At 41.7% G+C, this 288,358-nt stretch overlaps 4 protein-coding genes across 9 annotated transcripts in view; 2 read left to right on the plus strand and 2 right to left on the minus strand.

Moving 5' to 3' along the window:
• Positions 1–2,508: 2,508 nt before the first annotated feature.
• HERPUD2 (HERPUD family member 2) lies at positions 2,509–22,806 on the minus strand. Of its 4 annotated transcripts, none has more exons than XM_059473900.1 (8): positions 22,404–22,806; positions 17,025–17,102; positions 13,541–13,654; positions 11,426–11,583; positions 5,748–5,870; positions 5,129–5,452; positions 3,853–3,940; positions 2,509–3,521 (listed from the first exon to the last, which is right to left on the minus strand). In XM_059473900.1, the coding sequence occupies exons 1-8, from the start codon at positions 22,548–22,550 to the stop codon at positions 3,360–3,362; spliced, it is 1,194 nt and encodes a 397-aa protein (XP_059329883.1). In that variant the 5' UTR covers positions 22,551–22,806; the 3' UTR covers positions 2,509–3,359. The 4 variants fall into 4 exon arrangements, with proteins under 4 accessions (XP_059329883.1, XP_059329873.1, XP_059329899.1 ...); XM_059473890.1 differs by having other exon boundaries at positions 3,853–3,967; XM_059473916.1 differs by having other exon boundaries at positions 2,509–3,653; positions 3,853–3,967.
• Positions 22,807–58,949: 36,143 nt separating this feature from the next.
• On the plus strand, positions 58,950–137,301 carry SEPTIN7 (septin 7). Of its 3 annotated transcripts, none has more exons than XM_059465873.1 (14): positions 58,950–59,109; positions 77,229–77,327; positions 110,529–110,635; positions 116,568–116,668; positions 117,269–117,403; positions 120,324–120,441; positions 122,076–122,168; positions 123,392–123,488; positions 125,531–125,582; positions 126,495–126,620; positions 130,653–130,673; positions 132,943–133,078; positions 135,633–135,772; positions 136,285–137,301. In XM_059465873.1, the coding sequence occupies exons 2-14, from the start codon at positions 77,318–77,320 to the stop codon at positions 136,322–136,324; spliced, it is 1,176 nt and encodes a 391-aa protein (XP_059321856.1). In that variant the 5' UTR covers positions 58,950–59,109; positions 77,229–77,317; the 3' UTR covers positions 136,325–137,301. The 3 variants fall into 3 exon arrangements, with proteins under 3 accessions (XP_059321856.1, XP_059321873.1, XP_059321864.1); XM_059465881.1 differs by lacking the exon at positions 58,950–59,109 and adding an exon at positions 74,524–74,541 and having other exon boundaries at positions 77,225–77,327; XM_059465890.1 differs by lacking the exon at positions 130,653–130,673.
• Positions 137,302–196,561: 59,260 nt separating this feature from the next.
• Positions 196,562–259,539, plus strand: EEPD1 (endonuclease/exonuclease/phosphatase family domain containing 1). Its single transcript, XM_059473674.1, has 7 exons — positions 196,562–197,718; positions 229,729–229,780; positions 246,483–246,593; positions 250,049–250,183; positions 251,466–251,598; positions 258,747–258,941; positions 259,039–259,539. The coding sequence occupies exons 1-7, from the start codon at positions 196,865–196,867 to the stop codon at positions 259,236–259,238; spliced, it is 1,680 nt and encodes a 559-aa protein (XP_059329657.1). The 5' UTR covers positions 196,562–196,864; the 3' UTR covers positions 259,239–259,539.
• A 7,082-nt stretch (positions 259,540–266,621) lies between these two features.
• The window catches only part of MATCAP2 (microtubule associated tyrosine carboxypeptidase 2), a 28,295-nt gene continuing 6,558 nt past the window's right edge, over positions 266,622–288,358 (minus strand). Inside the window, exons 2-7 of the mRNA XM_059474532.1 lie at positions 286,504–287,153; positions 278,019–278,162; positions 275,790–275,922; positions 274,244–274,549; positions 273,631–273,728; positions 266,622–269,704 (exon numbers count right to left, since the gene is read on the minus strand). Of these exons, the coding sequence (XP_059330515.1) occupies positions 269,543–269,704; positions 273,631–273,728; positions 274,244–274,549; positions 275,790–275,922; positions 278,019–278,162; positions 286,504–287,153 (1,493 nt within the window). The 3' untranslated portion in view covers positions 266,622–269,542. The remainder of the gene's footprint in view (positions 269,705–273,630; positions 273,729–274,243; positions 274,550–275,789; positions 275,923–278,018; positions 278,163–286,503; positions 287,154–288,358) is intronic.

Genomic DNA, 288,358 nt, shown 5'->3' on the forward strand with positions numbered 1-288,358 from the left:
TTCCCATGCCATGCCAGGAGCAGACACAGAAGAGGCTGTAAGGAAACATGGCCAAGACAGCTGACCTGAACTGGTCAAATGAATATTTCAAGCATAGAACATCATGCCCAGGATATAAACTGGGGGAAGCCATCCTAAATGGTGCCATGTGGAGTTCAGAGAGAGGCTGGGCATTCATCAGCAGGTGGTGAGCAACTGTATTGTGCCTACTGTGCCTCATTTTTCTTGGGTTTTCTCTGTACCCTTTTTACTACAATTATTAGTACTAGCATTGTATTTCAATTTATCTCAATTATTAGACTGCTCTTATCTCACCCCATGAGTTTTACTTTTTTGCCTGATTTTCCTCTCCATTCCACGAGGAAGGGAAGAAAGGGGAAAGGAAACAAGCACTTGCATAGTACAGTTGCCCACTAGGGTTAAACTGTGACAACTTGTTAAGCCAACAGTGGCACTGCTAAACTCAATGTAAGCTGGGCTTTAGAAGTCAATGCACCTGTATGTATGGATAAACAGGAGTTGCAAAGTATTTTTCAAAGTACAGTATTAAGAAACCATGCTAAGGAGTAGCTGTGTGTTGCTCCATCAGCACTGCTGATCTGATCTGTGTCTTCACAGCAGAAGTGTTATAGAGGAAATGTGCTTCACTTGTGTCTGTTTCTGATAGGAGTCTCTTACATTAACACACCATGAAGGTATTGCACATAATGCCACAGATTTGTTTTTAATCACTTTTTCTATATGCAAAGTTGTAAAAAGTGTGTGATTTACAGGTCAACTGGGGCACATCCTATGGTGCTTTAATCCTCACACCTTCTGATACATTTCATGCCACAGATTTAATACAGTTCTGCATCTAGCTTTGCCTAGAACCATGTACTACATAACTGTGTTTTGTTTTGGTTTATGCTATTGAACAGTTTCTACAAGGATATACAAAGAAAAAAAGCAACAATTTTCCTAGGGTTCTAATTTCTCTCCCATCATCAACTGTTATACTTCATATGCTCTTCAATTCTATATGCAAATTGCTCAGAAGAACATGCAAGAATCTTGTCTAATTTTCACCACATTCTTTCCTTTTCTAAAAACTGTACCTTTCTTACTTCAGTCTGCTTTTCAATGCTTGCTTTATTTACTCATGATCACAACCTTATCCTATTTTTGCTTCTGCCAGTAGCTTTCCTCTGCCTCCAACTCTTTGGTAATGCTCCCTATCCCATTGTTATTTCTCACTCACTTTCCTCAGTAACCACATTTTTGCTTTTCCTTGCTTTTATCTTGGTACGTTGTGGAAGCTGGGAGATCTAATGATCGCATGGAAGTGTGGCCTCTGTGATGAATCACTTCAGCTCTGTGTTTCTGGTTAAAGCTCCCAGAATGCCTCCCTCAATGTCCAACCAGCTACCAGAATCTCTCATTTCACTATTTCAACCTTGTGAAACCCATCAAATTTATCCTTGCCTAAATACAAATCGGCAGTGACAATTCTACACCTTTTAACCAAACCACATGTAACAGCATATGAGCAGCTTTTTATATCTGCTAACAGCAGAGAGCTGCCACCAACTGCTTCCTACAGCATGGAAGACAAACCAACCTGAATAACATTGGTAAGAAGCAACAAATTGCTGCTGATAGCTGGATACTGTCAGGTCATAACTGCACATCTCACAGGTATACTAACACACGGACAAAAAGAAAAATAGTAAAAGAAAAACTTGGTAAAAGTGAGAGGGAGAACACACATGTCAAATACATGAAGTTTCTTCAATGTATTCCAGAAGTAAGGCCTATTACATACAAGACACTTGTGGCACTCCTTTAAAAACCTAAGTTTTTGTAGCATGTCTTAAATTATTAGTCAAGTTAGATCCATCTGCCAAACTAAAAAAGGTAACTTTTCATAGACAAGGTCCACCCATTTTATGTATACCTAGTAAAGAACCTAAACTTAGAGCAGCTTTCTGTAGTAAAAATAGGAAGAAAACTTCATAATTAAAAATTACTTATTCATCATTGATACCTATAAAGCAAATAACATAACTGATGCTTTTAAGACTTACGTTTCTATTTCTCCTCTGACAAACTTGCAAAACTTAAAAGGTTTTCTTTTAGTTTAAAACTTGGCTGCATAGCAGTTTAACAAAATCAAGCGAAAAATAAATCCCTATTTATCACTCATTCAGAATATTCAGGAGCTTTGTCCTGTACTTGAGGTCAAACAGGCTTTACTTTGGTGGTAGTGTAACAGAATCTTTGCAGACAATTTTAAGTTAGAGAGCACACCATAACTTCAGAATTACGAACAAAACCAAATGTACCTTCTTGACAATGATTAAGGAAAGCAACCAAAAACCTGACATAGCACTCTGCTACTCTCTCATGTACCATTTTCTTTCTCAGTTTTAATTAGGTTAATGAAGTTAAAGAATACAGACAGTCTGGTGTTGAGAGCATACTCATAACTGTACAGACGCTGCTACAAACACATCACTTTGGTCAATGTCAGTAATGCCACCATGATAACTTTATTACACTCGCAAATTAATCATATCCTCATCCTTAAGGAGGCACAATTTAGCCATTTGCATTCAAATATGCATATAAACATCCAAAAGAGTTACCATAACAGTCTTTATTAAAAAACCTAATGTACATGTTTTGCCCCAGCACAGCTATATTCTCCTTAAAAAGTACTGTATGTATCAAACATTTAAGGTTTATCCCATCACTGCCAATTGTCTTTGAAGAGCTGTCAAATACCTCCAACTTTAATGAATGTCAGTACAGTCTCAAGAAAAAGCTCTCAGCTTTTTAAACGAAGAAGCTTACTATGTTCTGACATGAAGACAACATGCCATTAACAAGTAACCCTTGTGTTAAGTGCATTCTCTCAGGAATTATGTAAGTTCCAAATCCCATGTGAGAATTCATACCCTGCATCAAACACAAGATTAGTTATTCCGGTAAATAGAGAGCATTTGGAAAGGTCTGTCAACGTTCATACTTTTAACAGCTCTTTAAAGAGGTAAGGGTGCAGATTACATACAAGCTCTTTGCATCAGAGTAACACACATTTGAAAATAAAACAAAACATGGAAGACCAATATCTTTACATTTTATTCTTCAGAAAAAGAAGAATCTTAAAGAAAGCATTTAGTAGTCCACTTGTGCTTAAAATAGTCAATGCATGAGAAAGCCAAAAGAAAAAAAAAAATACACATTTTTGTACACCATGATCAAAAAGATAACATTATAAATTTCCAGAAATTGCACTGTATTTAGAACACTCTCTAGAATCTGCTCCACTTCTACATATGGCTACTGAGGCTGCCTGACACAGTTCTTTTTCCACTTTAATTGCCAACCTGTGGAGGCCCTTCAGGGATCAGTGATGTGAAGAAGGTTGTGATAAAGGACCAAGCAGAAGCCATGAATCCAGGCTGCTGCTCTGTATTGCCATCTTCACCTGCATCTTCTCCGCTGTCTTCATCAATCCCATCATCCATAAGTCGCTCCTTTAAAAACAGAAATTGAAGCAATTCAACTGCTTCTTTTCGGAATTCTGACATAAGGTAACCAGCAGTATCTTCCTACATTAAGTGACTTCTCTCAGAACAACCTCCTGAAGTAACTAGCACGAAGAAAGTCTGTGATTCAAGTAGAGACAATCAGTAATTGTCAGACTGGAGAAATACAGAATTTAAGCAGCAGGCACAACCTGAGGACAATGCTGAAAGCCTTCTGGTTAAACCAAATCCATTCCACAAAAGCTGGCTTTCTGTCCAGGCACTACAACATACAATATAATAAATAGGAGTCTCAAAAGACATGTCTGCCCTTACTCACCATCTCTTCAAGATCAGGATTATTTGCATGTTGCCCATCACGGTTCACTTCTGCATTATTGGCTGCCTGTTGTTGGCCTCCCTCTTGCCTAAAGGGAAACCATCCAGCTTGGTGTCTATGTAAGAAAGCGGAACAGTTGAAAACCTCTCTTTTGAAAGCAACAAAAATTTTTTCTTCTACAGCTCACTACTGCAGCAAATTCTGCAAGTATTTTCACATGAATGAGGTTACATCTATTTTTCTGTGATTCACACTACTAAACTGAATGGCTATTCTTCAATGTTTGCATTAAGGTCTTGCTGTTCACAGCCCTCAGTTCCAGAAGACGAATAATGTACCACAATTAGGTGATTAAACATGTAGAATATGGGTCTCCTCCCCATTTTTAAGCACTGAAGTTAAGTAAGTTTTCAAAGCCAGTCTTAATTTCTTAGTTTAAATTTAATTTGCTGTGGAAAAAAGCAATTTAAATTTCATCTAATGCTTGAACCACATCACCACTGCAAATAAAATAAGCCTCTCCTACATTTCCAAGCATCTATATTCCGATTTCAATTACCTTACCTGTATGAAAGAACAGTCCTAGTTGGGACTGAGACTACAGGGTAAGGAAACTCTCAGTGAATGACATCAGTCCAAAATACCAAGCATTACTTATGTTTTCCACTTCTATTTACATCATTAAAAGGAAGTGATGACAACAGTACTGGTATTTCTCAACTAAGCACAGAATGTGCTTAGGTCTTTATGACATATAGTTAAAAAAATTTTACATCTCTGTATTCTACCAGATCTAGTACCCTACTATTACAGTACCATTACCTAAGAAAACTTACTGCACACACCCCTATGTGTTATTTTGGAAAGATATTTGAGCCTTGCTCTACAATTTCATATCCAAGCAGTAAATTTAAGTTTATGCAAGTATATGCTTGACCTATATGAGCTTCCTTCCCCTCACAGATCTGCTTTCTAAATTTTCATTCCAAAATGCTACACTTCAACAATACTGATCAATTAATATCACCAGTATGTAAAAACATTGTGTTTCAGGTATAAGAAGCATCCAGCTCAGTGTAAAAACATTTTGAGAATTACTTTTCTTCACATCAGTTTCTCTACTTGTTTAAATTTGTTTTTTTAACAGACACATCCTATTGTAAAGGAGCAGTGTGTAAATTTTTGCACGTGGATGATTTTTTATTTTAAATGGAATAAACATCAGCACCATACTCCACATCTCAGATCTGCAGCTATACTCAACTGTTGTACTCACAAATAAACCAGCAGCATGGCTCCCATTACCATGACAAACCGACTGAAAGAAGAATAGAAGTATACAATGCTCAGAAGAATTGCTGCTCTAGAGAACGTGTACATCCAGTCCAGCCAGTCCCGGTTGAAGTCCTCTTCATTCACTACTGGGCCACCCTGTGCATTCATCTGAACATTTTGGTTTACAGGCCTGTTGTCCTGGACAGCTACATTTGGCACTGCTGCAGGCTCATTTGCAGGAGCGTGTTCTGAATTTACACCCTGGGCAACTGCAGATCTCGCTGGCTCAGTGCTGGAAGTCACTTGGGCTGAAACAGCAGCTTGGCTAAAAATTTAAACATAAACCTGGTTTGTCAAAAAACATGCACCATAATTACTAAGCCTGTCTTCTTTGCTACAGTTCCAGATGTAATACATGTCAAAACAAACTGCATTCTCCCTTAGAGTTTTATTTACTAAGACATTAATTCTAATTCAAGACTAGATTTCATAATTTGCTAGAGAAAACAGAGTGTAAGACAGAGATAGACAAAATAAACACTGCCATTTTGATCCTGAAAAAAGCATTTAATATATTCTTTTCACTAGTGTAGCTGAGTACTAAGATAATGCAGACTTACTATTGCATGTAGTACTGACGTACATACATCTGTTGCCACCATATCATCTGTAAGGGACTGAATGCAGGATACATGGAAAATCCAGCAGGAGCACCTTGGCCTGGAAACTGGTTGCCTATGTTGCTAGAAAACGATTTAAGGAAAAACATTCAGCTCTGAATTGTGACATTTAAAAAGCGTGCTAGTATTAAAAAACAATTAAAGTAGCATTTCTCCTCTCATTTGTTCCCCTAAAATAACATGCTGAAGTAACACATAGTAAGATCATCTAACCCATTCCAAAAAAGCACTACATTTTCATAAAAGAAATGAATGAGCAAGGTTATTTCCATAGAAAGAAAATTTTGGTTTGCATTTAGTATGTGCACTAGCTGCATCTCTGGGACAAAACAATGCTGGAAAGACTGTGCTAACTGCAGAAATTCTTTCATACAATTCCTTTCAAATTCAGAGGTCATCCTTAAAGGTCTACAAGAGGTCTAAAGGGAAAATGCACTATCTTCTACAGTTTTCTTTTGGAAGCAATATCTGAAATATCACCGTGATCAGAGATCTGAAGAAATAACATAAGCAAAGACAACAAACTAATCTTTCAGATACAGCTTCTGAAGATTGCAACTAAGAACACTGTAAAGGATTTACTTCCCCCCCTTCAATATTTTGAGTATATGTGATTCTGATTCACATGCAAGAGAGATAAAACTCCTGTACATAAGTTTTGGTTGGTTTTGTCTGCTATAAGACTTCTTATCCTCTCTTACCTCCTAGAGCATATAGCATGTTTTGGCAAGATTTCCAACTCTTTCCCAAAAGATTTTGATGTAGTGAACTGTAGTAAACCAGGACATCTTTCAGGACAGCATGAGAGTATAAAGCATGAAGAAAAGTTTATTCAGACTGCAGGTAGCAAAAGCTGAGACTGCTGTAATTGTACTGCAGACTACACCTGTTCCCTAAGTAAGGCACTCCCTGCAAAGATATCACCAAGAGATTTCATTAGTCTACCAGGCACTCAGATATACACGACATGCCCAGAAAGAAAGATGGGAGGAAGACATTAAAATCTTTTTTCCATGTTACACATGAATAAGTATTGCACTGTAATTCTGGACAAGAACCTGCCATGCAACACCATGACCTCTGCTAAAACTGTTGTGTTTGCATTTAGCTATAACCTGTTTTGACAACAGTTTAGAGGAAAACAAACCCAAAAAACCACCAAAAGTACTTTCCTGATACCAAACACAAACTGAAACAGTCAGAGGCATTATTCAAGGTTTATTTCAAATATTGAAAGCGTTAACCAGGAGCCCTGCTGATGCTGTTTATTTATGTATAATTAATGTGTTGAAACAGCAATGCCATGGAGCTACTGTTGAAAAACATTAATCATGATTTACAACTGAAAGCTATAAGAATGTGTTTTTCTCTCCCTGGATCTGGCATACACTTGGAGAGATAAGACTCCTCCAAAATTCACAAAACATTTGACCTCAAAATGTAAAGATGATTTAAATATTCTACATGAGTGCCATTAAGTAGTGTGCTGAGACAAATCACTGAGCAGTGTCTCAATTTCAAGCAGGTAGAATATCAGATGGGGTTTTGAACAGGCAGGATCACTCACTTCCACCTCAGTCAGCAAAAATCCGTACTATTCAACTTGCCTGGGTGAGTTCTGAAGGAATTCGCCACTTCCTTTTCTCACATACAGATTTTAGGGTTCTTCCTTGTAACTGCTATGTTGACCTCAAAAAAAGTTGAGAGGGCTTAGGCTAAGCTTGCTCTCACAGATACATCTTTTAGAAATATCACTGGATTTGAGCCTCGCCTTTCTTTCAAACTCTTTTGAAAGCTGCTTTCTTGATGTCTTAAAGCTTAATAGTAGATTAAGTAGCCAGTCAAACAAGACAAACCACAGAAGTTCAGTTGTCATGCTCTTTTCTTTCACATGATTTCTTTCCCATTCAAATATTGTGGTGGTTTCTAATTCTATTTTCCCCAATAGCTTTTCTAGAAGACGTGACTTTTTGAGAAGAAAGACTTAATTTTTCAAGACTTGGCTCCATTAATTGAGCAAAATTAATGGCTTACAACTGGCTTCTGGCTCAGAATGCTAGCTAGTACAGCAGTATTTTCTTTGCTCATCAAAAATCAAATGGAGGCAGATGCTGTCAATTATACAGCTATTACAGCTGCCATGATATTAAGTCAGCTTATGAAATTCAGAAACAACTCTTTACACTGTAACAATGTATTCCAGTGAGAAGAACCTCCACAAAGAAGAGGATCTTCTCAGCAAAGCAAGGCAGCTTGCTGTTCAAGGAAAAAGTAAAGTAGCACAATACCTTCTCCTCATCTTTTTCCAAAAGGAGGAGAAAGAGTTAGGAAGCAGAGTATATCAAAAGAATGGCAGCAACAGTGTAAGAACAAAGAAGCAAACAGCATCTGTATAGGCATTCCAAGACTGGAGAACAAAGCAGAGCAGACAACAGAAGAACAGTTGGATAAGCCAGAAAACAGTTCAAATGGTACAGGTAGCTTCAGAATATTCTGAAAAGAGACATAGTGCTCCTCAGGAGGGCTCAAAAGCACTCAGGATGGCTCAAAAGCACAAAACTACTTCTTTTGCTCTATGGAAGATACCCAAATAAACTAACCAGCACTGAATTTGAAGGCAAGGTTGTCACAAAGATACTGCTCACCACGAGTGAAAAAACAAGAATTTTTATTCAGACTTAAAAGCCTGGAATATCAACTTCAGGCAGCATTTCAGTATCCTCCACTATGATACCTGCTACTTAGAAGACAATAGAGCAAAGGTGACTGATGCAGCAATGTATTTATGTGCTGAGATATATTGCATGCTGTCAGTATGCCATTTTGTTGATTGCTTTCAAACATTACTGTGTGCACAATACAAAAGCATTTCACTAGATGGGCCACCCACACTTGACAAATGATTTCACTGCCTTGATGTCTTTTGTCTGTTTACTGCTTCCAAGCGCTCTCCAGCCTGAAATGTGAGCCCTGCCAGGGCTAAGCCCTTGTGTTCTGTTTGTGCCTCTGCAGCACAGACCCCGATCCCCAACAAAGCCCACAGGAGCAGACAATGCTGTGCTTGCTCCTCACAGCTGAAGAATCACTTGGCACATACACAAACTACTTCCCCAGTCCCACCTCAAGTTTGGAGTTCTTAAAAACAGCATTTGCAAAAGCTTAAAAGCAACAGAAGGTTTTAATTTTTTTCCCTGTAATACTTCAACAATCTGAACTAAATGCTATTTTCCCAAAGTATGTTCAACTCTCATACTGCAGCTTTAAGCCAGGAGCCGAAAAAACATCAAAACCGTAATTTAATCATCTAACATCCACATTACTTATTTGTACAAGTCAATCAAGTATTGCAAAACACCCAAGGAAAGTGACTCTTACATAAATTTTCAAACACCTGGTGATCTTTCCCTATCAGTAGTGCCTATATTTCATCATGCAAGAAAAGCGAGAATAAAAACTGTTTGGTCATGAAAATAAAAGAAAAATCAACAAAGTAACACCAGTTTCAGCTATGAATCTTCATTTTCCTAGCAAGTCTTGATCTGCACATAAATTACATTAAAGCTAGATCCCACTGCCCCAAATGATGTTTAAGTGACAGCTAAAAGAAGAGAGGCTATTTCTGCTGGAATACAAGCAGCAGTGCCTAAAAGCAAAAGCAGATGCATCTGAAAAGACTACTGAAGGATTAAAAAGGTTCTTAAAGAAGCAAGCAGACTCCAGCAGGCACTGCACACAGATTATTTCAAGTTGAGCAGAGCCAATACCCAACAGTCCACAAAGATCTACTTCAAGTTCTGACAGCATTCCATTAAAATACTTTCAAAAAAAAAAAAAGCCTAGGATTTTTTAGAGTTTGTTTATTTTGGCATTTCTGTTCAGATTAGGAATGCACTCCTGGAAGCCTCCAGTCACTTGCTCTTACTACAGCTCTGTTTGCACCACAGAATGCTCTTGGAACACCATCTGGATTCCTTCTGGATTACACAAAATTGAAATATGTGATTTGGGTGTACTGCCAATGCACCACAAAAACAAGCAGGACCCTATTCCAGGTAACCAAGCTAGAAATAGTCCAAGTAGGACTGAAACCCCTGAAATATGTACAGTCATGTCAGGTTCTCTGCACTTCTTTCAGTCCACAAATCCACTTCTCTCAATCCACATTACATGCTAGACATAGCAAGTCACAGACTTAGTATTTTTAAGGTGTTATTCCTTCTTTCCAAGACAGCAATGTCTCCCAAACTGACACAAATTAATTCAGCCCAAAGACTAAATAATGGTTCTGCTGCCTTTTGGAGTCCACAGCCTATTCAGTTCACCACATTTGACAAAAACTCAGAATAGGTCTATGTGAAAAGCTAATTAGAAAAATGTTAAAACTTCTTACAGATTGGTCATTCACACAACACATAATAAATTGCTTCTGGAATTAATTTACAAAAATAAGTTACACCAACAGCAGTCCTGACAGTCAACCTGGTGCTGCCTAGCTTTGTCAGAAGGGCAAGCATGACCACGTCTGTGAAGATGCATTTGGTCAGAATAACAAATCTCCACCCACTCTTGCCATTAGATAGTACAATTCAGATAATAATAATTAAAAAAATAAATTCAAGATGAAAACTAGCAAGAAGAGTAAAGTCTAAGCTAACTGTAATGAGAGCATGTAAATTAAACTGAAACTCTTTTTAGTAAGCTTTAACAGCTCCTGGCATCTGTTTTCTTTCCAGCAACAGAAGCAATGTTACTGTTAGCACATTCATATTTTAGGGGTTTTTGTTTCAACATTCCCCAAAGCAGGTTTCTAGAATCCATACAGTACTGGAAGAACACCTTGTCAGAAAGGAAGCTTGAAAGTGGCTCCCTGAAGAAATGACAGCTATCATCTCAGAACATACCATCCTCCTGTTTTCCCCTTGGAAGAAGCTGCTACTACTGCTACTAACAACAAAAACATGTTTAAGCAGCAGCTAAGGTCACATGGCTTAAAATTCCTAAAGCTGCTTTTTAAGCACAAAAAAAAAAAAGAACAAAACTTGAATAGTTATGCAGTAACAGACCTGATCTAGACTTGGTTACCTTTCACTGGCATGTATGAAAATCCTTAAACATTCTGTTGTAGATACACAAGCACTACATGTACTCAAAACACCTGCATATCATTTCTACAGTTGAATCAAATATGGAGAAATGAAAAATTACATCTCTTATGTGTAAAAAACTAGAAACCATCACATTCTGCTAAGAATTTAGTGCTGATTGCTAAAATAAGGGACAGAAAAGACAACCAGAAGTAGTAATTCTATCAGTTACATTACTAACTACATCCACAAGACATATTAAAGCTGCACTTCTCCAAGAAAATTGAGGGCAGGAAGCATAAAGAAAAGTAACAAAAATCAGCCTGAAGGAGAGCACCAAGAGCACTTCCTCTTTGACTGACTCCTGGCTAAAACCACTAATTTTCACATGAAAACTTTTCTAACTTGACTTATGCTTCAAAGTGAACTAGCCAAATGGGTTTTCCAGACTGAGAAAAAAAATTTAATTGCAACTGAACATTTAAAGCATTGTAAAGAGTATCAAAGAGTGAGGATTGCTTCAGTCTCACTTACCCTTGCATTAAATAAGGGAACTGGTGGCTTGGCATGGGATTGCTGTGTGCTTGTGGAAGATTACGATGCCTCACTCCATCTGCACTAGTGTTCAAAGACGTAGAAGCAGCTTCTTGGTGTGTGGGTGAGGCACCAGTTGATCCAGAACGGTCTAAATTCTTAAAAATAAATAAAATCAAGGTTGTGGATCTTTGGCACAGTTATAAGATTTACCACGATGTCTTAAAAAACTACTTGCTTTAATGTTTTGTCACAAATTTTAATAAGAGTGTAAACACTGGGTAAGTCTTCTGTGGTTTTATTGGTTCTGGCAAGCCTTAGTAAAAACAGAAATTCAAAACTGCACTCAGGTGCAAGAGGGGAAAAAATAAAACAATTTTTCAGAAAGACTCAACACTTGATAGTTTCCAGAGAAAACCACAAGTCACTGGGAATCATAGTTTCAAAAAGCTGAAGCAAACTAAAACTTAATTGAAATAATATTTAGCAGGAACAGAAAGTCTAGTGACTATTGTTAACAGAAGTAACTGTAACTTCAGGATATGACTGTCTTCTGAGACAGTGGCTTAAAACACCATTCCCCTATCCTTATCTTTAGTTATCCCTTCTACTCTTCACCCTCTTCACTGTGCCAGCTGCCCAATCCAAATTGCTGCACTCATCACTGGAAGGGAGCTATCAATGAGAATAGGGAAACAGCTAGGAACTACTCAGGCTCCAAGGAACACACCTAAACCAGTGTCAGACCTCTGGTACCTGGCTTCTAAACTGTCACCGTAACAAGATTACAATGGGGCCATTGAGATGCATTATTTCAGTTGTAATAAATCCCCAAATCCTGTTGCTAAGAATTACTGTAGTATTTACTTAGTCAAAAATCCTCTTTAACTTTGACAACTCAGGAAGCGAGGAGGTGCAATTACTTAAGACATCTATACCACAAAAAACACAAGAAGAATTTACCACTAGACCAGTGGGGGTGGGGAGGAATAAAAATAAAAAACAAATAGAAGGACAAAAGCCATTCAAGCTTTGGATTTAGGCTGCTTCCTCCAAAGTGTTATGAACTTAGCACTTCGCAAACTGCCTGCTTTAAGCAGTCATTAATACAGTCATTCAAATACAACACTGACAACTGATATACACAACAATAAATACTTGCCAAGCAGGCTGCCTGAGTCCTGCCAGTAAACAGAAATATAAATAAAGCCTTTGAAAAGATGTTGTAGCCACAGTCCCCTCTCTACTGTTGCTTAAACTGCTTGTGTTTCTGACTGTCACATAGCAGCCTGACACAGGCCCTGTCAACAGCAGAATGAAGGCAGACAACTTCAAAGGGCATTTCCCATATGCTGACAATCCACACAACTCAGATGAAATGTACCTACATTGGTATTTTATATATCCCTTTCTGACTAACCTTCAAGGGTTGCTAAGTGATACTGCCAATTCTGGAAAAAAAAGAACTATCAAGTTCTCAACAGAAATCATATCTGCTTTTAAAACAATATAACCAAAGACCACCATCATTTTCGGAGGGTGTAAGGAGGGGAAGGCTCAAAACACCATAAACAAGCATGTTCTGTTAACAATTTAACTAATAAAAGTGTTAAGAACACTTGCTACTTTTGACTGCCTTACAGATGCTATGACTAGCTCCAAGTTGATACATAAATAGCGGCCAATTCCTGTCAAAAAAAAACCTGGCCAAGTTCCACCTGTATCTCACAACAACAGCAATATTTTGATTGGTCTCTCTTAAATTTTCACAAAGCAAATCTCAACTTAAGTTTTTCTAAAATTCTGGATACACTCTGCAATTTCTGCCAAAGATACAGAGATATGGAGAGAAAGGGAAGCGTTCTTTGCAATACAGTGTTAAAAAGAGTAGCTTAGAAAAAGTAGTGCTTTATCATCTAATAAACATAACTATTACTATCTGAAAAAGGTCATCTTTGCTTAAATACAATTACATCCTTAAATTATCAAATTCATATAGCATGCTCTACTGTCAACACACCATTTTACAGACAAATATAAAAAGTTAAAGAGAAATTAATGGCAAGTTTCCTTCGTGTAGAAGGAATTCATGTCCTGTGAATGAAAAAAACTCACTGAACTACTGATGGAGGTTGATGCTCCATGACCTTCTCTACTGGTGCTGGGTTTTGGAGAACTTGGGGGTGTCCGAGATGTACATACCAGGTGAACCATATGATATTCATCTTGCTGAAAATTAAAGAAATCAAAGAGCTTAAGCAACAATATTGGAGAAATTTACAAGTAAAAAAAAAATCTTTAAAAATTCAAAGTTGTAAGCATTAAAGAAATATTATACAAGAGACCACAGAACAACACTTGAGTCGAGCCCAAGAGAAATTCTACTGTTTCGGAACAAATGCCTTCTTAGAAGCTGTCCACAATAACATATGGAACATTGACTTGATCCCAGTTTTCCCTAAAACTGTAGTATAGCAGCACCAATGGAAGAACTCCAGGAAAAGCATGAGGAAGTGTAGCACAAACTTTTGGAAAAATCTCTCACTTTTTACAGGGCTAAGTTTACCTAAAATTAGGAATGCTTACATTTGCACTGAAGTCTATGAAGAGCGTTATTGAATAGAAATATTAGGGTACATGAAAAATGTAGGCACTGGAATTCCACAAGCAGACCAAGACAGGAACAATTGTCATTACATATTAGGCTTGACCCTAGCTTGGCTCAAGCCTGACATGCAACTGAAGGGCCCCTGCACATATTCCATGCTCAGGGAATGTTATTCAAAGTGCTAGGTGGGGCTTGAGTATTCCCAAATATTTGAACATGAGGAAGCAAATGCATGCCACAACTTGAAGCCATATAGCAAGGCCATGCCAATTCTGCCAGAACTTGCTCACCCCAAATCTGAAGGCCATAACTTCAATCTGAAGCTATTTCACTGTACCAAATTAAAACACTCCCTTACATGGCCATAGCAACACAACAGCTATGGCTCCATATTTAAATTGCACACTGCAGCTTCCTCGGTAACTAAATTTTTAGCAAGAGGAGCAACAAAAACATCCCTCTATCCTCTTCTGAAATCAGCATGGTGTAGGCAAGCTGCCATTTTTAATGAGATGACATTCAGAAAATCTGCATTTGGAGGGGTTTTTTTAAACTACATAAAAATGTGTTATAACAGCCATCTACCCATTTTTATGGTTTTGATCTTTTGGAATACAGAAAACTAGATAAATGCTTTTACACACCACTGTGCATTACTGCTAGCATAGCCAATGCACATTCAGTCATTTAAACTCCTTCCCATGAACTGGCCCCTAAATCCAAGCACAGCCTCACTGCTACATTAAGTGTAACTTCTTACCAGTCAGGGAGAGCAAGGATCAGAAAGCACTGAGCACAGGTGATCAGCACTTTGGCCTTGTCAAAAGCCTTGAACCTAACTAATCACCTTTTTCCTAGATAAGAATTTATGCCCCTAGGAAAGGCAAGGAAAGCAAGACATACCACTGGTTAGCCTGCAGCATACAGCTTTATTAAATGCAGCAGTTTATTGTAACATTCTTCTATTCATATGTAATGTAGTGGACACCACTGTGCCAGAAGAGTGTCACAACTTCCAGCCCTGAGGCATTTTGTGTCCTTGAAATGACTGGTTAGTACCAAGGAGCAAGTATCACAAGGCTAGACTCAGCAATTTAGTAAGTCCTCAGATAATATTAGGAATTTATAGATAATCCAGTAGGAAGATTTTGGCAGAGAATGAGACTGAATTTAAGTTTAATCATGTTTTTCCAAAAGCTCTCAAAAGCTTTAGCACAAAAACTCCTCTTCTTCCAACACAAAGTTCTAACTTTGTGTTTAAGACTGGTGTGCTTTCAAATCCACTGAATTTCTTTAACCACACTCAAGGCCTGTAAGTGCCATTATGACATTAAAGCATTATGCCAATGCTCTGAAGTCAAGCACAGCCCCTGTATGGTGAAGGAAGACATTAGTTACAAAGTTTCTCCTCTAGCACATAAACAAAGTTTGAAATATTGTTTTCTAAAGCGAGTGCACAGCAAGCAGGCCAAGTGAATTTAAGGAATTTGGATTTCATCTTGTACTTAGCAAGCAAAACTAAGCTTTGAGATAAGTTTTGTAACCATTTCTTTGAACATTTAAGTTGCACAGGGCATACACTGGTTTGAAACAGTCCAGCTTCAGTTTTCTAGTAAATCTATACATAGTAAACTACAAATACCTTCTTTGGTAAGAAGTTTAATCCCATTTAATAAACACTATTTCAGAATAAAGATTATAAAGTGTTAGTCTGCTGAAGCAATACTCAAGACTCCTCTGCATCTGTTTCTCCATCTTAATACTGAAGTTCAGGTGCCCACTAAAGGACCATCCACGTTTGGAGACTTTGCTCCACAGGAAGTTTTAAAATGTGACCCACACACTCTTGCAGCCTGCAGATTAATTTTTACCTCAGTACTCTAGAGAAAACTATCCTTACCCACAGCCAGGTACTATATTATGGAGTTCATATATTTCACAGAATTAAAAACTGTGCAAGGACCTAAGGCATTTCCCCAATAACAGCTATTTATTCATCCTGAGCTGTTTACAAATAATTTAGACAACTCAAGATAATGCATCATGTTTCCTGTCACCATCAAAATTGAAAGAAAAGTTGTTTATAATCTACCCTAAATATATTGTTCTATGCATTTTTAAGAACTTTCCTAACTTAATGAAGTCCTTATTACTTGGTATCATCAATCCAAGCTATTTGAGCCAGTCTGAAAACTAAGCATGTGTGCATGAGATGTCACACATATTCAGAACTGGGATCTAAATGTTGACCAAAGAATCCAAAATTAGACTAATAGAATTATTTGTTCCAATAGGAAGCAACAGAATATTTTTAAAAGTATGAAATGAAAAGAACAAGAACCAACAAAGTTTCAAACATCATCAGGAATGGTTAACAGCTGCCAAATCAAGACCAAGAAAACAAACAGCCTTCCCAGAAAATTATTCAGGAATTGAGAATTCTTGGTTCTCCATAATTATTATATTACTCTTTATCTGCTTATACAAATGACATTTTTGACATAAGTTCTGGATTTAAACCTCTCTGAGAATCTAAATGATGTCCCAAATCAACACAAATATGCTGTATAACTCCATTTATGTGACAGTGGTGATTGTCCAAAGAAGTCAAGGCCAGGTTGGAGCTCTAAGCAACGTGGTCTAGTGGAAGGTGCCCCTGCCCAAAGCGGGAGGTTTGTAACTAGAAGATCTAGAAGGTCTCTTCCAACACAAATCATTCCATGATTTTATGACAGAGCATATCACTTGCTTGGGACTTAGCATAACCTACTTGCTCTCCCACCAATTGGAAACACCTCCTCTATCCACAATTATCATAATCCTACACACAAGGCATACTTGAAAATACATTTTCCAGAACATAGCAACATTATATGGTTGCATCTCTCAATACAACAATGAAAATTTTAAGTTAGATAACACAAATCTAAATTCCTATTTCCCAAAACCAGGGTTTGATCAAATATTGTATGGTGTTGATATAAAGCTTACTTTTCTGAGAACATCTTTCAGCTGCAGATGATCAGGAAGCAGTCTGCCAGAATACACCAGTCTCTGATCCTTTGTAGACTAGGAGATGGGGACAAAGAAAGGAATTTAGCTTTTTTCCTACTGCACAGGTAGATAGCTGGAGATAAAAGGAATTTTCTCATCTACAAATGTTAAGTCCAATCACCAACAGAGAGACTTAAAAACATTTCAGAGGCTTCATAAGTCCAATTCACAAATTACTCCTGAAAAAGAATTATGCTATTAGGCACTTGGCAAGAGTGCCATAACAACTAACACTTAAGGATAAATGCTTGTCAAGAAAACTTTCAAATACATTCAAAAATTCCTGTCTTTTAGTGATTTGTTCTTTACCCTGCTCCTGGTCCCAGTCACCTTCTGAAAATATAGATAGAGAAGTGGCTGGGGCAAAGAAAGTTAGCAGAACAATGGAATGCCAATTAAGATACACAGAAGAACACAAATTTCAGTCGTTTTCAACAAGGACTTTCTGTTATTAGTCCTTGCCCCCACCCTAAAACCCCCTGCAGACAAAAAAACCATAAAAACCCACAAAACCAAAACCAACATCATTACAAAAAACAAGAAGGAAAGCATTAAAAAGCAAGAATCAGCAAAAGGTTTTTTGCAAGGTAGCCTTCCAACCTGGGTAAGCTTTTTTGCCTATTCTTACAGTTTCACAGTTTAAAACAATCTAGTGTTGTAAACAAAGATTGTATTTCTTTTTTTAAACAAATTATATACTGTTCATATTTTAATAACTTTGGACTATTCCACACAACAGAAATAACAACAGAATTATTTTAAAGGAAACTATTTTAGGTCCCTATCTACAGTAAGATGTCCAGTATGCTAAAACAATGAGCATCCTCAGTCAAACAAAATAAAGAAAAACAAATGCTAAACAAAGAAATCTGGCCTAACAGCAGTGGAACAAACATGCATTATCAGCATGAACTATTTGAAGAATTTCCCCATCATGCAAACACCAAGCCTTACACCTCTCCTCTGCCTATCCCAACCCTCTGCTGCTCACCCTGCTGGCTTGTTCATGCTAATACTAAGACAAACAGCTGAGCCCCAGATCACTGTGATTAGGAAAAGCTTTCACAGAAGTTTTGACTTTTTTTTCTTGCAACAGCCTTCTACAGATCCCAAACAATTTAGCAGAATACAGAAATGTTACAAAACGGTTTGGGTTTTTTTAACCTGGAAAAAAATATGGTCATATCATCAGAACAAAACAGAGATTCAAAGCAAATAATGCTAATAAGCACTCAGTAAATCTGAAGCTTTAACTTTTTCCCCAAAGCCATACTAGCCATTCATGATTGAATACAAGTTTTTTTTTTTTAAAATAACCTGCCACATTCTGTGTAGAACTGTTTATCACTTCTATTTAAGAGTCATTTTCTCTACTGTTCTGCACTTTTCTGTGTTTTTATTAGTGGCCTTGGACAGTATTTTTATGTCTCCCAGCATGGGGAATTAATTATTTGCACCTCAAATTGATCAAGTACTGCAATACATTCAACAACAACGCTGTACTATTTCTATTTACACTTAAAACACCAAAAAATGCCTGACTCATGTCAGTAACTTCTTTTGAGGTATAACATTTTGTTGATCCCTTTAAGCATGAACAGGCTGCCAGCAGAATGCAAGCCTGCATTCTGTGTTTGGGAAAGGACTGAAAACTCAGAACTTAAGCATCAAGATTAAAGAAAACTTTAATTTCCCGTAAATTGGAGACTTGTTGCTTTAGACTGACCAGTGCAATCAGAAGAAAAATTTTAAGAATCCTTGTTTCTGGGTCCTGACACAGATTATCTGGAGATTAATAAGAACAGATAAGCATTTAAAACAAGGAAAGCCCAACAGCAAAACCCTTCAAACTCCAAATCTTTAAATCATCATCCAGCATAGCACTAGTGGGCTGTTTTGCCTGTCTCACTCTAATGGGGCTTTCTACATGGTCCCTTTCAATTTTTCTCTTCAGTACCTCGTGAACCAGCCCCTCTTCCACCCCCTCTCATTAAAGCATCTTCTCAAAGAAGATACAAGTCACTTTTAAATATGAGTATTATACAGAGGTGAAACTGGCAAGATTAAAACAGCCCCTCAAAGCTGACTACACAGCCTTCAGTAATGCATTTTAACTCCCTACAAAACCACAAAAGAAAAGGTTAGGCATATGTTGAGTACTTTAATGTGGAAGATGAGGCCTTAAATCCCATGCTCTTCCCTTCATAAATTAAACAACTGCCCGAGAACTGAAGGATTATCACCTGCAATTCTCAGGTTGAAAGCTGGCAATTCTGAAATGGATTTTTTTTTTAATACTGATGGAAGAAGAGGTAATAAATGTGGAAATACAGTAGTTCACATATATGCCAAAGTAAATGGAAAAGGCATTCAACTCATCCTCTGCCAGAGGAAATTTCACTGCCACACCTCCTGCTTCAAGAACAGGACACTCACCACTAGCTGAAACACTGAACTGTGATGGAAAAACACCTCAAACCTCATAATTAGAGTAGCCCCATTTCCAGAAGAAAGAACATGGCATGAGGAAAATTATTCTAGAACCTAGAGTGAGATGGGAGACAGTCTGCAAATCAAAATCCAAAATGTATGTATTCAAAACTAAGAACTCTAGAGATACTGGTTTGGAATTTTTTCCTCCATTTTTCATGCAAGACTTCTTTTGCAATGCTTAGTCCAAACTAGCTATGCCCAGCACATTACCAAACACCAAACCTAAGGCAGTGTAGCAATGCTCAGTAGAAACACAGGTGATCTCTGAGCTATACAGCTGCAGCTACCAGACAGGTATTATTTTAGTTCACTAAGCCTCTCTCCCATTCTTCCATAGCTAATAAAAATCCAGACAACCCCATCTAGTTGGAACTGTAGGCAAATGCTAGATGACAGGTACTGTGGGAAATAAGAAATAGCAGTTTTCAATTACTGTTTATGGGTGTAATCAATGCAGCAGTTAATGCACTGCAGGTAGGATCTGCCAGACTGAGACATCCAGGCTGATTTTACAAGAGCCTTGTGTTATTTTACATAAGTATTTCATTTAGGGACACTGTAACTGCAGTACTCGAGCTGTGAAAACTGGTGCAGACAGGGAGCAAAAGTACTGAAAAACGTGAATCTCAGTTAAGATTCACAAACATAACTTAACACCCTTCTGAACCTATTTAGCTTATGCAAGTGCTTACTTTGCAAAGTGTATCAACTTTAATAACAACTAAACCAATCTAAATCTGCTGTATTTGAAATGTGTATGTATTTAGGCAAGTAATTTACACAAATTAATCTGGATAACGCTGCCTCAAGACCTAACTTCTCATTTGCCTATTCTAATCACCTCACTTTCTAAATACTCTTAATAAATTGTAAATTTAATTAGGACACTTACAGTTATCTTAATTTACAGATGCACATACAAGAATGAGGTTCAATTCACACAGAAGACTTGAAATACTATTTCAAGCAGGACAGCAACTGACTTCTATTTTACACCCTTCAAGAACACTCCAAGGCCTGTAGAGTCTCTGTGTTCTGGTGTATTCCCACCACCTTAAAATAGCCCGGTAATAGAAATTACTTCCAGGACCTATCATAGTGAGGGAACAGAGAAATTAAGCTTTTAACACTCATCTGGTTTAAAAGGAAGGGAAAGAAAAAGGGGGGAGGGGAGCTCCTAAAAGCAAAAGGACTTACATTTGTAAAAAGCAGTAGCACTCAAAAATGTACTTTTTGATTTTACTATACATAGGAGCCATTCTATTAAATACCTTTCTCCTCTCCTATGTTATTACTTTAATTTGAAAGGTCCTGTGAAATAAAAATACTGTGTTCAGTTATTAGTTTAACTGCAAATGCAGTAAATCCAAATTAAACTGGAATTACTGAGACAGTTCTCATTAAAGAAACTCCCCATTCTTTAACCCAGAACAAACTTGGGTGTGCTGAACTAATCATGAAATACTGAGAGGCATGTTGAGGAATCTATTTTCAACAGGAGAAAGATGTTTCAGGAAACTGAAATTTAACACTATACTGCTGTTTAAAGCCTACAGTGCAACATGCAAACCTCTTGTTCACTATGGTTCTTTCCTTTCAGGAGCTGAATTTAGCAGGATCATTCATAGGATGAGTAAGAAAACTAGTGTTTCACAAACACGTCACTGGAGGAAATTCTAGTGAGGAGGACAAAGTAGCAATCAGCTGAGAGGTATTTTTGTTTTCCACAGCAGATAGGCTCTTTCAGCAGAGAATTACCCACAGCAATAACTATATTCACAAACTCTCACAACTGTTTAACAGATGTCAATGTACCAGTGACACAGACCAAGTTGTTGGCTGCTTTTCTTCTTCTTTCTCCAAACGGCAGAAACCCTTTTTGAGACAAAGCAACCATTTTACTTTTCCATGTCAAAAAAATCAACAATGACAGTAATTCTTCTACTGAACTAGGTGAAAAATAATTTAAAATATAAATGCCACCTTCTTATGGTGTTTTCTAAAGCCTGGTTGTAGGCCCCATATGCTGCTGCAGTTCTCATACCCTTCTCTAGAACAAATTTTTAAATATAGCGTTCTGCACGACTGCTATTCTACACATATACAATACTATCATCTACTGCCTGTGCTTTTTTCATAGCCCCTCCTAACTGCCACATTTACAATTTAGGAGGAATAAAACATATTGCCCTCAGAAACAAAAAAAAGCTATAGGTATTAAGTTTCAAAATACAGTCACAGCTGTCACACAAGTTTGTATAACACTTGACAGCAGCATTTTCCACACAATCTCAAGAAAAGTGGCTTGTCAAAGAGGAAATAATTTTAGAGGTAGGTCAGCTACATAATTTCAAATAATTTTATGAATAAACATCTATCTGCTCCACAACTCAATGAATTCCCTAGATCCTGTTAACCCTAAGTATATCACTTGTACTTTAGAACAGACAGAACTCTTAGTCAGTGCTCTTAGATTTACAAAAATCAGCCTCAAATTCAGTTAACTGAGATACCTAAATCTCAGTTCCCAAATAAAAGATAAGTGAAGCATTAGTAAGCATCTTTAGCGATATCGCCTTTCAGGATGCTACACTGCGATCTTGTCACACGATGTAAAAGAGCAGCTTCATATTTGTTACATTGCCAACTTCCCTGAAAGCAGAGGGCCGGCCATCGCCTTCCCGCAGGTCTCTCTCCGGCAGCAGGGCTCTTGTTTGTTTATTTAACAAGGCTTAAAAGGCAAGTCTCAACCGCCTGTCCCCAAGTCGCCGCAGTGCCAGCCTTATCGACAAGGCGAGGGAAAAGGGCTGGCCAACAACTCACCGGCTTACTGGGGTACACCTTGGAGAGGTGGGACTTCAGCTTGCCCACAGTCCACTCCAGAAAGCAGCTGATGGTCTGGTCGGTGTATTTCTGGTTGGGGGCCTTGATGATGAGGGTCACCGGGTGCTCCACCACGCTCTGGTCCATGCTGCCCGCGGGGCCGGCCGGCCCTGCCCCGCTCTCCTCCTCCTGCTCCCCGGGGACACGACCCGCGAACCTTTCGGGGGGCTCCGGGGGGGCTCAGCGGCCGAGGCCGAACTTCCCGGGGGAGCTGAGGGAGCCCATCCCAGCTCAGGCACTCCGGGAACCGCAGCCACAGGAGATCAGAACCTCGTCCACCACGCCCAAGGAAGAACCAACGCGGCACTCGGAACGCGCCCGTCCAGGCCGAACCCTCCACCCACGGCACCGCCTCGGCCTCCGGCCGCTGCCGCCGCGTAAAATGGAGGCCGGAAGCGGCGGCGCCGCTGCCCCCGCCCCCCGCCGCTCCCGCCCAGCGGCACCGGGGGGCGCCCGCGGGCCGCAATGGCGGGCGGGGTCTCAGGGTGTCGGCCGCGGTGCGGGGCGTGGGCGTTCGCCGGCTGCTCGGGTCGCCGGGCTCATTCACAAGAAGGTCTCAGCGGCTGGAAGGCTTAAATGCTTCTCAGCATGGGAATTAAAGCTTTGCTGCTTTGTGTCACGGTTGCGTGGGAATGCCGCTGTGTAGTTAGCCCAAATGGCCTTATGAGGTCAGGAAATGCTGTTTTATAACCAGATTGGAGGTCTCAAGGAATCACCAAATCACAGAATAGTTTGGGTTGGAAGGGATCGTAAAGATCATCCGGTTCCAAGCCCCTTGCCAAGGGCAGAGACATCTTGCAGTAGGAGCAGGTTGCTCAGAGCCCCATCCAGCCCGGCCTTGAGCAGTACCCAGGATGTGGCGTCCACACCTTTCCTGGACAGCTTGTGCCAGTGCCTCACCACCTTCACAGTAAACATTTTCCTCCTTGCAAATTTAATCTAAACCTTCTCTCTTTTTGTTTGAATCCATTCCCCCTTGATCTGTCACTACATGCCCTTGAAAATAGTCCCTCTCCTGCTTTCTTGCAGGTTCCTTTCAGGTACTGGAAGGATGCAATTAGGTGACCCTAGATCAAGCTTTCTCTTCTTCAAGTTGAACCAACCCCACTATCAGCCATTTTTTCTAGGAGAGCTGCTCCATCCCTCCAATTGCTTTGGTGGCCTCCTCTGGACTTGCTCCAGCAGGTCCATGTCCTTCCTGTGCTGGGACCCCAGAGCTGATGCAGCCCTGCAGGTGGGGTCTCAGCAGAGCAGAGCAGAGGGACAGAATCCCTTCCCTTGCCCTGCTCGCCACGCTGCTCTGGATGCAGCCCAGGACACGTTTGGCTCTCTGGGCTGCAGATGCACATTGCTGGGTCGTGTCCAGCCTCTCATCCATGAGCACCCCAAGTCCTTCTCCCCAGGGCGTTCATCCCCCAGCCTGTGCTGATAGCAGGGGTTGCCCTAACCCAGGTGCAGCACCTTGAACTTGAGCTTCTTAAATCTCACTGGATTCCCATGGGCCCACTTCTTGAGCTTGTCCAGCTCCCTCTGGATGGCATCACAGCATCACTCAGCCTGGTGTTATTGGCACATTTGCTGAGAGTGCACTCAGTCCCTTTGTTTCTATCATTAATGGAGTTATTAAATAACACTTGTCTCATATGGATCCTTTATGTTGCTTAAGAATTCTGTCTAAAACCATAAAATAAGCTTCTGAATTTCCAGGTTAGCACTGCAAACTTTTAATCATCAATGTGGCTTTTCAGTTGCTGGGAAGAAAATACTTTAAAGGATAACCATCAAGGTGGATGGATAAAATGACAATGGATAAGGGAAAAGTTCAGTTCATTATACTTCTCCTAAATTTTTACAGTAAAAGTTGGCCTCATTAACTTGACAAAAAAAATTTTAAAAGGTTATAAAAACCCAAATTGTCTCTTGAACAAACAAACAATGTTTCTCTCTATTCCCTTCTGTCATCAAACACTGAATGTAGCTACAGACAGCTCAAGAGTTTCAGAAAGGTTTGATTTTTCCAGTGGATAGTGTCCCTTTAATGCCAAAGAATCAGACCTTTAATTAAGCTGGAGAGAGGCATGAAGAACTTTGCTAATGAAGAGAGGACCATAAGGAACTCCAGCTTCTGAAGGAAAAGATAAAAAGAAAAGCCTGAAGGAATATCATTTGCCCCCAGGACCTAATTCTCCTGTTTAAATAGAACACGGATGTAGACAACTAATGTTAGGATTTGCAAAAGCAGAGGAAACAGCCCTTATTTTTTATGTTTATTGACTTTTAATTACCTTTCTGTACAACCAGCCTTTGCAAACCTCATGTTTGAGATGGGACATGAGACCTCAAGCGTGTTCCTACAGCACCTGTTGTCTTTGAGATTGCTTATCAAATTGTAAATGTGGACAACTGGTATTTGACAGCACCTTCAGTGACAACACTTGACATGCTCATACCAGCTCACTTCCCTCCCTTGTTCTATAAGAGCAGTTGTTTGCTCTTGAAATTCTGATCATGCTGTTACTAGCAGAGTATGTACTTGGAATTCCTGGGAATTTCCAAGAATAAACTGGAATTTCCAAGAATAAACTAGAATTTCCAAACACCTGGCAGATATTTGTACATAAGGCAATGGATCAGCTAGCTGATCATGGGTACTTGGAAGAATTAATATGCAAAAATCAAGGCAAATAGTCCATAGAATTTTTCATTCAGACTGGTTGAAATTTTATTGCTTGACAATTTGATGGTCTATAAATACACAAGTATTTCTACAGTGCACATTTTAACTACTATACAAAATTTCAGACTTGGGATGACTGAGAAATCTCCTGAGTTAGAACCTGAGAACAGTAAGATCCCTTTGGTGGTGGCATTTAGAAGCTGCATGGTGTGCCAGCTCTGTGAGCAGATCCCTGCACTGTGCACAGGCCCACGGAAGGCAGCATGACTCTTGCAACAATCTCATTTTAGGACTAAAACTTAAAACCTTGTAAAAATGGCTCAGCATTTATTTATGCTCCAGAAAATCAAACTCATAGAATTATAGAATTATTTGTGTTGGAAGGACCTTAAAGATTGTTCCAAACCCCTGCCATGGGGGCATAAATGTCTTATGAATACTGATTGTGAGGTATCATATCTCACCAAGAGTCCATTTGATATTTTAACATGCAATAAATTATGTCATTATTCTTAATACTTCTCTGGCTTGACATACCTTGACACATCCACAGTAATAATTTGCATATTTTCATATTTCTATTGTCTGTGACATCTCTGTAGTCCAGAGGTAAAATTTTGGCACATGTTAAAGAATGCCAAAACTAGTCTTTTTTGTAAAGGAATTCACAATAAAATGTTATAAAAGACTGAGGAGATCATCTTCTGACTCTCGAAATGTCTAAAGCGGGTACCTGATTTGAGAGTTGGGCCTTCTTATACAGCACTAGCCTATCCATGAGGAAATGCACAGCCTATGAGATCCTGCATCTCCAGGCTCTTAACTAAGGCACAGAAGATACATGTATAACTAAATTATTAGAGAACATCCAAAAGGGGCCATGAAGATGGTGACCAAGGGGGAATGAAGATGGTGCTCTAGAGGGGGAATTCATACGGAGGGTGGCTGAGGTCACTTGGCTTGTTCAGCCTGGAGGAGACTGAGGGGAGCCCTGATTGCAGCCAGCAGCTTCCTCCCAAGGGGAAGCAGAGGGGCAGGCACTGGTCTCTTCCCTGTGGTGAGCAATGGTAGGGCCTGAAGGAACAGCAGGAAGCTGTGCCAGGGGAGGTTTAGGTTGGGCAGCCACCAGAGGGTGGTTGGGCACTGGAACAGGCCCAGGGGAAGTGGTCACAGCACCACCCTGACAGAGTTCAAGAAGTGTTTGGACAATGCTCTGAGGCACATGGTGTGACTCTTGGGGTGTCCTGTGCAGGGCAGGAGTTGGACTAGATGATCCTTGTGGGTCCCTTCCAGTTCAGGATATTCTGTGATTCTGTGATTCTAGTCCATGCTGATATCCCTTTATCATGCTGCAATAGCTCAAAATCTCAAGGTATTGGCAGTAGAATACCATCTCTGTTTCTCCATTGTTTTTATTAATTTATTTATCTCCTGATAAGATAGTATGCAGTCTAAAAACTTGGATCATTTCTTTCTTTCATTCCTCTGCAGAAGCCAGCAGGGCACAGCTTAGGCGCTGTAACATCACAGCAGTTGCAAGCTGAGTTACAAACTGAGTTGCAACTAACAAATTCAGCCTCTTCTGTTATTTATACTAATAGTAGGGGTCATGTGAAATGTCTGACCTGTATGTGGGATAACAACCAGAAAGAACTTGAGAATCTCTATGCTCAGACACATCAGTTTTCTCCAAGACTTTTTCAAAATTCTGTCTTTCCATGGAACAATCACAAGGATTCCCACATTCCTTCTCCAGAACAAATGATTTTGAGAAAATCAGTATTTCAGTTCTTGCCAAGATTTTTTCTTATAAATCACAGAATTTACATTTCACTTAATGATTTGGAAAACTTGATTGACGGGGAAGAAAGAGTGGGTTTGTGCTGTTTTTGCTCTGTTCAGTTGTATACATGCAGCCAGAGTGGTTTATTCCTTGAGAAAACTAGGGGAAAGGTCATGTTCACATGGATTTTCTCACTCTGGAAGTGTGTATCATCTCCTCAGTACTAGAAATATTACAATTCCCAACAGTACTATAGGAATTTCCATAATGGATTTCTGTCAGGAAGAATGTCTCTGTAAGCCTTTTTGTTGCCATATTAACAGCACTGACAAACAGGTTTGACTGCATGTCTTTTGACAAGAAGTATGCAATTTGTCAGTAATATTTCTGATATTTCTGTAAGCAAGCAAGCTGAAATGCATATGTTTTTAAATATAATAATGGGCTTCTCAGGTTTGTTTTTTTTTGGTCAGGACTTATGCACTTATGTTTTCTATATGTACCAGTTGATCCTTCCTCTAAACTTTTAACTCAGTGGCCAATTTCCATCAAACATCACAAGGGGTAGCAGTCAGATATTTAAAGGCTGCAAGAACTATGGGGCTATTAGGAGAGAGAGAGAGAAAAAAAAAATTAAAACATATTTACTGATAAGAAAGCTAATAATCTTTCTTCTTTTTAGCCACCAGAGAATTCAAATGGAGCAGACTGAGAGGGAAATACAGAATTACTTGTTTTCACTTGCAAATCACGTAAAGAACAAGTCAGTTTAAGGCCCTACAAGTCTGCAAGGGGTGGCAGGCGAACATTTGGCAACATGGAAATGGGCTTCTGAAAGAAAAAGAAAAATTATTTCAAATACTCAATTTATAACATTGCTAAAATGGCCATTTGAAATCTATCAAAACTGGCTATTATCATGGGGTTTTTTTAGAAGAGCATTTGTTTGTGTAAAAAATACTATTTCCATTTAGAGACAAATTCCTTGTCTTTTTATATTTCAAATAATTCTAAGACACTATGAAGAAAAATTTGAGACAAATCAGCATTTCTACGAAGAATGATCTCTTACAAAGCAGTAAATACAGGAAAGTCTACAGATACAATTGATTTTTAACTCTGAAGAAGCCTCTGACTTTACTACCCACAAGAGGCTACTGATGAGATGAGTGCTGTGATCCAGCTTCTGCTCCCATCAGTAGCATTCTTTACTCATGTGACACCTCATTAACATTAAGAGACCTGTCAGTCTGCCCACATGAAAGAAACTGCAGTCAGCTCCCACAAAGACACTGATAGGGCAGAATATGATAAAATGACACTGAGAGCTGAAAAAGTGTTTCTCACTCTAAATGTTTCCTTGTTTTCTGCTACTTGCTTGACTTTCTTTTGAGGTTTAAAGCCCTTTGGAGCAGAGACTTCTCCACAGTGCCTGGCTGTAGACCAAGCAATGAGCTGGCTGTGTTTTAGGGACATGTATGAAATGTGGGAGGTGCATAAATGTCTGCAGGAACTGTGGCTTCTTTGTGCATCATGGCACAGCCCATGCAGCCCCACAGTCCTGGGTCCATAACCATAGAAGCAATAAACCCAAAAGGATCTCTCATAATTTGAGAAAAAAGCAGCACTTAATTAAAATAAGAAGAAACAAAGTGCGACCCTTCTTTTCATAGTTCTTTTTACAACAGCGTATAATTAGTTCGTGGAACTTGCTACCTAAAGATAATCCCAAGCCCCAGTTTTGAGGGCAGTGTCAGGAAGCATTTGATTAGGGAAGGGCAGAGTTCATGGTTGGAAAGGAGTAACTTGTCCCCCAGCTAAGAACAGAGCAAGTGCAGACTGAAAAGGTGCCTGTTTCATTCTCCATAGCATACAAGCTATGTTGAAGCATTGCCAATTAGAGTAACATCCCTTTCACCTCCAGGAAGCAGTAATGGACTCATCTGAATCAACAGCAATGTAAAATTTATTGTCACTGAAGATCACTCCTTCCTATAGTCTTATTTTTTTTCTTTGAGTGTGTTCAGGGCTAAAAACATAAGGAAAAAAACCAAGAGACTTGATGGTAGCCAGAATTTTTTATGCTCAAAGGAGAAGTTCCTCTGAAATCTGAGAGGTTTATAATTTACATTACAGGGGCTCTGTCAGATATTTTTAAATTTTTTAACCTTTTCTTGGGTAAAGTTTGTGTCAGCATCTTTAATTTCAGCTCAGGACAACACAGACAGAAAAAGGGATGCAGGCATCTCCTGGCATGTGCTCAGATAACTGGCACCTGCACAGTAAGTGTGACATGCTCCAGATACCTTGAATTTTTATTCACTTAAAGTACAGTTGATGTTTGTATGTGTGCTGGCCAGTTATCAGGACAGACATCACTTGGTCTGCACTACTGCACATCCACTCAGGTTGCTAGCTATCCAAAAATCCCAAACATAAGACCGAATTCCTGGGTTTCCATGTCAACAAAATTTTGGGGGTGAGGGGAAGAAAGGACATGCATGGAAAGAATTAGGATATGTAGGTGAATAGCCAGCTTTTGATGAAAGAAGGGATTGCTCCTCCACTAACCACTACAGTGGTGTTTGTCACTGAGCGCCTCCCCCGCTCCCAGGACAGGGCACAAGGGAATTACAAGGGCAGAGCAGTGCAGCACTGCCAGTTCCAAGCCTTCCTCACCTTCCTCATCCTCCCTGCATGACATGGCATGGCACAGCATCTTCTTTCAGTGGCACCTGTGGGACAAGGAATAGAATTAGGAGCGTGGTTATGGCAGAATTGTCTGGATGAGAACAAGGTGTGGCAGGCTCAGTGATGAAAATGCTTGGAATTAGCAAGGCAGCTCCTCCCTGCTTGCAACTCCGGTGTAGCCATTACCTCCTGGCAGTATCCCTTGCAGCAATCCCTGGGGATTTCTCTCTCCCCCTGTCCCACACACTCTGGCAGTGCTACACAGGTGAAAATAGCCACACGAGTAATTCATTAATTGGCAGAAGAATGTGAAATGCTGCCAATGTGTCTTTGTGAAGGGGTAGAGGAAAGCCTTTAAAAACTGCCAGTCTAATGATTATAAAATATCTATCTTTCTTCATTCTTGTCTTCATATTTATTATTATTATTTCTAACAAAAATTATCAAATGCTTGCTAAGTTTTATCCAGTCTGCAGAAAAGAAACCATTGTTCTTCAGAATGATTTATGCTTTTTGAAGTTCCAGTCTTACAGGTTTGCAGATGTCACAGCACATGACTGGAGACTTACAGACTCTAACTAATGTCTTTACTCATGAGCAATCCCAGGAAACTTCATGCATCCATTTCAGTGCATAGGTATTTACAGAAACAAGATCCAGTTGTCCTGGAAATCCATAGATTTTGTATATTTATATTTTGTTATGTCTGAGCCATTGTCTCATGTCTGTTGTGATGACACTCTCATATATTTTTGAGTGGAAACAAGCTGGTTTAGATTTTGCTTCCAAATATTTTGTTTCCAAATGCTTTTCTATTCTTGTTTGTCTTTTTAGGAGTCATCCTGACATCTGTACTCTGAAAAATATAACCTTCTCAGTCTGAAATGCTGTTCTTGCAGCTAGAAGGTTTTATAATAACATTTGTCTCTGTCCACTAAACATCACACTCTTATTTAAAAAAAGATTTTACAAGGTTTTGAATATCATAAGAAGAGTCTTGAGTCGCAGTTGAAAGTTTCAAAAGCTTCTTGCTCATAAATGTGGAGCTTAACACTGTGTTCTGAGAATCTGTAGTCACATCTCATTTACAAGAGCAAGATACAATGAAATAACCTAGGGGGTATTTTGCCTGCAGTTATTGATGCTTTGGCTTTTGTTTTATCTAAAAATTGCAAAGGGTGAATTCAGCCTATAGGTTGTGTAAGCAACAGGGGTTAAACCTAGTTACAATTTGATTCAAGCCATGCTGAGGTGCTTGCAAGAGGAAGAAAGACACAATTTCCTCATAGTGACACTTCAAAGAGAAGTCTTAGCCGTGTAAATCTGGATGCTCCAGTTCCAGCAAGGAATCCTAAGTGTGTATGTAATCAGCCTTCCTCCTAGCAGAGCACTTAGAGCTTCCTCGGGAGCACTGCAGGTCACAGGGCTCCTCCTAAACCCAAGGGGGATCGTGGGACTTCACACACCATTTGTGAAGACCAGGTTCTACAAGCTGTCATGAGGGTTCTTGGGCAGAATCAGTTGCTCTGGCCAGTCTTGATCCCTACAGTCATTTCATAACAATGCCAGACTTCTTATACTGCCAGTCTGCTCTTTGACTGCATTTGCCTGAGTGCCTTTTGGACTGTTCAGCCAGCTACTTGTACAGCAAGTATGCCAGGTATTTTCTCAGTTTGCTGGCACAGACATTGTTCCCACTGAACCTTATATGATTATTAACCAACAGAAGGTTAGTAAGAGTGAGCTTCTTGATATCCAGGATGTAGATGTTACCAAAACAAAAATGGTCTTTAAAACCACTATTTCGTGCACTTTCACTCCATTTTCACATCTGTCATTTTAAGTTGAATGAACTTGAAAGGTTCTTTGTTTGTTTGCTTTAATGAGAGTCTTTGGCAAGACATGGATTTCCTGCAAGACTCCGTGGTCCTAGGACATGTGAGCCCTCAGGTCATGTAGCACACAGGGTCGTGCTTGTCAGGCTCCATTTTCAAAACCTGCCTACAAACAGCTCCTAAACACAATTAAAGGTCCTCAATAATTCTCAAATCAAAGATTCCCATGTCAAAGATTCCCATCCCCTTATTTTGCCAGGTTGCTCCAATAACATTGTGTTGATGTCTGGAGTGTTTTTCTGCCTTTTACAGAGTAATCAGTGTTCAGCAAACACCAAGCTTGCTTCTCAACCACGACATGTGTTGTCATCTCATGCTTGGGAAAATAAATGGCACATGCTTAGGAGTGCCTATTCACACAGGTACCTAACCAGATGTCAAAGTGGTGAGTAATAGGGAGACTCAGCAATTTGCTAACCAGCTATTAACTGTGTGCTTCAATAATTGGCTTCTGCTGAAAACCAGTTCTCCACAGGCCACAATTTTAGGATGGAAACGGCAAGTTAAATGAGCAGCACACAGAGATGCTGTGGTTTACCTTGTCAGTCAGTAGATGGCTCTGTTGCTTCTAGCCACCTTCAGGGAACAACACTGCATTGCCATGGCCAAGGAGAGCGCTCTTCCCCAGGGATACAAGGAGCCACTGACAGTGTTCACAGACCTTTCCACTTCGTTGCTTCCAAATGGTTCAATTTGCAGTATTGTTCATCTTTTTTTTTTTTTTTTAAGGTGTTTGTTAGTTGCACGAAATCTTTGTTAACTCTCTGGTTGAGCCATCATGCCTTGCTGTTTCATACAGCTTAAGCTTAAGTAATTATCTGCTCTTGACATCACAATAATTTCAACAGCAACAGGTTACAAATGCCCCACTGGGAAGGAATGGGTTATTAATGTTTAGAAGTGGACTGTGAGTTTCTTCAGTTGTGTATTCATAGTCACTGTCCTGGCTCCTCCTCATTCTCACCTTGTGGCCTAGCAATTGCACAAGTGATGGGCTTCCTGTCAGCTTAAAACATGGCAACACTCACATCACCAAAAAATTACAATTGCTTCATTGATTAGCTCCAGCAGAGAGAATGAATAAATACAGAGTTCAAGCTACTCTTCCCTTCCAAAGAAACAGTCACACCAAATTGGAATTGCAGGAGACTGCCAGGGCATCAGGAGGAAGCTTGGAGTGTTAGGCTCCTTCTATTCTGCAGATAAAAACAACATTTCAGTTACCCAGAAAATCTATTAATGAGTTTTCTCATGCATTAAATGACCACACAAAACCCTCTTTCCCTCTGTCCTAAAAACACAAGCCAGCATGATGCCAGAAGAACTCAGTGGTGGCAGAATTTACAATGGGCACAAGGAGATTATATTGGCTGCAATGGAAAGAAATGAAAAAAGAGACAAGTTTATTCTTTGGCAGTTGTGGGAAGATACAGTAAAACTAGTGACAGAGGTAAAAAGTTCAGGAAAAAAATAGTAAACACTTTCAGATGCAGGTGGATTAATGTTCAGAAGGTGGTAATATTATCTGAGCTCCTGGAGCAAGGAAAGCAGGTCCTGTAGGCAGGATCTGCAGTCCTCTGGAAGCACTGGGAATGTTTTTATGGGTTTCAATAGCCTGTAGAGCTGCCAAATGTTGTGCATTTCACTCAGGTCAGTGAGGACCTTCTCACGCTGGCCTGGCTTTCAGCTGGTTTCTCAGGCTCTCAAGCTGGCAGTGGGAAAATGTGTCAGGCTTTTGGCTTGTAGTTCTGTCTTTGGACTGTTAGAGGCCCCCATGGCTCTACTCCTGTGTAATCATGACCTGTCTGTAACTGCAATATGGCCCTAAGCAGTGGACCTGATCCAGGACAAGGGGAGCCAGGATAAAGGTTCCCAAGCTATTGTCAGTGATGGCAGGATCCCCAACATTTTGCTCCACAGGTAAAGTAGCTTCTCCCTCTGGAAAGCCCAAATCAGAGCATCAACTCCTTGTCTCACCCAGCAATGTCTGACTCATTCATTATCCTTCTGCACTGGAACCACATGGATCTGATGTTCTCTGTGCTTCCCTCCTGCTTGGTGACCATCTTCCCGTTAATCCCCCTTCCACTTCCCAGCAGCATCCATCTCATAGCCCTCTCCAGCACTGCACTACCCCACACCTCTGCTCTACACTGCTTCAAGTAATGTGTGTTGCCTGCTAGTCTGAAAATTGTTTGCAAGCATGTGTAAAATTGCACACAGGGAGCATGGCACCTTTTGGAATCACTGTTTCAGCCCCAGTCTGGGGCAACATAATGAGCACAATAATAATCACAAAATCAAAGAAACAAGTTTTCAACTTGTGGAAAATGCCTGCAGTCAATGAATGATTGCCCAGCATGTGGAAATGAATACCCAGGGTCTGGAACAAAATAGGATTTATATTGCCATAGATTTCATACTGGATGGCAAAAAACATCACACAGATTGAAATAGCAGAGGAATTTATCTAGAAAATGCTGCCTCACAGAGCTGTGACAATATGGAACGTTAAAAATCCATATTCGATGAGGGGTCAAGGGAGATATTTAACCTTTCTTGGACTGTACACATACAAAAACTTGAGTTAGATGGTTACAAGCTTTAAAGAAGGCTGACCCATTTTGCCGTTTAAAATATTCTGAGACTTCCATGGAGACATATCTGATGCCACCTATATATAATGACCTAGATTTTAAAAGCAGTTGGGAAGCAGACGTCTGGAAATCTGCTGTGAATTTTAACGTTTTCCATACAAAGATGGAGTGTAAACTGGCAGTTTCATTTCACTTATGGAGGACCAAAATTCTTTTAGGGCTTCCCAGTTATATAATGAGGAATGTCATGTTTGAGAGATGACTGTGAAGTGACAACAGAGCCATCCAGATTCCTGTCCCAAAGGATGCTCAGGTAAGCACAGGTCTAATGCTATCTAATAACTGTATGGTTGTCTGTGTGCCATATCTTAATGGCTTATTAATAAATGGGTGTCAGTGGCACACAATTCACAGGCACCACTGGTGCCTGCTGGCTGAGCTCTCACAGTGACCCACTAATGGAGCAGTGAAGAGAATGAATTGCTTTGCCAACGTGAAGCACTCAGAATAAAACAGACATGTGATGGCTGAGATGAAGCACTTTACAGGATACCTTCCCCTCTCCTCAGATTAACGGGCTTCAGTCCACAGGTTTTTCTTCCCAGCTATATTCTCTGGAGCTCACTCAACCATCCATAGCATGGACTATGTGAAGTGGCATTTCTAGAGTTTAGCAGGCAGTCTGCCAAAAGAATCTCTTCTACTCCTATTTTAACGTGAATTTCTGTGAGTTGGGGAAACTAAATCAAGCAGTCATATGAAAGGGAATTGCTGGCAGAAAATATTTGGAGGAAAAAAAAAAAAGAAAAGGAAACTAAAATGTCCCTTTTCATATTTTAAATAGTAAAAAATATCCCAGAGCCTCATAGGCTCAGAGATCCAAAGGTCAGGAGAAACAATAAGTAGTAAGGCTTAAAAAAACAAATAATCTAGTTGAGGGGAAAAAAAGGAAAATTTGTAAAAATAATCAAAAGCAAGTTAAAGGGTAATTAGTGAGATAAATAATACTGATTTCCAGAAAAATATTTCATCTGATAGCAAGGGGACACAAATATGTTTTTAGTGGAAGCTGACCAAAGATAACTAAAAATTGGTCCATGGGAGCATAATTGCTTTGATTGTCACAGCTCTTTAAATAAGAGTTTTGAAATTGTGAAAACAGTTGTGTGATACTACTGGAAGTGCTCATTAAAATAAACCAGGCATTTCTGCAGACTGCTAACAAAAATTCCTATGAAAAGGTTTGATTAGAGTTTCCTCATCAGAAACTATCTGCACAGCTTTTGGAGGCCAGAATGCACATGGAGTCAGAGAAAAGTAGAATTAACTATGCACTTTCTCCCACAGTTTCATCAAAACCTTAGTGAATTACATTATAATCATATTATAAAATAAATGCTCATTTTAATCCCCTGCAAGTCTCACAAGTGCTATCCCTGTTACACAAAGATGACTCCAGACACAACAGTTATGTCTTGAGAAATATCAGGCTAGATCATCTTTCACCAAAGCAAATAAAGGCCAGAAAAGATAAAATACTGTGAAATTATGCTGTCCTTTTTTTCAGATGTCAAGGAAAATTCTGTGTTATAGTAGCAATACTGAATTAAGTCAGAGCTAAATACTAAAGGGATTATTGCTGTGCAGAAGATACAATGGCAGACATGTGTGCAATGAATTGGAACATACCATATGCTTGTTCAGATGAATCTTTGCAAAAATTGAGTTTAGTGAAATAAATTTCAGAGTTTCAGCTTCTCAGAAAAACACACTTTGAATTACTTCTCATAAATATTTGGTGATTACTCTTGCAAATCTTCTTATTTCCTGAGTGCAGGCCTGTTAGTATGAAATGATGTTCCTCAAGTCTCTTGAAGCCCAATCTCAGAGGGGACTGGCACCTCTTTTATACTGGTCCCATGGCAGAACAAACTGGTTTTGGATGAGGCAAGCATCAAGGGCATTTGAATGTCCTTGGAAGTACCAGGTGGAAACCCTGGGCAAAGGGAAGCTTGCAGTGGTACAGCAGACACAAAGAACCTGAGAAGAAGGAAAGCAAAAACCTTGGGATGGACAGAAGACAAATGCTACCAGATGCTTTAACGTCAGCTGAGTAATAGCAAGTAATTTTCACTTAACTGCTCTTTCTTACAACTGCAACACAAAGAAGCTTTGCCAATGCCTCCCATTCTTAACTGCACTTTTGCAGCAGAGAGTTTAAGCCTCACAGAAGTCAATATGGTACTGCTGGCAGAAGAATGGGGTTTGCACATGATTTTTTTTTTTTTATTCAAATTGAACAAAACTTTTTTTAGTGTATACTGTGATTTCCAGAAATGACTAGGTTTCCAGAAATTGCCTATCTTTTATACTTTAATTTAGAATCACTGAGGTAGTAAAAACCTATAGCCATTTTACCATCTCATAGCTTGCAAAGTTGTCTTACTAACAATTTATAGCTCACGCCCTCCACAAACATGACAAGAGTCAATCCCCAGAAGTTAAATGAACCACATCCTCTGTGAATATACCAACCCCCAACCATCTGCAGAAGGCCTGAGAAAATAGAGCTAGTAGTGTAACCCAGAAGGTCAATAAACTGATTCTTTCAGATCTGCACTATTTTGGATTGGGAGATAAAAGCCAGGATGTGAGCTTTCTGAGGCTGCTGCTTCTATATGCAGAGTGTGTTCACAATCTCTGTAAAGACAATTCAGAGCTATGTTAGTCTTCAGCCTTTCACACTTATTTGATATTTCCCAATTACAATTCCACTCAGTGACAGGACGATTGAAATTGCTATGATCCCTGCTGTAGCTATTTTGCAGGCTTCCTTTATCTACATAAACATTTCCTGTTCTGCTTTCTCATCCTCCCCCAGTGTCCTATAATGGCTTCCTATTGTCATTTTTTACCCTTTCTTTCACTTGAGTTCAAATGGATTTTCACTGGTGACCACTCTGTGATATTTCTTGGGTTAGAAATACATCACAGCTTCTCCCCAACTGAAGAGGTTTTCTGTGTGCTACCAAATGCTTTGGATAAAATATGTATTGAAATGTTTAAAATTCTTTGCCAAATCATAATTTGACCTGAGCTGCAATACAACTGGTTCTAGTTCTGCACCTTATCCTTTTGTGATTTTTACTCCTGAGTGGTTTAGTATTTATACAGAAGCATGGGTATAATTTAGGCACTGTACAGGTGCTGTATTTCTCTGTGATTTATACTTAAACACTATAATGATTTACTATGGAGCCTGCAGTCTGACTGAGATAGTTACAGACCACACTGCAAGGGAAAGACCAGTGCTGAACAGCACCAGTATGGAAGCTAGTTCATTAAAGTCAAGTCAAAGTCAAGCTGAAAAAGAGGAGTCTTAAGGAGGCTCTTAAGTCTTTGTTTTGTGGAATAAGAGATGAAGCTGAGGAAGGTCTGGGAAACAAGCCTGAGTGATATTTGTCTGTCCTCACCCCCACTGCTGTGCTCTGACCAAGCAAACCTTGCCTCCAGTCACTGTTTCGTCTCTCTCCTACTGGCCTTAAATCATACTAGTCATTTTTATAGCCTTGATTCTCATCATCTTCCTTTCCAGCAATAAAATTTATGAATATCCCCCAGATACCACCACTGGCTCTGTCCCCTCACTAGCTTTACCATCCCTTGTTTTTTCTGTGCCTCCCATTCAGGATATCACCATCGTGTGCATTTAGTCTGTAGCTCATTTTACTGCCAGTCACCCAAACCTGACCCATGCTACAGCCCAATGGATTCTCCCACTAACACTTAAGGATGCTATGGGCACTCCTTTGTGCTTTTCATTTCAAAAAAGTAGAAGCCTGGTTCTTTTCCTTTCCCTGAAGGCCCTTCATGAAATCCAAGTTTCGTTCTCTGAGATAGTGAGTGACTCCATCCTGTACACCTGCAGATCCTGTTCCATTAGTGGGTCTCAGTTCTCAAGTAAGAGTGCTCCTCATTAGCTCGTATGAATTCCCTCATAATTGTCATGATTGTGGATGGCCACCATGTAAAATAGTCTGCTTTACTAAAACAAGTGGAAGTGGGCCATTTTTTAAGGATCTGCCTGTTGTTTAAGAGGAAGATGTTGTAAACGTGGCTTCTCTTACATCCAAGAATTATGTTGGTTCATCCTCAGCTGGAATGTCTCTCCAATAGCTTTGGTGTTTTGAGAAATGAGTAGATATAAGGTAGTTAAAAGAAGAGACAAGAGAGATAATTTAGCAGGAAATATATCCTTGCTTCTGTTGAAGGAAGGTTTCAAATAGAATATAGAATATTGGATATAGAATATAGAACTTATAGAAGATAGAATAGAATAGTTCAGCTGGATGATCAGTTTAGCTCCCATCCAGGAGCTAAAATTATCATCTTGTCCAACTGCCTGACCACTTCAGGGCTGACCAAGGTAAAGCATGGTATTAAGGGCTTAGTCCAAATAAATGCCTCTTGAACACTGACAACTGTGCTGCATCAACCATCTCTCTAGAAAGCCTATTCCAGTGTTTGACCATCTTCTTGGTAAAGAGATGCTTCCCAATGTCCAAACCAAACCTTACCTGCTGTAACTTTGAACCATTCCCATCCGTTCTATCACTGGATCCCGAGAAGAAGAGACAAGCAACTCCAAGGATATGCCTTCCTGTCCTCTCACCATCTTTCGTGTACTCTGGACACATTCAAGGATCTTCATATCCTTTTTAAGTTTTGGGGCCCAGAACTACACAACATACTGAAAATTAGGTTGCAGCAGCTCAATACAGTGGGATAATTATTCCTCTTGGCTGGTCAGTTGCGCTGTGTTTGATGCACTCCAGGATGAGGTTTGCCCTCCTGGCTGCCAGGGCACACACTGCTGGCTCCTTTTGAGCCTCCAGTCAATTGGCACCCCCAGGCCCCTTTCTGTGAGGCTGCTCTCCAGCACTTTATACTTGTACCCAGCAGTATTCTCTCCCAGGTGCAGAATCTGGTATTCCAGGTGGCTAAATTTCATCCCATTAATCATAACCCAATGTTCCTGTCTATTCATATCTCTCATCAAGGCCACTTGTCCTTCAAAACAGTCAACACTTCCCAGTTCAGTATCATCAGCAAACTTACTAATGGTGCATTCAACTCCTGCGCCCAAATCATTGATAAATATATTGAACAGAACTGTTCCTAGGATTAAGCCCTGAGGAGCACTGCTGGTGACTGATCTCTCTCTGGATGTAGCCTCATTCTCTACAACAGTCTCAGTTCTACCCTCCAGTCAGTTAAAGCTTGAGTAAAAAATGTGCACCTTGCCATCTTTTTGAAAAAAGCAAGCAATGATTTGCATTTTGAGTAAAAAATATGCACCTTGCCATCTTTTTTTTTTTTTTAAAGCAAGCAATGATTGCATTTGTTTTTCTTTGCCAGATGAATTTCTGCAGTAGATGTGTGTTCTTCACACTCTGTCCCCTCAACTGATCTGAGCTTCATTTCAATTTTCAAGACAATTACGTCATCCTCTTTGAGCCAAGTATCCCTGGAGTGGTAAGGAGGGAAATACAGTCATTAATGGGGTTAAACCCTATCCTGCAGAAAGCCAAAAAGAAAAAGATCATTGTTCTGGCTTAAAGCAGTTGAATGGGGAATCACTAAGCTGCAGGGAGACATGTTCTGAGCTGTATGTATTTGCCTTTGCAGCTCAAGAGATGCATAGCTGTACAGTGGACTGGTTAATGCTTCTGAAAAGCTTTCTGGACATTTCAAAAGATAGAACATTCCCATCTTCCATTTTAGAAACAGATACAGGGATAAATGCCCCAGCCCCAAGAAGCAGGTTGGATTAAGATGGAAGGTGTGTAAAATGGCTTCATGGGTGTTCAAATCCTTATCAGAATTAAGTATTACCTGGGTGCTGGTATTCTTGATACTCTCTTATATATAATCTCTCCTTAGCAACTGATGGAAGAAGGGGAAAGTCGTGATTTCCTTGAAGTGCTGTACCATCTGTCAGCTCTACCCATCTTTTCTTCAAACTTATTTTGAGACAGCTTCTTTTCTCCTTCTGACATTCTCTATTCCCAGGCTTGGCTATAGCTGGATGATTGTTATGTTCAATTACAGATTATGAGATACATACAACTGTTCACTTGAGAAATCTGAGGTAGCTCATCAAGTGACATCCCATTGACACAAATGTTGACAACCAGCTTTCCATGAGGGGATGTGAAGCCAGAAGATAACCAGCATGATTCTTTCAGATGTTTCTGCAGGGAGTGCAGATATAGCATGACCCCATTGATCCCAGATAGCTTCTGTAGACAAGCAGCCAGATCTGAAGTTCATTTGTGTGGGGAGCTGATGATAAACCTTGCAGACTTTCACCAGAGATAAGAGGATCATATTCTGCAATGGCCATAAATCATGCTAAGGAAGGTTTGCTTTCCTCTGAAAGCTTTGAATTACTGAAGCTGTTTTTTTCATATTTTTCTTGAACTTAAAAAATACAGTGATTATGCAACACAATAAATAGATTCTTTTCTATTTAAATGTGATTCTTTCATTGAGTAATATCTGGACCATGTATGAGGGAAGAATTTATGCATCTTTTAAAACTCTGAGTCTGTTCTGGTAATTTTAACCTTGCAAAGACTGGTTTTTGCTTTTAAATTTTCTTCCTGCTGTTAGTAGGACTTTATTTAGGGTTTTAATTATTTTACTTGCCCTCTACAGTCTCTCCAACAGAGCATTAAGGCAGAAGAAGTTAAAATGACAAAAAAAGGCACATCCTTATACATTCAGGATGCTAAATCCAGCTGAGCAAAGCAAGCAGAGTGCAGATGCAAGACAGAAATAAAATATGCAGCAGATTCAGAAGTGAAAGAATAAAGAAGTCAGTGTGGCAGACAGTGAGAAACTAAGCAAACACTGAAAACACAGCCCACGAAAGAAGCAAACATGCACCACGTATAATGAGGAAGGAAAAGTCAGGCTCAGGCCATCCCCACTCACTGGCAACACATGAGGAGAGTCAGCAAATGCAAGCTGTATGGGTTTCTCTGAAAACAAAGGCTTGATTTTCAGAAATGGAATTTTCTTCTTCCCATGAAGCAGCATATCACTTTGTAAAACTCAGTCCCTCCAAAAAGTCAGTGTGAATACCAGAAACTGGTTTAGGGTTTTGTCTTCTGGGGAAATGTTTATCCTCACTAACTGGGGGTAATTGGAAAGGACTGATTATAAATTATCTGTGGAACTTTGAAATTTATCTCTTGCATTGTGTCATGTTCTGGCAGTAAAGTGAAAGTAAGTCAATGCTGGTGCTTCCAGAAAAAAAGCTGGAACAGGAAATATCAGGAAAAGTGAAGGCAGTGAGTAAGTACTCAAAGCATAATTTACAATATGTGGATGTTACACACATACCTGGAGCAAGATGTGCACATGTACACCTTTGCCATGCAGACACTGAGGCAAGAGGCAGAAAGACTGAAGCAGAAAACAGCTTAAGCACTCTGAGCCCATGTCCACACGTGTTAGACCTCTGTCCCAAGCCCACCCACACTGAGCCCTTTTTGTTCACTCTGCTAGTCTTGAAAAATATGATGAAGAACCCTGGCATGTGGGAAAAAGCCAGTGGTTTGCTAAAGCTCTTATGGCTTTGTCTGCTTTTTTAATCCTTTGTTAAATGTGATTGCAGCTCAGAATTCATCCTTTTTTGTGTTTTGCAAATTGAATTAAAAATAAATAAATAGCTAAAAGGAGCTTTCTGGCAAATTTATTTTATGTCTGTGTTGTTATAATTCAGCTAGCAAACACCAAGTTCTTCAGAGGAAAACACCCAGGGCTCATGGCTTGAAAGATCAAAAAGCAGAAAAAAGGGAGAAAGGAGCTATATCCTTTGCTAACCAGCCCAGCATCCATTACTAAGATTTTTATTATTAAGTTATACAAAGGCAGCAGTGAAAAATTATGAGCTCAGGAAGATCTCATATATCACATTGATGGAACTAACAAAATTTTAAAATATGTGTCATTTTAAAGGGCAATGAATAAAGATAAATGTGTCTTGTTCCATACTCCAGAAATGAGCAGCTATTCAGAATGGGGAACTGAATAATCCTATCGTTTCACATCACTTTCAATTCTTCCACCATAATTTTCACAGCCAGAATAACTTAATGGGAAAGTGACACAGGTCACCGATGTAATAAAAAGCCGAACGTCAGATGGTGAGAAAAAATCCTCAGTGGTTTTAACAGTATCAAGAGTATCAGAGCCTGCCTTCCCTGAAGCCAGGGCTATCTGCAGCCAGCTCTCACAGCAGTTGCACTGGGGGAACTGCTGGTGCAAAGCAGGCAATGCAAAATGAAGTTCAAGTAAAGACCTGCTTCTGAAAGGTGGAAAGGTCTGGGCACAACAGATGCCTCAGCTTGACAATGTAAATTCTGTAAGGACTCAAACAGAAAGGGGCAATTACTGCCTTATGCTCAAGGTTTAATCTTAAATTATAGGATAGTTTCCTAATGAGGGGGAACACTGCTGGAGACAGCTGTGGTGGATGGAAGGGAACCCTGCTGTAATTACAGATCCTTGCACATCAGTGACAGACAGTCCCAAACTCCAAGGGGAAACACCTTCATGATGTTTGTTTTTACAGAATCAAATACCATTCTAAGTTTGCAGTGGAATGGAAACATTCAAGGATGGGAACCTTAAGACTGGATTTCAGCCCTACATGATGCATGTTAGGAGCTGGGCTGTTTTGGCAGTGGTGAATTAGTGTGCTGGGATCTTAACTTGGGCTTGGGTATGATAACAATGGTCAATTAGAGAAATGCAAGATTTGTTAGTGGCACTGGAGAGGGAGAAAAAAAAGAAAGACAGCAGACAAGTCTTAGGCAGAACATCTGATACGGCATAATCAGAACAAACTTGTTCCCTTCTTTCAAGATGACTGCTAGCAGCAAGGGTGTTGAATATTTCACACGCTTTCTTATGCCACAGAGCACGTTACTGGACAGACTGAAAAAACGATTCTTGGTTTAACACTTTTTTTTTTTGCCTTTGTGAGCTATACAGTCATAGACAGCAGTCTAAAACATGTGGTCTGCAGACTCCCAGGGTTCCACAGATGACTTCCAAGGGCTGCAGCAGAAATAACTAAAGAACAAGTTGTTGTCTCGTCACTGTTCAAGGATCTGCATGTCTCCAGTAAGGTTTACAGTGGTCTACAGATGAAGAAAGCTTAAAATCTGCATTTACACTATTACTATTACATGAGAAGAAATGGATGATATTTTTCCAATTAGTACTTCCATGGATGACTCGGTTCCTACTAGCATGATACACAACTTTATTTTCAGAGTATCTTTGCTTCAGCCAGTACACAGAACAAGGCCTGATTATGTAATTAGCAGCTGTTCAATGATTTGTGTTTTACTGGTTGTTTAATGGGGCTTTAGACTTTACTTTGCTGTATTCTTTTGTAATGAAGGAAGGATTTTTTGTTTCCCAAGATGCTTGTTTATTGGCATTTAACAGTATAAAATCTGAGTATTTCACAAATATTTTTTAAGAAAACCTATGAGTGGATAAAAAATGTGGGGAAAAATGGGGGGAAAAGTAAAATAATCTTGGCAACTAATGTGAGATATTAAAACCTGATCCTTTTAAGCACTTAATGTTTGGGATTTTTTTTTTCATGCACAAAAAACATAGCCCCCATTGACTTTGGTTACAGGTCTGAACACAGCACTTTCTCACATCAGGAGTCACACTGACCACTAGGGAAATTAGGAGCTTCCGGGTAAACATATACAAAGTTTGCCTGGAATGCAAGGAGTTCTGGAGCAGTGGGACAGAGTCCAAGGCAGTATTTAAACCCCAGGGGCCATTTATCCATACCATATCTTCTCTTTGCCCTCAGCTTTGAGTCCTTTCTGACTGATCCAGTCCTTACCTCCACGCTGTAAACTTCCCACCCAGTCCTAATCTTCTTGCACAGCAAAACCTAGGCCTTACTAAATCCAAGATTAATGGCCCACAGACATCAGCCCCATGTACAGCTTGTTTCTTGGGCCAGCACTGTTTCCCCTCTTCTTGTCTCAGCATCAGTGTTCCCACTGCCTTCCTCCCTTTCTCCTGTGTCAACTCAGCCAGGTTCAACCACAAGTTCTCCTTGTGGGTATTCCCAAGCTCTGTTGGTCCCTTCCAGCTTCTGCCTTGCACTTTACTTCATCACCAGTGTTCTCCCCCATCTCTCATTCTGGTCTAAAACTTTCATCCTTCCTCCTGCCACCTCCAGGATCACTTTCCACTATTCTGAGGCTTCTGCTGTGCAGCAGCTTCCCCTTTCCTCCATAGTGCTAGCCAGGGGAAGCTGGCTGAAAACCAGGCTGTGCCCCTCTCTCAGTTCAGATCTCAACATTAGGTGTGACCTGACACAGAGCCAGCCTTGTAACAACTATACTGGGGGAAAAGTTATCTTAAATTTGGATTGGAATGTGCTCAGGGAAGACAAGTCATCAGGGAGGTTAGCTGCTGTTTCTGTTGAATATTTGTGAGTGGCAAACCTTCAAGGGCCTCCCTCTGACTGAGTGAACTGTAGCTGTGTTTGCTGAAGGAGTGTAAAAGAGAGAGCTCTTTCACCAAGACCACTTCTCCCTCCTCCCCTCAGCCCTCCTGATGGCAAAGGCCAAATCTCCACTCCAAATGCCTTTGACCTGACCAAGCCTTCCAGGCTGGATCTGAAAATTACAGCCAGGCGTATGTAGGTGTATCCCATAGAGCCAGACAGCTCTGAACAGCTCAATTCTAGGAGCTGAATTCAGAAGGAATTATAACTGGCTGCAAACAGGGCTTTGTGAGGTGTTCGGACAATTTTAATAATACCTGGAGCCACCAGACTCACCTACAATAACTGATTTCATTTGAAGAAATCTATACAAAAACTGTTTTGGTACAGCCTACAGTAAACAAGCTTTTGTTTTATCTTCCTCCTCCCCATGTTAATTGTGACAGATACAGCCTGACATCATTGTAATCTGGGAAACAGATAGTTAGGAAAGGAATTGCAGCCACACTAGCACTTAGCTTTCATCTGACTTCTTTCTGCTCTTTGATCTCTTAGCTGGCTAATTAAGAAGCTTGAATCAGCACCCTGCCAAAATAGGTTGTGCCTTTTTTCCATACCTGTGACCCTCAGAAAGAACAACCAGTGTACTCACGTTCAGTGAAAGAGGCATTGCTTATGAGTCTTTCAGCTCTGCTCATTTAGCTGACCATATAAATGTGTGCTGTGCTCTACTGTGGACCCTCCTCTTTCTGCATTTCCTATTCAAAGATTAATTGAGGGTGAAAAAATACAAGCATTGACATCACATTTTGCAAAGGAAGCAAATGTGCTCCTCCCTACATCTAAATGAATGGCCTTTTAAGGTGACTGCTGAATTAAATTCCTGTATGATGAAATCAACAGGCATGAGAAAGTTCTTATTTCCGAAAAAGAAAAATGCAGCAGGGGAGGAAAAAAAAAAAAAAATCAGGCAGTATGTGATTGCAGGGCTGAGAGCTGAATAGGAGCTGTTTACACTAACTCAATAAAGATACTTTAGTCAGCTTTGGTAGTAAGGCAGCTTCACAGGCTGAAGGGAAATGGGGATATACATACTCTGAGCCTGCTAAGCTTCTCTAATGTAAGACATGTGCATTTCGCTGAAGTCCTGAAATACCTCACTTAGAAGAAAGATGATTGAAACCCCAAGCCCATCTTTCTGTTTATCATACATTACATATTTCTGACATACTTTGAGCAGTACTGTATACAACCAACACCAGTCTTTATATATATATATGCCTGTAAGGTATGCAGCTAAAACTTAATTTCTGTGAAGACCTAAAATACCCTTAAGACAGAGTAAAAATAATCTCATTAGGGGAAAGGGGCACGTCTGGACATTCTCAGGAGAAAAGCTCTACCCAAGCACAGCCTGTCACTTTACCCTTGCAGGGGGAAATCACAAGGAACCAAACCACCATGAAATGCAAAAATTAAACAGTCTCCTTGAAAAAAAGAGCCAGAGACCTCCACGAAGGCCATAAATTTTGTAGCACTCAGGAGGTCACTAATGGTTAATTAACACTACTGAAGCACTTTTCTCTCATTTTTTACAGTAATATTGCAGAAATATGAGAATACAATGGACATGAAAATCTGGCTCCAGTTTTTCACCTCTCTTTATACCTGCTGCCCCAATGTAAACCTAAAACTTGGGTCCTTCCTCCACATCTTCCATTGTTGGGATTTCTCCTGTGGCTGCGTTGTTGATAGAAATAATAGCTTTGGGGCAGGAGAGGTCCTTTAAGGTGTTGTTATTTTTATTATTATTCCATCATCCAGGCTTGCATTAAGTAAGGTTAGACCAAACAGTGATAAAACACTGATGCCTTATCTTAACTATTCTCAGTGTTGCTACAGGCAATGGTGCTACACCAGAGATAACTGAATGTTAGGGGAGGGTGGCTATTTTAGACAAGCCTACATGTGCAGGAAGGAAGGGAATGTGACACCTCGTTACAGATTTAGTTTTAAGATAAATGAAACAGAAAGCAATGATTTTCCTTTTTTGAATGCAATTCCTCCTCCTATCACAGATTTACAAGTGGTAAATTAATTACTTGGGCAGTACAAATAAGGAACGGAGAAGGAGCTGAGTGATGGATTGAAAACCTTTCAGAGGCAAGTGACTTCTATCACAACAGGCAGGGAAACACTGCAGTCAAAGCTACTTTCTGTGTCATAATCTGGAGCTACACCTGAACTGGATGTCTCAGCAGGAGACATGACAGCACTACACTCTTTTAACTTCTCCTGTCTTCTTTGCTCTCTGTCTACTAAAAGAATGAAATCTGAGTTCTGAACCCTACATATATCTTATCCATAGCAACCACAACACTTCCCTCAGATTTGCTAAAATGCAAATCTTGAATTTAGATGAAAGAAGATGGATCTTGCTCCGATACTCTAATTCTGAGCTTGACTGAAATTGAGAGGTAAACATCTTTGTCAGCATCAGGGCTTCCTGATGGCCCTTCCCATCTCACAGCCTGCAGACTCTGGCTTAGCAACCTATGACCTTTGCTAGCAATCAGTGGGAAAGCACTGAAGAAAAATTGCTGAGTGATGACTCACTCTACCAGAGCTTGGTTGCTCTATCATTTTCTAATGCTGCTGATGGGAAGATATTTTCTATTGTGAGAGGCTTGTTTTCCTGCTCCATAGGAACAATGATCCATAAGGATTTCCTGAGGAGTGACTTCTCCTTAGAATAAGTCTGATTGTCTCTTAGCCTCTGGAAGGCTAACTGAATTACCCATTACCCAGTTACTTATAACCCTCCTTTTCCCTCCTGTGTTTTCAACACCTACTTTAATGTAGAGGATGACTCCTCATTGGACACAGGCACTGGGGAACAGAGAACTAATGAAAAACTTCTATAAGTCGGCAGAGGAGGTGGAAACATGTAGGACCCCCCAAGAGGAATCAGAGGACACATGTGGAATACAGCATGGAGGATTGAGTTGAGCAACACAGTTCTGGCAATGCTGGAGTATGAACTCCAGCTTGGAACAGCTGACCCTGATGAGGGTCATGGCAGCAGATTTCTTTCTTCTCTGATCAAAAATAGCACTTGGGGCTTCTTAAGAAAGCAAAGGCACAACAGCAGTCAAAGTTTATCTGCTTGGGCAGAAGTCCCAAAGCCACTACATTCTTCCCCTTTTATTTACAACCTTTGGTGACAACTCCTCTCCTCTGATGGCTGCAGACTGTAATGTTTCACTGCAAGCACAGCTGGCTGTTTGGGGTGGCTGACACGCAGAGCTGCACCTGCTAGAATAGATGCTAAGAAAAGAGATGTGTTCTGTGGGATACAAAGGCATTGTCTGACCAGTGACCGACTGCATGGGCAAAAGAGTTTGTTAAGACCATCCTGTGTGACCTCCTGCATTGACCAGCTGCTGGCTCCTGGCTGGGTGACAGAAAGCCTTTCAAGATGCTACCAAACATATAGAAATTACTCTGATTTGATGGTGAGTATTGGTAAATATGTGTGTGTGTGCCTTTAGATTGGAAGAGATGTCAGTCACACTGCATAGCTCACTATTGTCCCTTTTTCTACTCCCAGGAGGCTGGGAGAAGCAGCTGTACTGCAGAGATGCCAACCACCAGCAAAATACAGCAATTGTTTTATGAGTTTAATGCTATTTATCTTCTAATTTATTTACCAGAGATACATGAAATCTCAATGCTCAATGAAAGCCAGTTTGCTGAGGAGAAAAGTCTTTAAAACACCCTTCCATTTGCTAATGTATTTTTCTTATTAAATAGATTGTTTTGTTTGTTTTAGAATATTTAAGCATCATAAAAAAAAAAAAAAAAGAAACAAGCAAGTGAGGGTGGAGAGCTCAAGCTGAGAGAAGATGGGAGCAGGCAATGGAAAGCAGGCCAGCCAGGTCTCCTTTTATTGTTTCGAATTTCTTGCCCTACCAAGGACAGGGTCCCCATTGGCCTGGAAGGGTTTGGTGCCTGCTTCAAAGGCTCACAAGCTTAGGGGTGAATGGTCACTTTGTGCAACTGTGTCTGAAGGAGCTCACTCTGATCTCCAGACACATGTGAGAAAGTTGCTGGCTTGGTATTTGCCAGCACAGGTACTGCAATCTCCTCTGTGTTTACCACAGGTATTTGTAATGGCTGGGAGCACACTGCCAGCCTCTGCACCACGTGGAATTTATGGCAGGATAGAGGCCCACGGCGGAACAGATAAGGGGGATCTAGAAAAATGACAGAGGCCAGACAGCATGAGATTAATGGTGGTGAGAAAGCCTGCATTAATTGCAGTAATGTAGCTGTGTTTCCTGAAATGAGAGCAAGAAATTCCCTAGTGTGGATACACTTCTTGTTGGCCAAAACATTCTGAATTCCTCAATAATCAGGCAGGAAGTGGTAAAATCCATCAGACAAAATGAACAAGATGTTATTTTTTCTAACATTAAAAGTACATTTTAGGTCATAACCATTACAGAAAAAACATTTTTATGGTGAATCAGATTTATTTTTTCTGCCATACTTAATTTTTCAGTGATGTACAGCAAGTGGAATTTCTGCACACAAAGATGTGTTTTAGGAGCTTTGTTTCCATCCAGATCAGTACTTTACCTAATAGGTAAAATTCAAAAGTACTCACTGCTCTTTCAAAAATTTGCTCAAATAGAAATTATGTTTTAGTAGCTTCTCAGTCAAGTAACCAGAGAGAAAAGCAGAATTATAAATGCCAGGAGTTTTGTGCTTTGTCTAAATAGCTGGAGGTAGGTAATTTCGGATTTATTTTTGTCACTTTGTGTGATTTTGTCTAGTTTGCACCATGACTGAAGTCAGTGTTGACTCTGTACCACAACAGATCTACAGCCTTGTACCTACCTTGCCTTGGCTGGCTGTTCTGAGAGCCTCCTACCAAGATTTCGTGTTGCCCCCATTTTAGAGCAGTTCTGTCTTTTCTCCAATGAGTGGAAGTCAGTAAGATCCAGCAGATGCTGCTGCCTGAGTTCAGTCAGCAGAGTAACACTCTGATTCCTTCCAGCTTCTCTGCTTGTACATCAAGAGGAAGGAGGATGCTAACTTTATAACTTCTCCCCATTGTGCCCCAGAGGTTAGGCACCTTGCCATACACAGATGTTATCAAAAATGGAATCATTTTATAAATAAACTGTGAAATAACAACGGACTACATAAATGTATGCTTTGGTTCAAGACCACGTATTCCATTCTTTGAGAACGTTCTCTAAATAAACTGAATGTTTTCACTTTATACTTTGTTATGATTTATCACATTGTGGTTTATTTAAGACTTTCAATGTTCTCTCTTCCATTTGCTGAACTTTAGATATGGAATTAAAATACACTTGACTGCATGGTCTTCCTTTATATTCAAAGAAGAAGCCATGTAGCTATCACAATGGATTAAGACATCCTACATTAAAACCCTGTCACTTTTGCAACTGCATTTATGCAAGAAGACAACAGTAGCTAATGGGTCCATCTAAGACATTGAGTTGAAGGGACAATTTTTTCATAGCTGTGGTAATCATGAATACTCTGAAAAAGGCTGCTTTGCCAGTTATAGCCCAAGAAAATTGAATACTGTTCTCTTGCAAAAAATGCTCTGCAAGTATTCAGCCATCTTATTCCATTACACGCCATTACAAAAAATTGTGATTTGTTTATTCATTGGAAGTTCATGCACATACACTACATCTTTTGACAGTCCATAAACACTGCTTTAGCCTGCTTTCTGTCAGAGGCACAGGCTCAAGCTAAGAACCTTTCTGAAGGATTACTTCTCTATTTGTCCACGATGGACAGACCATAGCACTAATAGATGCATGACCCCAAAATTAAGTGATCCACATTCCAGCTGTGCTGTCTGGACTCGGCACAACAGAGTTATGGGGTGATCCACCCATCTGCAGGGAAAGCTTTTCTTTTGGGGGACATCCCCCAAAACATCAGGATCAAACATTCAAGTCTGTCCAAACCAACTCTTTCAAGAAGTAGGGGTTTCCAGGAAAAAAATATTAGTGGCGTTGAGGTATCTTCACAATAAACTCTTTCTGCTGTTTCCAAACCTATTGACTTCCATTTGGTATTTAGCTATGCCTTAAATAATTTATTTACTGTCTTGTAATGATTCATATAACTATATAGTGCTGCCAAGTGAATTCCATTACCACGGGGACATTTGCAGACATTTTAAATAGTTGAGATAAATACAATAAACTAGAAAAACCACCAAGAAATAAATTGATATAAAATGGAAGATCATTGGCTCTTGGAACCAATGAAATACACCATGAAATACCAATGAACTGGAATGAAATACACTACATTTTTGAACCAGCTAGCCAACTCAACAGTAACTGCACAAGCTGCTTAACAATACACTACAGGTAGAACAATACTACATTCTTTCTGCAATAAAGCAGGCAAAACACTTTTTAAAGAAAGGTAATGTGGACAAGTATCTACTTCCTACACAACTGAACCCTCTTTCAATAACATTCAATTTTTCAGCTAGGTCTTTTAGGGAAATAAAGAACACACAGGAACTGGCATGTACATGTCAGTTCAATAGACTATTTCTATCACAGTATCTTTGGTCAAAGTGAGTAATATTTGAAGACAGTCATGGCCATTACAAATACTACTAAATTCATAAAACATGAAGTCATACATCTAAGCATTTCTGGTCTATCTATCTATCTATCTATCTATCTATCTATCTATCTTTTATTTAGTTTATTATATAACAGAGGCATTCCCATGCACTCTAGGAGCACAAGATTAACTACCAAAAAGTACTATCAATTTAAAACCAAACAGTATATGCTTCCCATATATTTGACCAGTTTTTTTACCATAGTTTTTTACAGAACTTTGGGCATTACATGGGGCTGTTAAGGGGAAAGGAAAAAAAAAGCATTGGCAAGGAACTTGCCAACTCATCCTGTGTAGGAAGAGTCCATGCTGCCAGTTTATCCAAGAAAGACACTTAATGAGCGCATGACCCAGAAGTTGTTTCAAAAACATGTATTTATGATATTATGTAAAAAACCCTAACCCTTATTTTTCCACACTTCCATGCAGATTATGTGTTTTGCATTAAAATTTACACACTGTAAGGAGTATGTCTGAAGTCTGGCTCTGTAACAAGCACATAATTTCTTCAAAAACTTTCTTACATGCTAACTTTCTGTTATTGCAACAACACAAGAACTTTCCTTATCTGGAAGAATAAGGATAAGTTTTGGGTTATGCTAATGGATCTACTTTGAAACAAGCTCTTGAAATATTCTTGGCTTATATAGTGTATTCATCATCAAAAAGACCGTCATCTCCCATTATGAATCCCAAATGTCTATGTAACGGATTCTTTCAGAACTGTGCTCTATTTCTAGTATTGCTCAGTCATCATAGAAAAATCACTCAGTATTTTTCTCCTTATGTAAAATAGAAGTTCAGAATGTTGCAATTCAGAATATAAACAGAAAGAAGTAATCTGAATTAAGTTGCAGCATTTTCCTTGTTCTATGTTTCTAGGGTTTTTTCCACATTATGCACCAATAATTTAACTAAGTGGATTGAACCGTAATGTATTTTGAGTATTTCTATAATGTTATATTAATATTTTACCAGTTTGTGGTTTTCTTACAAAATATAGTTTTGAGATTTTTTTCTGTTAATAGTGAGCTTTGATTATTCAAGATTGAATAAACCTTAAATTGCAAAATTCCTACTATCACCAATGGCAGTAGCATTCAGTCAGGCCTACGTGTAATCAGATGCCAACTGTCACACATGGTTTAATTAAAAAATAAAAAAGAATTTGCTTTTTACTTATTGCTAAGTATTTCATGTCACCTTTTGTTGCAAAAGACAAGTGAGTAGCTCTACTGGATTAACTGGAGCTATATGCATTGGTGTGTTCAGCTTAATGACTGTCACTAAATAAACTATCAGCAAAGCCCAAAAGACAGGTACAAATAAGTCATCTGCTGACAAAAGCAGGAGACAAAACCAAGCAGTGACCTATAAAAGCTTCTGTTCATTGATTCTAGCCTAGGGGTTCAACAGCTGGGTTTAGGCTGGAACCTAGAGATCACATGCATAAGGAGTACCTGAAATTTGCAACTGAGTGTCTGAAAAGTGACTTTCAGGAGGTTTTGTAGGGCTGATGCTCTGGTGCCAAGACACCAATAAATTTTTTCATACACAGCAGCTACTCAGAAAACCCAGGAAGGATGGTCTGACTACCTTGGATAAATGACACGTGTTTGTGTGCTAGATTAGACAGGAGTGGTGGTACAAGTCCTACTCTGTGTGAAATCCTTCGCTCCTAAAGGTTGTGCCAAGCAATTAATTTTATTTAATCAATTCATTGAAGTGCCAGGTGCAGTCTCCAAGGCCAGATCTGGGAGCCAGATCACATGCTAAGTAAGCACAGTGGCAGAGTCCAGGCTGGTCCAGCCTGAGGCACAAAGGGAGAGACTCGTCACTTCAGAATGAACTTGGAGAGGATTCCAGATTGTAGGCATGGCAGTAACTATAACAGAATCTACAGTCACATTTTTACAGGTAAAGGAAACAGAATGAAATGACAAAGTGATTAAAATGCCAGTAAGTGGCACAATCTGCAACACTTGGCTTCAGCTGTTCCGCTTTTCTACCCAAGGCCTTGATGTGCATACTGCTACCTCAAGTCTAGCGTCAAGAACTAGATGTACTGCTGCTTTAGTATGTGCAAAGATAAAGCCTGATTCAATGCTCCTAGGCTGATACAGATGTCCTTTAATCAAAAGGTGACAACTACAAAACACAAAGCCAGACTGCTGGGGCCACAGTGGCACAGGGTACATAGTACTTGTTTCCCATCAGAACCTGTCATTCACTTTACTTTTTATAGAAACAATGTCCTGATATGAGTAAAGAGAATAAATAGCTGACTACTGTACATACATAATTGATGTTTTAATTAATTATGTAATATTTGATTTATTATCTAATATTTTTCTTCTGTAATTTGAAAAAAACCCACCGTCTAGTGTTTATGCAGGAAATTAATTTTTAGCTCATTAATTCATTTTAAGAAAAAAAACCCTTTTCTTTGGGAAAGCATAACTCCTTTCCTGAAATTAAAAAAAAAAAAGCAATAAAATGTCACATTGCATTGCATGTCTAAGTATTTTTTCCCCCTAATCGAATATGCAAAGTGTGACAGCAGCACCTTATTCCAGGCTGGGAAGCAGTTGCTAATGTAAAGAGGCAGCGAGCCCAGCTGCCCGAAGGCCTGGCTCTCTCAGCAGTGGCAGCCTGAGCAGCCCCTCCTGTGTGCCCTGCTCAGACACAGCAGCCCTCAGCCCGCTCAGCTGCAGCGCTGCTCTGAACAATTGCACAGCTGGCTACAGGGAAAGCCTCCCAAGGATCTACCCAGACCTGCCCAGCCCCAGTGGGGTTTACTTATTAACAGATAATCAAAGGGAGAACAGGAATTACAGGACACGTGGCACACACCATTGCCTTGCTGTTGGTCATACAAGCAGCAGCTGCTACCTGCAAGCGGAGGGGTGGAAGGGCGAGAGGGGCCTTTGCTCAAGGCTCTGATTCCCTGGAGTAGGAAATGTATTTTTCAATCTGTCAGCTCACCAGCTTGCATCTGTGACTCTTGTACAAACAATACATTAGATGGTGCATTTTTCAAATAGCTTAACACTACTGGAAACCTGCTATGTCTCCCAAGACAGGAGTCTTTCACATGGATGAAGGAAACTGCCATGAAGGCTGTATCTCACCTCACTTAAGGAAGTAATAGTTGTTAGTGTGTGGGGCTAAGAGTTAGGCTGCCTTCCTGCTTCTACGGAGCTATATTCCCTGCTACACCACTAGAACTGCACAAAGCAACCATTTTCTACCTTAAACAATAAGTGCATGTGTGTGCCTCTCACAAGGATCACATCATTGGGTCGTAATCTATCAAAGCCTCTTTCTTTAGATAATTGAAGTAATGGATGTATACCAGGACGATACAGTAAACACACTACAAAACAAGAGATGTTGTATTTTTCCTGTAGCAATTGTTCAATAGAAGCCTGTGTTCATAACTTTTACAGCATTCACTTGCTGGTGAATGTGGCTCTTTCCTATTGCTGCAGAGCACTTTTTAAAAAAAGGAAATGGGAAAACTTAAAACGGGAGCAAGAGGTGCGTATCTGCAGAATAATCTTATAGGGGGCAGCCAAAGATGCCAGTCATGATGCAGCAGTAATGATAGGATAGAATAACAGAATGGCCTGGGTAGAAAAGGATTTTAAAGATCATCTAGTTCTAAACTGCCTGCCTTGAGCAGGGACATCTTCCACTAGCCTGGGTTGCTCAGAACCCCATCCAATCTGGCTTTGAACACTTCCAGGGGTGGGGTGGCCACAATTCCCCTGGGCAGCCTGTTCCAGTACCTCACCACTCTCACAGAAAATAATTTTTTCCATATACCTAATCTAAACCTAGTTTCAGTTTGAAGCCATTCCCCCATGCTCCAGTGAAAAGTGCATCTTCTTCCTTGTAGGCTCCTTTCAGATACTGAAGGCTACAATCAAGTCACCCTGAAGCCTTCTCTTCTCCAGGAAAAAACCCAATTCTCTCAGCCTTTCCTTGCAGGAGACGTGCTCCATCCCTCTAGCTGGTTAATGTGCTGCTTGTGAGTTTGCAAGGGTTGTTTTATGACAGCCCTCCTCCTCTGAGAACAGAAAAGTGCCATAAATACAGGACTGACTCTGGAAACATTTATTCAGGCAAATGACCGTACTGACTTGGTATGTTCACAAAGGACAGGGTCGAGGGACAAGACAGATGTGACACCTGATGCCTCACATTACTGTTAGCATTTGTATTACTGCTGTTTCTTGTGCTAGAGAACAAAGCAAAATGGCAGCATTTACAAAGAGATCATCCAACGCAAGGGGCAACAGGTGTCCAAGAGGCAACACAGTACAAGGACAAGAGACACTTCTGGTCAACATGACAAGCAGGGGTCAAAGAGTGGTCAAGATGCTTGTAGGCATTATTCCAAATCTGAAATTTAAGCATGGGTTTGAAGGAGGATGCTGTGCTCATTATTCCCCACTGAGTATCCTCAGCCTCCTACCTTGCAAGAGTTAGACTGTAGACAGGAGCAGGAATTTGGGACTTCACCCCGTTGCTATAAAAAAACTGTTGTTTCAGCAAGACATTGCTTGGTCCACAAAGATCTGTCACACTTGCACAGCAGCTCCAAAGGATGCTGCATACTTTGGACTGCCTGAGCAAGCATGATTCAGTCTGGAGATGCACCGTGTGCCCTACAAACCCAGGAGGGACTGGAGTTGCCATGCAGGAGCAAGTCAGCACACTACAAGCGCAGTTATTCCACCACATCTCCTGCTGGAGCTAATGCTGTGTGCAAATTCACCTAGTGAGTCACGTCTGCTTGCATTAAAAGAAAGACAAAAACAAAATAGTCTTCCTATGTCTCACTGGTAAGGAGAGACTGAAACTGGCTAGGCTGGTTGGGAACCAACCTGGAGGCAACCCTAGTTAGTATATTTTCTAAATGTGGTGAGTAGCTTTTGTTTCTGTATCTGAGGACAGGAGGGACAGAGATGAGGGTTGAGTTATGGCAGGTAGTGTCCTGCATTTAATTTAGCAAAGCTTTTTATTAATTTCAAAAAAAGCAGTCACAAAATTGTACCTTCAATATTTGAATCAAATAAACACAATTGACAGAATCCTGAAATTTACTTGAGTTCAATTTTTTTAAAGTTCAATGACATATCTAATGAAGGCTTTGCTTCTGAAGAGGAGCAGCAGATCACTACAGGAATGGAAAAAGTTTGGCTTTTATTATATTGTACACAGAACACAGTATTTTTCAAACCTCAGGGACCCATTTGCATTTGCTTTCTTTCTCAAAATGAACACAATTTTGCAGAATCTTCCGAAGCCTGTGAATTGCTGTATGAAAAGAGACACCCCCCACACTGCTATTCACAACCCAGAAAAATGGGACATTAACCTCACGTAAAACCCATTGGCTTGCATCTTGCTTCCTCATTAACCCTGTGCCAGTTTTGCAGTAGGTTTCAAAGGTGCAAGCTCACTTTTGTTTTTCCAACAATCAATACAAAGTAATGTTTTACTTAAAAGGGAATTCCCCAAAATCATTATTTCCTACTTGAAGATATCCCCTTCAGTTACATGCTATTTTCTCAATATTACATATCTGAAAACCAAGATAAATATTTTTAAGGAGTGTGAAGCCCTTACTACAGGAGAGAAAACAAATATTATTCGTACTGTTTGTTTTCCCACAATGTATTTTTATGGGAGAGCTGTGGGGACTATATTTTGCATTCAGTGAACAACTTCTGTGGTGCAAAATGTCTCTCTTTGGTACTCGAATAACCACAAAAGCAATGTAGCTCTATCTCATTACCATGGTCATTACCACCTAAACCAACCAGAATGAAAGAAAGGTTATTTCTTACCTCATCCATTGTGAAAGACATGGATTTACAAGATAACATTTGGCAGTCCTGTGACCAATGATAATAAAAATCTCTTTCCCTTGGGCACCCAAGAACCACAGCATATTGTAACATTTCCAGTTCTTAAAGAGTGCTGAACCACATTGTGAAGGGCTGCATACCTTTCTGAAAAGATTATGCATTTTCCTAGTTGTCATAAAAAGTATTTGTTTATCGAATGGGCAAAAAAAAAAAAAAATACACTAGACAGGAAAGAATTGGATGGAACGCTGTGAGAAACAAAGGCAAACTTTGTGTCTTCATTGTTGCTCCTGCCTGGCTATGAGTGCATACAGAAATATTGCATTATTGAAAATTTTCCTTTTGCTGCTGAAATGAAAATTGCTATTTTCATCCTCCCAGTACCAGGGCATGATGTTAAGATGTACTTTTAATAATGGCAGCAACAAATTATATAATAAACAGTAAATTAACGTAGTTTTACCTTTTTGCTAACCACCTTTCCTCATAAGAGAAATACACCGTGCCTCATGTGAAAGAAAAGGCCAGGAACGAACCATACTTGAAAATCTCCAACACAAAAGAAAGTATGCTAAGTTTCAAATCACACATCATAAATACAGCTCTCCAGTATTCCAGTTTGGGCATAAATATCCCAGATTTTAAAAGGCTCTTGGAACCTTTGGATAGATACCCGTCCAAAAAGTAAAATGGAAATACAACGTTGAGAGCTCTATGTGAATAGGAAAGGCAAAAGGCATGTTTCTCCCTCTCTTGGAATCCATGTGTTCTGTACTGCAGTGGACGTTTCTCTCGGCTGGCAGCAGCATTTCCGAGGAGCCAATGCAGGAACTCAGGGACGTACAGGACAGAGCAGCCCAGGCGCAGGGCTTGGGCACTGGGATTCCCAGGGCACCCAAGCATCCCTTCGGCCCCCTAGAAAAATGTTACCTAGCGCCTGCCAACAGCTGCGTTCAAATGCTTTGGTTGTGTTTTGGTGTTTTCTCACCGTGTCCTCATTCATTACGGGGGACTTGGGCACCCAATCGTGACTATGTGGGGGGAGCAGCGAGTCGATCGCCGCAGTGCCGCAGCCCGGGGCTCCCCGGGGCTAAGCGCGGCTGAGGGCCTCGCTCGCTCTGCCCATGCCGGTGCCGCTCTCCCGCCGGCCTTTCCCTACGCCGCCTGTGTGGGCGGCCGCGGGAGGCGCAGGGGCTCCAGCCTGGCCCGCCCCGGGCCCCGCCAGGCGCGCACGGAGCGGCGCCGTTCCGAGCATGGCCCCGGCGCAAGGCGGGGGCGGCGCGACCGCCTCGCCCCGCGCGTCAAGCCCGGCGGACATCTTTGATCCGGGCAGAGCCCGCCGTGCGGCCTGCGCACTCCCGCAGCGTGCGCCCGGTTCCAAAATGGCCTCCGAGCGCTTCCTCTGTTCTCCGGCGCGGCGCGGGAGGAAATAACAGCGTGACCGACCCCGGGCTGGGAGGGGCGGGCGAGAGACGTGGGGACAGCGCCGGGCGGAGGGGCTGAGCCGGAAGCCGCTGTGTGCTCGGAGAGGCGGGCGGGGAGCGTGTGAGGAGCTGGGCGGAGGCGGCGAGGGAGAAGGAGGAGGAGCAGGCAGAGGCGGCGGCGGGAGCGGAGCCGCTAAGTCCGTCCGGCCGCGGGAGCGCGTAGGCGCCGTGTGCGGAAGGGCCGCGGCCCCTCGGCGGAATCGGCGTAGGGGGCGTTGGAGAATCGCCGCCGGGTTGGCTGGCGGGAGGCGCTCGGGGAGGAGGGGGCGGCCCGCTCGGTGCCGCCGCGGCTGAGGGAGGCAGGGCGGGAGGACGAGCAGCCAGCCGGAGCCCAGCGTCAGCAGCGGCAGCCGCACCGCCGCCGGCCAGCGCCATGGGTGAGTCTCCAGCCCGGGGCCGAGGCGTGGCGGGGGGGCCGTGACAGTGCGAGCCTGCGGCCGTGGGGTCTCCGCGATGGGTGGGCTGAGAGGCGACGCGGGGAGAGGGGAATATAGCGGGCACCGCCGAGGCTCCCATCCCGGCGGCCCCGCCGCGGGGCCCCCCGTCCCTTTGACCGCCCCCCGCCTTCCTCGTCCTCCTACTCAGATGCGGCTCCAGCCCCCCTCGCCGCCGCCTCTCCCCCCCACCCCCCCAGTCACTTCCTGCCTCGCCGAAATTGTATAATGCCTGCGCGGGGCTTGGGGAGCCGGGCGGCGAGAATGCCGGAGATATTTCTTCTCCCTAGCTTTTCTCCCCTTCCCCCTCCATCCCGCTCCCTCCTCCCCTTTTTTTCCTTTTGCGCCCAAATTTGGGAGGGAGGAATTTGCTGCTGCAGGAATTAAAGCAGCCTTTCGAATATGCGGGAGAGGAGCGGGTGGGACTGGAATCGCGGGAGGAGGGGGAAGGAAGGAAGGGGGCGCCCGTGCGCGGGTGGGAGCGTGTGTGGCAGCAGCGGGAGCCCGCCAGCCTCCTGCCCGCCTCGCTTGCTGCCTTCTCCTGCCCTTTTTTTCCCCCTTTTTTTTTTTTCTTTTTTTTTTTTTTTCTTTTTCTTTTCTTCTCTAGAGCATTTTTTGGGGGGTGTATCTCGCTTGGGTCTGGATTTTAGTGGCCAGCCCGCGCTGCCCCGCCGGCCCAGCCCGTGCCCCTGCAGCCCGAGGGCTCCTCGGCCGGTCGTTCGTAAAAAAGAGAAAGTAGACATTACAATTTTCGAGCAGCTGCCCCGGGAGTCTGTATGAAACGCGTTTTTGAGCAGTTTCTGTTTGATCCGCTCGCTTAGCGAACCAGTCTTGCAGAATAAACTGGAGGGGTGCTTCGTGTTTCAGGAGGGTGACTGGGAAAAGGGGCGATTATGCACGAAGATTGTTTTAATGGGCGACTTAAGGAAAAGCAGCTAAACTTATTTTAGCGTGAAGTTGTTGGCTTCACGCTGAACCAGTTATGTGCAAATGTAATTCCAAGAAAAGGCAGCGTTCAGGAATCTTCTGCGTGCAGTTTGTGTGCCGCCTCCTGCAGATGAAACATCGCTGAACAGAAGACTGTCAGAACTACCCATTCACTGAATGTTTTTTCCTGGCCATTGTAATCTCCCTCTGACTGACAGTGGCTTCAGGTTGGGCTCAGTGACAGAAATGCTTCTATATGCAGAAATACCTATGGTCTGTATTAATATCATGACCAAAAAAATGTCAGTTTATGTAATAGATGCAGGTTTAGTTCCCATGAAAGTTAGATGGGCCACTGCAGTGTATCTGCACTTAGAAGGTAGACCATACCTTCTTATGGAAGTGAGATTTTTTTTTTTGTAGTAATAGCTGCTCAGTGCTAAATGGTAATTTAATTTATGTCTAGAACTTTCACTGAGGTATCAAACTAGTATTATTTCTTCTTTATGATTCTCTATATATAATAAAGTTTTTACCTGCTGAAATGTTAGGAAATAAGGGAAGATGTATTTTTGTGTAGTGTTTAGCATCTTTCACTTGATACCTGCTTAGTTTGTGGGATTACTAGCATTTTTAGCTGTTGATTTGTGAGCATAAGAACAGTAATTCAATCTGACTTTGGATGACTGCATTTTTTTAAGCTGACTCGAGAATAACAAAAATCAATAAATAGAAATTCTTTATCTTGGGAGAGTGGGTTTCAAGAAGCCATTGCTCTAAAGGTTAATTACTACCTTGTCTGTGTTGAAACCTGAATTGGAATCCAAGAGTGTCACCTGTTCTGTGTTTGCTACTATGGCAGAAAGGGTTGTTACCTAAGTCATTTTGAAACTGAAGCAGATGTAACAAGAACTGTGCATCTCATCCATGCACTGATAATAACTCACAGCATTTCCCTCTGCTTACCCATAAGGACAAGTAACTGGTCTCAGTTAAAACAGTGCTTCAGATATGTACTCGGTGCATGTGTGTTTCTGTGTGTATGGATAAAAACTTGATTGTTTATCTTGTGCAGGAATTAAAGGTCAGTTTTGTCTGCTTTGTAAGCTAAAATACAAGAAGTTTTGCTTTTTTTTCTTGCATAGAAATGTCTAAATGTGCACAGCATATTTTTTTTTCTTTCACTGGCTGTCAACTTAGTGGTATTTGGTCTCTTTCATGGGGCAGGCTCATACTTTGTGTGCTTTATTTTTTTTTATTTCTAGTAACTCAGTGCTGCTGTGGTGGTTTTTTTTTTTTACTACCTTAAAATACCCATTAAGACAACAAAGATTTACAAATACAATGGCTGCAGTTTCAAAACCTCATTTTAAGCATAAAATCAGTGAAGGAAAATTTGCCTCTGAGAAGGTGTAGGAGAGAGGACTGTAGTATGACACCCATTTTTAGCTTCAATTTACTGCCAGACTGTTCACTTAACCTGTCTAGACCAGAGATGTGTATGTATGTATGAGTGACGTTCTGTTTTCTCTAAGTTGGTGCTCCAGCTCCTGAAATGAGCTAGTTAATTGCAAATGTGTGCTCTGTAATTAGAATGACATTTAGGCAACATTTAAGTAGTTTAGTTAAGCCTCGTTTAAATTAGTAATTCAAATTTGGGGTAGTGTTAAACTATAGGCAGTCGCAAACTATTCCCTGGGAGGGTGTGAGAGGTAGAGTGTGGAGTAGATGTCTTGCAGAGGTGGGGATGGTGGCACAAGGAGGTGAAGGCATTTCTCAGCTGCAGGGGCCAGGAGCTCAGCTCACAGAAACCAGTGATTTCCTGTTCGCCTTGCTAGAGTGAGTTTCACGTATGTCAGGGATGAGTCAATTTATTTTTTTTTCAGCCCTGGTTTAATGGCTGCACACGGATAACTCTGTAATGTCATCAGGCGGCTCCTTTCTATTATGTGGGGGTTTTAAATAGGAAACAATCAGGTCAGTATTTACTTTCATAACTTTAGTTTAATGCAGCAGCCCTGTGAAACCAGGTACTGGCTTCATTGTGTGGATGTCGCTGTGAAACTCCTGTAAGGCATGGCCTCCTTACTTTACATTAAAAATGAAAAAGTAGCCAGTAGGTTCACAAGCACTTCAGAAGCCTGTATGTATCCACTTTCCTTTTGACAGAGTTTGAGTTAGAGCAATGTAAAACACACGCCTGACTAAACCTTGCTCTGATGTATGTCCTGGACTTCCTTCCCCCAAAAGCCACTTAATCTTCTGCTTTTTGTGCATCAGTGCAATCCCACGCCTCAGATGTGCCTTACAGGAGCCTGCTGGTCTCAGGGGCTGGCAGGGCTGCTGCTCACAGTCACTGCCCAGCAGCCCTTCTTAAAGCCACTCATGGGGAACAGAGTACTTCTGTATCTTATTTTCAAATGGCTCTTTGTGTGGCTGTTTTCACGCCACATTTCAATCATTTAACGCAGTGATAGCTCAGTACGCATTTGAAAATAATTTTGGAAGCAGGATTGCTGAACAATATCACTCTGGGTGTTACATTCAGAAGCACTTAAACTAAAATAGAACTGAATTATTTCTTAGTGGTGCAGAAGATTTAGAAAATTTTTTTGGTCAACATTGAAAATAACAGCTTTTCTTAATTGCCTTTATTTTCTTCTTTTGCTTATTACTATTATTGCTCTTATTACTTAAAACTATTAATAGTTGGTGTGCTTCTTATTTTTTAATCTGAATACTTTAGATGTTGACTTACAACCAGGGGGAGGATTGATTGAAACTTGAGGTAGTTGCTTCCTCCCATGACCCATTGTAGCTCTAGAGGGATCAATATTAAGATACAGAACATAGTTTTGGTCTGACACTTTCAGAACAGAGCTTTTTTAATGGGAAGATTGCATCATACTCACAAAAGATGTGAGACCTGAAGAAAAGAAAAATTACTTAAACTGCTCTTTTGTGTGATGAAAAAGATCAGAGGATGACAGTGGTCTTTAGAAGTGTACTCTTAAAGTAGAAAATACTCCATATGAGGCTTCTTTCTAGTGCTGTGGGGTAAAGCATGACAGGAGAATGATCAGAAAAACAGAAATACAAACTAGGTGTATGAGGTGTGCTCTTCAGCGTTGTTGGTGCATGATGAACTACGAAGTAGTAGTTTATCAAATTCTAATCAAAGCAGTCTCAATATATGCAGAAATCAGCCTGTCATACAGTGATGTTATTACAAAGAAACCTTTCAGAAAGGCAGTTGAAGTCCTTGATGGCAAAATTTCTGGAGTGACATTTGTCTGAGAAAGCATTGTAGGTCATTGGAGTTGATGCTGAGAAAAATGTAAGATGGCATGAATGTTGGTACTGCTACCAGTGATTGTCACTGAATTATGGGCAGGTAGATTCTTAAAAGAATAATGCATTAAATATTGCCTGGCTTTATATCTTGTACATTTAAAAGACCATTCTTGTAATAATTCATACTGAACTTTAAATAAAATGAAACTTAACCTAGTGAGGTGGTCAAAATTGCCAAGAATACTTAAGTTAACATTAACATAAATCTTAAATCAAACCTTTTCCAGTGTTGGCCAGTTGCCGTGTTTGAATTTCATTTATGTGTAATTCTGTTACAGTGTGCTGGAAATTCTAGTGTGCCCAGCAGTGTCCTCTGCTTTCCTTTTTGTTCTTTTGTAAGAGCCTTACCATATGATTTTATAGCCTAGACTGATGTGTTACTGCACTGCAGTTGAAAAATCCTGTCTTGATTGATTGATTGTGTTTTCTGTGCACAGTGTATGAAAACTTGTGTGTTCATATGGTGGTGTGATTAGATGAGCTTGCTGATGTAATGGAAAGTTAACCTTACAGCAGAGTAGTTTTCAGCTGGGTGTGTGAGCTAATCTCACTTGTTCGATGTGCACTTATCAGAACTGATAGGTGGAGAAGTTCCTGGGTGAATCTAGGCCAGCTGCTTGAAAGGAGGCAGTTCTGCTGCTCTGCCCACCCTGCTGCCTCTTCAGCCCAATAGTGAGTCAGTTCAGGGAGCTCAGCTCACAGGGTCTGCCTGTTTTTCTTCCTCAAAATGGGTTTTCTTTCTATTAGTTGAGCTCCCTGAACCTTTTATACCATGTGATCACAGGAGTGTTGGCATGGAAAAAGAAATGCAAGTGGGGTTGAGGCAAGAGCTGGAGCTTGAGCTGACCACTTGGGCCGTAGAGAGCTGCGTGCAGCCTTGGTTTAGTGTGTGCTTTGGGCTGGTGAGACACGGCAAAGAGAGGAAAGCTCAATTTGCTGTTCCCACCCAAACACTGAGTCCTAACATAGGCTGGCACTTGCTGTGCTGGGGTGCCCAAGGCAGCAGGGATATGTGGTAGTTGGTCTCTTTGTACAACTTGTTTCTTTCCACTCTGCCAGTGGTTGAGATAGGGAAGGAGGAAGACTGTATCCTCCTGTTGGAGCAATTAGTGCTCGTGGTTGAGAGTGTCGTACTCTCCCCTTGGTGAGAGCTGGTGACTTACCCCAGGATAAACACAAGTGGGCAAAGTTTAATGGCTTTGGTTTCAGCTCCTGTCCCTCAGTCCTTGATCACTGAATGGGTGAGGTGAGGCTTTTTATTGCAGGCTGTTGAATCATTGCCTGTAACATTTATGGTAATATTATATTGGCATTAGGACTTTTCTAGAGTGATTTGCGGAACTGAGGCCTTCATTAGTGATGGCTGCAGAAATCTCACAGTACAGAGGGTCTTGTAGTCATGACCAGATCCTGACTGTGGTGGTATCAGAGTTTTAGCTGACTTCCTGTTATAAAAGGAGAAAGAAAAAGAAAAGGAAAAAAAAGCAGTTTTGAGGCATTAAAAGCTGTTGCTGTAGAAATGTAATTCTCTGGAAGCTTTCTGACAGCAGAGGCTTTCCTGAATGTGTGATCTTACCAATATGCACTGTAGTAAAATTCCAGATGCTGGCTTAAATGTTTTACATTTGGGACAGTGAAAATTTCTAAAGTAGACTGATGCAAAGAAACACATCCTCTTGTTCCTCCCCATCCCTTGCTTCTGGGAGCAAACATGTCCTTATTGTAGTTAGTAAAGGTGTATTAACAAACCAAGAGATTCAAGATTATCTTAGTTTCTTCTTGGGAGGCTTTGCCAGATGGTGTGAAATCAAGGTCTGAGTAATCCCTTGATGATGGGTAAAGGGAAGGAAGCCATCCTGTTGCCTTCTGTGTTCTTTATTTTTGTAGCTCTTAGCTGAGGTAGAACTTAGAGGAGAATGGTCTGCAAACTGCTGCAGTATGGTTCTGAAGTTTGCAGTCACCTCCTACTGTTCAGCTGTGCCAAATATTGACCTTCAGTGCTCTTATTTGCAATTCTGTGGGCATCTGCAAACCAGTAAGTTCTCAGAGCAGAGGAAAGAACCTGCAGTTTCTGTCTGAGAGACTGAAACAATGAGGAACAAAACCTTAAAGGGACTGGGGCAAAAACCATAATATGTGGTTGTTGTACAGTTGAGGATTGTGAATAAAAAAAATCTCCTTTTCAGTCAGTTAAAAAATGGCTAAATGTTGCAAGTTCAAAACAATGCTGAAGACTAGATGCTTGAAGGGAGGAGAAGGTCGGGGTAATGAGCCCCACTCCCATAAAAATTTGGCTAGGAAAGCTGGGAATTTCAGCCGGGAGTTTTTCCTTACCAGCAGTTTCAAATTTAACAAGTTAATTTTTGAGCTGGGTGGTGGTGTTCCTTTTCATGTCTTTAACAAGAGGGACTCTATAAAAGGTGTTTTGAGGTTTATTCTGTTTAGAATTCCTGAACAGTTGAAATTTGCAGCTGGGGAGGTCAAAATCATATTAATATTCAGTATTTTGTGCAGACCCAAGCTAAGTTATGTGAATGTCAGTATATTGGTAATATACTGACAGTCAAATGTAATATACACTATTATATACAATATACATTAGCAATGAAGGGTCACTGATGTGTTGTTTGTCCAAACACATGCAAGAGTTAATTTGAAGAAGACTTTGATAGTGATTAAGACACAGCTTCTGCAAAGGAGTATTAATGGATGGCCTCTAACCTGGTTGCTGAATGATTTTCAGTTGTCCCTGGCCTTGTGATCAGCCTGCAAGGCATCCAGTGTCCCCCTAGGTAAACATGACTGGTTTTTGGTATGTTCAGTTCTTTGTGGCTGTGGGCATCAGGAAAGATCCTGGGTTTCCTGTGCTTTGAGTTGTGTTTCTGGCTGTGCACCTTGCCTGCTGAGTACTCTGGTGTGGCAGCAAGGTGTGGAGAGGATTTAACTCCCACTTGAAAATTTGGCAGGGCTAATCATGCAGGGTAGCTGCTCAGCTGATGTACATGTTGGACCATGTACACCATGCTCTTCACAGCCAGCTTCCTCCCTAAAGCCAAAACCAAAAGGATTTGGGAAGTTGAGAAATCAACAGCTTTGGTGCTGTTAATCACTGGGATGGTTTGCAATCCAGCTGTGGCTTCACTCCTTACTCCTCTTTAGTTCTGTCATCCAAAGCAGTTTGACTGCTGGTGATTTGGTTGCTCTCAGATGTGTTGCCTTCCTCTTTGAAAAACATGAGCAGTAAACACCAAGTTAAAAATTAAATCTTTGATGTAGAATAAATGACATAAATCTTTAGGATTGCAAAATGCCAAACTATTTTACAGATGAATGGTAGTTTTTTCAATTATATATTGTAATTTATTAAACGTGGATGGTAAATTTTACTGTAGATATGGGCCATTCTTTGTATCAGTTGCCATTGCAACTCACAGGGAAACAATCTTAACTTTTACTTACTATCTTCCTTACACAGTAATTATAATGGGAGCTATCTTTCTGTGGTATCTCTCTAGCTTAAAAATAAAGATAATTAAAAACAATGCAGCCAGCCAGCTGTGTTTCATAACATCTAAATTTAACACATGAAGTGGTTTTTAATACTTGACTTGGCATAATTCTTTGAAATAACACCTGGGTCTTTTTAAAATCATCTTGGTCTCATTAGAATTCTTTATATTCTAAAGAGAGAACTCAGTGTGGAAAGTTAAAAGGGAAAATTCTCCAAGTATTAGTAATGTTATAATATCCCTATGGACTCCTCAAGGTTTGATGAACCTTGTATTACAAGAATTGAAAAAAAAATATTATTTCAGCATATCATGGAAATTGTAATTAAAATGCCTAAATTCTGTGTTTTGGTATCATTAAAATATGCTGTTATAGGGGGAACAGGGACACGTGCCTTATAATTTTAGCTCAAAATACCTGCCATGGTGAAACCAGCAGGACTTTGGAAAGCTTCTCTATGGCAGAGGGTAAGGAGTTCAGCATAGAAACTACTATAGGAAAATATGAATATACAGAAAACCAGGTGACTTCCATATTGGAATGATTTGCACCCAGTGTACAGAAATGTATGATAAAAGCCCTTCACCCTAGTTACTTCTCAAAGGAGAATTGTGCACGTTAACAGAAGAATCAGGATGAATAGTGTAATTTCTCTCTTTAAGGGGAGCACACTTCATTTAGACTATGTTGAATGTGCTCGAGTATTTTTGCATGAATGATTCACCTCTCATTAGCATTTCTGCACCTACATGTTCAAGAAATTTTACTAGATCTGATAGTAACCCTTTGGGCTGGAACTGTAATAATGCTGTTTCTTGTCCTGCCATCCTTACAGCTGCTTGATGAGGAGGCAGGATGGGATGTGCTGCTGGGGAATTCACTTCTGTGGGGATTCCAGGCATTGAACAGAAGGAAGTGCAAAGTGCACACCTGCAAATGCCTTTTTCAGAGTCCCTTGGTTGAAACCTGCCAGCTGGATTGCAGCAATCTGCTCTTCCTGAGAATCTGACTTCTGTGCTTGGGCTAGTGTGAGGTACCTGTGCTGTTGCTGCTGCTTCACCCAGAGATTGGGTGGGGGAATCAGTTGGTTTGGGTTTGTTCTTGGGTTGTTTTTTTTTTTTTTTTTTTTTTTTTTTTTTTTTAAATTTTGTCGACTTTTTTATCATCCCCTGCTGAATCTTTCAGTTAACTGATCCATCTGTCTGCAAATTTTGAAGGAAAATGGAATGTTAGGGTGAACATGAAGGAACTGAAAAAGGATATGACAAAGGAACTAAATGGTACATTGTGGCAAGGCATGTTAGTTTGTTTCTCAACACTTACTGTGCTTTTTTCCTTCTGTTTCCAGTGCTAAGTGAGACTCGAAATGGACTCCATGTAGAGGTGCTGACCTACTTGGGGGAGAATATCCATTTTCTTAAAAATGGCATTTTCAAAACCATAGTTTAGTTGATGTCATAGGAGATGAAAGTGTGAGATAAAAGTGTCTGAAAGATGCTGCCGTTTTGGTATTGATTGGTAGGGTTTTTTGGGGGGGGGTTAAAATTATTTTAAATATTTTTATTTACTTGTCTTTTGGGAAATATCCACAAGCTAAATACACATGAGACATGTTAAATATGAAGTTGAATAGCAAATAGTTTGTTTTCATTCTTGCTGGAGTTGTTTGTGTTCAGTGGTTTTTTTTCCCTTGGAGGCTTTGTATCCTGGGATCTTCCATACTTGGGTTTGGTTTTTTGGTGTTTTTTGAATTTATTCTTTTTCTTTTGTATCTTTTACCTTCAGCCCTTGGTTCAGTGTTTGTGTTGGAAAAAATATTTAAGGACAGCAAAACTGAGGAAGAGTTAGGGAGGTTAATAGTGGTGATTGATGCACCAAGTGATGTGTGCTTGGTGCTGTTCCTGCCACGAGGTCCCCAGCTGCCATTTCATTTCGACCCTGACTTTATAGAGTGGAAGATAATCGGTCACTTCACTGTCAAATGTGATTTCTAGTCGGTCATTCCAGTTGGATGCAAGTTGCTGTGTGATGGTGGTTTGTGTGCTGCTCTCTGCAGGCAGACTAAGGGTTTTTTTAAAGCCAGAATAAAGGGGAAAATACACACTCAAGCAGCTTTAAAATAGTGGTTTTGTACTTTAAAATTCCATCTAAAATGCAAAAAAGGTTTACTTTATTTTCAAGGAATTAATTGCCTAGCTAGTTGTAGTGGAGGTTGAACTATTAAAAAAAAAATCAACATGTGTGGCTGGCCTGAATTATTCTGTAGTTATTGTGGGTAGAACTTTTTAATACTGGATGTTTTAGTTATACAGGCCTGCTTTTATAGTTTAACAACTTTCCTCCTTCTCTGCCCCTTCTATAACTATAATTAGTTACTGCTTAACTGGCTTCATTTTCCTGTAGTTGTCAGCTTTCTTGCACTTTGGCTGCTCAAAGAAGTGCAGCACTGGCTGTGTTGGCTGTAGCTGCTGTGCATATTTATTGTACACTGGCTCTGAAGTCTCTCATATTTTTTTTTACTAGAGAACTTAAGCTTTAGTAGTGTGCCTGTAGCTCTACAGACAAATTATACTGTCTGCTCTTTCTAGTGCAGAGTCCTTTTGCTCTGTATTTCAGCACTATTTTTAATTAGCCAGATGATGGTGTCTGATATGGGAAAAAAAGAGGGAAGCCTAAAGCTCATTCTTCACCTGCTCACTCACTATGCCCAGTGTGATTTTGAGGAACAGTGAAATTAGCGCATTCAGTGGATCAGTGCTTGAAATTAGTACTTACTGACTTCTTCAGCTTGCTACTAGAGACCAAAAGAGATCCTCATTTCTTAATTGTGGTTATGCATTGAAAGGATTTTCTTTTTTTCAATCCTTTGTGGAAATATTTTTTATTTTTTCTAATGTAGGCCATGCCCTCAGTTCACACTTGGAAACCAAGTTGTTGCCTTGCAAAGAAAGGCTGCTGCTGATGTCTCTTTGAGGGAATAGAAGTGCTCATTTCCTTTCCATCAGTGCTAGACTTCTGCCATGCAGATTACAGCAGATGTTACTGACCCAGCAAATATTTTTACTTTATTTGAATAGTGAAAGGACAAATGTATTCATAGATGCTTAGCTTAAGTTTAACTTTGCAAATAGATCTGATGAGTTTCCCTTTTATATTGTTATTTCCATACTTTGTTCTTTTGTTATTTGGATTTTTTTGTTAGTTGTTTTTTTAATATGGATTGTGTTTATTTTAAGGGGTTTTGCAGACAAAAAAGTCAATGCTGAGGTACTACATATTATCTTAATGAGTGCCCATGGATTGTAGAAGCATTATTACACTAAATACTGCTACCTGAAGCCTCTATTTTAAGAATGCAGTAACAAAAACTCTAAGTTGCAAGGTTTGCAGTTGTCTCCGAGATGTGGGAGGACAAGATGAGGAGATGTCTTACTTGTTTTATGTATTGCCTCTATATTGACAAGTTGAAAAAATGCAACGTTAGATAAGCTGTAGAAAATTTGAAGATGTTGGTAAGGCCTTCCTGCGAGTTTTGGAGGCTTCTCTGTATTGATGTGGACACTTCAAATAACTAGCAGTGTTAGAAAGAAGAAAATAAAAAGTTACCGTGTCAGGGGTAGTGGAGGAAATATGGGTAAACAATGCTTATAGACCAGTTGTTATGCATAGAACCAGAAACTGTCAAACTGGTCATACTCACAGCACAGTGGTAGGATATTGCATAGAAATATTGTGGCTAAAGGATTTGCAGAAATTCAGCTAAAAGTTCTAAAAATACTATTTTAATTCTTCATATCATTGTTAGAGCAAGTGCAAATTCTTGTGTCTTAGCAGCACTGAGTAAAGTAAATTGTATATAAAGAAAACTTGCCCTACATCTAGTTACCTTACCAAAATAAATTGACACCATAGCAAATGTAAATTGTAGAAAAAATACCGTGTTCAGAGGATGCTCCTGGTTCCAGCTGTGTGAAATGCGTGAAGAATGATAAGCTTTTCTTTTCATTGTTGATGACAACAAACATTGCTATGCCAAATGCAGAGGGTATCTGCCCTTTCTAATATCACTTTGTGTTATGGTCAGATTTCAACAATTTTTGGATTTTCTGTGATTTTCTGGATACTTTTAAAAGCAGTATTTCCTAGGAGTGACTAGAGGAAAAATAAGTATTTCTTAGAGTAAGTTTGATTGAGAAGTGCTAAAGCCAGCTTTGATTAGAAAGGACAGTGACTCCTTGATGTCACACTGCTTTTCTGTTTGCTCATCTATTTTCTGTCCAGCTGTCTTCATTAATATTTGCTGCTAGTTTGGCTATGTCATAAATCCTCAAAGAGTTCTCATAACATCCTAGTACAGGCTGTTGGTTGCTACCAGTGCATAGAAGCTGCACTTACCTGTGTTGAGTGTGAGCTGAACTCTCAGAGGTAAAAAATGGCTTTAGCTCACCTTGGAGTTCTGTCTCCTTTTTGTCAGAGAGATAAGGTGTGCTCTTTTATCAGGCACTGGACCTTAGGCCAGAGGCTCTCATCTTTTGGTCCAGATGGTAATATGTGAAGAATGACTTTAAATTTATCATTCCTGAACACAGTCATTCCAGAATAAAGGAGAAAGGTAAATTACAGTGTCTGGGCAATAATGAAGATGACAGACTTATTTAAAGAGAAACTACTTTTTTTTTTTTTAATATCAGTGATCTTCTTTAGAACTGCTTGGGAAGCCACTGATGCCTTGTTTCTCTTTTCACTCATTTGCATAGTTAGAGTAGTTTGCTGCTGGCTATTAATTCATTGATTCTGATGATGGATCCAAAAACACCACCAGCTCTGCAGCTGGTTTATGTGGGCTGTGACATTTTGCTTGAGGGAGACGTACATTAAAGCAACATTGAGTACACAGAGTAGATGCACTGAAAGTCATCTGAGGCCAAGTTTATAATTGTATTGCTTGCCTTCATTTGTGCTGAGTTAGATTGGAGATTGCTGACAACTACAAGAAGATGAAAATATTAGAATACTTGATATACAATGATAGCTGGAATGCATCATGGATGATTGTAAAATGATACAAATGGACTGCTGTGCTGTATGCTCAGTGACAAGCTGTGAACGTGTTTTAGAGCTCAGGAGTGAGGTCTTGTGTACAGTTCACAGTATCATCAGCTCAGTGCTTGGAAGGATTCAAATACGTTACATGTTGGGAATTGATAAAAGGGTGAGAGTAAGAGATAGCACATGATCAGACATTGGATCTGTGTTTGCCTCTTGGACACTGTGTGTAGCTCTTGCCCTGGCTTCGTCAGAAGAGTACAGAGCTAGAGTAGAGTTATGTAAGAGCAGCAGGAGCAATCAGAGACATGAAATGGCTTCTTTTGAGCACAGTACATTAGATGATTAGGGCTGTTTTCCAATGAAGATACTACTGTGCTAACAGGAGGTAATTTTGAAATGATATTCATCCTTTTAACAATGTACAGGGGCAGTCCTTGCTAGAGAGACTTTTGTGGATGCTGTTTGTGATTATAAGAGTGTGCATGGAAGAGAAATTGGTCAAATGCTGTTTAAGTGAAGAAATAGCCCATCCTAAATGCTTGCGAGGTGGATCTTTGGTGATTGTGGAGGTGTTAAGAGAAACACTGCTCTGTTTATTCTGCTGTGTGTGCTACCTTAGATGTATGTTTCTGGCCTCAGGTGAAGGCAGAACTTCGGTGTGACCCATGTGGCTGTTCTTGCTGGATGATAGGATTTCAAATAGTACTGCTTTTGTCCAGGAAAGGAGGCGCCTGTGTTCACTCAGTGAACTAGTGCTTGATGATGTTACCCTTCTTTCACAGTTGAAAGCAGTGATGTGCTACATGATACCTGATAGTAATGTATTACTTAGGGTGGTTGATATTAAAATCTTGGAGTACTGGGGCTGCTGTGGGATCTGCAGTATCAGTTATGTTCCAGGCTGCACAGCTCGCTCCAGTTCTGCTTCATATGCATCTGTCTTCCTCCCAAAACAAAGGGAGCTTCCTCCCAGAGCATCTTGTGCCACCTTTCTGCGAGGCACAGAGAAGGACTGGCATTGATCCAGCAGTGCTTTGCTTTTTTGTCCTTTCAGAAGAGTACAGCAGCAGTGTACCCAATGTGCTGAGCTAGTATGGCTCTGGGTGCTGATAGACCATGAAGGGGGCTGTGGAAACAGAAAGCTTATATTGCATTACATAGACAAGCAGAAGGAGACTTCAGTGCCACTTTGAAGTGCAGTTTCCATCACAGTGTAGAGTTTCTAAAAATAAATTCAAACTCTGGAACTATGGGATTGATTAAAAATTAGGTATTAAGATGCAGAAGCATCTTAACTGCTGGCCTAGAATTTGCTATTAAGATGGGGTTTTTTACTTACTTTTTTAGTATCTATGTATTGAAATACTCAAGCCTGGGAAGATGTTTAGTGACAAACAGGATCTTTGTGATACAACTTTTAGTTAAGGTATTGTAAGTGGTGTGTTGGAGAACTGTTGTAGACCTCTTGTCACGCACAGAGTTAGATGTTGTTGAACAGACACGTAGCTTGTGTTCCCTGCTTTGTTCTTTATTTTCTGGCTGTTGAACCATGACACTTGTGCCCAAGGTTGCAGCAGTGCTCTAATGCTCAGTGTTGCAAATGAAGTGAATTGACGCTGTTCACTGAATGTGTAAAGTGACTTAGAAACACAGAATCCTGGAAGATATTTGTGAGGATGATGGCTTTGGTCTTTGTACCTTTTCCAGACTAAAATAAAGATGCTGTGTAGTAGTGTGGTGAAATGAGATTGCATGTTCTAGTGAACACCTCAGAAGAAGAAACATGCCTGAACCCATTACAGGTTCAGATAGCATATGGCAATCAAAAATGTGTTGAATACCTGAAGTAAAAAGAGCTATTGTTTAAGCTGCCTGTATTGATGATTAAATGGCTGGAGTTTGTGTAGTATATTACCATGAAATTCGGTTGTTTTATGTATAATCCAAACTAAATTAAGGTTACTAACAGACAATTAAGGAGGCCTGCAAGAAAGGTGAAGAGGGATTTTTAACAGGAGAGGACGAGGGAAAATGGCCTTCAGCTGACAGAGAATAGGTTCAGATTAGCTCTTGGGAAGAAATTGTTTATTGTGAGGGTGGTGAGGTGCTGGAACTGATTGTCCAGAGAAGTTGTGGATGCACCATCCCTGGAAGTGTTCAAAATCAGGTTTGATGGGGCTTAGAGCAGACTGACCTAGTGGAAGGTCTCCATGCCCATGACAGGGGGTTTCGAAGTAGATGTTCCTCCATACCCCTTCCATCCCAAACCATTCTGTGATTCTGCTTAAAATGCTGCATCCTAAGCATAGTAGGTGGAAAATACTGTGAGTTATTTTGATCAAATGTAAGTAACGTTTTCTTCTTTTCTTTTCTTTTCTTTCTCACACTGCCCCTCTTCCTCTCTCTGGATTGTGGCTGCACCTGCATGGACTCGTTGCTGCAATGGTTCAAATTCATCATTTTGCTGGACTACTTCTGGATCTATTCTCCTGATATCTTCAATTGTGAAAATGATGGAAACGTGTTGTTTACAAAGTAGCTGTAAGTATTACCTTGATGCAGATGTTTTACAGCTAATGTAGGAATAGAGGCAGCATGAGGTTTTTATTAGATGAACTAAAATTGAGCGTAGGTAACAGCTGGTTGAAAATCAAGAAGGGGTAAAAATTAAGGGGAAGGTATTGTAAGTATTAGAAATGTGAGATCTCATTTGGCACCGTGTTCAAGACAGTGGAAGTCAACTCTTTTACCAAAAAAAGTACTAAGTTCCTTTAAAAGCTGTTGCAGGAATTAAAGAAACTCAATTCCTAATTTGTTTTGGTCTCTTTAGAAGTGGCAGATCATGAACAAAGGCAGCCATTTAAGAACCAGTATGTTGAAATCTTCAGTTTTAATTGGTGTACCAGAAATCTGAATCTGGCATCCAGCTGCAATTTTTTAAAAGGCTTTTTCCTAATGAGGACAAATGCTCACATTAAACACAGCATTAATGCCCAATGTAACATTTGATACATCTTCATCTTTCTGGTTACTACCATTTTTATTTCGTTATCTAAAATTGTGGGTGTAATTAATGTAGACCCACTTAATAAAGCAAACAACCCAAAATTTGCCATCTCTTCTTTTTTAGCATTTCATACTCAGTGATCTAGAAGTACAGAGGGGTAAAACTATCTGAAGTGTGGAGCTCTTTATAAAGGTGAAGAGAAATAACTTTAGTTCAAGACCAGAATTATATGGAAACCCATTCTTTTAAGCAAAAGAATTAGCTAATGAGGCAGTGAGGTGTTTCTGGTAAACATGACACACATTAAAAGGTATGTAGATACTAAAAAATGCAGGTGACTGACAAGTAGAACTATTAGGAGTGCCTGACTGTGATTAGATATTTCATATCTGGTAGGATGAATAGGAGTTCCACATCCTTAATGGTTATTAAGGACCTGCACTGTTAAGGAGCCCTTTAATATCTTTAACAGCACTGACCTGCATGTCATGTAATATCTCTAAAGCATTGGCTCCAGCTCAGGGTTTCAGATTGTGATAAATTCCATTCCTTACATGCAGTAATAGATTGGAAAATTAAAACAAATATTTGGATTTTAAATTCCTGGCAGATTTTTAAAATACTTTAAAACCTTTCAGATGAGATTATAGCTGCACCAAAGCCTATATTGAAACAAAAAGCTTTAAAAAAGTTCCTTGATGACACAACACAAAGATTCCTACATTTAGGGAAGTAACAACATTTGTTGCATTATGATTATTTAAACTGGAGCCTCTAACTTAGTCTTTGCAATGGTGTAGTTTTGTTTGAGGTTATTAATAGTTCATTTGCCAAATGGAGAAATCAGTTGGGTGACTTAAAACACAGAGTCCATTTATTGACTAGTGCTGTTGGATTGCCTAGAGGTTAGTTCTTGCATTCAATGCTTTAAAGGTGATAGTGGTTTTATATCCTTGCTTTAATTGAAGAAATATTTTTAATTTAAAAATTCTGAGTTTATTACTGCTTTGAACTTATTCTGTCAATTTTAGAAAGAAAGAATTTCAAAATAAATGACTCAACCACATACCAGACTTGAATTAACCAAACTGTATCCCATACAGAGAAGTTCTGAGCCAAGAGTGCCTGCAAGAGAAAAATTTTTTACAAATTATTTTTTAGAATTCCTCTGTTCTCATAAAGATAATTTTAGGCAGTGGAATTTGAACTTGTAGACAGCACTTCAGCTGTGTGGGTATGTACAGCTCTCAAACTCTGAAACTGAGGCAGTACCACCATCACATGACATCCTCTCAACTTTGCATGGACATAACGCCTAAAGGCTGAAATCACTGCTCCGTGACTAGCAGTGCCTTGTGTTGCTTTTAGTAGACAGTTTTCTCAAGAAAGTATTTTCAGAATCTTTGTAAAATATCTAAATTGCCCAGTCTCATAAGACAATCCTCAGAGCTGCTGCATTAATAAACAAACAGTTGTGAGATTGTGCTGGAAGAGTGGTGTAAAGGTAGCACAGTTGAACTTTGAAAGATTGCTGGGTCTAGTACAGTGAGGAGGAGGCATTTTAAGTACCTCCAGCATTTTCATTAATGTGGTGAGAAGAAGTAATGGCTAACATCCAGAATTCTTCTCTTGTTTCACAGTAGGCACTATTTTGGGTAAGTTTTGCAGAGTACAAGGCAACTGAAGTTTTGCCTGTATGGAGAGTTTATGCAAGGCATGCTGCATTAGTGTAAGTCTGGGTTTGACATGAAGGCCTGCAGTTGAATGACACAGAAGCAGAGGTCTCAAGTTGATTCCCTTCATGTTGAGGCAGTACCACCATGACTTGGAAATACAGGAAGGGTGGATTCATACTGCTGGCCTGTGTGTCAAATGGGCATTGGTACCAAGTTGATTATGTTTTAATTTGTTTGCACATGCTCACTGTGCAGGCATAATATGGCAATTGCATTTGCCCAAAATACTCCTAGTGTACCTGAGTTTCTGTGCCAGTTTTTCTGACCATCCAGACAAAAAATTGTTTTTTGTATTTTTTGCTGCAGTTCATTATACTGTCTTGAATGTAGACAGCTTGGGCTGTTGAGAGGTTGGGTAGATAGCACTTTTCTACAAATGTGAAAATGAAGTGAACATTTCATTAACTAAGAATACAAGCCAATTAGGAAATTACTTGCTTTCCTTTTAACTTTTTCTTTTCCTAAATATCTCTTGCTTTAGCAACAGAAGAACCTTGAAGGATATGTGGGGTTTGCAAATCTTCCAAATCAAGTTTACCGAAAGTCTGTGAAGAGAGGATTTGAGTTCACGCTCATGGTAGTAGGTAAGTTTCCCTCTTTGTTTTGAGTGTTGATAGTTAGAAGTATTTTGACATAGTTCTTAAAATCTGTGATGATGATGTAAGTATGTTTTGCATGATCTCAGGAGAAAACATGGATCTTCCCCTGCTGGACTGATAAATTTAATGAGGAGACAAATAAATGATGAGAACTATGTACTTCATATGGTCTTAGGAAAACAGTTTGGTGTGGATCTGGTCTAAAATGCTACTTGCAAGTATGACTGAAGTAATTTGAATTTGATTGTCATTTGAATAAAAAAGAAATTTTTGTGGTTGAGTGCAACACGGCAAACCTCGTATATAACCAGGCAGTAGGATCCTGTCTGTCCTGCCCTTCTGTGGCCACAAAACTATGCTGCAAAATCAAAGCTTTAATTTAAACAAACCTTTCTAGTTTGTATGGTTGCAGAGAAAACCAAATGTAAACAGTTTGTTCCCTATGGACTGCAGTAAATGGGAAATTATTGTTAGTTTGAATGAATAATGCCATTCAGAGCAGTTCATTTAGGCTTCAGTGATGACCCAAATTTGTCATCTTTCCTGCTAAGGAATCTCATTTCTTTCTTTTTTCTTGCTCTTTTGAGTACTTTTATGATAATAGACTGTTAGTAAAGTTGGGTACATTCACATGTAACTGATGCTACTGGATATGTGACCTTGTTTTGGCATGCCAATCAGCAAAATAATAATAATAATAATAATAGTTTAGAAAGTGTTTTATAATAGCCATCTGTCACTTTGTTATCTAGTTCTGTCTTTTGTAATTTGGCTAGCTTGTAGTGCTTTGTTTTGTCATCAACACAATAGATTTCTTGTGCAGGCTTTATGTGCATGTAGCATAACAGTACTATTGACAGTTAGAAATCAAGGGCAAATTGGTACAAACTCATTGTATAGGTCATGTATATTTTTCTTTTGATTACAGAAGTGAGCTAGAATTTTAAAACTTGAGGGTTGTGTTCTTCTTTTGGAGCTTGATGACAGGTTCCTTTACAGTCTAGCATCCAAGTACATATTTAGTACAAAACTGTTCAGTCTAAAGTAAAATTTGGTTTTCTGCTATCTACAGAAAATAAAAAGGAGGAAGGGATGAAACTGTCCTCATAAGTGGTAGATGTAGGGATGTGATACAACTGGAGAAAGTCTGCAAAATTACCTCAATATTCTCTTGTTTCCCTGTAGTATAGTTTAAAGCAATTACATTTAGGAAAGTTGTAGAAGATGGAAGAAGAGGAATTGTTCCAAAACTAGATTGAAAATGAGATGTTGACTCATTTTTATAGTTTTACTAAATAGTTTTACTATTTTTTTACTAAGACTTCATTTGTTTGCATGGAAATTTGTGCCACTGTCTGGAAGCTTACTAGGAGAGGTGGCAGTATTTTCCTAAATTAAAAATGCCACTAATTCTCTTCTTTTGACCCCCAAGTATTGAAATCAGATACTTGAAAGTGAGTGTTTAAACAAAATGGTGGCTGATCTTTTAGTACTCTGGAGACATTTGGGGAGGGGTGGGTTAGGGAAATTTTTTTGTTTCAAAGTTAAGTGCCTGGTAATAGTATGCCCTGAAAATATGTGTTTGTTTTTAAATATGAAGATGAAATAGTTTGTGTATTACTGATCACTTGTGTTGGTAAACACTGTAATGTAATCTGCAAGTAGATTGTTAGGATTGTAAATACTTGTTGCTGTATTCATCCTGTGAGGTAGTGTACTCTAATGTGGTTTGAAGTCTTTAGCTGACGTAATGATACAAATCTGTAATAGCAAATGGAGTTATCTATAATCTACTTGATAAAGTTTAAAAGTCAGAATGTAGTGTTTATCTGTGTATGGTCAATGCTGGGAAAATAAGAATACTGGATGTATTTTCTCTTGGAGATTATCTAAAATTTTCTCTTGGTCTTTCTCCTACTAAGAGTTGTGTGTGTGTGGCTACCTTTTACTGCAGATTGCACAACTACTGGTCTGCTGGCTCTGCTCTATTTGGAGGTAGTTAGTGTGTTACCCATTTGTTCTGAGAGGCAAAAAGAGAAAAAATATGCTTGTGTTTGGTAAACAGGTACAACAAAGACAACAAATCCTATTTGGGATCTGTGTCCAGCTATTTTCAGGTGTCCATGAGGTTTGATATTGCAGCTAATGCATTTGTATAGAAACTGTTTTCCTGTTGTACCTCTAGTCTGGAATTATCAGTTAAACTTAATAGGTGTGCATAGTGGTATATCTGACTTTTTGGTCTTTGGAATGTGTGGTATGAAAATTGACTAGAGCAGTGTTTGGGGGGAATTTGCCAGTATGGTTATACTATTGTGTGTGTTTCTAGTGCTGTAGAAACAATTCTGTTTTCAGTTTAACAGTGTAAGATTTTTGTGACTGAGCAAAAATCAGTAAGTACAGCATCAAACAGATCTGTTGTTTCCAGTAAGAAGTTTTGCAGGTAAGTAGATTAATTTTGCAGAACATTTCCTGTGCCTAAAGCATGAATGTGAGTACATAAAATGCCTATTTCCCCAGTTATTGTCCTTGCCCTGGAATGGTGGAGCTGCCCATAGCAGTGTGTGGTGGCTTCCTGCTCTCCTTTGTGCCAGGGAAGTTAGACAGTGGACTTTTAAACATGGGCATGCATAAGGCCTAGAAGTTGTTGAAAAGCCTAGAGAATGGTTTCTGGAGCAAGTTTTCTCCTCCTGAGCTAAGTTGGTTGGTGGCATTGCTTTGGACCCATGTGGACAATTGTCTGTCTGTAACTTGCTCTTTTGAGTTAGGGCTTGGTAGGATTGATGTATCTGAGGCTTGTAAATGTTAGTGAGCTCTTTTCTAAAAAGTACAGTTGCTGATTTCCAGATGCTATAGTGTTTACTTTAAATATAACTAATAGGTAAAGTGATTATGAACTACCCACATACAAGTATAAAAAGAGGATTTCAAAATACCTTTTTTATATCAACTGTTTTAAGAATCATTGAAAAGTAAACCTTAATAGAAACTGGTGTTACTCTATAATATTTAGCCACAATAAGCATTTTGACATTTCTGTCTCTGTTTCTTTTCTCTAAATTGTATTGATTCTTTTGTTATAAACTTTTCTTGAGAAGCTGAAGACTGAGATAGCCTTTTGTTTTCCTCATTAATCAGTTTTCATTGATTTGTCCTTCATCTTCATGAGAATTTCATATCAGTTATATTCTCAAAGGCTTAGCAGTAGTTTTCATCATGCTGCTTCTGCAACGAGATGGTTTTGCAGAATGAAAACTCACAAGCACCTTCTCTCAGGATATGGCATAAAGTGAGCAGAAATATACATTTAACTGAGCTCCATTCTTGATTCTTTCAATGTAAGACATTTAAGTAGTGGTTTAAAGCAACTGGTTCTGCATCTGAAGCATTAAAGCTCAGCAGTGGAAAAAATGTCAAGTTTGCCTTGGTAGCCTGCTTCCTTCATAATCTTGTGTAATCTCTTCCAAGTATAAGACATTTGTTGAAACACTTGAGAACTCGGCATAAATATTTAGTCTGTCTGAAATCCAAAGAGTATTCTCTGTATTTCTCTACTGTACGGTTTTTTTGGAGGAAAGTACATGTTTAAGTCAGATGCTTAAGAAAACAAAACTTCCAGAAGCACTACCACTGTGGTTAGTAACTCACAATTAAAGAAAGTCTTAATTGTGGAATTGTAGTTCTGTCTGTTTGTTAATATAATTACACTTGCTTAAGTAGTGGGTGTGTGTTTTTGCTTTTGTGTATATGAGGTGTGGAACAAATAGTTATTTTTCAGCATGTCTTCCTTCTAAACTCTGAGTCAGGAAATCCCTCTTTTGTTGTTGCATTGAAATGACGCTGGAAACGGGATTTGAACCAATACCCAAGTAGATACAAGGTCATAATTCTTAAAAGTTCATTTCTCCTGTAGACCTTATGTACTTAAGAATATGTATTTGTGGTGACTTTTCCTAGAGCTGTGTATTTCAAAGTGTTCAGGCTTCATGAGTCGCATTAGAAGATGGACTTTCAAGTTTGGGGTTTTTTAAAAGTGATCTGATTTCCAAAGTCAGAACACTTAGAGTTGAGTGGTTTCCACAGGACCTTTCTGCGCAGTTCCTAGTTCTTGAGCAACTGTTTGGTAGCTGTGACTTTGAAAGGTGTTTTGAAACCTCTCCCATAGTAAATTGCCTGTTTTGTTTCCAAATTGTTCCTTTAGCCTTGTTGATCACCTGTAGATTACAGCTGGAAGGAAAATGCCATGCAATATTGTTGGAGTCTTTCATTTGTAATTATATGCACACTCAAGGGGTTTGGTTTAAACATGGTTTTTTGGCATGGATGCAAAGAAAAGGACTGTATTTTGCAAGACTTGAAGTTACATTAAAGAAGCATCACACCGTGATTTTAAAATGCTTTTATTGTTCACTGGAGAAAGCTGGGACTGATTTAATACTTGTATCTTCTGGTGATGGGTCATGTTCTAATCAGAAAGGGAACAAGTGAAGGGGGTAATTCTAAAGAAATTTATTTATCAAACCAACCAGTAGTACTAAGACACTCAGCTACTCACAGATACTTATTCTTTACTTGCTGTCAATTTTAATGCCAAGAACAAAACCATTTATCACAGGATAGAAAGAATAATTAAATTAAAAGTAACCTGTGTGTGGGCAGGTTACAACTAAGTAGGAAGAGTTTTGGGATGTTGCCAGTTCTTGTTGATCTACTGTGATTTGAAATGCTCCTAGTTAAGGTTTCAGTCGTGTCTCTACCACAGTATCTGAGTAGGTGTTTGGCCTTTGGTGTCACCTTCATTACCTGGCTGGTGAGGATCCTGCTCTGCCCTTGCTGAGTGTGCAGTGCCTTGTGCATCCAGTCAGGGGAGTGCAGGACTGGAGTAGTTCCCTCTTGTTTTTACAATGAAGCAGCATGTGATGGAAAAGAACTAGCAAGATTTCTTGCAGGTATCCTGCCTCCACTCCCCTGTAAGTTCCTTTCTTCAGAATACCTGAATTCCTCTAGTTCTCTCATCCTCTGAAAACTGCTCTGTGTGCCATTGGACATCTTTGGCTGCAGCCCCTTTTGGGCTACTTGCATGGGGACTGCCTGGATGGTGCAGCTGTGCCAGTGGGCTAGGGCTGGGTTAGGCAGCACTCTTCCAGTTCTCAGGGGACTTTTTCTATAACGAGATGTTGGAGGCTGCCTTCAAGTGTTGTGCTATAACCCAAATAGATCCTTTAGAAAACTAGCTAATAAATAAAATAAAGTTGCAGAGATTCTATTCACAGGATTATGAGGTTTCCCTGAAGTATACATATAGAAAAGGTTGTTTCTAAGGTTACTGAATTCTTTAAAGAAGTAATTTATTGTATTCCCTCGATGATGCCTACGAAGTATAAAAGTTGATGGCTGAATATGTTAACATGTACCTGATGGGGATGCCAAAGCAAAATAGGTTGAACATAGGAGAATTGGCAGAGGTAAAACCCAAAGAAATTGGTGGAACTCAGAATGGAGCCAGTGTATGCCCACAGATGACATGCTCCTCTGGAGTAATCTCTGTTTTGGAATAGTGCCTCATCAGTTGCCTATTACTCCTTTTTGTGGAAAGGAATAATTTTTTGAGAGGGCAGAATAGATGAATTCTGAAAATCGTTAATGAAGAAATAAGTGTCTCTCCAAGATGTGAAAGATCAGCAACTTAACAGTGAGTTTACTGGCCTGCATGATTTTCCAGTGAGTTACTTTCAAGTGGGAGCTTGAGGTACATTCATGTGAATACTTGGCTTCAGTTAGAAAATTTTCTCTCATACTTTTTTTTGCTTTATGGATGGATTTTTTTCTTTTTTTCCCCTCCTCTTTCTTTTGTGAACTACAACTGGCAACAAACTTGCTGCTTTCACCTATTTTGTAGTGTTTTGCTGTTTCTTTTTTCTGTGGCTGGGAAAAGAAACCTGCACAAGTGTATAACCTGATGGAAAAGAGGAACTTTTTACAGTGGGTTGTTGCTGAAACTTATTGCCAGGGAAATGCAGCTAATCAACCTATTTGAGCTTATCAAATAGTTTCAAATACTTTCACAGATTGCTTGTAGCATAGTGGCTTTTAATTGCTCAATAGGAAAAAAAAATCTTAATTTTTGTTAAGCTCATTTTAAACATTTTTCCTCTCTGTGCAGTAGCTTAAAGGTTCTAATGAACAGAACTAAAGTTGGCATTTAATAGGATTGGTCTTCAATTCTCATTTTTAAATTGTTTGCAATTACAACATTAATTGGAATTGTAGTGCTTACTGGATAACTTCTAAAGAGCCTTTGGATTTTTGTTTTCTTATTAAGTGTTTGGATGCAAAGCTTCTTGAGTAGATTATATGAAAGCCAACTACAGTAAGGTACTTTTTATTAGATGCTTGCTGTTACATGACTCAAGTTCTGACAACTAACCTTAAGTACCAAGTATTTGTATATTAAAATATTACTTGGAAGAACAAGGAAAATGTTTTTGTAAAGCACTGGTGATTGTAAGTTTCTCATGTGGCAGTATTTTGGTCAGATCTTAATTTATCTATTAAAATTCTTTGTTTACTGGCAAAGTTTTTTATTGAAAGAGACCTATATTTCAAAGTGTCTGGATGTGAACCCATAATTTGGCAAAAATCTGCCTGTAATCTAAATGGCTTTTATTTGAAAAAAAAATTGATGATTCTGTTGCAAACAATTTTTTTTCTATTCCATAAATTGGTTTTTTGTCAGTCCCATAACAAATGCTGTGGATTATTTTACTGGATCTCTAATAGATGAATTCAGGAAATTTCACAGAAAACATCTAATGAGAGATTGTGCTCTGCATTGTGTAGGTGTCATTTTCAATTTTGAAGCTTTGTGGATTTTTTTGGTGGTTCTCTGCATCAATCCTGTCACAATACTAGCTGTCTTCAGGCCTTCTTTGCTATATTCCTAACTGCATAAATATTTTTTCAGCTTTTATTTTCTTCTCCTACCTTTTTTTGTTTTATTTCTAAATAAAAATGTGCTTGCTGATTTTACACATCCAGCTATGTGTGCACATGCGCACAAACCCACAGTTACTCTGCTGATATTTAGTTTTTTGTAGTAAGCTTGTTCATTATGGTGAGATCAGCATTTGAATTGGTCCTTGTTGTTGGTGACAGGTCTGTAGATCACAATTTAGCTGCAATGAATGTATCTGGCATTTTGATATTAGAATAAGGATAATTAGCAATGTGTGAAGTCGAACACATCTTAGAGAAGGTACCAAACGAATGGAATGTTTTATTTCTTAAATTGATTATCAGGTGGCCAACACTTGGTTTGATGCTACTCCACAGATTGTCCTGAGCTGTCACATGCATGAGCAGAGTGTGAACTAAATGTTGCAAATCTTGTAAGCAGTGACCTGTTAGAAGTCACATTAATACTGTTTCCAGTTCCTTAGCCCAGGATGATCAGGTGACACTATACTGCAGCACTGGTTTTTGAAGCCGTCATTGCTACAAGCCCAGAGTGAGATTCAAAGTAGGAGCCAGTTTTTTGTACAGATAAATATGCAGTATGAATTTAAAACTGCTTCTCATTCTCATTTCTTGTTGGCTGAAAATGTTAGTCTTGCCTGCTGTATCAGGAAATGCTGACAACTTTTCCAAGGAAGAGGTTCATTTTGTAAACAAAATAATATTCTTGGATGGAGCATTTGTGGTCTGAATATCCAGTTGTAGTAAAGCCTATGTGACCCATTAAATGTGATTCAATGTGATTGTTTTGCCTCTGGCTGATTTTGCAACAGTCAGTTCAGATCTTCCCTGTCGATCCATTTGAAACAGTTTTTCTTCCTTTTCCAGTTTTTTTCTTTATGTAGTATGGCTGTTACATGCAACTGTTTCATTATGGGTTTGGATATTTTTCTATTGAGGTTCTGAGCACATATATTGATAAATTAGAGTTTATACTGTATTCTTGTCTTGAATTTCTCTTATTAAATAGAATGAGATTCTTCTAATTTTTTTTCTCACTTCTTATGGTGTATCTGATGGTATTTTCTAGTAATTTTTACCATAATGCAATACTTTAAACAGACTGTTTAGATTTATCAGTATCTGGAGGGGGGAGAAAGGCTGCTAAAGCTGACTGTTTAATCAAATTACTTTTTTCTGTTTGAGTTCTTGTCATCCTTTACTTTCATCCTGATTTTTCTCTGTAGGTAGTTTACCAAGAGAACAAATTTGGGAACTTTTACACTCCATCTTGGAATAGTGCTAATTTTCTCTCAGTGTTGATTTAAGCTATGTTAAGTTTGTAATGCCATTTGGTATAGTTCCTTCTTTCTGTTAAACTTGAAGTGAAGGGTTTTTTTGAGGGTCCTGGTTTCCTAATTTCACGGTAATTTCTGGCTTTTTATCAGTGAAACTTTGGTTTTGGTCATAGATGGAACTGTAAGTCAGAATTGTGCTGATATCTTCAGACTGGACCCACGTGTCTGTCAAAGTTAATGCAGAGTGCATCATTCTGGTCCCTCTCATGAAGCTTCTCCTTTGAAGCCCAAACAAATGTGTTTCATGGGGCAGAATCTTCCTCAGAAGGGCAAAAATGGTCTGTGATTTGAGGGGATTAAACTCAGCCTTCCGTGGAGTGAGAAGCAATGCAATGGAAGGACACAGATAAATGTGGGCTGGATAAAAACATCAAGTGTCAGTTCTAACAGCATCTGGCTACGCTGTTTTACTGCTTGGGATTTGTGAAGTGGTTTTGCTTTCTGTGTAAGGTGACAGCTTGTGTTTTTGAAAAGAATCTGCAGCATTCCCAGGTGACGTCTCAAACTGCAAGCAGCAGTGCCTTTTAAAATAACAGTCTGAGGTCATCATATGTTGAATTTTGAATTTATGGGCAAATCCAGAATTTCGGGTCCATTTTCTGTTGCTCGGATAGGGATAAAATAGTAATTCAGTGGTCTGAAGTGGAAAGAAGTTGTTGAATGATTGTGGAGCACTTTTTAGTACAGAATCATGAGCATTGTGTTAAAATGAACAACTGTAAAGCAAACCACTGCTGAAGTATATAATTATCAGATAAGCAGTTGCTGATGCTTGATCAGATCAAATGGCATGGAGTAACAAAGGGCATTCACTGCACACTTCCATCGGTTGTTCTTGCCTTCATGCACATTACCTGTGTCATCTGTCTTTCAAAATAGAAATGTTATGTGTTGAATTCACAAGTATGATAGGGAGGAATCTCAGGAATATTCCAAGTTTTGCTCATGAAAAATATGAGTGGTTCACCTGGGATGTAATAATCTGGTAAAGAGCTGGTTGTTATTTCATCTGTAACTGTCTCCTTGGACCCTATGCTGTAAATCTGTAAAACGTTTACTTTCTCTCTGTGTTAAACTGTGATCCATTAATTTGCCTTCACATCTACATGATTTTTCTGATGACAAGATATTGTTAAAGTTTCTGTCCCACGCTGCGGAGTTTAAAGGGAGCTGTAGGTTTTCTGAGAGGCAACTTCTTTGTCTCAAAAGTCAGCAATTCTCGTTTTACCATCTGTTCTTCCTTGGTTTGATGGATGGAGACAGTTTATTGTCAGTTTCCGGTTATTTTTTGCTCTGCTGTTTTCCTTATTAGCTATTTTCATCTGACATTGATGAAGATTATTTGGTTTGTTTTCTTTTTGTCGTCCAAGAAAATGCCTTACATGACGTTAGCACAGTCTGTCAAAGAAGCCTTTGAGCAATTAATGTAATACCCTGCAGTAAAAATACCCTCTCTTCATGTAGGACTGAATAACAAAAATAACACAAGGAGATTTTTAAGGACCTGAAGATGAGTTTTCTTGGATCTTGGATGAAGTGTGATGGTGCTTTGCTTGATAGGTTAGCAACATAATGTTCAAGTTTACTGTAATTATTTTTAAGGGGATATCCCTTCTGAACACTTTGATCACCAGATTCTAACCTTGTATCTTCAGACTTCTGGCCAAAACCTTTGATGTTTGCGCTGTTTTATGACTAACCATTCTTCAGTGCTCTCAGCAATGGTAGTTATGAAAACAAATCATATGATCTCTTTGTATAGGTCCAGTGTATGACATTCCTAGCTCTGAAAAAGCCAGAGGTAATTTTGTTAGTATGAATCTTCCAGTGCAGAAAAATATAGCTTTAAACAAAATCACAGCCACCTTGTTTCCATGTGCTCTGAAGCCTGTGAGGGAACTGGTGCAGAGGTTGGTTTGAGCAGGACAAAAGAAGCCGCTTGTCCCACAGCCCACCTATGTCCCATGGCAGCATTTGTGATGCATTGGTTAACCTGAGTGAAACTCCAGCCAAGTCAAACCTTGAAGAGCATGATCTTAGTTGCTCTGTCAAAACTTCTCCTATATGTAGGTTACTGTATCAATAAAAATAGCATTTTACATTTCCTTATTCTGTAAAGTTGTGCCGGAATTTTTCAATCTTTATTCTATTACTATCTTAGAGTGAGTAAAATTTTTATTTGAATTTTTATTTCAAGGATATATATTGTCTCCTATTTCTTTCTGAGTAACTGAAACTAAAAAACTAAACCAATTGCCACTGCAGGGCAATGTCTTCTGTCAATGATTTTGCAATACCCACTTCTGCTTCAATGCAGGTAGACCTTAATCCAATAATGCACGGTGCTTACTAATCCACGTAATAGACTAACACTGTCTAGTGGTTAAAAAACTGAATCCACATTCTTAAGAAGAAAAACATGCTGTGTTTCTGAAATACTGTTCTTGGTCTGTACAATTTGATCCTTTTAGCCGCTGTTGTTTAATAGTGAAGTCATTCTATAATCAGATACTTTTTAGTGACTGAGTGCAGAGAAATTAGTTGAGACTTGGATGGTTGTGTCACATTTTACATTTAAATATTCATCAAATTTAAATAGTTTGGCTTGAATTATCACAGTTATTTCAGTCTAAAATAAGTAAAAGAATGTGATTTTTATATGCTGTTTGGCTGTGGTTTGAGCTGAGGACAGTGTCCAGATTTTTGACTGTGAATTTATCTGCTGTGGTTGATTTGTGTCAAATGGCAAGCATTCAGATAGCTGAATAAAATAAAAGTGACTCAGAGGAAGTATTTTATGAGCTTTGCAGATACTTGGACGGTTTGAGGTTCCACTCAAAAACAGCTTCTGCTTTAAGTAACAGTAAAAGCATTTATTCTGCAGCTAGTTGTATAACATTTTTATATACCTGTCTAATTAGAAAGGAGTTGAGACCTATCATTCAAGGCAGCAGCTGTGCTATGTAATCAACAGACAAACTTCTAGGCATTGTGTGTATATATATGTATGTATTCATTCTTATTCCCTATTTTGGCACTCATATGATGTTTTCTATTTGGTCTTTTTTCTACAAATAAATTTCATTTATAAGAAGTAATTTGCTTTAGGGTGCAGTGTAGAGTGCTATAATTGTATTTCTAGTGCCTATTAAGTGGTGTTGAGTGGCAGACTAAGACCAGGCGAAGACACAGACAGCAGGAGAGGTAGGAAATCGGAAGGAGGATCATCATAATGACAGTAGCTGAAATCATGTCATGGTACTAATTTGGAGAAAACAGCTCTCTGTAGAGATGGATGAAGAGGTCTCCAGTTTCGTGCCTCCTGCAGTTTCTTGACTCTTCATCTGTAGAGCCCTTTTAAAAGGCTTCAAAGTAGCCCTCCTGCAAATAAATGTTAAGCCATTTTGTGCTTGAAGTTTGTGCCTTGCTGAAGTCTGTGCCTTTGGTTTTTGAGAAACAAATTTTGAGTTTAATAGTGTGTGGGCATGGCTGTTGATAGTTTCTTGTTTACTATTTATAACTTTTCAAAAACACATGTTGTGAAGAGGTCAAAATAAAGATTACTGTAAACTAGCACCATAAAGTTAGGGAGGTAAGTGATATTTCAAGGAAGCACCACTGTTTGCTTGCATGCCTTTTTACAGAATCACAGAATGATTTGTTTGGATGGAATCTCTCAAAAGTCATCTGGTCCAACCACTGTTCAAGGCACTTTCATGTGGTTTCTCTTGAACATCTGCTTTTGTCCACTCTCAGGAGGAGGGTGCTGGATTGGATAAAATAAGCACAGTCCCATTTTGGAGTCACACTTGATGATAGTGGTCTGGTGTCTGTTGCCTTCTTGAACTTGTGGTAAAATGTAGGCTCTCTAGTCTGATTATTAAAATTACTTGACAAATGTTTCTGTCAAATCAGTCCTTAAACTGATTAAAGTCCAAGCCTTTCCAGAGACAACATTGTCATGTAGAGATTCATCATGTGGGTGAGATGTTGCAAAGGTATCTTTGCCATTCAGCTTTGTCACTTTACCACTGAGGTCGTTTGTTTAGGCTCAAAAAAGGCTGAACTGCAAAAATGCTTTTATACCATTTCAACCAGAAGCAGAACTCAGGAAGATGGAAGATGTTGATAGCTTTATAGGACTCTGAAGTCTTTGTGAATCTAATACCTTTCAGATTTGGTCTGTAGTTAAATTTGTGTCCTGACATGCTTTGCAGTCGCTAATCAGGTGAAGTTAGGCCACTCACAGTATTGGGTTAATGAGAAAGTGAAAATATTTTACCCCAAATTAGATTTTTTTAGCCAAAGATGAAATTGAATTGCCTCAAAATAGATGAAAATTAATAGAAATTAGCATTTGATTAAATAGCATAAAATGACAGTTCTTATTTGAATTACACTAATTTGAATATGCAGATTGTGAAGATCTTTCAGTTGATTATCTTATTTTTCTACCATCTTAAAACTGACATGTTGTTGCATCTTTTCTTGCATTTTTTTTTGTGTTGCTGAAAAGCAGGGAGACAAAGGCTTCCCTGTTACTAGCAAGGTGAACTGCTGGCAGATACACAAAACTTTTTCTGCTTACTCAAATAAGGCTGTTTGTCAATATGTGTACTTACCAGTTTCCTTAAAATTCTTGCTGTCAGCTTAAAAAAATCCATTTAATGCATGTTGAATGTGATTAATATTTAAATAAGTAAATTATTACAATGAAAGACTAATAATATGAAAAAAGCCCAGTAGCCATGCTTCACTACTTCACTAAACATGTTGTGTTTTTTTACTTGTTTGCATATTTCTTAGTGGTTTGATGTAGATATATCACATTAAAGTCAGGATAGCCTCAATTTGCCAAATGCAAAAATAAGCACTCAGGTTCAATCTCTAGCCCCAGTAAAGATGATTATTTTCTTACTGCATTCAGTGGTTTTGGGGAGACTTTTCTTAACTTCTATGTGCTCTTCATATTTGTGCTTTACAGAACGCTTTTATGGATTGTGCTTCTTCTTGAGAAAGTGCCCATATCCAAACATTAATAAAGTGATGGGATTCTTTTTTTTCCTTGCTTTTTTGATGCTGTTATTTGTAGGTTTTTAATATGGAGCAGGATACTGCTTCCTAATTGTCCAGCTGCTGGGAACTATACCTCTGCAAGTAAAGTAGAAGAGTCACATCCTAGAGAATTGTCACATCTTAAGCTGCTTGTTTTTGTTCATACACAAAAAACCCCAAATGTACTGTTCTAACAAACCTACCATGTGCTTCAGATGAAGCTCGAGGCTGGCTCTTCTGGTAAGAAGAGAGAGCCTCTTAGCACTTTTAACTCAACTGAAAGATAAAAGATGAACTTTGACACAGAAATACTGCAGATTGATATGTCTTTTAGAGAAGTGGGTGTATGTGCCCAATTTAGATTGGCAGTAATTGCTGCATATTTCCCCATAAAGTATCCATCCTGTTAAAACACCTGGGTTTTTTCATGTCAGATATGGCTGTCATAGTGCTATTCATTACTATATGAATAGTATTACCTGAGTGACATGGACATCTCAGTTAATGTTACCTGTTTATTACAAAGAGGCATAAACATGCAGTTTCTCTTGCTTGTGATAATCTGTAGCCTCAATTTGATGATTGGCCTTTTTTGGCTTTTGTAGATTAAGTTCTGTGGTGAATTCTGCTATGTGGAAGTGCAAAAAGATGTAAACTCAGATGGGTTTTCTTGATACAGTGAGAAGCTTTTAAATGAAGTGTCATTGAAATAATTATTAAAAATAAACCTAAAAAAATGGAGTAATTTTTATTTTTCAGCTAAGACCAAGATAACTATAGAGACAGTTTTTGTTTTTTGTAGATATTCACATGTGATTTCTTTGTTAAATTGTATCTTGAATATGTTTATGCTTCCAAGATGGAAGATCAAGGGCTGTCTCTTGTGTGCCTTTCTACCTGTTTGGTTCAAGCTGCTGTGTCATAGCAGTACTGTTGAGTGTATTTAGCATTCTTTCATGCCAAATAACTTGTAGTGCTCTTGTTTCTGATGTTTCTGGCTGCAGCTTTTTTGTTGATGCACTTTGAACCTTTTCCGGAAGGCTTTTTATTACTTACTGTTCAGAAACCATTTTTAGCTTTTTCCACATCTTCTGACAAAGTGACTGCATATGTCAAAACATATGTATAGCTTCAGAGCTATCTGCTTCTAGCAGCAAGCAAAAGCTGTGGTTCTTTGAGCTATTCTTGGAGAAAGTGAGGATGTTATATGCTGGGTGTGAAGGTGGGAAAGTACCGAAGGGGAAGGTGAAAACAGGAGACATAGGAAACTTTCTGTATTGTTCTTGAGATGTAAATTTTGATTTGCAAAAATAATTAGTAATTGAATTTCCATGGATAAAAAGGTGGAAAAATGTGACTGGGACAGATATACCTGCTGTGTGCTGCTCTCTTGTTTTGAATCCTGTGATTCAAATTTAGCACTGGGTGCTGCTGAGGAGCTGGAAGCCATGTGACTGGCTGGTGATAAGGTGGGCAGGAGCAGCAGAGAGCTGTGGCTCATGGAGAGCCTTCTTCCTTGGCTGAATCTGCTAACAGGAATTTCTGCTCAGCCTCTGGCAATTTGCCAAAAGAGGTTGTCAGATGGTACCCCATGCCCCACAAGGATTTCTCTTATCTTCCATCTGCTGAATACCACAGCATTTTTAAATCAAACTTTGATTTTGCAATCACAGACTTGTATGAAATAGAGGTGGTAGGTTCCATGTTTCCCCTAAAAGATTAGGAAAAATGAGTTGCCATTTAACAGGTTGTTACAAAGCAAGAAGGGGAGGCTTGTGACCTGTCTTCAGTCAGGTGTGCCTGGGACATTGTGCGTAGACACTGTTCAGAATTAGTGCAATTCCCTATATTGTACTTGAGCTTTTTGGAAGTGCTCTGAATATTGTATCACGGGGAATTTTTGAAAGCATGAATTCTCTCTACCCCTTTCATCAGAAGCTTTTTTTTGCTGCTTTTGTTACATGTGTGCTGGTGGGTGTTTTGAAGCCTTAGATGAGTTTTGGTCCTGCCCTTTCTGTCATCAAGTATCACTAAATCCACTCAGTAATCCTTGGGGTAGCTCTTCATCTGACTCATGTGATTCACGTCTCACAAAGACAGGCCCTGTAAAAGGTTAAGTGCAGAATTGGTTTTGCACAGATTGAGTGATCTGTTGGCTCATGGTCATTCTATGGATGTGTTGGCTGCTGCTGTTCTGAAGGGCTTTCTCACTTTTTGCTTTGTAACTCACTCACAAGTTGGTTCAGTTTACTGCTTTCAAAGGGTGTCTGGATCTGAAATCTGTCTAAAACTACAGATGGCTGAAAAGAATGCAAAAGAATGTATTAGAGCTATTCTGAAGCTCTTCGCCCTCATTAGCTCTCTTGACATGTGTAATCCCAATCTCATTTATTTATAAAGTCCCTGAGAGCAGGATCTGGATTTTATATTTTTTTTTAATAAACAAAACCTGGATATGGAAATTATGGTTCTGTGTTTTGGCTGTTCTTTAAGAGTAACAAAGTAGCAAAGAAAATTTTAAATACTTTGTTGGTAACCTTTTTAATGTAAAGTTTTGCTCAAATGCAGTAAAATCTTTCCTTTTTTACTTGCTTATATAAGTTGTTGTGTAATGCTGGTTTTGGGTGGTTTTTAGGATTTTTTTCAGCATGACTCCATTTGCTCTTGGGCATATTTGAGTTTATGCATAATGACTATGACTTGTACTATGTTGATAATTTATCTACTCAAGCTTGTCGAAACTACTCTAGTTTGCCTTTCAGAACAGGCTTTTTAATATCTCTGTTCTAATCCTGCTAATTAGTAGTCAGTGTTGACCATAAATCAAAACTAAGCACTATTGTGTATGCTCTAAACAGGATGAAGTAAAAGAGCTTTCTGCCTTGTTACAGGCATGTTTTTCTTGGCACTTCTTGTTTGAGGATATACCAAATGTATTAGTTGTTTAATGTTGATCCTTCTCAGTTAAATGCACTGAAGTTGTAAAACAGTGTTTCTCCTATGCTCTAAGTCCAACAGTGATTATGGAAAGAATCAAGTGAAAAAGATAGATGACTTAAAAGCTGCACTGTTGTGGGAATTGTTTATTTTTTTCAGTAGTACTGATATATTTACTTTTATATAAAACTTGTATGCAAAAGGGTACTCAAACATGTTTGTTACGAAGTTTCGTGAGATCTGTTATATAATGATGCATTTCATGTAGGAGTATGTTTGCTATATATTCTGTCATCCTTCTTTTTCCAAATTTTAAGATCCAGAGGTACTAAATTCAGTTTCTTTTAAGACATTCATGCGTTATTGCCAAAATACTACTGAAAATAGCCTAACTATATTCTGCAGCATATTGCTGCCTGGGTCAATGGACCAATGTTAGAATTGTAAATAAAATGTATTCAGTGGGCTATGAAATCTCTGAGGCTAGAAGTGTGGTTGCAAAAATTGCATAATTTTATGTAGACTCTTTCAGGTTTATTTTATTGAGTGGGATTCATTAATAGAATGGAATAGAACTAATTTCTCATCCCTCCCTAATTGCAGAGTCAATGGGTGGCTCCCAGTAATTATATTCCAAGGCACTCATATTAGAGTTCTCAGCTTTGGCTCTGGAAGGGAGAGTATTCTGCTGTTTTGTGTGAATGCTGCTGCTTTGGTTGGCAAACCAGCACTGGTTTTGGTGGGCTCAGTGAAATATCTTTTGACTCGCTGGCGGCTGCTTTAGGCTGTCTGAGGGTTGAGGACTATAAAGTGCTGTTCTGCTTTAGATGAAACAATGCTTCTGCACCTGTAGGGAAAAGAAGTAAACAGCAGCAGCAAGGCTCCATGCAAGGAAGCTGGAGTCAAAAGCATTAATACAGATATATATGAAATAGAATATAAGGAAAAAACTGTTTTGGGTGTGTTCCTGTTGGGTTGAATAAAGCTAACTTCCTCTCTCCCAATTCTGGGTGTGGGAAGACAGACCCTAAAGTTTCGAGGAAGAGGGGAGAAGGGAGGTTTGTTTCCTTTCTGGATTGTATAAATTATGCCCCTAAAATTAGATACTTTATCTGTGAAAAAACTTTGAGATAACTAAGGCCAGCAACAGTGGTCATGCAAAACAGCTCCTTAAGACTGGGGGAGTATTCTACATTCAGGTTTTAAAATTACTGCTTTGATCACCTAATTCAGGATTATAGATGTTTGTGTGAAGTACTGGAGCTGTTTTCTCCCTGTACCTTTTGTCTGGTACCAGAATACTTGTTATTATTATGTTACTCCTTATTCCTTGTGGGTGGAAGTCAGTGGTCAAGCTGCCTGTTCTCAGATCCCTTCTATTCTATTGCCTCTTGATGGCTCTCAGAGTATTTAAAATACTTAAATACTTGAAATACTTAAATATTTAAAATATTTAAATACTCTCAGAGTATTTAAAAAGGTGCTGAAGATTAGAAATGTCAGATAATTACATGGATGCTGTTACTGCACATTTTTTTTGTAGAATTGTGTGACTTTCTCTCCCTGGGAGAGAATATAAATAAGCTTTTTCTATTCTACACTTGATGTTAGTTGTACAATTAGCACAAGTGTAATGGGCTAGCAAGTCTCACTTGTGTGCTAGATGGTTGCAATGCATGCAATTCATATTTAGCTAAGATGTAAATTTATCTTTTAAGTAGATCTCCCAGTTGTTCCCATTTACTGGGATTTCATTCATATCATGGGGCAGCCTGGCAGCATGTGAACCCAGTTTCTTTCAGAAAAAATATTAAATCAGAAGGTGCTGTCAAGGATTACAGGTAGTAGGGTCAGTTTGCTGATTAGAGTTCAGTCCATCTGCCTTGAGGCTTTCACCCAGAAAGATAAAGAGTTAAGAGGGTTTAAAGAGGAACCTGTGCTAACTGCTTGGGAGGAAGGGATGGCCACTGATGTCTAGAAAACCAAACTTGGTTTTGTCAGTTGTGGAATAACATGTGCAATAATAGAATTTATAAACCTTTTTTATAAGTCTATATTTGCAGTTAAGCCCATAATAAGTGCTTACAAATGAGGGCAATTTTTCTGGGCATAGCTGTTTCCAGTAAAAGTGTAAATGTGGCCTTAGGTGTAGTCGTAAAGTCTTAGTTCCTGTAGTACAACTTTTCATGCAAATTTTGCAGTGTTTGGCTCTTCTTGTTTGTAGGAAGTAGTTTGTATTTTCTGTTAGGTGAGGGTGATTTCTTTGAAAGGATATAAGGAAATAAGATGTCTAGGACAAGCTTTAGAAGTGTGGGGGATTTTTATGTGTAAAAACTCTGAGAAACCATGAAAGCATGTGACATGTTTAACATGCAGGGTGTAACCTATAACTGGAACAACTGAAGTTAGATTGAATTAGCCAATGCAGTTCTGACTGCATTTTATTAATAGCTTACTTTCTCAAGTGTTGCAAACCTCTCAGTGGTAAAAGCTTCAAGCTTGTTCATCTTAATTCAATAAATGTCAAGGTGTTTAGCATAAAACAGGTTAACACTTCAAGGTTTGCTATGGATTTGCTGCATTTGCTTTTCCTAGTGAGGAAATAAGGAGCTAGTCTCTCAGATGGATGGTGGGATTTTAATGATTGCCCCAATCCCAGGTTGTTCCCTTTTGTTTCAAGACTGTTGAGTAAGCATGAAGACAGATGCAGGAACATAGGTGTGGTGAGTCTGTAGAAGGCTTGAGGAGCTTACAAATATTTTTTAAGTAATATTTGTATAGTCATAATGATCTTTAAGATAAAGAAATTGATTCTGACAGAAAACAAAGCCAGTAAAAAGCTCTTAAAAATCTAGTTAGTATTAAAAATAAGACCAGTTTACTTTGTGCTACTGTACAAATGCTGTGAAATGAATGTAGCTTAGAGTAGATCTGATCTGATTTGAAATAACAAATTTAATGCTAAAAGAGTATCTTGTATCAGAGTCACTATAGCAGAAAATGACTTTTCCATTTCTTCCTGTGCTGCAGACATCACTGTTGTTTATCACATTAGACATCTTAATGTAGCTTATTGTGGGCTATTTATACTTAAATAAGAAGTTTAAAAAAGACATACTTTGGGACTGAAAGATGACTTTGTGGTTTCCCCCAGTCATGGTAATTATCTCTTTTAATCATTGAAATGAAGCTTTTCAAGTTAACACTGTGGGCCCCTCTCACCAAGAAAAAACAAACCCAAAATATACCCAACCTGGGGAAATGATTTTGTTGGAGTACCTTTAGTACACTTGGTACAAGGACTTCAGAAGTAGTAATTGAATTACTTTATTTTTCAAGAAATATTTCAGTTTAAATCTTCATTGCTTATCTTTTAAAAGGCTGCTTTCAGAGTCAGAGCTGGGTAAGTTTTAGGAAAAAATTTGATGCAGGAATACGCCAGCATTGCATCCAGTCCTTCAAAATTGTTTCGAGCAGCAGAAGAGGCACAGCTTGTGGTCATGATGGGGAGGACAGGAATGCACATCTCATATTGTTTTTGTAGGGAGCTAGGGACCCCCTGGATGTTCTTTTTCCAGTAATTGGGCAGTCAAATAGCAGAGAAGGATAGTTTTTACTTCTTTTTGAGTTAACTGGTATGTTTGGAAGAAACAATGCAGCATCCTGATAGAGATGACAGCCCTGCCTCTCTGACTGAGGGGGTAGAACAGGTTGTGAAATGTAACTCTGGTGTACAAGTAGCAAGTTGGGGCCAATTAGAGATAACTTCTGTCAGTCACTTCAGTGCCTCAAGTACTTCTGGAGCAATTTAGGCCTATAATTCAAATGAAGCATTATTGCAGATTAGTGGGGAGGAAAAAGTAAATCCTAATGGAAATTGGGAAGAAAATACTATGTTTTGCAGGGGTCATAGTGCCAACCTTGGTCTTTATTTTATAGACTAGGAGAATTACGTTCAAACTGTAAAAAGTAGTTAACCTGAAACGCATTATAGAAAGAGGAAATTTGTTGAGGTTGTTTATGGTGAGTTTATTTTTGGAAAGAATGCTTTTGGGAGGAGAGGGGTTATTGATGCACACTGATGTACACAGCTCAGCACAACATATTTTTGCTGAAGTTTGAATCTTGCCTAAAACCATTTTCCACAGCTTTCCAATTGATTTTTCTGCAGGACTGTCTCACTGCAGCATGTAACTGGATGCTGGTGTGACTGATGCTGATCTCCCAGTATTATATTCAATTTGGGACTCTGTCCATGTTTTTTCTCTGACCACTGTGCATGACTTAGATGCTTCACTGTTGAGAAGTCTTGTTCAGAAGCAGATAGGTTTGGGCTGCCTATGTGTAACTACTGTTTTCAGATATAGTTAGCAGTTTATTTTTCAGTTTTATTCAAACTGTCTTGTACTTTTTGAACACTTAGCAACTTTTTTTTCTCACCATTCTCCTCATTCCAGCCCCAGGTTTTCTGTTGATTCTGGTATTTGCCTGCATGCTGGTTTACCTTTGGATGGGTATCTATGTTTGAGGCACCTTACAGTGCAGCACAATGACTGAATCTACTGGCTTCATCCTTTTAATTCCCTATCCTTTAGGGTGCTTAGTTACATTTTCATTTTTGTGATGCTGACTTGGCTGTTGTTTTGCCTGTACTTTTGAGAATGGAGTTCCCAATAGCACTATAGGTATTCAAGTACAAGAAACTATGCTGTTTTTTTTATCATAGTAAATTTGAACAATACCTGATGTTACTGAAATGGTAAAAGCCTCCCTATTCCCCACTCTTTTTATAAGGCTGTTATACTACTAGTTGATAGCATTTGGAAGTGACTAGGAAAACTTCAGAACTGGATTTTCCTTTTCAAAAATATTAAATTCAGCAGAAAGTCCTTGTCAGTCAGTGCTTTAGGTGCAACTCTGTTTGGAAGTTCTCTGTGCCATCTGGCTGCTTTTTTCTTTTTAGTATCAATACCTGTGGATTTCTTTGGCATGGCTGTTTTTTCCACCAACTAATGGGATGGTGGCAAAGGCCTCCTTCAATCACTTCAATGTTGGTAAATCTGTAATGTGACCAGCATGAAGTTACCACTGGAAAATAAAACAACCAGAGCTGCTGGGTCCTTTGAGAGGTTTCCCATCAGAACGTGGCAAGGATGTTGAGCATCACAGATGTTAATGGATAAAACACTGTGAAGAAACAAAACCACTTTTTTATTGTGGCACTGGGCTCACTGTTAGACTTGTCTATTTCAAGGTCTGTGTTCTTCTCAGTTTCTTCTAGCTTTTCAATAATTGCACATCTTAAAAAACTATAAAACTTGGATGCATATTTTCATTTAAGTATCATGTGCTTGTCAGCTGCTTTTCCTAGACCACGTTATGGTGGCTTTTAGGAAAATGAGACTTGTGTACTTTCCTTGCCAAAAGAACTACAAAACCAAAACAAAACAACAAAAAATACAAACACCACACACAAAACAAAAACAAACCCACATAAAACCACCCCAAAACATAAAAGGTTTGCTTGTTTAATGAAAACCAGAACAAAATGAAGGGGGGAAAAATTATACTATACATGCCATATGTGGTCAGCCTCCTTTTGACTAGTTCTTCTGTAGAGCTTTTTTTTTCAAGTCCCCGATCTTTTTTACAGATGCTGGAATTCTCTTTTTATGCTGTTTATTAATGCAGTGGACAACTGTTTAAAGATGCCTGGATGGGAAAATTGAGTTGATGTAGAGGGTGTCAGTGGCATGAGTAAGAGAATGGAAATGATTCTTCATAATTTTTAAGTACTGGAAAAATCATAATATCTTCAGTGGCATTTATAAAATGTCCTTCTGGTTTAATTAGAAAAGCTGTGATCCAGCGATAGCAGCTGTTCCTCTAGGCTGAAGTTCAGATTTTAACCTGGCCTAAGTCTGTGCTGCTGCTGGAAGAACTAATAGCACTTGGCCTGAATTGGATTAGTGTGCAAATCCAGCTGGAGTGTTTTCTGGGAGCTGCAAGGAACGTTAGTCTTCAGTCTGCTTGCAGCACAGCAAAGGAAAATCTTGGGTCAGCACAAAGGAGGAATGGCTTCGAGGCTGGGATTTAATTTTTTTTTCAGTGGCAGTACTGGTTGATATAATAGTCATATGAGGCATTTGTTTCAGAAAGTTGTCAAACTGAGCCTTGGTTGAATTGAACTAATGTTTTGGCTAAAAATCTTGAGCATTATGTAGTGTTGTGGTTGTAACAAAGGGTCTGTGTTTATGTCTGAGATTTTTTTCCTTGAAGAATTTTGACTTCTCTAATTGGAAGAGTACTGTATCCTATGGATAATCTTCCTACTAAAAATACTAAATGAGGCTATGCAGAAGTCTGTAGGGTGGAATTGAAAAATATTACTAGATAAATGTTTAAAAACTGTATTTTTTGAATTCTGTATGCATCTGAAATTTTTGAGAGCTCGGGAAGAGCACAACCTGTAGCACTGTTCAGCTTAAGTCACACATCAGATCAGCTGATATTAGTGGATGTACATAACTTTGGCAGCATCCTTTTGAGTTGACCCTTCTTTTAAGCACTGGTTGCTGCAGCTGCTGCTCGGTGTGGTGTAGGATGAAGGCAAATATTTGTTCTTGGTTTTAAAAGTACAACTTAAATGTTTGTAAATGACACATCCTTTAGCATAATGCAGTCTTGGCTTTAAATTAGTTGCATGTTTCCAAATCAGGATGTCTGTTTCCAAATTAAACATTTGTGGAATATGGAAATCTTAGTAGTATGCATTTTCAGATGGCTCCCCAAATGGGGAGCTTTCACATATAAACTATAAATAAGTAACTACATGTTAATCAGGTCTATCTCACTTGGACTTCCATGCCTCACTGAAGTTTAATTTAATTTCCTTTATTTTTTAAAGTCTTATTACTAAAATGACTGTTTCAGGAGAAATGTGTATCTGATATAATTTTGGACAACAAACTTGAATAGGAATATGATAATTGCACAAATTAAGGATGGCACCTGAGGTGTGGGAAGATTTTTGCTATGGGAGAGCAACATTAGACTTCTTCAATTCAGATTTTGAAGTCTGGATAAAACAAAAATACATAGTGCTGCAAAACTGGTATTGTTGTATTCTAATTTATGGAATATAGAAATTATAAGGCTGTTTCATGTCCTTCTAGCCCTGTAGAGGCAAATAGCTTTGAGATCTACAGTGCAACTTGGCCTTAGCGTAGCATAAATATTGAAATAAAAGATGAGGTGAAACCGATGTTTTGTATAAAAGAGGTTAATTTAGAGAGATACCATGACATTGTTGTGGAGAAGAAATTGCAAGATTTTTTTATTTTTGAGGTTTTAGAGATATACACTGCTGGCAAAAGTGTGGAATATATATGAAGTTGCTAACTTTAAGGAAATTGGCTATTGACAAGTATTTGTTCACCACTTTTCTGCTACATCAGTGCCAGGCAGAGCAGAAAACAATAGCTGCAACTCAGCAGGCATTGAGACAGAAAAAAGTATGTCACATTTTCACTCTACTTACATGTTAGGGGTTTTTTTGCATTTTATTTGACTGAATGATTTAAGAATTTATGTGATTTATATAAGAATTTATGTGAAAAATATTTTAAGAATTATCATTTGTATCACTTTTGACTAAACTCAAAAGAGAGTATCATTCTCACCTTCTGTAAAGGACAAGCCTATTGCTTACCAGATTCAGCGTCCTTGGCTCTGGGCTGTGTCCTCTGTAGCTGGCAGGAATTCCAGAAGGATTCCTGGTCCACCTCCCATGTCTGTCCTTCAGACTTATCCACTGCAAAACATAGCAAGTGTTCTAGACAGGTCTTAGGACATGACCTTATCAGACCTGGCTGTTTTCCTTTCCCCTTTGTAAATGGATGCTTCTGTTGACTACAAAAGCAGCTCAGTTTTCTTCTAAATCATTATTAGAAAACTGAGCAGTGGTGGCAGCAGTTTGGAAACAATGGTTTAGCACTTAAGCAGAACAGTTGTTACCATATTAAAAAGGGTGTAGCCTTGACAACACAAGCTTATTCCACACCCTTTTTTAGAGCTAAAATACCCATTTTTAGAATTCCAGTAAAAATATGACAGTGGAGGCTGTCTTAGGGAAACAAAAGCATGTTTTGCCAAGGTTGCTTAGAAGTGGCAGCAGTGTATCCAGGAGAGCACATCTCTGTGATCCTCTTGCTCCTTGGTTGGCTAACACCAGACCAAAGAAGCAGAATTATCCTAATTTGCAAGCAACATTGCCCTAATTTCCTGTTCCTTATTGCCACTAGAATCGTATCACTGGGGTGTATTTTCAGAATTCTGTCTAGCTGTCTGTATCTTCCTCTTGCCACTTGTGCAAGTTAGGGGGTTTGTCATAACATAGTTTCCTGTTATACATATCCTTCCAAGCATATTAAAGAGAGAAGGCAGTAAGAGGGAGGGTAGAAGGTAGTGAAAGAAAATATTCTAAATATTCTACCACAAGAAATATTCTAAGTCCTCTGACAAAGTTTGGTGGATTTGCTTAATAGTACAGTGTCTCATCTGGGGTATTTTGAGAGCACTCGATATACTTCCAGTAGCTTTTTTTCTGTTATAGTGTAAATTTTCAAGGGAAGATATGATGATGATTTGAGTAAGTCAGTATAAGTGCTCTTTGTACTGTTCTGTAGAGACTTACTAGGTTCCATGTAAATAAAAACAATTTTTGTTTTTGTCCTTCTGAAATTTTCTGTGATGCTTATGCCTTAGATGTATCAGTTTGGTGTTTTGAGGAAGATGCTGCCTAAAGTGCTTCACATTTCTCTCCTTTTGCTGAGGTTGATGTCTAGAGCTTCTTGTTCTTGAGTTACATGCATGTCACATTCAGATGTTGACCCTGTATCTGTACCAAGTGTTTTAATCTTAAAGATTAAGTAAACCCCATCACTCTTGCTTATATCTTCATTATCATTTTGATGGCAGTGTCAGTTTTGTTTCTGTCCAAGTATAGAAGGAGCCTAATGTGACTAATCTGCAATCTCTGTTCATTAATATATTTTTTATTCCTTAGTTAGCAAATGTTAGCAGTTATGTACTGGAAATGCTGTACAATTGGCTGTCAGCAGTAATGTGGAGATGACAAATCTCACGTTCCTATAATCTTCTCCTCTTTTTTTTTAATGAATAATTTGTATAATCAGGGAATTCAATTCTATTTATCCCTGTATTTTCCTCCAGAGAATAAGTCCAGCTCTGCAGCAGTGGTGGTCCCAGATGTTTGCACTCTTGCCTTAAACAGACCATCCTGCTTTATCATTTTTCACAGCAGTTTCTGTTCCTCTTGATTTGATTTTTGAAGCAATAAGGTTTTTTTTCTTCTCTTATGAAGGCTCTTTATTTTTGCCTTGTCAAAGCCTGTGAAAATTGAAGGTATATCCTGGTTGTGAGATTTCACCATAGAAAATTTGTCCTGGAACTCTTCAGCTTCTGTCATTTCCAATTGAATTCTTTAACCCAATTACTTCACAAAGAGCTTGTGCATTGAGATTGCCCATGTAGGTCAGTTTTTACAACTTCTTGCTGCTTGTAATGTCTCTAAAGCTGCATTGCAGTATGACTACAGCTTAATCAGTCATGGGAGTTTTATTTCACCTAACACAGAAAACAAAGCAAGGTAAGCTATGGCAAGCCTGGACTGCTAATGTTGGGCTTGGAACTCTGAAGCTCAGATTGTTACATTTCAGCTGTTGTAGGTACTAGGTAAGAGGGGACTAATACTATGCAGTGTTTTTGTCATCTGCAGTAAAGTTGGAGAACTGGAAGTGAAGAGAAACTTGTGGTTTTGGTTCCTTGGTTTTTACTGAGCTGTAAATTTTTGTCCAAAATGCTGAAATATTTCTTTCCATGCCTCATGTTAAATTAGGTAACATGTCCTATTTTAAATGACTACTTTGCAGACATGCTGCTTATCAGGAGCAAAGTCTGTATATGCAATTAGAGGAAATAAGACTTTCTTCAGGAAGTGCCACAAATTCTTTGACTTGTGAATTGCTGGTAATTCTTTTGTGACAGAGAAGAGATCTAGTTTTAAATGCAGATTTTTACACTTATCCTTGTTTCCAGAAAGAGAGGAGAGTATTTGACTTAGCTCATCTGTCTGGTGTCATCTCCCCCTCATTTTTTCCATACTGAAGCCCTGTGTGCCCTAGTTTGCTGGATTGCTTCTTGTTTCTGATGCTGCATTGTGAATTCTAGTGCAAGAGTTGGACTGGGAGTAGGGGACCATTTTTCTTGGCAGTAGTCAAAATTTCACCTGTGAAGTTGAACCACTGTTTCATGGCAGCTTTAATCTGTCAGTTGTAGAAAGCTAGTCCTGCTTCTGCTTTGAGAAGAAACAATAGTACTTGGAAAATGCTGTGTAGGATCTGTTGCGATATTCTTCTGAGGTATTTCCCATCTCTGCTAATGGCTTTTCTGAGTTGTTTAAATGTCATCTCTGACAAGAATGATATACTAAGAGTCTGCCCTCAGTTATTGCACTTTAAATTCTGCTCTAAGAAAATTGATTAAATTGTCTTGCTGTATCCTAAATGCTGAAATTATGCTGCTGTTGATGCAGTTGCTGACAGGCAGAAATGGATTTATTGCTGCTAGACTTCCTTGTTCTTCTGTTTTGTTAGGAGCATCTTTGTGGCTCTAACATATGTTGCTTCCATAATTTATGCTTCACATTCAAGTTGTTAAATGGTGGAGCTTTGACTTTCTTCCCCTTATAAATGTCTGTAAAAGACAGAGTTAATAATTTGCAAGATTTCACATGACACCATCCTACATGGAAAAGCAGATATGTGGTAGCAGCATGGTCCTGCTCCCATCCTCCTCCTGACAGGTTTCATTTGGATGTTCTTACATGTTTGTATTTTGTATAGCACTTAAGGCAGGAACTAGCTTTTACAAAAGCTTCTAAAATCAGACTTGAAATGAAAAGCATCTTGTAGTCTCCATTTTTGTGGTTGTCTATAATGACATGGCAGAGCATCATTTCCCCCTGGCAAGAGGAGAGTTCTGTCATACCACTTGCTGTAGTTCAGGCTCTCTGATTATTCCTGTAGCTTGCCTTCTGTATGAAAGCAAAAGCCTGCATGTTAGAGTGCCATCAAAGCCATTGCGCATTTGCATAAAGCTGCAGGTGCTGTCGTGCACATAAACTGTGAATATACAAGGATGAAAGAAGATGAAATGCATTATTTTTTATGCCTTCTGACAAGCTTTTTGCCCTTCTTTGAGTCACCAGCATCAAACTGATGAGATTATATTTTAAGCAAAAACTGTCACAATAATTAGAATTTATAAAATTGAAAGATTCCAGGAAAAAACTTGCTCACCAGCTAAAAAGAAAATACACTTTGGCGTAAACATTCTGTGTAAGTAGGTTGTGGAGAAGTACAGCATTTTTCTGCTGAATTTGATCCCCTTGGGATAACTCTTTGTGGCTGTCAAATGTGCTATCAAATGCACTTCATCACAGAAGAAACATGTTGTTGGATATCTTCATTCTGAAAAAGCAGTGAAGTAACTGCAGATTATGCTTGACTGTATCAAGGAACTCGAAATACAGATGTCTACTTAAAATGCCGTGGAAGCTTCCAAAAACCCTGTGCAATTTGTGGAAACCTGGTTACCATGGGACTTACTGGCAGCTTTTCTCTAATGAGCTACAAGTGCCACTGAGATGAGTTACCTCCTCTCAGCCATCAGAACTAGCAGTTAATGCTCTTTTCAATCTGCAGTTCTTGCTGTGTCTGGTTAATAGAGACAGTGACAGAGAGACTGGGCCATCTTCTTGGTGGTGATATATGAAGCAAATCACTTTGAACAGTTTAACTGAAGTCTCAGCTTCCCGTGCTGCAAAAGATTTTTCTTGCTGGTGGGTGGTTCCTTGGCAGTCTTGTAGTCCCACCTGGAGCCTGGGAAAGCAACTTGAAATTCCTAAATACACGTAGCACTTGTGGTCATGTTCCCAGTGGTGCAGTTGACTGTCACAGGTCATAAGCATGAAATACTGTTTCAATGGTAGATAGCCAAGTAATTGTCAGTGAAGAGTAGAAAACTTCTGGTTGTTTCTGCAAGAGTAACTTAAAATGAAGAGGTAGGAAGTCATGCAGAGAATGAGCTGAGAATGTTAAAGATTGGTTACTCAGCTTGATCACTTGATATGTTTAATGAGCTCTCATGTGAGTGAGGTCATAAATCTAAGAATGCAAGTCATTCTTTTTTTGGTGTTTGAGTTTTAGAAACAAGATTCTAAAGATATAGAAGAAAACCTATCCTGGATTTTTAGAATGATGTGGTATCTAGAAAATGTAGTGTGATGCACTATTGAGAGGGGCAATATATGAATGAGAAAACTGCAGTCTCCATCAGAAGTTACAAATAAAGCTGGAAGAAAGAAACCTAGGTTGGACTTGTTGTCCATTTTTCTCATATATATTTGAGTGTGAATGACACAGGTTAGAAAGTTGGAGGAGGTTGAAAATATGCTACGTGCTCAATGTGCCACAGCAATGAACAGTGAAAAAGCATCATTAAAGGTAACAATTCACTTCTGTTATCATAGGGAGCAGATGCTGGCAGTTTGAGGCTTTTTGTAGTAATAAAGTCATAGCAAGAACTGATGGAAACAAGTTAGCTCTGAGTAGATTTTCTAGCTGATTGTCACAGATTAGGATTTCTGCTTCATTTATGAGGAGGGATTTGGAAATGAAGATGAAAGATTTATGTAGTTCAGTTGAGCTAGTTACTTGTATTTTTACCTGAGCACTGCTTTCCTCTATTCACAGGGATTGTACACTGTTGTTCCAGTATTTTTATTATTCATTGCCTTTGCTAACTTGCTTTAGTACTCTTCTGGACAATAATTACACGGTTCGCAAACCATCCCAGTGGTTTCCTAGTGGTCTTCTCTGATCCCTAGCAGAATGTTTGAGATCTCTATGCTTCAGATATAAAAGAGGAGACTGAATGTGTTGTTTTTTGGGTTTTTTCCTTGGTCTGTTTTCTCATGTTAACAGCTGGTCTTATATGTGTAGGAAAAAAGGAAGGTACTTGGTCAGTGTTCTGTTCACAGGAGAAAAAGTTTTGCTATCCAGGGTTAGTAAAGTGATGTGCTATGAGCCATCTTTAGAAATATGCTAATGGTCAAGAGGTAATTGTTAACCCACATGTATAAGAAGAGTTCCACTCTATTTGTACAGCCATTTAGAAATTCATGGACTTGAGAAGAGTTGGAACTTCTGCTAGTCCTGTGAGGACTCACAAAAGGTATTCCTTCACAAAAGTATGTTAGTACAAGTATGTGCTTATTTCTGCCAACAAGAGTGGCCAGCTTCATGTCTTTGAATGTGGCTATAAAAACAGCCTGATAAAATGTTAACATTTGGAAACACTAAGCTGTTCATAAATATGGGACACAAAATAATGAAGAAAAAGAACAATATTCAGAAGAATTTGAAGCCTATGTGAAATATTTAATGGGAGAGTGAAGGCAAGGTTAAAGCAGTACCTGGATACCAGAAATAATTAACATTGTGTATTCGGGATTACCCCGCAAAATAAATGTTTTCCTTTTTTTCTTCTTTTTAAAACAAATTTCTAAAAATTGCTCACTCTAAATTAGTTACCTAGGTCTAACCACATCATAATTCATTAAGTGATTGGAAGTTATTGCTGTTGAAAAGTTTCTATTACATTGCATTTTTTTGCCCGTTCATGCAATGGTTAAAGGGCAAAATCTCATCAGACATGCCCACTGAAAGTGGGAAGATGCATTTTATTTGGGATGTATAATTTTTTTTCTGTAAAGGCAAATTAAATTTCACTTGTTTTCCCTTCTCCCTTGTGGTATTGTTAGTCATATTCAAAGCCTGTTCCATCCGTGGAAGCCGATTTCCCAGCCTTTCCAGTAAACAATCCTTTTAGGTAATTTTAGGAAGGACAGAGGGTTTTGTTTGGCTGTGGAGCTCAGGGTGTTTTGTGTGTGTGTGTTTGGGAAATTTGTGGAGGTTGTTTTGGTTGGGGTTTGAATTTTTTTTTTACTGTATTTCTAATGAAAATTACAATATTTTAGTGTGTCCAGAAAGGCTGATAGAATGTTCACTTACAGTTGGTCTCTCTAATTCTGTTTTCATTGCAGTTATCAGAGAAACTCTTGTTTTTATTACAGTGGAAGCAGTACAACTTCCTATAATACAATTTTAAATGGTCCAGTTAGTGTTTTTACCTACAGTTTCAGTGCAATTGCTTTATTTGATGTTATAGCCTCTTACTGCTGTTGCAGATGTTGACCCTTTACATGGTCTAAGGCACAACTGCATCCAGGAATGGTGCATTGATGCAGACTCTTACATGTGATACCTCAATTACTGCTAGCAGTTAAGCAGTTTAAACTGTTATAATCTGCACTGGCTGATTAAAGTTAGCATGATGGGTAAGGATATCCAGGATGCTGGGCACCTTTGGGAACAAGACTGAGCATAAATATCTTTAGCATACTTTCTTTTCACTAATTTCAGCTCAAAATTGTCTTCACATCCTTGCAGCTGCGAGGGCAGTGCAGGAGGGGAACAAACCTCAGCTCTCTCAGGGTGTAATGCTTCAGCAGTTCAGAGACTGCTTGGTATGGCGTGCCACAGCTGCCCAAGCCGTCTAGGGCAAGCTGCTGGTTTTCCATTACACTCTTTTGAAACTGAAAATCTTATTTCTGTATGTTGAATTTCAATGACAACTTGACAGGCACTCATTTTCAGGAGAAGTGGTAGTTGTCAGTGTTTTTCACCTGAAATTCTTCAGCATATTAAGATTGGCAGTAACCCTAATAGAAGGGAGAAAGAAGGAGCAGCCCTTGTTGTATACTCGAGTGGAATCTGATGCTAAAATCTTTCTTCAATACTGTAGTAGGATGCCTTTTACAAGATTATGGTCAAGTTAAAAAGCAAAGGTTACTGAAAGGATATGAATTGTACATTTGAAAACCAGACCACCCTCTTGAGGGCTTCAGTAGGGTGGATAAAAACCTTCAGTTTAACTGGAATGATGTCTGTCTCTTGAGTGGGGTTGTGAGATGGAGGTTAAGCTTTAACCAGGATGTATCTATGAGAATGGGAAGTTGGGCATTTCAGAAGCTTCTTTCTGTTGCAGAATTGGTGGGGAGGCCCCTCGGCTGCAGCTGTCCCTGCCCTTTAAGTCTTGCAGATACAGAGCAGCAAACGGGTGTCTTTTATAACCAGGCTTGGAGGCAGAGTTCATAGGTGTCTCATGCATCTGACCACGGAAAAAGGCAAAATGTGCAGGGCAGTGATGAAATCTTGTCAGCAGGCATGTCCCTGCTGGCTTGCCTAAACTTGTCCTGGTGGGATTAGTGTTCATTGCTCTTTTGACACCCATACCTGGAGTACCTATCTCCCTTTCCATCAGCCTGGCCGTGGGCAGCCGCTGCTCTGTCGCAGCACGGCTTAGCTCGTCTGTCCGAGAGGGTGGGGTTTGAGGAGCAGGCGCTGCTGAGAGCGCAGACAGCCGGCAGGAGCTCTGCTTGCAGCGTCTCATCAGCTGCTAATCCCTTTACAGGGTAGCTAATGAGATCCTCTGCTCCGTGCTGCAGACACTCTGTGCTGCACCGCGGTAATCGAGATGGCTGCTGTGTGTGAGCCAGCTCCTGTAGGAAACCCAGATACCCATTACAGGGGAGACAGCTCCTGACTGCTCCCTGTTACAGAACTCTCTTGCATTAACCCAGGACACTTACCTCAAGACAGGGTTGGAGGTTTTCTCAGTTCAGTCTCTAAATCAGCACAATGTTGTTTGGGGCTGGAGTGATTAGTCCTTTAGCTAAGTATTACTTTTCAATTATGGGCCCAGTTCAGCTAATTTTCCCCCTCCCCTTTACTGTAGTGAAAGTACATGGTTTACCCTCAAATTTGTTAGCTTGAAAGCAAATTTCTCTGTGACTGTTTCTGTTTAGGTCAATGAACTGACAGACTGCATATGAAATTTAAACAGAAAAAACCCATTTTTTTATACCTTTCTCATTAGCTCTAATGCCATTGTGAATTGTTGAGTTGAAGCAGTTTCTTAACAAAAAAAAAAAAACCTAAACAAAAGACTTTTCTTTTAGAATACTAAATAGTTGATCTGAAATTCCTGCCCTTGTCTCTGTAGAGCTGTAAATAGAGGATAACCTTTGCTGTGGTGTCCTTAGCTGTATTTGCTTGGATTGTCATGGCAGTTCATTGTTTAGCAAGGCTGATTTACTGTTGGTCATGAAGAAATTATCAAAAAAGGCCTAATAAAATCCAGCCCCCTTCTGTACCCCAACAACAACAAAATTTCCAGGCAAACCATGTAGTTTGAAACTTCATTTTATCTCTTGTGGCTTTAATAGTTATAGCCAGCTAATCTCAGTCTTTCTCCCTCCACCCCTACTCCCACCCTCACCCTGATAATAAAGACTCTCAAATAAATAATATTTGAAATAAAGGAGACAACTTAATCTGCTTTGGCATTATGATGAGTTATACCAGGAAGATAGCTTGTGTATAAAATTCAATGTAATATCATCTCTGTATCTTGTAATGGGAGAAATGGACAAAAGTGCTCAATGCACTTAATTCTTAATATGATCAGAAAAATTAATGTCTATAGAGCCCAACAGTGGCAGTTGGATTTGAAAGGTTTCCCTTGAAATTGGAAAATATTATAGATTCTCAAGGTCTTAAGAGTGCAGTGCATGTTTTCAGGTACTATGTTTAAAGAGCGTTTGAAATGTGGATCTAAATGTTTATATTTGACATTATACTCCTGGTTTTACTGAAACTGTTCTGTTTTCTTCTAGGTGAATCTGGACTGGGAAAATCAACATTAATCAACTCATTATTCTTAACAGAATTGTATTCCCCAGAGTATCCAGGTCCTTCACACAGAATTAAAAAGACTGTACAGGTATGTCTGGGGGAAAAATGGTACAGCCTGAATATTTTAACTTTCAATTTAGTAATGTAAGGTGATATAAGTTGTCACACTAGCACCTGAGTTTCAAGATACATTTAGTCGTTATATGAACCACTAAGAAATATTCAGTGTCTCTGAACAGCAAAAATTTCAGGTTCTCAAATCTGTAGCCTGTAGAAATGTGGGAGCCCTGAAGTGTTTTGTGTTTTGCCTGTAGATTAAAATGCACATATATGTGCAGAACTCTTTGAAAATGTATGTTTTATTATCAATTAAAATAGTGAGGAAATCTGTAGAAACACACAGATCTGCAGTAAAACCTGACTGTTAAAGACAGGCTTTTAGAGACCAAATGGTAAATGATTTGACAGAAGGGCGGCGACCTGGGTATAAAAGTATCTGTGAGTCTTGTGCAGACTGTATCTTTAGTGGCATAATGGTACCTTGTTTGTTTACCTGTTACAAGTTGTTACTGTAAAACATCAGGGACTAGTGCGAACCTACCTGACTTTAAGCACTAGACCTAGGCAAGTGCATGATCCACATAAAATATTAAGCCAAAGACTGGAAAACTGAAGCTGATCCATTTTTTTTTTTGTGTAATAACTTGTTACTTGCTACTTTCCCTTAAGAAAAGGAGCATGTTTTCTGTCTTATAAAAAGATTACTAAAAATGACAGCTACCTAATGCTAAGAAGTAATGCTATGGGTAGTTTAGGAATTATTGTGTTTGTGAGGTACTTTCTGCCTCCACAGCTGAGCAGCTGAGTAAGGATGAATGAGCTCTGCTCACCTCTCTTGATGTGCACTTGCCTAAGACTTTGGTGAAGATAGCTTGTGATAATCTGACTTTCTTCAGGTGAGGGCCATAGGTGCTCACCATTGCTGCTGTTGTCCAGCAGAGTTCCTCCAGCTGCAAAATTCAACTGTGGCTGAAGGGACTGGGCAATTGTAGAGTTGTCATAAAGCGATTAAGCCCTTTGTTGTGTTAGGAGGGTATGCAAGGTGCTAAACAGAAGCTGTAAAATAGAGTGCTTTTTTACGGATTGGAATCAAGTAATTAGGCTCCAGTGTCATGAACCACTGTCCTTATTGCTCTGTGAGACCTCAGGGGTTTTTTTGTTTGGGGTTTTGGGTAAGACATTTTAAAATCCAGTATCAGAACACAGAATCATTACCACAGTAGAAGGAAAAAGTTAGTTATTATGTCCATATTGAGACGTTTAAATTGCATTGCTTGTCAGTTAGCTCAACATTAAAGCTTGAATACTATTACAAAATTAATTCATTGCAGAATATAATTTTTGTCTTATTTGAGAAAAGCTTTTGAACATCCAGGGTTTGATTAACAATATATTAATAGTTTCTTAGCTTTGTTCATATCTGTTATGCTGCTTTATCAGTTTAATGTAAAACCATAGTGACTGACAGAATGGACTTCAAAGCTTGTTATGAGGGGCATCAGACCATTATTTGAATAAGGTCTTGAAACAGCTTACTTGTTTCAAAGAGATGTTAAGTGGGATGGAAGAGGTGTGCAGAGAGTTAAACTCTCATATAACGTACTTATTACTGAGCCAATCAGAGACTGCTGGAAAACTGAATAGATGGGTGACTTTTTTATTGGAAGAGAGATGTAGCATGATTTCATTACTGATGATTACATCTTAGGTTAGCAGAAGCTAAACCAATTCAGGTTATATTCATTGAATTTTAGTTTAAATAACTGTGGGATGGATTCCCTGTCATTGGAAGATTTTTGGTTTTTTCAGATGGGAAAAATCTTTGGAAGAATTTGTACTTAAGCTAACAAAAAAAGCCAAACCAAGACATCTTCCAGAGAACTCACTCCCCCCCTAGTTAAAGATGCATCAGTGTAAGAAAAAATACGAAAATCTGTGTGGAATTTCTGGAATTTGAGTTAAGTACTTTCATCTGTTAGGGGGCAGGATTAGATGATCTGTTGTTCATTCTGACCATCGAGATGGTTTGATTTGTATTGATTTACTGGTTTAAGTAAAAGAAACATACTTTCCAGAAAGCCTCACTTGATGATTTTTTTTTTGTATGTAAAGCTGGAGAGGGGAAGAAAAGGGTTTGAACAGAGCTCAGGCTGAAAAGTCATTGCATTTTCTTCTTACTTCCACTATGTGGGCTAAAGCTTGCCAAAGCTTTCTTGAGGGTAAGAGCTTGCCAAAGCTATTTTCAGTAGTGAATTGGAGTCTGACATGACTTAGAAAATAATATGGTGGGAATGAAACCGATTTAAAGACTGTCTTCCCCTCCATAAATTAATATTTTGGCTTCATCTAATAAGTACTTTTTTTTTTTAATATACTTACAGTGCAGCTTTGCTTTCAGTTTCTTGGAATGAATGAAAAGTCAGTGTAGCATTTTAAGAAAGAAAGTGAAACTATCTTATTTCATTGTCAGTGTAAGTGAGGATAAAATTGTTTCCCCCCACAAGCTTGAAAATCGTGTGTGGTAGCAGTGTCTATGATGTGGAGGTGTTTCCTGTCAAATATTAAAGAATAAGCAGTGGGAGTTGCTGTTTGGATCCACTGGATTTGTACTCTGCCAGCGAAAACCTTTTTAAGTTGAGGACTGATAAAAGGGTTTTGTAGGGTAGGGATGAGAGAAACCACCTCACTTGAGCGTCCTCAGATCTTGGTTGTAATAATCATCTGTTGTTATATGGTGGGAACAACTTACTGATCAAGAATTGTGTATGAGGCTCTCACATAGATAAACACAAACTGTGGTTTGGGCTTTTGCAGTTTGGAGTTGTTGGCAGCTCCTTTGCATTAATCTCATAGAAAATGCAGAAAAACTGTTAAGAGTAAGTGATTTGGTGTCAGATGAATTCAAAGGAAACACACTGAGAAATGAGAGGGTATTAAATGTGTTTTCTCTGATCATTATCTGACTGCTTTAACTGCAGGATGGCAAAGGCATGTTTCATCCAATAAAAAGTAATCAAGCTGTAACAAGCACCAAGTGATGAACGCTGTGTAGTAGCTGCCAAGGAGACCCGTGTGACCCAGCTGACTGGAGTGCATGGGAAAATGTCTCTTTGGAGGAGACTTTTCTTTAAAAGTCTTAAATTCCAAGACTTGAACTAATGTTTTCCATGAATCCCTTGGGAATACTTGTAAATCAGATGATGGGATGCAGTTGGATGCTTAACTGTGAATGACACTAGTTTACAGTGATTTTCTGGATCTTTTCCAGATGTTGCTGCTTTCTTTGACTTTGACCATGTACGGACACATCCATTTAGGTTAGAAAAATGCAGCTTTGCAGAGGCTTTGTGGCAGGGTCTTCGTCTACTGTTTCCTACCAGTAGAATCTACTGCTTACAATATATCCTGGATGTGGTTTGATTGTCCACAGCACAAGCACAGGACTTTTAATTCATCAGCTAATGTCTCTTGTTCTGTAGGTTTGTGAAAATCCTGCTCTGATAGCGAGATACCTACATGAATTTATGAAAAGTAAGAAAAAAATTTAAATCCTCACAACCCAGTAATGTATTAGCACTGTCTGCAGAGATTCAGTTGCTGCAGACCATTTGTCAGAAGGTGACTTCACAAATTCAGCCGCACTTAGATTTTACAAGCATGCAGAATCAGGGAAAATGCTTGGCGTGACATTTCTGAGATCTCCTGACCTTTCTTTTCCTTTGTTATGAACATATGTTCAAGATAATGTTTTATTAATTGCTTCTTTTGTAAAAGCATTCCACTGTGAGCCCATAATAATTTAATGGTTCTTGCTGGGAATTTTTGTGCTGGAGAATAAAGCTGATACCTTGTAGCTCTTGGCAAGAGTGCATCTCTTAACATTATCATCTCTAGTATTTTGCAAGTGTTGTGGATTTTGTATACTTGCAGAGAGCTTGGTAATAGGAGGGCTGTGTGGTTACTATATGCAAGATAGCCAAAAGAATGCAAGGAATCAGAAGTTAATCTCTTGTGTGCCAAAGCTTGAGAGTAGTAAACTCTTGGCTGAGTTGACTATGGCAGGGGATTACTGTCTCGAGTTCTGGTATCAATTGAGTACAATAAAATTTTCTTGATAGAACTCTAGAGGATGGAGGAAATACACTCACCGTAGTTAAAATGTACGTTTCTAAAGCAGTGCATGTATTCCTAGGTTCTCATGGCTTTCAGCTGCATGCTCTTGGAAGGATGAGAGTTGTATAGTTTGTCAAAGAGTAACTTGGTGGTGGCATAGGCTGGTGTGTGTACTGTTTTGTTTGGTTGGTTTTAATTCCTGGTTTTTGTTTTTTTTTTACACCTTCCTAACCTTGTAGTAAGGCCTGTTCATGTTGGAGTTGAATTGGGTGGTCTTGAAGTCCAGCCCAACCTGGATACTTCTCTGACCAGTATCCTGGTAGCCATTAACTGTTTGAGAACTAGCAGCGAAAGGGACTGATCCAACTTGGGTAGGATCCCTACTGATGAGTAGGTAAAAACAGCATCCTGCATACTCAGAGATGAAATAGGAAGCTTTCTTTGCAGGTAGTTACTGTTTTTTGTGATTCTGGATATTCTCTTCTGAATTGGAATCAGTGTTACACTTGTGCAAGAGGGATTTAGTTTGACTTTGTGCAGTGGTAGTTTATCTTGTGGGTTTACAGCGTGTCACATAAGCAGTGACTGCAGAGCATTTGCAATAATGTTCAGGTGTGGCTGTGGGAGTCTTGGGAGTCTGCTTCACTTGCATAACAATCAGAGATGTGCAAGAGCTTACGAAGCATTAATATGATATTTCTCAAATCTTGAACTGGTCAAGAGACCATCCAGATAGGGTTTATTATAAATAGAACTTTGTTTTCTCTCCCCAGTTAGGGTTTGTGAGGCTTAAGGAATGTTAAGCAATGAGCAACAAGATGGCATTACCTTGAGTTTTCCAGCTCTCATGTGTTTCTGGATAAATGGCTTACATGGCTGATTTCTTGAATCATATCTAGAAAATGGTGTGATTTAATAGGAATTGTTTTAATATCAGGGGGAAAAAAATGATGATTAAATGTTTGAGAAATTGGAAAGAAGCCAACATTTCATACTGCTATGCATCTCACTGATAGTACAGTGGTGTACAGCACTTTCTCAGATGGACTGACATTGGCAATATCAATAATTACTGAAATATTAGTAGGGAGAAGAGGGTAGCAGTCCATGTGCTGCTTAGCCTCGTTCTTCTCTGTCATGACATGCCTAATCTGTTGGGTGACGTTCAGTGCAAGCTGCCTGAGCTGTGCTGTGGGTGGGTGGTCACAACTGGAGGCATGAACTCCCACACCCCGATCTTGCATCATTCCTTGTGCTGATGCAGTTGCCTTCTGAGGAGGGTTTCCATCAGTGGCTTGAGCTAACAGGAACCCAATGCATTACAGTCACATGAGGTCTAGCTCAGCAGATTGCAGCCAGATTGTATTACTTTCCAGTATAATTCTGTAGGTAATAGGAAACCATCACTTTGAGATGGTTCCCAGCCATTATGCTAGCTGAAAAATAAATGTATTCTTAAAAATACATTAACAGGACTAGAAGTGTCTAAGGTGCTTGTGTGGAAGATTAGTTTTGAAAAGTGTCATTTTCTTTGAAAACTTTATCAAATTTAATGCCTGGTTAAGGTTTTTCCTGTTTATCAGGAATTTAAGTATTAAGATATCCCGTATACTTAGAGAATTCTTTTATCACTGACTTTATTTAAATAATGATCTTTTTCTTTTAAAAAATATTCATTATTGTAAAATTATTGGGATTTTATAAGCAGAACACCGACACAGCATACCTCTGAAGCAGAAAAGTTAGCAATTCTTTGTCAGGCTTCTTATTCATTGAATGCTTTTCCCAGTGTTTAAGATAGTTGACTAAACTGCTAAAAATTTAATCTTACTGTATTCATTTTACAGGTTGAGCAGTCAAAAGTTTTAATCAAAGAAGGTGGTGTTCAGTTACTACTTACAATAGTTGACACACCAGGATTTGGAGATGCTGTGGATAATAGTAATTGGTAAGGCATTCTTTGTATGTTCTCCCATGATAATTCTGCATTGCATTTTGTGTGTGTAAGAATACCTTGTGACATATTTTAAAATGCAGGTTTCAGTATTCAGTTAAAATACTAACACTTCTAAACTTTTCATTTAGCTGAAAACTTCTAACTACTGTAATTCCAAGTGCCTTTATAACTTGACTGAAGTGCAGTCAGCCTTTCCCCTTAAACTGAATGGTGCATTTGGCTCTTTATCCACACATGCAGTGTGCAGAACCACCTTCTGTGCTGTCACAAGATGTGATCAGTGAAGCATATTCCTTTAGCTACAGTTCTTAAGTATTCTCTTTTTATGCTTTTACAATGAAGGTGATTGTGTTTGAAAGGTTTTTTTCAGTGGACTCACACATTGTATCTTCAGAACTATGTAACTCAATTTTAGGTTGAAGAGTTGATCAGTTGCAGTGTTGAAGTACCTTAATTAAAAAAAAGCAAATGAAAAGCAAAAAAACCCACCCCAAGCTGTGGAGAAATTGTGAACATCTATTTCTTAGCAAAAAGAGGTTTCTTTATGTGAGTAATGTAACTTACGGGTTTTTATTCATGTAATCTCTGCAGCTGGCAGCCAGTTATTGACTACATTGACAGTAAATTTGAGGACTACCTGAATGCAGAATCTCGAGTGAACAGACGCCAGATGCCAGATAATAGAGTGCAGTGTTGTTTATACTTCATTGCTCCTTCAGGACATGGGTTTGTATTAGTGTATTTTATGTTTTCATTCTCTTATCTCAGATAAAAATTTGTCAATCTGAGTTCTAAATCGAACTTTCTCAATGGCCTGCAGATCATGCTTAATTTCAAAGATGAGTTTACTTTGGCTTGTCAAACATTAGCAAGCCAAACACCAGACAGTACAATTGCACATTAATTGCATAACAAGAGAGATAGAATTCTAGCAATGAAAAATATAAAGATGTTCACAGGTGCTAGGTCTGTTTGTGATCTGTATGTCCTTAGATCACATTAGGAGAAAGTGGTTCACATGTCAAGCAAAAGGATTTTTCCTTTCCATTCTTCCTCCCTCCCATTAGTGTAAATTGAAGATGGAAAGTTTCATGCCTCCTTGTAAGCACACCAATAATTCACTTGGTGTGTAGTATTTTGTCTAGTGGCACTTCCAGTATAGGCATTGCAGATTATTTTTCAGTTATAATGTGATCTTCCACCCCTGCACAGTTTTTACTAGATCAGACTTCTATCTAGTGGTAGACAGGGAGAATTGCATTTCCAGAGTGTATTAGGTACAGATTAACTATCTGAAACTGGTTGTTTATCTTTTTATCATGGTATCATTATTAAATTTGTCAGACTCTTGAGTTACACCTTCAAAACCAGAAGGAGGCGAAGATAAGTTTAAGCCTATTCTATTGTGTTGGTCAAAAGTAGTAAAACTTGTTGAAGGGAGTGATGAAGGAATTTAAAGAGTATTCCTCAGGCAGTAAAAACTGCCAGCTATTATACTTAGCTTCTGTAGCTAGCACTGGAATGGGTCTAATAATTTTGAACTGTACAGATACTTCCAAATATGGAAAGAAATGCCAGAGGGTGGAGGTTTTTTTAGGTAGACTTGCCTTTATTAAGTATTTTGTTGTTGTTCAACAGGCATGTTTGTAATGCCAGTTTTGCTCAACATGCATGTCAGTTTTAAATGCAAACACTTGAATTCTTGACATGCTGTTTTAGTAGTGTGCAAAATCCAAAATGTAATTTAAATAACAAGAAGATGATCCCTTGTGTTAGTCAGTTATTTCTGAGCTAATTTTCACATTCTTCAAAACGCATGTCTTCCCTGCACACCCCCATGTCTGTTAGCACTTCCTAAATCAGTGGGAGGTACAAGTTGTTCTTAAGCAAAAAGAAAAGTAATGTTTCCAATGGATTAAAATTTAGTCACTAAATTTGTGAGGCTAAAAACTGTAAAATTATATTCCTTGTACAGGTATTTAATGTTATTTTTAGGGGAGAAGAAGGTGTACAATTATGCTAGGTTTTCATACTATTTTTCAGTTCCTGGAATAAATGCTTAAAATTGTCATCTCAGTAAGGAAGTTAATGAAGAAAATTGGTGCTGCTTTTAGCATTCGTTTCCTCTTTTAAGATGCTGCCCTCTCTGAAAGGACAGAGCTCACTTCCTACCTGGTTTTTGTGGTGATGCAGTCTTTACTCCTGTTCCCTCTGCAGACAGCAGCACATCTAACCCACCAAGTAGTGTCCTCTTTACTCTTAATGCATGATTATATTTATGTTGAATTTAAGCGTTTGTGGGTGAGCTTGCTTCTGCTTGTCATTTTAATACAGCTGTAAAAACCTGCTTTAGAAATTTAGAAATTATAAAAAACAACAGTTAAAGTCCTATTTAATACATCCCACCATTTTAGCTAGTATTCCCATAAACACCTAAAATGATTGAATTGGTTTCTGTGGAAACAGGGGGAGAGAGTGGAGGGGCTGGAGGAGCCTTCCAGGTAAGTGAATGGGATGATGACAGAATTCACAATCTTTCTGCAATTTTGGAATCTTTATATAAAGCTTTCCTGCTTCAGTCTCCTCTGTAAACACTGAAGTCCTTAGTTCAGCAGACCTCTTGAACAACTGTGCTTTGGCAGCTGCTCTTCAACCCAGTGTTGCTGCCCTAGGTAGCTTTTTGAAGCAAGTAGGAGGAAAGCATATTAAGGTGAATGGATAACCAAAAGAGTGCTTATAATGTAGATGTGCTTTAATGTTAGCTATTTAATGGGCACATGTTGAGAACTGGTGAAATCAGTGACAGGTAGAAAATGTAAAAATGAAGCTAAATATGCGTTCTTGAACATTTTCTTCATTCTTTTTTTATGTATGGTTTTCAGAAATTTCAGTACCAAATTAATCTGGTTTTAATGTTCCTAATACTAATTTTTTTAGGATGAAAAATAATCTTGTTAAATCCTCTAAGTGAATCCTTTAAGCCTGACTAAACTTGCTGTCATTAATGCATCAAAACCTCTCTAGTTTTACTTCAGGAAACAGGAAATACTGACCACTTTGATCCACATAGACGGTGAATATACAACCACACTGCCACCCTATACCCATATGATGGTTTAGTTTTTATCACTGTCATCCACTTTCATAACTGTCTTTTTGTTTTACATACCAGTTTAGAGGTGAGATATTTCTAATTCGTTTGTACATAGGCCACAGGGGTTAAATAAAAAGTCTCCTAGCCCACTCTCAAGAGGAAGTATATGGAGACTTTCAGAACCTGCAACTCTGTGTGAACAGAGCATAATTCACAACTGTGAGCTCTTATCAGTCAGGCTTTAAGTGGGATTATCTTCCAGCTAATAACACAAACTTTACTACCTTCATAGAGTTCTTACATCTTGCTTAAATGAGTGTACTTTCAGCTAGCAGAAGACTTATGACAGCTAGTAATACTAACTTACCACTTATTGCTCTTGTATTATATAATTTAGGGGATTTGCTGTAATAATTGCAGGTAACCTTTTCATTTTCAGTCATCTGTCACTCATAGTTCAGTGTCTTAAGAGTAGTTGTCAGGACGAATCTCATCATTTGTACAGTCTTGTTTAATTAATGTAAATTGCAAAGCTCTAATGCTGTATTTCAGACTTAAGCCTTTGGATATAGAGTTTATGAAGCGCCTGCATGAAAAAGTGAATATTATTCCACTTATTGCCAAAGCAGACACACTTACACCCGAGGAATGCCAACAATTTAAAAAACAGGTGAGTTGAAAAATTAATATTTACAACATAGGATAATTTAGTAAGTTGGTCCCTATGGAAATGGTGAGATTTAACTTACATGCAGAGTTTAAACCCTGAAGCAATAACTTGAGACAGCAAAGCTAAGTAATTTATATCTCTAGATTTAATTATAATTCTTGGTGAAATAATCTTGTTTCTGTCCTCAGGGGAAAAGGTTTCAAGTATAGTATGTTTCTTGGCAAGTAAAATAATTCACTGCTGAGATAAAAATCAGTAAGGGAGGAAAGAAGCTTTCAGGATTTAGGTGCCTGACAGAAGTGTGTTAAAAAAAATAAGGTATTCAACACTGTGTGCACCACTTCTATGTTGATGCACCGTAATTATTAAAGATACCTCAGGTATTATATGAGAATCAGTAAACTCGTTTACTCTTGGGTGTGGTAATGCATTTTAAAGATGTTGAGATAATTCTAGCATTGATACAACTGATACTATGTCTTTGTATTTGTAGAATGTATTTGCTGTGAGTGTCTACAAGTGGTTTATGTTTTATTTTCAGCTACATTATCAGAGTAGAACAGTTAAGCTTTGTAGTATTGTATGAAGAGGACAAGGAGGAGCCAGAACAAGACAAGACATAAAGTTTTTTTTTTATTGAACTCTGTCCAGTCCCAGTTTAGAAGAACAGAGTTCTAAAAAGGTGGCATTAAGAGGTGTTGTGTGTGAAACTCTTGATTTAAATAGACAAGATTAAAAATTAGATGACAGAAAGGAAAAAATGGTAGATTTCTAAATATATAAGTAGCTTTATGAATGAGTGGATGTTAAACAGGGGGGACTTTCCCAAACCAAACTATGAAAATAAGTCCTTGCATGATTTGGAAACTTAACTTCTCCTAAGGCTGCAAACCCATGAGCCAGAAATATTCCCCAGGGCTCTGCAGTGCAGCTGTCAGCTAAGTGGTCTAATATTTTTCCATCCTAAAATTCTGCAAAACTAATCAGCTTGTTTTTAAAAATATCCTTCAGACAAATATAGCTTCAAAACAGGACAGTCACTTTATTATTGCTTGTGAATGTTTTTCAACAGTACTAACTGCTAGAGTTAGTCCATCAGTCACAAGCTCTATTAAAATAGGCAGGTGATCCTGCTTCAAGCAAGTGCTGCTCAGGTATGATGGAAACAGAAAAGAATAGGAGTGACAGCAGTAGCTGTTGTGGGAACTCAAAGGGATAAAGTGTGCCTGCAATTATCTATTCAAGTATCTGGTTTTTAAAGAACCCAATTGCAAAACTAGTCTGAAAGTTTGTTGTATTAGGTTTTGCACCTAACTCTATGTAGACAGAATTTCCTTTAGAGTAAACCTCTTATTTGTCCTGTTGTAGAAAACTGATATTAATTTTTGCTGTCTTGTGTTAGTGGATAATATTTTGGTAGCTGGGAGCTCTAGCTCTGATTGTGTCTTCTCTTGGCTAAGGAGAGATGATAACACTATTAACCTGAGGTCACCTGAGGGTGTTAAATGTTATGTTGTAATTTAAGTCAGGGTAATCGAAAGGATTTTATGTATCTAACAAAAGGAGGAGAATCAGCAAAAAATCAGGCTGTTAGAAGTATGAAATCCTCAAAAATATAATAATTTTGTTTCTAGATAATGAAAGAAATCCAAGAACACAAAATTAAAATATATGAATTTCCAGAAACAGATGATGAAGAAGAAAATAAGATTGTTAAAAAGATTAAGGTAAACTAATTTTCTTTTGAAAAAGTGCTTATGGAGGGGCAAGGGGGGGTCGAGTTTGAAAAGCATTCTGTCATTAATGAAGAGCCCACTAAAGTGTTTAGAATATAGAAATCACATGTAAAGCTGTCCTGAGGGTCAGTGTTCCTTATCAGAAGCAATGAATGACATTATTAAGTCATCTATGTCCTTCAATAGCTAAAATTCAGAATGAGAGCACTAGATCACATGTTCATTAATGAACTCTTAAAGATCACTTTTTAAAATTCATCCTTATTTGACTTCTGTCCACCCTCCACAGCTTACCACTTTTTTTTTTGGTTCTGAGCTTTGAAGGAGGCAAGGGTTTTCTTTCAGACAGACATGTGCAGTGGCATAAAGTGTGTGCATTACAGCTAATAGCTCTCTGGCTGATTGATACACTGAAACCTTAATGGAGATAAATGACTAAAGAAAATCAAAAGGACTGTCAGGCTGTTGAAAGGCCTTTTCTTAGTTTACTCCTGTTTTCAGTTTGTTCTTTCATGTTGGAGTCCATCTTGTGTATGTTTCTTGAGCCTTGCTTCTGTTTGTTCAGTAGCTGTAACGGCTTGTAAGAGCTTTTAAATTTTTTTGTTACTGGGGAAATCTAGGATAGATAAACACGAACAGGACAAAAAATGGAAGATATTCTGGGACTAAGCCTAGAGAAGAGCAGAATAAAAGCAAAGACAAAAGTGCAAAATACTGAGCGTAGTACTCTGTCCCTTTCTGCCCCTGGAAGCTGCTCTTGGCTCCTTTGTTGCTTGTTACACTGGAGGCATTCTCAGTTCAGCTGAAAACAAGAACTTGACGTGGTTCTTTGCCAAACCTTTGAAAACTGGGTACAAGATCCAGTCAAAGTAACAGCCCTTGTAGCCAGTGGGTATATGACTTGGTAAATAATTGTGCAGTTACATAAATAGGGAATGGTTTGCCTCTTGCATAGCTTACTGAGTAACAGTAGTGTCTGTTCCTTAACTAGATTCACAGAATGCAGCAGCATAAGGAATTCAGAAGGAGTGTGTGTATATATAAGTCATTAAACTGGGCAGAGGTCAATAAACATCACTATTCTTGCACTTCTGGGTTAGCTGCATTGCAGTGTTACAGCACTGACCTAGCTTATGTTAAGTTGATACATGGGCATGCTTTCAGTATCTTTTGGCAGCAGATTTTGATTTTTAAAGTCATACTTTATCTTGTAGGACCGTTTACCTCTTGCTGTGGTAGGTAGTAATACGATCATTGAAGTCAATGGCAAGAGAGTTAGAGGAAGGCAGTACCCATGGGGTGTTGCAGAAGGTAAGGCTTTCTTGTGATTTTTTAAATCCATTTAAAACTTACTAGACATGAGTCTGTATTTGACATGTTTGAAATGCTTAATTTCAATGATCTTTGGTCTGGAAATTATTGGAATATACTATTTTGTTATTCTGACAATGTTGGAACAAGGTAAAGGTTTCAACAACATGTAACTTTGCTAGCAGATTTCTCTTGAAGCCTCAGTGAGAAATTGTAAAACCTGTATTAATTTATTGCAGGTGATGATGTGACTTAAATTACAGTTGTTTTCTAACTTTTTTACCTTAATTATCTTCATCTAAAACCTGTGTATTAAATTCTTCTTTCTAGAGCATTCACATTATAAATATTAATTTGATCAGTTCAATTGCTATAAATAAAATTTTTCCCAAAACATCTGATTCTTAAGTACTGGGATGTAGCAACAGAAAGTTACCTGGTAATGAATAGAGTACTTTGTTTAAAAATTTGTTTAAAACTTACTTTCTACTATAGAGACTTGAAGATAATTGCACGTTCTTCTGGCAGCCATTTCTTGTGCTTTAATGCTGTTCATATATTTCAAATGCCACATGGCATGACTTGCACCACACTCTGTAGTAAAACAATCACTATTAGACTGTTTTTCCATGATCATTGAGTTTTTTCCTTTGGTGTGCATGTGTTGAATAAAGCAGAATTTTTTTTCTCTCACTATTTCTGCCTTCCAAGGGCAATGGACTATAAATTGGATGCAGTGTAAAACAGACAAAAAAGCCCCAGCCAACAAGCAGTGTATGGACCAATATTTAAAAAGGAATGCTGCAGCACTTTGAAGTGCATGTCTGGCAGGAAATGAGGTTTGGCAGAAAGTAAAAACCAGCTGCATCAGAGAAGATCAAGCTTTATTTCAGGCTCTTCTGTTGGCATTTGGAGATGTGCAAAATTGTGCTGCTTTTCTTTATTTTAAAACAAATTTCTGAAAGGTTTCGTGTTCACAGTGGTATGACTTTTGGAAAGGAAGAGCTAGCCTAACTAAAAGGAGCCTCTTGGAGTGGCTTTCAGTCTGTCAGGACAGAGATGATGCTTTTTTGGGAGTATGATTTCATGTACCATCTGAGTGGAATTTACCAGTCTGTGTAAAACCATGGAATAAAATAATGCAGGAGTGCAGATACAAGAATGAACACACAAAGTGGCAATGTTCTGCATTTTTCTGTAGGATTCACTGAATTTACTTGGGCTATTTTAATTCCTTCATCTTGGTTTTTTCCCTCCTTGCCATGATAATGTCTGTCTTTACTTCAGAAGCACATTGGAAGCTGCCCTATGCCTTTCTTTCGTGTGTGCTAAGAGCTTTGTGTGTTGCCTTCTCTGTCTGCACATTTGAGAGTTCTGGGGTGTGCATTTTTCTCCAGTGTCATTTCATGATCTCTCAGGGAAATGTCACTCACAGAATCAGCCTCTTCTACTTCAGTGGGGTGATGGGCACAGTGGAATAGGTGGCATCTGTAATGACATCATAATGGCAGCTGCCAGCTCACTCTTCATCTGTAGGTTGGTGCATCAAATTCAGTACACAACCTTTGCTTCAGTAATGAAGAACTAAATCCATATTAAAATTAAAATGGAGACTTCTGCAACTTATTGGGCAGGGACAAACCGGTTGAGTCTGTCTTTTAAAGGTTTTTGGATATAGCTGGATCTAGACTGAAGTCTTCCCTTAGTGTCTGATCCTTACACAACTGTGCTGTGAGGCAGCCAAAGGATGAAACAGTTAAACTGGCAAAACTGTGCTTCTGTTGTGATCAGCAGCTTATTCTGCTGCACTGACTCAGAACAGTTTGCCAGTAAGGCTTAGGGGAGCATAGGAACTCTGCTGGTAAGACACATTATTATAGTTATGTTAATGCTTTCCTTCTGCTAACACACATGTTGTTTGAGTAAGGAAAGGCTGTGGGAGTAATTTGTTGTTGGAGTGAATGAAGACGGGTGACATTTTACCTCTGTGTAAAGCACAGATTTTGGTTGACATCTCAACAAAAGCTTACTTCTTCTTGCAGTTGAAAATGGTGAACACTGTGACTTCACAATTCTGAGGAACATGTTGATAAGGTGAGTAACTGATAGGTAACATTAAGTTTTCTGGTATATCTGAGAGATTGGAAAGTCATATATTGGAGAAAAATGAATTTGAGACAGTGAGTTCATATGAATTTCCATATTTTTTAATTGTAAACAGTTATCTTACATTTTATGATAATTTGTTTAACCACATACTTAGCAAGCAGTGGTGTTGATAGTGATTTTTTTGTGATTGCTTTTTCTGTTACTAGTTTATTCTGTTACTAGTCCAGAGGAGCCTGATTATCTCTTAGTGCTGATGTGTACGTAGTTGTAGGCATTTTCTAAAAACTTTAGCACTGAAAACTTACCTAAAACAAGACTGCCTGTGCTTTATGTTAGGTGCTGAGTCCTGTGCTCCCAGCAGTCCACTAGGTGACATCTGCTGTAAAAACTGTTAGTTTGATTCCTAAGCTTTGCTTTTCTCCTGGCTGACAATGGAAAATTATGAAAAGAAGTGAATTCTTTCAGCTTAGTCTTGACGTTAACATTTAGCTTTTGTAGAATTAAAAGATGGAAACCACGAAATTTTGGCTTGTTGTTTCTTGCCTGACATTATTTTTCCCACCTACTACAGTAGTAATATACACTTTTCTTATCTGCCTGTCAAATTACCTGCAAGTTTATCCACAGAACTCAAACTTTCCAAAGACTGGTCCTGTAAGTTAGTGTTTGGGATATTGCAAGCTTTAGATAGTTTGGTGCAAAATAACCTGATATTTCTGTGCCTCTGCTGTCTTGAGAGCTCCAGTTTAAGTGGTAGAGTAAAAATATTGTGAGAAATGGGACATTATTGGAGGGATATAATTTAATTCAAGTCAATCTGCAAAATGAACAGGGACTGATTTTTCAGGTAGTATTTTGTATTTGTGCACTAAGCTGATAAATTACACTTATTGACAGAACTCATATGCAGGACCTGAAGGATGTTACTAACAATGTACATTATGAGAACTACAGAAGCAGAAAACTGGCAGCTGTTACATACAACGGTGTTGACAACAACAAAAATAAAGGGCAGCTAACAAAGTAAGTTCCTGTTAAGGCTGAATTGCACTTTAATTTTTTTTTTTTTTTTTTTTTTTTTTGGTTGGCTGGTTTTATGAGTGTGTGGTGGTGTTTTGGGTTTCTTGGGGAGGGGTGCTGGTGGGTTTGTATGCTATAGCCTTCAGTCAGTTGTCTCTTTGCTGTGTTTGGAAAGAGACAGCCTCTTGTTTACTTGTAATTTGGGGTTTTTTCCTCTTTCACTAAGACTGACACTAGTTTCACTGAACATGCTAAATAGTAGATTCACTTTTGAAGAGAATTGTTACATTTACTCAGAGTTTTACACTGATACCGCAAAGTTCTGGTGCATTAATTTCTATTTTGGTTTACATGTTACTTGTGGAATTTTTGGTTCTTCTGCGTGAATGATCAATACTAGTGTGTCAGGGATGTTTTTGAGAAGAATGGGTTAATATTTATTTAGAAACTCTGAAAAAGCAGACCTGCTACTGTCATCTTTGAAATGCTGCTCTAGCAACTCATATGGCTGCCTATCATGGCAGGGGAATTATTGCAACATCATTATCTCTTGTGAGAAGGGAGTTGCAATGCAGTGTTTGGGGGCTTCTGTAGCTGTTTTTTCAAACTCATTTTTATTACCTGTGACAAGAAGTTACTTGCCAACCAGATGAAGTTAGTCAAAGATTTAAAAGTAGGCTCTACTGTATACTGAATTGTATAATGCTATTTGCGAATAGCTACATTCAAATATTCTGCTCTGCATGTAGTAACTGCATCAACAGTAATTAGTGATTAAATAATTATTAATTAATGGTGCTCTTATTTAGTACTATATTTAAGTACAAATTTCTCGATCAAAATAGAGGGTACTGTTCTTTTCAGCTAATGGTATGCAAAGTTACAGCTGTTCTTCCTGAAAGATCCCTGAAAATAGTTGGAAATACCTGCTATTTGCACCCATATGACAGTTACAAAGCCATTTTTTACTAAAGAAATGTCTATTCTACACTCTCTTAATGCTTTAAAAGTTGTGAGGGAATGATTTAAATGGACGTGATTTCGTTTCATCTATTGTGAGTCTGCATGAGACTTCCCTGCATGGCACTGACAAAAAATGTAATAGTTTATGACAGTTATAGCAACTCTTCAGAAGTGTACTTGCACTTAAGTAGCATTTCTAATGAGGTCAAGTCTTAAAAATACTAGTTTTCAAATATATGTGTCCATCACACTGTGGTTTCTTCTCACTGTCATGTTTCTGCCATCATCTTATTCCTGACTTGTAGCTCAAGGCTTCTGAGTGCACATAGCAAGTATGTCAGATGAAAATGTAGTAATAGGAGTGCAGAAGAGAAAATCCTGCATTTTCTCCAGGACTTCTAACTTGCTATTACTGTGCTTTTTACTGTATTATTATTTGCTATTACTATACTGAAAAGTGAAACTTTTTTCCCCCCCTCATTGTTATTTGGGATATCAAAGGAAGTTGTTTACATTTTCCTGTGTGTGTTATTAAATACTGGGGTTTCTTATATACCTTTCAAAATCTTAGTATGTTTTTCTTAGATTTTGGAAAATCTGAATTTTAGTGACAGTAGTTTTACCATTTTTGTTTTGTGTCTGCTTAGATTTGTGTTAGTCTCCACCTACAAACTCAGTCTGTTACCTCATCCATGTAAGAGGGCTGGTTATTCTGCATTCTTTAAAATAGCAACAGAGTCACTATTTAAATTTTTTTTCCCATATTGCAGACACAATAAGATGTTACTTTATACAAAAATACATCTATGAGTAGATTTTAGAACTCTTTGTGACCTTCATTCACCCCTCCACCCCACTCAGTTTCTGATAGCATTCCTGATACTTCTTTTTGAGCCAGAACTTACATACACTACCAGGGTGTGGAGTTACTTTGCTTTCTGAAGCATGCTCACTTTGCCTCTCCTGTCACTTCAGATCACTGTGCTGTCCCACCTGAATATTTCCAGGTGAATGTGCTTTCTGGAACTATTTTCTCCTCTAGAAATCTGTTGCTTGGAGCACTGCAGTACTGGAGCTCAGAGATGAATAAATACAATTGGTGCTCTTTGCTATCAGGGTTTTTTTTGTTCAAGAGAATGAGTAAATGCAGTTTGATTCAGCCATCTGAAAGATGGCAAAGTCTATTGCAAACTTAGGAAGACTATTTGAACATTTTGTAAGAGTTTGTTCCCCAGAGCACAGGGTGACTTAATAAGTAAATACATTAAATTCTTGAACATGTGCTGGTTATGAAGCAGCTGATGCTATTTTTCTGTTTTTACCTTAACCATATGTTGAGTTGCAGTTTTTTGGGTGTTTTTTTATGCTTTAACATGCATTTTTTTACTTCAGTGTGGTTTTGTAGCTTTTGGTTTTTTAATCTAGTATAGTTGAAGCAGCATAGAAGGAATCTTCCTAATAACCATGTGCCTCCTGGAAACTGAGGGGGAGGAACAGATATTAACAGTTTATCTGTGCCTCCCCTTAGGAATTTTATGCTTGCCTGCTGGGCTTTTGAAAGCAGCGTCTGTGTCTCAAATTGGGACAATATTGATTCTTGCATGGGAGACAGATCCTGTATCTCTGTGTGAGAATGGAGACGTGCTCTGATGCTGTCTGGTGGTATTACAAGCATATGGTTAAACACAGAAACACCCCCTGGCTCTGGAAACTCCTAAGCTGCTGTTTTTTGAGAGACTGGGGGGCAGACATACCAGGAGACATGCAGTGGTGCTTGTACTTTTCCAAAAGTATCTCCTGCTGGCAGCTGTTGGAGCTGTTGGACTGACCTTTTGTAGCTTTAAAACAGCTGTATTTTTATGATCCTAGCAGATCTCAGTTTTTCATGCAGCTGTTAACATATTTCTTTAGACAAAAATGCTCATGTGAAAACAAATAGAAGTATGTGCTACAAGTTTTAGTAATACTGTGCAGATTAATTGAAGCATTTTTCTGTCCAGTTAATAATCTTAACGCTGATTTGGTGAAACTTGACTGTTCTGTAAGTAACTTGTTAACTTAGGAGCAATCCAAAGCATGTATTTTCCATGGTTATGGAGGGGTTTTTTGTATTTTAGGTTTAGTCTGATTTGTCAAATTTTCAATATCATCCTAACCATTGAAAAAATTAAATGTCAAGGTAATCTTCGCATATGTAAATAACTTGTCTCTTTAAATCATGTGGTAATGGTAGTTTCACATGTGTCCTCTGTGACATGTGAGAAAATTGGCATTTGCTCTGAAATTGTGATGTTGTAATTAGAGAAATCTTTTTGATTTGCTGTATGAAGCTGCTATCTTTAGTGAATTTAAAAGTCAAATCTTATTTTTATTGCGAGTCATACTGTACCTCGTGAAGATGGGTCTTATCCAGGATAACAAAATACACACTGCTAAGCCCGACCACTTGCATCTCCTCTTGCCTGTGTTGTTGGCGGGTTCTGTGCCATGAACCTGGAGCCCGTGTGAGAGCTCGGTGGGATCAGAGCCTGTTTGCAGCCCCTGTTCCGCTGAGCCGGGCGCTGCTGCAGCATCCCGGGGCCCGGGGGGTGACGCTGCCGCCGCTGAGACCCCTGGTGGCCGTGGGAGCCGAGTGCTCTTCCCGCAGTGTCAGAACATTCCCGGCTGCTCCATACGCGGCTCTCTGCCGGCTGACAAATTCTAACCCAGGAGATAAAGCCTCCAGGTGGCATTGGTTTCCAAAAACTTGTATAGAGCAAGTGGTGCTTGGTGTCACTAAAATATTTTAAAAGCATATGTGTTGTAGGAAAACTGTTCCTGAAAGCATCTGCACATCAAACCTGCGTTAGTATTGACATGATGTAGTGATCAACTAACTGAATTTGAAATAAATATAACAAGCTTGAACTAACAATTTCTTCCTTTTAGTATGAAAAATTTGCTTTTGGGGGAGCACATAATTAGCTTTAGGAATCTAATAATATTGAATTTACTTTTTTAAATTATTGCTTTTTGGTTTTGTGGTTTTATTTAAGCATGCTAAGCTAAGCCTCTGTATTTTTTGTTTTTTAGATTTGACACAGTTGAAGGCATGTAAGTGGTGATTTAAATTTTTCCAAAAAACTTAAGACAAAAATTCTATAAGCACAAAAAGGATTTCACTGTTTGATGTTTCAAATTTAAAACAGTTTCCTGGTATCCTGCTCTTGGCATTGTTTTTTCCACTAGCAGTTGGTTTCATTTTTTTTTTCCTAAAGCTGTGCTACTGTAAATTTTAGGCATTTGTAAATGCTTACAGTGACAAATACCTCTGTAAAAACCCATCTCTTTAGAAAACTTTTGGCTAAGATTCAAGTCAAATTTGGTCAAATTTCAGAAATTAGTAGAAGTGCATAAATTATGGAATTCCCCCCATTTCTATCCATGACTGAGGCATCTTTATATAGACGCTTATAAAGAATTAGTGCAATTTTTATCCTTACCTGTAAATTTACAGTTCTTCATTGAATTGGGGATTTAGTAACTTCAGTAATTTCTGACCATGATTTTATCTCATTACCTGCTTGCAGAGATTCTACTTTGCACATATCTAGAATAATTTTTAATTTTTGCAGAATAACTTAGAGGACTGTTATTAGAGCATGTCTTCTGAAATCAGTTAAATGTTTTACATCTTTGTTTAGTGGTTTGTGGGGGTTTTTTTCCCTCTTCAGCTCTTTTTTTTTTTTGTGTGTTTGTGTCTGATTTTTTGTTTGTTTGTTTTTGTTTAAATCCTTGTATCATTTTGTCCTGAAATAGAGAGTGATGTGCTTTTACCCGTGTCACATACTTAGGACCTAATAAAACCAGTTGTGACCTATGTTGTAAAGCTCTCAGCTGTAAATGCTCACCTGTCAGTTAATCTGATCTTCTGTGCAGACTGATTTGTACCACTTTCTCAAATACAGCTTGCATGGCATCCCCATTGGATTTACTAAGTTTTCAATCAAAGGACAGTTCTGCACCCCTTTCAAGTCAAAACTGCAGCAATGATTCCTCAATATTTATTCTCCTTTGTAGATTAGTTTTTGAAGAGCAGATGCATTTGAGAGCTTTACATCTCTAGAATAAAATAGTATTGTTTTGACAGCTGCTTAGCTTCCACAAGTACTGCTACTTACCTCTTCTTTCACTTCTTTAGTATTTTTCTGCATTATTATCTCACCTGTGTTTAACCATTAATTTTTTCCTTGTAAAAGATTGCTAGCAGTTGGCCTTTTGAAGGACTAAAGTAAAAATTAAACTGAAGATGCATTTCAGCTCTGTATATTATACAGCATTTTACTCACAAGTCCAGGCATTGCAGCTATTAATTCAGATTTGGTTTAATATATAGATTAGATGTCCTCTGCTGATTGATTGTAACAATTCCAAATATAATCAGGTCTTCATTTTTGCCAACACAATAGTTAAAACTTTGTTCTTTTAAGCCTTAGATACTCAAAACTGAAATAAGAGGCCAGTGATTTGGTTTGATTGCTCCTTGTGGAACAGCAGAGTCTTAACAAAACTCTGTAGCAATCATCACTAGATCTCAATCATCCTGTTTTATTATATGTTTACAGTGAAACTTACTATTTAAAACCCATATCACCATAACATGGATAGCAGGCTTATACAGCTTTAAAAATTCAGTACAATCCAGGGAAGTATACCATAAAGTATATGGAAAAAATTAAAAATAATGTACATTATTTTTATACATTACATTTATTAATAGCTTTCTAAAGGAAAACCTTTCTACTGACACTTGAAATATTGATGTTCAGTTGCCCAGACCTTTTTTTCAAAGCTGATCTCTCTTTAAAACTATGACCAGAGCTTTCAACACAGTTGCAATGTTAAGTGTCTCTTTGGGCTCACTTGGGAACAATGAAGATTTAGAGAGAAAATAGAACTTTAGTCTGCAGTGCTTCTAATTTTCTTATTATGTCCATTATTTTTTTAATATATTTGAATTATGGGGAAGAAAAAGATGCCTGAAGATCACTTGGAAGATGCTAATTTTCTTGTTTTAACATTTTCTCTCTTTCCATGACCAGGTGGTTCTACATATAGAAAGTCAAGAGTTTCTGTTAACTTAAAAGTAGTGTAAATCAATTCTACGGGGGGAGGAAAAGATATTGTATGAAATATCTTTTTGAGTAAAGCTTATCTAAACAGTTAATATAATAATGTAAATTGAATTTAAGCTAGCAGTGCCTACAGCAGTGTGTTTATGTTACTGCTTCAGCATTTTTATCTTGCTTTTTCCAGATGTCCTAATGTAACAGACAGAGAAAAAGTTCTTACTAGCTAACTGCTTCTTCTGGATTTCTGGCAGGAGCCCATTGGCACAGATGGAGGAGGAAAGGAGGGAGCATGTAGCCAAAATGAAGAAAATGGAAATGGAAATGGAACAGGTGTTTGAGATGAAAGTCAAAGAAAAAGTGCAGAAACTGAAGGACTCTGAAGCTGAGGTAATCAAAATGTTCTAAACACCAATATAACTTGAGGCTCAACAAGTGTAGAGGTGGGACTTTTTGCCAAGACTTTGCAGCATAATTGACTCCATAGTTGGTTTATATGTGTAAAGACAGCACCGTTCTTCTTCCTCAGCTTGTTGCCTTTGCTGGAATGGTATAAATCTAAACTTAAAATGGAATTTGAATGTTCACATGTATTCTATTTTTATTTTTAGTCATAGCATGTTAAAATACTCCATAACATCCTTACCGTCTTCTTCTCCCTTTTCTTTGGAATATTTTGTGCTTATTCTTCCATGTGATTTTAAAAGTTCTTGAGACTTTTATGGCTTACATAATAAGCTAATGCAATAGTGATCATTTGTTGTGTGTATTGAAAAAGCATTTCAGGAACTGGACACAATGCCTATAGGGATCTCACCTAAATGAGAATTACGAGGCTAAGGAAGAGTCAGGGATTTGTTTTTGTCAGTGTTCTGGTACCATTTAAACAAATTTTATGGATACTTAACTCTAATTTCTGTCATCTCCAGGTGAAGTCCTCACAGTTGAAACCAGTTTTTTACAGGCTTCAAGGGGCTCTGAAAATGATCTTTTTAAGGGACTATTATAATTAGAAGTTTTACTTAAAACTTCTGAAATAAAAGTAAAAAATTAAGTAATTTTTAACGTTTTGGGAAAACAGTTTCTCACAAGAAGCCTAATAGAGAAGTTCAGAACTGTCAAAGTTCCTTAAGAAAGTTCGTCTCCAAATTTGAGGAAAAATGAGGAAACTTGGAAGAGTAGTTGAAATGCTTGGCAGCCTAGGCTCTGTAAGGTGCCAAGGCATACTGGATCAAATGGAAAAAAATTAATCTAGATTTTTTTTTTTTTTTTGAGAACTGAATAGACAAGGATATGAATAGTAAGCTATGCCAGTCAGTAGTTTGAGGATTTTAAAGCTATATGCTCTATCTGGATCATGGTTTTTGTAGCCACTTGATTTATCCTTTTTTCAATTTCTGTCTTGAATCTTTTTGAACCCTTTAATACTTCTGGTGTCCACATTTTCCTTGTTATGTGAAATACAGAAATACTTCTGGTTTTCATATACTATCTCATGACTTTTTGACTGTATCCTGTGATACCAGTTTTTTATGTTCATTGCAATTAATTCTTCTTTTTTCTTCACCATTCATGGCTTTGTAAGCTTCTGTTGTATTTATGTAAATGTAGAAAAGTAGGCAACAGACAGTGCCATGTAAAAATGTGTAAAAGGAAATAGGTTTTCAAAGGCTGTGTAGAATGGGATTATGCAAGAGAATAAGGCAAGAGGGAGTTTTATATCACTTTCTCTGAAGTGTGGACTTCAGGTCAAGGGAGGGGATTCTACCCCTTTACTTCTCTGTGGTGAGATCCTGCCTGCAGTGCTGCATCCAGCCCTGGGGTCCCAGCACAGGAAGGACATGGGAATGTTGAGTCCAGAGGAGGCCACCAAGGCAATTAGAGGGATGGAGCAGCTCTTGCATGAGTGAAGGCTGAGAGACTTGGGATGGTTCAGCCTGGAAAAGAGGAGGCTTCATGGTGACCTCCCAGTACTGGAGGGACCCAACAAGAAAGATGGAGAAGGGACTATTTACAGGGGTATGGAGTGACAGGACAAGGGGAATGGCTCTAAACAGAAAGAAAGTAGGTTTAGGTCAGATATTAGGAGAAAGTTCTTTATTATGAGAGTGATGAGGCACTGGAACAGGTTGTCCAGAGAAGTTGTAGGAACCCCAGCCCTGGACATGTTCAAGGCCAGGCTGGATGGGATTTTGAGCATCCACATCCCTGCCCCTTGGCAGGAGGGATGGAATTAAATGATCTTTAAGGTCCCTTCCAACCCAAACCATTCTATGACTTAAATCAATTTTAAAAAGCAGTATACCACATGAAAGCAATCATGTCTCCTGACAAGTATTTCCATCCTTACATACAACACATTTGATTATCAGTCTGTCCCATCAACTTGCAGGAGAGAATTCCTGTTCTCTTTTGGAATGTAGACAATTCACTTTCTCAATAATGGTAATTCATTTAATTAGTGAATAAATTAATCCCCTTAATATTTTTTTCCAAATAGATCCACAATATAGTTAATGCTATAGGATTAAATCAATATTTTGGGGGTTTTTTTCCCCCACAGAAAAACAAAGATGTTGCTCTTTTATGCATTAGTGATACTCAAATGTTCTGAAACTTGCTGCTTAGTGTTTGCATCAAATACCAAAGTATTTTTAATTTCCTTTTATTTACCAAACATAGCTGCTTACAAATTCTGTTTGTAAACTGGGTAGCATTTGGGGCATTTTCTGTTACCTGTAAAATGAAGCTGTTGGATTAATAACCTTTTGGTTTCTGTTACTGGCTGTACCTATCACCTTAATGTTTTAGTCTGAGCTACTTTCTCTGAAGAAAAATAAAACACATAATTTTGTCGCATTAGTAAGTTTAGTTGTGATATTTGTTAGTTCCAAAAGTTGCTGTGTTTTCTGCACCTACTGACTCTGTTCATAATCTCCTACAGCTGCAGCGACGCCATGAGCAAATGAAAAAGAATTTGGAGGCACAACACAAAGAACTGGAGGAAAAGCGTCGTCAGTTTGAGGATGAGAAAGCAAACTGGGAGGCTCAACAACGTATTTTGGAACAACAGAACTCTTCCAGGTAAACTGGAGTCTTGTCCTGCAGTAAAAGTTCTGGAGCTTTCTGACACAGTAATGGTCCACCCATGGTTGTAGACCACTATGGAGGTCTCACTTAAAAGCCAAGAAAAAATTTGAACTGCTTTTAGTTACAAATGACCCTATTTCAGCAATAGTGGGAAAATTATTAGCTTCTAAAACAGATTTTAGCCTGCAAAAACACGGTATAAATGTATCTATGTAAATAAATAAATAAATGTTTATATTGATAGATTGCATCAGATTTCTGGGGAGATGAGGAATTAAAGTTCTGAGAATTAAAATGTTTAATTCCTTAAGTCCTTGGGAGGGGAAATCTGATGATAACTGCACTGCTTGATTCACACAAGTTCTGTGTACTCAGTAAGTTTCATCCATTGTGTTGTAACCACTAAAAGCCTTATTAAAATGCCTGTTGTAAAAGTTGTATATTTTTTTTTTAAAAACAGAACTTAAATGCATTATTTAACAAACTTTTTTTTAATGTCATTTTAGAACCTTGGAAAAGAATAAGAAGAAAGGGAAGATATTTTAAATGCATCATTTTGACCACCAGTTATGTATTAGTTGCCAATATGCCCGCCTGGACATCAGTGTTTGTTGGATCCATTTGACCAATTTTGCACCAGTCGTATCCATAGTAATGGATTTAACAGCATGACAAATTTTTGTTAATTTTGATGGAGAATGAGATGCCTTGAATTGTCTAGGGTGTTGTGTACTTGGAAAAATAACAGCTCTAAGTACCTTTTTTCATTCTTTTTTTTTAAACAGGTGTCATTTTAATGCAAAAGAAAACATTTTACTGTTGTACAATCATGTTCTGGTGGTTTAACGGTTTACAGGATATCAAAAAATGCAGGACTCTAGACGGTTTTTAGTGAGGATAAATTGCCATAATATGATGCAAACAATGCTTCTCTATTATTATAATAAAAATTCCATTCAGTGCAGCATATACAATAATGTAATTTAGTCTAACACAGTTGACCCTATTTTTGACACTTCCATTGTTATAAGGACACATGGAAAAACAAAAGTTGTAAGCTTACAGTGCACCTAAGCTTTTTATAACAACCCTTTTATGTTTTGGATTCTTTAAATATATGCTATTCTCATTTAGTAACTTCTTTAGCCAGAAGGATCTCATTACTGCTTCATTTTTTGTAATAACATTTAATTTAGATATTTTCCATATATTGGCCCTCCTAAATAGAATATAGCTTCTTTCATATGGTAGGAACCAGTGAGTAAAACTTTCCTTTAACTCCCTTTTTACATTTTATGGTAAGTAGCAGGAAAACGCATTTATAGGTCATTTCTAGGCAAAATTGTGGAGTTAACTACCAACCTGTTTCTACCTGTGTGCAGTCTTTCTTTATTTTACTAGAAATGGGAATATGGCCTCGAGAAAAACATCACCATTTTGCATTTAGCTGTATTCATATACTGCATTTCTGTATTTTTGTTTGTATTGTAAAAAGTTACATAATAAACAATGTTGTGATGTAACACGCTGCTTTGTCAGGAGTTGTTATGGAGTTGAACAGCTGAGTACTTCTCTGGAAATGTGTGAACTTTCTCTCTGATTACCTGTGCCTTTTATTTCATCTGAGGAATCAGTTTAAGATGTAGAAGATTCCATTTTCCATGGCCATGCTGTGAATTGGCTAAACAAGGATCTTTCTGTCGTGCCCAGGAGAGGGCACCAAGTGCCCGCACACCCTGTGCTGTGTCCTACCAGCTCCCCTTCTGGCCAGTCCTGCTTTTCCTGCTGTCCTTACTGCCTTCTGCAAGTTTTTAGGAGGATCTGGTGGATGGGTGGGAAACAACACATTTGTAAGTTGTTAAAAATTGATGGGGATTTCTTATGTCTATTTGACTATGGAATAATGAAGAATATCTCGTTTTTTTGCAATGTTCCCTGTATTATCCCTGTTATCACTCTGTTTCTGCTCATTTTTTAACATGAATTATGATTACAGAAATATTTATTCAGCTTGCTTCTCAAAGAAATTGCATTTTCAGTAGCCTGCATAAAGGCCTCCTTGTAACTAATTTCAGATATTCTGCCTGTCTCTTTTTCAGAGAAGACACTGAGTATCAGTAAGTGAACATTTCTTTCCCTTGCAGGTAAATAGAATTGCAAAATCTGGTCTGTGATGAGTCTCAGAGGATGTACACTGCCTGCATCTGCCCCTCAAGTTTCATTTTAATTCAGTAAATTGAATAATTTAATAACCAGGCAACAGTCACCATGTAGGACAGAATTCTGAACTGCTTTTTGGACTCACCAAAACTGAGGATGCACTCTATGTGGGTATATGCTGGTACTTTAGCATCCCCATTGCTCTGCAGTAGAGATGTCATTCATCAGGAAACTTGGTTTCACTGTGCTGGTCTTCATTCTCCTCACTGTTACACTCTGACCTCTCACACACACTCAGGGTGATCAGAAACTTGTGTAAGCTTGTTAGGTCTCCTGTATTAATCATAGAATCATGGAATAGTTTGGGTTGGAAGGCTTCTGTAAGTTTAGTTCCAGCTCCCACATCATGGATAGGGACACCTTCCACTATACCACTATGCTCAAAACCCCATCCAGCCTGGCCTTGAACACTGCCAGGGATGGAGCATCCACAGCTCCTCTAGGCAGTGTAATCTATTACATGGCATTTGATTTGTGTATGTGTTTGGATTTCTCTTCTGAAGTATTGTCCTTTTGGGGAAGACTTCTGTCACCTCAGCTTTTTTTTTAAATGCTTTGGCTTTTCATGGTGAGTTTGGGCTGCACTAGGGCTTTTGTATTAAAAAAGTAAAATTAAGAATGATGTGTGAACCTCTGCAATAGTAGCTGTGTAGCCAGTACAAAATCTGTAAGCTAAAGAAAAACTATGAGTCAGCCCAGGTTTGTATTTTTTTTCTTCTTCCACTGACAAATCATTTAAATGTGTTATTTCTGCAAAGCCAAAACTCATTTCACTTGCTAATATCTGGGTACTAAAATTTCCCTGAATTAGTGTCAGAACTCTGAGCATGTGCAGCAGAGGTTTTGTGGTGTTTTTGAGGATCAGCCAGAAACCTGTTGTATCCAGGTGCCACTGGATAGTACTGGACTTGTCTGCTGTTTCTTTTAAAGTGTGCAGGAAACACCACCAACTGCAGAGGCACAGGACAAGAGCTGTTAAGGAGCAGTTCTGAGCATCTGTTGGGTGTTTCTGTACCAGGACTTGCTCCAATAACATAGTCCCAGGTACTTGTGGGGCTGGAAATTTTGCTGCTTTCATGTGAGAATGAAGATCTCCATTCAGCTTAGTGTATGTTCTGTGAAAGAGGTAGTGAGGGAGAGAAACTAATCCTGTTCCTGCCAAATGTGGCACTGCAAACAGCCCTGTTGAATGTGCAATTGCACTTAAATATGGGGGATAGGTATATTCCATTTTAGATAGATATAGGTGTGAAAATGCATTTATATTTTTATATATGAAGAAGTGAGTAAAGACTGCAGACTTGGGATTTTCTTCTGGTATAAAATACATTCCCACATTGGGTAGCTTATCTGGTTGACTGCAATGAAGATTCAGCATCCTGATAGCCAGGATGCTGAAATTGCTGCTTCCAGCATAAAATAGAAAGTTTTGAGAGAGTGATGTAGTTCTTTTGGCTCTCACTGCAGTTTTCCCATTTGATAGGCAGTGAGCTGCTGATGCCCTGACTCCTTGAAAGGCCACATGTTGGACCTCTTTGGTTCAGGTGACACCAGAGTACTTTTGTGGTCAGGCTGCCAAAACCATTCCTCAATTGGGCACCTCAGGGAATGAGGCAAATCTACATTTCCCCTTCATAATTTCCACAGTAAGCTTAAGAGATTCTTAATTGTTAAAGGATTGCTTTTGTCTTCATTGATTCAAGAAACCCCTCAATGTGATTTAAATATAGATGGCTTAAAATAATGCTTTCAAATGTTTCAATACAGATAAATCAATGTAGGTGTCAAGAAGTGGGCTGGATCCCTGGTTCATGCTTTGACAATAAGCAGAAAGTGTAGCTGAAGTTGTGGAGCAAGCCAATACATGGAGGGTTCATTTTCCTGTCTGTACAGCATTGGCAGGCTGATTTGTCTGTGGGTGGTGAGGGCAGGCTGTGTTAGTGCCCAAGGAAAGGATGTACTTTTCCCTGCAGACTACCTGATGAGGTTGTTTTGCACACAGTTCTTGGGTTTCCAAGCCTCTCTCAATGCAGTTGATGTTTCTCCACTGCCAACATCTGTGTTTCCTGACATTAAGCTGTTCAAGGCTCAGCAAAGGCAGTCACTCTCTTCCCCACAACCCACACCTGCCTCATCCCACATTCTGGTGAGTATCCTGTTCTGCTGGGTGCCTGGTGGGTTTGGTGGCAAGCCATCAGGATAGCCTGCTTTTCACACCAGGTTCTGCTGTGTTACTCTTCCTGAAAATGGGCTGCTCCTGCCAGCACCCTCAGGAATGGAGCATTTCTGGGAGCTTTGCTCCATGCTGTGGGTTTGCCCAGCCTGACCTCCTGTTGCTACATGGTTACTTCTCCCAGGAACTACTCAGCTTGTTCCTCTTGGCAGCTTCCCTTGCTTCTAACTAGTCACAAGTGTTCCTTGTTAGAAGTGTATGTTATATCCTGGTAAAAATGGCACAGGTCACCTTCAGGGGGTGCCAATTGGATTCCTCCCCCACACCCACATCTAAATGCCTGCTGGTGCTGGAAAAAAGCACTGTTCCCATCCTATTGGCTTGATGGAGGTTATTGGCTGTTCTGGGCTCTGGGCAGCAGGAAGGAAGCCCAGTGAACAGAAGGCTGTCCCTTGCTGTGGTCCCTGGAATACATAGCTGTGAGCCTGGAGAGTTTGATCCTTTCACTGGGTATCCACAGCTGCCTGGGGTGTCTCTGCATGAGCAGGAGGGCATCTGGGACTACAGCAGCAGCACTGGGGGACCTGCAAGTGGCCTGGGGTGCCAGACAGTGCTGCTGTGGTGGCTGCAGCTGCAAATAATTCCTGCATGCTGCACCCTGTTCTCCTCCCTTGCACTATTAAAAGGGGATGACCACTGGAACAGATTTTTGAGCAGTATCATAAGGAACTGCTGACTGACAGGAAAACAAGTCCAAAATTTTTATCCATTCCCCTCCTGGTTGAAAAAGCAGCTCTGGTTCTGTAACATATCACTTCTGCACTGTCATCTGGGGAGGTTTCTGAGGCAGCCAAGATGTTTGCTTTGTGCAGACTGGGCAGTTTTTTAATGAAGGTGATCATATTTCAGCTTGCCCTGGGACAGCTCGACCACATAGGTTGAGATAAAACTTGTGCTTTTGCTTTACTAAGGGAATATAATTCTTCTGGCTTCTCAGATACCCCCTACCCCAGTCTGCCTTTCACAATGAAGGGAAATGGAAAAAGCAGTCATGTCACAGTGACCAGATTTTTGTAGTGCAGCAAGATTATAGAGAGGCAAGAGGAATCCTTTTTCTGCTCTCAAGACTTTCTCATTTGGAAACATTAAGAATTTCCTTCTCTCCTTGGGGAGCTGCTGAATTACTTCTCCCCAAACTTGACTCATCTGAGGTCCTGCATGTGTTGCAGCAGTCCCAAGCAAAATTCAGGCTGGGCAGAGGAGCAGCCCTAAGGAGAAGGATTTGGGGGTGCTGATGGGTGAGAAGCTGGGTGTGATCCAGCAATGTGCCTTTGCAACCCAGAAAACAAATGAGTCCTGGGCTGCATCCAAAGCAGCATGACCAGCAGGGAGAGGGAGAGGATTCTGGCCCTTAGCTCTGATGAGACCCCACCTGCAGTGTTGCATCCAGTTCTGGGATGCCAGCACAGGAAGGAAATGGACATGCTGGAGGAAGTCCAGAGGATGCCACAAAGATTATCAGAGGGATGGAGCACCTCTCCTGTCAAGACAGGCTGAGGGAATTTGGGATGCTCAGCCTGAAGAAGGTTCCAGGGACACCTTAAGGTCAACTTCCAGTACCCATAGGGGCCCTACAAGAGAGCTGGAGAGGGGTTTTTAACAAGGGCATGGAGTGATAGGAGAAGGGAGAATAATGTTTTTTAACTGACAGACAGTAGGTTTAGATTAGGAAGAAATTCTTTGCTGTGAGGGTGGTGAGGCACTGTCACAGGTTGCCCAGAAAAGTACTTCATCTCTGGAAGTGTTCAAGGCCAGGCTGGATGGGGCTCTGAGCAACCTGGCCTAGTGGAAGGTGGCCCTTCCTGTGGAAGGGGGGTGGGGCTAGATGGGCTTTAAGTTCCCTTCCAACCCAAACCATTCTATGGTTCCTGGTGAAGAGGAATGCTTACTTTATATGTGCCATGCCTGAGAGCTGTGTTGACAGCATTCAGGCCTTCACACGACTAGTAAAGGCCTCTGAGAACTTTGGAAGGTCACCTAAAATTGTTGTTTTCTTCAGTTTTCCCTCTGGAAACAAAGATTTGTGCCTCCCTGCAGAAGCAAAGTTTTCTTTACTTACAGGAGATGTAGGCAGGGCAGTGGGGTCTTGGCAAAGTAGATGAAGCTAATTTAGCCAGCTCCAGTCAATGAGTGTTGGGTCACCTGGCATGGCATGAGCTCCCTTCCCTTCCCTTTCTGCTGCTATGTTGGTGATTTTATACCCTGCGTGGAACTGGTTGAGCCCCTAGAAAATGAACCAGTTGCAGAGTAATTTCATCATGTCTGAAGACCTTACAGGAATTAAATTCAGATTAAATCGGTGGGATTCCCAAGGCTTTGCATTTCCATTCCTGTGCACCGGACCCTGGTGAGGTTCCTCCCCTGTCCCCACAGATGGTGTAGCACAGTCCCTGCTGTTCCTTCCTGGCCACAGCCACTGTCCCCAGTATCTAAACTGCATCTGCAGCTGAGGCTCCTTTCCAGATGGTTGTGATTAATAGATTTTTCCCCAGAGGCATTTTACCAGGAGGAATAGAAATTCAGTGCTGCTGTTTCATCAGCTCTGACTGCAGAGCAACCCAGGCTCATTTTATTTCACTTCTCATTGTCTGCCAAGCTACTGTCTCACAGAAACATCAGCATTTTTATTTAATCCTGCACAAAGAATATATGCTCTAATTCTCAACGTTAGAACCCAATTCTTTGAATTGCAAATAGCAGCAGTTTCACTCCTATTCCTAGTGTGTGTAGGCCATACACTTTTCAACAGTTCTTTGAAAATAATTTTAAAAGTCCCTTCTGTCTTTAATTTGCTTTTGGGTGCTCAAGATTTGCACCAGGGAAAAAGTGGCAGCTAAGTACACAGCTGGGCTCATCTGAAGGCTTTTCAGGTGATGTTTGCTTGCTGTGTTAGCCCACCTGATGTGCGAACCTGATTACAGTGAAGAGTGCAGAGAAAAGAGTGGTTTGTGGTCTGTTGTGTTTGTCAGCAGTACAGTGAGCACCTGAGTTATGAGCAGAAAAAAAATAACCCATTAGTCCCTGCACAAAAATTCAAATCCCAGGAATGACCCAAACCATAGGGAAGTGATGTCTCTCCCTATTTAAGCAGCAGGTGGCAACATCCTCTGCCTGATGAAATTCATCTTAGGTTTTTATGAAGGGTTTATTTTTCCTTCTTTTGGAACAAGAGAAACCTCAGGCTCTGCTTGCAGCCTCTGCCTTTCTTGAGAGCACCTTGCCAGTACCTCCAAAGGAAAGTCTGCAGAAGCACCGTAGGAAAGTGTCTTGACTTTTGTGCTCTAGTTCCTGTTTAGAAGAGGTGTTTCTTGCCCTGTGGGTTGAATGGTCTTCACTGAGCGTAACCTGCAGTCGATCAGTGATGTGTGCAAGAGCACAGAGGAATGCCTCCATGTGTACTGACAAATGCTTTCCCTACATGCTGACTTTAGTTGGTTTGGGAAAGATGCAGAAAAAAATATTTCCCTAAATACAAGGATGTGAGCAGGGATGTGTTTTAGTGGCTTCTCAAATCGGCAATTGAGAAAAACATCTCCGCTTTCCTCTTCTTAGCATTTCCTGCAGAGCAGCTTTGAGCCCCAGGACTTTCCTCATCCTGCCCTTGTTTCCTCAGCCTCCTGCTGCCTTCCCAGTGGTCATGCCCTGATTCTCCTGCCCCAGCCTCTTCTTCTGCTGCTCCTACAGTGACTGATGTGTCTGTGGAAAAAGACCCCACTGAGCTGCCTCCTCCCCACTGCTGCTCTTCTCCTCCACCTCCCCACTGTCCTCTCCTGCCATTACCTCATCTTTCTTCTCCACACTGTGCCTCCAAGAGCTCCTTGTACTGAGGGGTTTGCTGCTCCAGTGAGCAAGGGGATAATGAGGGAAAGCCACTTGGGAATGGATTGCTGTGCTGGACAAGCAGTGCTCAGCCCTCCTGTGCTCCAGCTCGCCACCTTCTTTTTCCCACTGCTGGGCACAGGGACAGCTCAGCTGTCCCAAGGCTGGCTCTGGCCTGCAGGGAGAGGTGTCCTGAAGCTGAGATGGGAGGTAGCAGAGCTGCAGTCCCATGTGTCTGGAATGCATCTGATTGCAAGCTGGGCACCCATTCTGGATGATGTTTTAAAGCATGACTCCATGTGCCTTGTTCATCCTACCTTTAATGAAGCATCAAGTCTCTTGTTTAAAGGGTGTTGCTGCTGCTGTTCTTTCTGCTCCCACTGCTAAATCTCAGTATGCTCCTGAAGCCTTGTGTGGGCCTTAGTGGGCCACAAACAAAACACTTGTAAATATGAATTCAAGCCCTAGCTTGAAATACCCTGGCCCCACTCTGATATCACAGTGGTAAGGCCTGAGCTATGGTGGCTTTATTGCAATCCTTGCAACCACCAACTCATAAATAGTCCACAGCCTAATTCAGGCGTCTTTGAACCTCAGCTTCTCAAAAAAACTTTTGTAGACCCACTGACCCAATTCACTGTTTCTGTGTGCTTCATCCACCACTGCTCAGTCTCAGTCTGATGGGATGGGGAAAGACATTTGGGGTTTATCTCCAAGCAGGGAAGGCTAAAGCTAATTTTCACATGAAAGCTGCTTGAAGAAGCCTAAAATTATGATATTCTGGGCATAGGAGGGCCCAGAGTCCAGACTAAGTGGTTTAATTGTATGATTTCTGATGAATCAAAGACAACTTCAGTAATTTCTTCTATGTGCTGTCTTCATCCTACATCTGTGTTCTTATGAAGCATATTTGGTCTATGTTCTCAAACTCTTCTTATTGACAGAGAATCGTGAGGGCCAGAGCTAAGGTTATATATTGTTTTAAACACAGAGGGACTAACAAATGAAGTGAGTCTATTATGGAGAAAGAAGCAGCCAAAAAATTATGTCAGATCACAAGATTGTGGTACAACAAAGATTATGTCTGTAACTGTGCAGACAGTAAAGGCAGCCCAGAAATTCCTGGAAATTGCAGAAGAGACACACATGACACTGATTTAAGAGATACTAAAATATTTCTGTCTGTAAAGACAGATGATCAACAATAAATGCCTGGAAGCTCAGGGGATTTCATTTGATCTGGGTGAGGAGGCCAGCTTATGAAGTCACAAAGTGACTGTAAGCAATGAGGATTGCTGGGGGCATTGGCAACAGACCTGCTTCCACTTTCTATTTCACCTTCTGCTCTTGTTGTGGTTGTATTTCTGGTGTGTGATTCATACTGCTCTTTTCCATTTGCTTTAAACTTTTCCTTTTTGAAACCTCCTCTAACCATTGTTCATATAAATTCCAGGTTTATATGTCTTCCTGTCGTTCTATTTACAGGGACAATCCCTAGCCACATGAAGCTAGAGAAACGCAGTTGCATGGAGAAAGCATGCCAAAAAAGTGGTCTTGTGTACTTAGAAATTTAATTTTTCACATTCATAAAAGGCAGGAGCAGGTGTTAACCTGCTCCTTCCTACTTGCAGCAAGGGGGAAGGACTAATTCCTGAGACCACAGCTGGGGCGGGACTGGCCAGAGAGCAGCGCTGTGGAAAGTCCTGGGAGTGGGACAGGAGCTGAGTGTGAGCTCCCAGCTTGGAGAGTGGCACCTCCCACCCCTGTGGTCAGAAACACGGCCTGTAGGTCAAGGGAAAGAGTTGTCTGCCTCCACTTGGCCCTTTGTTAGACCACATGTGGATGCCGCATTCCACATTTCACATTTTACTGATACCTGATGGATGCCAAGGAACTGCAGTGAGTTCAGAGAGGCCCCACAGTGGCTGTGCAGGTGCCCAGGGGGTTGGGAGGGCTCCATCCCTGGAGGTTTTACAGCCCAGCTGGATACAGCATCCCAAGCACTCTGCTCTGAGATTTGAGCAGGGGGTTGAAACACAATCATGATCCTTCTGCTTGTTTTACTCTGTGCCCCTTGGGTTGCTCCAATGGAAGTGGCAAAGACAAAACCCTGAACTAAACTGGCCTGAAATCCACAGCCACACAGAGCAGCCCAAGCTGGCAAGAGCATTGCAGAATGTCAGGAAGGGTCCACCTGGCAGTGTTGCTTGCTGCTGCTCTGCAGTCAAGAAAAAACCAAACACACACAAAAAAAAAAAAGACAAACAAACACCAAAAAAACCCCCCCAAAACCCCAAACCAAAACAAAAAAAAAAAAAAACCACAAAACCCCCCAAAAACAAACAAACAAAAAAACCCAACAACAAAAAAACCCAAAAAAACAAAAAAAAAACCCCCAAAAAAACCAAACAAAAAACCCCAAAACCACACAAAAAACCTAATTGCCTTCTCATGACTGAGAAACGAGGAAATTTGAGCTGCTTAAAATGCTAATCAAGGGCAATGTCCTGTATGTCTTTATTTATGTGAGTTTATACAGAGACACTGTGTTTATATACGGGATGTAAAAAGTTGGCCCTGGTTTTGCATGGTGAATGGGAATGTCCCTCAGCAGCTGGTGTCCCCCCTGCCCATGGCCTTGTCCCATGACTAAGTCGGGTTTCCTGAGTTCCTGGGTAGCTCTTTTTGGACAATGCCTCATTTCTGGCAGTTTCTCCCCGTTTCCCGGGAATGTTTGCTCACGTTTGCGACTCCTCCCGAGGTGCTGCAGTGGCTCACAGGTGACTGACCCAGCTGCCGGCCAGGGGAAGGGCAGTGCCCTCCGAGCAGCCTGGCCGGGACAGCACCATGGGACACGGGAACGCCGTGTCCCTGCCGGGAGGGAGCCCCGGGCCCCTCGGCCACAGGGAGAGCACAGATGTCCGACCCCCACAAGCTGCATCTCGGGGTGTTTATGTCGCAGTGCCTGCGTGGCGCCTGTGCCTAATCCCCGCAGAGAGGCAGCTACGGGGCCAGATGTTCCAACTCCATTGACCTAATTCGGCATCTGGGCGCTGGCGCCTGCCCTTCCTGCCACATCTCCCAGCTCCCCGGGGCAGCAGCTGCCAGAGCAGGAGCAATCACCGCAGGTTCAGGTCCCTGCAGGGCACCTTGTCCCGGGGCACCGCTGCTGAGCCCTGGACTGTGCCGCCGGCAGCATCCCGGCTGCGGGGACAGCCGTGCCCGGCCCCGGAGGATGGCACACGCCGTGGTTTCCAGCGCCCTGAGCCGATTTGCTGCGCGCCGTGAAAGGATGGATGGCGTGCTGGGCTTTCATTGAAGGCTGATTTCCCAGAGGAGGGATTTCTGTCAGGGATATTAACTCCCTGCTGCTTCAAGCTGAGTGCTTTGAGTGGCTCTCGCTGATGTCTTAAAAATAGAGATATCCTTATTAATATATCCCAAAGAGGGAAAAGGTTCTTGTTCTCCAGCAAAATATGTAGTCACTCTTGCATCAAGCATCATCCTTCCTGCCTTAAGGAAAGAAAGAAGCCCATCCTTCCTTGCTGGCCTTTGGCTTTGTCCAAATGAGAGTCAGGAGACTGCATCCTTTTCCTCAGGATCATAGCTTTGTCAAAGAAGGGTTTGGGCTGATAGAAACCCCAGGGGTTTTCACAGACCTTGGCTTTATTTTGATGCCTCTCAAGGAATCCAGTGATATATACCCCTCTGTTCCCCTACCCATCAGCCTGAATGAACTAGCATCCAGCATGGGCAGGGCAGTACCTACCAAGGAATAGGTGTGCCTAGAGACTCTCACAGAATCATCATTGGGTTGGAAGAGACCATCATTGAGTTGGAAGATCATCCAGTCTATGTGTCCACCCAGCACTGCCACTGTAACACCTAACCCACATCACCCAGAGCCAGATCCAGGTACTTTGTAAACACCCCAGGGATGGAGACTCCACCACCTTCCTGGGCAGGGGGAGGTGGTGTAGTTCAAAGCCTGACCACCCCAACAGTGATTTTTTTTCTGATCTGAATCTCCCCTGTCTCATCCTAAGACCATTCCCTCTCGCCCTCTCACTGCAGGCCCGGTAGAAGAGACCGGCCCCACATGGCCACAGCCTCCTTTCAGGTGCTCGTAGAGAGCGATGAGGAGCCCCCAGAGCTTCTTTGTGAGACTGAAGAAGCCCAGCTGGCTCAGCTATTTCTCACAGACATGTTTTCTAAACCTTTCAGAGTCTTGTTGCCCTCACTGGACACGCTCCAGCCCTTCAGTGTCCTTTGTAAAGTGCGAGGCCCAGGCATGGACACAGCGCTCAAGGTGAGGCCTCACCGGTGCTGAGTACAGGCCGTGGTCACTGCCCTACTCCTGCCAGCCTCACCATTCCGATTTTTCTGTGAGGAATTAGCCTTGCAGGGACGCTTGCAATGCATGCCTTTCTCTGTCACACCAAGGGCAGCGGCATGGGGACAGGAAGGCTGGATTTGGAGGATTTGGGGTGGTGGTTGAGGTCTGACCCCCTGCCTCTCACTTGCTGTTTTATTGGCCAGCTCTACATCTGGAGGGGTCCATAAGAGCCCAGCTCTGGGTACAGGAGCTTGGGCATGTATGGGAAAGGGCTCTGCACAGCAGTAGAGCTGTGCCCAGCCTTCACCTCCTGTATCAGAACCCCCCCCCCCCCCCCCCCCCCCACAATTTTGCACTGTTTTGGTCCTTAATTCACATTTGCTGTTCCTAATCTTCTCTGGTGTTGTTTACAGAAGCACTGGGGGAGGATTTCAAGCACACTGCTGTGCCTCTGACCCCATTTCCATGGGAAAATGGAAATGGGGTGGTTGGTTCAGCTGTGGGGTCCCAGACCGCTGGGAGCTGGAAGCTGGCAATCCTGGCAGCTGCTGGTCCTGGCTCACAGCAGCCACCATTGACTGGCTCACACTGCAGAGGCACCAGCTGTCCTGCCTGGAATGCTGAGGGAGGAAGGTAAAAATACCTCCTCAGTCACACGCTAGCGAGATTCTTGGATGGAGGATGCTAAAAACAGCACAATGGTTGTGGACATGGTGGGTTTCTTGGCAATGCTGTCAGCAATTAGTCTTCCTCCTGGCTTTGCACCGAAATGGAGGTGTGGGGGATTAGGGTTGGAGAAAGCAGTGCTGCCCTGGTGTTGCGTGCTGGAGGATGCATGGGTGGAGCAGCCTTTTCCCAACTTTCTTTTTGCCTTAATACACTCTGACAGAAGACTTTCATGGCCAAAAAATTGATGCCCTGAAATCATAAGGCTAGCTGGAGCAGAACAGAGGCAGGGCTGGACCATCCCATACTGGTTTAGAACATCATAGGAGAAAAGGCATTGTAATGGTCAGACATGGGCTGAACAGATTTGCCCCATGCATGTAGCAAAGGGAATTCTCAAGGACATAACATAATGGGGGAAAAGCTGGGGTTTTTCTCCACAGCCCTGAAGACCCTGCCTGTGGCTGCTCAGAGCCCTGCAGCTGGGCTTCCCCACAGTATAAATGCAAGCAGATTTGGTAGGTGTGCAGCCAAATAAGCCCTGAAGGAGATGGGTTGTGCTGAGATCCCAGTGGCTGGGACATGGGCAAGAGATGCCTCTTGACAGTGCTGCCCCACACCAGTGATGGCTGAAGCCCTGCTATGGTCACTTCCCAGGCCTGACAGGCAGCACAGAGCAGTGAGAAGTATTGGAAGGCTGAGCTATTAGTAGGCAGCTTCTCATCAAATCCTGGAAGAGGAGTGTGTCCCTCTCCCCAGCCAGCAGGGCTGCAGCCAAAGGAATACTGTGGTGAATGCCATTTTCTTGGCAACTCTGAATGCTGAGTTGCTACCTCAGGGAGGAAACAGCCTGTGAAAAATGTATTTGAAAACCAGTTGCTAGATAGTCATCGGGTGAAGCAAGATGCAGCTTTCGGCTGAGTACCAGAACTGCTCTCCACTGCTCATCCTCACCCAGCAGGTGCACAGCTCCCTTTCCAATGAGCTGGGGACACTGCTGCAGAGTGTCCAGCTCCCAGCAGCGCTGCTTTTACTCTCCATCACCTTGTTGGGAGCCCAGCTTCCTGCTCCTCATGTAGGGAAAAGGGTCTCTTGCCCAGTGGAGACAGCTGAGATACCATCATGGCTGAGAGCACCACAGCCTTGCTCTGTGCTTAGATATGAAGTTTCTCAGCAGTGCTCACCCTGGTTATCCTAACTAGCATGCATGGACAGGGGAAGCCAAATGGCTTTAAAAACATCCATCTACAGGCTGTGCGATGTCAGCTGGCTGCTGGCCTGGAACAGCTGCTATGGAAAGTTGTCCATCCCAGGTCTCACAGTGCAGGAATGAGCCTGGTGGATGGGAAGTCACAGGAAGGAATAGTAAATCAGGAACCAGCACCCTTCCCATCTATTTTTAGCAGCAGTATCAGTGGTGTTTATGGGAATTTCCGCCTCGTCCTCTGTGTTCCTGTTGATTTCCTTCTCAGTGGTGTTACAGCTTCAGTCAGAATGACCTACAACAGATGCAAAGCAATCAGCAAGTCCTTTCTGGCTGTGGGGAGGTGTGGGATGAGGGGCTCTGCCATGGTTGCTGGTGTGGGATGCTTCCATCTTTTATGTACCCATGCTTAGCCTGAATAGCTCAATCCTTGGTGATGCTTTCCTTAAGTCAGACATTGATAAGAGTTCAAATCATCCCTCTGGAACTGGAAATGTTCCCAAATCTCCATCCCCACCTGCCTGTAAGGGGGAGTGGGCCAAAGCAGTGCTGGTGGCAGGAGCTGCTCGTGCACTGGCCCTCAGTCACTGGTGGCAGGTGTCCACAGGGGATGCTCCATGAAGATGCTATTTCCAGGCAGAAGTGGAAAAGCAATCACAATTTTATGATGCGTTGGGCCCTGCTGGGTGTTTGCCACGCTGATCCAGATTGTGCAACTTCAGTACCATTTAGCAGCACAGCCTGCTCAGCAGTGGGAAGGGATGGCATTCACAAGCCTTGCACATCACCTCTTCTGGGCTCAACAAAGCCTTTACACCCAAGAGCTGGCAGGGAGCACACCAGGCAGCAGGATGATGTTCCTGCTTTCCCTACACTGGCAGGCCTTGCCTTCCTCCCCTACCAGCCCTTTCTGCTTCCCTTCTCCCTTTCTGGCAGGGCTTAGAAAACCCATGCATACCCATCCCTGGCACAACAGGACATTGCAATCCCTCCTCATCCCATGAGGGCAGCAGTAGGGCAGCCAGGCTCCCAGCCTAGCTCACACACCTTTCAGAATATGATGTCAGTCATGATTTGCTCTTTTACCATCTACCTGGTTTTACTGATCAAGCAGGGCTGACCTTTCCTCCTGGTGGGCTTTGCTCTGGGGGCTACAGAGGGAACAGACAGACTTAGGGCATAGTGAAACCCAGCCCCATTCCATCCTGGTGGGGCCAGGGTGTTCTGCTGCTGTCTTCTGGCTTAGTGCATCCATCCTCTCCTGGCACAGAGATCCCAGGCCCCTCCTGGAGTGGTAATAGTGAGTTACTGCTGATTTCCTTCAGCTGGGGCTTAATCCCCAGCAGCTGCCAGTTGTGGGGCCAAGTTATATAGGGAACTGAAGGCCTTTTCCCAGGTTAGGAGTTTGAGGTTGTTTCTGTTGCTGTGGATGTGGTTCTGGGCTGTTTCATGTGCTGTTGTGCCAGGGACCTCAGAAGCCATTTCAGCATCTGAGAGCAGGCATGTAAGTCAGGCTCCAGAGAGGAAAGAAAAGTAAGGTTTTAAACAAAGCATACTATTTCCCATTTTTATTTCCTATAGATTAAACCCTAAAATTTTAGGTGCTCATGCTCTTAACTGTAAATGCTTATTTGTGAAAGATTTGGGCTGTAAGATGTTGTGTTAGAGCTCCTCTCACAGCATGCTTTACCTTCTAAATATGCCTGTGGGTTCCACTGCAGTGGAAACCAAAAAAGAAGAAGATTATGAAATCTGGTGGAAAAATGAAGCAGTGAGAGTTAAGGTTTTAAATCTCCTCTGCTGTGGGTTAGCTGGCACATGGCTTAGAAGTTTGTCTGGGCAGATATTGGGAGGGAGGGCAGGATGATGGGATGAGATGCTTTGTGGCTCATCTGGAAACCATTTCAGAAAGATGTAAAGGGTGACAATTTTCTGCATGCAAAAGAGGCTGAAAATAACTTTTCAGAAAACAGCCTTGGGAGATGTATGGAACCCTAGGAACACAGTTTGACTGGAGGAGCACTTGAAGAGTGCAGCACTCCTGAGTGAGGGCTGTGCAAGAGCTGTGTACCTGGATTCTTAATTCTGTGCAGCTGAACTCAGGAAGCCACCTGAATCTGGATCAGCTGATTCATGCAGCTGTGCAAACTCTTGGTGGCCTTTTGGCCTCTCTGGAGGCTTCGTTATTCCCTTCTTTGTTTCTTTCCTCACATGAAACCAGTAAAAGGACATCTTCCAGCATAACAGTCTGAATGGTGAAGGGTGGGTGAGATTTTGGGGTGCAATTCTCTTACTGGTTTGAGCCTTTGAATACAAGCAGTTGTGCTGATGGCTGTGACTCTCTGACTACTGAAGTTTTTGCTTACTAGGCTTGTGCACAGTGCAGCTCCTAGACTCTGGCTTGGGGTGACAGTTTTAAGCTGCTTTTGGAGCACCCACAGCTACCAGCTGCTTGGGGTGTTGTGCACAGGGGGGAAAAAGTCCCGTCTCCGTGGAAAGAAAAGGGAGCAGGAGTTTCTCTATTCAAACATTGCCATGGCAGAGCTTGCTGCTGCAGTAGGAGATGCCCATGTGCCTGCCCATGGGGAACAAGGGCACATACAGGTTGTTTCATACAGTTTGGAGATGCTGGCCAGGTTACTGGCCCTTTCCTTCAAGTGGTTTGGGATCACTGTACGGAAAGTTGTTACTGATTTGAGGACAAGGGACTTTGAAAGACCCTGTGCTGAGGTGAGTCAGTTCCTGACTTGATAGGGTGATGAAATGAGCTTCCTCAAATCTGCTCAGGGAGACTCTGATCAAACATTGCCTCACCTTCTGTGCCCACACGACTTCTGCTGCCCTGCTCCCTACAAACACGTGCAGGGCTCCAGGGGACCTTGCACCTGCTCTTAGGAGCAATAACAGCAAAATCAGCCCCCACTCCAAAAGTTCTTGTCTGGGCAAGAACCAGAGACCTTCCACATCTGCCCTGCCCACTGGCTCCTGGCATCTTGTTGCCTCTCTCACGAGCGAGCTGCACAGCCTTGCTTTTCAGAAAACACTGGTGTTTTGTAATTTTTTTGGCAACTGGGACGAGTTCTTTGCAACTATCTGAACTTTGCATTTGTTTAAGCAATTTACTGCCTTGTTGCTCAGAGGGGTCATTTGTTCAAAGCTGAATAGCTGCGGGGCTGGAGAATAAACATCAGTCTCCCCACTCTTGCCTCCACAGGGTATTGGCCAGCTGTGGGTGATGCAAGATGGGCTTAGCTTCACCCTGTTTAATGAGTCAATGAACCCTGTATCTCTCCTGACATACAGGGTGACTTCTAAAGAGAAAGCTGGTTTCTGTCCTGCCCATTCCCCAGGCATCAGGAGCTGTGCCTCCATGCCCACCCTGCTGCAATAGGGCAGAGAGTTTGGCCCTGGGGTGCTGGGGAAGGACATGGTTTTGTGGTGGTGCCCTGTCTCCAGAGGCTCTGTAACAGTTGGGTGCTTTTATCCTAAATAAAGGTGCTTTAGAGATGGTGACCAACAGCACCATTGGGAACTTGCAGGCAGGAGAGGCTTGTGCCAGAACCATGACTGGAGGATCTCTCTCCTTGTTCCCTAGCTGAGACTTCTGATTCCTTCTGGGTCTTGTGGCTCTCCTTGTCTCACTCAGCAGCCTTTAAAATCTGGAGGAAGTCTCTCTTATCCCATTCTCCAAGACAGAAATAAAACCTCTGCCTGGTATGTAGGGATACTTGATTCAGGGCTTTTTCTGAGACACAGGATGAGACACCAAATGAAACATCTTTATCCATGCAATGGAAATGTCCAGCAGGTGGGTGTTCACTCTTTATAGGTGTATAATGTGGCTGAGAACTCTTGCTACTTGCTAGGGGTCAGGCAGCTTTAGGACTGGTGAGGTGTCCTGCTGCTTCACCCCGAAAAGAGCGCAAAGGCATCTCTCAAAGCACACAGTCAAGACTTCTGTTTGCTTCTAGTTTATAACCAGCAGAGCCCTGATGATGATGACTTCTGGGCTTAAAATAAAAGCCGACCTGAAACTGGTCGGCTCTGCTGGGCAGCCATCCCCAGAGCTTTGCTGGTGCAGTACAGCTTGGTGGCTGACAAGAGGTGTTTGCCAGGTTGGCAGCCCCTGTGCACCCCAGCCACACTGCAGAGCCCAAATTGGGAGTTGTGCTCCATGGATGAAAAGTGAGAGACTACCTGCCCTGACCACTGCCAGGCTGCTCAACTGATTTGTGTGACAAGAGGATATTGGGCTTCCCAAAATTATCTTCAGTGCATCTCTAAGGTTTCATTTCCTTGTGGTGGCTGCTTTCTCAGACGCCTACGCTTCCACTTGCACACGAACACATCTGCTGCAACAGCAGGCCCCCCAGCAGGCTGGGCTCTTGAGGCATGGAGCCAGACCTCTGGCTTTTGTTGGAGCAAGCCAAAATTTCTGCTTTGCACTGTGCCAGGTAGCACTGTTCCCATGTCCTGCTCCCACCCAAAATGTGCAGTGCGCAGCAGGGGAGAAACAAACCCAAAGCCTGTACAACCCTCCTGCCTGGCCAACGCTCTGCTCACAGCTTCCTTTTGGGTTCATGAAGCAGTGGAATGGCAACATCTTTGCAGGCACCTCTTTGTACCATCTGCAGTGGTATGACCTTTGTGTTTTTAGATTTTCCACATGGTGCAACACAAAAGCAGGGGCAAGACTTCCTTAAGGATGTGTCAAAACAGGATAGAAACTGCACCCCCTTTGGTCCCTGGAAGTGCTTGTAAGATGCCTGTGATGGGCAAAGAAGAATGTGGGAGGTGTTGCTGGCTCCTGTGGGCTGGCCTTGACAGAGCAGGTGTGCTACAGATCTCCCCATGCCACCAGTGGCAGGATCAGAGCCTCCAGCATGACTTGGGGCTGTGGAAAGGGTCCAAACCACTGGCTGGGTGGGAGCTCAGGCTGTGCTGGGTCTTGCTGGGGCAAGAAGGAAGCAACGTGAACACTCACCTCATTGAAAACCCCAGAAAAAGCCCCGGATTTTTTTCTAGTAAGACTGAAACCCTAACAAGCATAGCACAGCCCCAGCCTGGCACATTGCCCAGCACTGAACTGGCAGTGGAGCCCCTATTCCCCAGAGCATCCCTCCATGCAAGTTAGCCCAGCCAGCCCTCCTGCTGTCTCCATAGCACATGCATGTACCTGCAGCACTTGACTCCAGACCTTCAGCCTCCCACATGCCAAGAACAGGACCACACTTGAGGTACCCTTGGCTTTGCCAAAGAAAGGATGTTCTGCTCTTGCATGCGGTAAGCTGGGCTTTCTGTTCCAGCTTAGATGGGGCTGGTGACTCATGATCCTGCTTTGAAAACTATGGGTGGATTAGCAGCAATAGGCTAGTTGTTGTTGTTCTCCCATATCCTTTGTGCCTCATTTACCAATTTATTTCTTGATCTGAGGCTTTCCCTTTATTCCCACCAAGACCTTTGTTCCTGTTGTCCCAGCTTGTCTTTTCCTTGACAAACCTCATTTACTTGTTTCACTCACATCATACCCTAAATCATTCCAGACAAAACTAAATTTGAGGGCTTCTAAAACCCTTTCTAGGAAAGGAGAGAGGAAGCTGGAGTGCACTTGTCTACCTCCAGCCCCATGCAGGGACACACACAACCCCAGGCAGTCGTGGCAGGGGGCATGGGGGGATGTGTGGGGCAGTGCACTGGCAGGGCTGTCAGCAAGGCTGCTTTGATTGTGTGGGGTTTAGTAGCAGCCATCACCAGGCTTGCTGTGCTGAGGAAAACTTGCTTTTTTTGCTTCCACCTGCTGCCCTTGTCACTTCCTCGGCTATGGTGGTGAAATGAACTTTTATTTCATCCTTCACATTTTCCTGTGTGTAAGGATACGGCAAACCCAAGCTATGATGTGATTTGGGAAGAGGAATGAGGCATTTCTCAAGGGAGTATTCCAACCCCTCTTCATGAGCGGAGCTGCTCGTGTCCAGCCAGCACCGCGGCGTGGTTTACTTCTTCTGCAGAGTAGGAAAGGGAACAGCATCCCAAAGTGCTGCTTCAGAGAGGAAAAACTTGCATGATTTTAAGAGAGTAATAAAAGAAATGCAATGATTCATCTGGGGGGTCTGGTTCCTGCAGAGATAGCAGCAAAAGCTAGCCTATGCTGTCCCCTCTCTCCAGGTGTTGGGCCTTGTTCCCCATCAATGGCTGAGGCAGGGACCATGGAGGTGATTGCTCACGCCATCATGAGCACCCCAGAGCTTGCCAGGGATGTGCTTCCTAGCTCCTACATATCCACACTTGAGGTACCCTAAGTGAACAGAGGACTGGTGCTCTTGCAGTACCTCTTGCAGGGAGGTTGTTGTCCTTGGTCTGGAGCACTGCCAGTGTTCAGCTGCAGCTGATGAATGAGCTGTTAGGGAGATAAATGTGCCATTTGGTGACTGGCCAGAGCATTATTTACCATTTATGCTCAGGACTGCACAAGGTGGTGCATGACTGGCATTACCAAAAGTGCAGGGACAGCCAGACCCAAAAGGCAGAGCTGCTGCCTTTGCCTGTAGGAGGTTTCTTTGTGAGCACAGCTGGCAGAGCTGGGACAGCTTGTGCTTCCCAACAGACTGGATCAGAAGCAGTGAGATACTGGATCTACAAACATGACGCAGGGAAGCAAAGGCCCTTCTGAGCTGACATAGCTACGAAAGAAGCCAGATGCCTGTGGTAAAGTTTAGCAAAATTGTGTTTCAGGAGTCCTTATTTCAAAAATTGTATGCTGTCCCAGAAATAAGCTAGGAACTCACCAGACCTACCTGTATTGTTGCTGCTGCTACTACAGTGATCCTCCAGAGTTACTAGCTGTGTGTAGCTCTGCAGCAGCTGAGCTCAGAGATGCTGCAGCACAGAGGAGCATCTAACAGGTGGGAAAGCTGAAGCAGGCAGCAGTGCTGGTGCTCAAGGGCCACTAAACTCATCCCTCCTGTGTCTCTCTGCTCCACTGGGTGGGCTCTTCTGCTGGCTGCTGCTCTAGAGCCAGAACAGCTGTTGCCTGTCATGGGAGCAAGAGAGCAGAGTTGGGTATTGATGTTTCTTAATTAACAGGATTGTCTGAGTTTCTTTGCTGGCATCAAAATGTATTCCTCACATAGCTGTGCTCTCTGCATTGCAAAATGGACACTGCTGCTATTTTTATATGCGTTTTCCCAACTGTTTTTCATTTTTCTGTGCATCTGTTCCTTGCATGATCTTCTGGGTAGCCAGGAGTGAAGATGAAGTAAGAAAATAGAAAACACTCCAGTTTCTCATTTGGGCAGCCATCTGGAGGCTTTCTCAAAACATTAAGAACCCCCTGAAACTTTGATCTTTTTGCAGTGTTTATGCTGGGCACCCCCCAAAATGGCATCATCTTAAATCACAGCTTTGAATAAAGAAGGCCAATCTGTGGTGGTTGGCAGAGACAGCAGGCACACCAACCTTCCTCCAGAGCCCCTCTGCTTCTCCCACTTTCTCCTTGCTCTTCTCCACCAGCTTCTGCAGGATGGGCTGGAGGCAGGCAGAATTGGATGGGATCCATTTAATATTTTGTCTTTGCTCAGAGTGACTCTCTGAAGTGACAATTTGCTCCCGGCCAAAGGAAGAGCTGTGCAATGCAAGGCCTTTCTGTCCATGCTCCATGTCCCTGTCCCACACCCCTGCACCCTATCCAGCATGGATAGAACTGGGCTTTTGCTGGGCACAGGGTGCTGCAAAACCCTTAAGTTGCTGCTTGTGGGGAAAACCAACCCCAGCAAGGCTGTGCTACTTATTTCTGAGCAGAATGGCAAAACACAAAGAGGCCTTCTCCCTCCCTCTCTGTTATTTTTCCCTTGTGAGGGATTTAGATAACCAACAGTACATATGGCATTCCTTCAGTGTGGTGGTGCTTTGTGGCTGGCAGATGTTGACCCTTTAGGTGTGTGAGTGAATTGAGCTGCTCCTCATTCCATGCAAGCATTTGCCAGACAAATGTTTTTGTCTCAGGCTGCCTTCAGGTACAGGGTATACCGAGGTGACTTCAGCAGCTGATGGAGAAATGTTCCTACTGAACATGATTCCTGCTCAAAGTCACATTCTGGTCTATTTTCTCTTCAGAAATTATAATCTTTAATAAATACAATTATTAAAACCAATCTATAACAAGAATGATTAAATAATTGCCTTGCTGTAGAACTGCATGGCAAGAAAGGCTGAAGAAGCTTTAGGTGGAGATACAGGTTGTATGGGAGTAAACTCTGAAAACTATAGAGCGCAGGGAAGTTTTGGTTTTAGGCAGTGATGACAACTGGAGAGAAAGTGCTGGACTTTCTCTGCAATTCTGTCACCCTCTGACATCTGATGGGAAAGCTATTTCTTCATTCTATGTTGCTATCCAGGCTTGGACTTCCAACTTAATTCAGAGTGAGTAGGAAACCTAGACAAAATCCAGAGAGGTGCCTTAGCAGAATACCCATCACAGGTAAGATCAGAGATGGACTTTCTCTCCCTGCTCTGCTTGCTGGTTTGTTTGGTTTTTTTTTTTTTTTGCATTCCCTGTGTGAAGAACACTGTTATGAAGCGTGCTCAGGTTGCTTTCTTCCCTTATCCCTTCAGAGCTGTGCACTACAGTCTGGATAAAAGGATCCTTAAGACAAAAGGACAAAGGAACTGAAGTTCCTCAGCCACAGACCATGGATAGTGTCTGTCAAACTCTGCTTTTCCCTTGCTGGTATTTCTAGTACTGGGTTTGGGCTGGTTCACAAGCCAAAGCTTCAATCTAGGCTTTGGTCCCAGAGGAATTCAGCAGTTAAACTTCTCCCTGCCTTGGAGGGAAGGAATAAATCCCATCCTCTTGAGTGCCATGCTGTGCAGTTCCCCATATTTGGGGTGTTAAGGCAGGAGGATAGCATGTTTCTAACATCAAAGAAAGAGTTTGGAAAGCACAAACCATCAGTAGGCTCCACCAGAGTCAGGTGTGTAACTCCAGCTGAACTTTCTGGAGACAGTGCTAGGTCAGTCCCCAGCAGTTTTGGAAAAATCCCACTCCTTTAAAACTATCTCAGTTGTGGGTATCTCTGTTCATCATGCAAAATCCTCCAAGCCTTCCCAGTCTAAGAGCAGTGAGGAGTCTGTGGTCCCATGGTACAGGAATGCTTGAGGCCGGTGGGTCATGTGCTCCTCTCCATGAAGCATGACATGTGCTCAGCCCTGGATGCTGCAAGGCTGGTGGGGCTGAATGGGCTCTGAAAGCCCAAAACTGTTGCTGAGACTCTCTGTGTCTAAAAGAGCATGGAAGACTCGCTGTTTGGCTGCAATATTTTCAATTAACACCAGGCTGTCATGGGTTGCTCTATAAGGTTGTTGAACATGCACATCTTCACATGGGCTGGGGATGATTTGAAGGTGTCCTTGAGCACGGCACTTCAATTGGTAGGGAAGCAACCCAACTGTGCAATGTTTAAAGCAGGTAAGAGAAAAGGGGAAGCCCTGCTGCTTTGCAAGGAAGGCAGGCTTTCACTGGGCTTTATTTAATTGGAAATGATTAATATTCCCTTGTTGCTATAGCTCCTCTGGGGCTCTTCCTCCCTGTCAGGATTTTCATTTAGCATGTTTTTAATGCACTCTTTGCATATCTGCTATCACATCTGAAAGTCACCTCTGCAATATATAACAGGCAGGTGGAGGAGGAGGATGGAGAGGAATGAGCACAGATGCCTTTTCAGCATGCACCAAGTGCTGTCTCTGGAGAAGACCTGCTGGCAGGTAGTGCTGGGAAGCTGGGAAGGCTGTGCCATAAGCCAGCAGGCAGGCAGTTGGGAGGATGGCAAGCATTTCAGCATGTAGCAGTTGACATCTGGTGCAGGGAATGAGTGGGAGGAGAGGAGGGAAAAAGGCAGCCTGATTTCTCAGAGTTAGCTGCCAGCTTCCTCACCCTCGCCACCTTGCCAGCTCCCGGAGTTCAAAGTCGTGAGGCAGCCCATCCTTTGCCTGAAACTATGAGTTGTTTTTACTCCATAAAAACATCCTCATCTCCTCAGCAAGAAAACAAAACTAAATGCCTGGCTCTTTTTGGGGTGGGGGTAAGAGCATGTTTTCAAGCACTGCTCTGCAAGCAGGTAGGCCAGAAATGCAGGGCTGATGAGTGAGAACTGATGCCCTCCCACACTGGTCATGGGGACTGAGCTGCCACTGCTGGGATGCTGCCTGTCAGCTGTGGAGGCAGCAGAAATTTCAGGCAGTTTGTGTTCCATCAGTGTCCAGATCCCTCACACTTTGTGTGGATGTTTTGGGTTTGGATGACCCCAACTCAAAAAGTCTGGCATGGTAAAACACCTGTCATGTATAGATGTACTCCAAGCAGGGATTGAGTGGGAGAAATGTGGCCTCACTTCTGTGTTAGTAACACCAACACAAGTTATGACTGGATTGTGGGTTTGTTTTTACATTAAAATTTGTCTTTGTTCTCAACGAAAGTTAAAGAGAAGAGGATTGGGTTTTCAAGTGTTTAGGCCTACCTATCCTATTGTGTTTTGTTTCTAAGCAGTAAACACTGCTTGATCAACTGTTCCTGACTGCTGCCACCTCCTCATCTTATGTTGCTAACACCTGTCAGCTCAGCCAAAATCTGTCAGCAGAAGTCCAAGTGCACTTCCTGACTTGCCAGCCCACCCAAAACATCCTAGCCATCCCAGCTGGCTTTCCTCAACTTTCACACAGTGCTTACTGGATCAGGTAAGTCTTTTTCTATTGATGACAAAGTGTCTATGTCATCTGTGCACACCTTAAAATTATTAGAAAAAACCCCTAAACCCATGTTGGCCACTGGGAGGAAAGGGGTTTCTTGGTAATTTCAGGAACAGTCTAGCATTGCAGCACTCCCCATTTGGAAGAGACGTGGATGGTCAAATTTGTGACCCCAGCACAGGGTTGTTAGCAGTGCCTGTCATCAGCCCTTCCCACTCCCTGCCAGCAGAGACAAGTCAGGAGGGTTCTCTACTCCCAAAAGGAGTGGGTCTCTCTTGCACTTGTAAACCTTTTTTGATGTTATAACTGTTTCTGTGTGGATATTTTCACCTTCTTCCATGTGTGCTGTATTTTAGCAGATGCATTTGCATGTTACAAACCACTTTTGCATGTGGAACCAAGTAGCACACAATAATCTGTTAAGCAGACCCTTGTACTATTAGAGTCCAAGGCAGCTGTAGAGAGAGACCAAGAATATCTCAGTGACAAATCTCTTGTCAAAGGATTTGCAGCCACCTGCAAATCAGGTGATAGCCTTACATTTGTCATCGATTTCTGGGCTGAAATACAGAGAGCAAAGACTTGGTTCAAGGGACCATGATGATTACAGTTGTTGACTACATACTGAAAAACAAGCCTATTTGGTCAGTCATTAACCAGAAAGAAGAAAACAGAAGATAGTTCATTCAAGAGGCAGTTTGTGCTCACTGAGTTGAAACAAATGCCTTTATTTAATTTTGTGAAGTAATTTTCTAAGCAATTAGTTTCATCCTTACCCCTTGTAGTTGTGACATGCTGACAAATATTTTTCCACAGCCAAGGAAATTGCAAATAGCTTTTCCATAAAAACTTAGCTGGTCTTCTGGGAATTTTGTTTTGAGAAGAGATGGCAGTTGAGTGAAATGGGTTTTTCCAAATCCTTTTTTCCAGCTTTAGCTTGGTTGAACACCACTGCTGGAGACCAGAAGTTTGGTCATTGTGGTTTTAAGAATCTCTGCAGACTTGAGCTTGTGGGATAATGAGTCAGTTTAACATGGTTGCACCCATCAGAACTACCTACTGCTATTCTTGTCAGAGCTTTGAGATGTAGGAAAATATTTGAGGTTTTTCAACCTGAGTGTAATTCCTGCACTGAATAAGGTCTTGGAGTACTGAAGCACTTGAGCATACTCATTGACCCAAGTCTTATTAGTCAAGATATGCAAGGCTGTATTTAGAGTCCAGGCTCCAAGAAACATTTATTTCTAAGAAACCTGATTATGGAGCTTTGGAAACCCAGAGTCTCTTTCACAGGGAGGCCACTTGCAATCCTCTTGGTTACAGTCTCCTGATCAGAGGCATTCTTAAAGGTAGCCTTGTGTTGAAGTGTTGTCTTGGATTAGGGCTCAGGAAGACACAAAGGAAAGAACACTTTTATTACTGAAGACCACTGCAGGAGCTGTGTGGGGAAGCTGTTTTCACTGAACAATGTGTGTTGTATGTAAATCATGATTATGGCAAGGAAAATGTTATTTCTTGCAGGCCAAGTGCTGGTGCCCCCTAAGGGATAGTGGCCTTGTCACAGGCAGTCTGTTCAATATTGATTGTCTGTTAGCTGAGGCTTCCTATTGATCTCACATATCTGTCTTTTAAAGAAGATTAGATTTGAGCAACTTTCAATGGAGGGGAAAGCAGAAAAGAAAGGCTGGTTCCAGCACTAGCAGCACTTCTCTGTGCAGATTCTAATGTCCATGATTCTAGCAAATTATTAGTGCTTTAACTTGGCTTTGCCTAGAGGCTGGCAAAGACATGACCTGTGAGGGGTTTGCAGGATCCCTGTCTTACTTTTTTTTTTTTTTTTTAATATTTCTTAAGTTTGTACCAATGTGAAAAAGAAGCATCTTGATCTCTTCCTGACATTAATGGTGGGGAGTTCAAGGAGCAAATCCAGCCCCATGTCAGCTAACCTTACAGGGGTGGGCAACAAGGTGAAAAAGGTGAAACAAGGAGCCCCAACACTGGTGTGGGGCACAGACTCTGCAGAGGGCCCTACAGTAGAGGCAAAGGCATTGTCATGGGATGGGCATACTACACTGCAGCTGACATCCATTCATAATCCAACTGCTAGTAGCCAGCCAGGATGGATTTATTCCAATGGCATGATGTGAAGAGGTAGCATGGACAGTGAGGTTTGGGCTCCTTGCTGAGGACCCCCTCCTGCACAGCTTGGCTATGGATGTGTCCCCCACCTCATTCCCCTGCCTTTCCCTCAGGCCACACTAACTACAACCACCAAGTTACCCATTCCCATGTTCTTCCATGCTTGGGGATCTGTAACTAGACAATGATGGCTCTGTAAGGGTGTTGAAGATCTATTTTGGGGAAGCAGGTCAGATTTGAGTGAGAGTGTGTTGGATCTCTATGTGTGTCTGCCACAGCAGAGCCCACGGATGGGCTGACATTTCAGTGCATCCTGTTTACACTGCAGCCCAGACAGCAGGAGAAGTATTTTTAAACAAAAATGCAGATTGCATTGTAATCACCCCATGTTAAGGAAACAAACATTTTTGCCACAGTGCAAAACCAAACATTTGCTCAAGATTTAGGATTCCTTTCCCTTAAGCTATCTGCAAAACATAAACTCTGACTTTTTCTCTTTTCTTCCATTGATTTCCTCACCACTGTCCTGTGATACATTAAATGGAGAAATGTTTGCCATAGGTAACAGTTTCACATTTTTGCATTTCATAGCATGCCAGGAATTTGGTTGCTGAGCATTTTGTGTTTTGAAATGTCAGGCGTGTCTGTCTGAATCAACTGACTGCAGCTTGCACTGCGAGCAATGCCTGTATTTTGACAACATCTTTACACCGAAAGGGAGGGGGAAAAAAGCCAACAGAAAAGCACAGGCTAAAAATTACCCTGGTTGCTAAAAATACTGAGGACAGGAATAGAGAATTCACCACGCTGTTTTTCAGACTCACGTGTACTTTGATTTTATTACAGGATTAGAGCTGCCAAACTATGCCAAAGGCTGCGGTTGAGTTTCTATTATAAGTCTGCTTTCTGGCTTCTCCCCCTGACTGTGAAAGGCTTCATATAAGGAGGCAAAATCCATAGGTAGGAAGCCTTTAGGATGAAGGGGTAGATATAAGGGACTTGCTTTGCTTTCTCCTGAAAATTTTGAAGTAGGGTGTCTGGAGCAGCCCAGGTATTGGGAGCATCACCCTGGTGTGTGCTCCCCTGGTGGCCACTGGAATGGGGAGCAGCTGCTCTTGGCCACCTTGGCTTGGAAAAGGTTTATTGTCACTGAAATGAAGGGTGGATTTTACCTGTCCCACATTACAGCCCTCGCTGTGCAGAACCACAATGGCAGAAACACTTGTCTGAAAACTGGGCTTTCTCCTAGCAAACCTTTCTGTCCTACCTTTGTCCTCCTAATGCTGGTGAAGAGGATTGAGAGGCAGGTGGGACAAAAGAGCGTTTTGTAGAAGACACTAAATGGGGAATTAAGTGTCTTCTACAAAAGTTAAAGACAGCATTAGCATTTAACCAAAATCATATAGCAAAAAAACCCCACCCAATCTATAGCTGCCTTTTCATGTGATAGGAATTTGAAAGAATAAAAGTTTCAAGATGAGTTCCAAGCAGGGATCCCCTTGAGGTACTGTGTTAGGCTGATGCTGCCTCATCATACATTCCTGCTTTCTCCTCTTTTTTAATAGTTTCATGTGGTTTTATTCTTCAACATGCAGAATACATTATTTTGGAGAGCTCAATCTATAAAAAGCAACAAGTAAGTTGGAGCCTTGACTCGGCTGGGAGCAGCTCTGCCACTCTGAGTTATCAAGCTCTGTTTGCAGAGTGTGTGCCAGGAAGGAGCAATACCTGAGGGGACAACCCAGATAATTTGAACAGCACCATCTCTTTTGCTTCTAGCAACAAGGAATGGCTGCTGCAGGTCATTACTGTAAAGAATCAAGCAGGCAGACAGGTCCCAAAGCTGCACACAGAGGCCAGCTCGTCACCTGTGCTGGCACCATCGTGTCTCTCAGTCAGGCCACATCTGCAACGCATGACAGAGCCGAAACACCTTGCAGCTAGCAGTAGTGATAATAAGGCTAATAAATAGACTGGTTGCTTATGAAATGATAATTTGTTCCAAAACAGTCCTTATTAATAGCCCACGGATGGCAGTGGCCATCTGGGGCCTCAGCTATGCAAACTGCTACAAGAATTTGCTCTGCAGCTGATGGGGAGATACAACTGCTGCTGGGTTAGTCCTGGGTGAAGTGCATGTGAAAATGGGGAAATGCTTCTTTGGAAAAATCTATTTCCAGTCAAAATATCTACTTGTTTCCTTGAATATTTCATAACACAGTTACAAAATAGGCAGAAAGAACATTGACCCCCTAGAGTGCAATATGGCTGACTTCATGAGACTTACTCCCTTCACAAACTTGGCCTGCTTTATTTCTTAATGACATTTTTGAGCTAATTAAAACCCTCTCATGCAGATAGCTTGCTTCCCAAGCAAGAAGGAAAAAAAAAGAAAGAAAATTCTTTGAAGCCTCCCCCAAAGGTCAAGCAATGCCACAAGCTGTGATGAATGTGTCCATTTATCACCTCAGGTCTGAGGCTATCCAGAGCTGTGACATTTCCCTGGTAGAAGTCAATAGCAAGTCCTCAGTTTGTAGCACGGTGTGAAATTTGCTTGCTTTTCCTTTTTCCTTCTCACATTTCTGTTTAAAGGATGTGATGGTCTATAGCAATCTCCATCTCTGTACCAGTGATATCAGCTGGTCTCAGGCATGCAAGGAACTGCAGAACCATCCCAACAAGATCTGCTCTATCGGGAGATGATGGGACTGAGGGACCAGCTCCTGGGAGAGGGCAGATCCAAGTCTGCAGGAACCATGTTGCATATTAGCAACAGTACAGAGCCAGGCCAGCTGTCTTTGTACTCGACCCTCCTTTTCCTCCAGCACAGAGGTGCAAGTCTGAGAGTCTGAGTCTGAGTCTGTGCCTGCTGGCCTCCCGCTCACCCAGAACAGATGTGTGCTGGAATGAGAGGCTGGATGCACCTGCAGGGTACTTTGGCTTATTTGACCCAGGTGCCTGGGAAGGAAGCCAAACCAGAAGCTGCCTTCATGTGCACATCAAAACTGCTCTGGCTCCATCTGGGGTGGCCCAGACCAATTCTAAGTCCTTGTGACAGGGACATTGTTGGGGAGACCAGACCTCCTCTGAAATAAAACCTTTGAACTGCTTATAGCGCAAGGGCGCCAGCTGCTTTGGTCCACTGATCCATTCCTAGCATGCTGAATGCTTGCTAATTATAGCCAGGAGGCAGACCTTTTCCCCTGGCCCGCTGAGCTATGCTGGCCTCCCAGAGAGCTGCAGGGAAGTTTTAGCCCTATCTGTTACCATCAAGTGCCAGGACTTCATCCTCGCACACAGCTGGCTCTGGCTGCTCTCTGCCAGCAAGGGCCTGTTACATTTAAAACTTTAGTTGCCAAGTTTTAGTTTTAGAAGCAAAGGCTGGAGCTGTGGTGTCCTCCTACACATCCTGCTTCTTCCTGGCTTGTGGCTTTTTGGGTGTCTCAAGAGGATCACAGGGAGCCCATGGCAGAAGGGGAGACTGTGTATCCCCACAGTACTGGTGCAGGATAGGGAGGGGGGAAATTCAGTGGCAAGTGAGTCATGAGGAAGCTAATCCAGAGCTGTTTCACTGCCCTCCCCCCTTCTCTGTACTCTCAGTGACTTTTTTGGGAGATGTTAAAAGATTCAAGCTCTTCTATAGCTGAAGTCAAACTGTCTGCCAATAATAGACATGTTCTTTCCCTTTACTTCACCCACGCAGGTTGATCTGTGTTTTTTATTAAAATTTTATGGAAGGCACTTCAAACTTATAATGATTGAAAAAAAAACCCAAAAAACTGTTCCTTATGTTGTAGTTGTTATATTTGGGAGTTTATTTGGCTCAACTGTGTTTTTGGCTTGGCTTAGAAATTTCTTGCTTGCCTGGTCTGCTTTTGTTGGCCTTCCTGTGAATACATGCTTTGTAGATAGGGAGAAAAAATAATAACAAAGTGTAGTTTTCCCTAAGGGTTCTGAGCCAGGTGGAAGATCCTGTGTTTTGTTCCTAGCAGTGAGAAGTGGGTTAGCTGCTGCAGTGAGCTGGCAGGAGGATAAATCTTTATTTTTCCTTTCTTCTGTGGCTGCTGCCTGTGCCACAGGTGTAGAGAGCTGCTTTGGGACACACAGCACCCCTGGGAGTTGTATTCAGAGGGGTATGAGAGGTGCCTAGGCAGGGAGGACAGGAATGAGAGAAACTGGGGAATGAGGATAGGCAGGTGGAGCAAAAGGGAAGGAGATGTGAGTAGGAGGATAAACAAAGAAAAAAAAATGGGGAAGCTGGAGCTGCATACCATGCTTCTAAGGTGAGGCTAATGGAGGTGCCAAGTAGACAAATATATGCACAGAACTACATATAGACACACCTGCAGATGCACACAGATAAAAATGTCTCGTAGGAGTTTATAAATGATGTGAGCAAAATATAGTTCTCTGTGTGTGCATCATCTAAGAACAATTGACTTCTGAATTTGGTACTCTTCACTGCTCATATCAGTACTGATCTATAAACCCAGCATAACAGATCCATTGTTCTCTAAATAGACTCTTATTTTGAATCTGCATAAGGTCTGCAAAAATCAGGAGGCAAAATGTAATGTATGTTAAGTGAATTGTATAGAAAGAGAAGTAAATGGTGTCCTCCAGGGCATGTGCAGGAGGAGACTTGACACTTGCAACTCTCTTTAACTCTGGATATTCTGAGGATGAGGTTTCTAATTGCAATGACCACTTTGTGAGAAAAGGACCTGTTGGGACATTAGCTGGGCATTATTTTAGTCTTCCCTGCTGAAGTCTGTTCTCTAGCAGCACACCTTGTTCACCTGAGCATCCCTAGTACCCTTGAATTAGAGGAATTAAAATAATTGGGCAGGGGGGAAATAGCAAAAAAGGAAAAAAAGAAGGGCTAGCCAAGCTGAACTCACTTTTCAGATATTCTCTGGTGTTTGCTGACAAGGAGTTATGTTAGAAAAAGGTGAGACAAGGAGCCCCAACACTGGTGTGGGGCACAGACTCTACAGAGGGCCCTACAGTAGAGGCAAAGGCATCGTCATGGGATGGGCATACTACACTGCAGCTGACATCCATTCATAATCCAACAGCTGCCAATTCAGTAGGATTTGAGTTCTTTTCATAGGATCTGAGGAAACTCCCAAGCCAGTACTAAATTACCCCTTAAAAATTCAAAGGTTTACTATGTATTGCATGTGTCACAGTAGGATGTGGGAACTGTGCCAGGGCCCTCATCAAGCAGAAAAAAAAGATGGCTTGTACCTTATATCAAGATCGTATCTGGGGGCAAAAATTGATTGGTATATATAATGTCACCTGCAGAGAGCTATGAATGCCCTGAGCAGTTTCATTCCAGTGAGTGCAGAGTAAATGCTATAGGAAATGGAAAAATTTTCCCTAAGTTTTCTTCAAGTACTGCTTTCTGGAGTATAGAAATTATGTGTCTTGGGGACTTGGTGGATTCTTGTTTCTGGACTAATGGTTTCACAGCAAGGACTGGGGCTCAGGGCATGCCCACATCAAGATCCCCTACAGAGAGGTAAATCAGTATGGATGCAGAGGTATCATTTGCAGTGGGGTTTGCACAAAAAAATACATTGTTTTTGCTTTGTCAGCTTTTTTTCTTTGCAAAGAGACACTCAGATTGAAAACCTTTTGTTTTGTTTTGTTTTATTACAAACCTGAGTTCTGATTCAATACCCACTTCTGTAGAAAAGGAGCCCAGTGCTTGGCTGATGCCTTTATCTCTTTACCAGCTGAAGGCAGCAGTAAAACATTGAAATTAGACTGGAAATCACAAGGTACTCCTGACCCAGCAGCTGCCTGTTTATCACAAGAAAATATATAAGGTTTCAAATAAATATGAAAGACCCTAGTCTCTCTAATCTTGTACTTTAGGACTTTTAATGTATTTTTTTTAAAATGTTTTAATGCCTGTCCAACTCAATCTGTCCCCCTGTTTGGTTTTTTTTTTGGCCATGGGTCAGCATTTCCCTTCTGGCTTGAAAGACTGATGTGAAAAGCTGGGCTGCAGCCAGGTAATCAGGTCAGCAAGGCAAAATTCAATCAAGTGTTTTTTCAACCAGTGTCACTGTGGCCTGGACAGACCCTGGAGCCACAGCTGCCTGGCAGCCCTTGTCCCCTGATAAGCTCAGAGCTGATCTGCACATTGTTTTCAGCATATGTTTAACTCTTTACATCTTGCTGTGTTCATTTTGGGGATGGGCTTGCCTTGCTTTCCTTGTGCCCACACCAGTGGCTGGCTACCAGCGTGGTCCCCATTTTTGTGCTGCCCTACGCTCATGTGAGAGCCGGTCAACAGGTATAAGGATGGGGTACTCACTGGTGTTTTCTGGGTACTTCCTGGCCCTCAGGTGCTCTGTCTTCTGGGCTATCTTGCCATCCTTGCAGTCCTTGTGAACTGACGGGGTCGGTACTATGAGGTGACAAAGCTTGATGAGGCTTTGCATAAAGGGTTGCTTCTTTTTCTTCATTTTAAACCTACCACCTTCACTTAATATCCAAAAAATAAAAGGTAGCAAAGGGGCTGCAAGGGTCCTGTGGCTCAACAGGTTTCAAAGCAATGCTTTCTGCTTTTGCTCTCCAGGCTGGCCCTGATGGGAAAATTAGCTTCTCCTGGTAGGGTCAAAGCCAAAGCTGAAAGATGAGACAAGTCGATTTTTTGCTGGGTGCATCTTAATATTTCATTGCCAGCACTGCACAAGCAGCACTTCCCCTCCATTATAAAATGGCATAAGAAGGAGGCAGAATCCCAGAAACAGGCATTGTTAATTTACATTTTACAAGTGTTGTTTGTCAAATACAACCATTGTAATTGCTTGCTTTCCATTTCTTAAACGTGCTAGCAATAAACTGGAAGGAAATAATGGGATACAAGTATTTGGCAAGCTTTTTCCAGGGTTTTATATCAGTCCACTGCTGGATTCAATTACAGGTGATTTGAATTTTTCACGCAATGCCTTTCTTCTTAAAAATGTCTCCTTTCAAATCAAAACCCTCAAAATAATTTGTGAAAATGCTCAAGTTGTTTTAAGTTTTCTTCCAAAATTTTTCCTGTAGTGTGAAATTGGATTTTTGTGTTATGTGGAAAATGTTGCTCTTCTTGAAATAAACTTCTCCAGCATTTCTGTGTAAATGGGTACATACTGAGCCAGATCAAAATGGAACTAATTTTTTTTTAACATCCCTCTCCTATGATGCATTGGGATAAAATTGCCAATCCAGCTGCCCTGCTCTTTGCAGCTTGAGCATTGTCCAGGCACATACTTCCCCAAATTAATTCCTACGGCACCCAATGGAGTCAATAGAAAACCAGGAACCTGTGATTGTAGGACAGCTTCTCTGAGGTTTGAGGATCTTTCACTTACCAAAAATCCCAGTGGCTGCTGGGATTCTCAAAAGTATTATAACTTCTTTTACTGAAATAGATGATACCACTGGAATTGTGCACTGGGCCATGTGGCTGTTTATCCCAATTCCCTGAGTGTGGCTTGGAGGACATCTGAAGCATTGCGATCTGCTTTTCCTTCTGTTTTCCTTTCTTGGGCAGACTTTGAGTTCTTTTCCTAAAAACTGTTTCAAGTGAATGAAGCAGCTGTTGCTTATCCTAATTGATTTAGCTGAAGTTAACAGTGCTAATTATCTATTACACCTCCTTCCTATTTTTATCCTCTGCTGCTGAACACAGAGGAGAAGGCATTGGATGAAAATCCTGCAGCATAGTGGATTTCTGTCCCAGGGGATTAATAGTATATGGTGTTATTAACTGTAAATCTCAGTCCCCAGGCTGGCTCCACTTCAGTACATGATTGAATGTTCCCTGTTCCCGCTCAGGAATTTCTGCCTAATGCCACCCCACCCTTGGCTGATCCTCTTTTGTACTGGGCTGTCAGTCACAGCAGAGGTGGCCAGGGAGCTGCAGGGTGGGGAATGCAGTGAGGGTTCTTCACTCTGCACTTGCAGACTCTGTGCCAGGATGTCTCTCCAGCTCTGGGCATGCAGCACAGCTGCTCTCATCTCTTGCCTTGGTAGCCCCTCCATGCAGGTGTGCCCCACAAGGCTGTACTGCTGTGGAAACCTGTGCTTCAAGCTGGACACATTCCTGCTTTACCTTTTTCCTATCACTGGCAAGTTATATTTTTAAAGGTCATAGAGGCACAGAGTGAAATACGAGCATCCTGCCCATTGCAGCTCTGGGCAGGAGATCTGTACTTTCTGTCTGGGGAAGGGGAGGAGAGGGGAGAGCTGCAAACTTCCCTTGTAAAAGTGGAACTGCCTGAGAGAGAAAATGCAGGAAAAAGAGAAGAAAAATAACATAGCAGGATTGCAGAATATAGCAGTCCTGCAGAGACAGTCAGTTCTTGTTCAGCCTTCATTTGCTGATTGATATCACTAGTGCTTCTCGATGGGATATTCCAGTTTCCTACAGCTCTCCCTGCTCATATGCCATGTGTTTCTTCACAATTTATCCTCACAGATGTGGACACAGAGGCAGTAAAAGGTGAAATGCCTTTGCTAAGGTTATGGAGCAGATGTAGGAATTGGGAACAGATGTTTTCTCTGATACTTTCTCCTTTCATGCAGGACAAGGCAATGAATTTTGACCAGGGTCCTCTAAATGATTTTAGTGGGGCCAACAAAGCAGCTACAGCTCTGTTAGATTCTTCTTGCTTCCATTGTGCAGCTTTCTGAGACATTGAAAGAAAGGGTAAGAATAAGGACAGTCCCACAGGCACATAAAGAACTATCATGCACACCTGGAAAATACAACCTTGGGCCAAATATTGCAGGGCTTACTGCTCCCTCCTGAGCCTCATGCCAGGTAGGAAACAGGATCCCATCCAGTATATGGGGCTCTGGGCATGGGACACATCCAGCATACACAAAAATATTCCAATGAACAGATTTGGAGGAAAAAAGCTTTGAGTTTTCAGCCTCACAACAGCAGCAGTTTGCCATGTCACAGGCTTGGTCCTTTAACTTGGTCTCAAGTAATGTAGGAAGAGTGTTTCAAGGAGTAAAATATCTGGGGAGAAGGATCACTCCATTGGCCCAAATAAATCATGGGCTGTTCTGAAACACATAAAATGTGTGTTCCTTCACAGGAATAGGAGTAAAATGTCTATCATCAAAGTTAAGCATATTTAATGGAAGTGGCAAAACTTACTCAGAAAGATGAGCCCTTGGTGTAATTCTTCCCTGAGACTGCCCCTCAGTTTTGTTTGTTTTGCTGTGTGAGATATTTTTGGTGGTGTTTTCTTTTTAATTCAAAGCTGGCGCACATGTTTTGGGCCACCAGCAAAACAATGATGAAAAGAAGGACAACATGGAGAAACCCTGTTATCCACTGACCTTTCTTGGCAGAGATTTGGCTGTAAGAACTGACCCTGTGACTTTAACCAGCTAACCTAAATGGCTTGAAACTAGACTTTGTGCACCAGTTAGGGGCGTAAACTTCAGTGCAGCAAAGCCAGCAGGTACTTTTCAGTTCTGATGTCAAAGCAGCATTCAGGCATCTCATTAAGCACTGGAATATTTTTTGTGTAGTTTCTGTCAGATGTAAGGGAATTTTTAAAATCTAGTTCACAGATACACGGGGAAGTACTCAGGATATTTAAAAAAAAAGAAAAATTAGAGTAGCTTTCTTGTCCTGTATCCCTTGTGACTGCAGATATGTACATGGGAGAGCAAGAGAGAGTTGAAATAGGCACCCAGAGCTGTGAGGTTGGTCCCACAGTATCTGTTCCACAGTGTTGACATTAATGACCAAATTACTTTCCCCTTTCTTGTCTGGCTCCTAGCAGTACAAAGGGACCAATATCTCCCTTGAGACGTCACTTGATGTGGCTTCATAGGGAAAAGGGCTGTAAGGACAAGAGCAGGGTAGAGGTTTCCACCTTTTGGCACATTTCTGAGTCTGGTTCTTGGAGCTGCAAGAGGGAAAAATGCATGGTTGGAAATCTTGAACAACTCATTTTTCTGGGCTGTCTTTCATCCCCTCATGCTGCACCCTGAGGTTAAGGTCTGTGATTCCACTGTTTGTTGATCAGGTTCTCTTTAAAACAGTGTAATCTGTAAAGAGTTTTAAAAAGGAGAGAATCTGCCAAGTTGGGCAACGCCTCCAAAGATTTATTTCCATTTGTCCCTATGTTAAACATTTTCCCTTTCAGCCACTTTCACTGGACTACCAGTGGCAAACAAAAAGAATAGGAGCACTGCAGGGAAATAACTGGCAGTAGTTTGAGTCTTCCTTTACCTTGCACATGCTGAGCTTAAGAAGTGGTGACTTTCCATCAAGGACCTGCTGGCTCTTTCAGTTGGGTTCAGAAAGTCATGTAAAGCTCAAAGAAGAATGCATGTCTGGAAGATATAAAACAAGCTGTGGAAAAATGGGGGTGAGGTGGAAGATACCCAGCTCTCTATATTTAGAAGTCAGAATATGTGTGCTCCCCTAGCAGCTGTGATAAATAATATTATATGTGAAAAAACCTGGCCTAATGGGTTCCAGCCTGTCTGGGGTGTCACCATGCTTTTGAACAGCTATGGTATGAATTACAGCAGCTCCAAAATTTCATCTATAACCCAGGGGCCAGCTGGAAATTACCAGGATGTACTGAAAATGTACAGCCATACATTAGCAAACCCTAGTTACAGGGGAATGGCTCTGAGGTGGGGGGGTAAAGGAATTTTAAAATCCCACTGAGCAGATCACTGATGGCAAAAAGGCACCAAACTTTATAACTCTCTGTAAATTAGAATATTTTATAACATGATAAATGGTATTTGACTAGGATCCTTGGGGCTAAAGCAGCATCAGGAGCCCTTGGGCCTGCATAAGGATAAGGGTTTCTGCAGGATTTAGCCATCAGAGCACCATGGGTCATTAGAAAAGCCACCGTAGGTCTTTAAATAGTGAAGCACAAATGTTGTGTGGCTTAAAATTAAAAGGTATGCTTTTATCTAGGAAGGGGTAAGCCCTAGGGATATGACTGTATGATAAGGGAGGAATTTAAAACAGTCAGTGCTGGGAAGAGACCTGGAGAGGAGAATTTCCTACCTGCCTAAATGAAACTTTACACACTGCCATCTGCCCAGGTAGACCCATATTTCAGGCAGGTGTTAGAGCACAGATCTCCCTTTCAACTTCAATTTCTTTCATCAGAAACACAAGGCTCTAACAAAATATATTTTGGAGAAAAATATCTCTGGCATGGAAGAACTGAAGCAAAATTGCTTCAATCATTTATGCCCTCTATTTCTAAAAATACAGATGACTAATCCAAATAATAAAATATTCACATAGTCAAGAATCCATGTTTACAGTTAATGCTGAATTACATCCAAAGACATTTTTCAATGGGAATTTAATGGATGTCTTTGAACAGAATAAGAGTTTATTTCTCAGTTCACTCCTCGGAGGAGGAGTTTTGGGAAATCATTTTGGAAAGCCCTTCACTGGCAGCCTTGCCAAAAGCCGCCATGCAATCCTGGGCAGCACATCCCTCTGTGTCTGCAGAGCATTTCCCCTGACAGCAGCTGGCTGCCTCCTGGGATGGTGCTGTACCATGCCAGTGATTTTGGCAGCATGCTCATTTCCTGCTATCCAGGAACATAAAATAGCATTTTTCTTTTTTTGGTAGATGAGAAGGGTTTTGGGCCAGGGACTCACCAGAGGAGAGACTGGGAGAAAGGAGCAGGTCTGAGGTCCCTCTCCATCCTGTGTGGCCCCAGGATTGGTGTGAGATGGGAAGGGCTGTGCTGCTGAAGGATCCCAAGCAGAGGAACGAGTACATCTGGCTCTCCTGAAGCAAGTTCCATTTCGGAGCAGAAAACACTGACCTGGTCTTGAAAAGCCTGGGATTTGACATCCCCTTCTGTCCCTGACTAGGTGAACATCCTAAAGCAAGATGTTTCAGTTCCCCACTACTCAGTTTTCCACCTGAAAAACCTATCTGCCTGAGTTTTGCATTCCCTTGTCAGGGTGAAGGAGTGCCCAGAAAGCACAGGTGACTTTAGAGCAGGTAGGCAGGCAGCACTGCCATGGGTCAGCACACCTTGAGGGAGCAAGCTGGCCCAGGACTGCAGATATTCATAAGCAATAGTCTCAGAACTACTCTAAAAATAACCTTAATAAAAGGAAAAAAAGGAGTGAGTCTTCTATGGTGAAAGCCTGGTGTCATTTGCTGCAGTCTCTGAAAATTCTGGTACCGAAAGTAGATATTGAGGAACACAGAGCTTTACAAACTGCTCAGTATGTTTTTGAAGAGGTTTGCAAATCTACCCACCTTTCAAAATGTTACATTAGGGTTTCTAGGGCGGTCCATTAATCTAGATTGAAAGTGTGCTCTAACTAGGGAACAAATGATGATCCAAGGATGAAGTAATCTTCCCTCTTCCTTCGAGAGCCAATGTATTTTCTACAAGGCACAGCCTGCTAGGGACTTGCTAAACTTTCTCTTTCCCATCTCAGTTTCTAATTTCATAATATTTTTATATTGTTGGCTTGAAGGCTGGCTACCATTCCCTCCCTGCATTATTTTCTTCCCATTAACTATTTTTTTATTGCACCCCTAGAAATGCATGAATCTAAGACAAACTTTCCAATCCATAATACCTGAGGAGATCTGAAATGAGGTCAGAGAAACTTACCATCCCTAAGGATAATCCTGCTGCTCTACAGCATTTCTGGATATATTGCAAATGCTACAGACACACTTGCAAAACTGATAAGGGAGCTGGGGTGTATTAAATGGAGACAGTCCATCATGCACAGGAAAATCAGCTGGAGTCCTGTTTGGCCATCCCCTCTCTGGGAAGAATGTGGTGCTGGACTTCTCTGATTTCCTTGCAGTAAACCTGGAAATTACATTGCTATAGCAAACCAGTCAGCTGGGTTGTCACACTGCTGCATGCCAAGGTCATTTAGAAAGTCACCAGTGACTTTCTGGGAAAAGCAGCTCTCACCATTTAAAAGGCTCAGGCTGCTGCCACCAGACCTAGTTTCTCTTCTTCACACCAGGCCTTGGTGCTTGCTGCCAAGCATGAAGGAAAATCTGCAAAGTAAGTCAATGTCTGCAGTTTCAGAACATGAAGAATAATTTCCTTTGCTGTTGCCAAGGCAGGACTGAAGGCAAGGAGTGGAACAGACTCCCCCCCACCCCAAGGACAGCAGCAGGCATCCGTCCCTCTTGTTCCTTTGCAAGATAAGCCATTCCCATTCCTGATGCTGGGTGTTAAAACCTTCTGGAAACACGATGTTAAAGGACATTTATTAGTATGCTAACATGGTCCTGTGTGTCCCTTAGAGTAAAAACATGGCACTGAGGAGAACTTCACATTGCACCCAAAGATGCACTGCCTGAAACAGAGTTTGATGTTGAATTCAGACACAGAGTTAGGCCTGAGGCAGTCTCAGAGGACCCTGGTAGTTTCCAAAAACTTTCTGAAGGAGACATTTCCATCCGCTTTTTGTCATCCCTGCTGGTGACTCAGCCTGACTTAAGTCAAGCTCAGCAGAATCCACCACCCCCTCTTCCTCTTCTGGGTTATGCTTCCCCCACACCCTCTTGCTGGGGCAGGTAACACTGCTTGCAAGGACATGGGTTACCCATTTGTAACTGTGGTGGGACTCAAAAATAATCCCCCAGAAAAGCCTCTGGGGAGAGGGAGGCTAATGGAAGATTTGGCTTTGAGAACAGTTGTTATAAACCAGTTCTTAATCACTCTTGGAAGCTGGAGAGTTCTCCCAGGCTTATTTTTGGAAAAAATAAAAAATCTTTTTCTTCATTTTCTTCTTCCTCCATCCATTTGGTTCTGGAGTGCTCACAAGAGATAAGGCAGTAGCCATTTAGCTGACCAAAAAGCCCTGCTGGGCTGTCCAAATGCAGGTTGTTCCCATCTGAGAGACATCAATGAGATCAGATAGGAAGGTCCCCCTTCTCATGCAGGTCCCAAAACATCCTGGCTTCCCTGAGAAGAGGCCAGCTTATGAACAAGATAAATGCATTGAGATTACATGCAGCTCCTCAGGGTGAAACCAGAGATATTTTCCCCATTTTTGGAGCTGATCTGTTGAGCATGATGCTTCATCTGCTCTGGTGCATGGCCCTTCACAGGTCCAGTCTCAGCACCTGGCTGTTGTGGTGGGATCTGGCACACACAGATGTCACTGGAGCTTGCCAAACCTAAGTGATACAGACTCGAACACCAAGCAGAGGAAGGATGGTGGCTGTCATTTGGTTTAGAAAACAGGATTTTGGTGCATCAGCTCCACACAGTTGCTCTGATGAGCTATGTGGGGGTGTGTGTGTCAGGAGGAGGAATATACCACTCTTCCCCAAGTAAGGAAAGCTCTTAAGCTCTGAAATGCAGTTCTGTATCAAGCAGTGGAAGGATTAATAATTTTTGCTTTACAGCTGGGCTCAAGATACAATTCTAAACCAGTTTGGTCCAACATACACTGACTGAGGAAATTACATCAACCAAGTTAAGCCTGAGGCTTGCTTTTTTTTAAAAGGAGGAGCTCTATTCAAATACCACATCCTCATCCCCTTCCTAGTAGCAGGTTAGAGTCGCTTTTCTTCAATTCAAATCTGTTCTTGGATCTGTCAGCAAAAGAAGACCCCTTAGCAAATGAACTGGTGGCAGCCTTTGGATATGATCCAGCTTGCATGTGAAGTTGAATGGAGAGCAAATGACACCCTCTTGAGCCAGGGAATGCTGTGGGTGACAGAAAAACACCCTGTGGTGGATGACAACTGTGTTTTCATAACCAAGCCATAGCCTTGGGGTTACAGGAGAGGGAAGATGAGACACGGCAGTGAAACCACAGGGAGGAAGAGCTCTATGCCCTCACCCTCAGAGAGGCCACTGTGGTTGCACCTCTTGTCACAACAAACCCAGGAGGATGACAGGTTATGTTCAGCCCAAAACACTGCACTTCCACAGAGCAGCCCAGACTGACAGGTAATTTTTGCCCCAGGCAGAAGGAAGCTGGTCCCACCTGGAAGCTCCAGCCCTACCTGACCATTTTGCACCATTCATCCTTCTACTAGGAACAGTTCCATGCATGGGAACTCTGTGTTTGTGCCCCCTAGCTCCATTGCTACAGCAAAGAGCATCAAAAGCTGGTTTATACTTCACAGCATTTGCTCTGATACTGTCTTGAGTCATCAGATTTGGGTATTAAAGCATCATAGTTTGCAGTAATAGGTCACAACATGTTTGCCAATTTTATTAATTTGGACAAAATAAGATAAAACTTATTTAGCTTTCAAAGTGTATGCACCATGCAAATGCCAACTGATCTTGGTTTTAAAACAATCTAAAGCTACAAAAAAAGGAAGATAATTATTTTTAGCTCTGATTCAATGCACAGCAGCAAGCTCCCTGTATAACATAACGAGGAGCGTGGAATGATGCAGAGGCAGAGAAAAACAGCCTTAGAGAATAAAGCAAAAAAGAAAAAAAGAGAAGAGGAAACTTCTGAAGCTATTATTGCCTTTGCAGTCTTCTTATCTGGAACTAAGTACAAGAAATAATTGAATTACAATGCAATAATTACTGGGTTAATGAGGGCAGACAGGCAATTGCAATATTCCTAGTTTTCTTCCTTCCCTTCCTTTCCTGAAAATACTTAAAAGAATTGGTAAACAAAGTGGGTTATTTATAAATACAGACAGACTATACATCCCAAACCAGTACAGCTAAGCAGGGAGAATGGAAAACATTGTTTGCCTGAGATTTGGAGGTATTTAAAGGAGAAGCTTCCCTTAAGGAAACAGCCAGCTGTATACTTCCAGAGCTAACTTCACAGCTGGCTGTTAAACACCCAAGCTGCTTTAAAACTCGACTTGGAGATGCTGAATACATAGTTTTAACTCCTAATGAGGTGTTAAGTGGCTCGGTAATTTATTTCCTTCCCAGGGGCTAATGATCATGTCAGAAGGGAAAGGGCAGCTATCAGCCTTGACATTTCGGTGATCCCCATCTGGGCTGGTAGAATTATTATCGCCTCGTCCGCCACAGCAGCGAGCTCTCCCGGTGTCAGCAGCACAGTGGGATATTCTTTTTTCCTTATTCATGTTATAGCAGCCTGTGTTATCCCTGGCCATGGCTAAACACCGCAGGAAGGATGACAAAGAAGTAGCCTGTGCCTGGGGAAGTTTGTCAGGCAGTCTCAGGAAGACGAGGAGCTCCCACTGAAAGCCAAAGCTGTGCCAGCTCATTAGCGCTCTATGGGGGAAACATCTCCTAATGACATGGGATGCAGCTACTTCTACTTGCTGCCTTCTTTAAGCATCAGGTTTTCTAACTCAGCACAGGTCAGCTCTAATCAATGTGGGTTTTAAGCGTCAGCTGCCAGCTGCTTTTGAGCAGAACCTCTCAGAGCAAAGCTGGGAATGGTTTGCAAAGGTTCCCTTTTCTGCTTTTCTAGACCAGGCTGAAATCAGGAGGAAGTAAATATTTCATTTCATTTTGGTGACTTTATGCCCCTGTAGGTGCAGCTTTGCTGAGGCACAGTCTACTGTGCCAAGCAGCAGTGTTTGTGGCCTTGTGTGGCTGCAGAACTCTCACTTAATTTCTCTGCTAGAATTGCCCATTGAGTGAAATGAGGCTAAATCGTAACAATTTCCATGATGAGGCCAACGCAAGAAGTCAGTCTGTCTGCAAGTTGGGAAGCACTGTGAAAAACTTACCATTTGAGCATACTAATAATGATGAAGTCCAGATAAATTCTTGCTCTTTTGGGATATTGCTTGGCTCCGTAAAGATGAGCTGTGTGGGCTAACATAGAATCAGAGAATTGGGTTGGAAGGGACCTAAAAGATCAACTAACTCAAATCCCCTGCTAAGGGCAGGGATACTTTTCATTAGACCAGGTTGCTCAAAATCCCATCCAACCTGGCCTTGAACAGTGCCAGGGTTGGGGCATCCACAACTTCTTGGGCCAACCTCATACAAGTGGTAAGGTAAAGAAATTAACAAATCCTATTGCACTGACATGATGTGTGCGCTGAAGATCTGTGGCTGTGTATGGTCAGGTCTGCAGATGGACTTTGAAGGCGAATGTGGAAACAAAAGCCAGCTGCCTGGGTCAAGAGCTTGCAGAAAGGTGAATATTTAGATAAAAAGTATATTGTTTTATTTTTTCTGTTCTTTTTTTTTCCCTTCTCCTCTTTCTTCTTCCCTATTGTTCATGTCTTGTGTTTATAACTGATATTCAGTCCAGTATAAAACATCACTATAGGTCTTGTCTTAACAATAATGTAGCTCTGGTGGGAGGATGTTCGCTTCAGAGAAAGAAAAATGCAGCCCCTGATTTCCATGAATGAGGTAGGTAGGCTTCCTTGGCTTTCTTTGTGCTGGGTTGTTTGTCAGAGCCCTGTGTTTCAACCTCTCCTACAACAAAATAGAGATTTTGGTGAAGATCAGTTGAAGAAAACAAAATAGGCTTGGTAAAGATAAGATCACAGTAAAGGCTTGACATACCTGTTGTCCAATTATGTCAGTCTATAAAAACAGCTCCAAGTGAATAAAAATAGCTTTGACAGTGTGAATTACAGTGTTCTGTTGTGTGACTAATTTCAGTGCCTTGGTGTGATAACTTAGTTGCTGAACAAGACTATATAATGCCTTGGTAACAGATGTGAAACTCGGAGTTAGGCCCATCTTAACTTTTTGTCTTAGCATGTTTTTGAAGTGGACTTTGCCAATTGTCTTTTCCACCCCCCAGTCTAAGCTAGGAGGAGGAATAACATTTTTCCTGCTCTATTATCATGGCCATTTAAAATTTTAATTTATATATTTCAATCCACCTGTCCCCCTGCTTGCGCTGCCTTTTGTAGCTGCAGCATAGATCATCTTTTCCAGAGGACAGGGCCAACTGCTGAATGCATTGCCAGGCTTAAAGGACACTGCTGACAATCCCAGCTCCTGTAAGTCTGTAGGTCATGTTCCTGAGGTCAAGCAGCCTCTTAGAAGCCAGGCAAATGGGGCATGTGAAGGGGCCCTTTTCCAGCTAAAGAAACACAAACATGCATGCAGGACCATCAGGCCACTAAAGCCAGTGGGGTTATGCACACTCTGCAAAATGAGCAGCTGCTTGGAAACTTTATTGCATGGAGAAGGAGGTCTCAGCACAGGCAAGATCTTCCAGCTTACTCAGCTATACTGCATGATTTTGAATGACTGCATGAATAATGGCACAGGAAGGGAAGGGTGTTGTATAGGGTGACCCTTTTTCTTCTACAGAAAACCACTGCCACAGAACCAGACCAAAGTTCTCCTTGTTTGGACTTCTTCCCCTCATGCTCTGCTGTATGGTTAGATGTGAGCTCAAACATTACTGAAGACTCAGCTTGGTTGAGTTTTAATCATGGGTTAATCATGGGTTTGCAGCATGCCAGCTTCCAGGGGTATATTCCATTTTTAATTGCCTCTGCACTGCTCCTTTGTACTCTGTAATTTGTCACACTGCAGGGGACTGTTTTGCAGTGTCTGTGCTCCATTCTGTTGCATGTCACCTCATCTAAAGTTAAACTCCAAAACAAAATAAATGTTATCCTATCTGTTGAGCATTAGGTATTGAATAGGGGGTTTAACTGAAGTTAGATGCTATAATTCATTCTGATACAGCAAAGGATAAAAGGAATAGTAAGAAGCTCTTGCATAGCTAAGCTTTTTATCTAAGAAGCCTTGTGGTATATAATTTTATCTTGTTAATATATGAATCTAAGAGTCAGGTGGCCAAGATTTCACAGTCCAGAAATAAAGCCATAATGAGCAAGGATTCAAATACAATATATGTCCATGCCACCAGCCATTACAGTACAATGACATTTAATTTTCACATGCATACAGAAATACCTTTCTATGGATATTGTCTTGAAAAATTGGTGAGCTGGCAGGAGAGGGTACTGAAGGAAGAAAATATTTGCTTTGACTCATGCAGGATAAATGCAGTGCCCAAATGGTGTTTCTCAAAACAAATTGCTGTTCCAATTTTCTATCCTGCCCAGCTTGACTTCACAGGGTTGCTTGTATGTTGCATTAGTTCCAGGGGCAAGGGGAAAGCCTGGGGCAGATCAAGCTCTGAGACTTCAAGCATTTTATTTTATTCCCCTGTTTTTCAGTGGTAAAAAGAGCTTAATGGCACTTCCATTGCAACAAAGGTGCTATGAGAAAACATTTCTGTGATGTTCCTTAAGCACATAGATTAGAAAGATTGGGCAAAGGACCTCAGCAAATGATTCCCAATCCCACATGGTTAGTTTTTGAATTTTTCAGACCTGCTCCTTTTGGATCATGCAGAGCAAGTGCCTCTGAGGAGTTTGTTAATGTGGCTTGAGGTCATCAGAAACCTCCAGGAAAATACCTTCCCTGGTAGTTTCCTAAAGGGTTTTCCCCTGCGTGTCCTGTCCTGGACACACAGGATACCCACATATTATGTCTGAACCTTGCTGTTAGAAGAGAGGAAAGATTAAATACTCTGTGTGCTGCTCTACAACCACTCTCTGGCTGTGTTCAGAGATTCATGATCCTTTGCTTCATTTGCCTCAGACCTCAGGCCACTGCCTTGCTGGCCAAAGTCTGAGAGAGAACCTTCTTAGGGTTTTATGTATGGTGAGGAGACTCATGAGCCATACAGTCCTTGGCCCCACTCAAAAACATTTATGCTCAAAATTTTCAGACACTTTACTTTCATTATTATCCATTACTGTAAAGTAATTTCTTAAATGAAGAGATCAAAACCCTGAAATCTCACTAACATAGAGACACTGAGGCCTCTCTCTTCTTCAGGTTCCCACCCTTGGGATCATTACGGTAGCAATGTAATGATCTGGGCACAGAAGTGAGGAGACAAAGCTCTGAGTTGCTTTTTAATGTCTTCATTAAAAATGAACATATTTTATGGGCATTTTCTTCTAATGTGTAATTTCACTTTGCTGTGAAATCCCAAGTTCTTGGCAATGTGATCCCACTGGAGAATCATTCAGCAAATAACACAAAGCACAGGCTTTTACTGGACTTTCTAGGACTGCACAACTTATACTTTGTAGGAATCCTCACTAATATTTGAGGGGATGATAATTAAAAAAACTGAAACAATAACAAAAACCAAAAAATCCCAAGTTGTTCCTCAATAAGAGCTTGAAAAACACTCCATCTGGCTTTTATGAAGTAGATAACCAGGATCAGTCTTCTGTACAGCTGCTGATAGGAGAAATTGTGATGTTGTGAGGTCCCCAGGATGAGGTGAGAGATGAGAATTTGACTCCATGTTCTCAGAAGGCTGATTTATTATTCTATTCTATTCTATTCTATTCTATTCTATTCTATTCTATTCTATTCTATTCTATTCTATTCATGATATACTAAAACTATACTAAAGAAAGAGAAAGGATACATCAGAAGGCTAAACAAGAACGATAATGAGAGCTCGTGACTGACTCCTCAGAGTCCAACACAGCTGATGGTGATTGGTCATTAATTAATTTTAAAAATTCACATGGAACCAATCAAAGATCCACCTGTTGGTAAATGATCTCCAGACCACATTCCCAAGCAATCAGATAATTATTGTTTTCATTCTCTTTTGAGGCCTCTCAGCTTTCCAGGAGAAAATCCTGGGCAAAGAGGATTTTTCAGAAAATATAATGGTGACAAGAAATCTTGTGACTAAAAGAATGGCAGCATAGAACCTCTTCCATTAGCAGGGACTGTCCCCATGTAGAGCTTCTGTATTCTCTCAGCTGGATGCACTGACTGTATGCTCAGTCTCCTCTCAGCCTGACAGGTGCCAGTCTCTTGAAGGCACAAGGTTCTGAGCTACATGGCTCAAGAAACAAGGTGCTGAGCATGAGCAGCAGCCTTCTAGACTCACTCCTTGTTGTTCAGGCACAGCATCAGTTGCCAAGTCAGCTCTGAGCACATCTACTCCCTGTGAAAGAGATTGAAGCTCCTGCTCAGATGACTGCTAAGGCTAAATGGAGCGTGGCTGATAGCCCTGAGACCTCAGAAGAGCATGATCTGTTTTATCCCCATCACAATTTTCATTATGAAACAACATTTCAGGGAACAAAGTCATTTTCAAGTGGCAGCTCAATTTGGTTAGCTTCAACTAGCTTAGCAAGCTGGAGGTGGAGGGCATTTTAAGATTAAACACACAAAGTTTTTTTACAATTTGGCATGAGGCAAAAATAATGGTAACAGTTCCTCATTGGGAATACAAATCCAGCATTTAAACTTGTGTGCATCTCATCTGTCTCTGTCCCTGAGTTCTGATTTATTTTCCCCCCCTAGTCCTTTCCTGACATTTTTAAGCATTAAATGTTAATGTAATTAAGCTCTAATGTGACTGCAGCCTCTAAGAAACACAGCATGCATTTTTGTCATACTCAGAAAGTCTCACAGTAGTGTGGGAATTTCTTCTTTTCCTTCAGTTTTCTCAAGCTTTGGAACCTCTGTTTCCAAAAGTGATGCCAGCAACCAGTACATGTGGCCCCAGCACATGATGGGAGTGTGGCTATGGCATAAACTTTAAAATAAACATTTTAAACTTGAACATCAGACCAGAATGTTTTGTATCATATCATATATCATCATATCATATCATATCGTACCATATCATATCCACTGAGCCCTGGGCTATCCTAGTGATGCAACTAGTCATAATAAATACAATAGAATAATGGGGGTTTTTTTAGGTACTAACAAATGTAATGACCATGAGCTAGCAAAGATGTTTCATGCAGTACTGGACAGAACTATAATGTGACTTAAGTGTTTGAAATATTTCTTCTGAGGGATGGGAAATTCCATTTGCTGTGGCAGATGGAGATCTTTTTGTGTTGCTTCTCTTTGGGGCCATGCTCTCCAATGAAGAAAGTGTTTCTTTCCCAATCCCAGAGGTATCTGTCCCCTTCTGTTCCAGTGTAGTACATCACACATCATGGCATTTGTGTTTGGTCTGTAAGAGCAGTAAGTTACGGGAAAACACTCCCGTTGTCAATTATGGTAACTCCTACAAAGTAGTTGGCTGAAGTAAAGCCTTCCTATAATGGCTAGGGCTTCTAATCACAAACATCCCCTTCACATAGTAATCATAGCAACAAAAAGCCCTCCAACTTTTTAGTAAGGAAATGTTCTATTGTTTCAATTTGCTGCAATTAAAGCCTTCTGTTCGCATTAGAAAATCAAATTCCATTTACAAGATGAATAATTCCCTTGAGTTCTCTTTGCTTCCATTGTTCTGAAGAGATCGAACTTCTCCCTGTTTGGCTAAGGCAGCCCTGCAGTTTTTTTTTCTCTCTCTTAAAATTAACCCCATATAACATGCAGAGTGAGAGCAGAATAGGAGCTCTGTGATGTCACTGGTTGCAAGCTGCCTTGTTTCTCCTTTTCCAGAGAAGGTTCCTCTCCTCCCACAGAAGAAGACTCCCTTGACTAGGGAGTCTCTCTGCTGCACCATTTCAACAGAGATTTGGCTCAGAACTTGTGGATTTTATTCATACAGTATTAACAAATCACTATATCCATTCCTGCAGAATCAGAAACAAATCTTAATTATTTGAGAACAGATGGATGAGGATTTTCTGCTTGTTTCTTTTTTTTTTTTTTTTTTTTTTTTTGATCCAGCTTAGATCACATATCTTCTTTAACTAAAAACCCCAAACCATACAGCTGTAAGCCACTTTATTGTTTAAAATGGGATGGTTATCCCCACGGATCTGCAAAGAATGGATATAAAACTATCAATGCCATACAACCCCTGCTCTATTCCCTTTTCTCTCTCTCAATATCTGTGCTCTCTGCAGCTTACCAAATCCTCCCCCAGCTCCTGTTTATCATGCCAACAAGTCCAACACCACCATTTTCTACAAAGCTGCAGAATAATTTAGGTTGAAAGGGAGATCATCTAGTCTGACCTTGTGGTCGAAGTTACTTGGAACCACAAAGAGCTGTGCTTCAAATATCTCCAAGGATGGTGATTCCTCAGGTTCTCTGGACTCCTGCCCTTGGGCTGCACCTCTGTCATGGGCATATCTGCAGGGGAAAGATCACTCAAAATTTTCTGCTGAAATTTAATGCATTTCAAGAGTTTAATGCTATTAAAATTAGTTCTATTACTCTTAATAGCCAGGCCATGGTTAGCAGTAATGGATTTTCTCCTCTTGCATCCAGGCATAAGGGACTCTCCTCCATCTCAGCAATCCAAGCACTGAAGTTGAATCTCAACACAGCTTTAATGCCTCAGAGGCATAGGCAGGAGTCTCTTCCTTGTCAGGAAGAGCAAAAACACCACAGCAGTGAGCTGGCACTGCCTTATAGCCAGAGCTGTGAAGAGGAGATAAAAGTGGGAGCATGCTGGGATACCCAGAGAAATCCTTGTGCCATCCCATGCTTCCTCATCCAGCTCAGGGTTTGCTGCTGCTCCTCTGCCAGTGCCAGCTCCAGGGCATAAACAGATCTGAGGATCAGGGGTGGATGCCAAGGGAAACGTGAGTTAGTGGCACAGAAGGTGGAAAGCAAAGTTTCTCCTGGATAATTTGCTCCTCGATATTAAATGGACCTGAGTATAAGTCTCTTGTGGTGACACCATATGAGTCAAGGAGCTGTGAAAGCAAGTCAGAGGCAACTGGGAAGACATTCTGGAGAGTGTTGGATATTTTATCTGTGAGCAGCCTCTGTACTTTGTCCAGAAATTAAAATACTTGAGCATTAAATATCTGATCATACAAAGTGACACACTATAATGAGTGAAGACCCTTACAGATGATTCCTTTAGCAACATAAATCAGTCAAATATTAAAGGTTTTTCATGCTGCTTTGAAAAAAAAAAAATCCTTAAAAGTCTGGGGGCAGTTTTTAACAATGAGCTTAGAGCAATTGTTTGATATCATAAACATCCAAAACTTTGAGCAAGAGCAACTATGCTAATCAAGGAATTTTTGTTGGGATATTCCAATTTTCTAATTTGTTTGTTTAAAAGCTTAATTTAACATTTAAAACCAAGATTATAGTTGACTTTTTATTGCATGTTCCAGTTCTGGAATTTGAAACTTCTTAATGCAATGCTTTTGAACATTTTGATTTAAAAATGTGAGTTAGAGGAAGCACTGTGAAATTCCTGAATCACGTGAAAGAAACCTGTCTTGATCTTTATATAAACAGATGGTTTTTACTGTTTTCTGTTTGGGTGGGGTTTTTTGTTTGTTGTTTGTTTGTTTTGTTGTTGTTGTGTTTTTCCCCTATTTGGTTTATGCTAACACAAATTCTTGTCTTGCCTTTTTGTTTACATGCACCACGCCTGGCCTGATCTCTTGGGAATCTCTAACCCTTCCTGAAATCCAAGGGGAAGAACGTCCCTGCCACCGCTGAGGGACTTGCAAACGCTGCAGAGAATTTGTCTCTGGTATCCACTTTGACTTATGATCCTACAGTGAGTTGGTGGAATGTTTTTGCTGGGCAGTGCACCCAACATTGTCCCTGCCACAGCCTCCACCCAGCAAAACCAAATGAAATTCAGAGCTTAATGCAGGACAAAACACAGTGCCTTTCTGATTCGGAGGATTTCTTCTCTAACAATGTTTCTTTCATTACTTGTTCTTGTGATACAGAGTTATCATTGTGCCTTAAACAATGACTAGCTTGAATCCAAAGGGAATCTGCAAGTTTGTGTCACCTTATCTAAAAGTATTGAGAAAAGAGAATACAGACAGAGCAAAACTCCTTCCCCACTTCTTTTCAACCTATGGCAAAGGTGGGGAGAAACCTCGAGTGTTTGTCTTTGGAAGAATCAGCCCTTTCAGAAGCAGGTGGTGTCAAGATCGATTGATGTGAATGCAGTTTAGGGCCCTTGCCAGCTCTCAGTGTGCATGGCTGCCTGTTCCAAGCAGCCCCTGGGAGGGCCACATGCTGATACCCTTTCTCACAGCGGGCAATCCCCCACTCTCCAGCTAGTCACACTCACACTAGAGAGGGCTGGACTCAACGAGGACAGTGCAGATGGCAGATCCTCGTGCACAGTGTGCAAGGCAGGCTCAGATCCAAAGACCTCGCAGAGTTTCACCAGCAGCCATTAGAAACCTGCAAACTCCAATTGGTGTGATGGATACTAGTAGGAGTAACAATGGCAAGCAGTGAAACACCATGATAAAAGTTGCAGGTGAAAAAAATAAATAGTAGGAGTGATGACTTGGCTTGGTGAAAATCAGTCTCCGCATTCCTGTGCAGCATGGAGGTGACAGTGCATGTAACAACTGCTTGCTTGGTTAGGGTAAGCCATACCTGGCAAATCTAATGGTCTAAGAGGTGAACTGTGTGTGGGCAGCCTTATGACTTTGCCAAGGCAATGCTGGATGTCAGGCAGACCAAGGGAATGAGCACATCCAAAGTAGGTACTGACACTCTGAAGCTCAAGACACTAGCCCATGGAACACCACCATACAGTCAGCCCTCAGTGTCAATCCTAAGTGTGGAGTGAGTTCTCATCCAGTTTGGGATGGCAGTATGGTACCTAAACTGAAGGAGCAGCAGCTGTCGTCCCAAAGGTGTTTGATTACCACAGTTTGCATGCACAGTCAGAAATAGTCAGAGTCAGCAACAGACACGTTTGGGATGGGCCTTAGTCAGCTTAAGTGAGTCATTCATCTAACCATTTCTCTGAGTTTGGCTCCACTGAGTGTCCCATCTTGAATCTGTCCTGTCTTAAGAGTCATGCTGGTGGCTTACCAGCATTCCCTGATGTCACTTGGTAGGTAGCAGGACAGGGATGCCCAACACCTTGCAGTGTCAGGCGACAAGAACATCCCCTGACTCATGGGAGGAGCAGCCCACATGCCATAGTTGCAAGTGCACAGGTTAAAGGAGACATGCTCCATGACTAACACAGAAGAATGTGGCTCGTTTACTGGCTGGCAAGAATGTGTCTGTGTGACATGGCTACATGTGGTGGGAAATCAGAAGTAATCAACTGCATGCTTTGGGACACTTGGGAGAAGGATTAGAACCTGATTTCAGGATACCTGGTGAGATTACTTTTGAAGCAGGAGGTGCTGGAGCCATTCCTGAACCACAGCAAAGTCTGAGAATCCATCACAGGAAAAACAGACATCCCACAATACCCAGCAGAGTGTTTGCATGGAAATGACAGCCAACCAAGATGCGCTGAGTTGTTTTTGTGGTGAGTCATGGTGGTGAGCACACACCAGGTGAGCAGGAATGAGAGGCCTGCAGAGTGTGGGGAGCTCGTGCTCTGACACAATGCAAAAGCTTGTGTAACATGGTGGCAGCTATTTTTCCTCATGTCTCTTCAAACTTTGAAAAAGTCTCTCCAAAACATGTTATTTGGCTGGAACAAGGTTTGGAGCTGTGGATGTGACCTCAGCTAAAACTTCACACATAGTAAAAAGAATACTCTAATATCGCACCTACTTTAAACCTTTATTTAGGCAGCAAATTCCCCAGAATATGTAAGCTTTATTCCTGTCCAACAGAACTTCAGAGTTCCTGTGTTTCCAATTATTAGAGTACATATTACTGGGCATAAGCAAGGACTAGTATCTAGCCTTGGAATAGTAAGCACTTCAGGGCTGTGGGGTTTGTTTTGGGAGAACTCTGGTTTTTGCAATGTGTATGACATCTGGCAGCAATTCACCAATACTTTGGCATGGTGGCTCTTAGCACCATGTTCTTGAGTGCAGCTGAGTCAATGCACAGCTATATTCTTAATCATGCTGTTGGAATTAGTGAGATAAGCTAGAAATAAACTTTGGTCTCTACTAAATGGGCCACCCTGATGACTCTTATTTATGTTTTTGAGCCTTTCCTGACCCATCTGTGACTCAGGTATACTCAATTTGAGTGGATGATGTTGATTTCTCCTCCCTAGGTCTCTACCAAAATTCATCTTGTCCATTTTGCCCTCTGGCTTTTGAATTTTGAACCTACCCACCTAAGTCCTTGCAGGCTTTCTGACTCCACCCACAAGCTTTGTAAGTATATGGTCTCCCACACCCTCTGTCATTAATCAGCTCTTTCTGTCCTATCCTTCAAGTCAGTAGTCCCATCAAAGAAAAAAGTGAGTTTGGTACAGCCATGCTGGTGGGGTTTTTTTGAACAGCTAATTACATTCCAAGGAATGTAATTTGTGCCAGGGTCTTTCCCGTGATCAAAGCTAGGTCCTTCGGTTTGGTTTTAATTAGCTCAGTGGTGTTCAGTTCCAAGTGCTCAGGGGCTTGCTTGTCCTCCACTGGTGCAGCATTGCTCAGATGCTCTGCTGCCCATTCCCCAGATGCTGCTGACCTGAGCTCACCTGTCTCCTCCAAGCAGCCATCCTACAGGACCTGTTCCTAGAGGAAGACCTCTATGCTGTCTTGCTGTTCATCCTCCTGCATGCTTTCATTTCAATAAAATCTGGCTCTCAGATGGAGAACCACACGAGTCAATTCCAGCAACGGTGCAGGCCGTCCTGCTTGCCCAAATCAGCACAGCAGCCTTTTAAATCACTCTGGACATTTTCCTTTGTCTTCATGGGAATTGGATTGAGCTTTCACTGAAGGTGTTGTAACAACAAGGCAACTTGTGCTGCTTGTCAGGGAGGCTCCTCAGAGAAGTTCAAAGTCTGCTGGGAGTGGTTGAAGCCATTAAACCATTTTAATTGTTGGTACAGGAAATGTGAGAGACATATTTTCTCAGGAGAGCATTGCAGAGATGATAATTTAGGCAGTGTGCTATGTTTTGTGTGAAGAGTCTTAATCAAAACATTTTCTGTTTCATAAACCAATGATCTGATCCTCAACAGAGCTCTGGTTTTATACTGGGGCTCTATCCTCTGCAGATCTCTGAGAATTTGGAACTAAGGGAAAGTTTGACTCTACTTTGTGGCTTATTTTCTTCTCAGCAAACAGAATTATATACATGAAGGGGAAAAGACAGGAAACAAACGTGGCACAAGTAAACCACACAGAAACCTGACTGACCCCTCCTTATAGATGAGGAAATTAGGAGAACTAAGAGTCCAGGTTTTGCCTATCTGAATAATTTTAGGGTCTGAAACACAACTGTTCAAGGAGTAGAGACTAATCCCTTATATTTTCATAACAAAAGACTCCCAACCAAACCCAAAACACAAACCAAAAGCAAACCCCCCAAACAGCAGAAGTTATAAGTATTATATAAGTCTGGGCAGAATTGCAGTGGCTGCTACGGCAACTGCAGAATCACTGAGTTAAAAAGCTGTATGCATGAGTTAACTAATGGTCATTAAACTCTTTGAAAAGTAAAAGGTAAACATTATATGGATTTTTTACACGTTTCTCTAAAATTTATTAGCAAGGAAATTAATTATGGTAACCTAGTAACTACAGGTAAAGGATAAAATTACAAATTATGCAAAACAGTATTTATTCAGTTGAGGGGCTGACGGTACAACTGCTGATGACCCAAGTGCTGTGTGAAGTGCTGAAAGCTATACTAACAACCCTTTCCAGCATATTGGTTTATTTCTCCTCTTCTCCTGCTTGGCTCTTGAGATGTCTAAAATCTCATTGCCTGTGTCTCTTCCACAAAACCCCACTTGATGCTTGCCTTTGTGTGGAACCACAGACAGCTTGCCCTGGGTGAGAGCTCAGGCACCTGGCTCACAAGTCACCAATTCTGACTCTCCCTCGTGCCACATTCACACAGCAGTGATTTATGGGCATTTTTACTGGAGGCTGGATGGACTAGGCCTCGAAGAAAACATTAGCTGGGTCACAGCTCCACCACATCCCATGTTTCTCATCTGGGAAGTTCAGGAGATGCCACCACTGGAGGCCTGGAGTAGGCAAGCTTCTGTAAGCGTGGCCTCAATGAGTCTGCCTGGGGTCAAGGAAGGACTAGATTTTTTAGTTCTTTTCTATCCTTGTGCCCCAAGAGGTATCTGAGTAACCTCAGATGTGGGGCATGAGAATCAAATCCCCCACTGCTGTCTATGGAAACTGGAAAATGCATCCCACGCTCTGCTGGAGATTGTGTTCTCTAGCTTGGGTTCCTTTTGTTTCCCTCTAGGATGAGCTGTCCTACTGGTGAGCCATTGGTTGAGATCTCCTCTGGAAGGCAGAGGTCTGTGTTTCAGACTCAAGCCCAAGCCAAGTGAAGCCCTAATCAAGGTATGAGGATGACTCACTTCTGCTCACCCTTCTGACTGTATTTCTCTGTAGGATGTGACACCCATAACCTGGCAACACGGCACTGGTGACATCACTTTTTTTGCAACAAGTTTGGCAGCTGTATAGAATGCCTTACAGGAAAAAGAGCTCACATCATAGACACTGGATTCCCAAGAAAAACCTCATGTGATTGTGTGCTCTGCTGCTCTACCCCTCATCCCTTCCCCAGGGATTTTATTAGAGAGTGGGCTAATTTCAAGTGAATTTGAAAAAGGTGAAATGTCTCAAAAATACAGAGTTTCTAAAAGAGCCACAAATATTGATGGCCATTTAGAACAGAGATATCCAGATTAGTGACCCCACTGAGACACTAATGGAGACTCAGTTTTATTAATAAAGACCAGAAAATCAAAGAGGGAAAGAGCCGCCAAGATTCAGCCTTTGTAAGGCCTACAGCTTATGAAATTGCTAACTCCTACTTGTTATTACTTGTCTTCATAAAAACAGTGCCTGTCTTCTCCCTCGGGCATCTGTTACAAGTGTTGCTGAAGATGTCCTTGCAGAAAGAAAACAATTACTTTAATAGCTCCCTTTAATAAGAATACAGGCACTGCAGTTAATCAGCTGCCTTTTCGAGTTCTTGCCCGTTAAGAGCCCAGTGCAGCAGGTCTGAAAACACAGGGTGTAAAAGTGTGATTGCCAAGCCCCCCAAGGCTGTGTGAGAGCTGGAAAAGGCACTGCTATCACATGGTGGGCTGGTAGGAACTGCAATTGCTGCCTGAACACTGAAGGCAAACTCTGTGTTTTTCTGTTGAGTAATATCTTCTGTCTCCTTCTATCCCTCATCATAAAACTCAGTTTATTTGTTTAGAGCCTCTGCAGTGTAGATGAGGTATGTTAAAACATGCAAAAATAGATTAATAGATTCTTTAAGGACGAACTTAAAATGCTAAGAAGTTAGCCTTTAAAATCTATTGGCCTGTACGCAGATTTTTTGCATCAATTGTGACAAAAGAAATTGTTCACCAGTACCTGCTCTCACTCCATCTGGTTCAAGCACTCCCATATCATCCTTAAACATTGCATTTATAGGCCTGAAGTACTGCAGAACCTCCTTCAGATGGAAAATGTTTGGTTTTGCTCTTTCTTCTTTGAAGAGTTCCTGAAGGGAAGAGGCATTTGAGACCTCCAGAGCTGGCAAGCAGGTGACACAACCCTTCCCCTGGGTTTCTCATGTGGCCAGTTGCTTGCTCTGGTGCCACTCAGCCATCCAGAAACCTCTTTCACTACCAGTTTAGGGGGACAGGATGTGAGATGTTCAGTTGAGGAGGGCTGTGGACAGTGGCAAAGCAAGTCCAAGATCAACAAATGGCAAAACCATTGTTCTCCAGCACCTTGCTTTGCAGCACTGTCCAGTGAAACACAAAAAGGCTCTGCAGGAAGTGTGATGGCTGCTCCCAGGGCATTTTGAGGGTGTCCCCCCACACCTCTCACTGCTGGAGCCTGCCTGGCCCTGTGAGATCCTCCCCATTCACATCCTCAGAGCAGTGAAACTCAATTTTGCTATCACTGAGAGGTTTCTAAGCCAGCCCTGGCCAGCAGCCAGCTGCTCAGTAGGCAGCAAGCTGAGGATCCTGAGGAATAAGCCACCCACGGTGTCTCAGAGCCCTCTGAGCCCTCAGGAATCCTGGATTCATGGCCCCTTGCCAGGATAGGTGCCAAGCAGACCAGGGAGGCTACCTGCCAGCCAGTGATCACCAGGAGACCATGATCAATCCATCTCTTCTTGAATAAATTTACATACACTGAGCTCAGGATTGGATCAAAGGTAAAATCTGGTACTTACCTGGGTTTCACGAGATTTATTTTCTGTTGCCTACACTGGCTGTCAATAATTTTGCCATTGTTTTTTCAATAATTTACTGACTGAACCTCATTTTAATGGATTGCCTCAAATTAATGGATTGCCTAACAATGATGTCAGGCCATTGATTGATCTTTTTTCCCTTTGTTTTCTGTTTAAGTTTTCAAAACCTCTTAACATCTTTTGGTGCTTTCCTGAAATGTGCTAAAGGTTGACTCAGATCTCAGCAAGCTTCCTGGAAATGTCAACAAGAACAAAAAATACAGGTTTGGGGCTAATGGATGACAATCCCCTCATTCTCCCCCTGCCCCCCAGCCCACATTTCACATTAGCATGAGGTCATACTCAGCATTAGGTGATGGGACACTTGTTACATCCCTCTGAGCTCTGCTTCCTCAGCTGCATTCAGTCTCACAGGTTAATTTGGTGCTGCAGATTCAAGAAATGTTGGATAGTTGCTGTCAACAGAAAGTGCTGGACAAAAGGGACATCTGTTTTCTTTCTGAAGATGCTCCTGCCTTTTTTTCTGAAACACAGAAAACCTAGTGCTGCCTGCAACATAGATGATGCTTCAGATGGATTTTGGGGCTTTTCAGCTTCAAAACTTAGTTAATGAGCCTGGATCAATGCAAAACAACCTGCTGTAGAAAGCAAAAGAGTGTGTTCTCCATTGAGATAACAGCTTGTGGAGCTATTACTGTAATAACACTGCCTTGCAAAGAATACTCATTTCAATGGTTAATTGTTTCCAGCTCCGTGCTGGTACGGTCCCAGCAGGAACAGGCCCAGCATGACTCCTGCTGCATTGGCCGCTGCTATCGCAGCGCACAGAGCACTTTCCAGCAGACATAGAAGCATTTAATCACCTGAGTGAGCACTTTCTGCACTCCAGCAGCCAGCAGAGAGCCAATGCCCTGATGCAGCCAGTGCCCTGATGCAGCCAGTGCCATTCCTGTAATTTGCTAACTCCACTGCTGGGGCAAGCAAAAGGGAAATGTGGGATGCGCAGCAGAGTATCCGGAGCCAGGGTTAAAGCACCCATGCCCCTGTGCAGTCTGAGAGCCTGGTAAAGCCTGGGGCAGCCTGCACCCCCTTAAGCACATCACATTCTCCTTCGCCAAGAAGCTGAATAAATGTAACTTTTTATTTCAGGTGAAAGCAAATAATTTCCATTAAAAATGCCAATTTCCATTAAAAATGCCATGAAAAATACATGTACAAGCTGCTACTGCAAGCAGTTTCATTTCATTAGGGGGCCAACCAAGAGTCTTGATGTTGAAAATACATGTGTACCATATTCTGTGCAGCTAAAAGAAATACATAGAGAGACAGCACAAGGCAGCATCAGGGTGCATAGCTGGCATCTGTAATCATATGTTTGCTCTTTCTTTCAGTTCCCCCTTCCTTTCAATTACACCCACCGATTATATTTTGATTCATTGACATTGCAGTCACTCCTGTGTGGGCACAGTCAAGCTAGTTTCAAATGAGCTAATTTGGCTACAGATAACATTGCAGACAGTGCAGCATGGGACTGGATGCAGTAGAAACTGGGTAAATATTTCAGTGGCTTCCCCAGAATGGGCTGTGGTGGGCTGCTGTGGCTCTCAGCACATGAACAAACTGTGTTAAATCCAGTTGAGGCACACGGGCAATACACAGCCACGATTTTGGTGCAGAATGTGGTTACTGTCAGAGAAAGGCTAGGCATGCTGCAGACCAACACCTCGGCTGAGGCAGACCTAATATATAGACCTAATGTGTCCAAAAGCATCATTCTGTGGGTGGGGAGTTTCAGTTTGTTCACCACTCTTATAATTGCTTGAGATGTTAAATTTAAAAAAAAAAAAAAAAAAAAGAAAGGAAAAAATGCAGACTTTACCCTGGTGTATAAAAGCATAGTGCCTGCGAGAGCACAAAACCAGTGGAGATGACTGATGAGGCTTTCATGAGGTCTGAAAACACACCTATGCCCCACCAGATGCAGAGAGACGAGCCCAGGGAACTTCTGGGACAGTAATGCTGCAGGCAGCGTCTAAACACCTGAGACCTGGGCACGGAAAAAGCCTGCCCTCAGCGGCCAGGCGACAGCACTGGGGACGTTCTTAGTCCCCCTGTGCCCAGGCGGGAAGGAGGAGGAGGAGGAGGCCAACCCTCCTCCTCCGATCCCCCCGCCGGGGCCGAGCCGGGATCCCTCCGTGCGGAGTGGCGGCGGTGCCGCTGCTGCCGGGCCGGGCCGGGCCGGTGCCCGCGGTGCCCGGGCGGGGGCGGGCGCGGCGCGGGTGACGCCCGGGGGGCGGTGGCGGCGGCGGCGGCCCCGCCTCGCCCGGCCGAGGGGCGGGGGCTCCCGCAGAGCTACTACTACCGCCGGCGGGGCGCGGGGCAGCGGCGGCTGCGAGCGCCGGGGCCGGAGTGGGGCCGGGCGGGCAGCGGCTGCAGCAGCTCCTCCTGTGCCGGAGAGCGGCGGTGCCCGAGGAGGGAGGAGGAGGAGGAGGAGGAAAAGAAGAACGAGGAAAGGCGTGGGGGCCCCTCGGCGGGGCGCAGGGTTCCGCTGACCGGGCGAGTGTGGCGGAGCGGGGTCTGTCCGCAGCTGCCCCGCCGCCGCCCGGCTCCCGCGGAGGTCCATGAGCGGCGGGCGGGCAGCCCCGGCAGCGCCCCGCGCCCGCTTCCCCGGCTCCGGCAGCGGCCCGTGGCGGCGGTGAGATGGGGGGCAGCCTGGGCTGCCACCGCTCTATCCCCCGCGATCCGGCCGACCTGTGCCACAGCCGCAAGTTCAGCGCGGCGTGCAACTTCAGCAACATCCTCGTCAACCAGGAGAGGCTCAACATCAACACGGCCACGGAGGAGGAGCTGATGACCCTGCCCGGGGTCACCCGAGTGGTGGCCCAGAACATCGTGGAGTACCGCGAGTACATCGGCGGCTTCAAGAAAGTGGAGGACCTGGCGCTGGTGAGCGGGGTGGGGGCGGCCAAGCTGGAGCAGGTGAAGTTCGAGATCTGCGTGAGCAGCAAGGGCAGCTCGGCGCAGCACTCGCCCAGCTCCGTGCGCAAGGACCCGGCCTCTGAGCACCACCTGTCCGCCACCAAGATCAACATCAATACGGCCACCCCGGCACAGCTCATGAGCATCCGTGGCATCACTGAGAAGATCGCCAACAGCATTGTGGACTACCGTAAAGAGCACGGGCCCTTCAAAAGTATCGAGGACCTGGTGAGGATGGACTGCATCAACTCCTCCTTTCTGGACAAAATCAGGCACCAGATTTTTGCAGAGCGCTCCAGGCCCCCTTCAACAAATACCAACGGTGGCCTCAGCTTCATGGCCAAGCCTCACCCCAGCCCCACCTCTCTAAGCCTGCAGAGCGAGGACTTGGACTTTCCTCCCGGGGGTCCAACCCAGATCATTTCCACTCGCCCCTCTGTGGAGATGTTTGGGGGGGTGAGGGATGGCAGACCCGTCTTCAGGGTGGCTACGTGGAACCTGCAAAGCTGCTCCGTGGAGAAGGCCAACAACCCCGGCGTGCGGGAGGTCGTGTGCATGACGCTGCTGGAGAACAGGTAAGAGGCAGCACCTGACCTGCAGGCCCAGCTCCATGCAGGATTGTAGGCTCATGCCTTTGAGGTTTGGGCACTGTTGAGTCCTGTTGTGATTCTAGTGGGACTGACTCCTTCCTGGGATTACTAAGTGTTTCCCACTTCTTGCATGAAACCGTGTTCGAGTCATAACGCTGGGACTGTAGTGGCTGTCCCTCCATAAAGCTGCTGTAACCCTCGATGGGCAGTGGAGCTCCTGAGGAGGGGTGTGTGTGTGTACACACAGCTGTGCAGGGGAGACTGGCCTGTCACAGTCACCTCAGGCCTGTTAATGTTTGGTCAAGGATTGTTTCTCCATTAAGAGCCTTTTGAACAGGTCATGGAGAGCTGCCTTTCCTGCCAGAAGCTGGGGGGCAGTAGCAGGAGAAGAGCTGTGTAACAGGTGTGGAATGCCACAGCTCGTCCCACAAGGGTGACACAGCTTCTTAATGAGAGGTCATGGGGCATCTCCTGAGCTGGAGGGACTGCTCATCCTTGGGGATGTGAGACATGGAGCACCTGCCTGGGGAGGCTGTGCTGTCCTTGCGCCAGGCTTTGTGCCCTGACCGCACTGAGCACTTGGTGGTGTGGCTAACAGGATGGTACTTCAGGTCTTAATGCAAAGCTGGGAGTTTGGGTTTTGTTTTTTTGTGTGTAATTGGTCAAGGGTGCTGGGGATGACTGTCTTACTAAACTTTCTGCTGGACACAGAAATGCAGATTGCAATAAGCGTTTTGAAATAACTCCAGCCCTTTCCTCTTCATGTGTCAAATCTGTCCCAGCTGATCGGGTATTTAGTTTACAACAGAGGTAAAGTTACTTTTCTTTCTGGCTGTGACTCAGACTTCCAGCAGGAAATTAATAGGGGCAGGGGACTCTTGGGCTTCGGCAAAAGGGATGTTGTGGGGAGGGGAAGTGCTCATGAGCTGTTATCTCTGTCCTTTTCCAATAACATGCTGAATAACAGCTCTTGTTGGTGTGGTTGCAGAGGTCAGGCATGCGAGCAGGAGGGTGGCAGTGATATGAAAACTGTGCTGCAGTACAGTATTTGTGGCCAGGGATACCTCTGCCGTGCACTGCTTGGGAGCCTGGTGCTCCCACGTAGGAAACATCTGTCATCTCACAGCCACCACTGTCTGATACCCAAAATGAAGATGATAAACCAGCAGGGTTATTGAGATGTTACACTGATGGCTTCAGCCTAACATCTGTCAATATTCTGCTTCACTAGTTCAGGTATCCTGCGCTTCCCTCTTTGTCTCCACTTTCTCTTGCTATTTTTTTCTCTTTTTTGGTGTGGTTTTTTTTGTTTGTTTGTTTTTTGTTTTGTTTTTATTTTGGGGTTTTTTTTGGTAAGCAGCTGGAGTGGACCTGCTGGGGATAGAAACTCAGATTATCTCTAGTCTCATAATAATTATAATAATCCAGTTTTGGAGCAAAAGTGACTTTGGAGATTTATTTATATTTTTTATATACATAAGTAAGGGATTTTTAAGGACCTCCTCCAGTAAAGTGATAACTGTCACTTCTGCAACTTCAGCATTTTGGGGGGAAAAGCTCCAGACAAGATGACCCACCTATTACAAAAACCAGGAAGATGTAGTGGCTTCTAAAATAAAGCTGCCTTAGCCCAAGCTGGTCGCTGTGTGTGTAGAGTGGAAATTAGTTTAAATTTTGCCCTGAGACTGCATGGTGCTTAGTTTCTGTGCAGCCTGGCCAACAGGCACTTAGTTGTGCTGGGTGCTGTAAAATGTCTCCTGGATACTTTGAAGTTTCAAAGGAGCCTGGTAGAAGTGCTTGTTTTTGTTCTGTTTTATTGCACATATCTGTGTCATCAATCACAGGGTGAGTGCGATGCAATTGTTTTCTGTACTTGATCCAATTTGTGATAACGTGAGAAGCTGGAAAGAAATGAGAGCAATGTGTATCCACAGACAAGCCTGCAAAACTTTGCTGGGAAAATAAATGTGGGAACAGAAAAGAGCAGCACTATGCAGGAAAAATATATACATTGGGAAAAGCCATACTCAGCAACTCAGGGAGGAATTTCCTCTTGCTTGTGTGAGCATTGATGGGGTCAGGGGAGCTTTGTAGCTGTAAAACAGCCTCAGCTGAGGCCAGAATCTGCCTGCATTCTGCTTTTGAGCTCTGTGGTCTCACTCCCAGCTCAGGCTGAGTACCCTGGGAATGGACAGAATGCCTTGCAAACTAATCTTTGCACAGGTAAATCAACTTCAGTAGACAGTCAGCTGGAGAAATTCACCTATTGCTTCTCCAGGCAAGAATATATCACTGCACAGAGCTCACCAGCTTTCAGCCTCACAAAATCCATGGGTGTGTTTTCAAGGTGCTCTGTGGGTGTCCCACGTGTGTTGCTCAAGTCTCCAGCTGTGACCCAAGCTGGAGGTGGATCTGAAGGATCTTTGGCCTGACAGTAGGTGCTCTCATGTGCTGTGCTAATGGGCACCTGCTTGCTGCTGCCCATTCCTGATGTGCAGGAATAAGTGTGCTCCTTCATACTGGTTCCTTACAGGGAACCAGGGCTGGGCTCAGGTCATCCAGGATGCTCTCAGGAGCTGGAGTACTGTCTTGTTGCAGCTGGAGGAGCTGCCTCACCTTGTTTCTTAAGTCCAGAAATAAAGAACAGCAAGTCAAGATGATCAGTAAAACTGTGTAACAAGAAGCAAAGAATCTAAATTTATGAACTGCGGTCTTTTATGCCAGTTAAAAGGCTTGCTTTGGGGTTTGCTTTTAAAAAATTTGTTGGTTGGGGTTTTTTTGTGTTTTAATGACATGGTCACAGCAAGTATCTTTAAAACCCCTTGGGGCTGTTCTTTCAGGTGTTAACCATGGTACTGGTTCTTTCCAGGTGAGGTAGAAGGCTGTGCTCCTCCTGTTTTCCAGCCCTTTGCATTGAGGGAACAGTTGTGTAGGAAGGAAAGAGGGCCAGACTTTCATTCAAACCAAACAAAAAGCAAGAAAATGTCATATTGCAACCTGCTGAAGGGAGTAGAGGAAAAAAAAAAAAAAAAGAACTTAATTCAAAGTCTCATGCTTGTTCCCAGAAGTGCTAAATTTCTGGAGAGCAGCGAAGGGAATGTACACTAAATCAGTAAGCATGACTACTACTGCTAAGCTATTTTGAAATTCATTGCTGTAGTGCGAAAATAATGAAATACAGCAAGGTCCTCACCCTCTTTTCTCATATTACAAGGATCTATGGTTATCACAGTGTTTGAAATGAAGGAGTGAGGTGTTTTCATTCAGAGGACTAGAGGGTAATTTTAGAAGAGCTTAACATGATGAACGAGGAGGCGGGCATGACACATAATTGAAGTATCAAGTCTGGGGTGAGTTTGCCCAAACCTGCAGTGTTTCTTGCAGGTGTTGTTCAGAAATTCTGGGATTTATTGACAAAGAGTCAGAGTTGGCCTGTCTCTGGGGATGCAGGTCATCCTCTCTATCTGACCTCCATGTCCTCCCCATTCTCAGGGGCAATGGGGGAACCAACTGCTTCTTCTCACCAAAAAAAAATAAAGAAAAATGTAGGGTTAGAGTAGCATGATTAAAAGGGCAAGTTCAGGTCAAAGGCAGTGAGTGTTTTTGTGGAGAATAAGTAGCCCCCTGTTTCCAACCCCAGAGGATGTTTCCTCTGGACAAGGATGGTGGAAGCACCTCAGAACTGCCCCATACCCCAGGTCCATAGGGAAGGTAGTTTGGCCACTCTTTATCCATACCTGCCTCAGGCCTGTCCCTCCTTGCCATACACTGAGCTCGTGGCTCCTGTGACACCCTGTCACTGCTTTCTCTGGCTGTCAGGGTGCCAGCTGGATGATCCCATGAAGAAGTGTGGCACAGGCATGAGCAACACTGACAGACAGGGCACCTTAGATGTGCAAATTCCAGTTTGGCTTTGTGCTTCGAAGTCTGCAAGTAGCCAAGGGCAGTGATCAGCTGTGCACCTTCCCCAGCCTGACTTCCAGTGGAGGTTTTCCAACTAGTTTTCACGATGTTTTATAATACTGAACAGCAACTTTGTGAAGACCTCTAAACTTTTTTTTTTTTTCCCTTGGAAGCACACTTTGCAGTTGACTGAATGAAAATTGATGGAAGGTTTGAAGGCCAGAACTTATACTCTGTCTAAAGGAGGGGGACCATGTGTCAAGATGATTGTGGGTCCAAAGGTCCACAGAGCCTAGCTCTGCTTCCTTTCAGATGTCAAGCAGTTCAAGCTGTTGTTTCTTCTGTTGCTTTCTTTGGGCAGCTTCTTGGTGTGGTTACATCTTCTATATGCAAAAAGTGTAAGTGATAAAGCCTTAACACTTATTGCAAAAACTGCAGAACCACAGAAGAGCTCAGGTTGAAAGTGACCTCAGAATATCATCTGACCCAGCCTTTCCTGGGAAAGGGAGCCTGGATGAAATTATCTATCTCTGTGTCCAATCACACAGGCTAGAGTTTTGAAAACCTCTAGGAGGTTGTTCCAGTGATTGAGTCTTTTCACTATAAAAAGAGTTATAACCTGCATGTCTATAGAGTAACAAATACAAATAGCAGAATAAGGTTTGGACTTAGCACTGGTGTTATTTTTTTTTTCTTTGGCATGGACAGTAAGCTTTAGGAACATGTCAGTCCTTTTTTCTTCCCAAGGTTTGTAACTGGTGAGCTGTGTTCAGTTTAGTTAGATGCATAGAGGTCTCTCAAAGGCAAGAAATTAATCTCAATTTCTGTGTCTGGGGCTTAAATCAGTGTTCCAGCTGGGGCAACAGTAGGTAAACCTCAGCCCAAAATTGCTTCCTGGGAGGCAGGGTGGACAGGCAGGCCCTGGGTAACCCTTGCTGTGCCACCATACTTGAAAGTTCCTCTTCTTAGCCTTACCTACCCTAGGAGACCTTAAGCTTGTCACCTAATAAAAAGAGAAGTTTCTGAGCCAACCTCTGAAGCAGTCTCTTCCTATTAAGACATGAGGAAAACGTAATCTTGCTCAGGCCCTTGCACTAGGGGCTGGAGGCAGGAGAACCACTTTTCCCATTGTTCCTCTACGCTAAACAGGGTGGGACTTTTACTTTCCTCTCCAGTCTCTTAGTCTGAGCTGAGAGATGGGATTTTACAAGGGGCAGCTCTTTGCTACTGGGCCTTGTTAATTTGCTTGAGAAGGGGTATGGTGTGGTACCTTGCCTCTGGGATTGTCTTGGGTTTCCTGTCAGGATGATGGAAAAAGATTGCACCCCCACAGAGCAGACATCATGGTAATTTATCATGGTGGTAGTGATGGGTGTACTTGCACACTTCAGAGGTCCATCACCAGCTTGTATTTGTTGTTTCTATGCTGTTGCTGAAGCTCTCAGTGGTCAGTCAAAGCCCTGAGGTGCATCTGTTTTATATCTCTTTCTTTGTAAAGCTACGTGGTTTTCCCTCCATTGTGTTAGGCTGGAGCCTTGCCAAGAATAATTCCCCTGCAAGAAAGATCAGGAAAGAGGGGCTGGCTTGAGTAACCTGACCATGCTAATAAGTCTTAAGCAGCAGAAGAACAAATACACCCTCTTCTTCTTATGTAATAGAGAGGAAATCCTGCCTCCTGCAACTTCAGAGAAAACTTAAGGAAAAAAAGGAATTGTTAGATGATATCATTTGTGTGCACTTCACAAAGGGATTTTAATGAGCAGTAGAAAAAATGATGCATATAAAGCCACCATTAGTTTGCACTTTCTGATGCCTCAGAGGACAAAAATGTGGGGTGATGGAAGTGCTGTTGTTTTGGGGATTGGTTTTTTTGTTGGTATTTTTTTTTTTCTTCCGCCTGCATGAGACCAATGATATTTTACCTACTGGAGACTAGTGGGAGCCTTGAACTGCCTTCTGCATACCATCTGGCATGGGAAAGCAGCAGGTCAGACCCTGAGATATGTATTTTCCAGTGAAATGAGACTCAACTGATTTACTCCTGTTCAGGATTTGGCCCATTCCTTTGCCTGTGTAAAATCACATGAATGCCACCAAGCTTAATGCCTAAAGAGCACTGCCCTCTCCCTGGGGGTTAGGGCTCCTCTGAGGTACTGCTCTCATCTTGGGTAGGGGCTCCAGCCCCTTTCAGGACTGTTGCTGGCGGAGCAAGTGATGTCAGTTTTAAATTAATTAAATAATGTGCTAATCGGATTCCATTTCCAAACTTCTGCTTCCTATGGATGCAGTACTGAGCCCCTCTACAAGGGCATCACCTGTTCTGCCTGCAGGAGGTGGGCTGCTTGTTCGGGATGCTTTGCAGCTCCTGGGTCTTTGCAGGAGAGATCAAAAGCAGAGGGTGGACTTGCAGCAAGACTCTGAAGGGTGGATGCCATCCCTGTGTCCAGACACTTGGAGAAGGCATCTGGAGCCACGTGCTCTGCAGGAGATCTCGGAGGAGAATGCACTGAGCTAGCTGCTTGGTCCTGCTTGGTCTCTGTTGCCACAGCCCCCACAGCTTTCCTTCCTCAGACATGACACAGGAATGTAGCACAGGCCCTTGAAATTACCCCTGAGAAGCCTTTCCAGGGATTTTCTGTTTTAAATGGAGGTCTGGGCATTGTTTTAACTTTGCACAACTGCAGTTTCAGCGTGTTTCCTGAACATTCAAGAGCTGTATCCAACCAGTCAGTTTTATCTGCTTTGAAGTTGAGAATGTGGCTGGAAAAATAGTGTAGTTAAAGACTGGTTTATCCATATAAAATAAACATTATTCTTCTCATTTTTAAAATTATAACCCTGCCTTGCCACTGTTACTTGTGCCATAAAGCTTGACTAAAATGAAACAGATTAGTGGGGAAAGAGCTGGTTCATATATTATTCTTTTCTCCCAACACTTCTAATTGATACATCTGGCAGCACTTAATGGCCACATAGTTTCAATCCATGCCTGCTTCACTATTTTGCACGTGTTATTTTGTGTCACTGGATTAATGTTGCACATTGCAGCTATTTTGGTAAACCAGAGCTGCCGGCTTATTCCTGTAGATCCTGCAAGGTTTGCTTAATTCCAAAGCAAAGATTAAATGGGTTGTGGCTGATTTATGGTAATAAATTGGTGAATTATTAAGTGATGCTGTACTGCCTGTTCCTGAATCACAAGCAGAGGCCACAAGACTATAACCTCATTCTGCTTGACTTCTCAGAAATCTTGTGCCACATGGCTGTAGGAGACAGACTAGGTGTCTACACACAGGGCTTCGTCCTATAAACAGAAATATTTAATGCTTCGTGACTTTTTCCTGTGGTTTTGGAACTTGCAGTACAGCTGCAGGAAGGGTGATTTTCTAACTTTGTCTTTTAAAAGAGCAATAAGACCATTTCTAATTCTTACTGGGAAAGAAGAACCAAGGCACTACTCAGTTCCTGACAAGGTGCAAGCAGAAGCTTGGTCACTTGCTGTTTACTAGAGGAAAACACTGTCTCTGCAACCAAGTGCTGGGTCTAGCTCACTGTGAACATGGGTCTCCAGCAGTGTTAAACAGGAATATTTTGGACAGGGTTTTTTCAAATTTAGCTGCATCCTTCTTGATGTAATTGAGCTTCAATGTGTTTCCTACAGCTTCATTGTTAAGAGGACCCTGCTTCTTTAGTTTCTAATTAGTGTTTCTTTGGGAACATGCTTTCGAGATTTGGCTGGATGAGGAGAGAAGAGGTGATAGGTCATGGATTACAGTGTGCGTGTAACTTTATTTTTAAGTCTCATTGTTCTTCATTGTAATGCAAGTGGAAGCTGACAGATGGAAGCACAGTGTCCTTACTGAAATAATTACAATATGCTGCAGTAATTTCTTAAGACTATTATATGGTGTGGTGATGGAGACAAGAGCCATGGCACATTAATAATAACAGTGTTTAAAAATAGGAACACCATAGCTTCTTCACTTCCAAATTTTTTTCCCATTATTATTTTGCAGAGGTACTGTGCTTTGTTTGAGTAATAGCTGGTGATCCCCACTGATTTATCAGAGAGTAAAAGTGCATGATGGCTTTGCTGAGGGGAGGGGAAGACCTACCAGAGACCTCCCTTCTCATGTTTGTCCTCTCCCTCATCTCAGGCCTGAGTGTTCCACAGTGGATTCCAAAATGCCTTGTAAGGTGCCAAGAGCATGGTGGGATAAATATGAAGGGAATATGCAGCTGTGGTAAAAAAGGATATTTTCTGTCAATGGACTGCTTCATCTCACCCCTGGCATATACAGCCTATCCATGTCCTGATCAGACCATGTGACATTTTCAAATGGCACGAGTGTTTTAAACGGCTTGGTCACCGGCGGGGAGGCTCAGTGCTGCTGACCTCCTTTCCCTCCCTGCTGCTGGGGTTTGTGCAGGAAGGAGCCCGGAGTCAGCACCAAGCTGTTATTTTCAGTGCCTGTGGTGAAATTGTTAGAGGCCAGTGAGTAAGAGAAATAAGTTTACCCTGCAGGTGCCCCATGTGCGTGCATGTTCCAAAAGTTCAACTGTGTGTAAAAATATAATTTAAAAAACAATTGATTCCTATGGAAAAATACATCTGGGGTTATATTGTTGTGTGTGCTAGGGATGGCTGAGAGCACTGTGGATACTGGCTGTGCACTGCGAGTGCAGTGGAATTAATGCAGCCTGCTTGTGCAGAGTGGATTGGAATCCCTCTGACTGAGGCCGTCTGGAAGGGACCCTCATGCAGGCTGTCTGTCTGTTCTGTCCTTGTGTCTGTCACGGAGCTGCGAGGAGAGCACAGTAATGCCCTTCTGCTCTTTGTGGTGAACATCCCAATGGGCAAGGCTATACCTGGGGGCAGCTCTTACTGTAGGCTTAAAGATACAGATAATGAGGAGCAACCAGGAAATTTCCTTTTCCTTCTGCGTGACTATTTTTCTCCCTGTTTTTAGAGGTGTTTCAGGTAATGTGACCAATCTCCTGTGCAAATTTAGCTACAACAGCTGTCCAAGCCGTTCACAGCTGAACGGGTTGTTAATGGGCTCCTGAGCAGCTAATTGATCAGCTCTGCTCTGGCTGCGTGAGGCAGTGGCAGCCTTCCTGCCCCAAATCCATCCTGCTTGCTGCACGCCAGTCCTGCAGAGCCGCCCTTCCCTCTGCTTCACAGGGCGGGAGGAATAAAGGAGCTGCTGCTTTTGCCTTCGGACTTATCCTTCCCCTCCCTGGTATTTATTTATAGCTGCGCGGTTCCCCTCCGCTTCCGTGTCGCTGTGTCGGTCACAGCCCTGCGGGTGCGCTCGGCTGCCCAGGGCTTGCTCCAGGCTCACTGGAGGTAATTGCCGGTCAGTGCCCGCTCTCTCCAGCTCGGGCTGGGCTGGAGTAAAGGCTAGCCACCTTTCTGCCAAACTGGAAGCAGCGTGCTGTTGGATACACACTGGATGTTAACTTAGAAACCTTATATTTGGGTTCTTTATTTGTTCTGTTTAAACAAATAAGACCAAGTGTGGTTCCGTCTCAGCGCCATTGAATTGCAGTGTGTTGTGTCAAGAGCAGGTCTTAATGAGGTGTTGAAAAATGAACTGTCAGGCAAGTTTTCCTTTCATACATGCAGGGCAAGTTCTTCGGGTTTGCTGTCAAACCTATTGCCTGTAGAATGTTAAATGACTGCCTTACTCTTCTATTTTACTCCTAAGCAGGCAGAAACATGGAATAATGTGAACCCCTGTCAGGGAGGATACTCTTAGCTAGGAATAACCTATATGACTTGTTTTAAAACAGTCTGCTCTTCTAACAGGGCAGGAAATTTCCAGTGGTAATCCCATTTAGGCTAATATGGGCAGATACTGCTCTTCCACCAGACACATTGGTGGGTAAAAATTGCCTTAGGGAAATCTTTGAGTTGTTCCCCTCTTGTGACATGTGGGGCTGATGGTGGTGAGGCACATACCAGCACCACAATACACAGGAGAGGAAGTACACTGTGTCTGCAAGAGATTCTGCCCCATACACAAAACACCAGAGCTGCTGGTGAGTTAAGAGCTAAAATAAATGATGTTACCAAGAAAATACTGCAGTGTTACCTGACTACCCTTTGCAACCTTTATTCTGACTGGCCCAAGTTTTCCTACGATTCTGGCAGCAATGACAGTGCAATTTTTTGCTATCTATTTGTCTATATCTTCCTGCTAGTCCTTTGTACAGCTCTTTCCATTATCTATAGCTGTGTTTACCGTCCCCTTTCATAATTAATGGGGACTACCAGCTGCCCACTGCCATCCCTGTTGGCTGCTCTCCTGAAAACACTGCATTGAGCAATAAGCAGCATGTGGCCTGGGTGAGGGCAAAGGGGTTGGTACTGCTGGCAGATAGCACAGAGGTACTTCCAGCACATCCCAGAGGGGTCTCTTGGTGAAGATTACCCATTGGTTACCAAGAAACCCCTACAATGTCTTTTTTTATTGCTTCTGAGTTCTCTAGTGCAAAGCAGCGCTGCATGAAAGGAAGCCATGGCTTAAAGGACAAGATACAGTTTCAGTCATCAGCTGGTGGATATAGACACAGATAGATATTTCATAGACATTTCAACAATGTTGACTCTGTGCTGTTGTCAGTGAAAGTTCTGGAAGCATTGGAAGCTGTGCGAAAGCCACCTCCAAGGATGTGGTGTTTCCCATTTCTATTTTAAATTGAGAGCACTTGGACTTTGCTGAGGTTTGACTTGCTTCTCTATCCATTTTTCTTTTTTTTTTGTTTTGTTTTGTTTTCTGTGCGTGTGTGTATGCAGCAGACTTTTGAGGAGCTGGATGCAAGGATGATGGTGAGCTATATTGCCCGGCTGAGCTCTGAAATTTGGCAAAAAGAAACTGAAAGCAAGAAACTGGACAGATATCTGTATACTGGTTGTCTGTAGGTATAAAGGAAGTTGCCTCATAGGCTTGCTTCTATCTTCAACCTTATATTTGAAGCTTGCTCTTGCAACCTGAACATGAGTCCCCCTTCCACGTCCTCTTTCCACCCCTGCTGAATCTAAAGCCTTTTCACTGGTTTTACTGGCTTTTTGGTATGTTCAAGTCTTGCCATACCTTGAACACTTCCAGTTATCTCAAATGCTGCTTGATCAAGCCTTTGCTTTCACACCATGAAGGTTGAATGAAATCATCTCTCACCTACAAGGCTGAGAATTTCAGTTTCCTTGGATCATCTGTGATACTTCCCCCAAATCATTCTAATGCCATCTTCTTACTCCAAGATGTGTTGCAGCATTTCTTTCTCTGCTGAGGCCTCTTGCCAGGCAGTTTGAAAATCAGTGCCTTCTAAGATAGATCAAGTTTCAGGCAAAAGCTGCCTGAAAACTGCAGCCTTGCCTTTTATGTCTGAGGGTGTTAGGAATTCTTGCAATTAGAGGAGGCTCTTGTACCGTTGCTTTAAAGGAAAAAAGTATTTATGTTTTCCATTTCTGTTCCTCAGAGGTACTAAAAGCTCTGCAGAGAAATAAATTGCTAGCTTCCTGATGTGTTGGTTGTGGTATTATTTTTAACTTCTTCGAGCAGTTGTTTTAAAGGAGTTTGTGTGTACGTTAGGCACTTGGCAGCGTGAGTACTCAGTATATTTTCCTATCTGATTATGCTGTGCGGGTGCGTGCTGCACTGACAGTTTATGGTTCCTCTTCCATATGCATCCCATCTTCCTGAAGATAGTGTTGGAGATGTCAGCTCTGTGAGGAGAGACTGATGAATTTATATCAGAAGAATATTTTTTGTCTAGCAGCTCTTCAACACAGCACTCTGTTCAGAATATCTCTTAAAAATAGAAAGTACTGGAGGAATATCAGCTTTGTCATGGTGGTGTCGTTCATCATCAGTGCCAAATTGATTTGGCTAATCCCTGGTATTAGTAGGAGAAAGCCTGAGTTGCCCACACAAGGTTCCCTGTGCCCCAGTTTTTAGAGTGCTTGGTGAGATATTTTTTATTATTGTTTTGGAGTCTTCAGCCAGACCAGCACAAAGTGTGTGTACTCACTTAACTCATACCTAAGTGTGTTTTTCAGTAGGAGTGGAACTATGATGGTCTAAAAACTTCAGTTCTTCCGGAGATGAGATTTCCTTGTGTATTTATCTGCTGCAGGCCAATTTCATGTTATCAAGGAGCAAGGGTCATACAACAGCATGAATCCAGCATCCAAAAAAAGTACAGAGATTGTTGCTTCCCTTTTTATTACTCCCTGTGCTTGGCTCAAGTTTCACCTCCCAGGTCTACTCCTCAAAACTGGGATGTTCCTGGAAAGGCTGTCATATCTAGAAGTTTTTTTCCCACTGAATTGGTGGTTAAACTTTGGACAGTTTTATTATCCCTTTTTTTCATCCTACTGAGCACTTCATCCAATCAAATACTTCTGCATGTTTCCCTGTCACCCTATTTTTATGTCTTGTTTTTCATACTGGCATTCTGCCTTATGGGTACAATGAATGGCAAGATATATTTTAGTACTGTGTTATTGCCCATAGGTATTAAATTACTGGTTTGATTGTTTTTATAGGCTGTTTTTATAGCACAACTTTAGGAGGCAGTCAGTCATGCTAACAAAATCTGTGTGAGGCACACCTCTTCAAATAATCTGGAATGATTTCCATGGAGCAATGACTACTTCCTCCTCAGAATAATCAAGAAACAGGAGTGGGATCAACATTGTTAAAGGTTTATAGTTTCTCCTCCATGACTTTTTAGACCTGCAGGTTGTAAACACCATTGAGAAGAATCACTGGTGCCCTCTTTATGTTGGCTTATGTGCACTATTGAATTCAATAAAATTGTCACCAGGGCTCAGCATTCAGTGTTCTTGCTCCTTTTCCCTGGGGGTGTCTGCGCTGCCAGCTTCACCATTTCACCAAAACACTGATTTTTGGGGTGTTACCAAGCTTGGGAAGGGCAGTGGCAACCTGGAGGCATGCAGGGTATGGCAGTGGGGGGCCAGGGCGTCAGGGAGAACCTATGGGGAACATCTTCACGAGCATCCACATAATCCTCTTTCATGCCCTGCATGTCGTTTGTTAAGAGCTTGTTTGACTTGGAACTTGTTAAGAGTTTGCCTTGGATCTTGTTACAAAACATGTAAATCATATCAAAAGCTGCACAAGACATAATTTTGCACCAGTATATGCATCCCATCAAGCATGATTTCCTCCTGTCATCCCTTTCCAAGATACATTTGCACTTCAGCTCCAATATTTGGAGAGCTCTGGGTCTGCATAAAGCAGACTTTCTCATTCCCACAGAGATCTGGTGTTTCTAAGACTGTTTTGTGCCGAAATCCCTGACCTAAATTAAGGTTAAGGATCTGGGCCACACAATTAGCACCCAATGCCAAGAAAGGAAAAGCTAAACTTGAGCCACCATTCCCCCCTTGGCCAGGGCTGCTCTGCATGGGGGGGTCTGTAGTCCTCTTGCATCCTTATGCTGTAAAGGCCATTCTTATGTGCAGACGTCTCTGAGCCTGGCACGCAGGGGTCCTCTGTGACTGAGGAGCTTTCAAAACTCCTTCCTGCATGTCATTGTGCAGCTAGGAGCTGGGATTGCTTCCAGCTCACTGAAGACACTCCGACATTGTTCCCTCCTAATCCCCTCCTTCTCCCAGAGCATGGTTTTTCGGAAGGCTAGCATGTTCCCTTGCTGGCTTTCCAGGCGGGAACACAAGCGGCGGTTCCTGGGAATAGCGTAACCCTGAATTATCGATGAGCCAAGGCAGAGGGCGGCTGCATGGTGTGATGGTGGGATGAGCCCTTGGCTCTGTGCTGTGTGAGGGAGGATGCCTGGCTGGCCAGGCTGGCTTGTGGCTGGGCTCCATTTATCTGCTTGCTGGCTTGCCAACAAGAAGCACAAGTGTTTAGCAGTGGTGGGGATGGGTTTCAGCAGGAAGAAATGCCGTTCCCCCATCTCCCTTCTTGCAGCCATGCTGAGGTTGAATCACACCTGGTTTGCTGTTTCATTTGTGTGCTGGTAGCCTGGGGAAATAAAAGCAGGTTAATGGGACAGGGAGGAGGGTGCTTTCTATTGAAGTGGCTTTTTTTTTTTCCCCAAACCCAGATACAAGCAGAGAGAGAGAGAACAAGGTAATGAATAAATAGAAATATTCAGATGTCTTTACAAGGGCATCTTTCAGTGCAGGGATTTGACCTTGGAGATTTGGATTGTGTCATTTATAAGATGGTGGCCTGAAGGTGCGGCTCCAAAAGACTTTGCACATCCCTCAAGGCATTCACCGGTCCAAAGGGAAAGAAGAGTAAAGGGGATTTATTCCAGCTAAGTTCTGTCACCTTTTCCTGCCTTCTAGCAGGTCAGGAGCTCAGGTGAAATTAGAACTTTTGGTACATCTGGCTGTGCTACTGTTCACTCTGCTGCTCCTTCTGATGTTATTAGCTGTGTGTGTTTGGAGCACTGAAGGAGATATTTAAGGAGAGGGAAGCTGGGATTGAAGCTGGGGTTTTTTCAGGTTTTCTTCATATGATGAGAACCTGGAAACATCTATAGCCATGAGCACCAGCCAGCATGACTGGGATCCCTAAATTAATGGTGGATCTCTGGTGGGTCCTATCTATTCCCTAAATAGATGTTGGAGCCTCCTTTGCAGTGTCAGGCTCTAACTTTCAAGTTTTTCCTCTTAGGAATAGTGAAAAATGGTGAAGATAGTTTCTGAAAAAATAGCAGAATTAACTTAGAGCTACACTTAACAACTTTGCAGGTCTGTTGTGATCTGTGGTCTCACACATTTTGCTTTCATCCCTCAGAGCATGTCCTGTAGAAAAGGCTGTGTTCCTGGGAGACTGGACAGCTAAAGTGGGAGGTGGATAGTCAGTCAAATCCCACAATGATATGCATGATCTTAAATTGGATATTAGGAAAAATTTCTTCGCTGAAAGGGCTGTCAAGTATTGAAATAGGCTGCCAAGGGAAGGGGTTGAGTTGCTAGCCCTGGAGGTATTTAAAGGATGTGCAGATGTGGTGCTTAGGGGCACTTTTAGTGATGGACTTGCTGCTGTCAGGTTAATGGTTGGAGCTGGTGATCTTGCAGGTCTCTTCCAGCCTAAACATTTCTCTGATTCTATGGGTTGCCACTGTGAGCTTTGGGTCACATCCTGGTGTGACGTAAAGGGCACAGCCGTCGGAGACACATTGCTCCACCTCCTCCAGCTAACCCACATCCCTTTACCTCACATCCTGTAGACAGGAAGGGTATTTCCCTTCTTGAAAGAGGGCTTTAAAGCATTATTGTGTTTTGGGATGGGGGTAGGGCAAAGAGGAAATCAGAAGCCCAGCATGCTGGCTTTGCTGACTTAGGAAATCAGATGGTTTGCCTTGTGAGGGATTTCTTCAGTGCAGAGCTGGTTGTGAAGTGGTGGTTTGTGGCAATGTTAACTAATTCATGTTTTCCTGCCAGAGGAGGGGTAGTGTGATCCCAACAAAGTGTTGGTTCTGCCTCATAGTGTAACAAAACTCCCTTTGCACGCTGTCTTTGTATCTGTGCACGCACAAGTTGTCCCTGCTTGCTCATCTGAACAGGTTATCTCTCTGCTTCTGGCTGTGGTCAGCAAACTTCAGCTGGTGGGAGGTTTTGTAGTGACCCAGGCTCTGGGAAGAGCACCCTGCCATCCTTTTGAATGAAGGGAGTAGCATCACTGCTGAAGATCTGTTCCAGTGTTAGCTCAGCCTCTTCTGCCCGTGCTGACTACTAAAATGTGTAATTTTTTTGCCTGAACTATTTGTGCTTTTCTCTGAAGAGGAGAAGGACAATTTAAAATTCTCCTTTCTGCTCCCTTCTTCTACCCCACTTTTCTGGGAAAGCTGTCCTTAGCATTGTGCTTATATCATGAGACATGTAACGTATGTTGTGATCTCCTCCCGATGTTCTCCTAAAAGAGGAAGGCATGACTGCAGCCTCTGTAGCCTTTCTTCCCCAAGGGTACTGCTTCTTTCCTCGTCCTCCTGTGTCTCTACATGGTCATTTGTACCTCTCTCCAAGTGAGACCACCCAGTCTTGTCATCATTGCCTTGCTGAGCATCCTTGGTAAGAGGTTGACTATGATCTATGGCGTCACCCAGAGACCCATCCTACCTCTTTGCTCCATTAGGGCTCATTTTATGTTTCCTTATGCTCCTATCCCCAAGGATGGTGCTGCTTAATGGTGACCTTACTGAGATGCCAGAATTGCCATCTTGCAGTCGGATTTTTTATTCAGTGAAGTGACTGACTGCTGCTGTACCTGCTCTCTTTTCATCATCTGTGACATGGCCAGTCTTTTCCTGAATATTGGGTTCAGGCATTGGGGAAACAGTTGTGATTTTCCTTACTGGCTTATATGTATATGCCACAGCAGGGTTATCATTTGCTTAGTGTTTTATTGATTAGGCTAGTGAAGCTGGTGAGCCTCTAAGGGACCACAGGCAGTTCAGCTGTAGATAAAGATTCAGGGAGCCCCAAGGGCCTGATTGACATTGTGTATGAGAGGAGCCAGCCTGGTGGGGCACTGTACCTTCCCAGCTGCTGCTCCATGGACTCCCCTTCATCAGGAGAACACGTGGATGTGGAGGCTTTCCTTCTTCTGGGTATCCTGGCCACCTGGACTGCAAACCAACATCAGTCCCACTGAAGTGATTAATGTGTCTGGAAGCTTCAGTACTCTTAATGTGTGCTGCACATCTGCAAAAACCTGGAATGCTTAGCCAAGGTGAATGGAAAGGAGAAATGGCTTCTGCCTCCAAACCACTTCTCCTTTCTGAGCCTTGAGTTATGGAGCAATAAACAGGAAAAGGAATGAAATCACCTTTTGATGCTGTGCAGGTATGCTAGAATTATGCCCTATTAAAAGTTCAGTAAACTCTATTAACCTTTCTTACACTGCTAGGACTTGCATAACATCAGGAACTTCTTTCCCTTACAGTAGTAGAGAGGCTGTGTCATGTGTGTGCTATTTTTCTCTTTTCTCTGTAAAGCAAAAAAGACATGCTGGTTTTGCTTAACCAAGGGAGATAAGAGAACTTCCTCTTACTCAGTCCTGTGGCAATGCAATCCCAACCCAATACTATCCAGCTGAATTTAACCATGTGGAGACAGCTGCCTTTGGCAATTTTTATTTTTATTAGTGAGAGGGAGTGAGAGTCAGTGTTTCCTCTCTTTCAGTGTGAATCCTAGTAACCCCTAAGATGTCTGGCTGGATCCCTGCCTGTGCAGGGTTATTTCAGTTCAGGCAGTGCACACTGCTGCAGCTCATGGCAGGCTGCATCCACTCACAGGCAAAGCGCCTTAAATCTTTGCCCTGCACACACTGTGTAGCACAAATAAGAAGATGCTGAGAATCATGTGTTTAACAAAATCTCCTTTCCATGGCTCTTTGAAGAGCTTTAAAAAGATTTTTTTTTTTTTTTAATCCCCAACAAGCTCACAGTCTTTTAAAATTAGAAGGATTCGGGATTTTACTTTTAAGTTTACCTGTACGCTCTCTAAAGAAAAACCTTTGGTGACAAAGCTGACACAGCAGAATCGTGTTTATTGTCCACTATTATGCATCTGGTAAAGCAGATATGACAAGTCCTCTTTTCTTTAGACCTTAAATCTTTCCTTTTTTTCTTAGTGGATACTAGCAGGCTGGTTAAATAGAATTCCTCCATAGATGCAGTCCTCTGTAATTTATGTAATAGTAATTTCTACAACTTTTTATTGTAACTGGTTACATACCTGCATGCTGGCTGTGCACTGCAGCAGTTGTTACCGTTTGCAGACATTAGTGTTTGTTGAGAGCTCTGAAATAAAATTAATGCCCCTTTACATCCTCCCAGCCTTTGTGATTTCTTAGGTGTTCTGCTTTTGGTTTGAGTTTTTATTTATTTTGGCTTCTTTTTTAAACAGCATATGGTCATGTAGGATTAAGCTGCAGCTGTTCAGTGTTTGGGGATTTATTTGATGCCCTTTGAGAAAGAAACAGACTTCTGTTGCTTAACAGGGCCTTGCTGAGAAGAAGACTGACACTTCCTGTTGCTCTCCTGGGCTTCTAAACTACCACTTGTCATCCACCAGGTTTTTCCTCTGCCTCCATAATTAATCCTCTGAAAACCAGGGCTTGCAATTTGTAATCAAGATTCTAGCTAGGAGCTATTTGACTGAACTGTGGGGGGCGACAGGGAGGAGGAAGGGGGGCTATGACAAAAATCAGAGGAATCATCCAAATGGTGAAGAGTAAATGCTGAAGTAGTGAATAATGCATTAATGCTGTCCTTAAGTGGGAAGTAGGAGCCCTGTACACGATATAATTAGCACTTATATAAATGTATGCATTCCTGCACTGTAAAATGCCTAAATGAGGAACTACAACATGAGGTGGTCTAAGTGGAGTAGACTGTGGCTGGGAACTGTAGCCACTCTGGGTCTGTCCCACCTCGTCTCTGACACGATGCTGGATGAGTGCACTCACTTCTCTGTGGCTTCAAGCACACTCTGATCTGTGAAGAAGAAGCAGCACATGTCCCTGAGATCTCCTGCTAGCTTCTTGTTACTCTTTCTCAGCACCCAGAGCTGATCCAGGTTAATCTGGGAGCTTCTTGTCTGCCAAGTAAATTGGCTTCACTTAACCAGCTGCTGAATACAGCTTGCTGAGCAGGAGTGGTGACTGCTCAGACCATGCTGTCTGCAGCTGCAGGAGACAGCCAGCCAGACTATGCCTTGGCTATTTGGGCCATCACTGCTTGCTGCCTCTGTAGAGCATGTGCAAGTCCACAGGGAATGGTGTATGGAGACATTAACTTGAAATTACCCAGGCAGGAGAGCTGCTGTGTGGTGGGCACATGCCATGGGGTGAGTTTTCTGGGTGGTCACCTCTGGCATTTGATCAGTCCTGCTGCCCAGTGAGGGAGATGGAGCCCTGCCATGGGGTCACCCCAGGAGGGTGGATGTGGCCAGCATGGTCCTGGTGCTGGCACTGGGAGCAGGTGCCTGGGCAGTGCTGTTGTGTTTCAGCATGATGCTGCTCTGCCTGCCTTGTTCAGCTGTGCTGTACTATTCCTTATCAAATTCAGGGGCACTTGGAGACTGACACTAATTCTCATTTGTTTGCTTTTTATTTGTTTGAACACTCTGACAAATGCAGGGGTTCTGTTGGCTATAAAGTCATGATTCATGCTCTTGAAATTGTAGGAAGTGCTCTAGGAATTACATGGGGTTCTGGCTTCGTTGCTGTTCTGCCCATTCACCTGGAGTTTCAGGAGGCTCCACTTTGATGGCATTCCTCTTGAGCTTCCACAGGACATGGCTTTTCCTTTGGACCAAGGGGAAACTGTGAGCTGTCATGCTTCTGCACACAGACCTCTGCTGCAGGGAAACGTTTACTAGGCAGGCTGCTGTGCACAGTGTTTGTGCAGACATTGACCAAAAGATCTGCTTTTGTAACAGTGCCAATTATCACAGGCAGTATAAGCTTCTGTGTGTGTACACATATAACACTCTTGATTTGAAACTTACTCTTCCACATACAAGTATTCCACAATTTAAAACTCCCAGTGATAACTTCCATCACAGAAACTTAAGATTTTTCCTCTTCTTTAGGAGAAATAGATCACTTTAATGAGGCTCCTTAACTGATGGAGTTTGTCCTGATCTCAAAGTCATAAGATACTAGAACAAAGAGGCTGCTGTGATAAGTGAATGTAAAGTAACTCAACTGTGCTGTTTGCTAAGCACATTATACAACAAGGGGAAAAACCTTCTGCTGTGCTTTATTCAAGGAAACTTTTAACATGGCACATTAATAAACCCAAGCCAGAAAATGCCACACAGTTTAGGACTAGGCAGGAGCTCAAATAAAGGATTAGTTGCCCTCCACCTACCTCATTCCTGGGGTGTGACTGATTTGACTGTGGTCTCGTCGTTGGTGAGACATCCCTTTTGTGTATCTTTTGGTCAAATATTTCACAACAGCATGTCATCTGCTGTGGAGGGCAGCTTCAATCTTGACAGCAGGCTGCAGCCCAGAGAGCCTGGGAACCACCAGATGAGATGCTTACGTGGACAGAGGTGACATCCTGTTATGAGAGATGAGAGCAGCAGGGAAAGTGGAAAAACCCTTTGCCATCCTTACCATGTGTCTTTAAAGAATCTGGCACAAGCTGCTGTTGGGGCAGGGGAAAGAAAAACATTACTTGACCCCTGTATCTGGTAAGATAAACCTGTTCCTCTGTCAACAAAGACCGTTTGTGGCAGCAGATATTTGCCATGCAGGATAATTATCCTTTATGATGAGTAATAAGTTATTATGCTGTATAAGAGTGTGTCATTTGAGGGAGTGGCCACTGTAGCAGATGGTAGCCCTTGAATCCAGAAGATCCTGAAGAAACTCAGCTGTGTCACTGACCTTGTGAAGCTTGAATGGTAGCCCATAGCTCAGCACTGCAGGTAAAATAACCTGCCCTGCTTTACAAGTGGGCAGTTGGTTGGTTTGGGATCTTTAAAACAGACATTAAAAGAAGCTTCCTCAGTCAGAAGCTGGTGCAGCACTGGAAGATGTTATCTCAAGGTCATGGTGTCTTAGTGTTTTAGAGGTTTTCAAGACTACAGCTGACCTCATGGTAGCCCTGCGTTGAGGACACTGCTGCATCAAATGGTCTCTTTTGACCAATGCTCCTGTGTTTGTGGCTCTGCAGTACTCTAGAGACAGGAACACAGGATTTGGTTAATAGAAGTGTCTTCTCTTTGCCACACACAGTCTCAAGGAATTTTCTCAGATGCAGTGCAAAAAGTGAAAGGTAGCAGCCTGTGGAAATAGGCCATAGTCTGCCTGCCTGCATGTTTGCATTGCTTCTACTTTCTTTTTGCATGGTCTGTCCCTTCTGCTTGGTGTATGTCTGTCAGCAAACTGAGCAGAGGCTGGTTTGAGGACAGCTGTTGGCCGGGAGAGTGTCGACTCAGCCAGTTTTTCTGACTTTGAGAGCTGAGGACAGATTGCATTTGCTCCTGGATTAGAGTTACAGCTATGTGATGCATCCACGGGAGGTTTAAATCCCAACCTTTCCGTGGTACTCTGATACTTGGAGCACAGGCTATATGCAGTTGTGGCTTTTGGCTAACCAGAGGCTTAAGCTTCACATAACCCTCATCACACTTCAAAGTCATTACTGAAGTACAAAACAACTGGACTGATAGACTGTCTGCTCTGTTATTTGGGTTAAAGTTATATAAATGGCACTCCAAATGCCCCATAAGCTAAATTCCCTTTTCTAATGCAGTATCATGTGATGTTGTAGATGAAGCTGATAGGATACTTTTGTTAATTAGCTCTTGGAAAGAAGGCTTTTAACTTCTTACCCTTATTTGACAGGTAGTTTTCTTATCTAATTTGTGCTTTCTGTGGGCTCTTGCAGATGCAACCTCAGTATTGGGTGACTGGTGTTTTCTGGCTACAATATTCTTTGCATTTCTGGCAACGCAGGAGTGTAGTGTTACATCAGTGTAAACAAAATTCTTTATGGCTTAAGATCAACACCACTTGTAAATAGTAGTGAAGACTGACAGAAGGCTGAGATGTTTTCTGTGCCTTTTCTGACATTTAAAGGCTTGGGTGCATGCAAGATGGAGGAGTATCATCTTCACTGGTATGCAAAACTGATTTTCTGCCTTTGCTGCCTCTGGCCTGCTCCTCTTCACAGTTTTCCATTTCTTCACTTTTTGTTTTGGACTGTGCAATTGACCTCTGTTTTAGGAGGGTGAGTATTCATGTTCATTCAAAGCTTGGGTGCTCTGTTTTCAGTAACCTTTGCGTGGGCTAGCTGAGTGACAGTTTTGAGGAATTCTCATTTCTGTGACCTTTCCTTCACCATCTGGGATAGATGCTGTAAGGAGAGCACCCCAGTTGTTGGCGGTGGGTCCTGACGCCATTCCTGTGTGTGGAGCAGCAGATGGCTGTGCTGACTGACGCTGCACTGTGTTGACATGCAGACTCGATAACGTTAGGCTAGGCCTGCTCTGGAGACTTTTGTTGGAGGCATAATGCATGAGTGTTATCTTGTTAAACCCACACTTTCCCCCCTTTCACGGCAACAAGATCTCAGTCACCTTGACAAGTCTTTGGATGCCTGCCCCTTGCCCTTGCAGAACACTGGTGTCAAGGTCTTGTCACCAGCTTCCCAAGCTCCACTCTAGGAATACAGGTGGGCTGGCTTTTGGCCACAGAGTGGGAAGTCCCTAAAACATACAGGCTGTCTGCTAATGCAGTTTCTGCTTTGTTCCCACCTGTTATAATGATGCACTTCATTTTAGCCTTTTTGTCAAAATGTCCTTGAATTTGTGAGACAAGATAAGCTGCTCATGAAAGAGCCATGAAGAAAAGTGCTTGACCAAAGCACTGCTCTTGGTTTCTCCTTTTCCCTCATCACAGTGCCTCTCAGTAATTTTGTAGGGTCTCTTGGAGCATTTCTTATGTACATTCTTATGTTTTAATATCCAGTGTTCAGTGTCTTCCACCACTTAAACAATTCCATTTTGGCATGAAGTCTTCTGCAAAAGATGCGCATATGAAATGCACAATGGCTGTGGCGCTTCGCCAGCCTCTTCGAGGTAGGAGCCAGCTCTTGAGGGTCAGTCTCTTTCTTAAGAGTGTGGTGTAAAAACCTGCAGAGTTCTGTATCCAGATTCAGCCAGGAAGCTTCAATACTCTTTGCACAACATCAGGATAAACCTTAGTGGCACTCAGGTGTTACCAGCTGATCGTAGTTGTACTACCATAAGGCTGCATCATTGCTCTTGAGCAAGTATTTTGCAAAGCAAACTGCCTTTCACTGTGTAAACTCATTTCTCTGAGATGAGGCTGTGCATATATAGCAAAGTAATACTGCCTTGGGTTTCTGAGGCTGAATAAAGGGCCATGACAAGCTTTCACATGACAGCTTGATGGCATATGGTTCACGTACCTAGCGGAGAAAGGGACGTGGGCTGTTTCAAATCACATTTTATTTTGCAGGGACACAGAAGCATATTTTTCAAGTAGAATCCCAAATAACCACTTTGCATCCCAAGGCCCCATAATTTTGCTGGAAGCTTTGTAATTCATGGCAGAATGGTAGTGTGGTGGTGTGCCCTTTCCAAGCATATCCATTTATTTAACTAGAGACTACTCAGTTTTTCCACTGCTGCAGTAAGGCAGGATTGGGTGGGAAAAGGTGCTGTTTCTGGAACTAGGAGACTCTACCCCAGCAAGGAATGATTCAGAAAATCCAGAAAAAGAGCCAAATGCCAGAGACTACGTACACTATAATATAATGCCTATATTTGGAAGCTGTAAGTCACCTTTGATTTTTATGACCTTCTAAATTTTTGTTTTCAGTGTTGATTCTCCTCCCTTATTGGACAGATTTGAATAATTCAGTGCAAGTTAAATAAGCTGTTCATGTCCAGTTTAATGACTCAGAAGAAATCAATGTTGCCACAGACACAACATTCTCTGTGAGTCTTTCTCTTCCTGCAGAATTATAAGGAAAAAAGGCATCTTTTGAAAAATTAAAAATTAAAATCCTGTGACTGTGGGCATTATATGAAGGATTTTGCCCAACTTCAAAACAACTGAGCATAAGGTGAACTGGTTTGGATGAAGACATTATTGTTCTTAGCTAAATATGATAAGAAATTAAATACTGAGGAGGAAAAGTGCATTTTATCATTATATGAATTAAAAGGCAACTCCCCCCCTTTTGTTTTTAATGCAGGGAACTGATTTTGGTTTGCTGTCTGGCAGAAGGGAGTTGCAACAACTGGTGTAATTTTTTGTGCCTAAATATAACACACATACACAGAGACACTTGCAGTAGTACTCTCTTCTGTTGCCTGAATTATCATGTAGTGAAGTGTTTGTCACAGGAACAATCAGTGGAGGTGGTGACAAAGAAGCCTGCTGGACTGTCACCCTGAGTTTTGAATGATTTTGGGAGTTCAGCTGCATTGCCACTATGTAATTGGTTCCTGGTAGTATTTATGCATGGACAAGATTGCTGTGTTTAGTATAATTTAATATAGGTATTTGATTTACTGTTTCTTTATTCATTAGGTTACTATTTTGTAGTCATTATGTTCCTGGCAGTCTCAGGCCTTTTGTGGTTTCATCTCATGCATTTGGGAATTTGGGACATATTTTCAGCTGCCTAGTCTATTTTAAACTCTTTTAAAATTAAAAAAAAAAAATCAACAAATAATGGGTTAGAACAGATTGATCCTTTTGAGCCATTTGCCTAATTAACCTTTGCCTCTCAGGAATCAGCTTTGATTCTGTTCAATCAAGTGCAATGTATCCCAGCCCTTAATAACCAGCATTTCTTCTGAGGACCTTGGAAGTCTTCCCTGACTTTTACTTTTCTAACTGCTGCCACTCTCTTGGCATTGCACCAGTTTGCAGAGACCGAATTGGAGAAGGACAGAAAAGAGTAATAACAGGATATCAAGAGAAAAGGCCATAGGATGGCCTCTAACTTAATCAAGTGTTTCTGAAAAGTACGGTTAGCACAGTGCTTGAGACTTCAAGGTACTCTGCACCTCAAATGCAGATTTATGAACCTACTAATGAAAGAAAGAACAGTATTTACATGTGCATTGCATGCACCCAAAGGATGACCCTTCTGGCACTTCCTCTAGTGTTAAAGTTTGAGGGAATCTTCTGAGAGACTTTATACAGGTAGAAAGTCTCTTCCCCCCTGTCTTCTCCCCCCTCACGTGAAAAAAGGAAACAATTAGGCTCAAGATCTGATCCTCTGTGTGGAAAAAGAGGTAAATGGGAGTCTTCCCAGTTGCTCCTAAATTACTCTCTCTGATAGAACCTCCCAGAATTTGCACAAGTGTCCTGATAAAGCATCACTGCCTCACAACTCAGGAGACACCTTTTCTGGGTAGATGGATAAGGGTGATGTTTCTTTAGCCTCGCAGAGATTCTCTGAGTTTTGAGCAGCTCCCCTCTTAATTTTGCTGAGTGTGACCTGCTCTGCTTACTGATTTAGTGGAAGTCTGTATGCACAGCAGCATGGATTTCATCCATTTGGAAATAGCTTGGGTTGGGTGTTTCCAAGGAGGTGGTCAAGAAGGCTTCCAGGTTTCATCATACATGATCATTCACGTGTTTCCTGCAGTTGGTTGTGGTTTGGGTCATTGTGAGAATGTTGTATTCCCTTCCAGAAGTCTAGGAAGAAGGTTGCTGTTCTCGCAGCCTTTTTGGTTTTTCTCTCATGCCTTGGGTATGCACAATGCTCAGAGTTTATGAATCATCGTTCTGTCCCTGCAATGATACAGCTGCACTGACACCACAGCATCACATGAACATATATCAGATACTCAGTGCAAAGTTCATAGGTCCTGCAAAGGGATGGCTTTGCTGCAAATTTGGGGCAGAGAACAGCACAAGGAGAGCATCCCTGAATCCAGGGCACCACTGAAATAGGAAAAGAAAGAAATTAACTATTTCAATTGCCTCCTGCCTTGTAATGCTGCTTGTTCTCCCCCTTCAACTCTCAGTAGTAACCATCCATAATTCATGTTTTCCTTCTTCTAGTTCCGTTACAGTTTCCTTTCTCCCTGTGACAAATACTTCAATCACTCACATAATGTAATAGCATCCGTGAATGCAAACGTCAGGGTGGGAGTGTTTGTGTGGCCTGCACTGCATTGCCAATTTGCTTGATGGATTTTGGCTTCTCTGCTCCTTCCATTTACTCCTGGTTCCCTTTCCAACTGCAGTGCCTTGATCTGCTTTTTGGTTTCAGACCATGCTGCAGGCAAATCAGCAATGACTAGACTTTGAAGAGTATCTGCTTTCATCCCAATGAGGGAGCTGCAAAAAAAGTAGCCTAAATAAATTCACCTATTTTATAGTTGTGTATATATATGAATGTTTTAAAAATTATATATAACATGTATATGATCTGTTTTATGTGTATCTATAGTATAGATAAATATAAATACATTTAATATGTAGGAAATGCAGCTCCCTGATTTTATCATTATTTCTTCTTACTGTGGATACATTTTTTCCTGAGAATCTTCCAACATATTTTGTTGTGTCATTAGCTGGCAGTTACTCCCAAAGCAATATGGCATGGTATTCCCATCCAAGCCCTTAAGCTGACTTCAGAAACTCTCTGGTGGCTTCCAGCAGCCGTTAAGATGTGGCACTGGACACAGTTTTTCCTTCCATTTAAGGAGTGATTGAGAAGATGCAGATGCTTTTATTGGAAAAGGAGAAACTGGGGATTTTTTCCTCATCCAACTTCACAGGGGTAGATGAAGGAAGTATACGAGGCTGAAAGTCATTGAGCATGCTTTTCTTTCCTCCTTCTGCTTTTGTTTTTATGGGGGTGTGAGTAAACAGGGTCTTGGGGGGAAATGACTACTTTGTAAATGGGATATGCCAGCAAAAATAAGATGTATTTTTACAGTGCATGCATTGATGAAAGCCTTAAAAGTTGCTCCTTCACTGTGAAGGCATCCCACTAAGGTGACCCATTGCCCTGGTCGGCGTGGGCAGCCCCAAAAACTGAGTGCCACAGATCCCTTTGCAGCCCCAGCGTGCTCAGACTTGCTTCCCATCATCTCACTGTGTTAAACTTAGTCTGCTCGGTGCTCTTGGTGCTATTGGTGGGAGCCTGTTCTTTGACCTACCCTTGTGCAAGGTATTCATCACAGGGCCAGGCAGAGTTGGGAAGAGAAGCCTGGGTCCCATTAGTCATTAGCAACAAGGTCCAGCAGCAGGTTTGTATTTAAAACAAACAGCCAAACAGCAAAAAAAAAAAAAAAAGAAACCAAAAAAAACCCCAAACCCACCCTTTCTACACACACCACTCCCCCCCACATCTCCTCACACCTGTTTAAGTCACAAGGATCTGCAAGATCTGTGTTTATCTGTGTTTGCCACTTTTGGGCTGTTAGCTTTCCCTGCTCTCCATCTATTTCTCTAAGCATCTAACTATGCTTAAAACAATCAGAAAAGAGTTAATCACAGCCCTTAACCTCAGGCTGTTGACAGCTGGGGCAGCAGGGACCACCACAGCCCTCACAGGGAACACATACATGCATGGGGTGCTTCCCCATCCTTATAGTTACTCGCCCCATCATCCAGCAATGCCAAAGGAAAAACAGGGACTGTGAATGGTGATGAGTGTGCCCTTTCAACAGCACAAGTGGAGATTAAGGTGAGGAATGGGGAGAGCAGGCAGTTGATGGAGAGTGCTCCCTTCCAGGTACCATTAGCACAGCTCAGCTGCATTTTTTTTTTTCTTTTTTTAGTCCAACTCTCACATTTCATGCCCATCTCTTAGAGCAGAATAGATTTAGGAGCAAGGCCAGTTTGGGTAGGTTTGCAGATACAATTTTGACATACAAATTTGGTGGCCCAAGTGGTTTTGTCCTGTTCTTTTTGTTAACTAGCTAACACATATGTGTCTGTCAGTAAACACTTCAGTTACATGCATTCATGCTCTACTCTTAGATATATAAGTGTTCCCTAAAACTTCACCATGGGCCATAATATGTTTGTGGGATCTTATCTCAAGAGCAAAGAGGAAGAGTATGTAGACTAGAGGCATGGGAGAAAGGAATTATTTTATGTTGCTCAAAATGGTTTGGGATTGAGTGGTTTTTGCATGGGCTATTTATAATAATGTCTGTGAGTAGCTGAAGCAAGATTTGGTGCAGCTGTATGCTGAAGAAGGCGACAGAAAAGCAAGAGAAGGCAAATGGCATTTCTCAATGTTGTTAACTTTAGGCTTATGCACTGGCTGATAGAAAGCACTAGAGTTGTAGAAAAACTCAGGCCTCGAGCAAAGGTATGTAATTGAGCTTTTGTAGGGCACCATACTGAGGCCAAGTGTTCACTTAAACACTTCACTGAGTCTCTGATTGCTGAACTTAATGCTTCACATTTTCCTCACTTTCTCCTCTTTTCCCTTTCCTCAAAATTACCAGCTCCATGCTGTGCTCAGCTCAGCAGAAATAGGTCACTGTGCTCACTGATGCTCTGCTCTGGGGACCCTCTCTCTTGACAGTGGCGGCCAGGTGACCTGTGTCTGTAATGGCTGCAGTTCTAGTTTTGTGCAGGGGTGGTCCAGAAATGGACTGTAACTCTAAATACCTTCCTACCCCTTCAAACTGATTTTGGAGGAAGCAGCTTCTCTTCCTTAGGTAAAGACCTGAGGTGCATTCTGCATGGATGGAGCTGGGATCTGCCTTGTGCAGCAGTCTCAGACCATCCCATCTGCCTTGCTGCAGAGCCATAGGTTCACTGGTTTGCAGGCAAATGACCCTCTAGTGTTTCTTAGGAGAGCCCCAACATTCCCCACTGCAAGAGCAGGTGGGGTTTTGTGGGCAATATGAATTCAAGCTGGGAAGTGAAGCTCAGTGCAAATTAAATGTGGTCCTGATGGCTCAGGATGAACAGGAAGCCATCAGCAGGCAAGGGACCTATCTGCAAGTTTGCAGCGTTGCAAAAGAATGCCAGAATGACTTAAATTACTCCTGGGTACGTGGGATTAAAAAGAGAAACCCAATGCTACTTGTTTTTGAGTAGGAAGGCTTTGAGGAAAGGATTGCAATGATACCCTGAGGTGTAGAAATGTGTTGAAGCTGTAGGCATTTGCTCAGCACTGTGACTAATCTTCTGGAAACCAAAAGGAATTCCCTTAGAGGAGAATGCCGTGCGTCACCCATGGCCAAAAAAAGAGGGAGTCATGTTTCCTTGACAGCACATCATGTTTGCATATTTTCAGTGCTGGAGGAGAGTCCTTCATCCTGATCACTGCATGTTTTCAAGTATTTTCAGTGTGCCTGGGGTGCCAGGATATTAATTTCAATAGCTTTGTTTAAATAGATTGTGTAAGTAACTCAGTCAGTGGGTATTTATAATAGGGTTTCATATTCAAGCAGAGGCATTTTCAGTATAGTTACTCATATTACAGCTTCTTAACCAGTACATTTTAAAGCTGGGAAGTTAGAGCAGACTCTCCAGGAGCCATAAGGTTTCTTTGGGAAATATGACTTTTCTACAACGTTTTTCATGAGTTAGTAGTTGCACAACATGGTTGAGGATGAAAGAAATAATGCCAAGGATATACATAAATAGAGTAGTACTTCAGTGTTGTATTGTGGACTGCAAGAGCTTGGGCTTCAGCTTTGGCTTTTGGTAACTATTTGCATTTAATTTGAGTTTTTCTTAATTGGAGAATTCCTCCCCCTCTTTTTCCGCAGTTACTGTCTGTATTCACATCTCCTTTGAAATCCTTGTTGAATCAAAAAGCTACAAACAGCAAATGAATTTATGAGCTGCTCTCAGTGGTTGTAAGATTGCTGATGTAGTGCCTAAATAAGCACCTGAAATCTTTTTGAAGCATCAAATGCCCAAAGCAGCAGCCTTGGAAGAAGCTGCATTTCCAAGCTGACATTGCATCAAAGTAGCATGTACTAATGTTGCTTGAAACTGCTGGAAGAAATAGCAGTAAATAACTGGTTATCAAGAGCAATTTTCCAGGCTGTAATGCAATGGACAGAGAGAGTGTCTGTGATGCTGCTTTAAGGAAAGAAGGATCTTGCAGCTGATTCTTGTGTTTGCAGATTCCTTTTGACCAAGAAAAAATACCTGAGGTATTTTCAGGTGTCACCTGAGGAGAAAAGAGTAAAGTACTGGGCAAACATTGATTTTTAATTTGTAACAGCAGAGGAAGTCTTTTTCTCTCCAGGAATCAAACCAATGTTGCTGCAAATCATGCAGCAGCTTTGAATTGAGATTTGATTCTGACCCTGCATATGCGGTATCTCTGCAAGAGGTAAACCCTTTGTATGGTTTCTTCACCTTGAACAAGGGTACAGCATCTCCATAATATAACGAAATAAAGTAAAAAGATTCCTGCGTCCTGTTTCCTTACTTGCTTTTCTGTGACTGGATACTTTTAAAAAAATAAATACATAGCAGTTGAAAAAGTTCTTGTGGGGCTTTACAGGTGTAAATGGGAAGGAAGGTAGGTTTTTACAGTGAGATGATGATTTTTAATGAAAGTGGTACTTGCTTTTAGGGCAGTCTACATCTTTCTTCTGTAGCTATTGAGTGTCACATAACTCACATATAACATTCTAGAAATAAATCAGTCAAATGGTAGAGGCATCCACAGCCTTGACTGATTTGATTAAGTAATCAGAAAGTCTAGCTTCAAAAAGAAAAAGACAACAGTAATTTGCATACCCCCAACCCATGTATGCATAGACTTGAAGCCGCCTTTGCAGCAGCCAGGTGAGCACCCTGAGTGCATCCCTGTGTGTGTTAGCCTACCTCCCTCTCAGCTGTCCAGTGTATTTCTCAAATGCACTGCAACAGAGGTGAGTAATTCAAAATGAGGTGATTCCCGAATTCAGAGGGAGGTCTTGACTGTGCCTGTATTGTTCCTGCCTGGGTTATTGTTCTCCAAGGTGCCTCAGCTAAGGCTGCTTCTGAGTTGGACACAGCACTGAGGTGTTTTTTAAATGGAACTGCCTTCTTTGCTTGCTGCCCGGCCCATTTTTATTTTGCATGCTGGCTGAATTGCAAGGAAAATTATGTTTACAAATACCTTGTATTGGTTTTGTACTTTCCCTAGCTGCCTTCCAGTTCAGCTGAATTTGTGTGTGTGCAGCCTAGTGTGTTCACCAAACAGTAACACCAAATCACACGTCCCCTGCTACCACAGTGGTTGGGCTTTAATGGAACACCTTTTTCATTTTTCTGATTATCCCACTGTTTTCTGCTGTTTTCTGAACCATCTCCACCCTCTTTGTCTTAGTAATAATAGTCTCTGCAGACTAGAAATTCATTGTCTGTGGCTATTTTATAATTCATATGGTATAGGCTTTTTATGATACCTTGAAGACACTGAAAGCTAGAAGTCCATTAAAGTGAAAGCACATTGGTGCTTAGGGATTAGGCTGTGAATACCTGCAGTGGGAAGCCATAGAAAGACAGGACTAAAACTATGCTTTGCCAGCTGCTCTTGCAGGATGGATGTATATAATTAGCATATGAGGTGTCAGTGGATGCTCAAGAATTATGCAGTATTGCTCTGAGGATTTGAAAGGCTAATAAAACTTTTTGTATTATATCCTTTGGCAGGCTTCTGTGTTGACTATTCACACCCTCTTGAATATAAGCTTTTAACTATACTGGCTTTTTACTGTGTCTGTGTACAGGGTGGTGAGAGTAATTTAAACAATATTTATATGCATCATTTAATTCTTCTGTTGCCATAAAAATGTTTTTGTAACCACGGGTAAAGGAAATTATCCTCTGGAGTTCAAGGATAATATATTAAGTGACTGGGTTTAAGACTGGGTAAGGGAAGTGAGCCTGTACAGTTGCAAGACAGGTGTAGAATCCTGTTTGAGTGAATCTCATAACCTTGTTGAAGTGAATGAAATTCAGGGTGCAGGATTTAGCCCCTAGAGGTAAACCTAGAAAAGATTCAGTAGGTGAAGAAATTTGGGATTGATTAACAAAGGGCATTACAAGAATAATAATTGAGGATTACCTTTCTACCCTAACTTTAAATGGTGGTGCACATTTCCCTCATCTCTCCCTCAAATTTCTTCTCCCTCTGAGCTGGGTTGTCTTAATTCCTGCACCTCATATGTAATATTGTGAATCCCTGGGAATGGTTTTTTTGGGATTGATAGAAACCTGTTGACACTGAGGAACAAAGTTGACTACAACTGATAGAAATATCTGGAATAATTTTCTGTGTTTGTCATTCAGAAGATCCTTTGGTGTTAATTTGGGATATTGCAATAGTAATGATTGATGCAGTTTCTCTGTCAGGCAAATTCAGATATGCTTGTAACTTAGAAACCAAAAAACCTGCTTGCGACAGCTAATTCAAGGCAAACAAAGTGTCACTGTTTCTCTTGCTTTGTTTTGTTTCATCATGAGCATTTCTTGTATTTCTTTTTTCAAGAGATAGGATAAAAACAGTGCTGCAGTTCTGCTGTTTCTTCCATTTCTGTAATGCTTGCAGTAGAGTGATTAATTCTCTTTTTCTCTCTGTTTTTTCTTACAGTATCAAGCTTTTGGCTGTGCAGGAGCTGGCTGACAGAGAAGCATTGGAAAAGGTATTTAAAAATACATCTAATGCAATTATTATAACAGATTTAAGCTCTTAAAGCCCTCTGTGTTAGTTGTTCTTCCTAACTTCATGGAATACCATGCTGCATAGAATAGGATGTTTTCCTAGCTACATAGTGCATGAAGGCAGAGGGTCAATGTTTTGTCTAAGCTGACTGTGTGCTTTTGGTGTTTTCTGATTTTACAGCAAGCTCGGGGTAAGCAATGCTTAATAATAATCAGTAACTGATAAATCCAGTGTTGCTCTTCATCCAAGGGTGTTGCAAGCACAGCAGGCTCAGGTCAGATAAGTGGAAGAAATTCTTTACTGTAGGGGTGAGAAGGCACTTGAACAGGTCCCTCAGGGCTGTGGATGCCTCATTCCTAGAAGTGTTCAAGGCCAGGCTGGATGGGGCTCTGAGCTACCTGGTCTGGTGAAAGGTGTCCCTCGCATGGCATGAGGGCTGGAACCAGATGATCTTTTAAGGTCCCTTCCAACCCAAACTGTCCTATGATGGCCTGCTTCTGGATGAAGAACCAAATTTCTTTCTGCTTTATGATTCTTCTGGCCTGGCAAGTAGGACTGGACTCCCAGTGCCCATACTGGGACCAGTGGCTCACCCTCACTTACTACACCAACAACTTCACCTCAAGAGCAAGGAGCCAGCTGTGAGGCAGCATGAGTGACCTTTTAGCATGCAAAGAAAACAAGTGGATTCTGAGCCCCGTTGGAAAAACTGCTGTCCTAGAGCAGGCATTGAGCTGGTCCTGATCCAAGCAGCCCCTCTGTACCTACGAGTAGTGTGGAAAGGCTCAGGCAGGAAGGAGCAACCCTTCTCCTGCCTTGGACACATCCTTGTCTGTGTGAGGGAGGATGTCCTGCAGTGCTGTGCTCGGGCTGCTTCTGCTGGGTACTCTAGAAACAATGAGTAAAGATAGAGCAGCTGGGGGCTTCAGCCTTGTGCTTTGCCACTGACTGGAGATGCATTTCACCAAGATCCTTCGTACACCCCAGTTAATTCACACAGGGCTGTGGTCATTGCTGGGTCCTCAGGTTGAAGGAGGAATTGAGAATCTGACTCCATGTTCTTAGAAGGCAAATTTATTATTTTATGATATTATCTTATATTAAAGAGTGTTGTACTAAAGCTATACTAAAGAATAGAGAAAGGATTCTTACAGAAGGCTTAACAAGATACTAATGAAAAACTCGTGACTGACTCCTCAGAGTTCGACACAGCCTGACCGTGATTGATCACTAAGTAAAAGCAATTCACATGTTGGATAAATAATCTCCAACCACATTTCAAAGCAGCAAAACATGGAGAAGCAAATGAGATAATTATTGTTTTCATTTTTCTTGGAGGCTTCTCAGCTTCCCAGGAGAAGAAATCCTGGCAAAGGGATTTTTTCAGAAAATATGACAGTGACGTGGGGCATCTCTTCACTGGTGTTTGTCAACTCTGATTTTGACTTGAAGAGGTAGATTTTGATAAAAGGCAGTGACACAGGACTACACATGAGACATTGTCATTTTTCACACATGAACAAGACACGGTTCTCAACCACTCATTGTGGAAATCAGGTTGATCTTAGCAAATTTTCATTGTTTGCAGCAGTTGGATCCTCTGGCTCCTCATACCCTGTACCCTTCCCACCTTTCCAGCAGACCTGTACTTCCCTTTGGCCCAATGCCTCCAAAAACATGGCCTGGCAAGGTTAAGTGATCTCAGCCTGGTGGGAATGGCAGTTTGAGGCATTGTCTGAAGCGCTGCAGGAAGTTCTTCAGAAAGGCTCAGCCTCAGAAAAATGATCTTTCTAAATTGAGCTCTCTGAATATTTGATATCTGCTTTCATACAATGCCAAGCTTAAAGAATTTACAAGGCCAGTTTAGCCCCATGGAAAATAACAGGCTTGAATTATGTAAGTTCAAAGAAATTTGCTGTCTTTATTTTTTAAGTACAGGAGGGGAAAGAAGCCCACAGAATAGAACAAAATCCCTTGTCCAGCCTGCTTGCAGAGTCAGGTTTTGAGAACACTGTGCTTTGTTTTGTATTTGTAAGTCATTATTTATCAGCATTATACTGCAGGAATACAGAATATTATTAAATGATAATATTTTCATATTTATTCTAAAATCGGTTTTTCTGTTTTTCAAAGGGAAGTTTCTTTTAAAGTAGCAATGGACATGATAACTTAAAACTGTTTTTCCTGTAGGACACTTTCCAGTCTGTTGTAGATGGTTTTGAACTTTAGAAACTTTCTTGTTTCTAAAATTTGCTGCCCAGTTTTGAAAGTGTTCTTATATATTTTTGACACTTGCATGGAATCCCGGAGTGAGCAGCAGCCCCCTGCTGAACAGACTTAGGGGCTGCAGATAAGCTCTATGAAATCAAGCCACGTTGAAATTGGATGCATGTGCAGCAAGTCTCTGGAGAACCAGGGCCTCGAGGCAGTGCCATAAAATTATTCTGGCCATGAATAACACAGGCAGACTGCGAGGGGAGGCACATGAAGCCAGTGGACTGTTGGAGCAGGCTGGGAGAACTTGCTTGAACTGTTGGGGTGTTGCTTGCTGGAAAAGGATTTTGTGCTGTTCTGTCTTAGGTACTCAAGTGTCTTTAAATGTTTCTTCCACCTTGACTATTGAAAATGAACTAAACAAATGGAGTCTTTGCATGACGTAAAGCTTCTCACAGTGTGGTGAGAAGCTTTATGTCACGCAAAGACTCCATTTGTTTAATTTCCTAAACCCAAACGTTTTGGCAAATTGGGCCAAAATGGCCCTTTAAGCCCAAGATCTACCACACTGGTGGCATTAATGCCTTGTGTTGCCAAAACAGGAGGCATGATTGCCAGGGTTTAATTACAGCCTGTCCAGGACTGGGACAAGCTGGACTGACCCTTGGATGCTGTTCATGAGCTGGTTTGTTTTTCTGGGGTGCCGCAGTCTCCTGCAAGCACCACAGACAGGGTGCTGCTTGTGGAGCTGAGCCCCAGCACCACGCTTACTGCTGTTAGGAGGAATGGGAAAATAATAATTTATTTCAGTGAACCAGGTCACATAAGAAGAACAAGAGCCTTTACCTGGAGAAAGTTCTGTGTCAGAGGTGGGTTTGTGTTTGTTTTGGCCACAGTCTGTCAGATCCATTCCGGCACAGGCTCCATGTGAGTGGTCTTGCAGGCAGCTTAAAACCAAGCCTGTGCTTACCTGTATTTTGTCCTGCCTTGAGCCTTCAAATCAATGTGTTTGCTTCCCCCTGCCCCCTTGCTGAGCTTGCCCTGCTGCTGTGGGATTGTGTTACTTGCGTGCCTTCCCTTCAGCAGTGCTGCTGGCATTTGCCGAGGGCAAGGAGGAACACGGATGGCCAGGTGCCATGGGAGGGCTTCCAGCCATGCCAGCCTCGTCCCCACAAGGGTTCAAGGCTGCTCAGGCTTTAGGAAGAAGTATCACAGGCACTCAGGCTTGTTGGTGCCGAGTCCTGTATGGAACATCTCTTCCTCTTCCAGAAGCACAGCGCGGGGAGACGCTCCCAGCGGCACTCTTGCCCCACTGTGTGTTTGAGTACTTTACTTTATCTAATTTTGGCAAGTCCTTAATTGCAGAAGAAGAATTCTACTTGCCAAATGTTAATTGTATTTATTTGGGGAAGGGGAAAAAATAATTCTCCCAAGGAACATGCTGTTTTTATAGTTTAAAAATAAATCTGTGTAAGTAATTAGGTTGAACTGCCTGGCCAGGTGACTTTTCTCATTGGTTACTGTTTTAGCATTTAAACTCATAGCCCTTTTCAATAGGCAAGCATGTACACCAAAGTAATTGTTCTCACTAGTGCTTGATGCCAGTAAGTTATGCAGGAAGAGTCATCCATCTTACAAGAAAAATAAAAATATTCTTTGCATTCTAAGCATTTCCTCCTGCATCTTTCAAGTGTTAACAGGGGCTCTTGAGTTCATTTCTGCTTCAGAGGTGGGTTATAGAGGAAAATAAATAATTTGTACGATTCAATAATCCCCTGACAGTTTTTTAAAAGGTAAGCCTGCTTTGTGAGCAAGCAACAGTAACCCATTATTTTCCTATTTGTGTATTAAAATGTAAATGCATTTGCTGTTACTCAAGATGACAAAGGACTGTTCACTTGACTCCACAGAGAAGTTTGTTGGCTTCTCATCTAGGAAATGCAAATCATGTGATTCTGATCTGCAGTTTGTAAAGTGTGGAATTCACTTGCAAAGTGATGATTGTTCTACCTGGAGTTGGAAGAGATCTACTTAGACTGCTATGAGACACACTAGGTGGGCCGAAGGATAATAGGAATTGGGGTGAGAATTTTGATTTTGTTAAGGGATGATGTTCTTGAAGTTGACAATGAATTGCAGCTTGAAAATCAGTGTCAGTTACACAAGTTTCACCATTAAGGTCTGCCTATAAGAATGACTGCTAATTTATGTGAGCTATGTCCAAGAGGTCAGTGAAAAGAAAGCGAAAAGAGCAAAACAATTATCAGTCTCCTTGCACTGTCTGTGTGGGGATTTTCACCTTCACTGGAGAAGTTTTGGAGGTCACAAATCAAGAGGGATTGAAAGTCTTTCACCTGGTGCTGCTGAAGCACAGAATGAATTCTCTGGAGGGCAAGCAGACATGCACATTCTCAATACAGGAAGGGCTCTCTTCTGTCTGCTGGTCTAACCTTACTTGGTCATCCATCAGGAATTTCTGCTGGAGATGATAGAATGAGAAAATTCTGATCAGCCTTCTCCTCCAGGTAGATTCCCCCCACACCATCTAAAGAGCCATTTCTCTTTCTTCATATTTACCTTGTTGCATTAAATGGAAAACTTAGCTCTGTAAACAGACAGTGTCTATAATCTGTGCTCATTTTTGGCTTTTCCCACCTCCATGAGCAGTCCTATTGTCTTCCATGATATGGAATCAGTTTCCTGGATTTCCTCGCCCATAGGAAAGACCAGATGTCTGTATCTGGGAAATATTTGCTAAATTCAGCCCCTTCCCATCACACAGAATTTTCACACTCTGCATGAGGAAGCAGTGAGGCACAACTGAGGTGGTACTGAGAAAGTGGCATTATTTTACTAGAAGAAATTTAACATGCCTGCCATTGATCAGAAAGTGGCTTTTGTGTGAGGGGAAATTCAGTGACTGCTGTTGCACAGTTTTACAGGGCAAGATGAGGCAAAAAGGGGGTGCTTGTTTACTTTTAGCAGCATTGCTCTGCTGGTGCAATTTCAGCTGCAGTCAAAAAGAGGTTTGTAAAATGCTGAGCTGCCCTGTGTGCTCTCTGCTGTAGCCGCCTTCTTTTTACACAGCACATGGAGAATTTTAACTAAAAATTTGCTTTTGTTTTCTTGATCCAGTGTACTGTTTCCTCCAGATATTATCAGAACATAAAAAGTATGACGTCAATTGAGGTTCCAGAATTTCCAGTATGAAATGCATCTGCTGGAGGTTTTTATTTATCTTTTGTCTGCTTTTGAGTAGATTGAGCCAGATCAGTGTTTAATCATGATTAAGCCCATTGTAATCTCTGTTCTTTATAAAATCCCTCTCTGAGCAGAGCAGGTTGTTTATTTGTGAAAGTTTATCCCTAGGAGCTTTTTGGTGTTTGAAAGAGAGGTGCTGGTTTTCATTTGCAAGGGTAAGCATAGGCACATCGCATCTTGCTTGCATGGATATAAATGTGGTTGTGTGTGCATTTGATGTGATGATTTTTTTTTTTTTTTAATGTAGCCCAGAAATGAAGTTAGTCTGGGACTGAGTCTTTGTGTGCATATTTTTAATTGCCATAATCCTTCTGTACAGTGTGAGCCCTATCTTGCAATCTTGCTTTGGGCTGTTGGTTAAAAAAGATCATAAGGCGATTTGCAACAAATGAATTAGTTGCTGAAAAGGAGTTATATTTACTGCCTGTTCTTATACCTATCCTTTCCAGAAAGCAGTTGGCCCCTTTGAAAATTACGTACAATTGGATATCCTCTAGAGTCAGAAAAGGAAACAGCAGTCTTGCTTTCAGAGATCAGGAAAAGGAGATGTCAACTTGGCTAGTGACTCAATCAGGACATTTGATCTCTTTCTTCCAGCCCTGTCATTGCCTCATTTTCCTGCTCCCCATTTTTAGAGAGGATAGCTGGAGTCAGGTCTCTCAGCTATGGGATGGACTTCTGCAGAGTTCATCAGCAGATGTAAGTCCTTCTGCCCTGTTCCTTCAAAGCCACCATGGAGTCAGTTATTGATCACTTAGAGTAAAAGGAGATTATTCCAAATCATCCCACTGATTTTGCTTCTATTCTTTTTCTCACCTTATACCCTATTACTTTACCCTTTTGCTTTCCCACACCCTTCCTATGTTTCCCCCTTTCTCCATTGTCTTGCTTGTTTACCTGAGTGCAGGTAATACTCATGAATACAAAGTATTAATTTTTTTTCAGACTGCACCCCATGGGCTCATGAAATCTCAGAGTGGAGGAAAGAATAGCTGTAATTGGAAAGCAATAATTTTTGGCTGAGTGGAGCTGCAAATGCTGTAACATTTTTTACTAAATGGGTGCCTTTTTTGGCATTATCATGTCTACTAAATTGTCTTAGAAGCACTGCAGCTATATTGTGTTTGCTTCCAGCCTTTCATATTTTTCCTCCTTTCTGTCCTCTAGGAGGGATCTAGATGGCTGGAAGTTTAAGGACATGTATTGGTCCTTACAGTTCTGGCCAGGTTCATGATGATTTCAGTAGCTCTCTGCAGGAGGATCTGTGACTGCTTTATCTTTCCAGGCCCCTCACCTGCAAACTATCATCACTTGGTCAGCAGCACTTGAAGCACAGGCTTTCATCTACTAGGATTGCTGGTGTCTTTGATCTTGGCTGGATGCTTTTTCTCTGTAGTTGCATTGCCCATCTCTTTTTTGATGATCAGTGGACTTCAATAACAAAAACACTAGAAGCCATGATATACACAGCACAGGGAGCTACATGGAACACAGATTCTCTTAAAATGCTGTCCCTTATTAGGTGCCCTCTTCCCTAGAGCACTGCTGAGCCTCTCTGAGCAGTGGTGGTATGGAGATTGCTTGTTCCAACAGCTTGGCATTTTTTGTAAATCATCTGGTCTTATCCCAAACTCACCCAATAACAAAGTCATTCTCTACACTTCCAGAGCAAGGAGAAACAGAAAATACATGTTTATAAGTGCTGGCAAGTGTTAAGGTTTGGTTGTAAGTAGTAAAAGTAAGAGGGGACTTACTCAGTCCTTTTTCCTTGATTTCTTCTAGAAGACGGTAGAAGGCAAAGCAAGTGCAAAGAACTGGAACAGTTTTGAATAGTCAGCAATTCGAGCAAGAGTGGTTTTTTGGTTTTGTTTCTTTTTTTTTCTTTTTTAATATATTGACATAGCATCAAGGGTGTTTTAATCATCCCAAATAATTTTTGATAGTGATACATATGCTCTCTATGGGAAGCCAGAATCCATGGCATCTGTTGGAGCAGAACTTTGGTTAGGGTTGAAGGACAGTCCTGTAGACTCTGTGGAGGGCATGCTAATAAGGACAGAGAGAAAAGCATGTATTATTACTCATGGAAAGTTATAAATAAAGAATGAGCTGTTTCAGAGAGGAATCAATGCCAAATTGGGCCCTCTGAATTAAGAGCTAGAACTGAAAAAAAAAGAAAGGAGTATGAGATTTTTTTTTTTTAATTTTTAAAGGTAAAATAACATGGCTTAGTGCTAGCAGCCTGGAAGATGTCCTCCAGATAATAAGCATTTAAAAAAAAAAAAGGAATTAGGAGGTGAGGCAGATTAAAATAACTTTACAGAAGATGGCCCAGTGTTCTGTAGGGTAGTGTAATCAATGCCTGAAGGAAGAATAAATATTTGAGGCTGGCAATGGTTGTGAGTCATATTAGATGTTTCTTTCTTCCTTGTTTTTGTGTTCTTACCATGGGAAAGAATGCTTGCTCTAAGCAGAGATGTAAATCAGTTGGGGAAAACAGTAATACCAACAATAGGAAAGAAATGAAGCCACAAAACACCCAACTCACTTGCTATTACCTCTAGATATTATCATGAGATGGAGGGAGACCTAAGTTTACATGCTTAAGCAGCTTTCTTTGATTAATAACATTCAAATATTGGGATTTGCCTGCTCCCTTTCAGTTTTATTTGTTCCTCTTTTACATTAGAGCATTTCCCCCCCTTCCTCTTCTGCCCTGGCTGAAGGTGGCATGCAGATGAGGAGATTCAGATGACAGCAAATCGATAGAGCTCATTTTGTTTGGGGTGCTTTTAGTCAGTGAATAATCTACTGTTCCTTATCACTTTTGTATCTCATGTTTCATAGGATGGTTCTCTATTTGCTTTCTCTATTAAGGGCTAGGTTCTGATAAACTCATTGTCACCTCCTGGTAGTTCCTGGGTGAGTAAGGTTTTATTCACAGTGGTGTCATTTTACACCACACCACAGAAATAGATTCCTGGGTTTCATGGGAAAATAATTGATCCAGGATTAAGTATAAAAAACCAAACCCTCAGGCCCTAAGGAAAAACAAAAAAAACCCTCCCAAACAAACTTAAAACCCCAACAAAATCCCACAAAAACCCCACAAGCAGCAAACATCTAAAACCCACACAAACAAAAAACAAACCAAAACCATAAAAAGGTGTTCCAGGAAGCCATTGACTCCTGGTTGCCCAGTACCTGATATCCAGTCCAAATGAGCACATAGTTTAGTTCTCCAGACAACTGCTGCATGGATGCTCGTGATTTTTGTGGTTCTGTGATTTTAGCATAGCTACTCAGTTGAGTTGGGTACTATTGATGACAACATAGTGCAACTACTTGAACTCAGTCAACTTTGGTAAAACCATTGTGATATAAAAGACACTTTCACAGTCACCAGGGCATCTTTTTATTCCTTTTTATATAAGGTCAATCCCCTTGGCATGCCATTTTAGCTGTTAATGATTATAGTGCCTACTTATGAAGTATAAAACACTGTCTTGAAAAGATTTCAAGAATAAATTTGTGACCATCCTTGATGATCTCTTGAGCCCTAATTTATGAATTATGTTTAAAATAAAAAAAAGTCTTTAGGAGTATGAAAAGAAGTTGTCAGGAAATGTCTTCTGCCAAATGAGTCCATCCTGCAAAGTATAAGAAAAAAAACTCAGCTTGTGAATGAAAACATGAAAAATTAAGAACCCACAAATGTTCTACATAAAGGCCTGGTAGATGTAGCCATCCCTTTCCAAAGGGAAAGGACAGCATAGATTTCCACCAAGCATCTCTGAAGACACCTTCCCATTAAATGGCAAACTGAATGAAAGATAGTGAGTATTCAGTTTTGACAATAGGTTGCTGAACATCCCATAGTTCTTCACTAGTGTCCGAGGCACTAAAAATGTGTTAGTGGAGCTACTGTATTGCCTCTTTCAGTTGTTGTTTTGCTGCTCTGTGCCAAAGGTTCTTCCTTGTCTTCCTTTTGAAGATCTATAAAAAGACACTGTTTATGTAAATAATCACCTTTGTTTAGGATGGAGGTAGGAGAACAGGCCAGTGAATGATCTGCACTGTTGTTCTGGGAACACAGTGTTTAAAGGTGAGCAAAGAACTGGGTTTATGGGCAACAATATGTTTTTTAAATCATATATTCAAAGATTGCAACAGTAATTTCCTCTTAAATAGTACAGAAAAGTAAGCATTTGGGTGGCTGTTGTGAGCTATAATTCATCTGGGAGAGCAGTGTAGAAACTCGCTGTTTCTCATAAGTTTTTCCAAAGCAAGTAAAACTCATAAGTTTTTCCAAACTAAGTACTCAAAAGGGAAAACAAGTAACTTGGGAGTGCAGACTTTGGCTCCTACCACTCCCCAATGGATCCTGTAAAGCCTGACTTAGGGAAAAGAAAAAGTGATCTGATTCCAAGAAGTTTGTGTATGGAAACAAACCATCACCCACTTTTGATAACTGAGATAATGTAAAACTTATCAGCATAATTATTTCCGGCACATTCCCGAGGCACAATGGGTGAGTAACACAGCAGCGGCAGGAGAGGGGCGCATGTCCAGCTGGATCCATATCCAGGGGCTGCTTCAAAAGAGAGTCAAGCTTGTGAAGGGGCTCAGATACCTCATGTGGGAAACAATGCTGGAAGGTTTGAAAAACCTTCCAGTCCTGCCAAGCAGCATTTAGCTGTTGCCCAGGGTGCCTTAAAGGATGGTCTCCTCTGATGCTTTGCTTTGCTGAGACATGGAATTACCCACCTCTGAAACAGGCAGACGGACTGCACCACTTAGCTTCTAGCCTATGTATAGTTTGGCTTGAAAAATTAAGCTTCCTCATCCTGTCCCCTCAAGAAGCTCAGTCCTGAAGGTTTCCTTTTTTTAAAGTATAAAGCTTAGAAGTGGTTTTTGCAGCAAAGCTGGGAATTCAGGTCACCACAAGGCTAACAGGGGTGAGGCTGTGGTATGGTAAATGTTTGCTCTGTGGTCTATAGCGTAGTGCCTGGAGCTGTCATTCCAGAGCTGAGTGAGGATCTGATCTTCAGAGGAAAGAAATCCTTCCTCTGTGGGTGTCTGAATTACTGGTGTGCTCTTTAAGGAGCAGAAACAGCATTTTTCCTGGAAAAAAATGAGTCCTTCTTGAGTTGAGGAAAAAGCTATAGGTGCCTTCAGAGGGACCAAGCTTTAGGACCCCAATTTGCACATTATCCCACCAAATGAGCTTTGTATATCCATAGCACACAAAGGTATATAGAGGTGGTGACTATATAATACAGGCCTATAGGTCCTGTATTATTTCTGAAGAAAGACAAGAGGTGAATATTTCGCTATGCTGAAGGACTCTGCCTTAATTTCACCTCTTGCAATGAGTGTATAGAGCTTTTTGAAGGGCGAATTAGGTAATGTGAAGAATGTGGAGGGTAGCAAGAATTTATTTGGTCATGAATCTGGATGTTTTGATTTAGTTCTAGGAACAACAAACCAGTACAGAAAAGGATGGGAAGGTATTGCCCTGGGTCTCAATGACCTAGTACAAACAGGACACTCTGGCATGACCAGAGGGGCAGATAAGTTATCCAGGCATGAATCTACGGCCTTTGCCTGTTCAGTGGATTGATTCATTTTTTATTTTTTGATTTTTCTTAGAATTTTTCTCCCAAACTTCTGCATTTTTAAAAATTATTTCCTCAGCTCTAACATCATTGTAGAATTTTGTACAATACCGAGAAAGATAAAACTTTTTCCATCACAAATATATACATATGGCTAAGGCTGAAACTGATTCCCTGAAGGAGGGGGTTGTTCTCCTTTGAAAACACTTATAATTATGCCTATCAGACCCCCCTCTACCTTTGTCTAATATCAATACATGAACAACACAAGCAGTAAAGATGAGGCAGTCTTTAATGAAGTCTTCTGAAAGGGACTATTTGAATGGGGATGTGAATAATGAACATACATTAACTTAACACAGGGTCACCCCAGTTTTCCTACATGCTACTTGTGTGGAATAGAGCTGGTGAGTGCATCCTGCACGGCAGGGGATGCATCTCCTCCTCATGTGTGTGTTTTTCAACTGTGTTGCAAACAGGAAAGGGATATGCTTGAGAGAAAGGCAAACAAGCAGTGAAGGCCTGAGACAACATTCTTGTCACTTTCAGGCTTTATTCATAATAAGGCTTCCTTCCTGCTGTTACATGTGGTTATAGGAGAATGCAGATGTCACTGAAACACCTGATGCTGCTCTGTGTGCCCTTCCTGAGTTGCTCCAGCCTGTGGGAAGTGCATTCAGTGTTACCCAGCTGCACAAGTGTGCTGAGCATCCTGGCCCCGCTGTGTCTTTGATCTCCTCTTGGCTTGCCTTGCACCAGGGTGTGCCTACACCAGGGCAACAGTCCCAAAGCCTCTGACCTGTCCCTACCTCAATAGCCAGTGCAATAAAATACAGCACCCACAAGTCTCTTCAGCCCCCAACTCAGCTTTTCCTCCCCACAAATGTGATCTAACAGAACACTCATCTTCTGGAAGTCAGATCAGAAAGTTTTGCTTGAAAACCAAAGGTGTTGGTTTCAGGTTCTTGGAAATATTTGTAATGTTTCTGCTCCTGGCTTTCTGGGTCAGGCTTCCTTAGGGTGAGCCAACTGTAGCTGTGTCCTGTGGTAGATTGGAAAGGATAATGTGCATTTAATTTTTAATTTATACAGTACATAGGAATAGAGCAGGGAAATCAAGTATGGATTAAAAATGAACATTGCCACATGGTCTGATGAAGCCACTGTCTATTTTGTTGAATCTTATATCAGAAATAAATTAGATCATATTTCAGGGTGGGATTTTTATTGGAGAGTGTTGTGGGCCTTCTCCTGAAGTGCCACTGCCCAATTTACAAGGTCTGTCTTAGAGCTCTTCTGTTTATCCTTCCTGTGTGCACCAAGTCCTTCATACTGGGAGATGCTCTGTAGCACAAAACAGCCCTTACCTCAAACTGCAAGTGTTTTTCCCCATGGAAAGAAAAATCTTTGTTAATATGACATCTGCACATAGCTGAGATGATAAGGAATTGATGGAAGATTCTTGCTTATCTTTGGTACTCATTAAAGCTGCTCCCTCTAGTGCTTATTAAAAGAAAAGTAACTGTGCATATGTGACATCTAGAAAGGGAAAATTTATTCTGCTGTCCTCATCTCTCTTCTCAATTAAGAGGAACCAAAATCACCTTTTCTTTGATGAAGCAAGTAGTTGTTAACCTCAACTGCAGTGCCCTTTTTGGCCTGACAGCTTCTGTGGTGGTTAACCACAATGGATATTTAATTGTTTTGAGTGCCTTTCTGAAGCTCAGGTGATGATTACTGCACCTAGATGTACCATGCCACAACAACAGGCTCACCCTGCAATCTCCCCTTCACTGCTCTTTCTCCCTGTGCCCTTCTCACAGCCTCTGCTCTGGCTCCAGGTCTGAAACAAAGGTATCCTCCAAAGAGCAATCCCTGGCTAATAAGAAATGTGTAATTTATTAAACCCTAAGGCATTGTTTTCCTGGGTCACATTTAGTTTCCTCAGGGTTTAGGAGTAGCCCGTCTTCTTTTTGAGCAGATGTTCACCACAAGGGAGGTCGCTGGCTCGGGGGGGTCCCCAGACCTGGCATTGCAGGAGTAACACTTGGCAGGCCAAGATGTTCAGCATGGAGTGGTGTCATCAGCTGGGAAGGATGACCCTGCTGCACAAATAGCACCCCAAAATAAAACACAAAGTAACCAGAACATCCTGGAGAAGAGGATGGTGGGAGCTGCTTGTGTGCAGAATTGCAGAGTGCTCGCTGGCAGCTCTACTAGGGGGCAGAGTTACTGCACTGGAAGAGACCAAACTTTATGGCCAAGTTATTTGTTCTTGGAGTGCCCTGGAGAGGCAGGTAGGTGTGTTAGGAAGACTGTAACAGCCTTATGGTCTCCAGCATGTGCCAACCCAGCATACGTTTTTTTCCCTGCTCCCAAATTAGTCCAAGACCCCTTGCCTTCACTTCTCCAGTCACGCTTCTCCTCAAATGTGCATTTCTTCAAGCTTCTTCTAGCTGCCCTCTGTTCTCTTCCTAAGTCAGCCATAAGTACCTGTCTCTGCTTCTGGACAGGCAGGGAGGGACAGGTGCCAGCTCTTTATCAGGGTGGACAAAGAGCAATTGCATCTTTGGATCCTCCTTTCTTGGGAAAATGACGTGTTGCTTATCAGCAATTGTAACAGAGCTTGTATCAGTTCCTGGGGTAGGGGCTCTTACTGTGCCCTGTGTGCCAGACAGGGGCAATTATAGAACTGCAGACTAATTTTTGGTTGGAGAAGACTGAATCCAATGGGCAGGTAGTTACCTGGCACAAGGAGGCTGATCACTCCCAAGCACAGGCTTCCCTTTGTTCAGAGCATGCCTTGGAGCCTGGTGCTGCTGTGTTCCTGTTCCTGGGCAGCACTGCCTATCCCACAAAAGCCAGCACCCAGCTGGAGGAGAGACCACAGGGCATCTGTGTAAATAAGCCCGGGTGCTGTTGTTCTCACAGTGTGTGAGCGAGCTTTGACTTGGTATATGTAGGTTATAATGAAGAGGCTGATTGAATTTCAGGAAACTTGCAGCTTGAAAGGCTGTAGGGAAAAATAAAGCTAGAGCTCTTTTCCTTAGGAGGATTTTGGGGGGGGAAAAAAAGTTGTTTTGATTAACTGGGATTTTAATTTTTCTTTACCACTTGAAGAACTGCCTCTCAAAGGGGTTGGCAGAGTTCTAACTTAGCTTTGCAAAAGAGGAAAGGGTTTTTTTTTTCATTCCCAACGTGGCCTAGGAGATTGTCTGTATATTTTTGCTGCATGAGGGAAAGCGTAATGTTGGTTGACGTTGGGTTTTGTGGGCAGAACAAGATGATTTGAAAAATGCCATTATCACTTCAGCAAAAAAACATGACCTCAGCAAGTATGCTGTCACAGCTTCAAATATGTGTGCCTGTAAGCCTTGGAAAATGAGTACAGATTGAAATCAGCTGCTGTAGGCCAAGTTCTCTGTGGCTGGAGCCATACCCAGAATGGACTTTTTCTTCTGAACAAACCGTGTAATCTTACTTGTTGTCTTTTTGCTTCCACAAAGTCAAATCAAGGCCTTAAAAAAAAATCCATTTGAAGGAAGCAAACTATTCAAACTAGTCAACTGCAGATGCTCTTTTTAATAAAAAGATGGTTTCTGTAGGATTTTTTCAATCCTGTCATATGCTTTGTGCTGGCTGGACCTTCTAGGCAGCTGTAGCCTAGAGATAAGTAATTTGTCAGGTTGCATTTAAACTCCTAATTTCAACAATATTTTTGTTTTTCTTATTCAAATTATTTAAGTGTAAGAAAACCCATTGACCAAATCCACTCTGTTTGAAGACATCAGAATGGCATCAGGAGTGAATAATTATTGCTGCTGTGATTTATTGTGTTAGCTGGGTAGCACCTGGTGATCAGCTGAGAGCAGAGCTGTGTTCCCAGGCTGTGCAAACACCTTACCTGCCTCTGAGTTCCATAAATCAGCCCAGCCCCAGCACTGCCTGAAGGTACATAATGGACAGCAATGTGTTATGTTACTGTGGCATCCTGAATAAGAAGCCCCAGCCAACCTCTGCACGTCAGAAAACTGTTTTAAAAGCTGTGCCAAGCGTTTTTGCTTTGGGTGTGCAACCAGAACAGCTCTTGGTCTTCTGAGGCAGATATGGATGCCTGGGCTTTGTGTGTCTGAGAATCAATGCCTACAGCTTCAGCCTGCAGGATGCTGAACTTGCAGAGAAGGGAGTTAGCGAAAGATCAGGATTTGATTTTAGTTTCTGAATCAAAAGGTAAACATAAAAACTATCCCATTATTTTACTGATATCTGTGTAGGAAATACTTCTATCTGTGCAGCTCTGTAGCTCTTCAAACTGTGTGAGAGAGACTCCCACTGCAAAGAGTCACTGTGCACACGAGGTTATTGTTTGCCTTGCAAATCCTTTGTTAAATTGCCGCTTGATCTGGAGGGGTGTTCTGGATCCAAGATTTTGTCTGAGGATCCTTCTTGATGGTGAAAGCTTCTGCATTTCAACCCAGTTTCTCTAGTACCAGAAGAAGATGATGCATGGTGGAAGTCCCTGTTGCTCTTTCACAGGGATGAGTTTTTCCCAGCCCCTTTCTCCACAGCCAGAACCTCTGCCACAACCAGGGTGTCCTACTGCTGCCCATCCCTGCCAGCTTCCAGCCAGAGCCTGCCTGGAGCCAACATCAGCCTTGCAAAGGACTCTATCCCTTATTGAGCCTGGTTTTGAAAAACTCCTAACAAAAAGTATTCCATATTGTCTGCACCAAGGAGTTTCAGATCCCAGAAATTCCAGGGTGGTTTTTCTTACTTATTTTTTTAGTTAGTTAGTTGGTTTAGTTAATTAGTTACTTTTATTTCAATCTCAAGATGTTACACAGGCAGACTCAGGGGCTCTCCACAGTGTCCACAGTTCTGCTATCTCTGATCTGCTGGGCACTAGGATGCAGCTCCTCTAGCTCTGAGCCTGAGCTTGGACATGTGATGGTGTCTGAGTGCTGTGGCTGTTCAGCAGTGCCCAGGGAGGTGAGCAGCTCTGGGAAGCATGAGAAGGATGTGCTAGAGCTGCGTGCAAGTGTGCAGCTGCTTCCTTCATGCACAGAGGAAATGGAGCACGTGTCCCTGGCGTAAAGTCAGAGGAGCCTTAACCCCAAAGCTCCAGCTACTGAGCTTGGCCTACACCCTTCCTCTCATGTCGTGCTGGTGGCTGTGCTGTTGGAGTGGGGCCAGCCACGCTATGGAGGCCTCCTGCCCCCAGGAGGATTCTGCAGCTGTTTGTAAGGCCCCAGGCTGGGGTGGGATATGGTGCAGCCAGCATCTTCGGAGGCAGCACAGAGGAAACCCCTTTCCAATCAGACAAGTAGCTCTGGAGGAAAACGGTCTGAGGGATAAATGTTCTCCTTGCAGGATTTGCACGGAGTTATTTTGGTTTTTATTTATCTCCAGTTTGGGGGTGAGTCAGCCTGGGATGTGGCTCACCTCCTTTGCAAGCCTTCAGGGAAGGCAGACAGCACAGCCTGTGCTCCTCTGTGCCTCTTACCATGCTTTACTACACACTTTATTTTGCAATTTTTAAAAAAACCTCTCCAAGCTGATGTTATTTTTTCCCCTTTCTTCTCTCTCTAGTTTTGTATGGAGCTGAACCAGCCGACGCTGCCAAACATCCGCAAGTGGAAGGGCCCTAGAGGATGTTGGAAGGGTGTTGTTTCCGAAAAACCCTCAGGCCAGCTACACAAGGTACATTAATCCCTAAGTCTGAACTTTGGCTTTGCTTTTTCCCCCCCCTCTAACCAAGGACATATTTTGAATGTTCAAGGCGACACTTTTTGGCAAGGTTTGTATTTCTTGTTTTTAAGCTGGCTGTTCCTATAGCTTTTAATTTGACTCTACAACTTATGTTTTGGAAGAACTGTAGCACACTTGTAAGGAGGAAGATGTGTGTGTGTATTTGGTGTGTGTGTTTTTGGGGGAGGTGGACAAAAACAGTACAGATATATAGATGAAAAGCCATGCTTTTGGACAAGGTAAAAGTCCTGAGTTTTTTCCCTGGCAGGCTGCAATACTTCTGACATTTTTTGTGCAAGTCACCTGAACTTGCTCCCTGGTGCTGCACTGGCTGGCATTTGGAAGGGCTTCCCATTTTCCTGCCATTTTCCTAGTTTGCAAGTGAAGAGCCCTCAGAGGAGCCCTGCAGCCTGCCATCCTCACCTAGAAGAGTTTACCTTTTGTGTTCCCCAGAGTCCTCAGCACAGCTGTTAAAAATACTGTGGGCTCCATTTGAAATCTGCACCGTGCTGCACTGTGCTTTTCCCTGCAGCATCTTCTGCTCTGGGAATATATGGGAATATATATATATATATGTGTTCATATATGTATTTAAATGTGTGTATATAAAATGTATTTATGTGTATACATTTTTATGTATTTAAATGTATTAAATATATAAATGTATTTAAATATAGAAATGTAGAAATGTATATAATGTATTTAAATGTATATATATATATATATATATATATATGGTTAAATGTGTACTGCAGAGAGGTACTGATTTATAAGGTGGTGACAGCTGCACCTGCCTACTCTTGACAATATTCAAATATTCAAAGTGTAGCTGCTCTTGGCTGGACATCACTGACAGTGCCCAAAAGCAGTTTCTCCCAAGGGAAATCTCTCTTTTTCACCTTTAAGGGTGCTAATGAGTTTCCAGAGGAGTGCCCTGCTTGAGCTGGAGACTGTTGTTGCTGAACAGGTCTGTTCTCATGGTGCAGTTGTTGCAGTGTGGATGTTGTCGTGGGTAGAAGCAGGATCTGAGACCTGTCACATAACAAGTAGTGCCTGTTAGCACATGGGACATTCTTCAGCAATCTAGTGATCCAGAATGATCCATTCCGAGCACTGTTATTACTAAATAAGTGGCTTCAGCTGTGTCTTATAGCCATGCTGCTTAGAATCCACATTTCTTTATTTTGGCTTTCGCAAATCAGGTTGCATCACTATTCACTGCTTTTGGACTCATGTTTTCTCAGGTGCACCTCCTTTTGTTGCCCTTCTGAGAAAAACACAAGCATGAGGGGAAAATAAACCCAAACAAACCAAAACCCACCACCTGGGCAGCACAAGGATTGTACTCTAGCTAGAAAGACACACAGAGTCAAGAAGAGTCTGGAAAGGTACAGAGTGCCTGAATGTGTCTGAAGTTTAACACAATCCACACTTAATTGCAGTGCAGAATGTAAATGCCCTTCAGGACATTTTTATTTGTGGCTGGAGTTTTCCTTTGGGATCTCTTGTTAGGCCAGATCATAAAAACACTGAATATAAATAGCTGTGCAAAGTTGCCAAAGTTGTTCCCTCCACTTTTTCTTTTTTTTACTAAGAATCATTAATAAATATCTCAGAATTTCTATGTTAAATTCAGAGTCTTTAGTCAGTTCTTTCTTGAGCTGTACTTCCAAAGATAACAATGGCAGCTTTGACTACAGGGTGACTAAACAAGAATTATCACCCACGTTGTTTTACGGACAGGAATATAAGGATGAACAGTTTCCCAAGTTATGGGAGAAATGTGCAGCCAAACTAAGAATAGAAATTTTATCTATTGACTCTTCCTTTTAGCTGCTTTAACAGGAATCTGGCTGAGCTGTAGAACCCTTCAGTAAGCCAAAAGTCTCTTTCTGGGGATAGTTAGTCTGTCAGGTTTGAGCACTATGTACACAAATGCAGTGAGGCAACACAGTGTAACCCCAAGGACACAGCATCTTTGGCACAAGGTGATTTTGGGATGCTGTGTAGGGATAAATAGCACAAAATGGTTAATGGTGCTTCTGGCTTGTCCTTCCATACAGTCTGGGCATTTCAACCAGGCAGTTACTTTTGACTGCCGTGTAGATACAAAGTCTGGAGCCTGGAAATAGCCAACAGCTGTTGACAGCAGTTTTATTATTTCACATTTTTTCCTGTATCAGTTTTTAGACCTTAGGCTTCTTACTGGTAGAATAATTTTGTCAGTATTTTAAAGGTGACTTATCGAAGGAACTACCAAAGAATTTGAACCAGCCTGAATCCCTTCAAGGCTCTTGGGAAGTCAGCAGAGCAGTTAACGCTTTTTTATTGCAGCTGAAATGGAGAAAACTCTTCCTTACAACAGATTTAATTGTGATTTGCTAAGGGAAGTGAGTTTGAATGATGCCAAGGGAAATGGTGTCTGGGTGATGGGAGAAGAGGCTGACAGTGTTTGAATTAGATACTGCTGCTGGTGTCACCAGCACAGACTGCTTTCTGAAAATGCCAATTCCACATCATAAAGTGATCCAAAAAAAATCCCATTCAAGATGATAGAAGCAGAGCTGAAAGGAGCAGAGAGCTGAGCATGAAACATACAAGCTGGAAAAGACAGAGAAATTGATAGGGCTGAGAGGTCTAGACCAGATTTCACTCTAAGAGACTGAAGGGGCCGGGATATTTATAGCTTGCAGCTGAAAAAAGGCAGTGAGATGATGTGGAGCCTGGGGAGAAGGAGCAACTGTGCACAGCATCATCTGCTGCAAGCCCTAGCAGTCACCCAGTGACCTCAGGACACCAAACTCATGGTTAGACAATTAATCATGTGGGTAACAAACTACCTCATTACTGACCACACTCAGAGGTATCCAATGCCTTGCCTGGAGTAGGAGGAAATGGGGACAGGTCAGCCCAAACACGCACACGAGGGGCAGCATCCTTCAGCCCTGCAGTGGTCCTGACCATGCTCTGCCTCTGGAAGATAAAACAGACTGTTAAATCCCTGGCTTTACTGGGGCAGTGCTGGAATTAGCTGGGTGTCCATTAGCCAGTGTGCAGATGTGAGGGGCTGTGAGTAGCAGAGTGATGAGTGTTTCAGCTTGGCACACTCACTATTCAGTAAAGTCAGTGGAGCTTCCCAGGAAGCATTCCTCCCACATCTGGTGGGAGTTTTGGTAGGGGTGAACTGAAGAAGCCTATTTGTCCTCTGTATCTTCCACTAAAAGCCCAGGAAACTGTTTCTCCTTTATGCTTGTGCATAGCCAATTGGGCTTCCTGCTCTCAGCAGGCACCAAGCCTAGATAGATAGATAGATAGATAGATAGATAGATATGGGGCTGCCTTTGGGCAGAATGTTTTGTTTTTACCATCTTGTGACCATCATTTCTCTTTTTCCTTTTTAATTCCAGGGAGTTGAATATTCTGGCTTCCTCTGGGATACAACAGCTGGCATTGAGCTGAAAGATGCCTCGTCTCAGGAGACTGCACAGACTAATGGCAACGGGAGGCACTCATATCCTCACCCTTATCTTGCACATTTCAAGGTAACTGCCACAGTGCCAGTCCAACCTTGCAGAACTTTTACTATAAAGAATTTGGCTATGGTGAAAAGAGACACAACCTTATCACAAATAAAAATTTGCATAAGCCTCTGGCCCTTCTTATCACTGTCCCATGGCTTGGTTATGGATAGGTGCTTAATTCACCTTAATACATGTGGTAGTTCACCACAATCAGTCCTTTCCCTTGCTCCCGTGGGAGCAAACCCTGCTGCAAGGGAGTATTTGAGAACCTGAGGGTCAGTGGATCCTCAATAGCAGCCAGGCCACAGGACTGGGATTCATCAGTGCCACAAAGAGGGATGAGTGCAGGGAGAATGGAGATGAATTTTATATATCTATATACACACACACACCCACCACACACACACACACACACATATATATATATATATATATATATATATGTGTGTGTGTGTGTGTGTGTATGTGTATATATATATATATATATGAGTATGTTTGTGTATAAGGTACAGTGCTTCAGTGAGACTTGGGTTGGCCTATGTTCTGTTGCTGTCACACTTCAGAGTTTCCATTTTAAAGTTTTTCTTCATTAGGGCCGAACCTATCTAAAAGAACATAATCACTTCTGGAACCAGTTCTTGGGCATATGCTGGAGCAAATATATGAGCAGAGAGAGCCCATCTCCACACAGGCTGTGATGAAAGGGTCCAGTTTAGGGAACTTGACATCTCTGGTAATGCTTTGAGAGAAGCATTAATTGAATAATTATTAATAAATTAAGTATTAGTAATAATTGATCATACAAATAGGTTGAAGTGATTCCCAGAAGGTGAACAGGAGATTGCAGGGAGCCAACAGCTCCTTTCAAGGTACATTAAGTTTCTGGTTAGTGTCTGTGACAAGGCAGGGCTAATCACAAGACAGCAGTAATTAGCCCCTGTAATGACCATGACATTATTTGTAGCTTGTTAACAACTGGTTTGGCATAAACTGATTTTCATAAGCAGCTGACTTCTTTCTGCTGACTTTTTCACCACAGTGGTGAAAGGAAGCTGTTTGCTAATGCAAACTGTTTCCCCAGAACTGAGAGGGTATGAGGTTACTGCAAACAAAGCTGCAAAACGCAAATGCCTCCCTCCTCTTCCTCCCCGCACTGAGACACACCAGGCACACCACATACACGGCAGTGTGAGTCCTACTGCTCCAGATTTGCCACTGAAGCTGCTGGGAGCTGGCACGTGGTTTTGTGTTGTGACCTTCCATTCCCCAAGGGCAGGCCCTGATTTCTCCTCCTGGCCCCCAGGTTGGAATGAATGACCTGACCGTGGTTAACCTGCACCTGGCCCTGCCGCCCTCTGCAGGGGAGAACAGCGGCAAGAACCACGACAGCCACAAACTGGCAGCCTGTGCGCAGAGTTTGCAGGAGACTCTGAAAGGTAAGGCACGGGTTTTTCCTACCAGCTGTCACACTTTCTAATGCACACTTTCTAATTCAAAGGAATTTTTAAAAGACTGAACTTTGTCTCGGTGAGCATTTCAGAAATACCCTTTTCAGCCTCACAATTGTCTTTACCCATATTTGTGTGATGCGTAGCGTGACAAACGTGCTTTTTCCTTGCTCATTGTCTTACAGTCTTTCCTAATTAACACAAACAGCACAGGAGATCCTACTGGCTATGACACCATTCTTTCAAATTAGGTTCCTTCTGGTTTTGTGCTACTGTAACAGCAAGTTCTGCCAAAGGAAAGAAAAGTCACTAGAGTTGAGACCTTATTTAAAATGCTTTGTGGAAATGACACCTACCTGATATAAGCGCACAGCTTTATTTTTTTTCTTCCAAGAGAAATAGTTCTATATATTTAATTTTTGAATAATTTGAAGCTCTTTGGAAAATCCAATGTAAATTCGCAGATGGCTGCTAATGGAAAAAGATACCAAATCCTGCTTTGGTACCTGGATGTAATATGTAGAATAATTTTATTGATTTGAAATAAGTTGCTCTGGCTTTACACCAGGATGAAATGACACCAGAATTTAGACCTAAGCTTGAGCACTGAAATAGGCAGCTGGATTTCTTTACTTCATTTTTGTGAGTTTGCTTTTTGCTTTGAAGCTTGCAAATTATGTTTAACTTCCTGCGAAGCAGAACAAAGCAGTTTAGATTCTAAATGTTGCTAATCTTGTTACTGGAACAGAAAAAGTCCAGCCCTTTGTTTACTGCTCAAGAAAGATGTGAAAGGGTTGCAAGGTTATTCGCGTGATGGTTTTCAACTTGGCCCAGCTCAGCAAGTTTGGTCACTTGGAAGTGTTAATGTCCCTCTTGTATAACTCAAGAGGTATTTGCAGTTTCTCTGCGTGCTCTATTGTAGTTCCTTTTGAGCTGCAGAAGCCAGTCAGAGCTATTTTGAGTGCTACTGATTTAAGTGTTTGTCCGCGTACTTTAAAATTGGAAAGGATGAAGGTAAACAAAAGGATCATTTGTTTAATCCCCAAAGGCAGAACTGAAACATGGGATAAATGTGTAGTTCTTCTGAAGTCAACTGAGCAGCACTTCCACTGCATCTAAATTTAGACTGTTGGTGTTCTCTTTATTTCATGTTTTAATATTTTCATATGGCCAGCACATAACTGGAGCACGCTTGTTCTTGGCGTAGTCTCTCACCAAAGAAGAAATTCAGATTCCTCCAAACTTGTGGGATGCAGGTGTGGTCTCCTAAGGAAATGGTAGTGCACACATGTGACTTTGAAGTACAGAATTACCCTGCCAAAATGAATTTCATGCTAAAAATGGCCACCATCCTCCAGTTTCTTCCAAATTAGTCCACAAAATATGGGCAGTAAGAACTGGTTTGTGTGTGGGTACTGCAGTAAATTTGAGTTTCTGTTCCCATTTTGCTAACAGATGCCTGTTCTATTACCTTTTATTCTTACTAAGAGGCAGGTGAGCATTTGAGGAACGTTGTTTACTATCCACAGCCTCCCTTGACGCAGGGTATAGTATCTCCATATTTCTCCCATTAGATTGGTGGGTCCTGGATCCTTTTTCCCTCTCTTTTTTTTCCTTTCATCAGTACTGGAGAGATGCAGTGGCTGTTAGCTGCTCATAGCTACCTCTTTGCAGCAGCTCTTCTGTCTTCTCCCAAGAGCTCCACCAGTTTGGCTCCAGTGTGGTGCCCATGGGCACACACAGATGTTATTCTGGATGTCCTGGTGGTGGCTGGACCCAGGGACCAGGGTGCTGGGTGCATTGAGAGAGTCCTGAGGAGAAGAGCTTGCAAGTGCTGGTGGATGAGTGGCTGGACATGACCCAGCCATGTGCACTTGCAGCCCAGAAAGTCAGCCTCATCCCTGGCTGCATCAAAAGCAGCGTGGCCAGCAGGGTGAGGGAGGGGATTCTGTCTCTCATGTGACCCCACCTGGAGAGCTGCATCCAGCTCTGGGATCCCCAGCGTAGGAAGGACATGCACCTGTCCACAGAAGGGCTGTGAAGATGATCAGAGGGCTAGAGCACCTTTCTTCTGTGAAGAAAGGCTGAGGTATCTGGGTTGTTCAGTCTGAAGAAGAGAATACTTAGGGAATGTCTTACAGCAGTCTTCCAGTACCTAAAAGGAGCCTATGAGAGAGCTGAAGGGGGACTTTTTACAAGGACGTGTAGTGATGGAACAAGGGGGAATGGCCTTAAACAGAAAGAGGGTAGTTTTAGATGAGATGTTAGGAAGAAATTCTTGATTGTGAGGGTGGTGAATCACAAGTTGCCCAGAGCAGCTGTGGATGCTCCTCCTTTGCAGTATTCAAGGCCAAGCTGGATGGGGCTTTGAATGATCTGGTCTAGTGGGAGGTGTCCTTGCCCATGGCAGGGGGCTCAAACTAGATGATCTTTAAAGGTCCCTTCCAACACAAACCATTTTGTGATTCTGTGATATCTTCTCTCACTTGGCTTGGCCATATTCCATGGGTTACCCATGCATCAGGGACTGGGCTTACAAGACTTCTGAGAAGACTTCTTAGCAGCCAATGTAACATCACATCCTTCCATCATATGTGTGTCACTCTGTCCAGGAAGGATTTGAGCATTTAAGAGTCTGTTTAATTCATGAGGGAAATCATCCAGAGCATGATAAAGGGCATGGCAGGAAGTATCTCCTACAGAGGGCCCCTTGCCCTGCCATGAAGCAAAGGAGGGTTTCCCAGCTCCTGCAGAGAGGCAGATTAAAGCACTGCAGACCTTCTGCAGGCACTCTCAGTCCCTCAGCTGATTGCCTTGGCACTCCAGAGCTCAGCCACTGCAGCAGAGGGCTGAGTTAAGCTTCTGCTTTGCTTCGCTGGCCAAGAGCCACCCGCAGGCACTGCCAAAATTTGCCGGTGCTTTAGTGAATTTGAAGATGCCTTTGCAAACAGACCAGACTTATTTTTTCACCTGAGGAGTTCTCCATTGACAAGGCACAAGGCACATTTGGGCCCAGAGGGTGTGAATGTGTGTGAGCACTGCTGAGAGGTCACAAACAGGACACGTGCCTGGCTGCTGTGGGCTGTATGCCACCACGTCCCAACAGATGGAGGCTCTGGGTCCTTGCGGACAGTGCAGTCTGTGTCAGGGACCTTTGCAGCAGAAGATTGGTTGCTAAGAGAGCTCCTGCTGCTCTGTCTGTTGGAGGAGGAGGAAGACCAGATTAGCCGAGGAGCCTCTGGCTCCTGAGGGGCAGAATCAAGCCCTGCCAGTCTTAAACTCATTTCCTCCAAAAGACGAGAATCACTGCACAGCACCAATAGGATTGTCTTATTTTCTGTTTTTCTCTCCATCTGATTGTAGCTGTGGGCATCATGATTGCAGTTTTTGATCAGTTATCATCCCTCATAATGAACAATGGCATGATTTCTTCCAGAACTTTTGCTAAGTTTGGCTGAGAGCCATTGGGGCTCATCCATGAGACCCCTGAGAGCTGCAGCTGCTGTGGGCAGCTCTGCTCCCCGCCTCTGCTGAGAGACTCGGGAGTGTCCAGTGAGACAGAGTCACACACTTGGGAACAACCAGGCAGGTTCACTTCCTTCCCTCTCATGGCTGGATGTCTGTCAAGGTCTTGGGAGACAGACAGACACGAAACTGCAGTGCTGGCATGCATGATGTTGTTGTTGCAGGAGCTGGCAGAGGTAGGAGTAGGGCTGAGAGTGAGCCAGGACAAAGGGGAAATGAAGTTGGGGAATACATCAGGGCTGCCTGATGTATTCCCCACTCCTCTGCAGTCTGAGAAGCCCCAGAAGCTCCTCTCAGAGGGGAACAAAAAGTACTCGCTTCTCTCCCCAATGGCAAGTGGGATTTCAGCTTCTTTAACAAGCTCCAGCCTATTCTGTCTGTCAACTTTACACTTCGTTATGATTTTATGCTTAGTTATTCTGCATGCAAATTCTAAACGGGTGAAGAATATAGTGATTTCCTCCCTGGGCAGTCAGGTGCAAGCTGACTTCTTACCTCCTTCCAAGCACGCATCCAAGTGCTGGATCATGTATCCTCTGCTATTTCTAACCTCTCCAGAATGGAAAGGTTAAAATTTTCAGTCAGTTAAAATTTTCACTTGTAAGTACAGTGGGGTTTTTCCATAGATATTTCATGTAAGGGAGGTAGTCTTGAAGATTTGCTAAAAAAAGCATGAGTAGTTTAGGATAGAATAGATGAATAGATTAGATTTTGTGCATAATCAAGGTACTGCTGTTAAGGTCCCAGCCTGTCTGTCATTTTTAAATACCAGGGATGTGCTCCAGAGGTTTCTGTAATGGCCTTTTCCAGCATAGTGTGGAGATGGAAGGAGCCAAGTGCTGCCTGGGCCATTAAGCAAGTGTTAGCACGGAAGGACCAAAGTTACACTTCAGGATTCCTGGTCCTGCCAAACAAGAAATCTTGAAATCTTGCAGAAGATCTTTGTCATGAGATGTATGCACAACTACCAACTCACAGTAGGCATGGTCATCCCATTAGAAAAAGACTGATTTTTCTTTTGGGCTCTGATGGAGCTTTAAAAAACTCAGGTTCAGATTCAGTTGGGTTTTTTTCCTTCAAAGGTGGGAAGACTGCTGTAATGAATGCTTTATAGAACAGTATTTAAATTTCTTTTATTTACAATATGATTTGTGACTTAGAAAGGGCAGAGAAACCACAAATATTTTCACTAACTATTCATTGCCCCTCTTCATCTTAGCAAGTACCATGTTTTGAAGTATTTGTAAGTAATATCCCTTCGATCTTGCTTGCTCTCTTGCCTTTTCCCAGTTCATCTTTTCTGCACTGCAAGACAGGAGTGGAATAGATTTTGTTGAGCTTGTGCTCCCTCTCCTGGAAAGCGACTTCTACAGCAACAGCAAAAATGAGGAGGTTTATCCAGAGCACTGAGTGTGGTAGAGAAAGTCTGTCCATCCCATCCCCTCTCACATTTCAATCCCAGGAAAGAAAAAGCCTATAGGCTATTCATAGATCTCTTCTCTGAAGTCAACTTTGGGATATTTTTTTTTTTGTGCATTTGTGCCTCATTTCACCATTCTTCTTGAGTGTCAAGTAGTGCCTTGGCAGCATCTCTGGTCATCTCTCAGTATTCTTCTTCAGTTTTCTTGTCAGACATTTCTGGCAGTGGTTTGAGATGGGCACGGAGGTGTGTGCTTTGTCCTCTTACCCAAGGGCACAGGTGGGATGTCTGCATCCACATCTGTCAGGCTAGGAGAGCACACCTCGTGGATATGAGATCGGGGTCTGGAGTTTCTATTCTCCTTCATTAGGGTTGGAAACAAAACATAACTGAAGTAATTTTCTGTTTCAAGTTGAGCAGTATCCCTTCCGTCAGCCAGGCAAAAGAAAGTTGGTCTAGTCAGGGAGTGTCTGTGTGGTTTCTCACCTCATCTTCTGCCATCAGGTTTGCAGACTGCTCCTTGGTCCTATTCCTTGGGATTTTTTAATGCAGAGGTTAGAATGAACACTGCACTTTTGGCACTGTGGTGTATACCAGCATAAGGCTGCATCTTCCTGGGTTCCTCACAAAACTGTTCTTGAATCTTAAAGAAAATATATTTTAAAACAATGTCTGCATAAGTTAAAGCCAGAAGATATTTCTTGCAGAAAAATGAAACAAAAAAGGGGAACAGATTTCTAAAAATTTCTGAGACTAAAACTGCTTGTCTTTGAGTTTGTCACTAACAGGGAGTAGCAAGGAAAAAACACTAATCTTTGGGCTTCAGTAATGCTTGTCTCTCACAGTACCCTTCTGGACAAAACGTCCAGCACACATGTGGATAACCACGTCACATGATGGGTGAGCAACCAGGTCACAGATCAGGCCCAAAAATTTACAGTGAATGGGGTGACATCAGGCTGGCATCCAGTCACTCGTGGGGTTCCACAGGGCGCCATCCTTGGCCCAGTTCTCTTCAGCATCTTCAGTAATGGACATGGGACTTGAAGGAATACTAAGTTTGAAAACAACACTACACTGTGAGGAGCTGTCAGCTCCCTTGAGGGCAGACAGGTCCTGCAGAGAGACCTCAACAAACTAGAGAGATGGAAAATCACCAACCATATGAAGATCAGCAAGGGCAAGTTCCAGATTCTGCACCTGGGATGGGGCAACCCTGGTTGTGTGCACAGACTGGGGAATGAGAGGCTGAAGAGCAGCCCTGTGGGAAAAAGACTGGGGGCTCCTGGTGGATGGCAAGTTGAACATGAGTCAGCAGTGCCCTGGCAGCCAGGAGGGAAACTGTGTCCTGGGGGGCATCAGGGACAGCATCACCAGCTGGGCAAGGGAAGGGATTGTCCTGTTCTGCTCTGCACTGTGGTGGCCTCACTTTGGGTTCTGGGGGCAGTTTGGGGTGCCACAACATAGGAAAGAATTTAGCTGTTAGAGAGTGTCCAGAGGAGCAGCATGAGGATGGTGAAGGGCCTTGAGGGGAAGTGGTATGAAGAGCAGCTGAGGTCACTTGTCTGTTCAGCCTGGAGGAGAGGAGACTGAGGGGAGATCTCATTGTGATCTTGAACATCCTCAAGAGGGCAAGAGGAGAGGCAGGTACTGATCTCTTCACTTTTGTGCCCAGGAACAGGACCTGAGGGAATGGCCTGAAGCTGAGTTCAGAGGAGGTTTATGTTGGGTATTAGGAAGAAGTTCCTCACCCAGAGAGTGGTTGGGGACAGGCTCCCCAGAGAAGTGACCACAGCACAAAGCCTGCCTGAGTTCAAGAAGTGTTTGGACAGTGCTCTCAGGCACATGGTGTGACTTGGGATGTCCTGTGCCGGACCAGTAATTGGACTCAATGACCCTTTTGAGGCCCTTCCAACTCAGCATTTCCTAAGATTCTTTGACTCCATAATAAATGAGATTATATTTAAAAATAAGCATCAAATGTATACTGGCTGGTTTTATTGTCATGAAGAGAATGGCCATGAGTGAACAGTCAGTGAGAAGGGCTTTAAACAGCATTTCTTTCAGGAGTTCAGAATACAATCACTTTGTTTATTCAGTATTTGTACTTTTCCTCTTTCCATTAATCCTCTTGTACTTGAGTGATGGATGTCCATTCCTCCCATTCTTTTCTATTTTTCTTGTTTTCCAGGAGAAAAAGATGTAATAATCCTTGGAGATTTTAACCAGGCCCCAGACAGCAGCGACCATGACATCCTGAGGAAGGAGAAGTTTCACCACCTGGTCCCTTCCAGCACCTTCACCAACATCAGCACAAAGAACCCACAAGGGTCCAAGTCGCTGGATAACATCTGGATCAGCCGGAGCTTGAAAAAGGTTTTCACAGGTAGAGCTGCTTGTTTGAAGTCGTGTAACCTTTATTTGTGTCAGGCTCGCTCTGGGCAGTGTCACCTAACGTTTCCCTGTGCCTCTCTTTGCTGCAGGCCACTGGGCTGTCGTGCGAGAAGGGCTCACAAACCCATGGATCCCCGATAACTGGTCCTGGGGTGGGGTGGCCTCGGAGCACTGTCCCGTGCTGGCTGAGTTTTACCTGGAGAAGGACTGGAACAGGAAGGAGGTGACGCGGAATGGGAACGGGGTGACGGTGGAACGCAGCGACTCCCACACGAAGCACGAACGATGACGTGAACTTGAGGGTGCCTCTCCTGCCACCCAGGGAAGGCTCTGGTCACTCATGACCCCACAGCAGAGCAGGACTGCCTTCCCCTCCCTCTCCTTCCTGCTCTCCTCCCTGCACCTAGAAAGCATCAGCACTTGATTTTGGTGGTCCTGGCTTTGAGCCCCTTGTGGACAGTTCTGGGACGGAGCCTCATGGCAGCAGAACAATCTGCAGCTTTTTCCGGGGACACAGTGGACATTTCCACACCTGGAGATTTGGATAAGAATTGTACAGAAAAATAAAGTGTACTTTTAATATTGGAAAAGCTCTTTGCTGAAATGCAGCTGAACAGGGTTTTGCTGGGAGGGGGAAGGGCAGGTGATGGTTATTTTCCTTTGCCTGCTTGTAGATTGAGGTAATAAGAGAGGCCCCAAAAAGAGAGACACGGTGGACATTCTTGACGACTCTCAAATGCCATTCAGCACTTGCAAAAGCTGCTGGAGCTGGTCCCTATGTGACCTGCAGTGAGACCTGAATGCCTCTGCCCCAGCCTGCAGAGACACTGTATCTCTGCAGACCCATGTGGGCACCCCCTCATCCTTTCTTTCCTCCTTCCTTACACAGCTGGCAGGGTCATTTTGCCCCTGAATAGCTTCCTGGAACTTGACTTTGTCTTTTTGTGTGGTGCAACATTCAGTGTTGGGTTTTCTTCCTGCCCAATAGTTTTTAGGAGCTGGGAAAGCACCAACTTGTCTCTCTGCATAGCCAGGTCCACTTCTCCAGTGCCCTTTGCCTTGCTCCCTGTTGGGCATCCCACAGGAACAGCCTGTGTCCTCTGTGCCTGCAGCTGGCATCAGTGAGATGTAGCCATGGATCTTTGTCTAGGAGTTGGTGTTCTGCAGGCCATGCATCCTGGAGGTCTGTAGATGAGCCCATATTCATGTGATCCCTGCAGGGGCTGGCCCACATGATGCACTGACCTCCAAAAGTCCATTGGCTTTTTTAAGGGTTTCAGTTTCTCCCTGTGGCAGACCAGGCAGTCATGCATCCCTTTCCTGAGCCTCACTGCTGCATAAGCCTGGTGCACTCACCACAACCACCATAAATCCAGCATGTGGTCATTGTCCATATGGCAGGGATGGGGCTGCTTCCAAGGGGGTTTGGGTTCTGGGAAAGTCCTGGGTGGGGGCACTTCAGTCGCTGCCTTGGCAGTGCCAGGAATGGAACATTGAATTTGCCACCCACATGAGATTTTTCATGCAGCAATCAATAGCCAGTGACCTAGAAGGGAAACAGATCAGCACTTCAGCAACTGCAAAAGAAATAGTTAGAGTGTGAAAGGCGCTGAGCTGCCCCCTAAGCCAGTGCCTGCTGCTGTGGGCTGCAGATGACCACACATTTTGCTGCTGAGAGGAAAGGAAAGCTCTCTGGCATGGCTCACTACTCTTGACAGCAGTGCCACACCAAAGGAGATACTGTAACTGAGGGTTTTAGAGTGAAAAAGCAAAATATTCTTGCAGTATTTTTATTACTGGAACTTTCTGACATATCACCTCATTTCTAACGACTCAATAATAACTAATTTCAATAATAACTAATTTGCAAGCACACACAGTTGAACAGCTTTTCTATCTGTATGCAAAATTAAACCTAGAAAAAGGTGGCATAGCATGGGGGTGACTCTCAGACTGAGGGAGATTTCAAGGATGTTTCAAGAGGCCAAGTGAATGACTAAGAACTCAGAACATCAGCCCAAAAATGTACCTTTAGTTGCTCAACATTCCTTATTGAAAATAGAAGGTGCAGGCACTTATTTCTGGTCATTATATAAGTAGCTGAGACCTTGGCTCCAGCTTTCATTCTCAATCCTTGCTGCAACTTTGTCCTTTTCAATCAAGCACAATTTTGCTGCCCTCTTTTAATTTGAGCAGCACCAGATTCCCCAAAAAACTCTCAGTGGATAACTGAAAAATATAGGCAAAGATGCAATAGAGTTGCTTTAGTCAGATGAATATTCCATGAGGTGAGATGCAGTAATATACCCAAGACACACTCACTCTCTTGCACCAGCTATTGTTTCCCTGCTATAAATCTGTTTGGAGGCTGAAATTATTTTATAGCTCTAGAAATAACACTTGGAAAGGCCAGATTCCATTTATTCTGCTGTGTGTAAATAAGTGCAGAGGCACCAAAGCTGAGAGAAGCACCTGCAGCCTCCTGAGCAGGTGACAGTGCTCACAGGTGCTGCAGGGGCCCTTGCTTTGGCTCATGAGTTAACAGGGGCTGCAGGTGTGGGAAATGAGCTGAGCCCCCTTCATAACCCATGGGTGAGCTGTAGGGAGAGTTAATGAGGCTGCTCTGTAGCCCAGAGGTTCCTCAGCCCAGTGGAGAGCTCTGGAAAGATGATTACTTGGTGGATAAAAAATGGATTGAGATAAGATGGGAGGAAGATGGAGGAATTGGATACCTACAGGTGGGATTCTGCCTTGCATGGAGCATCTTTATGAGGTATGTACCTGGTTACTTCATGTTGGCAATCAGCTGTGTCTCACTGGTTTTCAGAAGTTTGCTTTTTTCTGACAACCTTGGAGGAAGATGAGATGGTTGTGAGTTTGATGGATTTTGGAGTTCCCAAGGATATCTGTTGTTCTATAGTTGTTTAGAAGCTGAAGTGGTGGCTGTGTTCCTCCTGCCCCTGTGGGAGCAAACCTGAACAGCAATTTTATTTCAAGATGCCCCTGGTGCAACCTCTGCTGGCCCAGCTGGCTGTGGCTTTAGTGCCCAGGCAGTGCCAAGGAAGGCAGCAGCTAAGGAGGGGGTACAGAAGCAGTGAAGCGTTCTTACAGAAGTGTGGATACACCTTACACATCTTGGGGTCCCCTCAGGAGACCAAATTTTGTGAGGCAGGGTCCCGCTTTATTAGTAATGTCACCAATGGCTAGAGAATGATTTGGTCTGGGTTTAATTTTTTGTAAGGCCATTTATCTCAGCTGTGCAGAGTGAAGGCTGGTGAAGCTCTTCCCCGCCCACTGCACATGCAGCCTTGGCCTCTTCCTTCCAGCAAAGTGCTGCCTCCTGTCCCCTGCTGACACATGCCAGCCTCAGACCTCCCCTGGCCAGGGGACATGGTGACAGCTGATAGACAGCACATGGTCCCTGTGGTGGCTTCTGCAGGGAGCTCACTCCTCTTTCTAGCAGGGGGAGGCAGCTCCTGGAAGGACACATTTGAGTTCTCTACCTTTTAGCATCTTCTGGAAAAAGCTTAAAGCAGCACCCAGCTCACCAAGGCTGAGACAGCCATTTCTAGCATTTGGCCTCTTTGCTCCTCACAATGACAGCTTTTAAATTATTTTCAGCAAATTATTCTCCTTTCCTATTTGCTCTGGCCCATTTGCTTCATGGGAGACCTCTGCTTTGTCCTGTGGGCTTTCTAAAATAACTTACTTAACTAACTTGAACTAATGTCCATTTGGTCACTTGGCTTTGCAGTGTTGTTGCACTGCAGAGTTGCAAGCCATCTAAAAAAGGAAGTGATATAGAAGGGTTTGGAGAGTTGTTAAAAACCTCTGAGGAGCAAACACAAGAAAATAATTGTCCTGGAGATGAATTTCCAAGAACCAGGTTGTGGCAGCAGTGGGTTGACGAATCCTGAAGCAGCAGGCAGGAGTGGAGGCTTGGCCGTACGAGTTAATCAGCCTTGGTCTTGGCACTCTTAAACCCTAAGGGGAGTCAGTGCTCAGTGTTCCTAGAAAATGGCAGAAAAGGGTCAGTCCAGAGGACTTCAAGGTTTTCCTAGACATCTAAATGCTGCCTTCTGACATGGAGTTGATTTTTGGTTTTAAACCTGGTGTTTTGATGGAGCATACTGGCCACGGGCAGGAGCCAGATGCGATGGTAAGCAGAGCTCCTGGGTCAGCAGCTGCTGTTCACTGGGAGCACATCAGGTCATAAATTTAAGCACTCAGAAATTAGGTGGAAATGTCCCATATTTAGGTTATGAGCTTTTCCTTAGCTGCAGGAAGCAAAGCAAAGTCATGCAGGCATTTCCTGACTGCTGACTTTAATACTTTTGCACAGAGTTTGTAGAGGGGAAAAACTTTATAGGAAGCTTATGTTCTTTGTTTTTCCTAAGCAAAATGAAAAGTTCTTCCCCACATGAGGAGTCACACTGAGTGTGAATCAGGGCTCTTGTGGGAAACAGCCTGCAGCAGCTTTTTCATGCCCAGAAGAGATGCAGCAGCAGGTCTCTGTGAGCTGGCTGCTCTCAGGGTGACTGGAGGGCCATGCCAGCAGGGCATGCACAGCTCTCACTGTCACCACTCAGCAGTTCTGGGTTGCTTCCCACATTCCACAGAGCAGGACAAGACCACAATTACAGACAGAGCCCTTGTCTGCTTACCTGGTTTTTAGGGTTTTAGGCCTTAAGCAATTTTTACCTCCGCATCTGTAGGTAAAAAAGCTCCTTTGTAAAATCAAAGTAGCTAACAGGATTTACTCTGATGTACCTACAGCTTAGGTATACTTAGGAAATATGTTGCTGGATGACCCTTTGATGACCCATCCTTCTGGCCGTCTCATAACCCTGCACAATCAGATGTTCCCAGCCTGAGGGATGTCCAAAGTTCTCTTTATCAGCTGTGTGAAAGACCTCATTTAAAAAGGGAAAAAAAATGGAATGTGCACAGACCTGAACTGCAACACTGCTCAAACTATGTGAAAACACAAGGATCGCCAGGGTCTTAGAGCACTTTCCCATCAGATTTTAGGGAGTGGCCTTCAGGGAAGCTCTTCCGACCTCCTTATTTCCTTGTCTATAGACGAGAGAAGCTGCCTTGCAGCTTGGTGGTGAATTTACCTCCCGCCATTCTTACTGCCTGAAGTTCTCAGCAGGCTCCCACAAAGAGCACCTTGGTACCCTTGCACCCCCTCCTTTGGGGGAACCTTAACTTGATTCCTTCAAGTGCACAGCCATTGTTCCTTTTACTGACCAAGGGAGCTGGGAGCTGGAGGAGTGTGCACTAGAGAGTGGAAAATGGAGAAGGACAGAGATGAGACAACAGATGGAGGAGTGATCTCCACTGGAGGCTTCTCCACATGATCCTCTGGTGACATATCCTGCCCATGCCAGGAAAAGCTTCTTGGCTGAAAGTTCTATGGGAAGATCAAAAATACAGAACAGTTTAGCTTTAAAACACTGCCAGGAGGAGAGGAAGAAGAGGTTGACTTCCAGATCACCTGTGAATTTTTTGGTGGGTGGGAGTAAATTTACTTTCTAGGCTCAGAGATGCATGATATGGTAGTGAATATATTCCTTAGATAAAATGGAATGTGAAGGACTTGGATTAGAAAAAAAGCAGCCTGATGGATGAGTGCTAGAGAGCAGGATAAAAGTCAGACAAGACAGAAATAAGCCAGTAAGCTGGAGACAACAGCCTGACAGGTCTCCTGTGGCTTGGAATGTGCCACAGGATGGAAATTGGGCCCTAAAGTATAAATGAGAGACCCTCCAAGTGTCCTTTTCAGAGCACTCCTAGGACAGGCCTGAACATGAGCCCAGCTCTGCTGTATTGGAGCAGCTGTGGAATTGCACAGATCCAGTGAGAAGGTCCCTGCAGGGAGGTGTCCATCCCACTCTGACCCTGGGGGATGGCAGGAGTCCCATGGCTTCATGCCAGCCCCTCCTGTGCCACCATCTGCATTTCTCCTGCCACCAACTTTTTTAGGATTTTTTTCCAGGAATTTTTTCTTTTCAAAACCATGCCTGTACAACCTGGCCCTGCTCACTCATGAGAGCCCTGCTTGTGGGCTCTCTACCCCTGCTCTTTCCTGCTTCAGGCTGTGGCCAGTGCAGTTCCAACTTCAGCCTCAGTTTCTTCACCTCCTTCTTCTGAAGAGCTGAAACAATACTGTACTTCATCCTGCTTGTCCATAGACACCTCAGGAAAAGATGTTTAAAGTGTCTCAGGGGCACTGTGTGATTGGGGAGGATACAAACCATTTCAGTAGCAGCATAAAAAATTAATTTGGACAATTTTAATGGGAAGAGTAAGGATATTCCTTGAAAGGTAGTCCTGATGACATCTTTCTGCAATGGAATCAATGAAAATGAAAGGGTTTAAAATTCAATATCCAGATTTTCTGGATTTAATGTGGACTGTGAGAAGTCTCTAATTGTTCAGCAAAGCCCAAATAGATTCTCCCTTCTGTATCTCAGACACTCATTTTAAATTTCATACTGAAAAAAACCCCTCTAACTTAATTTTCTGTTAATATATTGCAGAAGTTATTAAGACACTTTTAAATGACTATTCCCTTAAAAAACCCCAAACTGACCAACAAAATAAATAAATAACAAAAATCCCCCCAAACAAACCCAGACAAAAGAATTATTCCAGCTGTTTCCTTTTGCCTTTCTCTTGGCTTAGACAAGGTGTCTCTCAGCTTCCATGCTGACTCATGGGTCTCCAGATTTCCATCCCAGTTTCCAGCATAAATGAGTTCCATCTTTCCCTCCTTTCAGAGAACCTTGGTGCTTAAGTTGCTTTTCAAACTGGTGGCAGGGCATCCACCTTCACAGGCCTGGCACTTGAGTGCTGCAAAAAAACTTCAGAGCTGCATTGGTCCTGCAGATCACCTGTAAGAAATGTGAGATTTATTCAGTACTTAAATAGACCTGCCAGTGATGGCTGAGGGCTGTGTTTCCCCCTACTGATGCTGTAGAAGGGTTGTCAGAGATGCACAGGGCAAGGGAGAACAGTGGTGGTTTGGGAGCCTTTGAAGGGAACAGATTTCAGGCCATGTTTTCCAAACCTCCTAGCGAGGGAAAGGGAATATGGTGTGATAATACTTAGCAGGCTTGCAAGGAAAATTAGCAATTGCCTTTGAAAATATTTCCTTTAAAAAGAACCACAACCCTTGAATGTTACCCTTACTTACACATAAGGAGCTGATGGGACTCCCTGGAGATAAGTAAGCACATTTTATAATGTGAGAGGGGATGGAGAGCACTGGAATGAAGCAGCAGGGGAGGGGGAGTTTTGGGGATGGATCAAAGTGTTAAAGTGGAACATTTGGAGTTGCCATTTCCCACATGGATGGTGCTGAGAATTGCATTGCAGCAAAGAGGCTCCAACGCTGCCTCAGACCATATCCTAGAAAATAGGAGGATAATTTCCTCATGAGCAGCCAGGCCTTCTGACTGAGCAGGGAGAGCCATACCCAGTGTAAGACTTCAACAGACCCTTCATGACTCCAGCCCTAAGTGATGTTTTTGAAAAGGAGTCAGAAAGGCCCCTCTTCCACACACAACACAGGATGTCCAAGTTGCTGTGGAGACGAGGCCATTGGAGAGAGCAACCCTCTGACACAACATGATGTAACACTTCAGTACTCTCATCTCTGTCAGTATTTTGTCTTTATTTGTAAAAGTTGTATAAAACGCCTTTCAAAATTGGTCTGGTGAAACGGGGAGGCTTTTCCAATGCCAGCAAGGTTTCTGTATAGGAATAACATAGCAAGACATAGATACACACCAAAACAACCGAGGCAGATAGCCAGGAAAGGCTGCCAACACAGCACTGACACCATGAAACTGTGCAGTGACATGAGCTCACTGCTGTCCACACACTCCATCACAGAACTTCAGAACCACAACTCAGTAACCAGCCTCTTCACAGTGAAGAACAAAAATTCAGGAAAATTTACAAAAGCTACACTTCAAAATTTGAGACATTTTTAGAAAGGAGGAATGACACAATGCCAAAACCAGAAGCTGACAGCTTCACCTATTGCTACATATGGATGCTGACCACTTCCAAACTCCAAACTTTGAACCAGGCAAGTCTATTTCTAGAATAATGAAGAATGGAAGTTTAATGGCACCTACTGCTTTGCAAAAAAAGGTGCTGCAGGTCTTCAAGTAAAGCAAAAAGGCCTGTAGTAGTGTATAGGGCTACAGAGTGTAAAAGAGTCAGGCCTGCAGGCATGGCATTTTGTGGCAAAAGTGTGACTAGCACAGCCTCCTGGTTTTGAGGACACATTATGCACGAGCACTTTGATTGTAAGATGCTACTTCTGTGGGAGGAGGAAAACCACTTTGCTTATGTAAAAGTCATGGGAGAAAGGCAGGGATCTCTCCTGTCAGCATAAAATCAGTTCAAAATTGTTCCTTTCTTAAAGGACTGTCCCTTTTGCATACCCCAGGGTCAGCAAAGTGAGCCAGATTTTTCCACAGTGTAGCTCAAATGATCTCTGCCCAGTTCACTCCAAAGACAGCTTTTGACTGTAATCCTTGGCTTGACTTCAGTCATGTGTGACTTTCTTGCTGTTTCTGGCAAAGGAGCCAAACCCTGGAGCACACATGCAGGACTGACTGCAAATGGCTCCTGTCAGGCTGCTGCAGCAGCTCTGTGCCTGCTCTGCACAGCTCCAAAACAAAGCTGGGCAGGCCAAGGCACCAGTGATCAAACTGGACAGCCTGAAGGAGGAAAGGAGAGAAAACAGCATACAGAGGCTGAATGGCTTTCAGCTCCTCAACAATACTGACAACACAAAATTAAGGCTGCTGCAAGCAGTTCTCTGTCCCTGCCTTGAAAACAACTAAATTTACTAAATTTATGCTTGTTGAATGCATTTGCTTTTTCACAGCAGTCAGCCAGCCACTGCAAACAATCTGCAATATGGGATTATTCATAAACCTTCAGACCTCTTAGCCAGCTGTCACCTTTTCTTCACAGATTTTCCTATAGATCAGGAAACATGTTCTCAAGATTTGTCTGGTTCTGTCCTGGTACCAAACAAGGTGGGAGAGTTATTGCATTTGTTACATTAAAGAACAGATAAGAGGGGAAGGATACTGTGGCTCAGGTCCATGCAAATGTGGTGTGGAGGAAACCTTGGCTCCATCTACTCACCTTGTCCCATGCCAGGCCTGTTACCAGTGGGCAAGAGCAGCAGGATAAGAAAGGGCAGAAGCCCTGTCCAAGGCTCCCACTAGTTTCTGCCCAGCCTCTCTGACCACAGCTGCTTCCCAGGAGCAGCTTGTAAAATTCTGTCTACTAAAACAAAACCCTTTGTCAGAATACTTTGCCTCACTAATTCCATAACACTCCCCAATCAGAAAATGTAGCTTATGTAGTAAGTCCTCCTGCATCATCTATGTTATTCATCATGTGACTAAAGAAAGCTCTCTTTGCTGCAAGGAGCTTTCTCTCCTTGGTCCTGGATATAGCACCAGCAGTTAAAACAGAGGTAAAGTTGCTCCAGAGTGGTGCAGCACTTCTACTGGAACACAGGAATAGGGCACTTGAGAGTTGTCTTCCCTCCCCCAGTCACACCTTGTTTCTGAAATGAGCTCTGCAAGCTCAAGCTTGCTGTTGTGTGGGGGCACTGCTCAAAAATGTGACCTGGTCCTCTGTGGGCTCAGGTGATCCAAAGAAGAAGTGAGTGTTGCCTGCTGTGCTGGATTGTGGCCCTGTGTTCCTGAATTTATTTAGAACTATAGGTCATGAAATCACAGTTTTGCTCGATCCTCCTTCCAAAACACTGCCATGCTGAATTTCCTAAACATGCTATGCTTGTCCTCAAAGGAGGGAGGCCCTTCCCAGAATTCAGCTTCCTGAAACAAGTACTATACACATAAAGATGTAAAACAGTGTAACTTTTTGAGGGAATGAAAGGGAAAGCTTTGCTACCCGTTTACAACCATTAAAACAGCACTACCTACCTTTTCTCTCTTTTTAAAATGCTAATCCTCTCACCAAAAAAAAAAACAAAACCCTGAAACATTTTGTAATGTTACAGGTTTCAATCCCATGGCACAAAGACCTGCTTCTGTGCACTGTTTTTAAACTTTCTGTTTTCATTGCAGTGATGACTAAATGGGAAAGTTATGCAGACAGCAATGCAGCATAATCTACAGCAGTTCTATTGCTATGAACCGTGACAGCTATGACCAAAGATAAGGCAAACAAAAGTGAACTAAGGGGGAATTTCTCCTCTGTCTCCTTTCCTCCACCTCTAAACCTGGGAGGGAAAAGGCAATATATTACAAGAGACAGCACTGAGCACTATACAAGCATACAAAACAGAGTAGATGGTTGGACAGATCACTGCAGAGGAATTTCTAAGCCAAATTTTACAAAAATGCACAATCCCTTTAAAAAATAATCAGTATACAATCACAATGCAAAAGGACATAAAGGGGCTTTTTCTGAATTCCACATATTCTGGCCACTCTTCCCTCCCATTCCTCATAAGTCCCTTTTTGCAAGCTCTGGGAAGTCCAGTTGCACATCCTCACACAGTAAGTGAATGGATGTCTAATACTGTTAATTTATGAGATCCTGGAGCTCCTCATCAGTCAGCTCATTGACTTCCATGATCTTTTTCAAGTGTTCCATGTACCGGGCGTGGTCTTGCAAAAAGTGTGGCACCCTCATGTTCTCAATCACAGCCAATCCCTTCAGGCGATCCACGTCCTCATAGGAGATCTGTAAGGAAGGACAGGGGTCAATTTAGCAGTACAGTCCCATTGCCCCTCTGCTGTTGCTGCTATAAATTCTCTCCTGTACATGAGAAAATGTTTCAGAGCAGGAGAATTTAAAACCTTGGAGAAGCGTTTGGAAACATGAGCAACTCTGCGCTTCAGTGGAAGATGCAAAAGAAGTGTAAATTTAGCAAATGCCTTCATAATTCCTGATTCTGTTTGGATTCAGTCAGTGAACAGACTTGTAGGAATGTGAATGAGAATCATCTATAGCAGCTGCAGGAATAAAGAGGGAAAGCATGGAGCACATGTGAGTCTTGGAATGTCTTCTCAAAAAGGCAGAAAGATTTACAAGAGAATGGAAAAAACGCTGTGCAAAAGCCTAAGGAACTAAAAAGTGAAGGCAGCACAGGCATGGCACAGGAAACAGTTTGGGAAATGCATGGTGCCAGCTGACCTGAACTTTGCTGTTTCATTTTCATGAGTAAATGTGCTTATGCAAAGCTAAATTAAAATGCATCTCTAGTAACTAACTACAGCATGAACAATACCTAAGCACCCCAGTTTTAGGTTGTTTCCTCATTCAATAGTGGAGTGCACACTGGGTTTGCCTCATGCCATCAGAGCCTTCTGGGTATTGGTGCTGAACTCTCATTTTGCAGCTATTAGAGGATCTGGTAGCTTTCTTCCCTAAGGAAAATTGGTATTTCTATCTTCATAGTCTTATGATTCTAAAAGCTAGGACTTCAAATCACAATAGCTCAAGATGCTGTGAATGATAGTCTAGAAGGGATGACTGCTTTGGCTGGGCACAAGCTGCCATGGGAGCAGAGAGCAGGACTCCTTGGGCAGCTGTCCAGTGTGATGAAATCTGCGTGGTTGTCACCTTGTCTCCAAGCTGTGTGTTCTGGGCACCCTGCAGACAGCAGCATATGCTCTGGCAATGCCCCCAGCCTTGCTGTGCTTCACACGAGCTTTGTGCCAGGTGGCTTGAGTGGAGCCTGCTCCTTCCAACCTTTTTGCCCCATGTTTCCCCTAAGGAGCTGAGCCCTGTAGGGCCTGGTTTTCCAGGAAGCAGCCGGCCCTCTTGGCAGGTGATGGTTTCTACTCAGCAGCGATTGAAGTGCATATGAAGGATTCACCAGTGTGCAAGGGGCAGGAAGGGCTTCCTGCAAAAACAGGACAGTGCAATCCAGACTGCACTAAACCTGATCCACAGGGACAGGTGCATATCTCAGCAATGATAACTGGAACAAAGCCCACAAGGAGAATCAATTTGCATCTCAGTACACAAGTGTGCTTTCCTAGTTGCAAGGACAAGATGCACCCAATTAAGAAAACAGACACCCATGCCCAGGCTTATTCAAGTCAGCAAGATACTGCTGTTTGAAGATTGTGTGGCATTACACCTAATTAACTTACTTAGAAGTGGATAGAGAGGAGCTCCACAAAACCATACCATCTCTCAGTCTGGACACACAGCACCACATGCAATTAAATTCTACCTCTTTTCCTGCCTAAAGAAATAAAAAGGATCCTTCTCCCCTCATATTTATGTTCAGAGGTTTCTGTTACTGCTGCAAACAAGAAACATGCGTCTATAATCTGAGATATGGTTTGAATGGGATGCATTTCCCCAGTCCTTGCAATTGCTAAAAAACTACCAAAGCTGACATCCTGAGGAGATCAAAAAAATAATCCCATCCTATGGTGGAAACAGGTTGCTTGCCTTGCCACATTTTATTGTCATTGCACTAGATAAAAAAGACTGAGGCTGAAACAAGCTTACTTACGCTCTTTGTAATGTGTTTGTGTGTTTCTCAGGAAACACAACAGTAGGTGATATTTTGCTGCTTTTACTTTTTCAAACTCTAGTAGTTTTCTAAACTCAAGAGCACCCAATATCTGCATTCTATTTCTCTTTGGCAATATTTGCATGCAATTACCATATGAATATTTTGCAGTGCTTCCTGTTTTTATGTCTTTCCTGTGAAGTTTTAAGACTGCTCCTTTTAAGAAGCACCTTTTCTCAGGTTTCAAGTGTTTCCCTTAGTCACTTCTAGGTGTGTTGAACAGTTTGCATGTATCCACACCACACTCTTCTACACTGTAAGTAATGTCAGAAGCAACAGGAAGGCAGGGCCTGGAAAATGTGCCAGCCAAGCTTAATACTCCCTTTGGAACAATATGATCCTCCCATTCCAACCTAAAAAATCCAAGTAAATCCCCCATTTAAAGTGGTGATAAATCACTAGCCTAGATCCCAGTGCAAGTTTTATGCTTCCCTCTTTCATGAGAAGATATATTGGACTGAGAGAGGACTCAGTGAAGGGTCACTAAGATGATTGAGGCACTGGAGCATCCCTCCTGTGAGGAAAGGCTGAGGGCTGGAACTGTTTAGCCTGGAGTAAAGCAAGCTCACAGGAATCATCATTGTGTATAAACATGGGAATGGGACTCTTCTCACCAGCACACACTGGCAGGGCAAGGGGCAGTGGGCACCAGTTAAAATGCATAAAATTCCATCTGAACAAAAAACACTTTTGTACAATGAGGGTGGAAAAACACTGGCACTGGCCACCCAGAGGGGTTATGGAGTCACCATCAGTGGAGATATTCAATGTCCAGCTGGACATGTTCCAGGGCAAACGGCTCTAGCTGACACTGCTTAAGCAGGAAAGTTGGACTAGAGGATGTTGAGATCTCTGCAGACCTCGATAATCTGTGATGCTGAGAACAGACATTGCCCTGATACACAAATTTCCAGCTTGACTGCAGATGTCTGAAACGAAACCATTCAGAACACATTTTAAGATCCCTTGATTTTAAAAGTTGTAAAGTCAAGCACTTATAAATTATTATACTCCTAGAAATAAACTGTTTGTAGACCCTTAATGTGGGTGCCATGCAATGTGGATCATCTGTAATTTTATGAGGAATGACTTAGTGTGTTTTTCAAGTGGCCTGACAACCTGCAGACTCCCTGAAGAGAGGCATAAAGCAGTAAAGGAAGTGTGTGTTCAGTGGTTTAGTAGGCAGAAGCTGTGTGGAGTTAAGCAGGCTTAAAGCCCAAGGAAATTTCAGAGAAAAACTTGTCAGACTTATTTGACAGTGTGATTTTATTTTCAAAGCTTCCTAACTTGGTTCAGCTACCTAAATAGCTCTTGCTTATCAATAAGGATGATTCTGACAGTAAAGGGAAAACTCAAATGTGGACCAAAACCCTCTATCATAATATGCCCCTTCCCTTTATCACCCATTGATTGCTAAGTAGGCAGAAATGTTGGTATACCAGCTCTAAATTCAAGCTCAAGCCAATTTGATTCCCTGTTTATGTGAGTATGAACCCTGCTTAATGAACTGTGAAAGCAATCCTTGGGTTTAGGAAGTGTGACAAAATTTCTGCACTTTTTCAGATGAGCTGAGAACGAACAAGCAATGATGTTAGTTAGAATGGACCTAAAATTCATTCTCAATTTGTGAATGCAGAAATATCATTATTCTGGGGGGGACAAAAACCTCATTTTTTAAAAACACCTGCCATCAATGAGAGAATTTTGAGATTAAATAGTCTTTGTGGTGGAAGGGGGTGCATTAATGTCAAATGGTTGGTTCCTTTTGTCATCTTTTAGTACCTGTCTTGTTTGGCCAAGGCAGTCTGTTGTACTGCAAGTCAGGTAGTATCCCATAAAGGTAGGAAAGTCTGAGAACTATAACCATAAAATCTTAATCTGATAAGTGAAGAATGAGGTCAAGCTGATAGAAATTTTTAGGACCTCAAAATACTTGCAACTTGCACAGTGTAATTGAAGGTGCTGTGCAGAGCAGAGAATTCTAGATCAAAGTAAAAGCACCGTGACTCATAGTTCATTACAGGCAGGCTTGCTGAAATGATAAAACTGCACCCTTGGGAATAATGAGTTCAATCACCTTTCCAAGGGCTGTCAGAAGATGGAAATCAATGGATTCCCTGTATCTCAGGATTCGGAGGATGCCATCCAAGTACACCTGGTCCTTATTGAAACAGCCTGAAAGGAATGGAGATACATTGCACTCTATCAATGTTTGGTCAAGGCATGTTCTCAGAAGCCATTATGAGCAGAGCAATTTTATTTTTAAAAACTAGATATTTATATCCCTGACTTTGAACACCTTTCCAAAAACTAGCTAGAAGGCAAAACCCACTAGCCAGAAAAAGAAATCAAACATAGAAGATAGGGCCTGTGAATAACCACAGGCAATGTTACATCTGTGGAAAGCAGGTCAAACTGTAAGTATGAATTTTTTCAAAGTTTTGCATTTATGTTCCATTTCCACCAAAAAATACAAAAATCCTTTACTGACTCAGCTTGAAGGTCTCACCGAAGAGCATTTTCAGCCTCGTTTTCCATAGCAGAATTCCTGAGACCCCATTTCAGAGAGTGTGGAGTCCGATTTTTCCCTTTTGCAAAGGTTTTACTGTGTGACATGATTAGGGAGCTCTGTGCATGTTCTGAAAGCCCCCCTGAAGTACAAAACAAGAGAAGACAAAGAGAGAACTCACCTGGCTGTGAGGTGTCAGTCCACCCTCTCTTGGCCCGTACGCAGTAATCCCACCTAGTGTTGGGGTCTTTGACAAATTTGCCCACATCCTGGAAAAGCTGACTGAAGGACATTTGGCTGGCCTGGTACACCGTGTAGTAGAGCAGGGCAGCTCTCCAAAGGAAAGGGTCTTTGCGGAACAGGACGCTGTGAATGCTCGCTAGCCCCTCTTCTGTGGGGTTGATGGGCTTTAACCCGTGTTTCCTGCGGCCGTTGCGGTTGCACCAAGGCTGGCTGTTGTTGTTGAAACCCCGAAAGTAATGAGTTCCTGAAAAAAAAAAAAAAAAGAAAAAGAGGAATCTGGCACTTAGAACAGTAGGAACCTGGCACTTAAACATGTTAATCATCCAATGATTAACAAAAAGTTATAAAATATATAAGGAAATACCCATTTCAGAACTCTGAGCTGGTAGGACTGGGCACTGGGAAAAGTGATGACTTCAGTTGTGTCTACAACAGACTATTTTGTCAGAGATTATATATACCATGCAAATATTCACCTGCTGACTGCAAGTGAAACTCCTGAAAATGTTTAAGTAATGCAATTATCAGGAGGACTTGACTTCCTAAATCTGTGAAAAGGAATTTTCGGAAGTCTAACAAGCTGAATTGTATCTGGCATAGGCTAGGCATTGTAGGGGAACAGCAGGAAGGAAAATCAAAGTAAAAGGGCAGAAATGTTGCCTCCTGAAGGTGATTAAACAGCACTACTGCAGCCTTGGAAGATGCTATGTCCCCTAAAATGTGAGTAACAGTGGTTCTAGGCAATTGCAAGGCTTACTCTTCGGTTGCTATTCAGGCACTAGACAAGTTTATCAATATTTTAAGTACTTTGTTGAAAGAGATGCACTGAAAAATTTGTAGAAATTTTCCACAGGGCTGGGCCAACCTTGTGTAATGCAAAATCACAGCAATTTTACACCAGTTTAAGGATCACTGGGTCAATTCTTGATACCTAAAGCATACCTACATTTGCAAGCAGTGCAGCGTGACAGACGCAGGTTTGTAAAGTGACATGGCTGGAGCCGAGGTTGAACAGTCACACTATTTTTATTTCCTTTTTTTAACTCTAGAGTAGTTAAAAAAAATTGCTCTAATGAGCAAAATGTCCTTAAGCAATGACAGCACAGAAGGTATGCCCTGGAGCAGAGCCTCTGGGCTAGCATCATCTGAAAGGATTACTCTCTTTCTGCTCCAAGAATCCTTTGGCATGAGAACCTCAGTGCTGTAAGTGGGACTGGCTGGTAGGCTTACTTTGAAAGCTTCCTCTGGATCTGACCTAAAATGCTAGTGTCCATGAAGCCTAGGAATCCTTTTCAATGGGTTTCTCCTTGCCTTTAGGGAAAGAGAAGGTTTCTCTTCCCTTTAGCACAACTCCAGCACAGGTCATTTGGATAGGGATGTTCCCTCCTTGTGTACCTGTCCAGTGCCTGGCCCACCACTGTGCCATAGGTAAGAATGCATGCAAGTACTCCCCATTGCCTGCAGCAGGGGTGTGATGCTCATACCAATCTCGTGTCTCAGCATGCCCTCCAGCCAGTGCTCGCGCGCGGTGGAGACATTGATGGTGAGAGTGGGGCGGCCGTTCACCACCGTCATGGAGGCTCGCGACAGCAGGTCCTCCGTGAGATGGACCACGATCTGGAGAGGAGAGAGTTCAGGCAGAACTGAAAAGCTCTCTTCTCACTCCTGATCCTGCTTTTTCCTCTGGCTCTTCCATTATTTCATGTCTCTTTGGTCCCTTACCCTCCACAACTCTATCTTGCGATCACCGGTCACCTGAGAGAGCCTTCGGAATGAGTTTATCCTGCTCACCTGGGCTACTGACAGAAGATCAGACTTTATGGGGTGAGTAAGGGTGAACATAGACCAAAGTAAGACTGAAAAATTTAGTAAGGGAACACTGATTAGACTCAGAGGGCAGGGAGCAATTGCATGCACAATAAATTAGCGAAAATACCAGTTTTTGACCTGTGTTGAATTATCTTAGTATTACTAAGAACTGAAAAATACTAGACAAGAACACATAAATTGACTAGGTATCGATATAATTAGTTGTCTGAATGCATTTCAGTTGCAATTCTAAAGCCACTTGAATGAGACAGGGAAATACTGTGTACATTTTCTCCTGTTACATGAAATATTGAAATACTGGCATTGTTTTGTTCTACACAGCAGAATAGCTCTTGCTTTCCTGTTCTCTCTTGGAAAACTGGTAATAAAAACAAAAACTGGCAGAGAAGGAAACTAATGCATATTGATATATTGTATTATTTGACTTAAAAAAGCCTTTTTAAACAAGTGACTGCGAGGGAAAAGTGAAACTCTTTGTTAAAGACTAAGCACCTTTCCCTCTTCATGTAAAGCCTAATGGAACAGTACTGCTCAGAAGAGTACAAGGGAAGACTACTTTAAAGAAAGATTACTTTTTTAGTATCCAAAAAAAAAGGACCCAGAGATCAAAGGCATGAATATAACACCTCCCTGTACTCAAAACTCACCCTCAACTTCAAGTTCAACAGCAAACTATCAGTCCCACAAAACTTACATTTAAGAGGCAGGAAAAAAAGGTAAATCCCAAAGCATTTAAATTTAAAGGACAAGTGCCACTTAGCTTTATTAACACCTCTTCAGCTGAAGAGAGTATTTTAATATTTTAGACCATCCTAAGCATGATGTATTAACCCCATTTTCACAGAAAAAGTGAAGCATTTCATTAAGAAGGACATGGGCTGCTGGATGAGGATGTATGATCCAGTTGCCATGAAGTCAAACCAGGCCAAAAATGAAGAGGGAGATAAAAGTACAAGAAAAGACAAAACATACATTTTTTTCTGCTTGCTCTAAACTGTAGTTTATTAATCCCATGCTTATAAACCCAGGTCAAGTCTGGTTATCACTGTCAAATCATAGTCTCACAAAAATGTGTGATGAGTTTGGCAGTTTCTTCTAATAATATTATGTTTACCAATTAAACCTAGTTTCTGGGAAATTAATTTTTGCCTTATGATTCCAGACTCCTCCTGATCACTGCCAGTGATCTCATCCAAGTCTTTGTCATCTGGTGATTTCATTTGGATTAATCCCTTTTTTATACATTCAATTTCATCTGACTTTTCCAAGCAATTTCATGTAACTTCATCAAACTAGTCTTCTAAAATTCTGAATATAGAAAATAAGGGTTTTTTTCCACAGGGCTCTAAAAATTAGATGGTTAAAACCAGGAAAAAACAGCACTTAAACCAACTCAACAAGTTCTTTCAGACATTTTTATTCACTTATGTCACTTTCATTTGTGTTGCTTCTTATAAATCACTCTCTTGGGCTGTTGCTTATTTTTCTTGGCCTTTTCTTAACTCTTTCCTTTGGTGTAAATAATTTGATACAGGAGAACAGATGGCAGAACTGATGAATAAATGGAAATGTGCTGGTCTCCAAGTAGCTGAAAAAAGAAGGGAAGGAAGGGTGTCGTTCTTGGGTACTCCCAAAAGAAGAGAATTTAAGAACAAGCATATATGAACCAGGAAACAGGCTCAGAGAGATGACTGAAGCCTTCACAATTAATGAGTGTCGTTTCAATTGTTACATTAGACTGGGCTTAGCTCTGAGAAAAGTATGATGTAAGGAATATTCTTGTGATTATGGAGGAAAGGCCTCCCAGATGGTCTCTTGGGTCCATCCAATGTCTAAGGTCTGTCCACACAAGTGTTTCTTTCCTGATCCAGGGCAGGACTTACCTCACCAAGACAGCCTTCTTTCACCATGTACTTCCTGACATGATTCCAGATACGACTTTTGGTCAGCAAGCTGCCTCCAGTGGCCTGTTCAAATTTTTCATAGCTCCCATATTTCTGCAATGTCCGCTTCATAATGTTAATGGACTATAAAATGAAAAAAACAGCAAATATCAGGGCAGTAAGATCCCCATGCCAGATTGACACTTGTAATCTTTCTCTCCTTCTCAATCTCTCTTTTTTCCTTAGTTTAAAATCCTCCTTTTCTTAACTCACTCGCAGTCTCACTAACAGGCTGTACTCATTTAATACATGCCGACACGCTCCGCAACGAATTTATGCCATCTTCAGATTTACATTAATGCCAAAGTACTGAAAAAATATTCTGATCAACTCATCTTAGACCCACATACATCAGTGTGATGATTAGATGATTATCAGTCTAGTGAAATAATACCTATTTTCTCTTTAATTTTGGCAATGTTGCACAACTGCCTTGTAAAACAGATGTAACAGGTCTCCAGGACATTTGCAGTTTGACAGCTTGTTTCTTTTTATGTTTTTCCAAAGAATTTGAAAAAGATCAACTATTACTGTCATCTTGCTTCATTTCTTGGCATGTTCTAATTTAAGAACACTGATTAAGCAGATGTGTAACTATAATTTTAACAATAATACCTCTACCAAAAATATCTCCTTACAATAAAATCCCTTGTACCATGGGTGTCTGGGTGAGAAAGGAGGAGAGAGAGCAGGAACTTTTATTTACAGAACTTTCATTTAAACTTTTCATTTAAACCACAGTACTTTTTTAAAACCCCCCAAAATGAAGGCCTATTTCATGAGATAAATAGAGTAGTATCAACAACTCTCCTATGAATTGCTGCTAGAAGAAGTTCCCTTGAGCAAAGCTCAGCACAATGCCCATAACCATGATCTGGACTATGCATATTGAAGATTTTATTGATGGGGTGTGAAATGCTCATCCCTAGTTATCTTCTTTCCAGCACATCATTACACACCTTAAAAGAAAATGTGGTATGGAATAACTCCTTTCCCTGCAACAGTCCAACTACAGGGAATAGTTTTTTTCAGAGACTTGATAATAGAAGCTCCTGGCACTACCTTAAAAAATTAATGTTCTTGCTAAGAAAATACCACTAACATTAAAAGGTGAAAATCTTGTAGACTGAATCTCTTTTTACACTATACACTTATATCCCTTCATAAATGCATTTGTCTACAGCTATGTAAATTCTGACATTGGCAGGTTGACTGATTTTCCACAAAAATTGGATTAATTTTTTATCTTTCACAGCTACCAACAATCCTTCTCTAATGTTTTTCAAGTTGAAACTAATCAACCCTGAGTAATTGCTACTGAAACCCATAAATGACAGCTAGACATATCCTTAAAGTCTAATAGCTCTTTGATGAAGGAGATGTCACTTACCTGAATGCCAAAGAAATATTGTACCTAATGATTAGTATTTCTTTGTCTTGTATGTTTTTCCAAACCAGTTTTTTCCCTATAAACTTTTTAAAATTACCTATGAATTTTAACTTCTCAAAACATTGTCTGTTTTATAATTCTTTTAGTGTCTGCACATTCTGAGGCATTTGCCTGACTTATACAAAATTCTTGGTTAAAGAAGCAAGCTAAATATTCCCACCCTTTTCTCAGAAAGTTTATTCTCAGCCAGCAGCCTGAACAATTCATGATAACAGTTCTTCAGTCTCCTTTGCCAGGTGCCAGATCCTTAAGATATTTATGTCATCTACTAGTTGTTTGGAATATTGGGTTTCTATGAACAATTAATTAACTTTATTTGTTCACTCTGGAAGAAGTCATCTGTCAATCAACCTTCCAGCATGAAATTTGTCTTCACAACTTGTTGATATTAAATTTCAATTAAATCTATAGGACTAAACACTAAGTACCCATTTAAATTCTAGGATGCCTAAATTTGTTTGAAATGAACTCAGAGGTGACCTTATAACTCTCTACACCTCCCTGAAAGCTGGCTGTAGTCAGGTGGGGGTTGGTCTCTTTCTCCAGGTAGCAACTGATAGAACCAGAGTACACAGTCTCAAGGTGCATCAGGGGAAATATAGGCTGGATATTAGGAAGAATTTTTTACGGAAAGGGTGATAAAGTTCTGGAATGGTCTGCCCAGGGAGGTGGTGGAGTCACCATCCCTGGATGTGTTTAAGGAAAGACTGGATGTGGCACTCAGTGCCATGGTTTAGTTGAGGTGTTAGGGCATGGATTGGACTCAATGATCTTTATAAGGTCTCTTCCAGCCTAGTGGTTCTGTGAAGTCTGTGAAATCTCAGAGGACTCTCCAACCTTAGCTGGAGTGCAGGCGTTTTCTAAAACCACCTCATCACAATGAACAGTGAGAAAATGAGCACTGAACACATCAAACCTCCTGCCTGGCTGTCTGTAACAGCAAAGTCCCTGGAGCTGAGACCTCTGGGCTACAGAAGGCAGCATGATTTTGGGAGTCAGGAGACCCAAGTTCTAACTCTTCCTGCCTGCTTGCAGGCACCTTCCTGGGCTGTTGAAACTTTCCTAAATGCTGTGAGACACTTGAATCAAAAACACAATACAAACAGCAGGTTCTCAGACACAGGTCCTCCTCAAGAAACACAGACCCACTCCAACCTCTCCTACCTCCACCTGACAGAGTTCACAGCTTCAAGGGGAAACTTCTTTATGTGCCACACTAGGTAACCCACATCCTGCCAGTCCATCCACATCCAGATATGTGTTGCAAGTTTGAGCTCCTGCATACTGAGAAAGTTGTTAAGCTTAAACCTCCTCTTTGCTGAACAGATATTCAGAGATTACTAAGAAGGGTGCTCACCCCTATATCACCTTCTCTCTTGACTCTGTTTCAAGTGAAACAGAAAAACGTCCCAAGAATTCTTTCCAAGTGGGCAGGTGTGGCTCTGGAAGCACTGAAACAACAGGGGAGAGCCTTCACACACAGACACATTGCCCACAAATTCCCAGGGAGTGGCAGATGGCCCTGACACTGGGGTGAGCCCCATCCCCAGTGATGCTCCTGGTTTGCACATTTCTTGCCACAACCACTCCTGCTGGGGTGGTTCCAGAAGGGAAATGGTTTGGGAAATGTTTGGTTTCCAGGCACTGACTACAACACCAAGCCCTTAATTTGGGATTCTGCACCTGCCTCCAAGGTGAGATGACTCAGTCAGCTGTTGCAAGAACTTGCTGGGAAAGGGGAAAATCCAGACCAGCATGCCAGCTGCTGCCTACTGCAGCATCCAACTGTGAGCTAATTTTCCAGCCTCTGGGCCAGCAGAACACTGGTACTGCTGCACTTCCTAAGGCCAAACTGTGAACTCTTCAGTAACAAGTGAAAAAATAGAAGAAAAGAAGAACTATGTGGCTGTACCAGGTTACTGGTTAGGAGTAATAATTCCTGTTCTTTTCAATATTACCTAAAATGTCTGCTTATCCTTCTGATCACTACCAAAGAGTGCCAAAAGACATAGCACTCATAAGACAAGCCCCTTTGCACAGCAAACTCTACTGATGCTCAAGAAAGCAATGACACAGAAGCACGAACAAGAGCAAGGCAAGACTGTTTCACTGACTGGATTAGGTTACGGTGGTGTTGGCTTTTTAAAACAAATTATTTACAGCCAAGTAGGTCTCTGAATCTCAAATCACCCTGTCCAGCAACTCAGCTCAATGGTTGAGAGTTATTGTAGAGATATGTACTGATAAGACTTCTTATGAGTAGTGTGAGGCAAGCAAGTCAGAGAAGGGTCTCAGTGTTCCAGGAGTCAGCTCCCTGTTTGAGTCAGCTCATCCTACATTTAGTTCTGCTGCAAAGGAGTTGCAATCTCTGCTAGAGATTTGTAAGACAGATAAGGTAGACACACACCATTGCTCTTCTTCCTGCATAACTTATCTGCTGGGGAGAAAAAAGCTTCCAAGGTGCATCATTAGGTAACATTTAGTACCAGGCTGAGCTTGTTAGTTTAATCAACAGCCATAAAATGGTGGCTGTTTGGGTCAAGAGGAATGGAGGGAGGAAGGTAAGTATCCATTTCTAGTGTGCTCAGGCTGTAGTATTTGGGGTTTTATTTAGTGTTTATAGGGGTTTTTCTTCTGCATGCTTGCTCTTAGTGGTATAATGGTCACATTTAAGTAATTTAGAGCTGGTAGAAATATTTTCAATTAAAAACTTTTAAATTGCTTTGTAAAGAATTTGAAATTAATACTCACTGGGTTTTTGTGTGAGACTGTGCTCTGAAGTAAAGCTATCTTCCCACTGTGGTATCACCAGAAGTGATCTATTAGTCCCTTCTAGGGGAAGAGAGCTGTTTGTGTCAGACCCTGAGAACCTGTGCCACTTGGATGGCCCGCCATGCTTTGTGTTATGTATTAGCACACCTTATCCATAAATCCTAGTTAGCAGGGAAATTTGTTACTAGTGCAGAATGAGGTGTTTTACAATTATGTGCTTTATACAGACAGTGTTGTGTCCTTGAATCTTCCACATGCCTCAGCTGTGACATCACTTGGACATAGCAAAGGATTACTCAGTGTTGAATACCATGTTGCTTAGCCTTCCTGCTCCACCTAGATTTTTTTTTCCCCAACATCTGATAAATTTGCTAATTGTAGGCTACTTTTATTATTGCCTTAAAAGGTGTCACACAAACACATGCAATGTGGTGTAACTGGTTTATTTATGAATTTAAAACTGCTATACTTGTATGTATAGCAAGGGAAGATAATGTATAACTCTTTTGTGGGAGGATCACTCATCTGATGAAATGGTTGGGGGTTTTTTGTTTTTTTTTGATTTTTTTTAAATGTATACAGAAATACAATTCTTGCTGCCATGTACAATTCAAAGAAACAGAGTCCCTAAAATTACAACTTGCTGATTTTGGTTCAGCAAATTGTAACTGTTAAGTTCATCTGCCCTGCAAACACTGGGAACAACTATTTCTAAGCAAATATTGCCACCTCTAGCATCTGAGCAAAAATAACAAATGCTTTGAGGGCTAAGAAATTTCACAATGAAGGATAAGTAGTTTGAGCCAGAAAACTTCTAGAGCACAGAGCTTCTGCAGTGACCTTGAAACACAGTGGTAAGAAAATTAACTTCTGTAATACCAGATATGTTAATCCTTCTGAAGAGTGCAAATCTGCATGCTATTTTCTATTCTCCAGTTCACTTCCCTAAGGGCACTGTATTGTGTGACTCATGAACATATTTATTATGAAGAAAATATCATAATGTATATATGGAGAAAAAAACAGAATACCGTATGAGAAGGACGACACTAAAACTAGCATTTTCCAAATGCATTGCTAACTCAAAAATGTTTTCTCTATGTTTGTGAAAAGTCAATCAATAGAAAGGTTGGGCTGTGCCCAAGGTTTAAAAGCTCTGATTTAAGCAGAGGCAGGGGGTAAAGAAGGTGCTCACAAGCCTGTGTGCTCCCCACTGCAGCATTGCTGGGTTAATGGTTTGCAAACTTTCAGTGCTCTTTTCCTTTAAAAAAAGTAAATAAATGGGGCAGAGTGTGATTTGTCTTCCAGACATATTTCAGTAACGCTGTATTAACCAATTTCACAGACATGCACAAATGCAGAAAATGCAATACAAAAACACAATCTGTCTCAATGTCCTAGCAGGCTATGCACAGCTGTGGGTAAAAAGATTTCTGAGATGACTGAAAAATTTTCTAAAATTCTGAAATGTCAGGTTTTGGGCTCATTTTGCTTAAGTATCCTAAAAGCCCCCTATAAACATGGAGGGTTCAGTCAGTAAGAGCTGGGTTTACAGCTTTTTACTCATAAAAGAGCAAGCAAGTGTAAGTTGCCATGAGCACCTTGTATAGAAAAAAAAATAGGAATAACTATTCACAGTTACCAAGGCTTTCTAAAATAAAATAAGTGGAGCAATAAACAGAAGCCAAATATGCTTCCAAACAAAAAAAACCAACAAAACTGAATTGAACCTTCTTGTAGCAAAAGGATGACTACACACAGTTGCATTTTTACTGCAGACCCAGCTCTTGACACTTTGAGTACTTTTTTTGCAACTGAAGTCATCCTTTCTGAATTTCCTGTAAGATACCTACGTGTTTCTTCTGACAAGTAAAATCTGCCTGAAAAAAAAATAGCAATGAGGAAAAGCAAGTGCTCCCACAATACTTCCTGATTAAAATTTTTGATTAATGCTGCTTTTTCTGGATAGTAAATTTGCATGAAATTAAATTCAAATTTGCGTGGAGATGAAAATTTCTAAAGCTAGTTGTAGATAAAAGAGAGAGAGTGACACCTGCTGGGCTTGGAGATGAGTTAAAGCTGCTGGTTTGGGATTTTTAAGTGCAAGGTATTTTTGTTTGGTATTTTTAGGAGCTGAACTTTGAATACATGCTTTTCTAGTGACTCAAACTAGATCTTGTGAAACAATTTACATATTTCTTGTTAACTGGCAGAAATATCCTTCCTTGAATGTTAAATCCTTTACTGCCTTTTATAAAGTTGTTACAGGGCCTTTATTTTCCCATACTTTTTACGGACAGGGAAAAAGGTAGAGTTACAAATCAGAAAAATATTGAGGAATCATTAATTCTTAAAATAGTCAATATTTACACTTATGGGTGTTTGTTAAAAGAAGGGTAAACCAAAGACAAGAAAATCATCATGCATAAAAGGACTTCCAAGGCTCTGCTAGCCCATGCTAAAAGGGATAATCTGTATTAAATTCAGTTTTTCAAATCAGTAGCTGTTGATTTGCTGTCATCTATGTTGCTAACATTGCTAAAAAAAAATCAAAGGAAAACTTATTTAAAAGCTCTAGTCAAGGAGTAGTTTTATTTGTGTCATTACAATTTAGTTCATTGTTTGGATGTAAGGAATATGATTTTAAGAACAGAACAGCTGTTCCCTTTTCTCATAAAGAAAATAAATTTTTAATAAAAATGCAGAAACTGAGTTGTTAAAATATACAGACATTTTCAGTGTGAAAATGGAGACTGTCAATACAATGACGTAATGGGTAGCAACACTTTTGTACATTCTTTGATTTAGAAGAAGAAAAAAAATATCAGTCTGTTCACAAGTCAGGGATCAGCTCTTACATTCCCTAGTCCTTTTAATTCATGTATCTTTGCCACCAGGAATTTTAGTTTTAAGTGAAATATTCATATCACAAAGAAGTGAAACTCATGGAATGGCAGGATGTCTTCCCAAGTTAAGTATCACTTGAATACATAAGAGTCTCTGTTTAGAAAAGCTTGTCAGACCTAAATAAGATCTAAATCATTTAAAAATAAAAAAATCTTCTAAACCACTTAAAAATAGCAAAAGTGGGAAGAATACTGCTACTGTACAGATAAGCACTGCGTTTTGTCACTTAGGTCAAAGTTAAAAGCAGGGCTTTTGCTGTTTAGGTTTTTTGTAATTCAGGTAGGAAGCCAAGGCAGTTACATAGAATGGGAATGTCTGTAGCTATGTTACCAGTGTGGCTGCAAGTTATGAAAAACCAAAACTGTCTTCTTAACATTTACCTCTCTCTGGAATGGAATTTGGCAGCTGTTTGATTGAGTCTAATGTATATCCAAATACCCTTTCAAAGTTGATTAAAACAAGTAACATCAACATATGCTTATCCAATAACTATGACCTCAAGTAATTGCTATCCCCTCTCAATCCCTGTGTCACCAAGAGGATTGGCAGGATTTCTATGCTGCCTTATTCCTCTGCCTGTTTAGGCATTGTATTTTTCCTCTACTGGATCCTGCTTCATTGCCTACAAAAACTTCCTTGCTTTAAATTATGTTTCACGTAAACCCATTTAGAAGGAGCTGTGCCTTAATCTCTTAAAATCCTGTAAATTTCAGAAAGGTTTTAATTTTTTTTTTTATTAATAAGATTTTATTTTGGTTCTACTAGTGCATTCTCATCTTTGATGCATGTTTCAAAGAGCAGGGGCGTGACAGTGTTCACAGGGGTCTGAGGATGAGGCAAGAGATGAGGATCTAACTTCATGTTTCAGAAGGTTTGATTTATTATTTTATGATATATATTATATTAAAACTACACTAAAAGAACAGAAGAAACTATTTCATCAGAAGGCTAGCTAAGAATAGAAAAAGAAGGAATGAATAACAAAGGCTTGTGTCTCGGACAGAGAGTCTGAGACAGCTGGACTGGGACTGGCCATTAATTAGAAACAACCACACGAGACCAATCACAGATCCACCTGTTGCATTCCACAGCAGCAGATAATCATTGTTTACATTTTGTTCCTGAGGCCTCTCAGCTTCTCGGGAGGAAAAATCCTAAGGAAAGGATTTTTCATAAAAGATGTCTGTGACACAGGGGAGAATAAGGAGAAATTACTTGCCACAAACAAAGCCAAATATCAGGTAGGTGTAGGAAGAAATAATCAATGGAAATGGAGGGGAGTAAAAGCAACTCTACCTGCTTAAGAAATCTGTCGGACGCATGGCTGTGCTTAGCTAACACATTTGGCAGAGCAGGGTTTTCATATTCAAACTGAGGATTGTACGTGAAATCCGAGTCGAAAAACTTGACCTTCTCTTTCTCCACGTTGGACGGCTTGATCGCAGTCAGCAAACACAGCTTCTGCCCAGCGGCCTCGCCCTCCTGCCCGTGGCCTCTGGAGGCCGGGGCCTGCTTTGGCTTTGCGAGGGGGGAGTGCTTCTTAGCCCTGCTGCGGGGCCGGGCCGGCGGGGCCGGGGCGCTTCTGAGGGCGGCGGCCGCGGGGCCATTGCCGAGCAGCGGCGGCGGCTGCCGGGGCCCGCAGCGCCGCCCGGCCGGCAGCGACAGCGGCGCCCTCCCGCGGCTGCCCCGCGGGCTGCAGGGCCGCTTGGCGGCGGCTCGCCGGTGCTTCCTGTGGTGCGAGGACGGCTGCTTCTGAGCGTGGTGCTTTTTCTCCTCTTTGCTCTGCAGAAGGACATTGTAGCTGCTGGTTCCTGTTGTGAAAATGTCCTTAAGGATGCCAGAAGGAGGATGCTGGAGGCTGTTTTCATTGTTAAGGTTCAGTTTATGTACTTCCAGACTCAGGACTGATTTCCTAGAAAGCTCTGTCTTAGGCCAGTGAAGTTTTTCTGCGTTTAGGGGGAAAAAAAAGGAAATAATGAGGACAAACTTGATTTTCACAAAGTGAAACTAATCTTAAGGACTCAAAACTGCAACATAAAGGAAACACAAAATGTCTTAACTGCAGTCACATCACATTAATCTTGACTTCTAGGCATAAGGGAGAACTGAGTGTGTATATCACTTTTGAACAATTAGACTGGACTTGTAAGGTCCAGCTATATGAGAGTTTTATGCCTGCATCTCCATGCGTGTGAAAAACGCCAGTCACTTATTTTTAAAATTTTAAAAGTTTAATAGTAATAAAATGGTTATAAAATAGTAATACAATTAGAGTAATAATAATTTGGACAATTTGAATTAGGACAATATGAGACAATAGAAACAAAGAGTTACGGACGTCCAGGTACCTTTTTCTGGGCAGCATAAGCCCGAAAAAGGACACACGTTAACAAAGGATTAACGCCTAAAAGCAATAGCCTGTTGCATATTCATACACTTCATACATGATGCATAAATTCCATTCAAACACAGGATTCTGTCTGGTCATCATCAACTTCTTCCTCTGAATCTGAACAGCGCCTTCGAGGCGGGAAGAAGTTCAGTTTCTTCTGATAAGAGGACAACAAATTCTTTCTCTCTGAAAGATTTAGGTGTCCTATGTCTGCTATCTCGCTGAAAGTCCTTTCCTAAAAAAATTATCCTACATAGCATAGCATAGTTTCTATTGTAACATTTTTTATAACCTAAAACTATATTTTACACACTACTTAAGAGAATCAATACAGCATTACTTTCTAACACAACACATATAATATTAATTTTAATATTTGCAAAAAGCCAGTCATAAAATACATGCATTTTTCACAATGCACAACTACACTGCTGGCAGGTGAGAACTTAGTTGTTTATAAAAAAGACTCTGCAGGACTTCACAAACATTTACTGCTACATTAACAAATGTATAGTTTTGAGCTGAGTGATCTTTATCATGCAAGGAAGGCTTTCTGTAAGGACAGAGAATAACTTAAAAAAATAGGAAACTGCCTAGGAGCATGTGAGCAGTGTTTACAGTGCAGTCCCACAGGGATCTGTGCTGCGATACAAGCAGTCTGGTGTGATCTCATCTGCAAAATCTGATTCACAGAGTTTACTCTCAGAAAAGGGTGTGAATATTAGAAAGGGCCAGCCACTCTAAACAATTTTCAACAGT

This window comes from Ammospiza nelsoni, chromosome 1, assembly GCF_027579445.1.
Source record: "Ammospiza nelsoni isolate bAmmNel1 chromosome 1, bAmmNel1.pri, whole genome shotgun sequence".
Lineage (NCBI taxonomy): Eukaryota > Metazoa > Chordata > Aves > Passeriformes > Passerellidae > Ammospiza > Ammospiza nelsoni.

Bases quoted from the DNA above. Each gene is read 5' to 3' on its own strand.
- HERPUD2 (XM_059473890.1), bottom strand. From the start codon at position 22,550: ATGGACCAGAGCGTGGTGGAGCACCCGGTGACCCTCATCATCAAGGCC. The intron at 5,453-5,747 runs GTAAGTCTGCAT...TTAAATTTTTAG, and splicing joins CGTCAGTACTACATGCAATA to CCAAGCTGCTGTTTCAGCCC. The intron at 3,968-5,128 runs GTGAGTACAACA...TTTCTTACATAG, and splicing joins GCCATGCTGCTGGTTTATTT to ACACCAAGCTGGATGGTTTC.
- SEPTIN7 (XM_059465873.1), top strand. The intron at 120,442-122,075 runs GTGAGTTGAAAA...TTTTGTTTCTAG, and splicing joins GCCAACAATTTAAAAAACAG to ATAATGAAAGAAATCCAAGA. The intron at 122,169-123,391 runs GTAAACTAATTT...TTTATCTTGTAG, and splicing joins AGATTGTTAAAAAGATTAAG to GACCGTTTACCTCTTGCTGT.
- EEPD1 (XM_059473674.1), top strand. From the start codon at position 196,865: ATGGGGGGCAGCCTGGGCTGCCACCGCTCTATCCCCCGCGATCCGGCC. The intron at 229,781-246,482 runs GTATTTAAAAAT...TTCTCTCTCTAG, and splicing joins ACAGAGAAGCATTGGAAAAG to TTTTGTATGGAGCTGAACCA. The intron at 258,942-259,038 runs GTAGAGCTGCTT...TCTTTGCTGCAG, and splicing joins CTTGAAAAAGGTTTTCACAG to GCCACTGGGCTGTCGTGCGA.